Genomic DNA, 288,358 nt, shown 5'->3' on the forward strand with positions numbered 1-288,358 from the left:
ACATAGCCTTCCATTTTTCTATCATCATTGTGCCTATCTAAAAGTTTCTGAAATGCCCCTTAATATATTTGCCATCCCTGACAGGGAGTTCTACTCACCTGCCACTTTCCGTGTAAAGGACAGAATACCCCTCTGATATCCCCCCTATATATCAACTTAAAAGTCAAGCTACCACTTGATCTATGCCTCTCTCATAAACCTTTATCAAGTCATCACTTTTCCTCCAGAGGAAAGCCCCAGCTCACTCGACCTATCTGCGTAAGGTACGTCTTCCAGTCCAGGCAGCATCCTGATATATCTCCTTCTGCATCCTCTTGAAAGTTTCAAGATCCTACAATGAGTATTGGAATGCAAACTTAAGAAGAACTTTCAAAAGAAAACCTGATAAACAATTGAAAGGCAATTTCATTGTAGGGCACGGGAAGAAGACCATCATGATGGGATTAATTGGGGCACCAAAATAATACAGTGCTTAGCGTGATACTATGACAATTCATGGTGTCAGAGTTCGGAGTTCAATTCCAGCATCCTCTTTAAGAAAGTTTATACCATCCCCCTGTGAGTGTGTGGGCTTCCTCTAGGTACTCCAGTTTCGTCCCACTGTCCAAAACTATACAAGTTAGTAGGACAATTTACAATGAGCAATTAACCCGTGATTAGGCTGGGGTTACATAGGTGGGTTGCTGGGCAGCCCGACTCGTTGGACCAGAAGGATTTGTTCCGAGCTGTATCTTTAAATAAAAATAAAATTATGATTTGGCTGTCTTTCAAAGAGGTAGTATAGGCATGATGGGTTCAATGGCCACATGCTGTAAATTTCTGCTGGCATGCCCGTCAGCACCATATGCATCTGTACTCTGTCTCCCTCTAGTTAGAGCAGTTCAGCTCTCATGGCATTGACCAGATGATCCTCTTTGCCTCTCACAGCACGGAAGCTGGCACCCAATGAGTTCCCCCACAAGCTGTATGTCCAGAATTACACATCGGCCATGCCTGGCACCTGCCTCACCGTCAGAAAGTGGCTCTTTACCATTGAGGAGGAGGCCCTTCTCAACGACAGTGCTCTGGCCGTCATTTACTTCTTCCACCAGGTAACAGCTTATCTGAAGGGTTAAGTCATCAGCGCTGGTTCCTCGGACCTGGGAAGGGTAGAAAGGGGTGTTTAAAGTGATTGGAGGATGTGATCAGAATAGTGTCCAGTGTGTCTCACCTGGGAGGAGGAGGGGCATGGTTGGGTGAATAGTCTGGAGTTACAATTGAAGCGCAAGTTCATAAAAAGTTAAAGGGTTAAATGGTGAGGGTGGCTGACTTGGACTGGGTGTGCAGTTCCACATATTTAGACAATCGCAGGCCAGTGCACTTGAGAAAGGACCGATAAAGAGTGCATTAGCAATCAGGAGTTGTGCTTGAAGAACAAGTTTTCAGTAGCTCATCAGATACTTAATAGAACTTTGACCAGTGACAAATAAGAACATCGGAAGTTTGAGAGGAGGTGATAGCCAGTGTTGTTCCACTGTTTAAAAAAGGCTCTAAACAGAAACCAGGAAATTTTAAGCTGGTGAGTCTGACATTACTTGTGGGAAAGTTATTGGAAGTTTCTCTAAGGGACCAGATATATAAGTATTTGGATAGACATGGACTGATTAAGGATAGTCAACATGGCCTTGTGCGTGATAGGTCATGTCTAACCAATTTTATAGAGTTTTATGAGGAAGTTTCCAGGAAAGCAAATGAAGACAAGGCAGTGGATGTTGTCTACGTGGAGCAGTTGACATGGTTCTGCATGTGAGGTGAGTCAAGAGGGTAAGAGGGTTCAGTCGCACGGAATTCAAGATGAGCTAGTAAATTGGATTAGACATTGGCTTTGTGGGAGAAGCCAGAGAGTGGTAGTAGAGGGTTGCCTCTCTGACTAGAGGCCTGTGACTAGTAGTGTGCCACAGGTATTGGTGCTAGGTTCTTTGTTGTTTGTCAAATACTGTATATTTCCATTTTTGCACGATTTTTAATCTATTTGTTATACGTATGCTTATTTATTATTTTTAATTTTAAAAAAATTCTTAATATTATGTATTGCATTGAACTGCTGCTGCTAAGTTAACAAATTCCATGACACATGCCGGTGATAATAAACCTGATTCTGATATCAATGATTTGGATGATAATGTGTTAACTGGATCAGCAAATTTGTGGTTGACGTCAAGATTGGGGGTGTAGTGGACAGTGAGGAAGGCTATCAGTTTGCAGAGGGACCTGCATCAGCTGGAAAAATGGGGTGAAAATGGCTGATGGAATTTAATACAGACAAGTGCGAGGTTTTGCACATTGGTAGGACCAACCAGGGTTGGGCTTACACAGTGAACATTAGGGCACTGGGGAGTGTTGTCGAACAAAGGGATCTGGGAATACAGGTACATAATTGGCTGAAAGAGGCATCACAGATAGATAGGGTTGTAAGGAAAGCTTTTGGCGCATTGGCCTTCATAAATCAATGTATTGAGTACAGAAGATGGGATGTTATGTTGAAATTGTATGAGACGTTGGAGAGGCCTAATTTGGAGTATCGTGTGTAGTTTTGGTCACCTACCTACAGGAAATATGTAAACAAGTTAGAAAGAGTGCAGGTAAAAATAAAAAGGATGCTGCCAGGTCTGGAGGACCTGAATTATAAGAAAAGATTGAATAGGTTCAGACTATATTCTTTAGAATATAGAAGATTGAGAGGAGATTTGATAGAGGTATACAAAATGATGAGGGGTATAGACAGGGTAAATGCAAACAGGCTTTTTCCACTGAGGTTGGGTGTGACTGCAACTAGAGGTTATGCCATAAGGGTGAAAGGTGAGATGTTTAATGGGAATATGAGGGAAACTTCTTCACTCAGGGGGTTGCAAGCGTGTGGAATGAACTGCCAGCACAAGTGGTACATGTGAGCTCAATTTCACCATTGTAAGTTTGCATAGATATATGGGTGCAGATGCAGGGTAGGAATGGCTGTTGTCCCAGGGCAGGTCTTTGGGAGTAGGCAGTTTAAATGGTTTTGACTTGAACTAGATAGGCTGAAGGACCTGTTCCTATGCTGTACTTGTGTATGACTCTGACACTGTCAAGGCAGCAGCAGGATATTCAGGCGATCGTTAGATCATTGAACAGCCAGTGTGGATTTGGAAGTGAAACTGTATTTGATAAATTAACCCAAGTCCCTTGAGAATGTAACAGGATGGGTCAGGAGGAGCAAGTAGAGTTTTGGAATCCGTTTAGTAAGATGAACAGCCAGCTCCTTGTTCCCAGGGCAGTAAAGGACATCATTTTAAAGTTTAAGGGAAATGTCGAGGTAGTTTTTTTAACACAGTTATTAGTGCTTGGAATTCACTACCATGGTGATGGTAGAGGCTGATACATTAGGGACATTTAAAAGACTCTCAGATAGGCACATGGATGTAAGTAAAATGGAGAGTTATGAGCTATGTAGGAAGAAAAGGTTAGATTGATTGTGGAGTAGGTTAAAAGGCCAGCATATTAGACCATAAGACAGGAGCAGAATTAGGCCAATTAACCCACCATGTCTGCTCCACCATCCTGTTGAGTCTGATTTATTATCCCTCGCCTGCCTTCTCACTGACTCCCTCACTAATCAAGAACTTAGCAACCTCTGCTTGACCCAATGACTTGACCTCCAGAGCCATCTAGCAGTATTCCCTCTGGTGCTGGAGTCCCCCACTATAGGAAACATTCATTCCACATCGGCCTTTCAATTTTAACTAGGTTTTAATGCAAGTTTCCACACCCCCCCCACCCCCATTCTTCTAAACTCCAGCCAGTACAGGCCCAGAGCCATCAAATGCTCTTCGTATATTAACCCTAAATTTACAGGATCATTCTTGTGAACCTCCCCTGGACCCTCCAAATTCAACACAACCTTTCTTGGATAATGGCACCAAATCTGCTTACAATACTCCCAAGTCAAATATCGAACGTTGAAAGGACTAGCTGGGATGGATGAAGAGAGGATGTTTCCTATGGTGGGGGTATCCAGAACTAGTGGGCACAGCTTCAACACAGTGGGGCACCCTTTTAAAACAGAGGCAAGAGGATTTCTTTTAGCCAGAGAGTAGTGAATCTCTGGAATTCTCTGCCACAGACTGCAGTGGAGACAAAGTCCATGGGTGTATTGAAGGCAGAAGTTGACAGTTTCTTGATCGGACAGAGCATCAAAGGATATGATGAGAAGGAAGGAGTATGGGGCTGAGTGGGATCCTGGATCAGCCAATGATGGAATGGCAGAGCAGATCCGATGGGCTGAATGGCCTAATTCTGTTCATATGTCTTCTGGTCTAAGTGCAGTCTGACCAATGCGAAGCCTCAGCATCACATCCTTGCTTTTATATTCTTGTCCTCTTGAAATGAATGTTAACATTCTATTTGCATTTCTTACCATTGACTCAATCTGTAAGTCAACCTTTAGGGAATCCTTCATGAGGACTCCCAAGTCCCTTTTCACTTAGGAGTTCTGCACTTTCTCCCTGCTTAGAAAATAGTCTGCACCTTTATTCCTTCTGCCAACGTGCAAGACTGTAGCCTTCCCTACATTGTATTCCATCTGCCACTTCTTTGCCCATTCTGCTAATCTATCTGAGTTCTTTTTTTGTAATTTATTTCTTATTGAAGTTCATCACCAAACATTTCCATAAGATGTTTCTTAGACATTGTACATATATATCATATAATCATACATATATAACAAATCTCCACAAAGTATTTATCAGAGGTATACACTTATAGAAAAGAGTGGAAAGAAAAAACAAGCAAAAGGAAAAAAACTATGTACAAGGGTGATTTTTTTAACAACATATTCATTGATTTGAGAGAATAAAATCAGGCCTATGAGGCATTATGTAGTTAAATCATTTTTCCCAGTATGAATCAAATTGTTCCAGCTTATGATTAACAGTTGGTGTCATCTTATAACCATATAACAATCACAGCACGGAAACAGGCCATCTCGGCCCTCCTAGTCCGTGCCGAACTCATAATCTCACCTAGTCCCACCTACCCGCACTCAGCCCATAACCCTCCACTCCTTTCCTGTCCATATACCTATCCAATTTTACCTTAAATGACACAACTGAACTGGCCTCTACTACTTCTACAGGAAGCTCATTCCACACAGCTATAACTCTCTGAGTAAAGAAATACCCCCTCCATATATCTTCTCCATTTTGTAAAATCTCTTTTCAACTATCCTTGAGGTATACATCCAAAATATACGGTCTTACTCTCTAAGGGTAGTTCATATTTAAAGATGTCTTGTAGGGCATTGTGTATCCCAATAGTTTTTTGATAACAGGGCAGTCCCAAAAAAATATGATAATGATTTGTATTTTGATTTCCACAATTTCTCCAGCAAACAGGGAGGTTACTATCATAATGGGATTTCTGAGAGGGTGTCATAAAATATCTTATGAAGTCTTTCCATCCAAACTCCCTCCATTTCTGTGAACTGGTACATTTCCACTGATACCTCCATATTATTGTCCATTCTTCCTCAGATATAATTATCCCTCCTTCCTTCTCCCATTTTGTTTTAATGTATGAAGTCGAATGTGTTGTAAGATTTGACAACCCCTTATACATACTTGAGATGATTCTACTACCGTTATCTGAATTATATGCTTCTCAAAATAGCTCTATCAAGCACGTTCCATTTCATCCTTGCCTTCTTTCGGTATAGCTGAGATTATCGCTTCCTTCCAACTAGGTGGCATTTGTGCCTTTTTTAAAGCCCAGTTCAGTGTGGGGAGTAAAACAGGAATTAACTCATTTTTAAATTCTTTGTACCTATGATTCTATGAATTCTATGAATACTGCAATGGGGGCCCTCAACTCACAAGTAGGAGGGGTTATCCCCCACAGCTAGACATTTCCTCTAGCTCAATGCAGGGTCATCTACTAGAGACAGCCTTAGAATCACACAGTCGTTGTCATTTTTGTTGTTATTTGCGTTTCTTGGTTCTTATTTGTTCAGGGAGTAGATCGATTAAGTTTTATTCTGCTAATTTCAATGATACATTGACAGATAAATACAGATGGCTAAAGACAAAGTAAAATTCATTTCTTGTAATGTCAATGGACTATTAAATCCAATCAAATGTAATAGAATTTTATCTAAAATGAAAAAAGAACAAGCCCATGTAGTATATTTACAGGAAACCCATTTAAGTGATAATGAGCATAGAAAAATAAAGAGAATGAGCTTCAATACTTTGTTTTTCTCCTCATATGAATCAGGACATAGGAGAGGAGTTGCTATTCTTATCTCAAGTAAGCTAAATTTTGAAAAAGAATTCAAAATGGGAGATAAATAGGGCAGATATATTCTGGTAAGGGGGAATATAGATGGCAATTCAGTTACTCTATTGAATATATACGCACCCCCGGGAAGTGATATTGGTTTCTTTCAGAAAATTACTGATATTATGGTAACGGAAACAGAAGATTTCCTGATATGTGGGGGAGACTTAAATTTACAATTACAACCAAACTTGGACTCTTCCAATAGAAAAACTTATGAAACAAGATCTTTACATAAGATAGTTAATACACTTTTTGAGGATGTTGGTTTAATTGATATATGGAGGGGCCTTTTCTCCGCCAGAAGGGATTACACTCATTATTCTGCTCCCCATTCTATATATATACAAGAATAGACAATTTCATGACAATTGGAAAAGACAAAGACAAAATAAACACCTGTGAAATTGGGACAACAGATGTAAGTGACCATGCACCTATATATTTATCCGTTGATTTTGACCTATAACCAAAGAATACTATTTGGAAACTAAAGTCAAGTCTACTCAATGATCCGTACTTCAAGGAACAAATTTTAAAAGAAATTGGTCTCTACTTAGAATTTAATGATAATGGAGAGGTTTCACCTCCCATTTTATGGGATACTCTGAAGGCTGTCTTAAGATGGAAAATATTAGTGATATCTTCATATAAGAAAAAAATAAGGAATAATACATTAGAAGAATTACAAAATAGGCTGAAGGAACTAGAGGAAAAAAACACAAATTGAATTTGGCACAGGATACATTAAGGGAAATTAAAAATTTAGGAATGAAGTTAGTAACCTGGCTACACAAGAAATCATGAAAAATTTAATGTTTCTGAAACAGAGACATTATGAAAGTGGATCAAATACTGGCGTGGAAACTGAAAAAAAAGATAGTAGAAAATACAATTCATAGAATTAGGGACCCAAGAACAAAACTGATAAAAAAAATAAGCTAAGTGAAATTCAAAAAGCTTTTGAAGTGTTTTACAAAATTCTATATTCCAAAGTTTCAGAGGGAAGCATAACCCAAATTGACACCTTCTTCAATTCTCTCGAGTTACCCAATTTAAGTGAAGAACAAAATAGAACGATGACTGCTGACATAACTGAAGTTGAATTAAAAGCTGCAATTAGTAGGCTTAAGTTAAGCAAGTCACCAGGATCAGATGGGTATACAGCAGAGTGGTACAAAGAATTTAAAAATGAGTTAATTCCTGCTTTACTCCTGTTGGAAAAGAGAGGAGAGATACCGCTTCTACCTCTTCCAACGATTCTGAGTGAGGCACAGAGAGATCTGTATTTACTGACAATTACCTTTATTGGTCAAACTAACAAATACGTGAATTCATACACTAAATACCTTGTGCGCACACCTGCTAAGTACCCCTGACTCTCCTGGATAGTCAAAGAACAGCAAAGGAATTACCCGGGCGGAGGAATTTACGCTGGCCAGGCGCTCCTTGTTCCTCGTGGACGTGACTCACTCTCCACGTGCTTCAGGAAGGGTTCTTCTCACTTGAGTCTGCGATGGTTATTCTTCTAGTTACCGCCACCGGCGCACACAAAGCATCCACTTTTATATCCATTGCTTATCAATTCAAATGTCGCATTCCCGTGTCCTTGGACGCAGGTCATGTGTCTGGCCTTTAACACCTGGTCATTGGCTCTGGTCCAAAGCTGCATCCATCTATTGTCCTCTCCCCATCAAGGGACAGTTGCTGACTCATGGCTCTTTGTTCTCAGTCAGCAATGAGCTCGAGTCGCTTCAGGCATTCACAAGTCTGCATGTTATAGCCAACCAAAGAACACCTGACAAACAACTCCTTATTTGGAAATGAGCTCCAGTCCAGCAAATTACCTGAAGTCTTTGTATCTTCTTTAAAACACTAATCAAGTCCAGTATGTCAAGCTCACAAAATGGAGAATCGAGTGTCTTCACAAAATGGCAGCCTCCATCCCCCAAGCACACGGCAAGAACAAAGACTGCTTCCACTGTCCTTGATTCATTTGAATTCACTGATTTGAAGATTATCATTCTTTCTGGCCAACACTCCCCACACTGAACTAGGCTCTAAAAAAGGCACAAATGCCACCCAGTTGGAAGGAAGCAATAATCTCAGCTATACCGAAAGAAGGCGAGGATAAAATGGAATGTGGGTCATTTAGAGCGATATCCGGTCTTATTGTAGATTATAGGTGATTTACCTCCATGATGGCCAAACGATTAGAGGAGTTTCTACCCATACTGATACGTTACAATCAGACAGGTTTTATACGACAACACCAAACACAAGACAATATATGAAGGACACTTCACATTATGGATCATATACAAAAAATAAAATTGAAGCAATAGTGATAAGCGTGGTTGCTGAAAAGGCATTTGATTCGGTTAATTGGAATTTTCTTTACAGAATTTTACATAGATTTGGTTTCCAAGACACAATTATTAAAACTATACAGACACTATATGACGACCCTACTGCTAGGATTAAAATCAATGGATATTTATCAAATAGTCTTACCCTAGAAAGGGGCACGAGACAGGGTTGTGCATGGTCACTGCTACTCTTTGCGTTATATCTGGAACTATTAACTCAATACATCAGACAAAATGAAGATATCAGGGGAATTACTATTAAAGGGACAGAGCATAAATTGGCTTGTTATGTGGATGATATTTTGATCTATCTAATGCAACCAACATACTCTTTACCTAAATTGATGCAATCCTTTGAACAATATGGTCAATTATCAGGATACAAGATCAACATAGATAAAACCCAATTACTTTCATATTACTATAGCCCACCAAGAGAAATTGAAAGTCGATACCCCTGGGCATGGCACAGAGTCTTTCAGATATTTGGGCATCATTATGCCAAAAGATTTGGCAAAATTATCAGAATGTAATTATCAGCCTTGATATAAAAAAAATTAAGGAAGATATGGCAAGATGGAACCTGATCCCTTTTTTCAGTCTCAGTTCAAGGATTGAGTCTATTAAAATGAATATACTGCCCAGACTGTTATATCTCTTTCAGACCCTACCAATAGAGATTAATCAAAATCAATTCAATGAATGGATCAAGATGTTATCAAGGTATATTTGGCAAGGTAAAAGGCCTAGGGTTCGTCTCAAAACTTTGCAATTAGCAAAGGAAAAGAGGGGGGTGGGGCCTACCTTCTCTTAGAGATTATTATTTTGCAGCACAGTTGAGAGCTGTGATATGTTGGTGCAACCCATCATATGACGCTCAATGGAAAAACATTGAGGAGCGGGTACTTCCCATCCCCATACAAGCAATTTTGGCTGATAACAACCTGCAAAGGTACATAAATACTATTGATAACCCATGGGTGAAATTGACTCTTAAAATATGGAAAATTACTATAAGAGAATATAATCTAGAGGGAGATATTGCAATTCTTAAATGTGCATATGACTCTGATTTTACACCAAATAAATTGGATGCTAGATTTAAGGACTGGACAGGTAAAAGAACAACAGTTCTTTGCAACATAATGAAAGAAGGCACACTGTTCAGTTTTGAAATGCTTAAAGAGAAACTTATTAGAAAAACAAGATTTTTTATCGGTATTTACAGATGTGTCAATATGTTAATAAGATGCTTAAAACTGTAACCAAGGCAAGTACATGCTTGATAGAGCTACTTAGAGAAGCATATAATTCAGATAACGGTAGTAGAATCATTTCAAGCATGTATAAGGGGTTGTCAAATCTTACAACACATTCAACTTCATACGTTAAAACAAAATGGGAGAAGGAAGGAGGGATAATTATATCTGAGGAAGAATGGACAATAATATGGAGGTATCAATGGAAGTGTACCAGTTCACAGAAATGGAGAGAGTTTGGATGGAAAAACTTGATAAGATATTTTATTACACCCTCTCAGAAATCCCATTATGATAGTAACCTCCCTGTTTGCTGGAGAAATTGTGGAAATCAAATGCAAATCATTATTATAATTTTTGGGACTGCCCTGTTATCAAAAATTCTTGGAGGGGGATACACAATGCCCTACAAGACATCTTTAAATGTGAAATACCCTTAGAGAGTAAGACCATATATTTTGTATACCTCAAGAATGATTGAAAAGAGATAAATATTTAATGAAAATACTGTTGGTGGCTGGTAAAAAGACTCTTACTAGGAAATGGTTATCACAGTAGAGGCCAGCTTTAAATACACAAATGGAAATTACAATGGACATTTACAAAATGGAGAAGGTAACAGCATCTGTTAATCATAAGCTGAAACAATTTGATTCATACTGGGAAAAATGGTTTAACTACATAATGCCTCTTAGGCCTGATTTTATTTACACAAATCAATGAATATATTGTAAAAAAAGATTACTCTCTACTTGTTCATAGTTTTTTCCTTTTGCTTGTTTTTTTTCTTTCCACTCTTTTCTATAAGTGTATACCTCAGATAAATACTTTGAGATTTGTGATATATATGTACAATGTCTGAAATACATCTTATGGAAATGTTTGTTTGATGATGAACTTCAATAAAAAAAATTACAAAAGAAGGACTTGTCAAATAGGATTAAGGAGAACCCCAAAGCCCCAATTCCATTGCTGATTCTGGGCACTGGACTCAAAAGATATTCCGCCTTTAAAGGTTTGCCAGAGTTGTCTGAGGAATAAGTCATCCCAGTCCGTGGGGAGAACAGAAGAAGTGGGGCTGTTCTCCTTGTAGCAGAGAAGGTTGAGAGGAGATTTAAAGGAGACATTATCAATCACAAATGGTTTCTAAATCAGAAAGAACTTCCTTCACTGACAGTAGGTTCAGCGAACTGATGAAGTTTTTTATGCAGTACATTGGAAGTAGGTTCAACGGGAAGGCAGCAGGATAAATGGGAGAAGAGCTGACTTATGGGAGCAACAAGGGCTGAGCTGGGCATCAGTAGATTCTAACTTGTTTGGCAGAAGATACATGTAGATGCTTTACTATCTGATGATTTTATTCCAGCCTTGACATCTTTTGCTCCAAAAGGCTGTTGAAGACGTGAAGCAGGGCTCTATCAAGCTGACTTTCAAGTCTAGCCAGCATCAAAGCCAGCATGGATTTACCAAGGGCAAATCATGCTTGACTAATCTGTTGGAGTTTTTTGAGGGTGTAACAAGGATGTTAGACGAGGGTAAGCCAGTGGATGTAGTGTACCTAGATTTTCAGAAGGCATTCGATAAGGTGCCACATAGGAGATTGGTGAATAAAATCAGAGCTCATGGCATTGGGGGCAGGGTTTCCACATGGATAGAAAACTGGTTGGCAGATAGAAAGCAAAGGGTAGCAGTGAATGGGTGTTTCTCGGACTGGCTGGAGGTGACTAGTGGGGTACCACAGGGCTCTGTATTGGGACCACAGCTCTTTACGATTTATGTCAACGATTTAGATGAGGGCATTGAAAACTATATCAGCAAGTTTGCTGACGATACTAAACTGGGTGGCAGTGTGACATGCGAAGAGGATGTTAGAATACAGGGAGACTTGGATAGGCTGGGTGAGTGGGCAGATACTTGGCAGATGTCATTCAATGTGAATAAATGTGAAGTTATCCACTTTGGAAGCATGAACAAGAGGGCAGAGTATTGTCTGGACGGTGTAGAGTTAGGTAAGGGAGAAATGCAAAGAGACTTAGGAGTCCTAGTTCATCAGTCAATGAAGGTGAATGAGCAAGTGCAACAGGCAGTGAAGAGGGCAAATGGAATGTTGGCCTTTATTACAAGGGGAATTGAGTACAAGAGCAAGGATGTCCTTTTGCATTTGTACAGGGCCCTGGTGAGACCACACCTGGAATATTGTGTACAGTTTTGGTCTCCAGGTTTAAGGAAGGACATTCTGGCAATTGAGGAAGTGCAGCGTAGATTAACTAGGTTGATTCCTGGGATGGCAGGGCTGTCTTAAGCAGAGAGATTGGAGAGATTGGGCTTGTACACACTGGAATTGAGGAGATTGAGAGGGGATCTGATTGAAACATTTAAGATAATTAAAGGATTTGATAGGATTGAGGCAGGAAATATGTTCCAGATGTTGGGAGAGTCCAGTACCAGAGGGCATGGATTGAGAATAAGAGGTCAGTTATTTAAAACAGAGTTGAGGAAAAACTTCTTCTCCCAGAGAGTTGTGGAGGTGTGGAATGCACTGCCTCGGAAGATGGTGGAGGCCAATTCTCTGGATGCTTTCAAGAAGAAGCTAGATAGATATCTGATGGATAGGGGAATCAAGGGATATGGGGACAAGGCAGGGACTGGGTATTGATAGTGAATGATCAGCCATGATCTCAGAATGGCGGTGCAGACTCGAGGGGCCGAATGGTCTACTTCTGCACCTATTGTCTATTGTCTATTGTTACGAACCCCATAACTGGGTGTCTTACCAGCAAAGATAGGAGTATCCATTGGAGTCTGGTGATACTATTTTTAAACAGTATTTATTAGTAAAAATACACAAAAATAATATCAATGCAAATATACAGATAATAAACATCATCAATACTAAACCTAAAAGTGCGGGTATAATAATAATCAATAAGAAATAAGCTCTATCATTGTCTAGGGGATAATGAATTGTCCGATGGAAATATAAAGTTCAGTTCAGTTCATGCAGGCTGTGGTAGTTGTTCGTTGCTGTGTTGCAATTGTTGGTGGGGGAGGGGGAGAGAGGAGAGAGGAGAGAGGGAGAGAAGTAACAGCTATTGACTTGCCGACTTTCCTTCACGATCTTGATCCATCAATGCGTTGTTGTTGTGGCCATTCATGTATGACCCCTCCGTCCTTTAGCTAGACCGTTCCATGGTGGACTCGTCACCCAGGCAAGGGTGGACACACACACAAGCCCCACCGGTCTCGTAGCATCTCTCCTGGTGCGTCTGAAGGGTGTTGCCCCAGACCCTACCTTTATCCCCACTCACAGGGTCTCAGGAGTCAATCAGGTTGGGATGATGCAACCCATCAAACCCAGCCCACTCTGGTTGCCCCCTGAAGGGTTTCAAAGAATAGAACAGTACCTAGTACACAAACCTTCTCCAAAAGACAATAGCAGTAATCAGTGGTTCCATTCCACTTTTGGTAGGAGGAGACATTCCACTTTGTGTATCTCTGCGTTGTCTCTCTCTCATTAACTGACATGAACTGGTTATCAATAACAACTGTCTTGGCAGATTTCCTTTTGTCCCTATCATTTCCTTGGTAGCAGCCTTGAAATAGTAGCGATTTGCGATTTCTCCAAAAGTGGGGGGGGGGCGACTTTGCATCCTTCTGCCCATCAGAGTTGCTCCTCATTCGTAACACTATCTTTTCTTTCATTTCGTCCTGACGAAGGGTCTTGGCTCGAAACATCAACAATGCTTCTTCCTATAGATGTTGACTGGACTGCTGCGTTCCACCAGAATTTTGTGTGTGTTGCTTGAATTTCCAGCATCTGCAGATTTCCTCGTGTTTGCTTTTTAAATTCACTACTTCAAAGCCTCTGCCAGTGATGCCTACACTGAAGTTTAAATCTTCTCTTCAACAAAAGTTCAGTGAAACCTTCTCTCGCTGCTCCCATCTATAATTTCTTCAGCCCGATGACTTTCAAATCTCTATCTTTTCTTTCAGTTCGTCCTGACAAAGGGACACGGCCCGAAACGTCGACAGCGATCTTCCTAAATGTCTTCCTATAGATGCTGCCTAACCTGCTGCGTTCCACCTGCATTTTGTGTGTGTTGCTCTGTCAAGCTGGGTGAGAATTGCGGAGTCAAGGGATATGGGGAGAAGGCAGGAATGGGATACTGATTGTGGGTGATCAGCCATGATCACATTGAATGGTGGTGCTGGCTCGAAGGGCCGAATGGCCCACTCCTGCACCTATTGTCTATTGAGAAGACGTACCAACTGCAGAGATTGGTTGAGCAGCGTAAGATGGTCATGGTAAAAAAGTGCTTTCATTGTTGTCTGCTCACTGTTGTCACTGGGGTTTCAGGGCCTGCAGTATAACTGTGTCACCTGTTGATTTGCATGCTAACGGAAACTAGGGTTAGAGATTTGGGATTTAAAATCTGGATTGCACTGGTTTTGGATTGGAAGTCTGATTCAGACTGAGTTGGACTCAGATTGCCAGCCTGGTACAATGGATTTAATCACTGTTCATCACTGCGTCCCTGATGACTTTGGTTTGGTCAGTCTGTGATTCCTGATCCAGTGTTGATCAGTCTGCAAGCAATGTTGTAGGGATGGCTGTCCTATGCTTGTTTAGGAGGTGTGGGAGAACATGACCGTGGTTGGGGCCAGCCAGACTGCAATTACTCCAGTGGGAGGGGCATGCCAGGCTACAGTTGGCCCAGTGGGAGGGGCATGCCAGGCTACAGTTGGCCCAGTGGGAGGGCCATACCAGACTGCAGTTGGCCCAGCGGGAGGGGTGTACCAGATTGCAGTTGGCCCAGCGGGAGGGGAGTGCCAGGCTGCAGTTGGCCCAGTGGGAAGGGTGTGCCAGGCTGCAGTTGGCCCAGTGGGAGAGCATGCCAGGCTGCCATGGTTTGAGTATGGCTGGCCACACTCCATTTGGTCTAGGACGGGGAATTGCAAACCTACAATTAGTCTTGGAGGGGTCGCCAGTTGTCTGGTTGGGTTGCTGGCCAGGCTGCCATTGGGTCTCGCTTGGCTGGGACTGGTCTGGGCATGGACTTAACTGAGCTGTGATTGGTTCAGGATGGGTGTCTTCCTAGGTGTGATTGGTCTAAGGATGATCCCAGTTGGGCTGTGATTGGTGTGGGGATGGTCCTGACCGGGATGTGATTGATGTGGGGATGGTCCCGGCCAGGATATGATTGGTGGTGGAAACAGCCCCGGCCGGGATGTGATTGGTGTGGGGATGGCCCCGGCTGGGATGTGGTTAGTCTGGGAATGGTCCCGACTGGGATGTGATTGGTGTGGGGATGATCCCCACTGGGATGTGATTAGTCTGGGAATGGTCCCGACCAGGATGTGCTTGGTGTGGGGATGGTCCCTGCTGGTATGTGATTAGTCTGGGAATGGCCCCGGCTGGGATGTGATTGGTGTGGGGATGGTCCCAGCTGGGATGTGATTAGTCTGGGAATGGCCCCGGCCGGGATGTAATTGGTGTGGGGATCACTTTTGGAGGCGACGTGATAAAAATATGCAGAAGCCTTATGGGGATATCTTGCCTGACAAATGTGTTGGAATTTTTTGAAGATATGACAGGATAGACAAAACAGTGGAAGACCTTTGACAGGGGGCCACACATGAAGCTGCTTAACAAGATGAGATCCCATGGTATTACAGGAAGTGGAGTGGTCAGCTTTCATGCCATTAGGCTGTGGACAACCCAGGTGGAACACAAGATGTTAGAGTCAGAGTAGTACTGCCTGGAAATAAGCCCTTCAGCTCAACTGGTCCATGCCAACCATAGATCTTCCTTGCTTACTATCAGCATCATGTGCCCTACACTGCCAGAGCCTTGGCAACCACTTTCTTCTACTGCGATCTGTCGGCAGTCAAACCTCTTGCATCTCTGGCAGTGAGGCTGGTCCACTTCTTGATGTTGTTGATCCAGGTCGTCTTCTGTCGGCCTCAGGAGTGGCTTCCTTCTACTCCGCCTTCACGCACAGTGCGTTCCAGTGTGTCATCAGTTCTTGAAATGTGTCCAAACCAAGTTTCCTTTGGATAACGGTTTCCAGAAGTATTGGTTTCGTGCCAATCATTTCTAGAATGAAATTATTGGATCTCCTTTCAATGTATGATACCCTGAAGATCTGTCTGTATGTCCACGTCTCAAATGCTGTCAACTTCTTTTTAGCAGCTGCTTTTAGGGTCCATGTTTCACAGCCATATAAGGGCTACTGGCCAGACAAGACTCCTAAGGAGGTGCATCTCGGTGTCAGTGCTCACAGATCTGTCTTTCCAGTTGTTCCAGAGTTTGGTAGCGCTTGTGCATATCATTGCTAGCCTTCGCCTTATTTCCTTGCTGCATTCGTTTGTGTCATTTAGTTCTGCACCGAGGTATATAAAGGAGGACACTTGTTCGATCTTGTTTCCGATGTGGATGTCAGCTTGAATCGCAGTTCCTTGCTAATCCCTCCAAATACCTCTTAAATGTTGCAATTGTACCCACCTCAACCATTTCTTCTGGCAGCTCATTGCAGGTACTCACTACCCTAAGTGCAAAGACGTCGTCCCTCAGGTCTCCTTTAAACTTGTCCCCTCTTGTATCTGACCTCGCATTTTGGACTGCTCAATCCTGGGGACAAGACTTATCTTATCTTATCAATACTTATTTTATAAATTCAAATTACATCAGCTCCCATTCTCCTCCGCTTCAAGAAACAAAGATGCGGTGTGGCCAACGTCTCCCAAGAACTCACGCAGAATCCTCCTAAATATCTTATGTAAAAGGGTGACCAAATTTCTGTACACAATGTTGTTGTTGCAGTTGGGGTTTGGCCTTGCCCTGCCAGTGCAGATAGCCAATGACAGACAATCTTGATGAAGGGTCTCTTGCTGAATGCAGGACACTGGCCTGGAGAAGCTGTGAATGACAATACCCTCTTGGGACCCTGGCCAAGCTGAAGAAATCTTCTGGAATATCTCTGCTCAGTAATTCCATGCTGTCTAATATAAAGCTCCCTGACACCACAGCTGGTAGGGTGGTTGGAAAGGTGTTTCCAGAGACACTGAAACAAGCCCTTCAGCCTAACTCGTCCATGCCAACCAAAGTGCCGACATGAGCTTGTCCGATATGCCTACAATTGGCTCAGGATCCCATAAACCCTTCGTATCAGTGTATCTTTTAAGGTCACCATTCAGCCTCCTACAATTCAGGAACCAATGAGAAAACAATACTAACTTTCAGAACCGCACCGAAAAATCAGATTTATTTAAAATATGTTACAGTTTAATTACAATGAACCTCATTTTTGGTAATTTTCTTTTTACAGATGAAGGTATTAGTGTTGTTAGAAAGGGGTTTTGAACACAACTGAAGGTTTATACTGCTAGGTCAGCACAGGCGAATGGGGCCAAAGGGCCTGCATCCATGCAGTATAACTGACTATGATATCGACGATCCACGCTCAGTCACAACTCCTGATGGAATAATTAGGACAAAATGGATGAGTGACTGTGTAAACGCTGGCTGGGGTACAGTGCTGTAATGCTGGGCAGTGACAACTCCCAATCCCTAGCATGAGACCCTGGAGCGTGACTGACACCTGGATTTGATTCGATTCCAATCTCTGGTGGTCTGTGTGGAGTCTTCACATTCTTCCAGTGACCTCATGGGTTTCCCCCCTGGCTCCGATTCTATCCCGCATCCCAATGACACGCAGGGTCAGTGGTTTAATCTGCCGCTGTGAATCGTCTTCCTCGGTATTTGGGTGAGGCGTAGAATCTGGGAGGGAATTGGTGAGAATGTGGAGAGAGGGAAGTGGGAATGGCATAAGTGGATGGTGAACTTACTGGGCCTGGTTCTGCACTGGATCATTCTGTAATGAAGAGTTCACTGCTCAGGACCCAGTGACCCTGTGAATGTTTCACTGGTGAGGCTATCACCCATCACTGTACCCAGGCCAGGAAACGCACTCGCCCACACAGTGTCACTGCAGGGGCTGTGAAGAGGCAGCACATTAAGGGGCCAGTGGACAGGACAGAACTCAATGCCAGGTAGGATCTTGTGGCAGAGGCAGTCAAGTGCCAAATTAACTCCTCAAAAAGCAGCTATGGCTACCCAGTCAGTCTTTCCATTGGCTTGTACAGAGCCAGAGTGGAGGATCAGACCACTTGGGAATGCTTAGAGGGAATAGACAGCTGAGATACTCCACCCACTAACGGGATGGATGGCAGGAAATGTGGACTGCCTCTCACAAGGTTAGGGTGTCATTCAGTGGAGGTGTCGCTGAAAGAAGTAGGGAGAGGTGATGAGGAGAATGTACCTTGCCTCTTCCTCTTCCTTCGTTGGCAACGAACAACCTCACACCACCTTCCCGAACCTCTGCCATCTCTCCTACCCCACAATCGAGGGCAAGTGCAGAGGGTTGGAGAGTGAGCCAGTGGGGGAATGCTAAGTGTGAGGATATTTGTACATCCTGGGAAAGAGAAATCTGCCACGGTGGCATATTAGAGTCGGGAGGCACAGACTGGACCTGGGGAAGTGTACCCACCCCATGAACAGAGGTACCTTGGCCAGCAGCTCCCCACCACACCCACCAGAGCATACTTCCTCCTTGGTTACGTCTCCCTCTGACAGATTAAAGAGGATTTGGGGCGTGACCCTATAGGTCTCAACAGATGGGTTCACAAGCCCAGGACAGCAGCAGCTTTGGGTTACTTCATCTGCCTGTCCTCTGTCACTCCTGGCCAGCACACATGGCCATCAACAGCCAACAGACAGCTAAGAGCTGGCCGACCTACGCTGGGAACGCAGGATCTGGAAGATGTTCTGAGGGAGGAAGGAGGGGAGAGAAAGGTGTGAGTCAGTGTAGGGTCTTGAGAAGCAATTTTATACACACACACACACACACACACACACACACAGAGGATCTACTGGGAAAGTGACGGGCTGGCAACCACTACGCTACACATTCACAGGGTCAGACACAGAATCAAGCTCCCTCCACATCATCCCATCACATACTCTCAGGGTCAGACACGGTCTAAAATTCCACATCATCCCTCCGCACCGTCCTGCCTGACCTACAGATGAGATTCAGTGCTTATCCTTTTCCCTGCAACTCCTGGTTTTGATTGTGACTTAGTAGCTCTCCTCATGGTGCTGCCTGTGTCTTGTTCATGCCGGTTCAATTCCAACCCCCATCCCCATCTCCCAGGTCAGTACCAGCAAGATCAGTGACATGCTGCACTCGCCCTCTGTGCTAACACCACCCCTGAACCAGGCACTTGCTGTCCTGCCACATCAGCACACCAGCCCTCCTCGGCAGACGAGCTGGTCACTGGGATTGTTTCCCTATGGACAACAGCTTCCCTCTTAGCCCAGCCACTTGCCTTGCTGCACACGTTGTCCTCATTACAGTTCTTGTTGTCCTTATCAGAAGCCTCATTTTCAACCTGTGGGGAGAGAGCGGTGGGGATGAGAGCAGAACACTGGCAACTGAGGGCACATCTCTCTGGATACATACAGTGCCTATAAAAAATATTCACATCACCTTCCCCCCACCCCCCCATAAGTTTTCATGGTTTAATGTTTTAATGTTTTACAACATTGAATCAAGTCAGTTTAAATTGGCTTTTTTGGCACTGATCAACAGAAAAAGACTCTATGTCAAAATGAAAACAGATCTCTACAAAGTGATCTTAAAATAAATGCTTAAGTATTTACCCCTATAATATAATCATCACTGGTGCAGCCAACTGGTTTGTCAGTCACATAACTAGATACATGGGGAATTGTTTTTGGAGACTCAGGTGAAGTCAAGGTGTTTGAATTGATTGCAGTAAAAATACACCTGCATCTGAAAGGTCGAACTGCTAATGAGTCAGTACCCTGGCAAAAACTACACCATGAAGAGAAAAGAACACTCCAAGAACTCCACAAAAAGGTTACTGAAAAACACAATTCAGGAGATAGATGCAAGAAGACTTCCAAGTCACCGAATACCCCTCAGAGTACGGTTAGGTCAATCATCAAGAAAAGTAAAGAATATGGCACAGCTGTAAATCTGCCCACAGCAGGTAGTCCTCAAAAACTGAGTGACTGTGCAAGAAGAGACTAGTGAGGGAAGCCAACAACAGACCCCTCTGAAGGAGTTACAAGCTCCATTGGCTGAGACGGGAGAGCATGCACATACAACTGTTGCCTCGGTGCTTCACCAGTTGCAGCTTTCTGGGAGAGTGGCAAAGATAAAACCACTATTAAAAAATACATGAAATCTCGGCTAGAGCTTGCCAGAAGGTATGTGGGAGAGCCTGAAGTCAGCTGGAAGATTCTATAGTCAGATGAAACTAAAATTGAGCTTAGTGGCCATCAGACTAAATGCAATGTTTGGTGTAAGCCAAACAGCGCACATCATCAAAAACATACGTGAAGCACGGTGGTGGCTGCATCACGCTGTGGGGATACTTCACTGCACCAGGCCCTGGAAGGCTTGTGAAGGTAGAGGATCAAATGAACACAATAAAACAGATGGAAAGCTGGAGGAAAACCTGATGCAGTCTGCACAAGAACTGCAACTTGGGAGAAGATTTGTTTTCCAGCAAGACAATGATCCCAAGCATAAAGCCAAAGCTACAAAGTAATGGCTTAAAAACAACAAAGTTAAATTTGTGGAGTGGCCAAGTCAGAGTCCAGACCAATCCAATTGAGAATTTCTGGCTGGACTTGAAAAGGGCTGTTCACTCACAATCCCCATGCAGTCTGACAGAGCTTGATCAGTTTTGTGAAGAAGAAAGGGGAAACATTGCAGTGTCCAGATGTGCAAAGCTAATATTGATGGCTGCAACTTCTGCCAAAGGTGCATCTGGTAAATACTGACTTAAAAGGCATGAGTAATTATGCAAGCAATTATTTTGTGTTTTATATTTGTAACTAATTTAGATTACTCACTTTGTTGAGATCTGATTTCACTTTGACACAAAAGAGTCTTTTTCTGTTGATCAGTGTAAAAAAAGCCAAATTATATCCATTGTGATTCAATGTTGTCTAACAATAAAACATGAAATCCTCAGAAGGGTTGAATACTTTCTATGGGCATTGTAACAGCTTGGTACAGCAATTACTCTGCAGGTGACAAGCAACTGCAGAGAGCTGTGAACACAGTGAGTACATCACGGAAATCATCCTCCCCTCCAGGGTCTCCGTATATATTTTTCACTAACCCAGTACAGAACCCACGCACCCCGGGCATTCTTTCCCCTCCCATCAGACAAAAGATACAAAAACCTGAAAGCATGTACCTTCGGGCTCGAGGACAGCTTCTACACATTGTTCTCAAACTCTTGAATGTACCTCTTCTACAAGTATGTTAAGAGCAAGAGGATAAGATGTGAGAGAATCGGACCATTTAAGTGTGACAGTGGAAAAGTGTGTATGGAACTGGAGGAGATAGCAGAGGTATTTAATGAGTACTTTGCTTCAGTATTCACTACAGAAAAGGATCTTGGCAATTGTAGGGATGACTTACAGCAGACTGAAAAGCTTGAGCATGTAGATATTAAGAAAGAGGATGTGCAAGAACTTTTGGAAAGCATCAAGTTGGAGAAGTCACCAGGGCCAGATGAGATGTATCCCAGGCTACTGTGAAAGGCAAGGGAGGATATTGCTGAGCCTCTGGTGATGATCTTTGCATCATCAACGGGGACCAGGGAGGTTCCGGAGGATTAGAGGGTTGCAGACGTTGTTCCATTATTCAAAAAAGGGAGTAGGGATAGCCCAGGAAATTATACACCGGTGAGTCTTACTTCAGTGGTTGGTAAGTTGATGGAGAAGATCCTGAGAGGCAGGATTTATGAACATTTGGAGAGGCATAATATGATTAGGAATAGTCAGCATGGCTTTGTGAAAGGCAGGTCGTGCTTTACGAGCCTGATTGAATTTTTTGAGGATGTGACTGAACACATTGATGAAGTTAGAGCCGTAGATGTAGTGTTTATGGATTTTAGCAAGGCATTTGATAAGGTACCCCATGCAAGGCTTATTGAGGAAGTAAGGAGGCATGGGATCCAAGGGGACATTGCTTTGTGGATCCAGAACTGGCTTTCCCACAGAAGGCAAAGAGTGGTTACAGACGGGTCATATTCTGCATGGAGGCCGGTGACCAGTGGTGTACCTCAGGGATCTGTTCTGGGATGCCTACTCTTCATGATTTTTATAAATGACCTGGATGAAGAAGTGGAGGGATGGGTTAGTAAATTTCCTGATCAGACAAAGATGGGGGCTGTTGTTGATAATGTGGAAGGCTGTCAGAGATTAGAGCAGGACATCAACAGGATGCAAAACCGGGCTGAGAAGAGGCAGATGGAGTTCAACCCAGATAAGTGTGAGGTGGTTCATTTTGGTAGGTCAATTATGATGACAGAATATAGTATTAATGGTCAGACTCTTGGCAGTGTGGAGGATCAGAGGGATCTTGGGGTCTGAGTCCATAGGACACTCAAAGCTGCTGCACAGGTTGACTCTGTGGTTAAAGCATACAGTGCATTGGCCTTAATAGAGGGATTGAGGTTAGGAGCTGAGAGGTAATGCTGCAGCTATATAGGACCCTGGTCTGACCCCACTTGGAGTACTGTGCTCAGTTCTGGTTGCCTCACTACAGGAAGATGTAGAAACCATAGAAAGGGTGCAGAGGATGTTGCCTGGATTGGGGAGCATGCCTTATGAGAATAGGTTGAGTGAACTTGGCCTTTTCTCCTTGGAGCGAAGGAGGCTGAGAGGTGACCTGATAGAGGTGTATAAGATGATGAGAGGCATTGATTTTTCAGCAGCTTTTACACTTTATTCTGCATCGTTATTACTTCACCTTATTCTTGTACGATGATTTTATCTACACAAACAGCATGCAAGACAAGCTTTCACTGTATCTTGGTACACTTATCAGTATAATACCAATATTTGTAGACAGGATTGCCCAGAGGATTTGTGCACAGTCCCTCACAGGAGGTTCCTTGGGCAGCACTATGGTATGTGGGGGAGGCACAGTACGTCACCAAAGACTCCAGAAAATTTGTACGGATATATTGTGGAGACCATTTTGACTGGTTACATCAAAGCCTGGTATGGAGTCTCCAATGTACATGATCAAAAAACAGAAGTAGGTTGTACTCTCAGCCCACTCCATCACAGGCACTACCCTCCACATCATCGAGGATCGCTTTGAGAGACAATGCCTCAAGAAGGCAGCATTGATCACCAAGGACCGTCACCATCCAGAATGTGTCCTCTTCTCATTACTACCACCACAGCTACAGGACCCTGATGTAACTTATATTAATGTTTAAAGTCTTGCCACAAAACAGATTTCACAATATACAATATGTAGGTGATAATAAACCTGACTCAAATTCTGTTCTGAGTCACTGCATCCCTTCGCAAAGTAATTGAATCCTCCTCTGTAAGACACTGTGTTTTCAAGGTCTTCCCAACTTATTCTGCACTGATTTTCCTGTTTGCTCTATTGCCCATCGATCCATCTTAGGCCTCCACTGTCCCCACACGCAGACTGGTGTAGGGTGGTCTGTGTCAGCCTATCCCAGACTACTACAGCACTCTGAACTGGGACAGATGGTTATGGTCTTTAAAACCAACTGACCTCATTGGTATTAAAGAGCACGAGATACAGGCACAGGATTAGACCATTTAGCAAGTCAAGTCTGCCCCACCATTCAATTGTGTCTGATTTATTTTCCCTCTCAGCCCTATTCCCCTGCCTTCACTCCATAATCTGACCTCCATGGTAGTGTAGTGGTTACCACGACACTATTACAGCTTGGAGTGTCAAAGTTCAGAGTTCTTTTTCTGGCATCCTCTGTAGAGTCTCCGTATTCTTCCCCATGGAGTGTGGGGGTGTTCTCCAGGTACTCCAGTTTTCTCCCATGTTGAACGACGTACGGAGTAGGTTAACTGGTCACTGTAAACTTTCCTGTGATTAGATTTGGGTTAAATTGGGGGTTGCTGGGCAGCACGGCTCAGAGGGCCAGAAGGGCCTATTCCACGCTATATCTCTAAATAAATAAGGAAATAAAATTCTTTGACACCCTTGCTAACCAAGAATCTATCAACCTCCATCTGAAATATACCCAATAGACTCCACAGCTGTCTTTGGCAATGAATTCCAGATTCACAACTCTCTGGCTAAAGAAACTCCTCCTCATCTCTGTTCTAAAGGGATATCCTATTCCAGGAGTTCCCAGACTTTCTTTATGCAATGGACCGATACCATTCAGCAAAAGGTCTGTGGACCCCAGCTTGGGGCTGAGAAACTTCTCTCCTGGTTCACTCTCTCTAGGCCTTTCAATTAAAGCTAAGCTAAGCCATGCCAGGTATGGGATGGCATCAGTGTCTCAACACCCAGAAGGCCTGACCACCGCACTCACCTCTTTGTGCCACTTCAGCTCGCAGAAGACCCGCTCGAAGCACTCGTGCACATAATTAAACTGCAGAGAGAAGGGGGCAATAGAGTGTCAGTATAACGTAACAGTCCTGTAGGAGAAAAACAGCAGGGTGGCTTTTGACCAATGCTTGACCCGTCCCCAACCCCGCCATACAGCTAGGGGCTCAATGACCTGTACCCATGACAGGGTGGAGGATGCAAATAAGGGAGGGGGGAGAGTGGGGGGCAGTGAATGGAGTAAACTAGAAAGGGTATTTTGAACACACACAAAATGCCAGGGAAACTTAGCATCTATGGAGAGGAATAAACAGTTGGTTTTCTTCAGGCCATGATCCTTAGTCAGGACTGGAAAGAAAGGGGGATAAAGCCAGAATAAGGCGGCAGGTGAGGGCAAGGAGACAATTTGGGAGGTGATAGGTGAGACCAAAGTGAGAGAGCAAGTGAGAGGGGTTTAAGAGGAAGTAAGAAGCCAAGAGGGAGAAGTAAAGGGCTGAAGGAGGAACCTGAAAGGAGAGAACCGTGGACCACGTAAGAAACAAGGAGGGGCACCAGAGGAAGATGATGGGCAGTGATGAGAAAGTGTGAGGGCGGAACCGGAATGGGGAGCGTTACAAGAGAGGAGGGGAGGGATGAGAAATTGCCAGAGAAATCAATGTTCATGCCATCAGGTTGAAAGCTACCCATAAAGAATATGAAGGCACTGCTCTTCCACTAAGTTGGCCTCATTGTGGCTGTATCAGGGACTAATATAGTATGGGAATGGGAAGTCGAACTGAAATCAGCGGCCACCAGGAGATCTTGCCACGTGATGGACAGGGCAAAGAAGTTCCAAGGGGCATTTTCTTCCCATCCATCCAGTGGAAGGGGGAGGGGACTTTGCTTTCCCATCAGCTGTAGGATGACAGGTGGCTGCCCTGTCAGTGTACCCCCTCAGTACCAGATCAGCACCATGAACCTCCATCAATCTGTATTCACAGCCCACACCCCCCCCCCCCCCCCGCCAACATTCAGTCCCTTCACAACAGTGTCAAGAGAACTCTCTACCTCTCTGGAAGCCCTATGTTCTCACACCCCCTGCCCCCACCACAGCTTCTCCAGACCCTAGGGCTACTCACATAGGGTGTGAAGATCTTCACCCATCTTGGCTTCTTCTCGCCTCGGGCATACTCGAAGCAGAATGCCATGCCCTCCTCATCCGTGTCCCATCGCTGCATCTCTCCCCATTCAAAGATGATGACCTGATTCTGGAGACCAAACGTGGTGGGGATAAGATGGTTATGGGGTTCCATACTGTCTGGCCATCACAGAACCATACAGTGACACAACATAGACAGAGGCCCTTCTTCCCATCTCATCCATGCTGATCAACATGTTAATCTCAGCTGGTGCCATCTGCCTGCATTTGGGCCATTCCTCGCAAACTTTCCTATTCATGTGCTACTATTGTACCCACCTCTACCAGTTCCTCTGGCAGCTCGGAGTATATACCCACCTCCCTCTGTGTGGAAAAACTTTCCCCTCTCACCTTAAAACTGCCCTCTACTTCTATACCACTTTACCCTTTAAAAAAGATTGTTACAGTCCACCTTATTTTTGCCCCTCATTTTATGTACCTCTACAAGGTCACTTCTCAGCCTGTCACCCACTTCATTTCACTCAATCACCCTGTAAGGAAAGAGTTAGGTTTGGTTCCTCCTTGGTACATGCTAGAATGTGTAACACAAAATGGAAGTTTTAAGGCAAAATGGTGTTAGTCTGTAATGCAGCAATGTTTTGAGAATATAGTGTGAGTACCAGTCCACACTCCAGAGAGTGGATAACCCAAGAACATAAGACATAGGAACCGAAAAACATGTTTGTCTGGGAAGGGGAAGATAACTTTGCAAGTACAGGTACCGCCATGAGAAAGTGCTAGGGAAAGGAGTCTTGAAAAGCAGGTATTAAAAAAAACAGGTAATTTATTTGTGGGAATTTTCTCTTAGGCGGGGTTGCAACTACTGCTAAGAGTTAATAAAGTAATTTCTTATAAGCTCGATGATGTGTACAAGACCATCCTTTGTTTGTGGACACTCCGTATACTAAATCAGGAAAGAACAAGAGACGAATTTTTAAATATTTTCATTATAACTTCCAGTCCCAGTAACACCATCGTGAGTTGTTACTGCACCCTCTTCAGTCTAATGACATCCTTCCTTTAGCTGATCAACCAGAACTGCACGCAATACTCCAGGTGCGGTCTGACCAATGTGCACATCTGTAACATGATGTCCCATCTCCGGCACTCAGCACATAGACTGATGAAAGACAGAGTGCCAAATGTTTCTTCACCACCTTTTCTACCCATATGGCCGCTTCTTGGGAACTGTGTATAATACCATGGAATCTTATCTTGTTAAGCAGCCTCATGAGTAGTACCTTGTCAAAGGTCTTCTGAAAGCCCAGGAAAACAACATCCACTGACTCTCATTTGTCTATCCTGTCTGTTAATTATTTAAAAAATTCTAACACATTTGTCAGGCAAGATCTCCCCTTAAGGAAACCATACTGACTTCAGTCTATTTTTATCACATGCCTACAAGTACCCTTAAACTTCATCCTTATTAATGGACTCTAACATTTTGCCAAACACTGAAGACAGGCTAACTGGCCTATCTGGTCATGGGCTCAGGGTAAAGGGCAGGCTCATAAACCAGAGAAGTGTCTTCACCATTTCTTGAAATTCTTGATCTGGTGGGGTAAGTAGGAAACAAAAGTACTGATAAGACCGGTGGATATCAGGTGAGTGGAGTAACAGGGCAGTGAAGGAAAGGATAAGTCACTCCCCTCTCAGATCCCTCCCCAACACAACGCGGGAGGGCTTCACCACAGTGGCTCATCCCCTACACCCCTCCCCTCATCACACCCACCTCCAGCTCCCCGGCTTCCGTACAGGCATACAGCTTAAAGTGCTTGATGCTGATGGCAGTGATCACGTGGCCTTTCCGTCGGGAATCACAGGCGCAGTGTGGGAAGATAATCTCATTGTAGCCCTCACAGCTGCGGACCACATTCAGGTACTGAGAACAGAGAGAGATGCAATAAGTGGACAGCACTGCTAGGTTAATGGTACACCAGTCACAGCCCAGTTGGGACCATCCCCACACCAATCTCTTCCCAGTCAGGACCATCCCCACACCAATCACTTCCCAGTCAGGACCATCCCCACACAAATCACAGCCTGGCTGGGACCATCCCCACACCAATCACATCCCAACTGGGATCATCCTTAGACCAATCACACCGAGGAAGACACCCATCCTGAATCAATCACAGCTCAGTTAGGACCATGCCCAGACCAGTCCCAGCCAAGCGAGACCCACTGCCAGTCCAATGGCAGCCCAGCCAGCAACCCAACCAGACAACTGGCGACCCCTCCAAGACCAATCGCAGATTTGCAATTCCCCGTCCTAGACCAAATGCAGTGTGGCCAGCCACTTTCAAACCACAGCAGCCTGGCATGCCCTCCCACTGGGCCAACTGCAGCCTGGCACACCCTTCCCACTGGGCCAACTACAGCCTGGCATGCCCTCCCACTGGGCCAACTGCAGCCTGGCATGCCCTCCCACTGGGCCAACTGCAGCCTGGCACACCCTTCCCACTGGGCCAACTACAGCCTGGCATGCCCTCCCACTGGGCCAACTGCAGCCTGGTACACCCTTCCCACTGGGCCATCTGCAGCCTGGCATGCCCTCCCACTGGGCCAACTGCAGCCTGGCACACCCTTCCCACTGGGCCAACTACAGCCTGGCATGCCCTCTCACTGGGCCAACTGCAGCCTGGCATGCCCTCTCACTGGGCCAACTGCAGCCTGGCACACCCCTCCCACTGGGCCAACTGCAGCCTGGCACACCCCTCCCACTGGGCCAACTACAGACTGGCATACCTCTCCCACTGGAGTAATTGCAGACTGGCTGGCCCCAACCAGACCAAATGCAGCACAGTCATGTTCTCCCACACCCCGTAAACCATCCCTACAACATTGCTTGCAGACTGACCAACACTGGATCAGGAATCACAGACTGACAAAACCAAAGTCATCAGGGCCACAGTGATCAACATTCTCCAGCCAACATCCTGGACCACCCATACCAACCCAGCCAGCTCCGTGTTTTTAGTCACCCTGAGGCAAGGTCTCCACTGAACATAACCACCTCTGCCCAGATGCCACCTCACCCATTGAGCTCCACCAGCAGAAACCCACAGCTGTATCTCTCGTGTTTCAGTTCTATGTTATCAGGACACAGCTGTGGATCATTACTGCTAAATCAGCTATCACAGACCAGTCCTGGAGTGACCATCCCCACACCAATCACATCCTGGCCGTGGCAACTGACAACTTCTGTCCAACCCTGACCAACCAATTCTACATAAAATCCTCTGTACCAGGCTGACAATCTGAGTCCAACTCAGTCTGAATCAGACTTCCAATCCAAAACCAGTGCAATCTAGTTTTTAAATCCCAAATCTCTAACCCTAGTTTCCGTTAGCATGCAAATCAACAGGTGACACAGTCATACTGCAGGCCCTGAAACCCCAGTGACAACAGTGAGCAGACAGCAATGAAAGCACATTTTTACCATGACCATCTTACGCTGCTCAGCCAGTCTCTGCAATTGGTACGTCTTCTCACCCAGCTTGACAGAGCCCTGCTTCACGTCTTCAACGGCCTTTTGGAGCAAAAGATGCCAAGACAGGAATAAAATCATCAGATACTAAAGCCTCTGCATGTATCTTCTGCCAAACAAGTTACTGATACCCAGCTCAGCCCTTGTTGCTCCCATAAGTCAGCTCTTCTCCCATTTATCCTGCTGTCTTCCCGTTGAACCTACTTCCAATGTACTGCATAAAAACCTTCATCAGTTCACTGAACCTACTGTCACTAAAGGCAGTTCTTTCTGACTTAGAAACCACTTGTGATTGAGAATGTCTCCTTTAAATCTCCCCTCAATCTTCTCTGCTACAATGAGAACAGCCCCATTTCTTCCGTTCTCCCCACGGACTGGGGTGACTTTTTCCTCAGACAACTCTGGCAAACCTTTAAAGGTGAAATATCTTGAGTTCAGTGCCCAGAATCAGCAATGGCTTGGGGTTATCCTTAACCCTACCTGACAAGTCCTTTTCGTGTCCCCTTCTAGCTCTTTTAAGTCCCTCCTAACTCCTTCCTGGCTACATTATATGATCCTTGCTTCCTAAACCTTAAGTATGCTTCCTTCTTTCTTTTGACCAAATATTCCTTCATTCTACCATCCTTTCACTGACTCAATGGGACAAACCTATCCAGAATTCCAAGCAAGTGCTCCATAAACAACCTCCACATTCCTGTTGTATATCTGATCACAATTTACACTCCCAAGTACTGGCTAAAAGCATCATAATTCACTCTCTTCCAATTAAACATGTACTGTGCAAAACTCTTAGACACACGTAAAAGTATTCTGGAAAGCAAAGATGCTTTCAAAAATAATGAAAAGTTTCTAAATCTCAAAAAATTACCATAAAGAGCAGTAAACAGTGAAAAACTAAATCAAATGAACATTTGGTGTGACTCCCCCCCACCCCACCAACGCCTTTAAAACTGAATCAATACTCTCAGGTACACAGTCAAGCAGTTTTATAAGAAAATCAAACACAAAGTACACTGCAGATGCTGTGGTCAAATCAATACGTACAAAAGCTGGATGAACTCAGCAGGTCGGGCAGTCAATGTTTTAGGCTGAGACCCTTCATCAGGACTGAAGAAGGAGGGGGCAGGGGCCCTATAAAGAAGGTGGGGGAGGGTGGAAGGTGCCAGGTGAAAAACCAATCAAAGGAAAGATCAAGGGGTGGGGAAGGGGAAGCAGGGAGGGGATAGGCCAGAGAGGTGAAGAAGGAATGAAAGGGGAAAGCACGATGGGTAGTAGTAGAAGGCAGAATCATGAGAGAGGTGATAGGCAGCTAGAAGAGGAGGTAAGTGGGATGGAGGAAGGGAGAGGGAGGGAATTACCAGAAATTGGAGAATTCGATGTTCACACCAAGAGGCTGGAGACAATCCAGACGGTATATGAGGTGCTGCTCCTCCAACCTGAGGTTGGCCTCATCACGGCAGTAGAGAAGGCCATGTATGGACATATCCGAATGGGAATGTGATGCAGAGTTGAAGTGGGTGGCAACTGGGAGATACTGTCTGTTGCGGCGGACGGAGAGGAGATGCTCGATGAAGCGGTCCCCCAATTTCCGTCGGGTCTCGCCGATGTAGAGGAGGCCGCACCGGGAGCACCGGATGCAATAGATGACCCCAACAGACTCAGAAGTGAAGTGTTGCCTCACCTGGAAGGACTGTTTGGGGCCCTGAATGGTGGTAAGAGAGGAAGCGTAGGACAGGTGTAGCACTAACACTGGGATAAGTACCAGGTGGGAGATCTGTGGGGAGGGACGTGTGGACCAGGCAGTCATGGAGGGAACAATCCCTGCGAAAAGCATAGAGGGGTAGAGTGGGAAAGATGTCCTTAGTGGTGGGGTCTGAAATGTTGACTGCTCATTGCAACGGATGCTGCCTGACTTGCTGAGTTCATCCAGCTTGTTTGTACGTGTTCATTTGACCACAGCATCTGCAGTGTACTTTGCGTTTACTATTCATTACTCCGTTGAGAAGTCTCTTCGAGGTATGCCTACCCTGAAGAAGTTTAAATCTTCTCTTCGACGGGAGTTCAGTGAGACCCTTTCTCGCTGCTCACCCTCTGATCTCCAACTCTCTTCGGCTCTTTGATCATGTCCTGACCCAAACACGGCACCACAGCTACATCTCGTTTTTGGGAACGTGTCTCTGCCGCCATCTCGTACCACAGGGATTCCAGCTCCGGTTCCAGGCCTTCCAGTTCGGGCCCAGCGAGGATCCCTGGTACCTCTGTTTTATTGACCATTGCTCTCTATGCTGCTCCCGCCAGATTCTCCGAGCCACACTCACCGACATGCGGAGGTACCAACCTCTCTTTCTCTCTGCCACCACTATGGGTCTCGTTCTCAACTGTCTGCCATGGACCTCTCTTACACTTCATTCTCTGCCGGATTCACGCCTCCAACTGCCGTTTCTTCTCCTTCCTCGCGTCCAAGAAGGATCACAAGCTCACCTGCCTGCAGCCCATGACGACCCCCTCCAGCCCGGTCCCCGACCTCTCGGACTTTGACTTCTCAGGCCTTCGGCAGGCTGAAGACCCATCCACCTCTGACTCTAACCCCGACTGGAACCACAGCCTCCCGGACATGGGCATCAGCCCCCGGCAGGCCATTGACTCACTCGCTTCTGATTCGGACTTCAGTTCTGGCACCCTGCAGGCCACAGGCTCCAACACCCATAGCTCTAGATCCAGCTCGGTCCGAGATCCTGACCCTATCCACACCGGAACCACTCTTACTGCCGCTGGGTCCTACCAGTCGTCTTATTCCTCTACCACCCCCTATCCTCCCCACGACTCCCAACCTTCCTTCCACCCCTCATCTCCCCTCCATTCCTCTGATCCCTCATCCTCCCGTCAGCCCGCTCTCCCTGAACATCCCAACCCCCTTCTCCCTCCTGAGACCTCCCACTCTTTACCCTCCTTTGACCCCAGCCCCAACCCTTGCCATGTCTTCACCATCCCCTCTGACCTTCCCCTCTCTGAGGCAGAGAGTTCTGTGCTTAGCAAGGGCTGCACTTTTGCCCCCCTCCGTCCACACCTCAGTGAGTTCCATGCCCGGCTTGACGCTGAACTCTTCTTCCGTCGCCTACGTCTCCGAGCCCACTACTTCAACGAAAATTCCCCTCCCCCTATTGATGACCCCTTCTCCAGTCTTCAACCCTCCTCCTTCTCCTGGACACCCCCTCCAGGCCTTCTACCTGCACTCGATCTTTTAATCTCCAACTGTCGCTGAGACATCAACCGTCTCAACTTCACCACTCCTCTCTCCTGTTCCAACCTCACTCCCTCTGAACACACTGCCCTCCACTCTCTCTGCACTAATCCTAACCTCACCATCAAACCCGCAGACCAAGGTGGTGCTGTCGTAGTCTGGCGGACGGACTTCTACCTCAGTGAGGCCAAACGGCAGCTCTCTGACACCTCCTCTTACTTACCCCTGGAACAGGACCCAACCAAAAAACATCAAACATCGTCTCCCATATCATCACTGCCCTTAACAACTCTGGAGACCTTCCATCCTCAGCCAAAAACCCCCACACCCCGCACTGCTCGGTTTTACCTCCTCCCCAAGATCCACAAGCCTGACTGTCCTGGTAGGCCTATAGGTTTGGCCTGCTTCTGCCCCACCAAACCTGTATCTGCCTACCTAGACTCCATTTTGTCACCCATAGTTCAATCCCTCCCCCAGCTACATCCGGGATACATCCCATGCCCTCCACCTCTTCAATAACTTCCAGTTCCCTGGTCCTGACCGCTTCATTTTCACCATGGATATATAATCCTTATACACTTCAATTCCCCATCAAGGTGGCCTCAAAGCCCTCTGCTACTTTCTTGACAATAGACCTCACCAGTTCCCCAACACCACCACATTCCTCCAGTTGGCAGAACTGCTACTCACACTTAATAAATTCTCTTTCCGTTCTTCCCACTTTCTTCAGACAAGGGTGTAGCATGGGCCCCAGCTATGCCTGCCTCTTCGTGGGTTATGTGGAGCAGTCTATGCTCCAAATCTATACTGGTCTGCTCCCCAGCTTTTCCTTCACTACATTGATGACTACATTGGTGCTGCTTCCTGCACCCATGCTGAGCTCATCAAGTTCATCAACTTTGCCTCTAACTTTCACCCAGCCCTCAAATCCACTTGGTCCGCCTCAGACACTTCTCTCCCCTTTCTTGATCTCTCAGTCTCCACCTCTGGAGATAGACTATCCACTGACATCATCTATAAACCCACTGACTCCCATAACTACCTTGATTATACCTCTTCCCACCCTGCCAAATGTAAAAATGCTATTCCCTATTCCCAGTTCCTTCGTCTCTGCCGCATCTGCTCCCAGGATGAGGCTTTCCGTTCCAGGACATCTCAAATGTCCTCTTTCTTTAAGAATCGTGGTTTCCCTTCTTCTGTCATCAATGATACCCTCACCCGCATCTCCTCCATTTGCCGCACTTCAGCCCTCACCCCATCCTCCCGTCATCACAACAGGAACCGTGTCCCCCTTGTCCTCACCTACCACCCCACCAGCCTCCAGATCTAGCATATTATCCTCCACAACTTCCGCCACTTTCAACAGGACCCCACCACCAAGCACATCTTTCCCTCTCTATCCCTCTATGCTTTTCACAGGGATTGTTCCCTCCATGACTGCCTGGTCCACACATCCCTCCCCACAGATCTCCCACCTGGTACTTATCCCTGCAAGCGTAAGTGCTACACCTGTCCCTACACCTCCTCTCTTACCACCATTCAGGGCCCCAAACAGTCCTTCCAGGTGAGGCAACACTTCACTTGTGAGTCTGTTGGGATCATCTGTTGCATCCGGTGCTCCTGGTACAGCTTCATCGAGCACCTCCGCTCCATCCGCCGCAACAGACAGGATCTCCCGGTTGCCACACACTTCAACTCTGCTTCATATTCCCATTTGGATATGTCCATACATGGCCTCCTCTACTGCCGTGATGAGGCCAACCTCAGGTTGGAGGAGCAACACCTCATATACCGTCTGGGTAGTCTTCAGCCCCTTGGTATGAACATCGAATTCTTCAACTTCCGGTAATTCCTTCCCCTATCCCACTTTCACTCTGCCTCCTCTTCTAGCTGCCTATCACCTCTCTCATGATTCTGCCTTCTCATGATTCTGCTACTATCCATAGTGCTTTCCCCTTCCATTCCTTCTTCACTTCTCCGGCCTATCCCCTCCCTGCTTCCCCTCTCCCACCCCTTGATCTTTCCTCTGATTGGTTTTTCACCGGGCACCTTCCACCCTCCCCCACCTTCTGACGAAGGGTCTCGGCGCAAAACACTGACTGCTCATTTCAACGGATGCTGGCCAATCTGTTGAGTTCCTCCAGCTTGATTTGTACGTGTTTATAAGAAAATCAGCTGGTAGGTTGTTCCAAGCATCTTGGAGAACTTGCCACAGTTCTTCTGCAGACCTTGGCTGTCTCGCCTCATTCTGACTCTCCAGGTAATCCCAGACAGCCTCAGTGATGTTGAGATCAGAGCTCTGTGGAGCCATATCATCTAATGCAGAACTCCTTGTTCTTTTTTTCACGGCAGATAGTTCTTTATAGCATTGGCTGTGTGTTTGGCATCATTGTCCTGCAGCAGAATGAAGTTGAAACCAGTCAGAGGCCTCTCAGCCATCATGGTATTGCATAATGAATGAAAATCTGCTTGTACTTTTCAGCATTGAGTTCTGATCAGATCAGCGACTCCATTTGCAGAAATATAGCCCAAACTGCAGGGAACGTCCACCATATTTCACTGCCTGCTGCAAACGCTCATCCACATTGTGCTTTCCAGCTCTTCTACGGACAGAGTGCTTCCTGCTTGAGCCAAAATGTTCAAATTTTAACTCATCAGTCCAGAGCACTTCAAAGGTCTGTCCAGTTTAATGTCAGAGAAATGTATACAATATACATCCTGAAATGCTTTTTCTTCACAACCATCCACGAAAACAGAGGAGTGCCCCAGAGAATGAATGACCATTAAATGTTAGAACCTCAAAGTCCCCCCCAGCTCTCTTCCCTCACGTGTGTAAGCTTCAGCGAGCAACAATCCCTCCTCCCCCCACCAGCAAGAAAAAGCATTGGCACTGCCACCAAGCATCAAGCGTGAACAAAACAATAGCAAAGACACGGACTTCCAGTTACCCCAAAGACTTTGCGTTTCATTTGGTATTCGACATACAACAAGCTCTCCCTCTCTTTCCCTAAAAAGGGAGAAGGAGGTGTCTCCATTTTCTGCCATTGTTTACCACCTTTGTCCTCGTGTATGTGAGTACCTTGGCTCAGTTTGCACTTTAGAGGAATGGCTTTTTGGCAGCAACTCTTCCATAAAGATGACTTCTAACAAGACTTCTTCAGACTGTAGAGGGGTGACTTGGGTTCAAATGGTTTCTATTAGTTTACAGCCGATAGCAGTGCTGGACAACTTCTGATTTGAAAGGGACAACTATTTGATGTATCTCTCGTCTGCTGCAGTTTCCTCAGCTGACAACTGCATTTTTGATCCACAACCTTGCACATCTCCTTGTGCTTCTTCAGAAGAGCTTGGGCAGCTCACCTTGAAACTCCTGTCTGCCGCAAATTGTCTGCTTAGGAGAGACCCTGCAGAGCGGGATAACCACCTTGTGTCTTGTTCCTGAGTTCTCTTGCCATGGGATAAGAACTGATGATTTGAAGGTTTAACTGCTACATCTGTCACACCCTCACCTTTTAGTTTGGTTGTCCTTTGCTCAGTTTGATTCCCTCTACACCCATTTCTGTTTCGGATAATCAGTTTAGTTCACTCAACTCATTATGTCATTGATCATTGTTATTGTGCTGTCTTTACGACAGTTATTTAGTTTATAATATTTTCGCTTAGTAATTCATTCAATAGTATTTTCTAGTTAGAATTAGAAGTGTTTAAAGTATATTCATTGCATGTAAAATATATCGGCATGCGATGACGTCACATCCGGTTTCGCCGCGTCTTGTGGGAAAACACCGGTTTGAAATTAGCGCGAGGGTGGGGGCTTTCCACGAGGCACACCTGAGCACAAGCAGTTTGCAGGCATGAGAAATCACAGTGAGAGCAACGCTGTAAGTTAATAGATAATCGATATATTGAACTAAGATATTAATGCTGATCCTGTTAGAGGTAACGTCGGTAGATAATGTTTATGCTTTCGTTAGTTAAAGAGTCGCGGATAGTTTGCATGGAAGTGTATTTAAAGTAGTCAATGGAGCAGGTAAACTCTCCCTGTATACTGCACCTTAGTGTAATGTAGTTATAGTCACCTTTGCAAGTATTTACACTTGAAATGTGATATTAAGGAAGGAACAAATACTGTATCAATCTTGTATTGTTTTATCAACAGTTTTCACCATATGTTAATGTGAAGAGTGAACAGTAAATGGTTAATCTTACTGCGATCTGGTTCTTATTAACTGTGGTTTATCCGGATGTTAAATTCGGCGTTTCGTTACACCCGAAGGAGAACGTGACAGTGAAAAAGCGGCATTATCAGGTGTTTCAAGTGCTGCAATGTCAGCTCAATCCAGCATCAAGTCGACGCCGCCCAGCGACAAGGGCAGTAAACCGACATCAAGTAAGCCCACCCAGGCGTTATCAGGTGTTCCAAGTGCTGCAATGTCAGCTCGATCCGGGATCAAGTCGATGGCGCCCAGCGACAAGGGCAGTAGAACGACATCAAGTAAGTCCACACAGGCAAGAGCCAAGGCAGAAGCCGCCAAGGTGCGACTGCATTACGCCAAACAAGAGGCAGTTTTGAAAATGAAACTGGCCACCAAAGAAGCCGAAAGGGCCGCCAGACAAAGAGAAGAGGCCGCCAAAGAAGCCGAAATCCAGAAAGAAAGGGCTGCCAGAGAAGCCGAAATCCAGAAAGAAGAGGCTGCCAGACAAAGAGAACAGGCCGCCAGAGAAGCCGAAACCCAGTTGGAAATGACAAAAATATCGACAGAGTTGCATGTGCTGCAGCTAGAAGGAGAAGGAGAAGCTGCCAGGGTGGAAGCAGAGTACATAGAAGAAGCTGAAGGGTCGCGTGATCTGACCGAAACAAGCTCTGCTTTGGAAAGGACCAGACTGGAACGCACGAGCGACTATGTACAATATCAAGCAGACAGGCAGGCTCGTCTCCCCTCTCCATACCTATTCGATAACTTCCCCAGCTACGAGGAAGAGAATTTACCCTCGCGGCCCCGCGATGAAGTCAAGAATGAAAGAGCTGACAACCGATATACTTTGACACCAAAGTTACAAAGTTCGATGCGAAGAGACGCGGAGGTTGAATCCAGGATGGCAAATTCCATGAGAAACGTGCGTTCTCAGTCATATGGGCGCCAACGTACTTCTCCAGCCCGCATGCCGCTTGCAGCCGATCCCACGCTGCAGTATTTAGCACGACGGGATCTCGTCACTTCGGGACTGTACCAGTTTGACGATAAACCCGAAAATTACCGTGCTTGGCTCTCCACATTCACCAACGTGATTGACGGGGTCCAGCTCAGTGCAACCCAAAGGTTGGACCTTATGGCGAAATGGCTGGGGAAAGAATCACGCGACCAGGTGAGACGCATGCGTTCAGTGTACATCAACAAACCTGAGCTAGCCTTAAGCGAAGCGTGGGAGAGACTTTGGGAGAGATATGGGTCCCCCGACATTATTGAAGGGGCGCTATATCGACGTCTGGAAAACTTTCCTAAGGTGTCAGCCAAAGATCACTTTAAGTTAAGAGAATTCGGAGATTTACTCATGGAGATCCGAGGCGCCAAAGAAGATGGCTATTCAGCTGGTTTAGTATTCCTAGATACTCCATCCGGGATTAGACCAATTGTGGACATACTTCCATTTGGGCTGCAGGACAAGTGGCTGACTGTTGCCTCAGAGTACAAGGAAGACCACGATGGTCGATTTCCTCCCTTTGAGCTCCTCACTAGGTTTGTGTGCAAGGAGGCGAAGAGGCGAAACGACCCTAGCCTTGTAGGTCCAGGAAGCAGTTCGATTTACACCAAGCCAGGCAGATCCGTTTCGAATGTTTTCAACATTGATAAACCCGTGTCAGTGCTCAAGACCGAAGCCCTTACGACTAACAACGACCCTGGCAAGTATTGTCCATTGCATAACAAACCTCACCCCCTGAAAGCATGCAGAATGTTTAGGGAAAAAACCCTTGAAGAGAGGACGGCTCTTCTCAAGGAGAAAAGAATATGTTTTAGATGCTGTTCCTCAACCTCTCACCTCGCCAGAGAGTGTACGATCGCCGTGAAGTGTCCGGAATGTGGCAGCCCAGATCACGTCGAGGCCATGCATCCCGACCTGTCACCGCAAACCGAGAGTACTCCTTCACCCCCACAACGGGACGGCGGGGAGGGAGAGGCTCACTCTAGGTCAATAGCTGTCAGCACGAACTGTACAGAAGTTTGCGGTCAAGCTCAGTCAAGTCGTTCTTGTTCCAAGATCTGCCTCACTAAGGTGTACCCTAAAGGAGCCAAAGACAAGGCCATCAAAGCCTATGTGATTCTGGATGATCAGAGCAATCGTTCACTAGTCAGTCCAGAGTTCTTTAAATTGTTCAACATTGAGAGTGAGCGGTTCCCATACTACCTCAAAACTTGCTCAGGCAACATGAAAACCCAAGGAAGGAAGGCAGAAGGCATCCAGATCGAGTCCCTGGATGGTAAAGTCGTCATCTGTCTCCCTCCGCTCTTAGAGTGCAATGAAATCATGAATAACCGCGCTGGGATCCCGACACCAAGTGCGGTGCTACACCAGCCGCATCTCCACCACATCGCCAAACACATCCCAGAACTGGATCCGAAAGCGGAAATACTCCTGCTATTAGGAAGAGATGTTATCCAGGTACACAAGGTTAGGCAGCAGATCAATGGACCACTCAACGCCCCCTTCGCGCAACGTCTGGATCTGGGCTGGGTGGTGATAGGAGAGGTGTGTCTCGGTGACGTACACAAACCGATGGTTAACACACTCAAGACCAATGTGCTAGAGAGTGGCCGCCATTCAATCTTTCAACCCTGCCCGAGTGTCCCGTGCATCAAGGAAGCACAACAAGGCGTTAACAAGCGCGAGGCAAGCGACGAGTCGCTGGGCCAGTCAGTCTTCGCTCTAACGAAGTATGACAACAAACTTGCACAATCAGCTCAAGATACCATTTCTTTAAAAATCAAAGACACCAAGGTCTTCAGAGATGAAGCAAATAATGGGGTTGCCCCATTGCCAATCAGAGAACCACGCCAGCGCTCACCAGATAACAAAGAGCAGGCAGTCAAACGGTTCACGTCCTTACGGAAAACCCGGAAAAGGAAACCTGAGATGCAGCAACACACCCGATTGGCCCACGAGGTACTGTGCACCCTAATGGCAGAGGTCACAGCCATTATAAACGCACAATCATTCCTACCTGTGTCTTCTGACCCAGAAAACCCCTTTATACTTTCGCCATCAACGCTCCTTACGCAGAAGGCAGGAGCACCTCCTCCACCAGGAGACTTCTCAGACAAGGATTTGTACACAAAGCAATGGAGACAAGTCCAGGCTCTGGCAAATCAGTTCTGGTCCCGCTGGAGACAGAAATATCTACCCTCGTTGCAACAGAGACGAAAGTGGACAGAACCCCGTAGGAATCTTCAAGTTGGAAACTTAGTCCTGCTCAGGGACAAGCAAGTCGCTCGCAACAGCTGGCCAACGGCCAGAATCACTGCTACATTCCCTATCGGGGATGGACATGTCAGGAAGATCGAATTGAAGACTACCGACCAAGGCGATGTGAAAATTTACCAAGGGCCAGTTACAGAAGTTATTCTACTTCTACCCAATGACTGATTAAGAGACTAAGTTTTGTACTCTGCTCATTGTGACCTTACGAAGGTCAAGCGGGGAGTGTGCTGTCTTTACGACAGTTATTTAGTTTATAATATTTTCGCTTAGTAATTCATTCAATAGTATTTTCTAGTTAGAATTAGAAGTGTTTAAAGTATATTCATTGCATGTAAAATATATCGGCATGCGATGACGTCACATCCGGTTTCGCCGCGTCTTGTGGGAAAACACCGGTTTGAAATTAGCGCGAGGGTGGGGGCTTTCCACGAGGCACACCTGAGCACAAGCAGTTTGCAGGCATGAGAAATCACAGTGAGAGCAACGCTGTAAGTTAATAGATAATCGATATATTGAACTAAGATATTAATGCTGATCCTGTTAGAGGTAACGTCGGTAGATAATGTTTATGCTTTCGTTAGTTAAAGAGTCGCGGATAGTTTGCATGGAAGTGTATTTAAAGTAGTCAATGGAGCAGGTAAACTCTCCCTGTATACTGCACCTTAGTGTAATGTAGTTATAGTCACCTTTGCAAGTATTTACACTTGAAATGTGATATTAAGGAAGGAACAAATACTGTATCAATCTTGTATTGTTTTATCAACAGTTTTCACCATATGTTAATGTGAAGAGTGAACAGTAAATGGTTAATCTTACTGCGATCTGGTTCTTATTAACTGTGGTTTATCCGGACGTTAAATTCGGCGTTTCGTTACACCCGAAGGAGAACGTGACAGTTATCTTTGTTTAATCATGTACCGGGCTATGTACCTACAAAGTCATCAGGTTTTTATTGGTCTATTATTTACTATGTTACTTTAACAAAGTAGAAAAATAATTCTCTGTAGCATTTAATTTATTTGGAAAATAAAGGCTTGGAAATCTAAAATTTGCTGTTTTCTGTTGACACTTTTGCAGAAGACAAAAAAAATCTAAAACAAAATTTATATAATAAATATAGGGTGCCCAAGACCTTTGCACAGTACTGCCTGTTCCCAATTTATGCTCCCAACTATTGGCCAATAGCATCATAATTCACTATCCCCCAATTAAATATTTTTCCATAGCATCTGCTATGCTAAAGGTTAGGGAGGTGTGGTCACTGCCTCCGAAATGCTTATCTACAGAGAGATCTGTCACCTGACCAGGCCTCGTACTAGATCCAGTAAGGCCTCTCCTCTAGTCAGCCTGTCATCCATATATTGAGTCAGGACTCCTTTCTGGATACATATTAACACATTCTGCCCCATCTAAACCTTTTGCATTAAGGAGGTAGCAATCATTATTAGGGAAGTTGAAGTCACCCATGAGAACAACGCTGCTGTTTTTGCACTTCTTCAGGTCTAGTCATCAGGGATATAGGAGATCTCCATGACTCCAACATCAAGCAAGAGGAGCACACCTCCACCATTTTCACTGCTCTATCTCTACAATAATAAATAAAAATAAACTTGTCCAAAACCTCACCCTGGAGTCTGCCTCTAAACCTGCCCACTACCACAATGGCCATTCTGCTCATACATGACTTCCTCTTATTGATCCTTGCCAATTGCTTAAGTAACCAATCAATTTAAAATAGAAAGTCCCAAAAGGCTTTCCTTTTTAAATTTCCCATTCCTTACAAGAAGCTTGGTATAGTATAGTACGTAGCAGTTAGCACAATCATTTATGGCACTAGTGATCACTAACTGGGGTTTGACTCCCACCACTGTCTGTAAGAAGTTTGTACATTCTCCCTGTGACTACATGGGGATGGTGAACCTGTGGGATACCCTGCAGCATGGCGGAGGCCAGATCTTGAGAGGTAAATAAATATTCAGAAGCTTAGGGACATGAGGGCAATATGGAACTGGTACAGGAGGAACAGAGCCCTGGGACAGATCAGCCATATTCATAGGGAACGGTAGGGCAGGTTTGATGGGCAAAGGGACCTACTTTCTGCTACTACGACCTTGCATAAGTTTGTCCAATCGGTGCACTTGGTTCCTCCATTTAACACAGTCACACAAATAGTGAGTGGGTGAGGCCCCAGTAATTACTCACCATCAGTCAGAAAGTGATCCCTTTGTGCTGACTGAGTTGTGTTGGTGAGCCACTCCCTATCTGTGCCAATACAAACCCCAACAGCATGCCGGCTTCTTCCACGATAACTTTCTATTTCCCTTCCAACTTGCACTAATATGTTTATTTCATGGATAATTTTGTAGACAGCCAGCCCCATCATGCCCACTAGCCAGCCTACCATTGAGGATGTCTTCAAAAGGAGGCATTCATCATGAAGGACCCTCACCATCCAGAACATGTCTTCTTCTCCTTACTACCCTCAGGGAGGAGGTACAAGAGCCTGAAGGCCCATACTCAGGAGCAGCTTCTTCCCCTCCGCCATCAGATTTCTGAATGCTCCACGAACACTATCTGACTACTTTGCTCTCTTTTTCATTATTTACAGTGGCATGCAAGGTTTGGGCACCCCTGGTCAAAATTCCTGTTACTGTGAATAGTTAAGTGAGTAGAAGATGAACTGATCTCCAAAAGTCATAAAGTTAAAGACGAAACATTCTTTTCAACATTTTAAGCAAGATTAGTGTATTATTTTTGTTTTGTACAATTTTAGCGTGGAAAAAAAGGAAAGGAGCACCATGCAAAAGTTTGGGCACCCAATAGATCTGAGCTCTCAGAGAACTTAACAAGGTCTCAGACCTTAATTAGCTTGTTAGGGCTGTGGCTTGTTCACAGTCATCGTAAGGAAAGGCCAGATGATGCAAATTTCAAAGATTTATAAATACCCTGACTCTCGTCAAACCTTGCCCCAACAATCAGCAGCCATGGGCTCCTCTAAGCAGCTGCCTAGCACTCTGAAAATCAAAATAAATTATGCCCACAAAGCAGGAGAAGGCAATAAGAAGATAGCACAGCTTTTTCAGGTAGCCATTTCCTCAGTTCATAATGTAATTAAGAAATGGCAGTTAACAGGAATGGTGGAGGTCAAGTTGAGGTCTGGAAGACCAGGAAAACTTTCCAAGAGAACTGCAATCACTGGAGTGGTGGTGCACTGTCCAACTGTGCAGCGACACCTGCACAAATATACCTTCATGGAAGAGTCATCAGAAGAAAACCTTTCCTGCATCCTCACCACAACATTCAGCATCGGAAGTTTGCAAAGGATCATCCATACAAGCCTGATGCATTTTGGAAACAAGTCCTGTGGACTGATGAAGTTAAAATAGAACTTTTTGGCCACAATGACCACAATGTTTGGAGAAAAAAGGGTGCAGAATTTCATGAAAAGAAAAGAAACCTCTGCAACTGTTAAGCATGGGGGTAGATTGATCATGCTTTGGGCTTGTGTTGCAGCCAGTGGCGAGGGGAACATTTCACTGGTAGAGGAGAGAATGAATTCAATTAAATACCAGCAAATTCTGGAAGCAAACATCAGACCAACTGTAAAAAAGCTGACGATGAAAGGAGGATGGCTTCTACAACAGGATAATGATCCGAAACACACCTCAAAATCCACAATGGACTTCCTCAACAGGTGCAAGCTGAAAGTTTTACCATGGCCTTCACAGTCTCCCAACCTAAACATCATTGAAAATCTGTGGATACAGTGCATGCAAGACGACACAAGAATCTCACAGAACTAGAAGCTTTTTGAAAGGAAGAATGGGTGAAAATCCCCCCCAAAGAAGAACTGAAGGACTCTCAGCTGGCTACAGAAAGCATTTACAAGCTGTGATACTTGCTAATGGAGGTGTTACTAAGTACTGACCATGCATGGTGCCCAAACTTTTGCTTTGGGCCCTTTTTGTTTTTTGTTATTTTGAAACTGTAAAAGATGGAAATCAAAAAGTTATCTTGCTTAAAACATTAAAAAAATGTGTCATCTCTAACTTTATGCCTTTTGGAAATCATGTGATCTTTTACTCGCTTAGCTATTCACAGTAACAGAAATTTTGACCAAGGGTGCCCAAACTTTTGCATGCCACTGTATATATTGTGGCGACCCACTTTCTGTGCAGGCGAACCGGCTCACAAATAGCCAGCACGCGGGGAGGGACTCTGATGTAATTTCTGCCTGGAGAGGGCGGGCACTAGGGATTAAATGCCAGCGCCGCGAAGTTTGAATAAACTAGTCTCGAAACAACTTACCGACTGCGTGTCATTATTTCAGCGCTGTCTGTAGTACATCGCTACATTGGTGACCCCGACGGTCCAAACGGGATTTGGACCAAAGATGACCAACTCTTCATCTGTTCACTCAGTTTCGCTAAAACTGCCGACTTCCTGGACCATGCGTGTGGTTTAGCCAAGCAGAAGCCCAGTTCCAGATTCGGCAGATATCCTCTGATTCCACGTGTTACTACCACGTGGTAAGCGCCCTTGACAAGGAGACGGCCACCCAGGTTGCGGATTTCATACAGTCACCCCCGGAAGAAGGCAAATATGAAGCATTCAAAGCGCTGCTTATTGCAACCTTTGGCCTCTCACGGCATGAGCGAGGTGCCCGCCTGCTTCACCTGGACGGTTTGGGAGACAGACTGCGGTCAGCATTGATGAACGAGATGCTGGCCCTGGCTGACAGACACAAGCCCTGCCTCATGTTCGAGCAAGCGTTCCTGGAACAACTGCCCGAGGACATGCATCTGCTGCTGGCCAACGCAGATTTCAGCGACCCCCAGAAGGTGGCCGGACAGACGTGCTGTGGAAATCCAAGAGGGAGAGCGTGGCGTCCGTCAGTCAGGTTACCAGGCCACGCACCCAACAGCGGACCAGAACAGGCCCGGCAGGGGCGCGCACACAACACAGAGGCAGGCCAGCAAACAGTGGTGTTTCTACCACCAGTGGTGAGGCACAAAACCCCACCGTTGTCGCCCATCCTGCAAGGGCCAGGGGCAGCTGCCACTAATGACTATGGCGGCTGGCCACCAGGACAGCCTCTTGTACATCTGGGACAAACAGTCGGGACGCCGCTTCTTGGTCAACACCGGAGCGGAGATCAGCGTCTTGCCCCCGACGGGGCACGACACCCGCAACAGGAAGCCAGGACCCACCCTGAGGGCCGTAAACAGCAGCACGATACGGACCTACGGCACCCGCACAGTGCAGCTGCAGTTCGGCACCAGCCAGTTCACGTGGGACTTCACACTGGCCGCCGTGGCCCAACCACACCTGGGGGCGGACTTCTTGCGAGTTCACAGCCTGCTGGTCGACTTGCAAGGGAAAAGACTGGTACATGCCAAGACCTTCCAGACGTTCTCCCTGGGTGAAGCCAAGTTGCCAGCCCCACATCTGGACTCCATCACACTGTCTGACAACGAATTCACCAGAATCCTGGCAGACTTTCCATCGATTCTGGCACCGCAGTTCACGGCAGCCATGCTCAGACACAGAGTACAGCACCACATCCCGACCCAGGGACCACCACTCCACGCCCGCGCACGATGGCTCCCCCCGGAAACGCTCCGCCTGGTAAAGGAGGAGTTCAAAAGAATGGAGGAATTGGGGATCGTACGGAGGTCCGACAGCCCATGGGCCTCCCCCCTGCACATGGTGCCCAAAGCAGCCAGGGGTTGGAGACCATGCAGCGACTACCGCAGACTGAATGAGGCTACAACTCCAGACCGCTACCCCGTGCCACACAGACAGGACTTCACAGCAAACCTGCACGGGGCAAGAATCTTTTCCAAAGTAGACCTCGTCTGGGGATACCATCAAATCCCGGTGCACCCTAAAGACATCCCCAAAACAGCAGTCATCACCCCATTCGGCCTGTTCGAGTTCCTCCGAATGCCGCTCGGCCTGAAGAATGCCGCACAGACGTTCCAGTGGCTAATGGATGCGGTGGGACGCGACCTGGACTTTGCGTTCATCTATTTGGACGACATCCTCATAGCCAGCAGTAGTCATCAGGAGCATCTGTCCCACCTCCGCCAGCTCTACTCCCGCCTGAGTGATTTCGGCTTCACGATCAACCTGGCCAAATGCCAGTTCGGTCTCGAGACCATCAACTTCCTGGGCCACAGGATTACCAAAGACGGGGCAACACCTCTGCCCACCAAGGTAGATGCGATCCACCACTTTGCCTGGCCCAACATGGTCAAAGGCCTACAGGAGTTCGTTGGTATGGTGAACTTCTACCACCGTTTCCTCCCCTCAGCAGCCCGTATCATGCGCCCTTTGTACACCCTGATGTCGGGTAAAGGCAAGGACATTACTTGGGACGAGGAGGCCGCGGCTGCTTTAGTTAAAGCCAAGGAAGCTTTGGCAGATGCCGCGATGCTGGTGCACCCCAGAACGGACATTCCGACCGCCCTCACAGTGGATGCATCCGACACAGCATTCGGGGGGGGGGGGTGCTGAAGCAGCTCATCGAGGGGCGCTGGCAACCCTTGGTGTTCTTCAGCAAGCACCCGAACTCAAGTACAGTGCTTTCGACCAGGAGCTGTTGGCACTGTATCTGGCAATCCGGCATTTCAGGTACTTCTTGGAAGGCAGGCCATTCACCGCGTTTATGGACCACAAACTGTTGACCTTCGCGTTCATGAAAGTGTCCGATCCCAGGTCAGCTCGCCAGCAGCGACATCTGTCCTACGTCTCCGAGTACACGACGGACATCCAGCATGTCTCGGGGAAGGACAACGTCGTGGCGGACGCACTCTCCAGACCAGTTGTCCAGGCCCTGTCCCTGGGGGTGGGCTATGCAGCACTGGCGGAGGCACAGCAGGCAGACGATGAGATGCCCAGCTACAGGACCGCAGTCTCGGGTTTGCAGCTGCAAGACTTTCTTGTCGAACCAGGTGATAGGACCCTCCTGTGCAACATGGCTACCGGCCAACCCCATTGTCCCGGCAGCCTGGAGGCGGCGAGTTTTCGACTCCATACACAGTTTGGCGCACCCATCTATCAGGTCAACTGTCCGGCTGGTCTCCAGCAAGTTCGCGTGGCACTGACTTCGCAAGCAGGTCAGTGAATGGGCCAGAACGTGCGCACAGTGCCAAACAGCCAAGGTGCAGCGGCACACTAAAGCCCCGCCGCAGCAGTTCGAACCCACCCACCGGAGGTTCGACCACATTCATGTGGATATCGTGGGCCCCCTACCAGTGTCCCAAGGAGCGCAGTACCTCCTAACTATGGTAGACAGGTTCAGGAGGTGGCCAGAGGCGGTCCCGCTCACCGACACATCTGCCGATTCCTGCGCCCGAGCACTGATCGCAACCTGGGTAGCACGCTTCGGGGTATCAGCCCACATTACTTCTGACAGAGATGCCCAGTTCACCTCCAGCCTGTTGGGAATGCAGCTACACCATACTACTGCCTACCACCCACAGTCGAACGGACTAGTGGAACGCTTCCATCATCACTTGAAGTCGGCTCTCATGGCCCGCCTGAGAGGACCTAACTGGGTGGACGATCTTCCCTGGGTCCTGCTTGGAATTCGCACAGCGCCCAAAGAGGATCTGCACGCCTCGTCAGCTGAGTTGGTGTACGGCGCACCCCTGACCGTCCCAGGAGAGTTCATATTAGCCCCAAGGGAGCAAGAGGAAGAATCCACAGCAGTCCTGGACAGGCTACGCGAAAGGCTCAGCAACCTGGCCCCCGTACCAACTTCACAGCACAGACCCATGTACCCAAAGACCTGCAGAACTGTAAGTTTGTGTTTGTACGAAGGGGCAGACACTGGGCACCGCTACAGCGGCCGTATGAGGGGCCGTTCAAAATGATCAACAACAACAGGTCCACGTATGTTCTGGACATTGGGGGGAAAGAGGAGGTTTTAAGGGTGGACCAACTCAAACCAGCCCATGTGGACTTGGCACAGCCAGTCGAGGTTCAGGCACCATGGCGCAGAGGCAGACCTCCCAAACAGAGGCTGATCCAGACTGTGGACATTGGGGGGCGTATCGCCGGTTCTGCCAGGGGGTGGGGGAGGGGGATTATGTGGCGACCCACTTTCTGCACAGGCTTACAAATAGCCAACGCGCAGGGAGAGACTTTGGTAATGCACCTCTGACGTCATTTCCACCCGGAGAGGGCGGGCACTAGAGATTAAATGCCAGCGCCGCGAAGTATGAATAAACTATTCTCGAAACGACTTACCGACTGCATGTCGTTATTTCAGCGCTGTGTGTAGCACATCGCTACAATATATTCTTATTATAATTTATAGTAACTGCTATGTACTGCTTTGGACTGCTGTAAAACAATAAATATCATGACATGTCAGTGTTAATAAATCTGATTCTAATTAATTAGTTTACATTAACTTTAAGTTTGTTATGCTTGTAATGAACTACGCTGCAGCTGCAAAAAGTAAATTTTCATGGCAATTATACTATGGGATCATCTGACCATGACAACAAACTTGAACTTGATGTGGTATCTTTAGAATATTGAACATTACAGCACAGTACAGGCCCTTCGGCCCACAATGTCTGTTGGAATCGGTGCACGTCGCTTATTTGGATTTTAAGAAAGCCTCTCACAAGGTACCACATGTGGCTGCCAAGCAAGAGCCCATGGAATTACAGGAAAGGTACTAGCATGGATAGAAGATTGGCTGACTGGCAGGACGCTAACAGTGGAAATATGGGGGCCTTTTCTGGTTGGCTGCTGGTGACTAATGGTGTTCCACATGGATTGGTGTTGGGACTGCTTCTTTTCACGTTGTATGTCAATGACTTGGATACAGAATTGATGGCTTTGTGGCCAAGTATGCAGATGATACAAAGATAGGTAGAGGTATAGGTAGTTTTCAGGAAGCAGGGAGTCTGCAGAACTCGGATAGATTAGGAGAATGGGCAAAGTGGCAGATGGAATACAATGTAGAGAAGTGTACAGTCTTGCACTTTGGCAGAAGGAATAAAGGCGTAGACTATTTTCTAAGCAGGGAGAAAGTTCAGAACTCCTAAGTGAAAAGGGACTTGGGAGTCCTCATGAAGGAATCCCTAAAGGTTAACTTGCAGGTTGGTCAGTGGTAAGAAGGGCAAATAGAATGTTAACATTCATTTCAAGAGGACAAGAATATAAAAGCAAGGATCAGATGCTGAGGCTTCGGATTGGTCAGACTGCACTTAAACCATAAGACATATGAACAGAATTAGGCCATTCAGCCCATCAGATCTGCTCTGCCATTCCATCATGACTGATCCTGGATCCCACTCAGCCCCATACACCTGCATTCTCCCCATATCCTTTGATGCCCTGATCAATCAAGAAACTATCAACTTCTGCCTTAAACATACCCACATCTTGGTCTCCACTGAAGTTTGTGGCACAGCATTGCAGAGATTCACTACTCTCTGGCTGAAAAAAAAATATCTCCTTGCCTCTGTTCTAAAGGATCACCCCTCAGTTTTGAAGCTGTGCCCACTAGTTCTGGATACCTCCACCACAGGAAACATCCTCCCCTCATCCATTCTACCTAGTCCTTTTAACATTCGGTAGTTGACTTGGGAGTCCTGGACTTATTTCCACTTGGCATGATTAACATATTATTATTTAATTATTCATGGTTTTATATTGCTATATTTCTACACCATTCTTGGTTGGTGCAGCTGTAACGAAACCTAGTTTCCCTCGGGATCAATAAAGTATGTCTGTCTGTCTGTATTGTGAGCAGATTTGGTGCCATTATCCAAGAAAGGTTGTGTTGAATTTGGAGGGTCCAGAGGAGGTTCACAAGAATGATCCTGTAATTTTAGGGTTAATATACGAGGAGCATTTGATGGCTCTGGGCCTGTACTGGCTGGAGTTTAGAAGAATGGGGGTGGGGGGGGGGGGGTGTGTGTGGAAACTTGCATTAAAACCTAGTTAAAATTGAAAGGCCAATGTGGAATGAATGTTTCCTATAGTGGGGGACTCCAGCACCAGAGGGAATACTGCTAGATGGCCCTGGAGGTCAAGTCATTGGGTACATGTAAGCAGAGGTTGCTAAGTTCTTGATTAGTGAGGGAGTCAGTGAGAAGGCAGGCGAGGGATAATAAATCAGAGCCAACAGGATGGTGGAGCAGACATGGTGGGTTAATTGGCCTAATTCTGCTCCTGTCTTATGGTCTAATGTTGTGCTGGCCTTTTAACCTACTCCACAATCAATCTAACCTTTTCTTCCTACATAGCTCATAACTCTCCATTTTTCTTACATCCATGTGCCTGAGAGTCTTTTAAATGTCCCTAATGTATCAGCCTCTACCATCACCATGGTAGTGAATTCCAAGCACTAATAACTGTGTTAAAAAAACTACCTCAACATTTCCCTTAAACTTTAAAATGATGTCCTTTACTGCCCTGGGAACAAGGAGCTGGCTGTTCATCTTACTAAACGGATTCCAAAACTCTACTTGCTCCTCCTGACCCATCCTGTTACATTCTCAAGGGACTTGGGTTAATTTATCAAATACAGTTTCACTTCCAAATCCACACTGGCTGTTCAATGATCTAACGATCGCCTGAATATCCTGCTGCTGCCTTGACAGTGTCAGAGTCATACACAAGTACAGCATAGGAACAGGTCCTTCAGCCTATCTAGTTCAAGTCAAAACCATTTAAACTGCCTACTCCCAAAGACCTGCCCTGGGACAACAGCCATTCCTACCCTGCATCTGCACCCATATATCTATGCAAACTTACAATGGTGAAATTGAGCTCACATGTACCACTTGTGCTGGCAGTTCATTCCACACGCTTGCAACCCCCTGAGTGAAGAAGTTTCCCTCATATTCCCATTAAACATCTCACCTTTCACCCTTATGGCATAACCTCTAGTTGCAGTCACACCCAACCTCAGTGGAAAAAGCCTGTTTGCATTTACCCTGTCTATACCCCTCATCATTTTGTATACCTCTATCAAATCTCCTCTCAATCTTCTATATTCTAAAGAATATAGTCTGAACCTATTCAATCTTTTCTTATAATTCAGGTCCTCCAGACCTGGCAGCATCCTTTTTATTTTTACCTGCACTCTTTCTAACTTGTTTACATATTTCCTGTAGGTAGGTGACCAAAACTACACACGATACTCCAAATTAGGCCTCTCCAACGTCTCATACAATTTCAACATAACATCCCATCTTCTGTACTCAATACATTGATTTATGAAGGCCAATGCGCCAAAAGCTTTCCTTACAACCCTATCTATCTGTGATGCCTCTTTCAGCCAATTATGTACCTGTATTCCCAGATCCCTTTGTTCGACAACACTCCCCAGTGCCCTAATGTTCACTGTGTAAGCCCAACCCTGGTTGGTCCTACCAATGTGCAAAACCTCGCACTTGTCTGTATTAAATTCCATCAGCCATTTTCACCCCATTTTTCCAGCTGATGCAGGTCCCTCTGCAAACTGATAGCCTTCCTCACTGTCCACTACACCCCCAATCTTGACGTCAACCACAAATTTGCTGATCCAGTTAACACATTATCATCCAAATCATTGATATCAGAATCAGGTTTATTATCACCGGCATGTGTCATGGAATTTGTTAACTTAGCAGCAGCAGTTCAATGCAATACATAATATTAAGAATTTTTTTAAAATTAAAAATAATAAATAAGCATACGTATAACAAATAGATTAAAAATCGTGCAAAAATGGAAATATACAGTATTTGACAAACAACAAAGAACCTAGCACCAATACCTGTGGCACACTACTAGTCACAGGCCTCTAGTCAGAGAGGCAACCCTCTACTACCACTCTCTGGCTTCTCCCACAAAGCCAATGTCTAATCCAATTTACTAGCTCATCTTGAATTCCGTGCGACTGAACCCTCTTACCCTCTTGACTCACCTCACATGCAGAACCATGTCAACTGCTCCACGTAGACAACATCCACTGCCTTGTCTTCATTTGCTTTCCTGGAAACTTCCTCATAAAACTCTATAAAATTGGTTAGACATGACCTATCACGCACAAGGCCATGTTGACTATCCTTAATCAGTCCATGTCTATCCAAATACTTATATATCTGGTCCCTTAGAGAAACTTCCAATAACTTTCCCACAAGTAATGTCAGACTCACCAGCTTAAAATTTCCTGGTTTCTGTTTAGAGCCTTTTTTAAACAGTGGAACAACACTGGCTATCACCTCCTCTCAAACTTCCGATGTTCTTATTTGTCACTGGTCAAAGTTCTATTAAGTATCTGATGAGCTACTGAAAACTTGTTCTTCAAGCACAACTCCTGATTGCTAATGCACTCTTTATCGGTCCTTTCTCAAGTGCACTGGCCTGCGATTGTCTAAATATGTGGAACTGCACACCCAGTCCAAGTCAGCCACCCTCACCATTTAACCCTTTAACTTTTTATGAACTTGCGCTTCAATTGTAACTCCAGACTATTCACCCAACCATGCCCCTCCTCCTCCCAGGTGAGACACACTGGACACTATTCTGATCACATCCTCCAATCACTTTAAACACCCCTTTCTACCCTTCCCAGGTCCGAGGAACCAGCGCTGATGACTTAACCCTTCAGATAAGCTGTTACCTGGTGGAAGAAGTAAATGACGGCCAGAGCACTGTCGTTGAGAAGGGCCTCCTCCTCAATGGTAAAGAGCCACTTTCTGACGGTGAGGCAGGTGCCAGGCATGGCCGATGTGTAATTCTGGACATACAGCTTGTGGGGGAACTCATTGGGTGCCAGCTTCCGTGCTGTGAGAGGCAAAGAGGATCATCTGGTCAATGCCATGAGAGCTGAACTGCTCTAACTAGAGGGAGACAGAGTACAGATGCATATGGTGCTGACGGGCATGCCAGCAGAAATTTACAGCATGTGGCCATTGAACCCATCATGCCTATACTACCTCTTTGAAAGACAGCCAAATTATAATTTTATTTTTATTTAAAGATACAGCTCGGAACAAATCCTTCTGGTCCAATGAGTCGGGCTGCCCAGCAACCCACCTATGTAACCCCAGCCTAATCACGGGTTAATTGCTCATTGTAAATTGTCCTACTAACTTGTATAGTTTTGGACAGTGGGACGAAACTGGAGTACCTAGAGGAAGCCCACACACTCACAGGGGGATGGTATAAACTTTCTTAAAGAGGATGCTGGAATTGAACTCCGAACTCTGACACCATGAATTGTCATAGTATCACGCTAAGCACTGTATTATTTTGGTGCCCCAATTAATCCCATCATGATGGTCTTCTTCCCGTGCCCTACAATGAAATTGCCTTTCAATTGTTTATCAGGTTTTCTTTTGAAAGTTCTTCTTAAGTTTGCATTCCAATACTCATTGTAGGATCTTGAAACTTTCAAGAGGATGCAGAAGGAGATATATCAGGATGCTGCCTGGACTGGAAGACGTACCTTACGCAGATAGGTCGAGTGAGCTGGGGCTTTCCTCTGGAGGAAAAGTGATGACTTGATAAAGGTTTATGAGAGAGGCATAGATCAAGTGGTAGCTTGACTTTTAAGTTGATATATAGGGGGGATATCAGAGGGGTATTCTGTCCTTTACACGGAAAGTGGCAGGTGAGTAGAACTCCCTGTCAGGGATGGCAAATATATTAAGGGGCATTTCAGAAACTTTTAGATAGGCACAATGATGATAGAAAAATGGAAGGCTACGTAGGAAGGAAGGTTTAGATTGATCTTAAAGTTGGTTTAAAGATCGGCGCAATATCATAGACCAACACCTAATGCATTGGAGATTGTAATATTAACTTGCAGAAATACTTTCTCCTCACCCTCCCTCAAATCCCCCTGGCAGTGTCTCCTTGATAGGGCAGAGAGTATGCAGGGTTAATAAGAAATGAGATTAACAAGAAGTGAGAAACTGTAGAAAACTTAAGGCAGAGAGCTGCAACTTGGAAGTGTATTTGGTGCTACTTCTGAAAGTGGCAGAAAAGGTGAAAGTCACAGTGTATGGTTGGTGTAGATGGTCAGCATGCACTCTTTGAGCTGAAGGGCCTGTTTCAGCTCTCTGACCACTTTCAGAGACAGAGTGGGGTGATCTTCACTTGGGATGGTGAAGTTGTACATTCTTTCCTCCAGTAGCCTACGGAGACCCTGGTCACGCGCTGTGTTTAAAAGGAATATCAAAAGGTTTCTGGATAACAAAGGAAATTAAACTTGCCAAGGTTTAATTAAAATTAAACTCACGTCCAGCTGTGAAAGGAGTAGGGTTGGTCATGGGGTGAAAATTTAGCACTACAGAAAGACCAACAGAGGTTCCAAGACCTCATCCCTGGGAGAGGAAGGATCTTCGATGGGCTACATCTTGAAAGACTTAAAGTCTGGCCCAGGACAGAGGACCCTCGCAAGCTGCTGACGGAGGCCTACGCCTTCCGTTGGGGTGATAGGCTTAAGAGAAAGAAGGAAGGGTACGAGCAATACAGGGATAAGTGCAGGGAAAAGAGCAAGATCGAAGGAGCCAAATGACCTGCTCCTGCTTTTGTTCCTTGTGACGCAAGTTAATATTGTCCGGAGGAAAGAAGTGCCTTACAGTTCCAGAAACCCTCGTTCGATCCCATACTCTGGTGCTGCACTTGTCTATATGTGGAGCTTGCACATTCCCCCCGTGACTGTGGGGGTTCCCTCAGGTGCTCCAGGTAGTGTAGCAGTTAGCGTAACACTACTATAGCTCCAGCTGTAAATTTGGGGTTCCATTCCCAACTACTGTCTGTATGGAGTCTGTACATTCTCCCTGTGACTGAATGGGTTTCTTCTGGGTGCTCCAGCTTCCACCCACACTCCAAAGACATACAGTTAGCATGAGTAAGTTGTTGGTATGCTATGTTGGCAGCAGTCGTGTGGCAATATCCCCAGCACAATCCTAGCTGATTAGATTTGCTTTGACACAGATGATGCATTTCGCTGTATGTTTCAGTGTTCATGTGACAAAACAAAGCTAATTTTCTTCTTTAAAAATCCTTTCCTTCCTGCCTCTCAATGACATGCAGGATGGGTGGGTTAATCAGCCGCTGTGAGCTAGATGCTTCCCCTCCACAAGTGTACCCAAGTGTACTCCCCTACCCAATGAGGGGTAGAATCTGGTGTTGGTGGGGATTTGCTAAGAACCGGTGGGGATTTGCTGGAAATCTGGTGTTGGTGGGGATTTGCTCAGAATCGGAGGAGCTGGTGGGGATTTGCTCAGAATGACATGGCTTAATGCGGCGTACATAATGGCTAATACAGGCATTTGAGCTAGAATACCCTTTGTATCCTGCACAACATAACTGTCAGCCAAATAGTGGGGTTAGTATTGAGAGGTTAAAACGTGAAACATGGACATAATGCTGAAGTTGGCCAGAGCATCAGAAAAGAACCAACAGCCCAGAAAGAGCAACGTAGTCACCAACCTGATGGTGTGAACATCAACTTCTGGTAATCACTTCCCATCACCCCCCACCCGTTTTGTGTTAATTCCCGCATTCCAGTGGTCCTCTCACCCCCTACCCCACATTCATGAGTCGCCCATCACCTCCCTCTGGTTCCCTATCTCCTTCACTTATTCCATAGCCACAGTCCTCTCCTATCAGTTTCTTTCTTCCTTCGCCCTTACCTCTTCCATCTATCAATGCCCTGCTCCTCACATCATCACCACCTACCCCACCCCACATCCTTGCTCACCTGCTTTTGTCTGTCACCTGCCAGCTTGTATTCCTCACCCTCCACTCCTCGCATCATGTTATTCTGGCTTCTGCCCCCTTCCTGATGAAGTGTCTTGGCCAGAAACACTGACAGTTTATTCCCCTCATGGATGCTGCTTGATTTGCTGAGTTCTTCCAGCATTATGTGTGTAGCCCCAGAAAAACATAAAGCACGACAACAAAGTAAAACCCCTTCACCCCATGATGTTCTTCCGACCTTTTAACCTGCTCTAAGGTCAATCTAACCCTTCCCTCCCATACGGCCCTCCATTTTACCTTCATCCACTTGCCCAGGAGTCATTTAGATGTCTCTAATGTATCTGCCTGTAATATTAACCCCGGTAGTCTGTTCCACTCTGTGTAAAAATCTAATTCTTTTGTTCCTGGGATCATTCTTGTGAACGTCTTCTGGGCCCTCTCCAGAACCAGCACACCCCTCCTTAGAGACAGTGCCCAAGATTGCTCACAATATTCCAAATACTGTCTCATCAATGCCTTCTAAAGCCTCAGCAGTATGTCTTTGGTTTTATATTCTGGCCCTCCCAAAATAAATACCAACATTGCATTTGCCTTTACTACCAAGTTAATATTAAGGGATCCTGAAGTAGGAAACTTTCTTGGAAACATTAACTATTTCTCTTTTCACAGATATTGCCCAACCTACAGAGTGTTTTCAGTGTAGGGAAAAGATTAAAAAGGGTACCCAAGTGGCAAGTTTTTCCACAGAAAACGTGGTGGATATATGGAGTAAGTTGTCAGAGGAAGTGACAGAGGCAGGTACAAATATAATGCTTTATCTTTTTAGAAAGATACATGGAAAGGGAAGGTTGAGGGATGTAAGCCGAATACAGGCAAGTAGGACTAACTCAGATACACAACTGGGTCAGCATGGACAAGATGGGACTGCGTTGTATTGCTCAACTCTATAACCTCGGCTGATGGCATGAACATCAATTTCTCTAACTTCTGGTAATCACTCCCCTCTGCTACCCCACCCCTTTTTTATAGTTTGTCCCCCAATCAAATGCTTCTTACCCCTCTATTCTACCCCACCTTCATGAGCTGCCCCTCTAGCTCCCCGTTCCATCACCACTGTCTTCTCCTATCGGATTTCCTCTTCCTCAGCCATCATCTAAGGACTCCTTCCCCCACATATCGCTTGCCAGCCTGTATTCCTCTCCCTCCACCCCCTACTAATGCCTCATTGCGGCTTCTGCCCCTTCCTTTCCATTCCCAATGAAGGGTCTCGGCCTGAAACATCCAGTGTTTATTGCCCTCCGTAGATGCTGACTGACATGCTGAGTACCTCCAGCATTTGTGTGTAGGTCCAGAAGAACATAAAACATTATGGCAAAGTACAGGCCCACAATGTTGTGCCAACCTTTTAACCCACTCTAAGATCAATCTAACCCTTCCCTCTCATGTACCACTCTTTTTTTTAGTTCATGTGCCTATGAGTCTTTTACATGTCCCTAAAGTATCAGCCTCTACCACCTTCCCCTGGTAGCACATTCCACGCACCTACCACCCACTGTGTAAAAATCTTACTCTTTAGTTGCTGGGATCATCTTGTGCACCTTCTCTGGATACGATGGAGAGCCAGCACATTCCTTCTTGATATGGAGGCCAAGATTACTCACATTACACAGTCTGATCAATGCCCTATGAAACCTCAGCAGTATATCTTTAGTGTTATACTCTAGTCTTCTCAAAATGAAAGATAACATTACATTTTGCATTCTTTAATACTGACTTAACCTTACGGGAATCCTGAACTAGGATTTTCAAGCCCTTTTCTCTGATTTCTGAATTTTTTCCCCACCATTTACAGCAGCAGCAGCATCTCATTATGCATGCAAAAACCTCAATACTATTTTAACTTCCCTGTTATTTCACCCCAGAAAAAATCATTTACTTCACCCACTACCCTTCGAACCTTCCCAGAAACATTCATTGTTATTCTTTCCAGATTCTGCCTAACTTGCTGAGGTTTTACAGTGCAGTCACTTCAGCTTTGCTCTGTGTCTAACCCACTTTAAACTACAAAGGATACAGAAAAGATTCAGAAGGATGTTATCGGATGAATTATAGGGAGAGTCTGGACAGGTTGGGACTGTACTTCCTGGAACCAAGTGGGCTGAGGTGGGGGGGGGGGGGGGGGGGGCCACCTTATATAATTATTATAAGGTGGATGGTGACAATCTTTTTCCCTGGAAAGACAGTCTAAAAGGGAAAAAAATTTTAAAATGGCAAGTTTTATACAAATAGTGGTGGGTAAATGGAAGAAGCTGTTAACGGAAGTGGCACAGGCTGGTCGAGTTATAATGGTTAAGCCTTTTAGATATGTGAATAAGAGAAGTTGAGGGATATGGGCAGAATGTGGGCAAATAGGGCTAGCTCAGATAAGCAGATTGGTAAAAGGGCCTGTTACCATGTTGTGTAACTCAATGCATCTATAACCCGAGTTGTCCTTACCCTGGAAATATGTAGCTAGACAGTGTTGTGGGAGCATTAAGACCATAAGACAAAGGAACAGAAAACGAAGCCAGGTGGCCCATTGATCCTACTCCACCATTCAGTCATAACTAATTACACTTTCCCTCTCAACCCCATTCTCCTGCCTTTACACCGTAACCTTTGAACCAAATGTGATACTCAGCTACCTCCACCCTTCTGAGAACCCAAAAAGAAACTTGGTAGCTGGAAAGGACCAAATAATTCACAGATTTCTGAAAGGAACTCTTACCAAATGAGTGATTTACCACTTCAAACAAAGCAAAGTAGTTTGCTGTGACACCGTCCATGCCAATCTGAGATGCAACAGCCTAGAAAACATATAGCCACAGTTAGCAGTTGAAAGTGAACAAAAGCTCAGACTTAATGACCAGAACGTTACAAAACGTGACAGAGGAGACGCTTCTGATCTCCATTCACCCAGTGCTGAGGGGCACGAGCGATGTCCTAGTCGGTTTGCTGCTGGGCCTGGCCAAGCTGGCCATTCATCAGTCCAGGCAGAGGGCAGTGCCGGCTCTGCCCAAGCCAGCTGCCTTCCTCTCTACCACATTTACGTCGTGCCCAGAGGAAGAAGAACACACACACACACACAAAGTCTAGAAGAGATACAGCCACAGTTAGCAGATGAAAATGAACAAAAACAGAATAAATTATCCAGAATATTCCAAAACGTGGCAAAGACGATGGTTCTGATCTCCATTCACCCAGTGCTGATGGCATGGGTGGATGTCCTAGCTGGTTGCGGCTGGGCCTGGACAACGTGGCTACTCGTGGGTCCAGGCAGCATACACAGACACAGAATTGTGCAAAAGCCCTAGGCAGATAGGTGTGACTGGCTGTGTACCCCCTTCACCATTCCCTATTACCTCCATCCACAATTGGATTCTCTACACAGAAGACCACAGTCTGTGCCGATTGGTGATAACATCTCCTCCTCGCTGACCATCAACGCTGGCGCATCTCAGGTATGTGTGCTTAGCCCACTGCTCTACTCTCTATATACACATGACGGTGTGACTAGGCATAGCTCAAATACCATCCATAAATTTGCTGACAATACAACTATTGTTGGCAGAATCTCAAGTGGTGATGAGAGGGCATACAGATATGCTAACTAGTACAGTGGTGTTACAGCAACAACATGGCACTCAACACCAGTAAGACGAAAGAGCTGATTGTGGACTTTAGGAAGGATAAGACGAAGGAACACATACCAATCCTCAGAGGGATCAGAAGTGGAGAGGGTGAACAGTATTAAGTCCCTGGGTGTCAAGATCTCTAAGGATCTAACCTGGTCCCAACATATCGATGCAGTTATAAAGAAGGCAAGACAGCAGCTATACTTTTTCAGGAGTTTGAAGAGATTCGGTCTGTCAACAAAAATACTCAAAAATGTCTATAGATGTACCACAGAGAGCATTCTGACAGGCTACATCACTGTCTGGTATGGGGGGGTGGGGGGGGGGGGCTACCTCACAAGACTGAAAGAAGCTGCTAGGGTTGTAAACCTAGTCAGCTCCATCTTGGGCACTAGCCTACAAAGTACCCAGGACATCTTTAGAGAGAGGTGTCTCAGAAAGGCAGCATTAAGGACCTCCAGCACCCAGGGCATGCCCTTTTCTCACTATTACCATCAGGCAGAAGATGCAGAAGCCTGAAGGCACACACCCAGCGATTCAGGAACAGCTTCTTCCCCTCTGGCATCCAATTCCTAAATGGGCACTGAATCTTTGGACACTACCTCACTTTTTTTTAAATATACAGTATTTCTGTTTTTTGCACTTTTTTAAATCTATTCAATATACGCATACTGTAATTGATTTCCTTATTTATTATTATTTTTTCTTCTATATTATGTATTGCATTGAACTGCTGCTTAGTTAACAAATGTCACATCACATGCCAATGATGATAAACCTGATTCTCTAACCTCCCTCTGGTGCCCCTCCCGTTTTCTTCCGTGACCTTCTGCTCTCTCGTACCAGATTTCTCCTTCTCTAGCCTTCTATCCCTTTCACCAATCAACTTCCTAGCTGTACTTCACCCCCTTCCCTGTTTCAACTAACACCTCTGCTTCTTCCTCCCCTCCCTCCACCTTCTCACTCCTCATTTTTTTTCTCCAGTCCGGATAAAGGGTTTCAGCCTGAAATGTTGACTATATTCTTTTCTATCGATGCTGCCTGGCCTGCTGGGTGCCTCTGTGTTGCTTGGATTTCCAGCATCTGCAGATTCCCTCTGATTTGTCATTGCCCTCTTCCTGTCCCTTTCCCACTCTAAGTCCACAACAGAGACCCAGATCAGAATCAGGTCCATCACCACTGATGTTTATCATGAAATTTTTTTGTTGGAGCAGCACAGTGCAATACATAAAATTACTACAGTAATGTGACAAAGTCTTAAGCTCCCTAGCTACATATATATCTCCAAATCTTTTTGCACGGGACTATAAGACCATAAGACATAGAAGCAGAATTAGGCCATTTGGCCCATCAAGATTGATCCACCTATCAATCATGGTTGATTCTTTTTCCCGTCCTCAACCCCATTCCCCAGCCTTTTCACCGTAAACTTTGATGCAATGTCCAAACAAGAAACTATCAGTCTAAACAAACCTGGCCTCCACAGCTGCATGTGGCAACAAATTCTACAACTTCACCACCTTTCTCCACATCTGGTTTAAATAGATACCCCTCTACCCTGAGGCTATGCCCTCTTGTCCTAGACACCCCCACCATGGGAAATATCCTTTCCACATCTACTCTGTCTAGGCCTTTTAATATTAGAAAGCTTTCAATGAGATTCCCTTTCATTCTTACCTAAGTTTCCATATTTATAAGAATCTGATTTGTTGGATACCATTTTGAAATTGAATCCCTTAGTGAAAGGTTCCATTAGCAGAATTTATAATTTACTTTTGTTACAAAAAGAGAACCTATCACTAAAGCTTAAACAAGATTGGGAAAGAGAACTTAATATGACCTTTGTTAATGAAGATTGGCTTCGAGTTTTGAAAAATGTAAATTCTTCTTCTGTATGTGCCAACCATTGTTTAATTCAATTTAAAATTGTACACCGTTATTACTTAACAAAGGAGAGACTATCTAAAATATTTCCTAGTATAGATAACTATTGTGAGAGATGTAAAACTGAAGTAGCTACTTTGTCACATATGTTCTGGTCATGTTCTTCTTTAAAATTGTTTTGGAAATCTTTATTTTCTACAATTTCTAAAGCTTTGAAAATTAATTTACAACCTAATAGATTGACTGTTCTATTTGGAATAGTTCCGCATCATATTCAGGGTATCTCATCTTCAGATCAACATGTAATTGCATTTGTTACACTGCTGGCGAGAAGAGCTATTTTATTAAAATGGAAAGTTGTAAAAAATGTCTAACCTGAAAATATTGCAAAAGATGTGTATGAGTGAGAGAAAATTTATTAATCAACTCCTCAAAAGTCATCAATCGACCATCACAAAATAAATCTATTTTGACTATTTTCTAAACAGGAGAAAATCCAAAAATCTGAGATGCAAAGGGACTTTGGAGTCCTTGTGCAGAACACACAAAAGGTTAACTTGAAGGTTGAGTTTGTGATGAGGAAGGCAAATGCAAAGTTAGTATTCATTTCAAGAGGTCTAGAACACAAGAGCAGGAATGTGATGCTGAGGCTTTGTAAGACACTGGTGAGGCCTCACCTTGAGTACTGTGAACAGTTTTGGACTCCTTATCTAAGAAAAGATGTGCTGGCATTGGAGAGGGTTCAGAAGATATTTCTTCCCCTACATTAATTGAACGGTTTTCTCAAGTGATGTTATGTCTTAGTTTGGAAAAAATCAGAAGTAGAACTTTTGATCCTCAATTTGATTTTGAGAGAGATGGGGTTCTTTTGTCAAATATTATCATTTAATTTGAATTAAGTTATATGGTTTTCTTCCAATTTTATTTTTTTTATATAAATAGGAAATGACAGTTGATGACTTTTTTAATATATTTAGATGATAGTCAAATGTATTGCTCTGGGGGGTCGATTCCTAATGGGTTTTTTTTTAGATGGGGTTCTGTTTTTCCTTCTTTTTTTCTATATATAATTTTTTTTCCCATTTTTATATTTCAAGATCAGTTTTTTTCTTTTCATCAGCTTTATTAATTGAATGCATATTAATCTGTTAAAGTTTTGTATCATTTTATAGCTGTTGATGATTACGTACCAATAAAAAGATGCTAAAAATGAGAAAATAATCTGCACATTTACTTCTACTACCAAAATGAATGACCATGCATTTTCCAACACTGCTATTCATTTGCTACTTTCTCGCCTATTCTCCTAATCATTGCTAATGTCTCCACATTCTCTACCGCTACCTCTTTCAGAATCCTAGGGTGCAGTTAATTTGGTCTGTGTGATTTACATACCCTCAAGCCTTTCAGCTTTTTGAGCACCTTCTCCCTTGTGACAGTAACTACACTCACTTCTCTTCCTCCATACACTACAACATCTGGCATACTGCTAGTGTCTTACACAGTGAAGACTGATGCAAAATACTCATTTAGTTCATCTGCCATCTCCTTGTCCCCCGTTATTATTTTTCTGGCCTCATTTTCTAGTGGTCCTATATCCACTCTCATCTTTTATTTTTTTTTACACATTTGAAAAAGCTTTTACTATCCACTCTGATATTGTTTGCTAGCTTGCTTTCATATTTCATCTTTTCCCTTCTGATGATTCTTTTAGTTGCTCTTGGTAGGTTTTTGAAAGTTTCCCAATCCCCTATCTTCCAGCTAAAACTTCTCAAAAACTTCAATAGCCCAGAAACTCACACCACTATTGCCCTGCTGCCGTCCCTGCCAGCATCACATTCCAATTTACTTTGGTCAGCTTCTCTCTTGTATCACTGTAATTTTCCTCACTCCACTGAAATACTGCTACGTCATACTTTACTTTCTCCCTATCAAATTTCAAGTTGAACTCAATCATATTGTGATCACTGCCTCTTAAGGGTTCTTTTAGCTTAAGCTCCAGTCGCCTCTGGTTCATTATCATAACACCCAATCCAATATAGCTCATTCCCTAGTAGGTTCAACAACAAACTGCTCTAAAAAGCCATCTTGTAGGCATTCAACAAACTCTCTCTCTTGATATCCATTACCAACCTGATTTTCCCAAACGACCTCCATATTGAAATCTCCCAAGACTATCATAACATTACCTTTTGACATGCATTTTCTATTTCCTGTTGTAATCTGTGGTCCACATCCCATCTACTGTTGGGAGGCCTGTATATAGCTGCCAACAAGATCTTTTTACCCTCGCAGTTTCTTAACTCAACCCACAAGGATGCAACATCTTCCAATCTCATGTCACATATTTCTACTGATTTGATACCATTCTTTACCAGCTGAGCCACGCCACCCTCTCTGCCTACCTTCCCATCCCCCCGATACAATGTGTAACCTTGCATATTCAGCTGCCAACTACAACCATCCTTCAGCCATGATTCAGTGATGGCCACAACATCATCCCTGACAATCTGTAATACTGCAACAAGATCACCCACCTACTTCCTATACTTCATCCGTTGAGATTTAACACTTTGAGTGCTATATTTTTTTAATATAAATTTTTCGACAATGACTGTGGTAATACTATAGTCAACCAAAAGGAAGGCAATTAAGTTTAAGCTGTTATACAAAATACTTTCGTTCATGTTGTCTTTGATACAAACTATTAACTTCATTTATAAAATATAATATTTAACAGACAATTGACAATATTAAGTATAAAGCATATTTTTGCAGAATTATCAGAGCATTGAGAATAGGAGATGGGATGTAATGTAAAAATTGTACAAGGCATTGGTAAGGCTGAATTTGAAGTATTGTGTACAGTTCTGGTCACTGAATTATAGGAAAGATATCAACAAAATAGAGAGAGTACAGAGAAGATTTACTAGAATGTTTCCTGGGTTTCAGCACCTAAGTTACAGGGAAAGGTTGAACAAGTTAGGTCTTTATTCTTTGGAGCGTAGAAGGTTGAGGGGGGACTTGACAGAGGTATTTAAAATTATGAGGGGGATAGATAGAGTTGATGTGGATAGGCTTTTTCCATTGAGAGTAGTAGGGGAAATTCAAACAAGAGCACATGAGTTGAGAGTTAGGGGGCAAAAGTTTAAGGGTAACATGAGGGGGAATTTCTTTACTCAGAGAGTGGTAGATGTGTGGAACGAGCTTCCAGTAGAAGTGGTAGAGGCAGGTTCGGTATTGTCATTTAAGGTAAAATTGGATAGGTATATGGACAGGAAAGGAATGGAGGGTTATGGGCTGAGTGTGGGCCAGTGGGACTAGGTGAGAGTAAGCATTCGGCACGGACTAGAAGGGCCGAGATGGCCTGTTTCTGTGCTGTAATTGTTATATGGTTATATTTGCTACCCTTTTTCATTTTGCATCCCTAATGCACTGATACTCAACCTGCAGGTTGTAATTTTGTACTGCCTTTCCTGACAGTCTAACTGCACGCCATCTTTGTTTTTCTTAACCATCCATTCTATCCTGTGTCAACCTCAATCTCTGTAACATTCCTGCTTTCCCTCCCTCACCCCATCTCCTTGTTTGGTTCAACCATATGCTAGCTACTCCCTTTCACTGAGCATCTCACCTACCCTCTACTCTCAGTCTCAAAGCGGGTCTCAATCATACATGTAATTGGTGAATTGGTTTATTGCTGTTATACGTACCAAGGTACAGTGAAAAATTATTTTGCATGCCATCCAAACAGATCATTACATCAAGTCTGTACAAAGTAAAAGAATAATAGAGTGCAAAATAAAGCGTTACAGTTACAGAGAAAGTTCAGTGCAGACAATGAGGTGCAAGGACCACAATAAGGTAGACTGTTGGTCAAGAGTCCATGTTATCATACTCGACTATTCATTAGTCTTACAACAGTGGGATAGAAGCTGTCCTTGAGCCTGGTGGTACGTACTTTCAGGCTTTTGTATCTTCTGCCAAATGGAAGAGGGGAAAAAGGGAGAATATCTATTGTGGGAGATTCTTTGAGTATAGTGGATACTTTAATGGGCAGCAAGAATTGTAGACAGAGTCCATGGAGGGGAAGGGAGGCTGGTTTCCATAATGTGCTGAGCTGCATCCATAACTCTCTGCAGTTTCTTGTGGTTTTAGGCAGTTGCCATGCCAACTCATAATGCATCTGGATAGATGCTTTCCACTTGCATTGATAAAAAGTGTTGAGGGTCAATAGGAAATCTCTCAGTCTCCACAGATGCTACCTTTACTTTATGTATGAATTTAGTGATAACAGTACAAAATAGACCCTTCCAGCCCAACGAACCTTAGAGCTCAGCAACAGTCCTATTTCACCCTTGCCTAATCACAGGACAACTTTCAATAATGAATTAACCTAACTGGAATGTGGGAGGCACCACAGTAGCATAGTGGTTAGAGTGATGCTATTACAGCTCCAAGTGTCAGAGTTCAATTCCAGTGTCACCTGAAAGGAGGCTGTACTTCCTCCCCATGGAATGCGTGGATTTTCTCCATAAGACAAAGAAGCAGAAGTCGGCCATTCGACCCATCATGAGCTGATTCAATCTCACCTTTAGTCCCATTCCCCCGCCTTCTCACCATAACCTTTGATGCCCTGACTACTCCAGATACCTATCAATCTCTGCCTTAAATGCACCCAATGACTTGGTCTCCACTGCTGCCCGTGGCAACAAATTCCATAGATTCACCACCCTCTGGTTAAAAAAATTATTCGTATCTCTGTTCTGAATGGGTGCCCTGCAATCCTCAAGTCGTATCTCTCGTAATAGACTCCCCCACCATGGGAAACAACAAAACCATTCTGTCCATGCCTTTCAAAATTCAAAATGTTTCTATGAGGTCCCCCCTCATTCTTCTAAACTCCAAAGAGTACAGTCCAAGAGCAGTCAAACGTTCCTCATATGTTAACCCTCTCATTCCCGTAATCCTTCTAGTGAATCTTCTCTGAACCCTTTCCAATGTCAGCACATCCTTTCTTAAATAAGGAGCCCAAAACTGCACACAGTATTCCAAGTGAGGTCTTACCACTGCCTTATAGAGCCTCAACATCACATCCCTGCTCCTATACTCTATTCCTCTAGAAATGAATGCCAACATTGCATTCACCTTCTTCACCACCGATTCAACCTGGAGGTTAACCTAAAGGGAATCCTGCACGAGGACTCCCAAGTCCCGTTGCATCTCAGAACTTTGAACTCTCCCCATTTAAATAATAATCTGCCCATTTATTTCTTCTGCCAAAGTGCATGACCGAACACTTTCCGACATTGTAATTCATTTGCCACTTCTTTCCCCATTCCCCCAGTCTATCCAAATCTCTCTGCAGACTCTCTGTTTCCTCAGCACTACCGGCCGCTCCACCTACCTTTGTATCATCAGCAAACTTAGCCACAAAGCCATCTATTCCATAATCCAAATCGCTGATACACAACGTAAAAAGAAGTGGCCCCAACATGGACCCCAGTGGAACACCACTGGTAACCGGCAGCCAACCAGAATGGGATCCCTTTATTCCCACTCTCTGTTTCCTACCAATCAACCAACGCTCTATCCACGGATGTAACTTTCCCGTAATTCCATGGGCTCTTATCTTGTTTAGCAGCTTCATGTGTGGCACCTTGTCAAAGGCCTTCTGAAAATCCAAATACACAATATCCACTGCATCTCCCTTGTCTAGTCTACTTGTAATTTCCTCAAAAAATTGCACTAGCTTCTCCGGGTGTTCCAGGTTCCTCTCACAGTTCAAAGATGTCCCATTAGGTTAATTTGATATTGTGAATACAGACAGACAGACAGACATACTTTATTGATCCCGAGGGAAACTGGGTAATCAGAAAAGAATAACCTTGTGATTAGGCAAAAGTTAAATCAGGGGTTGTTGGCAGTGCGGTTTGAAGGGCTGGAATGGCCCTTTCTGCAATTGTATCACAATAAATAAACAAATAAAGCACACCCCTACATACAAACTTCTTATAGATGGCACTGGAGCTGAATTCCGAACCTTGACACCCCAAGCTGTAATAGCGTCGCACAAACAGCTACGATACCGTGCCACCCTTCCTGACCCACATAGTTCCCCTAACACTTTATTTTTTGCTCTAGATTCCGTTATCTGCAGTCTCCTGCGTCTCTTAGACACAAATTGCTCACTGCTGGCTCTCTGTAGCTGCCCTGCTCAAACAGTGCTCCAGGAGTGCCAGACCACTCCTGGGACCTGCTCCTACCACAGCTTGGAAACCAAGACGGCAGAAAAAGTCACACAGCCAAGGCAGGTGGACAGAGGCATGAAAGCACAAACTAGGTAAGGGCATACACTAAGCACCCACGGAGCATCCAGGGACAGAGAGGGGCCACATACCTGGTACACCTGGTCAGTGGTGCTGTTCTTCTTCACCTTCACCGTCACCGTGGTCTTATCAGGAAAAGCGATCCTCAACTCCACATCTGAGACCCCATTGTAGTTCTATGCAAGCAAGAAAAAGGAGGATGGTGGCTTGGACAGGTCAAAGCAAAATGTCAGTTGCACAGCATGGAAGTAGGCTCTTTGGTCTGAATCGTCCGTGCCAACCCAGTATTGACCTGTCCTTGCCCCATTTGCTTGTGTTTGATCCACATCCTTCTGAACATTTCCTATGCATGAACCTGCCCAAATATTTTTTAAATGTAATTGCACCCTCCTCTACCACTTCTTCTGACAGTTCATTCCGGATTTCCACCACATTCTGTGTAAAAACAAATATATCTCCAGGAATCTCCAATGAAACTCCCCCTTTCACCCTAACCCTGTGCTCTGTAGTTTTAGATTCACCTATGCCAGAGGGAGGAGGGAGGAGGGGGGAGGAAGGCTGCGAACATCCCTTGTGATTTTATCAACACAGCTGCACACAAATTCCAAGTGTGGTCTCACCAATGTCTTGTACAGCTAGAAGTGACATCCCAACTAATGCTCTCAGTGCCTGATGAAGACAACCTTCATTAACACCCCATCTACCTGCAATGCTACTTTTGGGGAACTATGTACCAATATCTCTAAGCTCTCTGTTCCACAACACTCTCAGGGCCCTGTTATTTACTGTGATTTAAACCCTGGTTCAATTTCCCAAAATTCAACACTTTACATTTGCCTGATAAATTCCAGTTGCCACTCCTTGGCCCAGTTTACCAGTTAATTGAGATCCCACTGTAATTAGTTCAGAAATATCCATATCCACAGGTGTAGAGAGTTGATAACCAGCAGGACACAGACTGATGATAACCTGCAATAGAACCAGGGGTGAGATAGAGGGCTGCTCTGGGCTGTACTGCCTTGGGGCAAGAAATTGGACAGTTACTAAAAGGACACATCCCAAAGCCTACGTCAATGCAGGCACTGAGGCGGAAAGACCTCTTTCCACACTGAGGGATTGGACAGACAACGAGTCTGTCTTCAAATAATGGAGCAGTCAGCTGGGAGAAGGCATGCTGGTGTTACGAACCCCGTAACTGGGTCACTTACCAGCAAAGATAGAGAGGTCCGTTGAAGTCTGATGGTACTATTTTTAACAGTATTTATTAGTAAAAATACACAAAAATAATATCAATGCAAACGTACAGATAATATACGTCATCAATACTAAATCTAGAAGTGCGGGTATAGTAATAATCAATAAGAAATAGCTCTATCGTTGTCTAGGGGATAAATGTATTGTCCGATGGAAATATAAAAGTCACTCAGTTTATTCAGGCTGCAGCCTTTTGGTTGTTGCTGTGTTGCACTTTGTTGGAGAGAGAGAGAAATAGGAATAGAATGGGAACAGTTACCGCTGCGGGTTTTCCAACCTTTATGATTTCAATCCTTCGGGAGTCCCGCTGGTGTGGCCGTTCACTTGTGGCCTCGCCTTTAGCTAAAGCCGTTCTTCCGTGGTGAGGCTGCCAATCCCAGGAAAAGGGAAAGGACCCCACCGGCTGTCGCTATTAAACGCTGTCACGGGATTTCTAGCATTTCTCCTGGTGCATCTAAAGGGGTTGTTCCCCAGACCCTCTTTTATCCTTACTCATGGGGTCTCAGATGTCAATCAGGTTGGGATGATGCAATCCCTCAACCAGCCACTGGTCATCCCAAGGGGTTTCAATGAATAGTACAGTACTCAATACACAATTCCATCTCCAAAAGACAATAGCCGTTATCAATGGTTCCGTCTTGCTGAGGCCAGGACACATTCCAAACACTGTGTATTCTGGATGTCTCTCTCTCATTTCCTGGGTCCCAGACCCGAATTAATAGCGATCTTGCGATTCTCAAAAAGGAGGGGGCTACTTTGTACCCTTCGGCCCCTCAGAGTTGTGGCACATTCGTAACACTGGAAAGAGTGGGATACACAGATCCCCTTTGAAAGGCCTGAGAGCGTGAGCCTAATAGAGGGAGAGACTGATTGGAAGAATAGGACTTATTCAAAAATTAAGATTCTAAAGGTGCATGACAGACTGGACTAGGGAGGCAAAGAATGAAATATAGGAGGTAGATGATAGGAAAGAGTAGAGGGGATGGTAGCCAGTGAATTGGAGAACAGAGCTACAAAGCAGAAGATTATGGCCACTAGCTCGACTGAGCTGTCATTCTTGCCTGTCCACCACCAGGAAGCATAGTGACAAATCAAAGTGGACTGCGCAGGCTTGGGCTTTGATCTATTGTGTTGAGAAATGTAATGGGTGCAGTCCTCCTACCCTCTGGTGACCAGTCCCCAGAACCAGGACTCCCAGTCACCCCATCACCAACCATCAGCCCACACTCACCTCATCGGACTCTGAGAGGAACTCCTGCACCACATCACTCTCGGCGATAACCCGTACAGAACACACTGCAGAACAGACAGGAGAAGCTCTTAGTCCGAGAATTGAGTGAGTCTAACTTCTCCTACCCCTCACCCCACAGTCAACTTCTGTTCCTGTCCCAACTCCTTCATACCTGTCCTGCTCCTAGTAGGCCACTTAACCCCTCTGACCTACCCTGCAATCAATATCACCATAGCTGATCTTAACCTTCGTGTCTGGTTTCCCTAAAACCCACAGTTCCTCAAACTTTCAAATATAACCAAACTCTAATGATACCTTTCTGAGGAAAGAGACCACCAGGCTCACCACCCTCTGACTGGCCCCCTACTTTTATAATTATTTTTCCTTGTTTGTGCCAACCGCGTTCTCAAAACATCCCAACATCTACGCTTTCAATCCCCTTCAGAATCTAATATTTGAGCGATTAGCTTTATTTGTCATATATACCACAAAACATAAGCAAAATGCGTCATTTACATGAATGACCAACACAGTCTGAGAATGATGCTGGGGCAGCCCAAAAGTGGCACCAACATAATATGGCCACAACTTACTAACCCTGATCATATGTCTTTGGAAAGTGGAAGGAAACTGGAGCACCCTGAGGAAAATCACGCAGTCACAGAGAGAATGTATAAATTTCTTACATACAGTGGTGGGAACTGAACTCTAAACAGTGATGACTGGCGCTGTAAAGTGTTATGCTAACCATTGTGCTACTGCCCTTCAAGATCCCTTACCTACTTCTTCCTATTTATATACCCACAGAGACACCTGCATGTTTCAATATTACCTGCCAGTTTTCTCTCAAAATAGAAGGGGAATGATGAGGTTCATTCTCCACTCTGTACCAGCCATCTCCCCCCTCAGTCCTGGATCACACAATTCTCCTTGTTGCTCCGGATTCCAGTAACTGCCATCTCTTGTGCTTTGCTGATTGAATGCCTGCCACTGTTGACCTCCAGGCCTGTCTTTTATTTTCCCAACCAACCACAGACAACTCCACCTCAAATGTCCTTATTTAAGGTGAAGGCAGTGGATTTGGTTGTGTTGCATTCACACTCAAAGCTGGACTCCTAACACCATCTCCTAGAACAGGAGAGGCGACCTGCGATGCACGCAACAAAACTTTGTTGACACGCAATGTACAGTGCTGCCCTCTCTGTTCTTTAAACACCATCCATAATAAAAAGATATATAATGATCACCTTTACTGTCAAATGAAGTGGTGTTTTTTTTTACAACCCGAGAGCAGTGAGATGATTTCACACAAACGTTACACGCTGGCTAGCTAGTTTCATGAGCACGTGATGTTTGATAATGTGTTTTAAAATCCTCACAGACCTGGTGTACACATCAGTGTTTGGACAGTAAATAGTTACAACAGAAATACGATTTTGAAATTCTCTTTTTAAAAGATTTACATTAATAATTTTTGACCCTCGAACATCAGGCTCTTGAACCAAAGGGGTTAACTTCATTCACACGATCACTGAACTATTCGCAAAACCTATGGACTCACTTTCAAGGACTCTTCAAAGTTTTATTATCACTGTGTACATAATGTGCACATTCCTGACATACGTCCTTACCGGCAGCCACGAAATAAGAAACCCAAAGGAACCCATAAAAGAAGCCAACAAACACCCAATGAGCCGTGAGAGAAAAAAAACAAGTTGTGCAAAAATAAAAGGTAGTAAATAGCATTTAGAATGAAAGCAGTCCTCAGACACAAAAGCGGAGCAGGCCCACAGCCTCAGTAGAACAAAGAGCAGAATGAACATCACAGAGCTGTGTGCAGAACCAGCCCGACCTTCACTTCTGGTTGCAACACCCTGCCTTTTCAATCCATCTGACCCAGCATTTAAATCACCCAAACATCGGGTCATTCCTCACTCCAGGACCCCAGGCCGTGTCACTTCACCCCGCCACCACGTTCCAACCGGCATTCCACCTTTCCAAATTGGCCTAGTGCCTAAAGTGATGAAACTTCATTCTTGGTTTGGGTGGACGGGCCCCAAATCTCCTCCGCTCTGATTTTTCTCTGCTTCGCATGACTCAAACATGCCTTGGTCTCTCACCGACTCTGCCTCACACCCACACCCTTCAACCCTCATACCTCATCACTGTTCGCAGTGATCATTTTACATAATGTTTTTTTAAAAACAGAAAAAGTGGTATTAATAAAGTATTTAGTTGCATTTCTTGCTTCAGAAACTGCCAAGCAAATTGGTTCCTGCCTTCAGCAGCACCATCTTTAACCAGAAATCTCATGTTCTCGACGTTTATTATTATTTTTTCGTATTTGCAGAGTTTGTTTTCTTTTGCATATTGTTTTTCTGTTCTGCTGGTCTTTCATTGATTCTATTGTCTTTCTTGCATTTACTCTGAATGCCCGCGAGAAAATGAATCTCAGGGTTGTATATAGTGACATACACTATATGTATATAGTTGATTATACATTTACCTTGAACCAGTTCTCTAAAATGCTTGATTTATTGCCGTCTTATCTTGTTCTACCATGACTAGCTGAGGAAAGCTATGCTCATTGTTTTATTAACAGTAAACAATGAACATATGTTAAGCAAAAGGACTCATCCTTTTTCCTTAAAAAAGGTCATTAATTATTGTTACTGATACATAAATCTATAATAATCTCTGCTCAAAATTACTATTGCACGCAAAATTTATTTTAGAAGATTACTGCCAATTTGGGCACACAATTTCAAACAGGTTGTCTAAGAGGACCTTTATCACAAGACCTTCCATTTATCCTTGCTCTTCACTCAATCTAAAATAGTATTGCAAAGGCAAGTTTTTTAAACATAAAATTCTTCTACAGTACCCGTTAACTTAGTTAACCCAATCAACATGCAGATGAAATCGCCCGTGACAATTATATTCTCCTTCGTACGTGCCCTGGATTCCTTCCCATGTATGCTCCGCCCTTTCACAAGGTCACACTTTGGGGCCTATAGATTCCACCCATCCATGTCTGCTTTCCCCAGCTATTAATAGGTTCAACCCAAATTAATTCTATATCACTGACCCCTGCCTCTGTATCACCATTCAACACCACTCTGACACACACCTACTCCACAAACAGTCTAAGAAGTAGGCCTAAAATAAAACCTCCTCCCAAATGGTCAAAACTAAGCCTAATAATTAGGCCTGTAAAATAAACCAACTCCCCAAAGCCTAAAAACACTGATAGGATCTATAAAATCAGAGCATTGAGAATAGGACAAGCAGAACAAATGCTACACCTATCCCTACATCTCTTCCCTCACTACCTTTCAGGGCCCCAAACAGTCCTTCCAGGTGAGGCGACACTTCACCTGTGAGTCTGTAGGGGTCATCTACTATATCCAGTGCTCCTGGTGTAACCTCCTGCACATCGGTGAGACCTGACACAGATTGGGAGACCACTTCACCAAGCTCCAAAAAAAGCGGGATCTTCAAGTAGCCACCCATTTTAATTCCACTTCCCATTCCAATGTGTCAGTCCATGGTCTCCTCTACTGTTGCAATGAGGCCACACTCAAATTGGAGGAACAACACCTTGTATTCCATCTGGGTAGCCTCCAATCTGATAGCACGAAGATCAATTTCTCAATTTCTGGTAATGATCCCCTCACCCCCCTTCACCATTTCCCTCTCTCACCCTATCTTGTTACCTTTCTCTGGTGCTCCTCTCACTTTTTTTTCTTCCATGGCCTTCTGTCCTCTCCTGTTAGACTCCCCCTCTCTAGCCCTGTACTTCTTTCACCAAACAGCTTCCCAGCTCTTTACTTCACCCCTCCCCCCCTTCTGGTTTCACCTATCACCTTGTGGCTCTTCCTCCTCTCCCCCCACTTTCTTCCTCTGACTCCTCATTCTTTTCTTCCCATTGCTGATGAAAGGTCTCGGCCCAAACATCACTGTACTCTTCCATTGATGCTGCCTGCCAAGCCTGCTGAGTTCCTCCAGCATTTTGGATGTGTTGCTTGGATTTCCAGCATCTGCAGATTTTCTGTTGTTTACAAGTTCCCTGTTAATTTAATTCAGTCTGGGGGACTCCCGTGCAGTCAGATACATAAGAGGTCATTGAAAACTACACAAAGCAGGGAAGGTATGTCTTCTTTGAAATTCACATACGTCTCTCATTACCAAGTCAAGGGGCACTCCAGCCCATCCTACAGATAGATGTACAGCAATACAGTGCTCCAGAACAACCATTCACCAAGCATACCAGGCACAAACCTTCTCCGCCAAGTTCCCCTTTCCCTCTCCGCCAGGTCCAACCCCCACCCCCACCCCTTGCCAGGCCCATCCATCTCTCTCTGGACACCAAGCCCATCTCCCTACCTCTTTCCCACAGCCAGGCCCATCCATCCCCCTCTACCCGCCAGGGCTCCCACCCCTCTCTTACCACAGGAAAATGCATCGATCATTTGGGCAGCTACCACCCAGGCCATGTTCTTTTCACTGTAGCCTTCAGGAAGGTGGTACAAGAACCTCAGAACGCACACCACCAGGTTCAGGAACAGTTACTACCCTTCAACCATCAGACTCTTCAACCAAAGGGATAATTTCACTCAAATTTGCTTGCACCAAGGAAATATTCCCACAATCTATGGACTCCCTTTCAGGGACTTCATTCACGTTCTTAATATTTATTGCTTATATATTTATTTACTATTATTTCATTTTTTATATTTGCAGTTCTCTTTTGCAGCAGATTTTCATTGGTTCTGTGATAGTTTCTGCTTGCCCCTGATATCAACACCCCATCCCTTGAGCTTCTAATTGCTCCACTTAGTCCCGCAATGCTGCTGGGATCATCCTGTGCACTTCACCAGGACAGTCCACTGAAGGCTCACCTTTCTCCAGGTACTCCTCAAGGCCACGCCGACGCACGTCCAGCTGCTGCTCAGACAAGGAAAAGGGCCACTTGCCCGGTGGCCGAGGGAAGCCGAAGTCAGGGAACTCCCGCTTGAGGTTGTGGTGCAGGATGGCGAACTCACGGTACCGCCTAGAGCACAGCTGTCGGCCAGCCATGCAAATGTTGTAAACCTGGGGAGATTAGGGCAGGCAACATTACAGTACACTGCAGGGTGACCAAGAGAAATGGTTATAGGGGAATGTGGAAGGTCTGGCTCAGTGGGCAGAGCAATGGCAGATGCAGTTTAATCCTGTTAAGTGTGAGGTGATGCATTTTGGGAGAACTTGGTAGGATGGACCCAGTAAGTGGTGGGGCCCAAAAGAGTATTAAGGGACAGAGGAATTTTAGTGTACAAATCCAAGCATCACTGAAGTTAGCAAGACAGGAAGAACTATAGTAAAAGTGGTGTACAGAAGAGAGTTAGACTGTCATACAGCATGAAATCAAGCTCTTTGGCCCAACTAATCAAAGCGACCTGGATGCTCATCCAAGCTAATCCCATTTGCCAATCTTTGGCCATATCCCTCTAAACCTTACCAAGTACTTGTCCTACTGTCTTTGAGAAATTGTTATTGTACCTGCCTCAGCCACTTCCTCTGACAGTTCATTCCATATATACCACTCTCTGTATAGAATAATGTTATCACTCAAGTTCCTATTAAATTTCTTCTCTCACAATAAACATATGCTCTCCATTCCCCAACCCTGGAAAAAAGACTAAGTGCATTCACTAAATGCCTTCACGGTTTTAAACACCTCTGTAGATCACCTCTCAGTCTCCTATGTGCTGAGGAATAAAGTCCTAGCTTGTCAAATTTTCTGCACTCTTTTCAGTTCAATAACATCGTTCCTATAGCACAGTGACCGAAACTGAACACAATACTCCAAGCTTATCCTCATCAACATTTTGTAATATGACCTCCCAACTATTATAATCAATGCCTTGGCTGAAAGCAGCCAGTGTGCCAAAAAAACTTTTTCACCATCCTGTTTACCTATGACTCTAGCTTCATGGAACAATGTATTTAAACTCCAAGATCCACACTGCCTAGGACAATACCATTCACTGTGAAAGTATTATCTTGATTTGACTTTCCAAAATGCAACACCTCACACTTATCTGAACTAAACTCCACTTGTCAGACCTTGGCCCATTTATCAACATCCCATGTAATTTTTGCTAATCTTTTTCACCGTCTTCCATAGTCTATCATGGGGGAAACCTTATCAACAGCCTTACTCAAGTTCATATAGGCCACAATTACAACTCTTCCTTCATTGAGCTTTTTTGGTTTCTGCTTCAAAGAAACTCAATCAAATTCATGAGAGGTGATCACACACACACACAAAACCATGCTGACTATCCTTAATCAACCCAATTTTCCAAATGCATGTACACCTTATCCCTCAGAATCCACTCTGGTAACTTCCTTACCACACAAACATTAGGCTTAATATCTATTGTTCCCAAACTTTTCTTTGCAGCTCTTCTTAAATAAAGACACAATATTAGCCACAATCCAGTGTTCTGACACTTCACCTGTTGCTAATAATGTTGCAAATATCTCAGCCAGGGCCCCTAAAATTTCTTCAGACCCTGCAGATTGATCTATCTTCATACCATTTAAGGCATCCAGCAACTCCTCCACTGTAATGTGCACCATCCGCAAGACATCCACTTTTACTATCTCAAGTTCCAAAGTCTTCAAATCTTTCTTCTCTTCAATGATAAATATTCACCAAGGACCCCAGCTATCGCCTGCAGGCAATCCTTTTGATCTCCAATGGGCCCTTACTCTTCAAACTCAAGAGAAAATGAGATGGAATGAAGTGAAGAAGGCCTCGTTTCTCTGCATGGTACAACAGAACCATCTAGGGAAGTAAACAATCGATCTTTTAGGCTGAGACCTTTCACCAGGACCTTCAACTCTACAGTCATGCCACTCAGGGACTTGGGCTATGTTATTATTTTATTTTGTTTGTGACTTGTGACTGTGTTTCTGAAATTGTAACTGTACGTGCTACCTGTACTATGTGCTGTGCACTGTTGGCAATATGTTTTGCACCTTGGCCCCAAAGGAACACTGTTTCATTTGGCTACTCATATATGACTGAATGATAATTAAACTTGAAATTGAACATGAAGAACATCTAATGGAGCCAATGACACACAGCTTCGGTGACCAACGTTTGATCCTCCAGTGCTGGTTGGGTGGAGTTTTTGTGACTGTGTATTTCTTTATTTTCTGGTAAATGCTTGCAAGAAAATTTCAAGGAAGTATATGGTAACATATACATACTATTTGATAATAATTTTACTTTGTCTTTATACATTCTTCCTATAACCAAAACTCATCCCAAAGGTGGGCATGGTTGGTAGCTTAGCTGCCTGCTCTAAGTTACCTGTGGACAAGGGGGGGGGCTTGAGGAAGCAGGGTGGAGGTAACATGAATGAGAGAAAGAGCAAACAGCAAAATGAGTGGGGCAGTGGGATTGATTCATCACTCAGGAGGTCAGCGCAGACACAAAGAGCCAAAAGGCCTCCTCCCACAAGAAACGAGCTGCACTCACGACAAATTTCTCTCCATTTTGCTCCACGTGGCTATAGCTGGGAATGGAGATGGGGATGGCCTGCTTCTCAGTGTAGTCGTAGAAGGATTGGCTCAAGGAGTCATCGCTGGGATCCAGACTTTCCACTTCATGAAGAGGCACGGAGAGGACGGTGAGCAGCAATTCCTTGTCTCCGGCACGTATCAGGTCCACCACTTGCTTATGTGTCGCCCCTTCCACGTTTACTGCGTTGCTACGGAGAGGAGAGGGGATTGGGGATTGGATGGAGGTGAGGCAGGGTGAGTAGGGTAGGGTGGGGGAAGGGTAGAAAAGCCAAACAGTAAGCAAACTTTTCCCAGATAAGTCTTCCAGCACAGGAGATGCAGTTAATGCTGTAACACCATCCAATTTCAGAGTGAGACAGTACAAAAACAGTACACCTTCTCCCTGCTGACTGAGTTCTCCATCTACACCAATCCCACATTAGGCTCCATCCCTCTACATTGCTCCTATCCAAACGCCTTTCAAATCTTGTAATTGTCTCTGTCCCCACAAGTTCTGTGAGCTGCTTTTCCAGATAACCACTGAAATCCTCAAGTGGAAAAGTTACTCAAGATCTCCTTTAAATCTTTAGATCTCCCCTCTCACCTCAAACGCCTGACGCACCCACCTGGAGAGTCGTTTCTGTCACATTCTCAGGCTACGTCCACAATGGACCAGATAATTTTGAAAATGCCGGTTTCGCATAACAACGATAGGTGTCCACACTATGCGTTTTTAAAAAATATCTCTATTCACATTGAAACGGAGATTTCAGCGAATCTCCTCCTCCTGCGCATGTGCAGGACACATCTACCAAAAAGAAGCGACATGTTTGGTGTCGAATCTCACCGTAAAAGTGCACGTTTGTGTAGTTATAGACTAGAAAAACTTAAAACGACAGACAGCTGTTGGCTTTCGAGCAGGAGAACTTAAAAGTAAAAAAAAACACAAATACTGGAGCATATGGAGGCAACCGACAGGGAATTCACAGACTGATTGACCCAGCTGACGACGAACATTGAAAAACTGACTAACTCTGTTGCATTAATTAAGCACCTTGTTAAGTGTATAAAACATGTCTGCATCAGTGTTATCTTGTATTTCCATACAATGTTACATTAGGCTGTTACACATCTATTGTCAGAGAAGTACTTGCATAAATAGGTAAACCACCTTCATACAAGCAAGGACAGAATACAGGGCAAAGTGAGTATACTTATTTATTCAGTAAGTTATGGGTCAAAGTATTTGGTAAGTACATTTCTAACTCTTCTGACGTCAGTTTCGTTGCCGTCTGTTCTGAAATTGTTAGGTTGCGTTCAAGAAAACAATGAAATAGCGCGCTGCTGTCCGACAGCGTTTTCAAAAGTCTCTGGTTACCCCGTCCACACCGATCCGGCCAATCCAGCATTTTCAAAAATACACACTTTGGAGAGCGTTTCCGAAAAGCTCAGTTTTGGGAGACGAAAACGCCGTTTTAGTATGGACGAAGGGTAAAAATGAATAGAAAAAGCTTCAGTTACGGATTTATCTGGTGTAGTGTGGACGTAGCCTCAGGATGTCCCAAACATTCACAGCCCGTTAAGTCAACTGGAGGTGGCTAATTGTCCCATGAAAACCAGATCATCTTTCAGCGTGCAAGCTATGTCTGACTGAGGACTCTTGCCAGCCTGACAGTTTCTGAAGACCAGACAGCAGAGTGGAGCTGATCTTCAGATCTGAGCAGCACAAGAGCCATGTGACCAATTCCTACTGGTTTCAGACCAAATGCCTGCTCCGCCTCATGTCAATGCCATCAAGTAGTTGCCGAACTTCTTTCTTAAAGCTACTGCTGTCAATCACCCCAACCCTCAGGTGACTGTAAACCAGGTTTTGGAACAAGATTAGTGCATACATGGCCCACAACTAAAGCTGCTAGCTTTCCTTTTAGTGTGGCTTTTCTAACTTTGAAAGATGGACAACAGTTTACCCACAGCCAGCTGTAGGTCAGCCACCCACAGACAGCTGGGGGTGAGGGGGGGGGGGAAAGAGAGGGGGATTGGCATCCATTCCATGCACCTCATATTAGACATGTTCAAAGTAAATATATGTGACCACATGCAACCCCAAGATTCATTTTCTTGCCAGCATACTCAATAAATCTATAAAATAAAAACAATAATAGAATCAATGAAAGACCACACCATCTTGAGCATTCAACCAATGTGCAAAGTACAATAAACTGCGTAAATACAAAAGGAAAGAAATAATAATAAATCAGTAAACAATAAATATCTAGACTATGAGATGAAGAGTCCTTGAAAATGAGTCTTAAATTGTAGGAAGATTTCAATGATGCGGCAAGTGAAGTTGAGTGAAGTTATCCCTTTTGGTTTGAAGGGTAATAACTGTTCCTGAACCTGGTCATCTGAGTCCTGAGGCTCCCGTACCTTCTTCCTGATAGCAGCAGTGAGAAGAGAGCATGACCTGGGTGGTGGGGTCCCTGATGATGGATGTTGCTTTCCTGCAACAACACTTCATGTAGATGTGCTCAATGGTGGGGAGGGCTTTACTCATGATGGACTGTGTCAAAGCCACTACATTTTGTAGGATTTTTTAATTGAGGGCACTGGTGTTTCCATACTAAGCTGTGATGCAGCCAATCAATATACTCTCCATTACATATCTACAGAAGTCCGTCGAAGTTTTAGATGTCACGCCAAATCTTTGCGAACTGCTAAGGAAGTAGGTGCTTTCTTCATAATTGCACTTCCATGTTGGGCCCAGGACAGGTCCTCCCAAATAATAACACTGAAGTATTTAAAGTTGCTGACCCATTCCACCTCTGAACCGCTGCTGAGGACTGGTTCATGGACCTCTAGTTTCCTTCTCCTGAAGTTAATAGTTAGTTCCTTAGTCTTGCTGACACTGAATAAGAGGTGGTTGTTTTAGCACTACTCAGCCAGATTTTCAATCTCCCTCCTGTACGGTGATTCATCATCAACTTTGATTTGGTTGACAACAGAGGCATCAGCAGCAAACTTGAATATGGCATTGGAGTTGTGCTTAGGCACACAATCATAAGTGTGAAGCGAGTAGAGGGCTAAGCACACAGCTTTCTGGTGCACCTGTACTGATGGGAGATTGTGGAGATGTTGTTGCCAATCCGAACTGACTGGGGTCTACAAGTGAGAATATCAAGGATTTAATTGCACAAGGAGGTATTGAGTCCAAGGGCTTGAAGCTTATTGATTAGTTTTGAGGGGATGGTAATATTGAATGCCAAGCTGTAGTTGATAAAGACATCCTGATGTATGCACCTTTGCTGTCCAGATGTTCCAGGGTTGAGCGAAGGGCCAATGAAATGGCATCTGCTGCCAACCAGTAACTCCAGTTGGCAAATTGGAGCAGATCCAAACTTCTCAGACAGGAGTTGAAATGCTTCATCATCAACCTCTCAGATCGCCTCATCGTCAACCTCTCAAATCACTTCATCACAGTGGATGTAAGTGCTACAGGAAGATAGTCATTGAGATAGGCTACTTCACTCTTCTTAGGCACCAGTGTAAGTGAAGTCTGCTTGAAGTAGGTGGGTACCTCAGACTGCAGAAGCTGGAGGTCAAAGATCTCAGTGAACACTCCAGCCAGTTGATCAGCACAGATCTTTAGTACTTGGCCAGGTACCCCGTCTGGGCCAGATACTTTTCATGGGCTCACCCTCCTGAAGGCTGCTTGCACATCGGCCTCAGAGACCAAAATCACGGAATCATCTTGGGTTGTGGGAGTTTGTGATGGTAGCAGAGACCTCATTCCTCTGTTTTCCTATTTTAACGGGGGGGTATGGTTAAATCAAGGACATTCGCTCTCCCCTATTTTATGTACTATCATAATGGAAGTTTGACTATGTTCATTAGATAGGGATGGGTCTGGACTTCACCTCAGTGCAGGTACATCTTGCACCACTTTTGCCAATGATACAGTCTTGTGAATGATTCTCACATGGGCATGGCTAGAAACATCAGCATTTGGCATGTCCAGAAACAGCAAGATCTGGAAGAAAATAAAACTGCAGGTGCTGAAAATCCTGAAATAAAAACAGGAAATAGTGGAAGCAGTATAGTGGAAGAGAGGCTGTGTGTGGAAAGAACTTCTGAAATGCCTGTTTCGCTGCCGCTGCTACTGTGTGATCGGAAAAATCTCCAGGAGGAAGGCCCCAAATCCTCGGCTTTGCCTGTTGCTTGGCGGCCGGTGCCGGGGTCGAAGCGCTCGGCAGGGATGGTGCTCGGTGTCGGAGGGATGGACAGAGGCTCGAAGTTTTCGGACGGACTCAGAGTTGGCTGTGGTCGGGGCTCCCAGAGTGCTGTATCGGCAAGCTGCGGCGCTGGAGGTTCATGGCAGAAAGAGTTTTCTTCCTTCTACCGTCTGTGTGAGATAATGGGCTGTCGGGACTTTGAGACTTTCTTTTAAGTCATGCCATGGACTGCTCTTTATCAGATTACAGTATTGCTTTGCACTGTTGAAACTGTGTTATAATTATGTGGTCTTTGTCAGTTAGTCTTTTATCAATTATGGTATTGTCTGCACTGTTGAAACTATATGCTAACTATAACTATATATAACTATGTGGTTTTGTGTAGGTCTTGTAGCTTTAGTTTTGTCTGATGGGTTTGTAGTTTCTTTCCAGGGAACGTGCTAAGACGGTAGCGCAATATCGATACGCAGCAGCCTCTCCAGACTCTGGATCGGGGATTACCAAACGTTATGTGATTTTTCTTGTGTAGTCTGTTTTGTGCTTTTTCGTGATATCATTCCGGAGAATGTTGTCTCATTTTTTAACTGCATTGCTTTTGTGGTTTACAAAAGACAATAAGCTGAATCTGAATCTGATCCGAATTTGAAATTTATTTTACTTATGCTATTTACATGATGCTAAGCACCAGTGAAGCTCCTTCACATACATTTTTCATTACATCTTGCATACACGTCCTTGTGTATATGACAATAAACTTGACTTTCACATTGACATGCAGCAGAGAAAGTGGTTTCACATTTCACAGTGGTCTCTCACCAAATCACTGCCCTTTATCAACCAACCATTACATCTATAACACAGGCTACAATAAGTGGTTCCCTTAATGAAAAGAACTTCAACTTAACTGAAGGAACTGTGAGCTGCTGAGGAATCCAGAAGGAATTTCTCCATTCCAACTTGCTATACCCACGCTACCACCACTCGGGAGCAACATGCAAATGTTGAAGCCCAGAATTTCAAGAGTTAGCAAAACGAAAAACCTCACACCACAACAGTATACAACAACAAACCTCTCCCCACCAGTACCGTATCCCAGTGTCATACAGTGACAGACCTGTCCCTACCGATACCGTACCCCAGTGTTAAACAGTGACAGAACCGTCCCCACTGGTACCGTACCCCGGTGTTATAAAGTGACAGACCTGTCCCCACCGTTACCGTACCCCGGTGTTAAACAGTGACAGACCCATCCCTACCGATACCGTACCCCAGTGTTAAACAGTGACAGACCCGTCCCCACTGGTACCGTACCCCGGTGTTATACTGTGACAGACCCGTCCCAACCGGTACCGTATCCCAGTGTCATACAGTGACAGACCTGTCCCCACCGGTACCATACCCCGGTGTTAAACAGTGACAGACCCATCCCCACCGGTACCGTACCCCGGTGTTAAACAGTGACAGACCCATCCCCACCGGTACGGTACCCCGGTGTTATACTGTGACAGACCCATCCCCACCGGTACCGTATCCCAGTGTCATACAGTGACAGACCTGTCCCCACCGGTACCATACCCCGGTGTTAAACAGTGACAGACCCATCCCCACCGGTACCGTACCCCGGTGTTAAACAGTGACAGACCCATCCCCACCGGTACGGTACCCCGGTGTTATACTGTGACAGACCCATCCCCACTGGTACCGTACCCCGGTGTTATACAGTGACAGACCCATCTCCACTATTTTGTACACAAGTATTTTGCACTGACAGACTTGTCCCCACATGTACCTCACCCTTTGCTCTACAGCAACAGACCTGTCTCTGCCAATACTGTAAAGCGGTTTTATACAGTGACAGAACCATCCCCCATACTGTACCCCGGTGTTATACTGTGCAGACCAACTCTACCGGGTCTGTAACCCAGTGCTGCACAATGGCAGATCTATCTCCACCAGTACTGTATTTATGTCAGTTACAGTTTCTATACTGACGTACTGCCCTAGAGACAAACCAATACCAGTAATAGATGATTTTCCAACACAATTTCCATCAGATGAATTGTTTTATAGGCATCATAACATCTGTTAATACAGAGTTGCCATGTAGAAAACTTTGAGAGTGGGTTTGGTCATGTGTAAAATGGTAAACTGAGCTTAAAATTTCAACCGATGCAGAAGGACTTTGAGTGAGTACACATCTTCCAGTTTGTTTGCAAGACGTGATCACATATCCCAAGCAACTGGAGCATTTAACTGATAAGCGACAGCATGACTTCCACTGAAGAATAACCTTGGGACTGATGTTACAAACTATGCAACCGATCCAAAGAGCTGAGCTAATCAAATCCTGTTCCTCAAGGTTTGCCTGTCACGAGTGTTAGGCATGACCAAAACTAAGCTTCCTCCATAGCTGCTTGTGGCAACAAATCGCAGAGATTCATCACTCTCTTGCTAAAGAAACTCTTTATCTCCATTCTAAAAGGATACTTCTCTATTCTGAGGTTGTCCCCTCTGGTCAGAGACTCTCCCACTACATCCTCTCCACATCCAGCTATCAAGACCTTTCACTGTTCAATAAGCTTCAATTAGAGCTTCTGAATTCTAGTGAATACAGGCTCACAGCACTCTACATGTGACAAGCCTTTCAATCCTGAAATCATTTTTGTGAACCTCTTTTAAACCGTCTTCAGTGTCAGCACATCCTTTCTAAGGGGCCCAAAACTGCTCACAATACTCCAAGTGAGGAGTCACCAATGCTTTATAAAGCTTCAACATTACATCTTTACTTTAATATTATAGTTCTTTTGAAATTAAAGCTAGTATCAGATTTGCCTTCCTCACCACAGATTCAACCTGCAAATTAATCTTTAGGGAATCCTGCACAAGTACTCCTAAGTCTCGTTGTGTCTCAGATTTTTGGATTTTCTCTCAGTTCAGAATATAGCCTCCCCTTTTATATCTTCTACCAAAGTGCATGACCATACATTTCCCAACAATGCATTCCACCTGCCACTTCTCTACCCATTCTCCTCATCCTTCTGTAGTCTCTCTTCTTCCTCAAAACTACCTGCCCTTCTACCCGTCTTTGTATCATCTGCAAACTTTGCAACAAAGGCATCAATTCCATCAAACAAGTCATGTATCGTAAAAAGTACTCCTAACACAAAGCCCTGTGAAACACGCTAGTCCAGCAGCTAACCTGAAAAGGCTCCCTTTATTCCTACTCTTTGCCTCCTGCCAATCAGCCACTGATTTATCCATACCAGAATCTTTCCTGTAATACCTTGGGCTCTTAACTTGTTAAACAGCCTCATGTGTGGCACCTTGTCAAAGGCCTTCTGAAAATCCAAGTGCACAACGTCACCAATTCTCCTTTGTCTATCCTATTAGTTATTCTTCAAAGAATTCCAACAGATTTCCCTTGAGGAAACCTTGCTGACTACACTTTATTGAATCATGTGCCTTTAAGTACCCTGAAACCACATCCTGAACAATCCACTCCAATGTCTTCCCAACCACTGAGGTCAGACTAACTGGCCTATAATTTCCTTTCTTTTGCCTCTCTGCCTTCTTGAAGAGTGGAATGACATTTGCAAATTTCCAGTCCTCCGGTACCAATCTAGTGATTCTTGAAAGGTCATTACTAACACCTCCACATTCCTTCCAGTTACCTCTTTCAGAACCCTTCCCCATAGTAGGTCATCCTCCTTAACAATATCTAAAGCTGCATCTTTATTATCGAGGGGATTATTGTGACCTCTGGACACAATCACATTTCTTGTGAGAGGCAGAGTGGGCTCAATGGCCTGGTGCTGCTTCAAATTGATATCCTTCACAGCCCTTGGGTACAAGATTTCTTTGCTGCCAAAGCAATGCAAGTACAGAAAGAACCCAAGCTGACATCTCAATATAACCAAACTGCCCATATAACTTGCAGGTCAGCCATCAAGGCTCTGTAACTCACAAGGATTCAAATCCCTCCTTTATCTTAGCACTGTGAAAATGGACCATCTTATCAGGTCCCATTCCCTTTACTTATCAGCTTGCAAAAAAATCAGGCACTGAGAGGAGAGTGGGAAGGAGACAATGGGGAGGAGAAAGGAGAGACGGTATGGTACAGTAGAGGAAGACTGAGGAGGAGAAATGAGAGGATGTAGGAGTGGGGGAGGAAGAAAGGACAGAAAGGACTGGATTATAAGGGGAGACTGGGACGGTTTTCTCTGGGGAGGGGGTAGAGAATTGTAGGCTGTCTGCCCAAAGACAACAAAATCCACTCCCTCAGTGCCACACGGGTGGAGGGCGGGAAGAAGTGAGAGGGAAGGCAGACTGTGCTTCATTCTCCAGCTCGATGGCCATCTCTGTGAAACCTACAGACCTCAGGAGGCATGGGAGAAGGAACCAGGCAGTGGGACGGACTGAGGATCGGTTAATACATCACCCCTGATCTTAGCAAATGGGTCCTGCTCCTTCTCAGTAACCTCCCCCCCCCCACCCAACCCCCCGATGTTGTCCCATGATCTGACCCCCACCCCACCACCACCACCCCCTGTACACACGACTAGAATGACCTCCCCGACCCAGTCCTTGCCGGTACCCACACGGCCAGGATGATTTCCCTGCAGCCCCCGCAGATACTCACACGGCCAGAATGCGGTCTCCCCGCTGCACGCCGGCCCGCTCCGCCGCGCCTCCCGGTAACACGGCGCTGACGTGTTGCAACGGCGCGTACAGCTCGCCGTTAATGCTACGGAGCTGGCCGCCTTCGCTCACTTGGCCCCGCACGTTGAAGCCGTAGCCGCTGTCAGACTTGAGAAGGCGGACTGTACGAGGCCCCAACGCCGGTCTGGCCCCCGGCAGCTCCCCGTCCTCCTCCTCCGCCATCTCTGCAGCAGCTGCAGCTGCGGCGGCAGCCAGGCATACGCCACGCCTGCCGGGAAGTGTAGTTCTCCTCTCGATTTTCCCTATGGGTGGCTGCAAATCCAAACTACATGGCCCATAGAGCGTCGGTCAGACAACGGCCGCCTGTGGCCCGCTGGGAAATGTAGTCAAATCATCTCTCACACCACCTTGCCGAGTAGTTAATGGTCACTCCCCAGAGAGACTGCAGGGCATTGTACATCCGTATAAAGTTCTTAATTTCGATTTATTTAAAGAGTTGAGGAAGGAGAACAGTGTATGAAATTAAGTGGTGGCCTACCAAGAGATGGTTGTGCCAATCAAAATAAGTTCAAAAATAAATTTATTATCACAGTTTGTTTATTTACTTATTGAGATACGGAGCAGAAAAGCCCCTGCCGGCCCTTCGAGCCCCGAGGTTCCTATTTAATACTAGCACAATCACAGGGCAATCTCCTAACCGGTACGTCTTTGGAATATGAAAGGAAACCGGTGCGAGGGGCGGACAAACTTGTTCAGACGGCGGTATTCCGCATTCAACTCGGTTCCGAGCCCCGCCCCGAGCTGTACCGTGGCGCCCTGCGTTTCCATGGCAGCGGACTGAACTGCGTAAAGATAAACAGTTAGCTTTGTGATTCTTGTTACTAAGACTATTGTTTTTTTTATTCTACATTAGTAAATTTAATTAATCTGCATGCATTGCAAAAGAAAATGGATTAATATTTTAAGTCAAAACAGAGAGAGATCGGGGCAAGCAGCAGGAAAGAACAGCGAAAATGCAAGTAAAGACTGGGGTTGCCTAGGTGACAGCAATGCTGAACGTCATCTACCTCGGGCAGCGACACTACGGCAGAGTCGCCAAATAAATTGGCGCTCGTTTGCCAGTAACGCTGGTAACAGGAACGTGAATGAGGGCAGAATCAAAGGACTATCTGGGACAGGAAGATACAGGACACGCCAGTTTCTGGAAATCTGGAGTGCAGCAGTAGAACTAGCAGGATGTTACCGTGTAGTGAAGAAAAATGAGGAGACATTACAAGTGGTGAGGCAATCCCAGCCAACGCTGTCCTCTCCTTGCCAATTTAGCTCTGTCCTGCTTCGGCAGCTCTGAGATGGGGCTCACTTACTGCTGGAAGGTTGTGAGACCAAGTTCCAATGTCACCGACGAACAAGGCTGACGGTGCCAGCACCAGTACTGGAGTAGAGTCAGAGGTGTTGTCTTTTAGGGGAGACGTTAAACCAAGACCAGGTGTCCTGCCCAAAAGCTGTAGATGTTCAAAGCTTTCTCACACGAGGCAATTGCTGCTCAGGGATTTGATTTTAAAAACATGACCTCATTAACAAAAGTTAATGGTTTTTTGGGAGAGATGAGGCAATAGCCGGTGAGTTGTCATTAATCACCCACGACTTACAATAAGTGATCACAAACTGCTCCAGGTGCACTGGAGCTTTGTAAATGCAAATTCTTTTGGAGCCCTGATGGATAATGCCAGCATAAAAGGTCAACTGTTTATCTTTCTACATGTATGCTGCTCCATCTGTGTGTGTGTGTGTGTGTGTTACACTCTGGATTTCTACCATCTGCAGAACCTCTGGTTTTTTTTTATTTTGGAGCAGGTTGTTCGAGGAAATGAGAGGGAAGACACCAGGCAGACAATAGTTCACATCTTGCTTTATTGCAGGAGTGTAATGAACGCCAAGGATTCATCTGGCCTCCAGAAGTCACACAACTCAAACAATGGCACTCCCTGTATAGGAGCAGGTGGTAATTTTCAAGAGCAAGGCTCCAACAGGATGTATCACACCTTTAAAACGAGCTTCAGGCCAGCGGCTTTCTGTCCAGAGGGAGAGATCCCACTGGCTTCAGTTAGTGGTCTGCCTCGTCCATCCAATGCTCTGGCCAGTTGTTGGCACATCTTCAGCAGGAAGCGGGCCTTCTGTGGTATTGGTGGGTCAAGGCAGTGCAGTACAGCCACTTATCAGTGTTGCTCAGTTGTGATGACCCTGCTCACCCCATTCTACCCCAGAGGAACTAAGTGCAAATATACCAACGGTCATTTCAGTATCCTCTCATGCCCCAACTGACATTGCACTCAAATCTTCCCTCCCTAATGGACAGCAACATTACTGTCTTTGTCCTAACCAGCCAATGGGTTCATCTGAGACCTAGCCTGTTATTCACCCCTCACTGTCCCAAGGCTCCAGCTCCCACCTGCAGAGTCTGATCCCCTCGCTGTCCCAAGGCTCCAGCTCCCACCTGCAGAGTCTGATCCCCTCGCTGTCCCAAGGCTCCAGCTCCCACCTGCAGGGTCTGATCCCCTCACTGTCCCAAGGCTCCAGCTCCCACCTGCAGGGTCTGATCCCCTCACTGTCCCAAGGCTCCAGCTCCCACCTGCAGGGTCTGATCCCCTCACTGTCCCAAGGCTCCAGCTCCCACCTGCAGGGTCTGATCCCCTCACTGTCCCAAGGCTCCAGCTCCCACCTGCAGAGTCTGATCCCCTCACTGTCCCAAGGCTCCAGCTCCCACCTGCAGAGTCTGATCCCCTCACTGTCCCAAGGCTCCAGCTCCCACCTGCAGAGTCTGATCCCCTCGCTGTCCCAAGGCTCCAGCTCCCACCTGCAGGGTCTGATCCCCTCACTGTCCCAAGGCTCCAGCTCCCACCTGCAGAGTCTGATCCCCTCACTTTCCCAAGGCTCCAGCTCCCACCTGCAGGGTCTGATCCCCTCACTGTCCCAAGGCTCCAGCTCCCACCTGCAGAGTCTGATCCCCTCACTGTCCCAAGGCTCCAGCTCCCACCTGCAGAGTCTGATCCCCTCACTGTCCCAAGGCTCCAGCTCCCACCTGCAGGGTCTGATCCCCTCACTGTCCCAAGGCTCCAGCTCCCACCTGCAGAGTCTGATCCCCTCGCTGTCCCAAGGCTCCAGCTCCCACCTGCAGGGTCTGATCCCCTCGCTGTCCCAAGGCTCCAGCTCCCACCTGCAGGGTCTGATCCCCTCACTGTCCCAAGGCTCCAGCTCCCACCTGCAGGGTCTGATCCCCTCACTGTCCCAAGGCTCCAGCTCCCACCTGCAGGGTCTGATCCCCTCACTGTCCCAAGGCTCCAGCTCCCACCTGCAGGGTCTGATCCCCTCACTGTCCCAAGGCTCCAGCTCCCACCTGCAGGGTCTGATCCCCTCACTGTCCCAAGGCTCCAGCTCCCACCTGCAGGGTCTGATCCCCTCACTGTCCCAAGGCTCCAGCTCCCACCTGCAGGGTCTGATCCCCTCACTGTCCCAAGGCTCCAGCTCCCACCTGCAGGGTCTGATCCCCTCACTGTCCCAAGGCTCCAGCTCCCACCTGCAGGGTCTGATCCCCTCACTGTCCCAAGGCTCCAGCTCCCACCTGCAGGGTCTGATCCCCTCACTGTCCCAAGGCTCCAGCTCCCACCTGCAGGGTCTGATCCCCTCACTGTCCCAAGGCTCCAGCTCCCACCTGCAGGGTCTGATCCCCTCACTGTCCCAAGGCTCCAGCTCCCACCTGCAGAGTCTGATCCCCTCACTGTCCCAAGGCTCCAGCTCCCACCTGCAGAGTCTGATCCCCTCACTGTCCCAAGGCTCCAGCTCCCACCTGCAGGGTCTGATCCCCTCACTGTCCCAAGGCTCCAGATCCCACCTGCAGGGTCTGATCCCCTCACTGTCCCAAGGCTCCAGCTCCCACCTGCAGAGTCTGATCCCCTCACTGTCCCAAGGCTCCAGCTCCCACCTGCAGAGTCTGATCCCCTCACTGTCCCAAGGCTCCAGCTCCCACCTGCAGAGTCTGATCCCCTCACTGTCCCAAGGCTCCAGCTCCCACCTGCAGAGTCTGATCCCCTCACTGTCCCAAGGCTCCAGCTCCCACCTGCAGGGTCTGATCCCCTCACTGTCCCAAGGCTCCAGCTCCCACCTGCAGAGTCTGATCCCCTCACTGTCCCAAGGCTCCAGCTCCCACCTGCAGAGTCTGATCCCCTCACTGTCCCAAGGCTCCAGCTCCCACCTGCAGGGTCTGATCCCCTCACTGTCCCAAGGCTCCAGCTCCCACCTGCAGGGTCTGATCCCCTCACTGTCCCAAGGCTCCAGCTCCCACCTGCAGGGTCTGATCCCCTCACTGTCCCAAGGCTCCAGCTCCCACCTGCAGAGTCTGATCCCCTCACTTTCCCAAGGCTCCAGCTCCCACCTGCAGAGTCTGATCCCCTCACTGTCCCAAGGCTCCAGCTCCCACCTGCAGAGTCTGATCCCCTCACTGTCCCAAGGCTCCAGCTCCCACCTGCAGAGTCTGATCCCCTCACTGTCCCAAGGCTCCAGCTCCCACCTGCAGGGTCTGATCCCCTCACTGTCCCAAGGCTCCAGGTCCCACCTGCAGGGTCTGATCCCCTCACTGTCCCAAGGCTCCAGCTCCCACCTGCAGGGTCTGATCCCCTCACTGTCCCAAGGCTCCAGCTCCCACCTGCAGAGTCTGATCCCCTCACTGTCCCAAGGCTCCAGCTCCCACCTGCAGGGTCTGATCCCCTCGCTGTCCCAAGGCTCCAGCTCCCACCTGCAGAGTCTGATCCCCTCACTGTCCCAAGGCTCCAGCTCCCACCTGCAGGGTCTGATCCCCTCACTGTCCCAAGGCTCCAGCTCCCACCTGCAGAGTCTGATCCCCTCACTTTCCCAAGGCTCCAGCTCCCACCTGCAGAGTCTGATCCCCTCACTGTCCCAAGGCTCCAGCTCCCACCTGCAGAGTCTGATCCCCTCACTGTCCCAAGGCTCCAGCTCCCACCTGCAGAGTCTGATCCCCTCACTGTCCCAAGGCTCCAGCTCCCACCTGCAGGGTCTGATCCCCTCACTGTCCCAAGGCTCCAGGTCCCACCTGCAGGGTCTGATCCCCTCACTGTCCCAAGGCTCCAGCTCCCACCTGCAGGGTCTGATCCCCTCACTGTCCCAAGGCTCCAGCTCCCACCTGCAGAGTCTGATCCCCTCACTGTCCCAAGGCTCCAGCTCCCACCTGCAGGGTCTGATCCCCTCGCTGTCCCAAGGCTCCAGCTCCCACCTGCAGAGTCTGATCCCCTCACTGTCCCAAGGCTCCAGCTCCCACCTGCAGAGTCTGATCCCCTCACTGTCCCAAGGCTCCAGCTCCCACCTGCAGAGTCTGATCCCCTCACTGTCCCAAGGCTCCAACTCCCACCTGCAGGGTCTGATCCCCTCACTGTCCCAAGGCTCCAGCTCCCACCTGCAGGGTCTGATCCCCTCACTGTCCCAAGGCTCCAGCTCCCACCTGCAGAGTCTGATCCCCTCACTGTCCCAAGGCTCCAGCTCCCACCTGCAGAGTCTGATCCCCTCACTGTCCCAAGGCTCCAGCTCCCACCTGCAGAGTCTGATCCCCTCACTGTCCCAAGGCTCCAGCTCCCACCTGCAGAGTCTGATCCCCTCACTGTCCCAAGGCTCCAGCTCCCACCTGCAGAGTCTGATCCCCTCACTGTCCCAAGGCTCCAGCTCCCACCTGCAGAGTCTGATCCCCTCACTGTCCCAAGGCTCCAGCTCCCACCTGCAGAGTCTGATCTTTCAACTCCAGTTCATTCAACGGAATGAAGCCCTCTATTGGGAACTGGAGGTTTAAAGCAAATTTGAGGGAGGATGAATAACTCACAAATAGCCATTTGGCCCATTGAGCCTATGAAGGCATTTCCAATCAGTTCTACCCCATCCTTCCCATGTAAATGAAAGCACAGAGTAAAGGGAAATCATTCACAGCTGGAGGTCTCAGTACCACCAATCCTATTCTCCTTGTGGCCTCCGTCGGTCATGGTCGACCATGGGTACTGCGCCTCTGGTAGTCACAGAGAGTGGCTTCTCCAGGGCACAAGCCAGGACAGAGTTGATATGGAGATGTTTGTTGCCCATGCAGTGGGACAGACAGGTGCAAAGGAACGATGAAAGCCGATACAGTTTGGTGCCAGCAACATCGCAGGAGTTGCCGGCCGGTGCTGGGTACAGCAGTCAGCCGCCTTCGGGACTCCGATTCCGGATTTTTCCTCGGGGTTTACTCCCAAAGCCTTTCCCGTGAGCGGGTATAGCCGAAAGGCTGCGGAGGTTTGAAATCAGAGTTTTCCTCTCCTAGATGAGCCACCATCTGTGGTTAATAAACCCCATCTGTCCGGAGCAACTGGTTCTAAGGTGCCAGTGGCCCGCCTTTGCCCCTTCTCCTGTGAGTGAGAATAGCTCCACCAGGCATAAGAACTAGGCCACACGTGAAGGCCAGGAGTTGGACTTGGTTGTCAGAGGCTGTTTGATTCCCCTTATCTTCTACCATAACTTCAGTCAATTCCCATTTGAAGATGCTGACAACTACTCTGCACATACTTGATCTGAAATCTCCACATGATCCCACCTCAAACCTCCTCTCAGCCTCTGCTCCAAGGCAAATAATCCCATCTTTCACCATCCTAACATTGGAGCAGAAATTCCCCCACCTTGGTGATCTTTTCTGAAATCTGAGACTTGGACTGCTTTCTACACTATGGTACCCAGCTGTGGTCTGATTACTACCCAAACCCCTTTGAAAATCTCAGCCCTTTCAGGACACGCATTTCAAATTCCTACAACACATCTCCACATTTTCTTCCTTTCTCATTTACACTAAATCCAGCACCTGCATTCAGCAACTCTTCTGTAGCTGAAAACATTTCCTACTTAAACTCTGAAAAATGTCCATGAGATTATGAACCTCTGATCAAAGAACAACTCCAACTTCCCAACCAAACCACTTCTGTGACATCCACCATAGTTGCCTCCTTCCTGCATGAGGAGCCCATATATAACCACACTACAGCTGATGGTGAAATATGACCGAGGCCTTCAGGTGTAAGGGAAGTGGTAATTGGGATGGAGCAGTCAGCTCTTGGGGCAAGAGTGAAGAGGGCAGGAGAGAGGAGGGTAGGAAGAGGGGGGCCTGAGAATGAAGGTGAATGGCCATTTGTGGGGAGGAGGAAGGAGGCACTGGTTGCGGGGCAGCATTTTGGGAAGGAGGGGAAAGGGAAACTCTCAGGGTGGCAGGCGATGAATCGTAGCTATTTCGGAGAAAGACAGAGAGAGGGTGAGTGGCAGAGGGAGAGAGGGCGTGGGGCAGAGAAAGAGGGTTGGGGAGGGGGATAGAGGGTGGGGAAGAGAAAGTATGGGGGAGAGATGGCAGATGAGGGGGAGAAAGCAAGTGTGAGTGCAAGAGGGGGCGTGTGCGGAGTCAGTGAGGGAGTATGAGGGGGCACAGTGTGGAGAAAAGAGAGTATTTGCAGAAAGAGAAATAGAGAACGGTGGGATGTGGGGTCTCTCATGTTGATGAGTGAGGAGGGAGGGGAGGAGAAGGCTGTTGAGGTAGGGGTGGTGGAGGAGAGGGCTCCCGGAGTAGGAGTTGAGCGAGATGGCAGGGATATGCGGAGGGAGGGGAATGGGGTTTGAGTGGATGAACGCAGGCTGGCTGTGCAGAGTTGGGGAGAGTCTCTTGGACAGGAATAGAGAGAGCAGCAGGGGCACTGGCTGGTGGTACGGGGCTAAAGGGCTCTTAGGGCAGGGGTGGAAGAATAGCATTCCCAGGTGATCAGCGAAGGTGGATACGCCGGTGACCCAGCAGGTTAGAGGCACTCTTGAAGCCCTTCCCGCACTGCGGGCAGCGGTAAGGCCGCTCGGCCGAGTGCGTACGCCGGTGTACAGCAAGCGCCGAGGACTGCCGGAAGGCCTTGCCGCAGAGCGGACAGGCATAGGGCCGCTCGCCGGTGTGCGTGCGCTGGTGCTTAACCAGGGTGGAACGCTGGCGGAAGCCAGCCGCGCACACCGGGCAGCGGTAGGGCCGCTCAGCGGTGTGCGTGCGCTCATGCACGGCCAGGTTGTGCGCCAGTCGGAAGGCACGGGCGCAGACGGAGCAGCGATAGGGCTCGGTGCCCGAGTGCAGCGCCCGGTGCTTAGACAGTGAGGAGTATTGTTTGAAGGCCTTGCCGCACTCGGCGCAGCGGTGGGGCCAGGGCCCGGCGTGCCGGCGCTGGTGCGACTCCAGGAAGCGGGCCAGCTTAAAGGCGCGGCCGCACTCACCGCACTCGTACACAGGCCCGCTGGTGCCCGGGTCTTCCCCCTCCCCCGGCACTATGCCCCTGCAGTCCCGGCGCTGGTGTTCCTCCAGTTGGCGGCAGTCAAAGAAGGCCTGGCCGCAGGCGCTGCACTTGCACAGCTTCTGTCCGGCATGCGAACGCAGGTGGCGTGTCAGCAGAATGGAGCTGGGCAGCTGCAGGCCACACAGGCCGCAGGGCGGGGGTGGCGGAGGGGGGCGTGCGTGCGTGCGCCGGTGCGCAGCCAGGTGGTGAGGGTGCAGGAAGCGGCGGGCACAGCGCTCGCACTCAAAGCGGCGCTCGGTGCCGTGGATGCGCCGGTGCTTGGCCAGATTGGAGGAGCTCTTGAAAGCCTTGGCGCAGTGCGGGCAGTGGTAGGGCCGCTCGGCGGTGTGGATACGCCCATGGGCCAGCATGGCAGAGGGACGGGAGAAGCGGCGGCCACATACCGGGCACGGGAACGGCCCCCCATCACCATGCGCCCGGCCGTGCTGCTGAAGGTCACTGTGCTGGTGGAACGAGAGGCCGCACTCGAGGCAGCAGTACGGGCCTGGCTCTGACCCGGGCGGCGCTGACTCCCGAGTTGGGTCCGGGTCACATTCCAGCGCAGCCTGGGGTTCGCCGAGGGTATGGTCCAGCTGGCAGGAGTCCAGTTTACACTCCGACAGGGCAGTACCAGACATCCGTCTGTCTGTACCTCCTGCAAAAAGTCACAGAAACAACTATTATTGGAAACTGTCTCTGGCCCCGTGTTGGAACCATCTGAACCACCATATAATTTTACTGTTAACTAGTGAAACTCAATAAATATTGGAAGGACTTTGGGTTAATGGTAGAAGCTTAAGCAATGCTCGTTTATCCTGCTGATTTTGGGATATTTAATTTCCCTTCAGCATAATGCAGTCTGCTCTTTTCTTAACTGATGCATTTCCAGGGATGAGCAACAGAGGCATTGACGATACCCGTCAACAGGAAAAATGTTGCAACATGTTCACACCCTGGCTGTCAAATAGTCCGAGCCCAGAACATCAGGGTAGTATCCTCAACCCTCACACCCAGGCTGTCAAACAGTCCGAGCCCAGAACATCAGGGCAGTATCCTTGACCCTCACAGCCAGGCTGTCAAACAGTCCGAGCCCAGAACATCAGGGCAGTATCCTTGACCCTCACAGCCAGGCTGTCAAACAGTCCGAGCCCAGAACATCAGGGCAGTATCCTCAACACAGCCATCTTCAAGCTGCTTCACCAACAAATCTTCCATCACAGAGAACAATGTTCTGCTCTAGTCAAAACTGCCAAAAGATAAAGAAGCCCATGCCTAGTGAGTAACTAAATGGTTTTAAGTTCTTCCTTTCCCTATATTCCACCTTTCCTGGGTGTTAACATCTCAGAAAATCTTCCTTGGTGCCAACATATTGATGCAATCTTGAACAAAACATGCCAGCAGCTCTACTTCATTAAGAGTTTGATGAGTCACAAACTCTTAAGCAAGTGTCTACAGATGGATGGTGAAGTCCATTCTGGTTGGTTACATCACTGCCTGGTGGGGAGGCTCCAATGCACAGGATTGAAAGTGACTGCAGAGAGTTGCAGACGCAGCCAGCTCCATCACAGACACAACCACCCCCTTCCCACCATCAACGACATCTTCAAGAGGCAAATCCTCAGGAGGGCAGCATCCATCATTAAGGACTTTCATCACCCAGCGCATTTCCTCTTCTCATAACTACCACTGGGGAGGAAGCACAGGAGCCTGAAGAGACACTCAACCAAATGAAATGTTTGCAGAACAGAGGAATTAGGGGTTACAAAGACAAGGCAGCTAGGTGGAGCCAAGTCGATGGCCATCTCGGCCACGATCTTATTGAATGGCAGAACAAGCTAGACAGGCCAAATGGCTGTCTCCTGCTCCGATTTCTCATTTATGAATAATATTTTAGGAACTGCTTCCTCCCCTCTGCTATCCGATTTCTGAATGGTCCACTACATGAACCCATGAACATGACTTTTTTTTCTAACATAGTAATATTTTTATGTCTTGCACTGTACTGCTGCCACAAAACAACACATTTCACCACATATGACAGTGATAATAAACCTGAATCTAAAATATTCATCCTTCCCATAAAGCAGTGAGTGGTCAGAGTGCTCTAAAAGTCACCTAATCAAACACTCATACAGCCAGACACCTATAAGTCCCAACCAATGAAGATCTACCTCCATGAAATCTCCATTCATTCTCCTACACTCTGGAGGAAAACATCCTATTCAACCTTTCCACATAACTCAGATCCTCATGTCCCAACATCATCCTTGTAAATTTACTCTGTACTCTTTCAATCTTTTCTATAGGCAGATGACCGGAACACCACACACTAGTCCAAATTTGGCCTCACCAGTCATATACAATGTCAACATAAAATTATAACTCCTGTACTCAATACACTTGATTTATAAAGGCCAATATACCAAGAGTTCTTTAAGACCCTATTTAGAACTTTCAAGGAATTATGGATCTGTGTTCTCAGATCCATTTGTTCTATCACATTCCTCAGTGTCCCACCATTCACTGTGTGTCTCCTACCGTGGTTTGTCCTCCCAAAGTACAATACCTCTTGCATGCACTTACCTACATTAAATTCTAGCACTGATGATTAGGAGATAAAGAGGAAGGTTTCACGTCCTGTTAATGTGTACACTGGATCTTTCTGTCTCATCGAGAATTCTTCCCATTCCTAATCTCTTAACTATTTGTTAGATCTGAAGATTATGTTGTCCAAAGGTTCTTTGGAAGTCAAGAAAGAGGCTAAAATCTCATGATTACAGCTGTTTTATTAGATGTTCATCAGACAGGGTCAGCCTGTACCAGCAAACAAGGCAGGGAGAGAAGTAAGAAAGTAACCTGAGCACGTTCTCCCTTTAACGCTGCAGACTTCATTAGATATAGAACCTGTGAAAAGGCACTGAGTCACATTTCAGCTAAGCAAAGAAATTAGAAATGAATAAAGCCAAATATGCTACAAGTTACTAAATGTTTACAAACAGGTGATTATAAAACATGTACAAGCTTAAAGAAAAACTAAAAGGAAAAACACAATCGAAACAATCTGCACCCAAACCCAATAGCACTTTATTTATGAATGCTGCCTGGCCTGCTGTGTTCTACCAGCATTTTGTGTGTGTAGCACTTTATTTATTCTCCCTACTGTACTGGTGCTTGGCTCCAGTGTTTAGCATTTACAAACTGCATTGCAGTCACTCCACCACCCCCCCCCCCCCCACAACCCCCCCAGCAATGCTCACATCACCTCGTGAACCCAGACCCAGGAAAACAATCAGCAAGGACAGGGGCAACAAATGTTCACAACAAACATTAGCTGCAACCACCCCTCCAATCATTCACCATCCTGGTTTACTTCCATTTGTTGCTGGGCCCAAAACCTAGATTGCTGTCGCTCACAACACCATGGGAGCAGCTTCGCCAAAGGGACTGCACAAGTTCAAGAAAATTATTTAGGCAGGGGGTCGTGAACCTGTAGAATTCATTGTTACGAATTACTGTGGAAGAAATTGCCAAGTATAGTCACTTCCAAGGAGCCACTGACTTGGATCCCAAGACTGTTCAGCATCCTGCCATTAACAGTGTCCTGTCATTCAGCATTTGACCTCTAAAAGTGCAATTCTTCACAGCTAGCCTGGTTACACTCCATCTGCCGTTTCTACTTCCATATCTGCAACTGAAATATCCTTTGCCCATTTTCTACACTATCGACAACACCACCAAGCTTCATGTTGTCTGCAAACTTACTAACCTACTCCTTTGTGCATTCATCCAAGTCATCTCCATATATAGAAGTTGCAAAGATCTCAGAACGGATCTCGGCAGAACACCACTAGTTACAAACCTTCAGCAAGATTAAGACCTCCCATCAACCACTACCCTCTGTCTTCCGTTGGCAAGCCAGTTCTGAATCCAAACGGCCATTGATCCCATGTATCTTCGTCTTCTGGACAAGTCTCTGTGATGGACTTTGTCAAGCACCTAGCTAAAATCCACATAGACAACATCAACAGTTTCTCCCCATTAACCTTTTTTTTGTGCAAGCTCCTGGCGAATGCCATCTTAAGTAGCCTTGGATTCCAGAGGATGGTATGGATATCTGGTGTGGTGGTTCAACATCATCAGAAGTAAACCCAGTACAACAGATATCCCTGCATATGTTCATCTGGCTTCCAAGAAAACTATGACAACAGAGGGCACTCATCCTACTTGGGAGGGCTTAAACTAGTTCAATAGGGTAATGGGAACAGAGCAGCAGGTCAGAAAGTGGAGAGGCTGAGAGGAAGGCAGCTGTCATTCCCAGGATGAACAGGCAGGAACAAGGTAATAGACCAGATGGGTTGCAGTGTATGTATTTTAGTGTTATTTATATTAAGGTTAAGGGTGACGAGCATGAATCAGTACGTGAAACTGTGTTGTTGCCTTGAGAAACTTGATTGAGAGGGGCAGGAGTGGATGCTTAATGTTCCAGAGTTTCAGTATTTTAGAGGAGGTGGTAAAGGGGAGTGGGGGGATAGTGAAAATGTCTAATATTATGCACTTCAGGTGAGAGAAAGACATGTAGGTAATTTTTTTCTATACAGTTGGACACTTAGTTACTAATTGAATTAGTTCAGCACAACATTGTGGGCCTAAGGGACTGTTCCTATACTATATCATTCTATTATCTAGCCCCGCAAGTCCATCACTCCTTAACACCTACAAAGCATGTCAATTACACATCAAAAGAGCATCAGATCTTTGGCCAGAGATTCTTGAGGTGGGTGGGGGGGAACAGGTGAAGGGGAACAGGAGTTCTGCTTCCCCATACTCTTCATGATTGAGTGTTGCCCACTCTGCTGGGCACATCTACAGTTCCAAACCCTAGATCTATCTGATCAAATCTTTCAAATACCCAGAGTCCAGCTGCCTCCAAAAGCCCCATCAGATCACCGCCCTAGTCCTTGTAAACCCTTCTCAGGATTTAACCCTTTCAAATCCTTTTTTTTTAATGAGGAAGCGTTCGTTGTCTTGGGGCAAATTGGGGTAGAGAAATCCTCAGGGCCTGACAAGGTGTTCCCTCGGACATTGTGGGAGGCTTATGCAGAAACTGCAGGGGCCCTAGCAGAGATATTTAAAACATCATTAGCCACAGGTGAGGTACCGAGGATTGGAGGATAGCTAATGGAGTTAGGTTGTTTAAGAAAGGCTCTAAGAATAAGCCAAGAAGTTATAAGCCAGTGAACCTGACCTCAGTATTGAGAAAGTTATTTGAAGGTAATCTAAGGAACCAGATATACAAGTATTTGGAGACAGGAACTGATTAGGGATGGTGAATGTGACTACGGTCTATTTTAGAGTTTTTCAAGGAAGTTATCAGGAAAGTTGATGAAGAGAAGGCAGTGGATTTTATCTACATGGACTTTAACAAGGCCTTTGATAAGGTCCACATGAGAGGTTGGTTGAGAAGATTCAGTCACTTGGCATTCAAGATAAGGTAGTAAATTGGATTAGACATTGGCTTTGCAGAAGCCAGAGAGTGGTTGTAGATGGTTGCTTCTCTGATTGGAGGCCTCTGACTAGTGAGGTGCCACAGGGACCGGTTCTGGGTCCATTGTTGTTTGTCATCTCTATCAACGATCTGGATGATTATGTGATAAACTAGATCAGCAAATTTGTATATGACACCAAGGTTGGGGGTGTAGTAGACAGTGGAGACTATCAAAGCTTACTGCAGGATCTAGAGAAACTGGAAAAATAGGCTAAAAAATGGCAGATGGAAATTAATGCAGACAAGTGTGAGGTGTTGCACTTTGGGAGGGCCAACCAGGGTAGGTCTTACACAGTGAGCAGTAGGACACTGAGGAATGGAATAGAAAAGAGATATCTGGGAAGACAGATCCATAACGTCCATATATGGACCTCAGTAAGGCCTTTGACAAGGTTCCGCACGGAAGGTTAGTTAGGAAGGTTCAATCGTTAGGTATTAATATTGAAGTAGTAAAATGGATTCAACAGTGGCTGAATGGGAGATGCCAGAGAGTAGTGGTGGATAACTGTTCGTCAGGTTGGAGGCCGGTGACTAGTGGTGTGCCTCAGGGATCTGTACAGGGTCCAATGTTGTTTGTAATATACATTAATGATTTGGATGATGGGGTGGTAAATTGAATTGCTAAGTATGCAGATGATACTAAGGTAGGTGGCGTTGTGGATAATGAAATAGGTTTTCAAAGTTTGCAGAGAGATTTAGGCCAGTTAGAAGAGTGGGCTGAGTGATGGCAGATGGAATTTAATGCTGATAAGTGTGAGGTGCTACATTTTGGTAGAAAAATTCCAAATAGGACATGCATGGTAAATGGTAGGGCATTGAAGAATGCAGTAGAACAGAGTGATCTAGGAATAATGGTGCATAGTTCCCTGAAGGTGGAATCTCATGTGGATAGGGTGGTAAAGAAAGCTTTTGGTATGTTGGCCTTTATAAATCAGAGCATTGAGTATAGGAGTTGGGATGTAATGCTAAAATTGTACAAGGCATTGGTAAGGCCAAATTTGGAGTACTGTGTACAGTTCTGGTCACTGAATTATAGGATTGATGTCAACAAAATAGAGAGAGTACGGAGAAGATTTACTAGAATGTTACCTGGGTTTCAGCACCTAAGTTACAGGGAAAGATTGAACAAGTTAGGTCTTTATTCTTTGGAGCATAGAAGGTTGAGGGGGGACTTGATGGAGATATTTAAAATTATGAGGGGGATAGAAAGAGTTGATGTGGATAGGCTTTTTCCATTGAGAGTAGGGGAGATTCAAACAAGAGGGCATGAGTTGAGACGAGGCAAAAGCTTAAGGGTAACATGAGGGCCAATTTCTTTACTCAGAGAGTGGTAGCTGTGTGGAATGAGCTTCCAGTAGAAGTGGTAGAGGCAGGTTCAGTCTTGTCATTTAAAGTAAAATTGGATAGGTATATGGACAGGAAAGGAATGGAGGGTTATGGGCTGAGTGCGGGTCAGTGAGACTAGGTGAGAGTAAGCTTTCAGCACGGACTAGAAGGGCCGAGATGGCCTGTTTCAGTGCTGTAATTGTTATATGGTTATATAATTCCTTGAAAGTAGCATAGATAGGTCATAAAGAAAACTCTTAGTGTATTGGCCTTCATAATCCAATACACTGAGTACAAGAGGTGGGATGTTACGTTGAAATTGTATAAGAACTTGGTGAGACCGAATTTGAAGTATTGTATGCAGTTTTGGACACCTGCCTACAGAAAAGATGTAAACAAGGTTGAAAGTGTTGAGAGAAAATTTACAAGGATGTTGCTGGGACTTGCGGACCTGAGTTATGACTAGGCTAGGGCTTTATACACAAGGACAAAGATTGAGGGGAGATTTCATAGAGGCACTTAAATTATGAGGGGTATAGATAGGCAAACAGGCTTTTCCCACTGAGGTTGGGTGAGATTACAAGTAGATGTGATGGGTTGAGAGTGAAGGTGAAATGCTAAAGGGGAGGATGAGGTGGAACTTCTTAGCTCAGAGGGTGATGGGAGTGTGGAATGAGCAGCCAGCGGGTTTGATCTCAACATTTAAGAGAAATTTGGACAGGTACATAGATAGGAGGGGTATGGAGGCTATGGTCTAGCTGCAGGTTGATGGGTCTGGGCAGATTAGTGGTTGGCAAGGACTAGATGGGCCAAAGGGCCTGTTTCTGTGCTGTGCTCTGGCTCTGTGACTCAATAAATTTAGTTTCTACACATTACCATTGCTCAGGAAGCAGTCCTGTGGTGGGATCTGGACAAGGCCTTGTATAGCACTGGACGATCAGCAGGAGCAAGCATTCCATGGCGATCTTCCCTGCCCACCCTCCCAATAACCATGATTACTGTGCACGTGGTGACCCTAGTGCGCACGCGCACAGCACATGCACAAGTGTGCAAGTGGCAAGACAAACCCAGATGGAAAAGGAACAGCAAGTTCACTTAACCTCTAGAATTCATTTCTCCAAAGCTTTAGTGAAACACCTTCAAGCACCTCACAGGACATCCACCTGCAGATGGAAATACAATCAGATGGCATTTGAGCTGTGGCCAGCCACACAGTCAAGGGTGTAGAGACTGTAGAGCAGAGGGCTACGTACACATCCTTGAGGTGTGCCAGAGTTGATTATCAGCAAGGTGCAGATGTAATTTCCAATCTGCAAGACTGGGGTCTTCTGGTGAGGAAGTCAAGGATCCAGGTACAGAGGCCCAGCTTTTGCAGGTGTTTGATTGGATCCGTAGGAATGAGCTGTAGTCAATAAGCAACAGCTCGACATGTATTACTAGTGTTGTCAGGGTGATCCGAGGCTGCATGAAGACCCAATGAGATCACACCCGCTGTAGATCTATTGTTGGAAAGGCAAATTGCAGTGGATCCAGGTCCTTGCTGAGACCGGAGTTAATTCTGGCCATGACCAACCTCTCAAAGCACTTAATCACAGTAGATAAGAGTGTTACAGGACGACAATCATTAAGGCAGCTTACCCTGCTCTTCTTGGGCACTGGTATGACTGTTGCCCTCCTGAAGCAGGAGCGAACAGCCGACTGCAGCAATGAGAGATTGAAATGTCTTTGAATAACCCCGCCAGTTGGTTAGCGCAGGTTTTCCAAGCCCTGCCAGGTACCCCATCAGGGCCTGTATCCTTGCGAGGGTTCACACTCTTAAAAGACAATCAGATGCCAGTTGAGGGAGGTGGACTACAGCCACGGCACCGGGGAATGACCCAATCCACCCGCCAGGCGGCTGGATCCCCGAGATCCCCCTGGCCGCGACGCATTCCGCCTGGTGCCCTCTCCCTAAATGCTCCCCGTCCAGTACGGCTGGGGATGAATCCCACCTACATGGCCGGGCAGACCCCCGGCTCCCCACCCTTGTGGCAGGGCCTGCGTTCCCCTACCACTCCCTCCGGTCATCTCCACATCAGCTCCAGCTGCCTCCGCCGCCGGGATGGTGGCGATCCAGAAACCCACACCCTCCCCATGGTACCAAACCTTCTTCCTCCCCCGGTCCCTGCTGAATCCCCGCTACCTGCCCCTACTCCAGCCCCGGACCCACCGACACCACCCTCCCCCCGCCCGGTCACGCCCACATCAGCTCCTACAGACTGTCGTCTGGGTGCCGATCCCAATCCCTGCCCTACCACACCACACACAGCCCATCCCCGTCCCTCCACTCCCGGCTCCGCGTTCCTGCCCCCGGTCACCTCCGCATCGGCTCCCGCCGCCTCTCCGTCGCCCCGAGGCTTCCACCCACACTGCACCGCAATCCCCTGCCTTCCCAACATGCTCAATGCCCCTTCTCGCCGCTGAAACGGAGCACTTTCCAGTGCGCTTGGCCCGCTGGGTAACAGGATCCATCATTACAGGCAAGCAAGAAACCCTCTTCCACGGTACTAAGACATGTCCCGTAAACTTATAGCATTAAGAATTTACCCAAGTCTTACAAATCCGAAGAAATACTGGGAGAACTCAGTGAGCATGCAGCATCCGTGAAAAAAACCAAAGGAAATGTCGACACGAGGAAATCTGCAGATGCTGGAAAATCAAACAACACACACAAAATGCTGGTGGAACACAGCAGGCCAGGCAGCATCTGTAGGAAGAAGCACTGCCGACGTTTTGAGCCGAGACCCTTCGACAGCAAAAGTCGAGTTAATTTTCATACCCACAGGTACATGCTTGCACAGATGCAATGGAAAATGATTTGCAACAGCATCAGAGACTCAGATAAACAGCATTCACAAGAAATCAAGCAACGTTTTGAGTCACTCTATTTTCCTGTTCTATTGCCCGGTTTCTCTATCCAAGAGGTTGTCTGACTGACTGAGTTAATAAAGCAGGTGCTGCACGAGAATTAGATTAACAATTGCCAAATATTTGGGCACGAGGGTAATTGTTATCGGACCTGCACTGTGAAGCAGTCGGTCTCCTCGGCTCTATATGCGCAGAATGTTTTGATTACGTTGTGTGCAACTCAGCTCAGAGATAAAGTCTAATTGGAAACTAAATTCCAATACCAACCTCAGCCCCAAAGCCCTTTTCCAAAACCTAACATCAATCTTTTCCCCAAGTGTTAATCTCAATTCCAAATCACATTTCTGAATTCCAGCCCCAGCTCCTTAACCAACCTGAACCAATCCAAATATCATACCCAAAGTTAAAACAAGGCGCTAACCCTGACTCTGTCACAGCTGCAAACCCTAACCCCCCCCCCCCCCCCCCAGCTGCTATCCAAAACTCTAAACTTGGCACAGCTATGGATCTTTCAACACCCAATTTAATTTTCTGATCAAGCCCAATTCCAACCAGTCTCCAGCAACCAAACTGCCAGTCCCAGCATCAAAATGTGCACCCTGTCACCGATTACACTGATCTCCAGACTTTCTTCCCCACGCTACTCCCAATTTCCCATCACACTGGGCAGGGGGGTAGTGAGATGTGGCGGATGAGTGCTTAGCCTACTGTTATATTCGCTCAACACAACATGACAGTGTGGCTACACACATCTCAAATACCATCAAGAAATTTGCCAATAACACAATACTGTGGACAAAATCTCAGATGGTGAAGAGGAGCTGTGTTGGAGTGAGATAGATCAGTTGGTTAAGTGGTATCACAACAATAATTTTGCAATTAACTTTAGTAAGTCCAAGGAATTGATTGTGTGCTTCAGACTTCTGAACCAGTGCAGATAACTTTACTCAATTCAACTAATACGATTTCACTGCCAATGGACCACTTTCAATGATGCGACAACTCATGTTCTCAGTATCATCTGTTGAGTTGTTTATTTATTTTAATGTCTTTTCATTACTTATCTTCAGCTGCAGATTGGCTGTCTGTTAGTCTTTGTTTGATGTACAGATTTTCATAAGTTGTATCGCATTTCTTTATTTTCTTGTAAATGAATAGCAAGGTAAGTATATGTTGGATGGTGACATGTATACATACTTTGAACTTAGCTATCTCCACTCTATTTGTCAGTCCAGATGAAGGGTCTGGACCTGAAACATCCCTACTCCCCCCCCCACAGGTGCTCCATTTCCTTTTGCATCAGGGTCCCTCTGTTCCTTGAAATTCCCTTAGGTTTCATATTCATTTAGAACCACCTCCCAAAATGCATCACCTTGTCAGGATCAAATTCTACCTGTCATTGCTCTACCCATTGTACCAGCTCTGAAATATTGACCTGCCCCCTCACCACTCTCCTCCCTATCCACAACATCATTAATGTTTGTGTACTTTACAGACTCGTTATGATGGCAGGGTGAAGATACATCTCTACCAAAGGAGGTGTAAGGCACTCCCTCCCTCTGCTAACCTGCAGGCCACCCTTTGGCAAGGTGTAGCACCAGTTTAGCTCCCCTGATCAGGGTCACATGAAGCTACGGGAGAAGGTGGTGGATGGTTATAATAACAGCTGGTGCATATCATGAGTCCTGGTTATGCGACCACTGAAGTCAGGCAGACAATCTCTGAAGAGTATTGATAATGGCTGGGGTCACCTGTCATTTGAAGACACTACCCAAAAGAAGGGAATGGCAAACTACTTCTGTAGAAATATTTGCCAAGAACAACCATGGTCATGGAAAGACGATGTTCACCTATGTCATACAACAGGACACATAATGACAGACTTGTCAACCATACCTCCTGCATTCATACCTCAGTTGTTAACGTATATAACAAACAGCACGAGCTCCGGCATCCATTGCTGTGGAACGCTGCCAGTCACTAGCTTCCAATCTCAGCTTCTCATTTGCACACTAACATGTCTGTCCCTGACACAGATCAGTTAGAAAGCTGAGCAGAGAGCTGGCAGTTGAAATTAATTAATTCCTAGAGATACAGCAGGGTAACAGGTCCTCACGGCCCAATGAGATCTTGCTGCACAATTACACTCATCTGGCAAATTAATTAATGAACCCACAAGTCTTTGGAATTTGGGAGGAAACTGAATCACCTAGGGGAAGTCGACGCAGTCACAGGGAGAATGTGCAAACACCTTATAGATGGCAGAAATTGAACGTGGCACCCTTATTTATCTAGGCAAGTGCTCAATAATGCACATTAGAAAGTCAAGCTCTGTCTGAATATTTAAGCAAATGACAGGGACCTAAAAGGCAATGGTGTACGGCCTCAGCAGTATAATGGATAAGGCAATGGCCTCCTAAGCCAGGGATTGTGGGTTCAAGTCCCATCTGGGCTGATGAAGAACTTTGCTTTTTACTCTACATTCTTTTTTTTTGTTTGCCTCATGAACTCACTCGGCATACTTGTGTATGGAACAATCGGTTTGGATGACACACAAACAAAAGTATGTGTGAGAAAAACGAGCCAATTACCAATTGCTGTGAAAGTCTGTAGCACACCTAAAGTGGCAAAACAGTTCAAAATTCAAAGTAATATTATTATCAGAGTGCATACACGTCAACACATACAACCCTAAGATTCTTTTTCCTGCTGGCATACTTAGGAAATCTACAGAACAGTAACTGTAAACAGGACCAACAAACAACAAACTGTGTAAATGCAAATATAAATAAATAGCAATGCACAGGTAGGTGGGATTGATAAGCTTGCCTTGATAGGCTGAGGCATTAAAAGTTCAAAATAAATTTATTGACAAATGTCACCATATACAATCCTTAGATTCATTTTCTTGTGGGCATTCACAGTAAATACATGCAACACAAGAAGATCAATGAAAGAATGCAGAATGGACAACAACCAATGTGGAAGAAAAGCATCAAACTGTGCAAATACAAAAAGAAAGAGAAGAAACAAATTCAATAAAAATGATAATAATAAATAAATAAGCACTAAATATCAACAACATGAGACGAAAAATCCTTAAAGATGAATCCATACGTTGTGGAAACAGTTCAGTGATGGGGGGGGGGGGCGTGAGGTTGAATGAAGTTATCTGAACATCATGAGTGAAGTTTGAATATCATGTTACAGCTGTGCAAAACATTGGTCGCTGCGTACAGTTCTGGTAATCACACTGCTGTAGCAATAGAGAGAGTACAGAAGAGATCAGACTTGTTAGGGTTTGTGAAGGGCAGATCGTGTCTAACAAGGCTGATAAGAGTTCTTTGAGGTGGTGACCAGGCATAAAGATGAGGGTAGTGCAGTGGATGTGATCTACATGGATTTTAGTAAGGCATTTGACAAGGTACTACACAGTAGGCTTATTCAGAAAGTCAGAAGGCATGGGATCCAGGGAAGTTTGGCCAGGTAGATTCAGAATTGGCTTGCCTGCAGAAAGCAGAGGGTCATGGTGGAGGGAGTACATTCAGATTGGAGGGTTGTGACTAGTGGTGTCCCACAAGGATCGGTTCTGGGACCTCTACTTTTCGTGATTTTTATTAACAACCTGGATGTGGGGGTAGAAGGGTGGGTTGGCAAGTTTGCAGACGACACAAAGGTTGGTGGTGTTGTGGATAGTGTTGAAGATTGTCAAAAATTGCAGAGAGACATTGATAGGATGCAGAAGTGGTCTGAGAAGTGGAAGATGGAGTTCAACCCAGAGAAGTGTGAGGTGGTACACTTTGGAAGGACAAACTCCAGGGCAGAGTACAAAGTAAATGGCAGGATACTTGGTAGTGTGGAGGAGCAGAGGGATCTGGGGGTACATGTCCACAGATCCCTGAAAGTTGCCTCACAGGTAGATAGGGTAGTTAAGAAAGCTTATGGAGTGTTTACTTTCATAAGCCGAGGGATAGAGTTTAAGAGCCATGGGGTAATGATGCAGTTCTATAAAACTCTAGTTAGGCCACATTTGGAGTACTGTGTTCAGTTCTGGTCGCCTCACTATAGGAAGGATGTGGAAGCATTGAAAAGGATACAGAGGAGATTTACCAGTATGCTGCCTGGTTTAGAGAGTATGGATTATGATCAGAGATTAAGAGAGCTAGGGCTTTACTCTCTGGAGAGAAGGAGGATGAGAGGAGACATGATAGAGATTTCCAAGATATTAAGAGGAATAGATAGAGTTGACAGCCAGCACCTCTTCCCCAGGGCACCATCGCTCAATACAAGAGGACATGGCTTTAAGGTAACGGGTGGAATGTTCAAGGGGAATATTAGAGGAAGGTTTTTTTACTCAGAGAGTGGTTGGTGCATGGAATGCATTGCCTGAGTCAGTGGTGGAGGCAGATACACTAGTGAAGTTTAAGAGACTACTAGACAGATATATGGAATTTAAAGTGGAGGGTTATATGGGAGGCAGGGTTTAAGGGATGGCACAACATTTTGGGCTGAAAGGCCTGTATTGTTCTTTGTTCTGTGATTCACCTGGATGTTGCCTGGAATAAAGGGCTGTGATTAGTAAAAGTCTTTAGCAAATGTATGTAGATGCATGTTGGAGAGCATCCTGACTGTTGCATCACCACCTGGTATGGAGGCTCCAACGCACAGGATCAGAAAATGGCTGCAGAGGGTTGTAAACTCAGCCATATCCTTCACTGGCACAGCCCTCCCCATTGTTGAGGACATCTTCAAAATGCAATGCTTCAAGAAGGCTGCATCATTCATTAAGGGCCTTCAGCATCCAAGACCTGCCCTCTTGCCATTACTATAAGTGAAGAGGAGATACAGGATCCTGAAGATGTTCAATGTTTTAGGATCAGCTTCTTCCCCTCTACCATCAGATTTATGAACCTCCACGAACCCATGAACACAATCTTGCTATTCTTCATTTACACTATCTATGTATGTATCTATTGATCTGTTGCAACTTAGATTACTTTTTATGTGTAGCTGCCAGAAAAAACAACAAATTTCACAACATACTGTATGTCAGTGAAATAAACCTCCAGCATATGCAGATTTCCTCGTGTTTGCTCTTATGATTCTTAAGTTGGACAGGCTGGGTTTATTCCACTGAAACACGGCAGGCTGTCGGGTGACCAAACAGGCATTTACAAAATAATGAAGAGCACAGAGAGTATTTTTCCCGGGGCAGGGGAGCCTAGAACCAGAGGGCGTGGGTTTACAGTGAGAGGGGAAAATTTTAAAAAGATCTGTGAGTTCAATTTTTCCACACAGAATGTGGTGAGTATCTGAAATGGGATTGTGGAGATAGATAAAATTACAACATTTAAAAGACATTTGGACAGGTAAAGTGTAGAGGAATATGGAGCTAATATAGGCATATGGGATTGTTATCAATGTGCATTATTGTGAATCTAGTCAGAAAGGCCTTTTTCTGTGTTGCACCACTCAATGCCTCCATTTCTACACATCCCTTATGGCTTGTCTGGTCAAGTACCTGGCTAAATGCCTCACTCACCTGAAAGAAACAAATCCTATCTCTCCACCTAACTAATGTCATCCAATCTCACTTGCACTATCTCCAGAGTCATCAGATTGTTTCAACAGCGCGGGGACACATAATATTCCAAGTGTGGATTGTAAAGTTGCAACATAAAAACGTTCTTGTCGGTGCCCTGACATTTGACTTTTTTTACTGCTTATCCACCTGTATTAGCATTCAGGGTACAATGAACTTGTCAAATGCCTTACTGAAGTCCAACATTTACATCCTGCATACAACACTCTTCCTAGTTCCCTTCCCAAGATTTTTGATCCTATAAGACCATTTGGCTCATCGAGATGCTTCACCATTCCATTGCAGCTGATTTGTTTTCTCTTTCAACCACATCCTCCTGCCTTCTCCCCACAACTGTTGGTGCCCTTACTGAATAAGAACTAATCAAGAAACATGGAAATGCAACAACATTTGGCAAATTTTTGGCCCAAGTGCTTGTTGTGCCCCATTTTACGAATACAAACTTTGAGTATTATGGCAACAATGAGACAGAATGCTTTCACAGAAAGCCTCTCTGACGTGTCTATCCCAGATCAGTCCTTGACTTTCCCCAGTGATTATAAAACCTGTCCCTTAGAACTTTCTCCTGTAATACCTACTAGACAGGTATATGGAGGAACTTAAGGTGGGGGGGGGGGGTTATATGGGAGGGAGGGTTTAAGGGTCGGCACAACATTGTGGGCCGAAGGGCCTGTACTGTGCTGTACTATTCTATGTTCTATGTAATGTCCCCACTAGCTGTACCCCTGCCGACCTTCTTAAATGAAGGAACAACATTAGCTGTCCTTCAGTCCTCTGGGACCTCGCCGATGGCTAACAAAGATGTAAAACTCTCCCCTGTCTCCTCCTTTACCCTCTCAGAGGAACTTGCTCAACGATAGTTTCTTTCAACTAGCTCCCTATTCCCCTTTCTGTGCAATTTACAGGTCCCGCGAGTGCGGTGGGAACGATTAGCTGAGAAGGTTAAAGGGTGGTGCGAATAATGCCAAGGTCGCGGGGTACGGAAATCAATTTATTAATGAGTGCATTGAGGCACAACAATGTAAACCAAAAGAATGGAGTGTAACCGCTACAGACAGAGTGCAAGATCATAATGAGGTAGGCTGGGTAGTCAAGAGGCCATTTTATCGTCCTAGGGAACTATTTAACAGCTGAACAGAGGAGCCCTGTGGTATGTGCTTTCAGACTCCTGTGTCTTCTGCCCGATAAAAAAGGAAAGAAGAGAGAATATCCGGGGTGGAAGGGATATTGGATTGTATTGGCTGCTTGAGGCAGCGAGAAGCGCAGACAGAGTCCGTGAAGAGCCCGCTGATCTTCGTGATGTGCTGAGCTGAGGCGACTTGCAGTCACGGTTAGAGCAGTTTGATAACGAGCCATGGTGCATCCAGAAAGGATGCTTTCAATGGTGCTTCGATGATAATTGATGAGGGTTGACAGGGAGAAGCCAAATTTCTAAGTAGACGCACTGGTGACGTTTGCGTGGTTGGTCCAGGATTGCTTTTGTTGAGGGCCACTGTAAAGTAACGAGGGAGTTGGAGGTGGGGCATGGAGTCCTTGGGCGGACTGGGAAGAGGGAGTTACTCGGAACTGAGAAGTTCACTCTGTTGGGTTACAGAATTTGAACGGGAAATAGGAAATGTGTGCGTGTGCACATATGAGTAAAGAAGAGCGAAAGCGCCGACGTTGAGCAGTGGAAAGAAGAGAAAATCTGCTGATGCTGGAAGTCCAAGCAACGCCCACAAAATGCCGGAGGAACTCAGCAGGCCAGGCAGCATCTGTGGAAAAGAGTGAACAGTCAACGTTTCGGGCCGAGACCCTTCATCGAGAAAGGGGAGGGAGGTGTCGGGAATGGACTCGCGTGGGTCCCAGCTGGGCCTTTTTGTTGACTACATGGAACAGTCTATGTTCCAAATCTACACCGGTATCACTCCCCAACTTTTCCTACGCTACATCGTCCACTGCATTGGTGCTGCTTCCTGCTCCGATGCTGGCCTCGTGACGTCAACTTTGCCTCCAACTTCCAACCTGCCCTCAAATTTGCCTGGTCCATTTTCGACACCCCTTTCCCCAATTTCTCTGTCTCTATCTCCGGAGACAGCTTATCTGCTGATATCTTTTACAAAGACCCTGATTCTAATAGCTACCTGGACTATACCTCTTCCCACCCTGCCATCCCCTTCTCTCAATTCCTCCATCTTCGCTGCATCTACTCTCAGGATGAGGCTTTTCATTCTACAACTAAGGAGATGTTCTCCTTCTTCAAAGAAAGGGGTGTTCCTTCCTCCGCCATCAACGCTGCCCCCACCGCTTCTCTTCCATTTCGCGCACGTCTGCCCTCACCCCATCCTCCTGCCATGTCACCAGGGACAGGGTTCCTCTTGCCCTCACCTACCACCCCACCATCCTCCCTGTCCAGCACATAATTCTCCGTAACTTCCGCCATCTCCAACGGGAGATCTCCAACCACTACCAAACACATCCCTCCGCCCTCCCCCCCGCTTTCCGCAGGGATCGTCCCCTACGCGACTCCTTTGTCTATTCGTCCCTCCCCACTGATCTCCCTCCTGGTAGTTCTTACAAGCAGAAGAAATGCCATACCTGCTCCGACGCTTCCTCCCTCATCACCATTCAGGACCCCAAACAGTCCTTCCAAATGAAGTGACACTTCACCCGTGAGTCTGCTGGTGCCATCTACTGTATCCGGTGTTCGTGGTGTGGCCTCCTGTTGTATGTTAGGGAGACCCGACGTAGATTGGGAAGCCGCTTCACCGAGTACCTACGCTCTGACGGTTACAAAAAGCGGGATCTCCCATCTAATCCTACTTCCCATTCCGATATATCTTCCGGTTTCACCTATCACCTACCACCTTGTACTTCTCCCTCTAACTTCTCGTGCTTTTTTTTTCAGGCCTGTTGAAGGGTCTCGGCCCAAAACGTCGCCTGTTTACTCTTTTCCATTAGTGCTGGCTGGCCTGCTGAGTTCCTCCAGCATTTTGTGTGCGTTGTTCGTTGAACAGTGGGGCAAGTTTAGCGGTGCCAAAGCAACCACCAGAGGTTTGAAGTCGGTGATGTGAATTGACTGAAGCAAAAATTGAATTCCTACGGTGTTCAGTGGGCCTGGATGCTGAATTCACGTAGTATTTTGTCTGTATGCTCGGATTTCCAGTATCTGTACATGTTTCCGTAGCCCTGCACAGTGTGGCCGGTTAGCTCAGTTGGTTAGAGCGTGGTGCTAATAACGCCAAGGTCGCGGGTTCGATCCCCGTACGGGCCAGTGCTTCTTTTAAATGCAGTCTGTCAAATTCACAAGCTCTGCGATTTTCCCAAGTTTGTAATTAATTTACGTACCCATGTGATTTCCACCAACTTTGCTGCCGATTTTCCACCATGGTACGTTTCTGGCACCTCTCTCTCTTTTCTTGAGACAGACTACCGATATCTTTCATAAACCTAATTCGCACGGTTAATTTGGCTATACCCCTTCCCATCATGACTCCTATGAATATGCTATCGCCTGTTCACAGTTCCTTCATCTACGCTGCATAAGGCTTTCCTTCCTAGCACATCAGAGTTGTCCTAATTCTTCAAAGAACTGGGGTTCCCTTCGTCCATCATTGATGCTGCCCTCACCCGCATCTCCTCCATTTCCCAGACATCCGCGTTCACCCTATTCTCCCGCCGCTTTAACAGGGATACACATCCTCTTGTCATCATCTACCACCCTATGAGCCTTCGGATCAAACACATTATTCGCCTCAACTTCCGCCATCTTTAACGGGACCCTACCAACAAACACGAGGAAATCTGCAGATACTGATGCAGAAAGAGATACAGAGCTGGAGAAGGGAAAGGATCATGGGACGGGAGGCCTCGGGAGGGACCAGAGGGAGATGGAGGGAGATGGAGAACAGGCAAACAACTAAATATGTCAGGGATGGGGTAAGAAGGGGAGGAGGGGCATTAATGGATGTTAGAGAAGTCATGCCATCAATAGACAACAGGTGCAGAAGTAGACCATTCGGCGCTTCGAGCCTGCACCGCCATACCGCCATTCTGAGATCATGGCTGATCTACTATTAATACCCGGTTCCTGCCTGTCCCCATATCCTTTGATTAAATCACATGGGTGTGTGAATTAATTACAAACTTGGGAAAATCGCAGAGCTTGTGAATTTGACAGACTGCATTTAAAAGAAGCACTGGCCCGTACGGGGATCGAACCCGCGACCTTGGCGTTATTAGCACCACGCTCTAACCAACTGAGCTAACCGGCCACACTATTGGGTTGGAGGCTACCCAGTTGGTAAATAAGGTGGTGTTCTTCCAACATGAGTTTGGATTCATTTTGACAGTAAACAAATACAGCTTTACCTACTACCCCCTACCACCACTCTCACTTTCCGCAAGGATTGCTCTCTCTGTGATTCCCTTGTCCATTGGTCCCTCCTGCCACTTATACCTACAAGAGGCAGAAGTGTACCCCTGCCCAATCACCTCTATTCAGGGTTCCAACCAGTGAGGCAACGTTTCACCTACAAATCTGTTGGAGAAGGGAGTAGCTTTGGAAATCTTGTTTGGCACCACACTCTTCAGTTGGACCAAAAGGCCTGTTTCTGTGTTGTTTCTGTGGCTCTTACCTCACCCCCCCACCCCCACCTCAACCCTGCACCACCATTCCCCCATTGCTCTACCCTGCTACCCAGTTCTTCTGTATCTGCTTGCATTCTGAGATGGTTCCCACTGCCAGTTTTGGTTGTTTTGCATGTGGGCTGCTTCACTGGTGACTATGTTTACCCTGGGTCTCCATCTCAGCTCTCTTACCCTGCCAGAGGGTTTTAGTGGACACAGGAGTTGTGGGATCTCCCAGTCTACTCATCGTGGCCTTTGCACCATATTGTCTATCTGCATGGCACTTCTCTATAACTGTAGCACTATATAAAAACATACAGCATTGAAGACTACAGCACAGTACAAGCCCTTTGGCCCACATTTGTGCCAACCTTTTATCCCATTCTAAGATCACCTTTCCATCCATTTGCTATCATCCATGTGTCTTTCTAAGTGTTTTTAAAATGCCCCTAATGCACATGCCTCTGATCAGGGATTCCACACACTCAACATTGTATGTAAAAACTTACCTCTGACCACCTCCCCCTCATGCTTTCCTCCATATTCTGTAACTGTATCCTTTTTCACCTCATACCACCTTAATGTACTTACGTAGTGCACAATCCATTTGGGTAGCATGCAGACAAAAGGTATCTCAGCACATAAACTGACACATACTGATTACGGCTCTGGGATAGGGAGAGGGCCAGCAGCAGTGCCTCAGCCAGTCCCGAGTTTGGGAGTTCTTCTCAAATTGTCCCACCTGCCTGTCCATTAGGTGTAGCATGCACTCTGTCCAAGGGAAGGAGATCCGGGTGGCCGTTCCTCTGTGCTTCTTCTCAGTACCAGATGTGCAAAGTAAAACTGGGAACTGGTGCAAACACATGACAGGCCAGGGTCAGGCAGTATTGGTTAACCTTTCTGGTTTGGGACATTCGTCAGTTCTGAGACAAGTGAAATACCTATCCAAGAGTCTTTTAAAAATTGTTACTGTACCTGCCTCAAGCACTTGCTCTAGCAGCTCATTCCACATACTGCATATCAGCTGTCCTCCATAGACACTTCCTGAGACCCGGGTACTTGAGGCAGTTCCTGGTTTTATCTGGAGTTTCCAGCATCTGTGGGGGTCCCAGATGTGTGCAGGAGAAGCCCTGTGGGCCTGAATACAGTGATGAGGTACTCTACTCTCACATCATCCTGGCAGCATGAGTCAGAGCTCCAGGGCTCTCAATGGCAGGGAAGTTCACCCACATGACCCTCTCACTCAGGAGCAGGGTTGGGTTGAGGGTACCCTACCCTTGTGAAGGCTCCTACAGTGATTCAGGAATTGACACCTCACCGTTACCTTCACCCATGTCCTTTCAGACAGAAGGGAGACAAAGGAAACTCCGGGTACCAGTAAGCCTAACATTTGTGATAGATAAACTACTGGGGAGGATGTCGAGAGAGATAAGACCTGGAAAGTTAGGCTTATTAAGGGTAGTCAATATGGCTTTGTGCAGAAAGAACCTGAGCAGTACAACAAAAAAAAAATCAGGCCCTTCGACCCACAATGTTGTGCTGAACCAGCTAAAAAGTAAATCAAAACCCCCCAAAAACTAAACCATCCAACGTGCACAATTTTCCTCATTTTCACATGCCTATCTAAATGTCCCTCAAAAGCCCCTAATGTATTTGGCTCTGCCACCATACCAGGTAGAGCATTCCAGCCATCCACCACTGTCTGAGTAAAAAATTTACTCCTCATATCCCATTTGAACTTACCCCCCTCACCTTCAATGCATGCCCTCCGGTATTAGACATTTCCACCCTGGGAAACAAATACTCCCTGTCTACTCTATCTCTGCCTCTCATAATCTTATAAACCCCTGTCAGGTCTCCCCTCAGCCTCCACTGCTCCAAAGTAAACAACCCAAGTTTGTCCAGCCTCATGATAGCACATGCCCTCTAAACCAGGCAGCATTCTGGTAAACCTCCTGCACCCCCTCCAAAGCCTCAACATCCTTCCTATAGTGGGGTGACCAGAACTGTATGCAATATTCCAGATGTGACCTAAGCAAAGTTTTATAAAGTTCTAATGTAACCTCTTGACTTTTGTACTCAATCCCTCGAATAATAAAAGCAAGTATTCCATAAGTCTTCTTAACCGCATTATCAATCTGTGTACCCATTTTCAAGATCCCAAGATCTTTCTGCTCAGCAACGCTGTTAAGGGTCTTGCATTTGCCCTACCGAGATGCAAAACCTCATGTTTATCTAGGTTAAACTCCAACTGCCTTTTTTCAGCCCATATCTGCAACTGACATATCACACTGTCTTCTTTGCCAGTCTTCAACATTATCCACAACTCCACCAATCTTGGTATCATCCACAAACTTATTAACCCACTCATCTGCATTTTCATCCAGGTCATTTATATACACCACAAACAGCAGAGGTCCCAGCACTGTTCCTTGTGGAACACCACTAATTACATACCTCCAGCTTGAATGTCCCTTCAGCCTCTACCCTCTATCTTCTATTGCAAGCCAGTTCTGAATCCAAACAGCTAATTTGCCACGGATTCCATACATCATAAGCCTCTGAATTAGCCTCCTTTGAGGGACTTTGTCAAATGTCTTACGAAAATCCATGTAGACAATACCAACTCTACCTCATCAATCTCATCACTTTATCAAAAAATCTCAAACAAGTTGGTAAGACATGATTTGTCTTACACAAAGCCCACGCTGGCTCTCCCTAATGCTCATATACTCATAGAAACATAGAAAATAGGTGCAGGAGTAGGCCATTCAGTATGATCATGGCTGATCATCCAACTCAGAACCCTGTACCTGCTTTCTCTCCATACCCCCTGATCCCTTTAGCCACAAGGACCATATCTAAGTTCCTCTTAAATATAGCCAATGAACTGGCCTCAACTGTTTCCTGTGGCAGAGAATTTCACAGATTCACCACTCTCTGTGTGAAGAAGTTTTTCCTCATCTTGGTCCTAAAAGGCTTCCCCTTTATCCTTAAACTGTGACCCCTTGTTCTGGACTTCCCCAACATCTCACATTCGGTTATCTCCAATTTTTTGTTGAACCTGGAAGTCTTCCGTCAGGTAATCTTTTAACTCCTCCATTCTGTGCTTATCTGATCTTCATTCTCCCTGTACCTCACAACTCTCACAAGCATTCTCAATCCCCAACTGTCTATATAGATATATTTCTTTGCCATTGGTAATGTGCACAGTTGTCTGTGGTGTTGTAAATGTGTAATAATCGGCGATGTACAGTAGTGGATAGACTGAGGCTACAGAATGATATTGATTAGTAAATTGGAGCGAATATTAGCATGTACGTGTGAGGTGATACACATCTTGAGGATCTAGTAAGGTAGGAAATACACAATGGATGGTGGGCCTTGAGGAATATTGAGGATCAGTGTGACCTCAATGTAGAAGTCCTGAAAGTAGTTGGTGTAGCAGCTCTCTTGGATACTTGCCTTCATTAGCCAAGGTAGAGAATCCAAGAGCAGAGAGGTCATGGCCCGACTTTACGAACCATTGGTCAGGCTACAGCTGGAGCACTGTGTGCAGCTCTGGTCACCACAGTGTAGGGAGAGTGTGACTGCACTGAAGAGGGAGCAGAGGAGGATCACCAGGGTGCTTGTTAGCTGGAAGGAAGTATTTTTGTTATGAGGAGAGTCTGGAGAGGCTTCCTTCAAGCAGGGACGTGTTGGTGGGTGGGGCTGGATCTGAGATCAACAAAATCGTGACGGGTCTGAATTGGGTGGAACGTTAGGAATTTTCCCTGTGGCAAAGAAGTCCAAGACCAGAAGCGATAGGTCTACGTTAAGGGGTGTAATGTGTGGAGGAGATTAGAGAGGGACTTTTTTCTACTGGGGGAAGGGGTGCGGGGTTTGTGGAATCAGGAATGCACTATCTGAGGAGGGTAATGGAGTCAGGAACAGCTGGAAAACACATGAAAAATCACTAGAAATGGTTGAATTGGACACAGTTGCAACAGTTAAGAGACATTAGGATCAATACAATTAGGGAGGGACTTGGATTGTTATGGGACTAGGAGGGAGGATGCTGTGGTCGGCATGGACCAGTTGGGCAAAAGGGACTGTTTCTGTGCTGTGTCACTGTATGGCTTACATTGGAATCAAGATAGAAGTCTGAGGGTAGTGGTGGAGGCACACGTTTCCCTGACTGGAGACCTGTGACTAGTGGTGTTCTTCAGGTTCACTCCTTGTGAATGCATTGCAGTCCTTCCAACAGCACGTCAGCCTCACAGGCAACAAACCCCAGCTTGCCCTTCCATACATAGACTGAAGCCATCACCTCAGATGTGACCCCACGAGTTTAAATGTGGCCTTTTGTGGAGGAAAAATTAACTTGAGGACTAAGTGTTAACAAAATTTTGGGGATAGAAACAGAATGGGTCTTCCTTGTACTAACAATAGATCATGTCATCAATTGTAAAGGCACTAATTTTGTGTGAATTGCAGAAACAGTGTCTGGAGACCGGCTGACCCAGTTTGACTAGATTTACTGTATAAATTGGAATTGTAACCTTGCGTTAGCAGAGACCCAGGAATTCAGGATATGAAGGCAGTAACTAGGTTCGAGGTCTTGCGTACTTCATGTTTGATCGGTACTAAATTTTCTAACAGAGTCTGGCGATGAGGATGGGATCCTAATGAACCCATCCGAGAAACTTGCTTGAAAGATAGAAATCAAGACCATGGTAGGGACCAGAGCTGCCCCATACCAGCCAGAAACCAGCACTGAGTTTGGACACAGAACAAGGCGGGTTGCAAGAAGGGGCTTTGTTATGGTCCGGTCCGGTCCATGAACTCCAGGGTCCCGCCTTCACCATGAACTCTCTGAACCTCAGGATCACCGTTGCATGCCACGGTCTCCCCATCTTGTTCTATCCTTTAGTTGTTCCTGTCCTGCCCCTAGTACTTCAGTGCCTGCGTCCTGCATTTGGGTCCAGTCTCCACGTCCCCTTGTGACAGGCTTGGGAGCTCTGATTAAAAGAAGGTATTAAAGTAAAGGCAATTAAGACCTCGAGTTTAGAACCTGCCCCATAGGCCAATGGAAAGAGTAAGAGAATAGTATTGTATGTTTTTGAGTGTACGTCCCTGTATGTCTTAAGAGTTTACGTTCTTTGTAGAGAACAATTAACAGATCGGTAAAATGGTAAACAAGAACGGTAAACCCCAGAAATTGAATCAGAAAAGCAACAATGCAAGCCAGGACTCGGCCTGCTGATGCCCTAATGACAGCATCCATGAACAAGAACACCCAGAAGACAAAAAATTATAGGAAGATGAAATAGTTCTTAGGGGACTCGTTGGTTCCTCGGGGGTTGGGGGGAACACACATTCACTGCTCCATGTCTCATGGACAGTGACACCCCTTTAAGATTAAAAAGATTTCGGAACTACAGTGAGATGAGAGTTGGAATACGGAACACCTAACCAAAGAGGGGTGACATATTATGGCCCAGCTACAGGGATAATAGTAGTAACTCCTGTGAAATCCATAGACAGCGATCAACTCCTTCACCTCAGTAGAGCGATCCACAAGATATTCGCAGGGTGGATTCTGTATAATTTGGCCGCCAGAGGAACCAGAGCCTCCCTGTCAAAGTTACAACTCTGCTGGCCTACAGGAACATATCTGGGATATGTACTGAACAAGGGAACCTGCTGTTTGGGGCCAGAGCATGTGAATGCCATTGTGCAGGCTCCCAGGCCTGCTACCAAGAAAGAGATTATGGCTTTCTTGGGAATTATGAATTACTGCCACACTGGATAGCTGAATGACGCTGCTCCACGAGTCACAATAACCCAGGCTGCACATGATACCACACAATTGGCTGAGGATATGGAGCAGGCTTACGAGATACCGAAGTGTGCCCTCCTTGGGATTGCCCGATTACAGCAAGCCGTTCTAGCTGTATGTGAATGAAAAGGAGGGTTTTGCAAGTGCAGTATTAACCCAAGAACATAGTGGCTAATGAAGACCAGTGGCGTGTTATGCCTCCAGTGGTTAGAGGAACACCAGGATGCTTAAGGGTGATGGCAGCGACAGCGGTAATGGTCGAGAAGGCTGCACTATGAATACTAGACCATGCCTGTACTGTACTGACATCTCATGTTGTAATAATGCTCCTCAACTCAGCTGCTACACAACATTTCACCACCGCCCTCCGCACCAGGGCAAGGTCATGTTATTTAGCAAGTCGAATTGAACTTTTAAAAGAGTACCCACACTCAACCCAGCTACACTGGTTCCTATGATGGAGTCCTCCAAACCCCATGACTGTGTAGAGACCGTCCCATCACCACGACCGGACCTATCCACTGTACCCCTTGACAACCCAGATTTAATAGTCTTCACGGACAGCTCCTCTTGCAAGCCCAATGACCACACCATACTGGCAGGCTACGATAGTGACTCCCTTTGTTACTTTAGAGGTGGGAACCCTTCCCCAAGGGACTTCTGCTCAGACAGCTGAGCTTTTTGCTCTAACGCGAGCTACCCAGTAAACATCTGTACAGACTCTAGGTATGCCTTTGGGGAGCTACATGATTTTGGGTCACTTTAGCACATGGGTAATCCATCTAGCATACCTATCACATTAAAAATCTGCTACCAGCAGTGCAGTTGCCCGAACAAATTGCTGTCAGTAAGTGCGAGGCTCACACTGAAGCCTCAGGCCCCATAACTAATGGAGGTGCTGCTGCGAGGAAAGTCGCTGATGGCGGGAAAAGCTATGCTGGTACGTGTGCAGGTACAATGTACTCCTGTCACTCCTACCCCAAAACTGCAAGATTTACTTTCCACCCAAGACTGGACCAGGAAAAGGAGAAGGGAGTAAGGAAGGAAAAGCAGTGTTTTAGGGGCTCTAAGGGAGTGTGCAGACATCTGGAAAATCACCCAGTGTGTCCCAGGAGCCTCCTACATGCCCTTGTTCGACTAGTACAGTACATGGGAAAGGACATGTAGGTGGGGGGGGGGGTAGTACCATCAAACACAACAACAATGGTTGGCACCGGTGTTAACAGTCATTGCGGGACAAGTTATGCGAATCTGTGAGATTTGCCAGAGAAAGTATAGGGGAAAGTCATGTGCTGAATTTGACCATTTGCCAATCTACAGTTAGACTTTGTGCACATGCCTGGCAGTGAGGGTCATGAATACCGATTAGTGGTTGTGGACATGTTTTCCAAATGGTGTTTCCCACTAGAAGACACTGAGCCGGACAATTAAACTGACTCCTTTGACAGTGTCAATGGGAAGGCCAATGCTGGCGGGGTCTCAGCCCCCTTTGACTAATGCACAAATGTCCATAGTCTGGACTGAAGATAAAACCATAGGAATTGTTAAAACCCTAGGAGAAGCAATAAGAGCAAACCAAGGACAGATAGCCACTGCTTTACCTCAGGTGGGGGAAAGAAACATGTATCCCTTTAAACCTGGAGGCTATGTCTATGTAAAGACACTTAGAAATACTCTCTTTCTCCTGGGTAGAAAGGGTCCTGTCTGGTGATGATGTTGGAAGTCCAAGGGAAGCCTGGTTGGACACATAGAACCAAGTGCACGTTATCTTCTCCTGAAGAGGGGAAGACGGAAAGCTGAATTATGAAGTGTTACGATTCAGCAACAATTAATATAGAATTGAGACAGGTTTTTTTTATAACAAATAAATAAAACGTTTATTAAACACTGCTCAAAAAAACCCAGAAGTAAACAAACAACTAACTTAACCGAAAGTCAGCTGCTATACAAGAGCTCAAACAGTTCTTAAAGCGATAATGCAAAGACAGTTCTTAAAAGTAGTAGATGCAAAAGTCCAAATGATTTACACTATTAGGAGAGACTTTCTTTGAAGTAATAAATTCTCTTACAACGTGACGTTACTGCTGATCCCAGCCGAAATATGCCTTGCCCAAGAGATTACTGACGAAGGAAATAAAACGGCTTAAAGGCACTGACCTTTTGGCATAACCTTGCTCCAGTCCTTTCTGCTCTTTAGTAGGGACTACCTTGGATTGCAGGTTACTAATTCCTTCCAAGAGAAGATTAAATAAGGTCAAACCTGTTTTACCGCCAACAACACCAACTTTTCTCGATTCTTCAGCTTCCCGAATTTCAATAATTCCTCACTCTCCAACTGGACTTTAACTGGCAGCGATTTTCAGACCTGCTGGCACAACGGTTCTTACAGCAGAAATTAAAACTCCACTTTAAAACAAAACTGCATCATAAAATCAAATGCGCAGCAGAATGGAGTCACTGACGAATTAACACGAACTGACCTACGTCACAGTGAGGCGTGCTCCTTTTATACCCTGTTGAAACAGGCCATCACATGACCTCCCACTGGCAGGAAAATTACATCACTCCACCATCACAAGACCATTACATCATGGCCAGCAGAGACTCAATTATTTCATGGTCATGTGACAGTCACAAGATACCCATGGGTATGTAACAGAAGAAACAGGAGAAAATCTGCAGATGCTAGAAATCCAGAGCAACACACACAAAATGCTGGAGAAACTCAGCAGGCCAGGCAACATCTATGGAAAAGAGTGCATTTGACGTTTCAGAGCAAGACCCTTCAGTAGGACTGGAGGGAAAAAAAGATGAAGAGTCACAGCTAGAAGGTGGGGGAGGGGAGGAAGAAACACAAAGTGATGGCTGAAACCGGGAGCTGTGAAATGGATTGGTGAAAGAGGTACAGGGCTGGAGAAGGGGAAATCTAATAGGAGAGGACAGAAGGCTATGAAAGAAAGAAAAAGAGGAGGAGCACCAGAGGGAGGCAGTGGGCAGGCAAGGAGATAATGTGAGAGAAGGCAAAGGGAATGGGACTATTATCGGAAGTTTGAGAAATCGATGTTCATGCCATCAGGTTGGAGGCTATCCAGTTGGAATACAAGTTGTTGTTCCTCCAACCTGAGCACGGCCTCATTGCGACACTAGAGGAGGCCAAGGATGGGCATGTCAGAATGGGAATGGGAAGTGGTGAATAAGTGCTACACCTGCCCCTACACCTCCTCCCTCACTACCATTCAGGGCCCCAAATAGTCCTTTCGGTGAGGTGACCCTTCACCTGTTGGGATTATCTACTATATCCGGTGCTCCCGGTGTGGTGTTCTGTCCAGTATATCTGTCAGACCTGATGTAGATTGGGAAACTGCTTCAACGAGCACCTACACTCCATCCACCAGAAAAAGTAGGATCTCCCAGTGACCAGTCATTTGAATTCCACTTTCCATTCTGATAAGTCAATCTGTGGCCTCGTCTACTGTTGCAATGAGGCCACACTCAAGTTGGAGGATCAACAACTTATATTCCATCTGGTTAACCTGATGGCATGAGCATCGATTTCTCAAGTTTCCAGAAATGGCTCACCCACTCTTTGCCCTGTCTCACCCTATCTCCCTGCCTGCCCATCACCTCCCTCTGGTGCTCCTCCCCCTTTTCTTTCTTCCATGACCCTCTGTCCTCTCCTATTAGATTCTCCATTCTCCAGCCCTGTATCTCTTTCACCAACCAACTTCCCAGCTCTTTAGTTCACCACTGTATGTTGTAGGCTCCCATTAGTCTCAATAGACCATGGATTTGCACTTCGGAAATTTTCCAGGGTGCAAGCCTGGGCAAGATTTTTTTTAATGGAAGACCAGCAGTTGCCCAAGCTGCAAGTCTCCCCTCTCTACGCCACCAATGTTGTCCAAGGGAAGGGCATTAGGACCCATAAGGCTTGGCACCGGTGTCATCGCAGAGCAATTTTTTTGGTTAAGAGCCTTGCTCAAGGACACATACAGCTCGAACTAGAGACCTTCGGATAACCAGACTAACACCTTAACCACTTGAACACGTGCCAACACAGTTCACCACTCCCCCCACCCCCGTTTCACCTATCACCTTGTGTTTCTTCCTCCCTTCCCCCACCTTCTAACTCCTCATCTTTGTTTTCCCCAGCGCTGCTAAAGGGTTTCAGCTGGAAACGTCAACTCTACTCTGTTCTATAGATGCTACAATAAATCCTCCAGCATTTTGTGTGAATCATGAAGAAATTTCCTTTGTTGTGTAGATTTTTGGGGTTTATTGTACTGGGGAGAATCTATAATACTTACTTGGGCTTAGCTCATGAATATGTCACACAGATTAATGTAGTTTACTTGTTGAGTATGCATGGAGCAGCAGTTGTACCCTTATGGCCAATCCCTTCAATAAGGAGGAGCAAGAATGCTTCAATAAAATAACCACCAGCAGTTTTTAAAGGTTTTATTGGCCAGACAAAGGGAAGGAATGGACACAGGAGGGAATAGATAAACAACAGAAGAACAAGCTCCATGGATGTCAATCAGATCAGTATTCTTTAAGGGAAATTGCTTTGAGAGATGGCATATGCCCAACTATAATTTAACAAATCATAATGTGCCTAGATTGCATGTAGCTACTCAGACAGCTGAAAAGTGCTGCCAGGTAAACAAGATGGGTCAGTGAATGGGAAGCAGTATGTGCAGAGAAAATACTGATCTACAGGCTGATTTATAATAACAGTACCTCTGAAAGGTTCTGGTGATTATTAAATGGGACATACTGGATACGTAGGGATCAAGCTTATCCCTGGTTACCTCCTTAACTGGACCGGATGTTGTTACCCTGGATTTGTAGTACTGGCGGGACTTCACTCTCATAATTCATACCACCTTGCCCATCCAGGAAGGAAAAGACGATTACTGATACAAAGGTTGTGGGTCATTACATTTCCTACGCATATGGCAGGAAAAGCAGCTCAAGAATTGACACAGATGGTTTCAGCCCTCAAAAAGTTAGCTCATGAACACTGCCTTTGCTCCGGTGGGTACTTAATTGTACATAAAAGAATTAGCTGCTGAAATAGTAGCTGCAATGACTGAGGTTTTGCAGCATCGTTTGGCTGAGACAATAACGATGTAGCGTTCAAGGACCAGAAATCTGATGGTGTTGGGGATGAAACTGTTACTTAATTATTGTGTGGGTCTTTAGCTTCTGTACCTCCTTCCCTGATCCGCCCACCACGCACGCAGATCATGTCATCCTATCACTGCATTGAGATACTAAAAGGGAAAAGTAATAACAAACTGCAGAATAAAGTGTTATGGTTACAGACAGAGTAGCAAGGTGCAAAGGCCATGACGAGAGATTGAGGTCAAGTGTTCATCTTATCTTACTTGGGGAACCATCCAATAGCCTTACATCAGTGGCATAGAAATTGTTTTTGAGCCTTGTGGCATGTGCTTTCAGGCTTTTATATGTTCTGCCTCACGGGAGCCTTCTCCCATATTCTTTAATGCCCTTACTAGTCAAGACCCTATCAACATCCACTTTAAATATACCCAATGACTGGGCCTCCACAGCCATCTGTGGCAATAAATTCCACAGATTCGCTACACTCTGACTAAAGAAATTGCTCATCTCTCTTCCAAATGGACAATCCTCTATTCTGTGTCCTCTGGTCCCAGAATGACCTGCCCTCCACTTATCGTTGTATTGTCCCCAAACCCGGCCAAAGACCATCAATTCCTTCATCCAAATCATTGCTGTAAAACATGAAAAGCAGTCCCAATACTGACCCCTGCAGAACACCACTAGTCACTAGCAGCCACCCAGGAAAGCCCCCCTTTTTTCCAGTATTTGCCTCCTGCCATGATATCTTTCTTGTAATACCAGCGGCTCTATCTTGTTAAGCAGCTTCAGATATGGCACTTTGTCAAAAGCTTGAAAATCCAAGTCATCAACATCCACTGGCTCTCCCATCCTGCCTTTTACTTCCTCAGACTTCCAACAGATTTACCAGGCAAGAAACCATGCTGACCTAGGCCAATTTTAACATGTGCCCCCAAGTACTCCGAAACATCATCCTCAATAATGGAATCCAGCATCTTCCCAACCCCTTGGAGAACAGTCCTGATTAAAGTTCTTGGCCCAAAATGTTAACTGTTTGTTTCTCTCCATTGATGCTGCCTGTCTTACTGAGTTCCTACAGCATTTTGTTGTCCTGAAAATCTGGTCTCAAGTGCAGCTAGGCACTGGGGAGGGAGTTGCTTGTATATCCTAACTACAGCACTAAACCCCAGAAGACTAGAGGAGTTTCACTGACATACATCTCCCACAGATCAGCAGCCTCCATGTTGTGCTCACACCACTACTTGGCATGAGGAAGAATGCATGCATCAAAAACTGAAAAATGGCAAAGATCAAGCACCTTGAAAGGGAGGTGCATGGTGGGGTGGGTGGGGGGTGAAGGCAGGCATTGATACAGGTCACAGATCTGGATCCTGGACTGTGGCTCATTCTTCTATTCCATGGGAGGAATGATGGGGTATCCATTGATGTCTGATGGAGCTGCTGGCTGATAACTCAATCACTGATCCACAGGGAATCATGTTTTGCTACTCTCCTGGAGCTGTTCTCTCTGGATGAGCCCACTGTGCACCTATGGGAGGAGCTTCCAAAGGTAATTTGCCCTGTGATATTGATGCAACTGACCAGTGCCCTCCACTGACTTCCAAGAGGCAAGTCCACAGGGCTAGAAGTGCTGAGCACTGTTCCTCAGGGCTTTCTGGGGGCACACTGGGTGTGAGGCTGACTACAGGTGGGTCTTAGGGGAAAGCCTGATGACCCTATAGATGCCCCATGCAGAGAATTCATCATCCTGCTGCCTAAAGAGAATGATCTCCACTCTTATTGTCCTCCTCGGTTGAAATCACCCCTCTGGACTGTCCCAACCAATCCTACACCGTCCTCAGAGCAATATCCATATATTCTGGGACCTGGTCCACCAGTCCCTGCGTCCTGGGTCACTTTTGTCTCCTTCTACCAGGAGGCATTCCAAAAGGGGAATGAAGAATACTTTGGGACTCAAAACTGTACACTTGGGTCCTGGGCCTCAGTCCAACTTGTGCCCACTGCAACAGAGACAGGTGAAAGTCAAGTTCTTGATGGCAGATTCTCACTTTGGGAGAGTACACCAGGGACGCCCCATGTCTAGCCAGCTATACATAGCCGTTTACATGTAGGACTTCCACAGCCAAGTCATTGTGGATCCCATGCGTCTCAAATCTTCTGGGTGAGCCTCTTGTGAAGGAACTTGTCAAACACCTTACTGAAATCCACATAGAGAAGCTTCAGTGCTCTACCTTCAACACCTTCTTAAATGACTCAGTCAAGTTTGAGAGTCAGGACCTTGCCTACACAAAGACACCAAAACCTGACAGATGATACCTGCAGATGGAAGAAACTATCAGCACTTACCTGTGCAGATACCTTTGTGGCTAATGTTCCAATGTTCTGAGTGACAACTGAGAGGGGGAAAGCCTTCAGATGGTTGGAAGGAGCTGCCATTTCAAATCAAGTCATCATATCCCCGAGTAGGTCCAGTCTGCACACAACCTGACCTACTGGTTTTCCTGTCTGGCATTCTCGGAGTCCCTGAGGGTTGGGTGGAAGGGAGTTGAAGAGGATCATCTCCTCTAGCCAAGCTGGGCACTGCAAAGTGTGAAACAGTGGCTGCAATATCCTGCATGGTGAACAGTCTCAGACTTTGTAAAGGGATTCTGGGAAATAACTGGACAGGAACTGGTGGTTTAAAAAAAATTAAACTACTCAGTGGCATGTCCTTTCAGACCCAATGCCTTTAACCAATCACTGTGGCATCTGGTTGCATACTTCTCTCAGGCAAATCTTCAATCGGTGAACATCCTGTACTGTTGGCCCTGAGTTCTGATCTCATCTTGAAGTGAAATCACATACAAGGGTAAACAGAAAAATTCCATCAGTTTTCCCCTTAACCTTCCCTTTCCCCGAGGAGACATATCCCAACTTGTCTTTTCCGAGAAGTACAAATTCTCATTGTTTCTGTAAATTGTCCACATTTGTAAGAGACATCTGGATTAGTACATGAATAGGAAGGGATTGGAGAGACTTAGGCCAAACATGGGCAGATGGAACTTGCTTGAAAACCTGCTTGGTATGGACTTTTGGCCATAGTGTCTGTTTCTATGCTGAATTACTGCATAACCAAGAGACTGAACTGCTTCAAATAGTCAAACTCCACTGACCTGTTTAGAAATCCCAATGGGTCAGTATCTGGTTCACCTAATTATTCCCCATACTCCCATTAAACTCACCAGGACACCTGGTTCCTGCATTCCCTTTAAACTCATTGGGATCTCATTCCCTGCTCCCTTTAAATTCACAGGTACCCTGTGAGTCCTGAAGAAAGGTTTCAGCCCAAAACGTCAAATGTTTGTTCATTTACATGAATGCTGCCTGACCTGTTGGTTCTGAGTGTATTGATTTAGATTTCCAGCATCTGCATAACTTCTTGTGTCTATGTATCCTATAATCCTTTTAACCTTACTGGGACCTGTTTTCCCATTCCTCTTAAACTCACCAAGACTCCCATTTCTTGTTCCATTGAAACATGAGGCCCTGGGTCCCACTCCTAAGATCCCATTCCTCAAGATCCCTTTGAACACACGGGGTTCACTGCATATTGAACTGTAGGACTGTAAATTTTTAAAAAGTGAAGTGGAAGTGCTGATCATCAATAGCAGCAACATCCAATCCACACAACTGGCAGTGTTGCCACATTACTGGGCTCAGTTTGGTTTGACAGAAACTCAATAAACCTCACCAGCTGGAGTTCTACCCTCTAGATTAACCACATCACCTGATGAGCTTCTGCTCTTGGCTTTAGTAAATCTTTAGTGATTCATTAGCCAGAACAGTACAAGGAAAATCAGCTGGAAGTGAAAGTAACAACATGGCCTGATGTTCAGTAAGATCTGTTGTAACCAGCAGAATAGGTAAGGATGGTCTTGTGATTTGTGATTCAGCAACGTGCCACTAAGATAAAGAAGGCAACATACTGGTGTGGATTCAGGACTGGTTAAAGCAAAGATAACAGTAGAAATACAGTGGTCATTTTCAGGATGGGAGAGCAGTACTAGTATGGGATGTGAGAAAGATACAAGCAAGGTGACTGACTGGACAAGGACTTAGCAGATGGAACACAATGTGAAATTATGTGGGCAAAAATACACCAATTAACAGATCTGCCTGCTGATGATGTACATCCCTCCATTCCCTGCCCGTTCATGTGCCTCTGAAACATTGCTATTGCGCTTGCTTCCACCTCGCTCCCTCTGGCAGCACATTCCAGGAACCCATCTTGCCCAGTTCATCTTTAAACAAATCTATGTCCTTAAATATTTGACATTTCTACCCCAGGAAAATGACTTGATGATCTACTCTTATCTAGGACTCCATAATTTTATAAACTTCTATCAGATCTCCCTTCAGTCTCTGCCTCTCCAGTGAAAACAACTCAAGCTCATCCAATCTCAGTTTGTAGCACATGCTCTCTAATCCAAGCAGCATCCTGGTGAACCTCCAGTACCCTCTCCAAAGCCTCCACATCCTTCCTGTAACAGGGCAACCAGAACTGCGCACAATACTCCAATCAAAGCCTAAATGAAGGTTTATACATCTGCAATGACTTTAATACTGAATGCCTTAACTGATGAAGGCATTCTTAATGTCATATGCCACCTTCACCACTCTGTCTACATGTTGTCATTTTCAGGGAGCTATGGACTCTAACCCCAAGATCCCTCTGTGCATCACTGCTCCTGAGGGTACTAGTTTACTGTAAAATTTCCTCCTGAAATTGATCTCCCAAAATGCATCACCTTACACTTGTTCAGATTAAATTCCATCTCTCATTTTTCTGCCCACATTTCCAGCTGGTCTATATCCTCTGACAAGCTTCCTCACTACCCACAGCTGTCGATTTTTTTGTCATCTGGAAACTTCAGCCTACCTACATTTCTGTGCAGATCATTCAGGGGAACACCCTTCCACTACTATCTTCAATTGCCAAGCCAATTTTGAATCCAATCTACCAAGCCACCATTAACCCTACAGATTTATTTGGCATGGCTAATTAAGAGTATTTTTTAAGGTGATTGACAATAGACAATAGGTGCAGAAGTAGGCCATTCAGCCCTTAAAGCCAGCACCGCCATTCAATGTGATCATCCACAATCAGTACCCCCGTTCCTGCCTGCACCCCATATCCCTTGACTCCGCTATTTTTAAGAGCTCTATCTAACTCTTTCTTGAAAGTATCCAGAGAATTGGCCTCCACTGCCTTCTGAGGCAGGGCATTCCATAGATTCACAACTCTCTGGGTAAAAAAGATTTTCCTTAACTCTGTTCTAAATGGCCTACCCCTTATTCTTAAACTGTGGCCTCTGGTTCTGGACTTACCAACATCAGGAACATGTTTCCTGCCTCTAGCATGTCCAATCCCTTAATAATCTTATATGTTTAAATCAGATCCCCTCTCATCCTTCTAAATTCCAGTTTATACAAGCCCAGTCGCTCCGATCTTTCAACATATGACAGTCCCGCCATCCCAGGAATCAACCTTGTGAACCTACGCTGCACTCCCTCAATAGCAAGAATGTCCCTCCTCAAATTTGGAGACCAAAACTGAACACAATATTCCAGGTGTGGTCTCACCAGGGCCCTGTACAACTGCAGAAGGACCTCTCTGCTCCCATGCTCAACTCCCCTTGTTATGAAGGCCAACATGTCATTAGCTTTCTTCACTGCCTGCTTACTTTCAGTGACTGATGAACAAGGACACCTACATCTCATTGTACTTCCCCTTTTCCTAACTTGACACCATTCAGATAGTAATCTGCCTTCCTGTTCTTGCCACCAAAGTGGATAACCTCACATTTATCCACATTAAACTGCATCTGCCCACTCAGCCAACCTGTCCAAGTCACCCTGCATTTTCCTAACATCCTCCTCATATTTCACACTGCCACCCAGCTTTGCGTCATCTGCAAATTTGCTGTTACTTTTAGTCTCTTCATCTAAATCATTAATGTATATTGTAAATAGCTGCGGTACCAGCACTGAGCCTTGCGGTACCCCACTAGCCACTGCCTGCCATTCTGAAAAGGACCCGTTAATCCCTACTCTTTGTCTCCTGTCTGCCAACCAATTTTCTATCCATGTTAGTACCCTACCCCCAATACCATGTGCTCTAATTTTGCCCAGTAATCTCCTATGTGGGACCTTATCAAAAGATTTCTGAAAGTCCAGGTACACTGCATCCACTGGCTCTCCCTTGTCCATTTTCATAGTTACATCCTCAAAAAATTCCAGATCAGTCAAGCAGGATTTCCCCTTCGTAAATCCATGCTGACTTGGACCGATCCTGTTACTGCTATCCAAATGTGCTGCTATTTCATCTTTTATAATTGACTCCAGCAACTTCCCCACCGATGTCAGGCTAACCGATCTATAATTCCTTGTTTTCTCTCTCCCTCCTTTCTTAAAAAGTGGGATAACATTAGCTACCCTCCAATCCTCAGGAACTGATCCTGAATCTATAGAACATTGGAAAATGATTACCAATGCGTCCACAATTTCTAGAGCCACCTCCTTTAAGTACCCTGGGATGCAGACCATCAGGCCCTGGGGATTTATTAGCCTTCAGTCCCATCAGTCTACCAGATGTTGGAGGAAACACCTTACTCGCCTCTGCACTGAACGGAGGCTGCAGCTTCTGCAGACTCATGCAGATCTTATTGATATTTTCTTACTTTTGTTTGCATGATTTTTTTCCTCTCTGCACAATGGTTATTCAATGGCCCTCGTTTGTTTTAATGGGTTCTACTGGGTTTCTTTGTTTTGTAGCTGCCTGAAAGGAGATGACTCTCAAGGTTGTATAGAAGTATACAAACTTTGATAATAAATGTACTTTGTTCGTTGTAGAGTGGTGAGTGTGTAGTAGAGGCAGATAGATTAGGAGAATTGAAGAAACTCTTAAATACGCACATAGATGGGAGAAAAATGGAGGCTGTGTAGAAGCGAAGGGTACGATTGATCTTAAGAGTAAGTTATAAAGTTGACACAACTGTAATATTCTATGTTCTTAATCTTTTGGATCAGCCTCCCATTTGGGGCTTTGTCACTTTGTCCCTCTCTTACTTCCTGTTTCCCTTCTTACCCATTTTTTCTCCATGCAACAATGATTATTTGCCACCTTATTATTGACAAATTTCCCCCTCACCTCTGTCCTGAATGACCAACCATCCTACTCACCAAGGACATATAATTCCCTTTTAATCTATTCTCCCTGCTTCCCTGTCCAATCTCAGTTTCACAACCCTTCCTTTTTGTTGATTAAATTTCCATCATCTCAGTTGCTGAATATGTTCAGGATAGATGTTGATAGATTGTCCTAAGCATGGAAGCACAGTGGTGCACATGGCTCCAGACACAGGCTCAATCCTGCCTTCTGGTACCGTTTGGAAAATGCACATAGTCTCCATTCCCTGGCACCTCTGGTTTTTTTTCCAAATCTCAAAGATATGTGGGTAGGTGGGTTAACTGGTCACTTTAAATGCCCCCAGTGTGTGGGTTAAAGTTAGAATCTGGAGATAGCTGATGAGAAAAAAAAGGAATTAATTTAAGATTAGTTTAAATGAATTGTTAATGGTTGGCATGGATCTGGTGGGCCAAAGGGCCTAATTCCAAGACTCTCCAAGTTAAGTACATCAGGATATGTGGGCTTCATGTAGTAAAATATGAGCCGTGACCTAATTGAATGACAGAGCAGGCACAAAGGACTACATAGCCCACCACTGCTTCACTTGCAACCGAGTCCCAAGCAGCATGCAGCTTCTCGTCCTCCTCAGAGTGCCGCTTGACGTTATTAATAGCAGTCCTCCTTCAGGAACTGTAGACACAATTCTGGAACTATTTCTGATTCCAGTCCCCATCACTGGTGAATGATGAACTGTGCTGCTCTGTACCCAACACTCTTAAGATTATTATCTTCTAACTTTTGTAAACCTATCTCTAGCCCCGAGCATTTTCCATTTTGCAGCCAACTGCCATCTATTTACATTCTGACAGGAGCTGGCCACAACTCCACCTCATGACACAGCGTGGAAGGATCTGGGAAACCTATCTATGCCACTTTGAGAATCTATAAAGGTGGTCAAGAGTGACCTTTTCCTTTTGACATCCAATCTGGAGGGATGTTCCGGTGCCAGCAACTCTGAGCTGGAAAATTACATGTTTAATCTATGCCTTCATGGAGAACTCAGAAGAAAAGGACATAAACTTGAACTTGGGGGTGGTGAGGGCAGTGGAACTGTAGGCTCTATCCCTACTAGAGCTGAGACTGGGACCAAACAGATTTTGGGGCTGATAAGATTAGAGGACATCAAACCATAGCAGATGGAGTTAATATATACATTGATTTACTGAATGCTGACCCTTCTCATGACACTAACAAAATGGTCAGCAGGCAGGATAAAAAATACACAATGTACAGTATATTGAACTGCTACTGATAAATAGATGTTTTGGAGGGAAGAGTGAAATATATTAAACCATATGTAAGCTATCAGATGACAGCCCACTCCAAAACAACATACGAGAGAAATGTGAGTTTAAAACATGTCTGAACCCTACAAACACCACACATGTAACACAAACCACACTGATACAAGGTTAACCGAAATGCAGGGAAGGAGGAATCTTGGGGAAACTGAGGGCTGCCTTAAAATGAGGAGAGGGACTCAAGCCATTAGCAATGTTACTCTTTTATGTTCACATTTCATTTAAACCACTGGATCCAGGCTCTGGTAGCGAATACAGAACAAAGAAGCAGAGTGGGAGGTGGGCAGTGGGTGAAACAGGCCAACGAACGCTGTACAGCAAGAGTGCTTTCCCCATTGTTACAACTCAACAGGACAATCCTTTCTTTTCAATTAAGCACTGGATGATACGTACTGGAGAGGGTGAAGATGAGTTCAAACGAGCTTTGTTTTAAATCACTGACTTAAAAGATCAGTTATTATCCTTCTGAGGAGCCTGCTCTCCCACTGCTGAACAAAGTGGTGAGATTGCCAGAGATAAGGCTGACGTCCCTCCTGCCTTTCAGGTGATTACGAGGGCTGGGAGCCCAGAAGTCTCTCGATAGCAGCATTTATGTCCCCTCCAGTGGCTATGAGTGCCTGCAGGTTGGCCTCGCGGTTGATGAAGCCCATGGCACTGAGCTGTTCCAATTGCTGCTGAAATCGCACTTCAGGGTTCTGTACCTGCGAGGGAAGAGGAGAGTTAGCATGGTGTCATTGGCCACACCAATCGCAACATCAAACAGCTGTTGCGGGGTCCAGCTTGAAGGAGAAGACCAGTGGGGTGTGAGAACGTAACTAGCACCCTCACTGGCTGAAGCACCTCGCCTGCGTTGGTTCTCCACCTGGCCTTGTACTTCAACATTTGATCACAATGCATCATAGCACATGAAACATCAACTGGCAGGGATAGGGGGCGAGTGTGACTAGGCACTGACAGTCAGGCAGGTAGGGGTGGGGAAGGAGGGAGAAGAGGGGAAAAGTCAATTCATAAGCCCAGGTTCAGAATTGCAAGTGGCGTGTTTGGTTGCTCTGCTCCTGCATTAGTCAAGTCATACATTTGTTGGTTTGTGGGATTCAGACTATGAGTGTAGTGCTCTCTAAACGCTGGAGGAACGCAGCAGGCCAGACAGTATCTATAGGAAGTAGTACAGTTGACATTTTGGGCTGAGACTCTTCGCCAGGACTAACTGGAAGAAGAGAAAGTAAGAGATTTGAAAGTGAGGGGGGGGGGGGGGGGAGAGATCCAAAATTATAGAAGACAGGAGGGGGAGGGATGAAGCTAAAAGCTGATAAAGTTGGTTGGCAAAAGGGATACAAGAACAGAGAACGGAGATGATCATGGGACGGGAGGCCTATGGAGGAAGAAAGGGGGAAGGGGAGCACCAGAGGGAGATGGAGAGCTGGCAAGGAGTGATTGTGAGACAGAGAGAGGAAAAAGTGAGAAAAAAGGGGGGATAATTAATAAACAAACAAACAAACAAACAAATAAATAAATAAATAAGGGATGGGGTAAGAAGGGGAGGGGGGCGTTAACAGAAGTAAGAGAAATCAGAGTTCATGCCATCACGTTGGAGGCTACCTAGAAGGAATACAAGTTGTTGTTCCTCCAACCTGAGTGTGGCTTCATCATGATAGTAGAGGAGGCCAGGTACAGACATATCAGAATAGAAATGGAATGTGGAATTAAAATGTGTGGCCACTGGGAGATCCTGCTTTCTCTGGCAAACAGAGCATAGGTGTTCAGCAAAATGGTCTCCGGTCTGCGTTCGGTCTCACCGATATACAGAAGGCCACACCGGATGCAGTATACCACACCAGCCGACTCACAGGTAAAGTGTTGCCTCACCTCGAAGGACTGTCTGGGACCCTGAATGGTGGTGAGGGAGGAAGTACAAGGGCAGGTGTAGCACTTGTTCCGCTTACAAGGATGAGTGCCAGGAGGGAGATTGGTGGGAAGGGATGGGGGGACGACGAATGGACAAGGGAGTCACGTAGGGAGAGCATGTGGCACATCTTTCCCTCCCCCCCTTTCTGCTTTTCGCATGGATCACTCCCTACGCGACTTCCTACAGCTGCCTGGCCTGCTGCGTTCCACCAGCATTTTGTGTATGCTGCTTGAATTTCCAGCATCTGCAGATTTCCTCATGTTAATGCTCTGTAAATCCCACCTGTGAGAGGTGCCACCTCCCGGACAAGGAGGCCCATAGGCCCAACTCTTAGATTTTAGCACAGAAGGTCCTGCAGCCATGGGTAGACTGGGCCTGTCTTTATCATTCTGCTGGGAAAACAATAATTCAGTCATTGTGTTCTGTACATTTTGTGGAATGTTAAGGGGAAGGAAGATAATATAATTGAGGATCCAGCGCTACATGGTGCCCTGACAGCAGAAAAAGTTTAGGAAGGCTAGTGAGAAGGTGAGGGGCAGTTTCATACACATTTCAGTTAACTGCACACAGTAACTTGGATTAGTTTATACCCTGGGGACCTGCAACCACTGGTGAAAATGCTTGATAGCCGACTCCACTATAGCAGTTATTGTACGGTGAAGGCTCTAGCGCTTACTTCATGCGACAGGGTACAATAAAAGCTTGCTGGCTCTTACTTGAGTATTGGCCCCAGCTAACATCTGTAACATTTGCTGCATCAGCTGCTGCTGTGGGTTGCTGTTGCCTGGGCCTGAGGGTGCTGGGCTCCCTGAGCTTGTGTTCACAGTTCCAGTGCTAGCCGCCGTTGTCGTAGGTGTCAATCCGCTGGCTAGGCCTCCAAGCCCGGAATGAGGCGCAGGGCCACCAGAGCTGAACCTGCACAAACATACCAAAGTGTACTTCATTCACAGCCACTTTCCTGTTAGTACACAGGAGTAGGGACAGGTCTGAGAACCACCTACCCACCAGATCGCTGCTCCACACAATCCCCAACAACTCCCTTTCAATGGGAACCACTACTCCCACACCATTCAGCCTAGCCCCTCCAACAAACCGCAACCCCTTTAACCTCTCCCCCTCTGCCCACCCCTTGCCAGAGTTCTTGCAGCTCTCCAGCAATCTATGCAGTCCTTGTGTTGGAGGAACAAAGTGCTCGGCAGGATGAGCAGCATTTGTTTGGGGGGAGGGGGGGAGAAACAGGAAACGTTGTCATTTTAGGTTGCAACCGTGCATCAGAAACATATAATTCAACCCCCCCCCCCACCCCACCACAGATAAGTTTCTCCAGCAAGCTTTCCTGCTCCAGGTTCCAGCATCTGTCTTTTCCAGTAGCGCTCTTCCATTGGGATAAGCATGGAATGCCACAGGGCCTGAAGCCGCAAAGCCCGTCAGTGCATGATCATTCCAACATCACAAGCTGAGACAGAAGAGCCAGCCCTCCAAGGGGCTGCTTAATACTGCAGCTGAACAGCCAGTTGCCACAAGGCAGCACCAATCCAATGCCTACAGATGACAATGGCAGGGTCCAGTGCTTCAACCTGAGAGTGCCAATGACCTTACCCTGGCAGGAGTCCTGGTGCCTCTGTCTGTAACGTCTGCAGCCCCTGCTGGATCTGCAGCAGTGCCTGCATGGCTCGGGGGTTGGTCATCACCGACAGCACGTCAGGGTTCTGCATCTGCAATGCAGCACACCAGTTTGTACAGTCAGAGCACTGAGAGCTCAGAGCTGGGCCCTGCACCTCCGTCAGATTCCCACACCCCCCCCCACCACCACCAAAACAGTCCCGCTTTCAAGCAGCACATTGCAAGCCACAGCACTCACCCAGTGAAACATCCTGTGCTATTTCTCATCAAACTGTTCACTGACACAAATGGAAACATCTGACCATCCCCCACCTTGTTAACCCTGGCATTCACACAGCTCATTCAGAGCTACTGGCACCATCCTGAGCAACGTGGTGCAGAGCACAAGCTCCTCATCTGGGGCAACAGCTCTCCTTAGACACATTCCCATTCACAGAGAGACCTCTCATCCCCACTGCAGGACACAGGGAGAGCCCACAAAACCACAGTTCTAGGGCACTTCTATCATCACATTATAGGTATAGGAAGGACATGACTGTACTGGAGAGGGTACAGAGATTTACCAGAATGTTGTTTGGGTTGGAGTATTGCATTTTGAGGAAAAGATAGTCTGTTCTTCTTGCAGCTGAAGAGGCAGATAAAATTATGAGAGCCATAATTGATGGTAGGAAACCTTTCCTACATTGGCAGAAGATTTCCAGGCCAGTGGCCATAGGTTTAAGGTGAGGTTTAAAGAGGACCTGAAAAAGTGGAGTGGAAAAGGGAACACACTGTGAAAGGGTGGTGTACAGGTAAAGACTTCTACCACCTAATCACCAAGGCACGGTCAGCCATGGACCAAGTGGGATTAGTGTAGATGGACTGAAGGGCCTGTTTCTGAGCTGTATCACCACCTTGCACTAAATGATGTTCAAACAAAATTAATTCCCTGTCTTTAAACTCAATATTTTTATTTATGAAGACCAGACACTTCTATCTGAAAGTAAATGGCATTTTCAAAGACCAATATATATCGTGTTAGGTGTCAGTCATCACCTCCTACATATTCCCCAGTGCTTGCAGTCATCCATTGGGAGGCAGAGGATATGATGAAACAAATGGCTGCAAAACACTCTGTGATGATTGTCTTTACCTGCTGCAAGAAGATGGGCATCTGGATTCGGAGCTGATCCTGCAGCTGCGTATTGCCAGCGAACAATGGATTATTCATTAAAATCTGCAGTAGAGGAAATAGGGTGAAGATAAGAAAGGTATAAGCAGAACCTCGTGTACTGACACTTCAAAGGAAACTCCCAACTTTGAAACCAGGCAGCTGCAAAGCTGTGACGGTAGTGTCACAGGTAGTGGATCAAATAAAGACTTCTAACTCCACCACTCACACATATTCTGATAAATCACTTTGGAATGAGATTATTGGGATATTGGGAAACCTCCCTGTGACTAAGTCCTCCCTCTAACTGGGTATGCACCCCATGCCTTATATGTAGTATGATTTTGAAAAAAATATTTCCACGCCTTCCTGCTTTCCAACAGAGCTCAAGTGAAGGAACTGAATACTTGGTCACTGTGCTGGACAACATCAGCAGCAGCTACCGATGATCATAGCCACTGAGCTGCTGGTAGGAGTCCAACCATCCAGCAACATTCCACCCTGCACCTTGCACTGACTGGCCTTCCAAGGAAGGCCTGAGGCTGCCTCAATATCTCCCACAACGGATGGATTAGTTAGCTTTTCTGTGACAGGACCAAATAAACAACAGCCCTGTGCCTTCAGCCCTCCTTAATCCCAATGTGAAAGAATTCCAGGGTGTCCTTCTTCTGGTGAGCAAAGTTTACAGGTTGCCTGCTGAAGTTTCAGAATTCACATGGTGCACAGATGATGCCTTCAAAATGGAGGAGTTCTGGCTGCATTCAGGCCTTATGTTAAGTGTGCACTGCTTGTCTTTGAGAAGGGAGAGAGACTATGGGACTGCTAGAGGAGAGGAGTGAGTGACTGGGGTATTCAAAACTGGGCAATGTGGCAGGAAGAACCTCACTCAGTCTCACCTGTCATCTCTCACACTCCAGTTACTCACCCCTCTTCTCTGTCAGCCCTTCCTCTGGAAGTAAATAGGGTGCTTGATTGCACAGAGATTTACTAGATTCGACCATCTAGATACCTGTGAGGCAAGGTCAGGGTTCTGGGACAGCGACTGCATCATGCTCCTCATGTACGGTGCCGACAGCATGTTCTGTATTAGCTGGGGGTTCTCAGAGATCTGCTGCATTAGGCTCTGCATTCCTGGGCTATTAAACATTCCTGCAGGGAAAAGACAATTACCATTACACTGGCTGTGGGCCTGAACCATGCACATACACCCAGTCAGTTCTGACATCGACCTGAAGAACGTTTGCGTCTACAGATGCTACCTCTCCTGCTCAAGAATTCTCCATCTTTTGTTTCTACTTCAAAATTTGTTCTGTGCCCATCAAAGCAGTCTGAGGGACTCAAACTATTAAAAGATACTCAGTGAGGCAATCATGGTCTAACCTATTCCTTAATTCAATCCCACCACACTCCCCTAGAGTTCAAAAACCTATTAATCCCACCCAGAATATACTCAGGGACTAGACATCACCAAACCTTTGGGATAGAGAATCTAAATATTCGCAGCCCTCCATTTTTTATCCATCAACTGTAAACCTCAAGAGCATGCTTCTCAATCTTTCTGGTCCAAGTGACCACAATCCTTGCTGAATGAATGCCCTTGTTAATGCAGGTTGGCACTTCCATTGTATCTTGGATAATGGACTACCTGACTGGCAGACCACAGTTTGTGTGGCTTCAGAGTTGTGTGTCAGATAAGGCTATAAGCAGCACTGGGGCCTCACAGGACATTGAATTGCTCTTTATATGCAACACTGAGTCATGTCATCTGCAGAAATTCTCTGATGACAGCAATAGTCGAGTGTATAAAGGGGGAACGGGAGAATAAGTACATGGCAGAAGACTTTTTCAAATGGTGCAAACTGAATCATCTGCAGCTGAACATCAGTACAACAATGGAGATGGTGAGGGTATGGATGTGGTGAGGACCTGCAAGTACCTGGGGGTGCACATGGATGACAGACTTGAGTGAAGCACCAACACAAAGGCTGTGTACAAGAAGGGCCAGAGTCACCTCTATTTCCTAAGACTGAGGTCCTTTGAAGTATGCAGGCCTCTCCTTCACATGTTGTACAAATCTGTTGTCACCAGTACAATCTTCTATGTGGTGGTGTGCTGGAGCAATGATATCAACATGGGTGATACCCATAGGCTCAAAAACGGATTAGAAAGGCTAACTCTGCTATAAGAGTCAAACTAGATACACTCGAGGCTCTGGTAGAACAAAGGACCCTCCAGAAAATTCTGGCAATTCTAGACAATGTTTCTCACCCTCTGTATTCCACCTTGGGTGCACGGAGGAGCTCTTTTAATAGTACACTAAGACAACTGTGCTATATGAGGTCATACTCCTGGCCATTAAGCTCTATAATGAGTCAACCAAAGAAAGTGATGGCCTCCTCCTGTTAAGACTGCTTGTGGTAACTTTTTAAATTTTTTTTTACTTCTCTTCTAGTATTTATACCTATGCACTTGTAACGCTATTGTGACACTGTAATTTCCTTTGGGATCAATGAAGTATCTATCGACAATCCCTCTACCCCACAGTGACTCTCAGATCCCAAAGCAGAGCAAACCTCACACAAGCTGAGAAACAAGCAGACCAACATCTTGCATCAGTCACACCAACTTCAAGTCATAACAATGTCTCAAAATGCCTGTGACCTGTGCAGTGCCACTGGGAATGACAATGTATATATTAACAAACCCGATGAGAACATAGGGGACATGATTAGTAAGGTTCCAGATGACGTTAAAATTAGTAATATAGTGAAGTAAGTTGTCTAAAACTACAGTAGGCTCTATATCCACTGGGAAAATGGGTCAATGAATGGTAGATGGACTTTTAACTCAGACAAGTATTTCATTTTAGGAAGTCTCAACAAGATCAAGACTTACACAGTAAATGACCTGGTATGTTGCAGAACAGAAGAACTAAAGAGTATGTACAGATTTCCCTGGAAGTGGCAACACAGGTAGACAATATTGTAGAGAAGGCATTTAGCACACTAACTTTCTTCAGATGGGGCAATGAGTACAGGAGTTGAGACATCATGTTACAGCTATACAAGCCATTGGTGAGATCATACTTGAGATATTGTGTACAGTTCTGTTTATCATAAATAAACGGTCTCCGTTAGTCTCGTGAGACCAGGGATTTGCGCCTCGAAAAGTTTCCAGGGTGCAGGCCTGGGCAGGGTTGTATGGGAGACCGACAGTTGCCCATGATGCAAGTCTCTCCTCTCCATGCCAGCGATGTTGTCCAAGGGAAGGGCAAGGGCTGATACAGCTTAGCACCAGTGTCGTCGCAGAGCAATGTGTGGTAAGTGCCTTGCTCAAGGACACAACACGCTGCCTTAACTGATGCTCAAACTAGTGACCTTCAGATCACTAGACCAACGTGCCAAGTAGTATCATCATAATACACAAGAAAGACATGATTAAATGAAAGGGTACATCAAAAATTCAAGAACAGTACTAAAACAGGAGGACTTGAGTTATAAGAACAGACTGATAGGTAAAGTTGTTTTCCCTGGAGCAAAAGGGCTAAGGGGTGACCTTGCAGAGATTTATAAAATCAGGAGAGGTATAAACAGAATAGCAAGGCAGAGACTTTTAGTAGCAGAGTCTGAAACTAGAGCACTTGGGTTTAAGGTGAAAGGGAGAGATTTAAAGAAGATTGGAGAGCCAAGTTTTTCCTACGCAGAGGGTTATAGGTATATGGAACAAGTTGCTAGGGGAAGTGATTGAGATAGATACAATTACAATATTTAAAAGACACTAGGCCAGTTTCAAAGCAGGAAAGGAAGGGTAAAAGCCAAATACAGGCAAATGACACTAGCTCAGGAGGGCACCTGGTCTACAGGATGAGTTGGGCTTAGGGACTGTTTCCATGCTATATAACTCCATGTCTCTGTCAGAGCAGCAACTGATTTCAGGCCAATTTGTTCCCTTACTTCCCCTCTCTACAGTGGTTATAACTGCTATTTCCAATCTACTGGAACTGTTCTAGAAACAGCGAAACAGTGGTTCAAAAATAAAGAGAAAATCTCCCCACAAGCTGCAGCTACCACTGCTAAAGTGTTGTAAAAAAGCTTAGGTTATTTAACCCCTCAAGCATGCCCTACCATTCAATACAATGCACAGCTTTCACCAAACTGTTCAATTTAAGAAAAACAAGATACCTACAGTACTGTGCAAAAGTCTTAGGCACATATATATAGCTAGGGTGCATAAGAATTTTGCACAGTACCGCATTTGTCAACATGGAGCGGAGTGCTAGTTTGTAAATCTGGCAGGAGAAAAGGATGTTAGGAATGGCGGAGATGGAGCACCATGATGTCCCACCATGTGGGACAGGTGGCTGTGACGGTGTGCCAGGGGCAAGGAGTGACATGGGTGCAGACAAACCCAGCCCTGAGACATCAGGCAAGGTCATTTGATTCCAAACAATTGGTTTACTGATCATTACAGAACATCTCTCTGGTGCTTCCTGTTCCCTCCCTCTCCTTTACCTCCTTCCCAACCTAGAGTATAGGAAGAAGTTGGAGAACTTAGTAGAACATGCTGTCATGACAATAACCTTTCCCAAAATGTCAGCAAAACAAAACAGCTGATCATTCACTTCAGGAAGGGAGGGTTTTGATTGAGAGGTTTAAAGCTTCAAGTAATGAGGAGTGGAGATCACCAACAGCCTATCCTGGTCCAACCACTTAGAAATCACAGCCAAGAAAGCTCACTGTCTCTACTTTCTCAAAAGGCTGAGGAAATTAGGTACATTCCCATCAACCCTTACCAATTTTCATCAATGAATGCATCCAATTAGGATGCATAGCACCTTGGTATGGCAAATGCTCCACCTGTGACAAGAGACTGCAGAGAGTTATGGATACTGCTCAGTACATCATGGAAACCAGCCTCCTCTCCCTAGACTCTCTCTATACTTGCTGCCTCAGTAAAGCAGCCAGCCAGCCTGGATATTCCCTCCTCCCTCTTCCATCGGGCAGAAGATACAAAAGCCTAGAAGTACGCACCAAAGCCCAAGGGCAGTTTCTACCCCACTATTAGAAGACTACTGAACAATTACATAGTATAAGATGCACTCTTGACCTCACAATCAACCTTGTTATGATCTTGCACCTTATCTTTTACCTGTACTTTCTCTGTGGCGGTTACACTTTATTTCACATTTCCATAATTTACCTTGATTTACCTTGTCCTACCTCAATGAACTGGCCAATGATTTGATCATTATGTATCATATGCAAGACAGGCTTTTCACTGTACCCGAGAACATGTGACAAAAATAAACCAATTCCAACCCTTTTGACCCATGTCCACTAATAAAGTGTTTATTGAGCAAAAAATCAACAAATCTTAATAAATAAAAAAATACAACTGCTATATGCATAATTCTAAACTGTTACCATAATTATTTTGTAGAAAATTAATACCGCATGGAAATAGGCCTCGGCCTAACTCATCCATGTCAACAGTGGTGCTCACCTATTCTGGTCTGATTGGCTTCTGTTTGGCCTGTATCCTTCCAATCCTTTCCTATCCATTTACTTAACAATTGCCTTTTAAATGTTATAGTAACTCCCTCAACTACTTTCTTGGGCAATCCAAAGTTCACAGTAACAGTCATATGCGTAAAATGAGTAGAACAGGGAGCTTTGCGGTGCACCTGTACTGAGGGAGATCCTGAAGATGTTGTTGCCAATCTGAACTGACTGGGGTCTGCAAGTGAGGAAACTGAGGATCCAGTTGCACAAGGAGGTATTGAGGCCAAAGTCTTGAAGCTACTGATTAGTTCTGATAGGATGATGGTATTGCATATACATACCACTGTGTGTGTGAAGGTGCTGCTCCTTCGGTCCCTGTTAAATCTTTCCTCTCTCACCTTCTGCCCTATAGTTTTTGGTTCCCTTTCCCAGGGGGAAGAAGAATGCATACATTCACACTACCTATGCCACTCATGATTTTCTGCACCTCTATAATGTTATCCCTCAGTCTCCTATGCTCAAAGGAATGAAGTTTGAGCCCACCCTACCTCTCTCTATAATTTAGAGAGTTAGACATATATCCTAACCTTATCAAAAAGTAACAACTCAAATAAGACTTAACACCTCATCACAGTCCTACTGCACAGGACCATCTGAAATACCTTCCAGACTCTTGGCTTCCCCTCTGCAATAGTGGACAGAGTCCTTGACTACATCACAGCTATTTCCTGCACCACTGCTCTCATCTGTACCCCTGGGCAAACTGACAGCAGAGCTCCTCCAGTCTTCACTTTCCACCCACTAAACCCAGCATTCAACTAATTGTCTTTCACAGCCTCCACCAGAGAGAAGAGCCATCTCCTCTCCTCTCTCAGCACTTCAAAAGAATCACTCTCTTCATACGTCTTTGTCATATTTTCTGTACCTACAAACCCCCACCTATCCCATGCAACCACAGCAGGTGCAACACCTATCCTCTCACCTGTTCCCTTCCCACAATCCAGGGGTCCAAGCAGTATTTTCATGTGATTCACTTGCACCTCTTTTGGTATTGGTATTGGTGATTTGGTATTCATATTGCAATCTCCTCAACACTGGCAAAGCAGCTTCACTTAGTAAATTCTCCTCCATCCCACTCCACCCTCTGTCTGCAACCTCCTGAATGATATAATGCAAGCTCAGGCAACCACACCACATCTTCCATCTTGGCATTTTTTAAATTCTCCAGCTTTAGAATACAACCTGTTTTGAATCTGAATCAGACTGTCACCCATCAGTGATTTTCCCTCAGTCTATACAGCCTCACCTGTTGGATATGTCCTATGGGTAAACTAACAGAAAAATATCATGAAGCAGCTAATAATCTACACCTAACTGCTACATTATCTTTTTTCTCACCTTATTACAGACATTTGCTTTGTTTCCCCTATCTTTCCCTCAACCTCCTCTGCAAATGAAAATTATTTTCTATTTGAGTTCTAAAGGATCAGATACAAACTGTTTCTCTATCTACAGATGATGCCCAAATTGCCGAGCACCTGCCACATTTTGTATTTGTGTTTTAAATTAGCATCATCTGCAGTTTTTAAAAAAATTTCCACCTGTCTTAGACTTCCTCCTATACTGGAAATAGTTCTCTAAGGTAGATTTCTACAGGTTGCATCCTGTAGGGGACATTCAAAGGGAATCTTGAGGCTATACTGTGTCTAACCTGCACCAACTTTGCCCTGGCAATGTGCAAAAGGACAGAGTACAGGGAGTTTGCTGCGTGCATAACGTAAGCCCTGGGAGTGTGTGGTTGGAACAATGGAAGATGGAGCTTCCCTTTAACCAGTACTATCCATACTTAGGAGATCAATATGGGAAATCTGGAGGGAACTTTATTTTGTGTCTAACTTGCTCTGTTCTTGCCCTGGGTATGTGTGACAGGACACTGTAGTGGAAGCTTCACTGTTGCCAACCCACCCTGTTCCTGCCTCCAAGTTCTATGTCTGAAAAGTTGTAATTACCAATTTTTAAAATCAGCACAAAACAATTTGTTAGCCTAAAGCAAGAGGTCTAACCGTTAAGAGAGATATATCAACAGACACATACGATTGTATGTAACAACAGAGATACATACCATTTCCTAAGCTCCCTGTGTTGATGCCAAAGGGATTTGATACAGGTGGTGTTGTCTGATTGGTGCTGTTTCCTCCTTCACTGTTGGAGCTGGCAGCTGGAGAAGAGGGTGATGTTGTGACCCAGGGGTTGGGCAAAGGCTCCCTGTTCTCAGTCCGAGATGGTTGAGCATTACTGTCCGAACCACCACCAAGGGCAGTAAAGGGGTTGCCCCCAAACTACAAAATAAAAGCACATTAAAGGTCATGATAGACAATTCAACAGAACCCAGTAATTGTAATACAAAGGTCTAATCAAGACTCCAATCATTTGTCAATTTGGTATCTTTATTTGTGAAGAGCAGCAGGGATAAGGCAGGTGGAACAGAGCTTGTGAGTACAACTTCAGAGAAAATTCTGAGAGACAGGATTTGCACTTGGAAACAAGGTTTCACAACAGACTGTGCATGGAGACAAGGGGACATCCTATCTGACTAATTTGATTGAATTTTTCAATGAAGCCAGAACAGTTGTTGTCTCTACGCCCTGGACTACATATTAAAGCCTTTGACATCCCACACATTAAAATGACCAAAAAAAAGTTGGCAAGTTGTCAAAATGGATCTGATGTTGGCTTGGTAATAGGAAATAAAAGGTATAACTATAGGTCCTTTTTGAGACCAGCAGTGCTAGGTTCATTCTGTTAATGACTTGAATATGAATACAGAAGGCATGTTATGATGTGCATACATAATAAAGAACTTAAGTTCCCATTGTGCAATGTGGGTATTCACCAGGAGCCGGAGTCGATGTTGGTTAGCTGGTAGCGCATGCTCAGGTCGAGCAGAAGCCATTACTGTTGATACAAATATGTTAGTTTACTCGCGTTGTTTGTCTTTATTAAGAAGCATAACATGCAGTCAGGAGTCGGTATGAAGTCTAAACAGGGAGTGCAAAGGAATACCGCGAGCGACTAAGCAAGTTCTGGTGGGAAAGAAAAGCCTGAGAATGGAAGGTGGTAACAGCAAGGAGGTCAACCAAACTTATTGCGTCCAGAAGCCCACCAAAAGATTAAGGTGAGCAACACCGAAAATCCCCACAATGGATAACCTAAGTCGTAATGCACCTGTAGTTTAACAGCAATTTAACAGATAACTGGAAATGCTTCAAACAGCGATAGAATATATATTTAGCAGCCAGTAAAGCCAGAAGGGCGGATGAAAAACTGAAGGAGTTTATCTTTCTACACATAATTGGTGAAGATGCTTTGGACATCTGTAACAGCTTTCATATTGATGAGACAGCTCTTACATTGGTCACTCTGATGAACAAAATCTGAGGAGTATTTTGTCCAAAGTAGAACACCACATTTGAAAAGATACAAGCTTTTTTCCTGTGACCAGAAGCAAAGTGTCAACTTCAACCAATACTTAGCTGAGCTTCACACACTGAGTAAGTTCTGTGAGTTTGGAGATTTGAGAGACTCACTAGTTAGAAACAAAATAGTTTGCAGAATCTCAGATAATGAACTTCGAGAAAGCCTGCTCTGTGAGAAAAACAAAATGAATGCTGGAAAGGGCTGTGGATGTGTGCAGGGCAGTGGAGACCACACAAGCACAAACCAAGGAGCTGTACAGGACAGAAACAACAATGCATGCTGTGAAAGCAGAGGGGCAGAGGACAAGGCATTTGCCAAAACAACAGCATAGCAAAGTAGTAGGATCAAATAGCAAATGTGGAGGTAGGCACATCCCAAAGACATACCCAGCTTATGGAAAGTCCTGCCATATACATAAGAAAATAAGAAATAGGAGCAGGAGTACGCCATTTGGTCCATTGACACTGCTCCACCATTCAATAAGATCATGGCTGATCTGTCCGTAAACTCAGCTCCATCTATCTGCCTTTTCCCCATTACCCTTAATTCCCCTACTATGTAAAAATCTTATCTAACCGTATCTTAAATACATTTAGTGAAGAAGGCTCGACAGCTTCCCTGGGCAGAGATTCACCATTCTCTGGGAAAAACAGCTTCTCCTCATCTCCGTCCTATATCTTCTCCCCTGAATCTTGAGGCATTGTCCCCTAGTTCTAGTCTCACCTACCAATGGAAACAACTTTCCTACTTTTATCTTATTGATCCCTTTCAAAATTTTGTATGTTTCTATAAGATTCCCTCTCATTCTTCTGAATTCCAAAGAGTATAGTCCCAGGTAACTCAATGTCTCCTCGTAGGTTAACCCCTTCATCTCTGGAATCAACCTGCTGAACCTCCTCTGCACTACCTCCAAAGCCAGTATATCCTTCCTCAAGTATGGACACCAGAACTGCACACAGTACTCCAGGCGCAGTCTCACCAGTACCCTGTATAGTTGCAGCATGACCTCGCTGTTCTTGAATTCAATCCCTCCAGCAATGAAGGCCAACAATCCATTTGCCTTCTTAAAAACCTGTTGTACCTGCAAGCCAACTTCTTTGCAATTCATGCACAAGCACTCCCAAGTTCCCCCACACAACAGCATGCTGCAATCTTTCACCATTTAAATAATAATCTGCTCTTCTACTATTCCTTCCAAAGTGGATGATCTTGCATTTACCAAAGTTGTATTCCATCTGTCAGACTTTGGCCCACTCACTTAGCCTATCTATATCCCTCTGTAGACTCTCAACAGCCTCTGTACAATTTGCTTTTCCATTCAGTTTAGTGTCATCAGCAAATTTTGCTGCGCTACACTCAGACCCTCTTCTAAATCTTCCAAATAAATGATAAACAGCTGCGGGTTCAGCACCGACCCTTGTGGCACCCCACTCAGCACTGACTACCAACCAGAGAAACACCCATTTATACCAATTCTCTCGCTTCTATTGGTTAACCAATCCACTATCCATGTCAATAAACTTCCTTCGATTCCATTCATCCGTATCTCATTGTGCGGCACCTTATTGAATGCCTTCTGGAAATCCAAGTATACAATATTCACCTGTTCCCCTCTATCCACTGCACTCATTATGTCCTCAAAGAACTCCAGTAAGTTTGTCAAACAGGACCTGCCCTTTCTGACCATAATGGATGACATCATCGCTTGGGGATCCACTTGGATGAGCATAATGACACATGGCAACCGGTGGCCTATGCATCACATAATGACACATGGCAACCGGTGGCCTATGCATCAAGGGCTTTAACAAGCATGGAAACCAATTATGCACAGATAAGAGAAAGAGCTTCTTGCCAGATCATATGCATGCAAAAGATTCCATCAGTATATCTTTGGACAAACTTTTGAAGTGGAGACAGACCATAAACCACTGGTCTCAATTATGTCTGAACCACTAAATGACTGTTGCATGAGAATACAACACACGTCAACAAGGCTGCAGAAATATGACATGAAGATAATCTACATACCAGGTAAAGAAAGCTTGCTGCCAATGCACTGTCTCAAGTAGTCAACAAGAAGAGTAACCAAGAGTTTAACGCTGATATACAGGTCTATGTTGACATGATTATCACCTCCATTCCAGTATCTTCCAATTAAACAGCGAAGATTACGACAGCAGCAGGGACAGATGAAATAACGGAAGTACTCAAAAAAACAGAAGAGATGGTCAGCAACTAAGAATGACCATCCAATATGTATTTGGGATTATTGTGTATGCAGAGCTGAACTGTCAATAGCAAAAGATATGGTCTTCAAAGGGAACAGATTGGTGATTCCAATGTCACTATGCAAGGAAATGCTTCAGAAGATGTATAAAGGGCACCTTGGTGAGGACCTAAGACAGCAAGCTCCAAACATAGCTGTGTCACGTCGCCTGTCAGTACACCAAAGGGGCCAGCAGATGTAAGAACTATACTTGCTGTTTAGAGTTTTCAGAAAAACACCAATATTAATGCAGCTAGTGAAAGCAATACATCTCTGAAGACAAATAGCAGATCAAAAAGGATCAGCAAACCATCTCAGAGACTGATTGAGAGTTGCTGAGTGAATAAAGGTCTGTATTTGCTCATTACAATTGAAGTTAATGTAAATATTATTGTTAGGAAGCAGGTATATGAAGACATAGCATTATGTTTGTTTCTTCTTTAAAGTGGAAAATGTGTTATGTGTGTGTATATAATAGAGAACACACGCTTTATTATGTTCCCAGTGAGCAATGCAGGTGGTTCACCTGGAACCAGAAGTGACGTTGGTGAGCTGGTGGTGCACTCAGGTCAATAAAAATGTGTTAGTTTTAACCACACTGTTTGTCTTTATTAAGAATATAACAAAAGGCACATAAATTCACAAATGACATGAAAATTGGTGGAGTTATTGATAGTGAGTAACATCGTTTTAGGCTACAGGGAACAATGGCAAATGGAATATAAATTCTTGAAGAGTACTTATTAAGATCAAACTTAATACAATGGCTAAAGTTGAAAAAATATGTAATAAGATTCAAAAAAATGTTGTTAAAAAAAAACAGCCAGAACTTCGCAGCAGTCTTATCAAAGCTAAGAAAAAGTAAACATGCTAAAGTAGAAAAAGTGTGAACTAAATCAAGCCAACTGAGCTAGTAATTAATTTAAACTAATCAAAAGTAAGAAATAAGTAACATGCTGAAAGAACAGTACGAGAAAAATGGTAAAATGTCTAGTGAACAAATCTGTTAACTGAGCGAGTTGCCCTTCATAAATGCACCCCTATCAAATTGCATGGCGTCCTTGATTGTCTCGAATTACAAGACCATCTGAAACAGACGTGCTGCACAGCAACAACCTTTGGTGGGTGTATCTGCCAACCCAGCAGGCAATGTTAACAGTGATGTCACTTATGTTGGAACACAGCCAACAAAGACTAGGCCCCAGAAACAGCAAACACCTTGGGAACTCAAAGGAACTGCAAAGTAAGTATAACACTGACTCAGAGACCCGTGGTGCCTTAACTGATGACAGTGATGAGCTAATTGGTCTAATTGCCCCAATAAAAACTAATGAAGTGAAAACATGCAAGATTGAAAATGAAATTTATGTAGGGTGACTGGAGGTTTAACATCAACCACCAGAACCAGGAAAGCTTGACTAATTGGTCCATTTGTGTGAAGAAATTCTACCTCCTAACAAAGGAAGCTTAAAGACTTGGGCTGAACTTCAATGAATTAAGACAGTTGACACGTCGAATGGAAAGATGGTTGGGATGCAAATAGAAATGGTTGGAATGACAATCCCCAAAATAAGATTGATAGTAAGAAAGTGATTGATTGTAAACAAAAAGTTTCAGAGGATGTTTCTGAATATGAAATATTGGACAGTTTGGATCAGCTACTCAGGAGTTCAACTGAATATGGAAGAATACACATATAACTCCCTCAAGTTGACCTTCATGGATGGTCTGAAACCAGAGTTGTCAAAATGGTGAAGCTAATGAAAGTAAATCGGAGTGAAACTACCATTTCCTTACAGTGATCTGGTGCAAAATGCCAAACAAGTGGACCAAGATTTTGAAGTCCAAATAAGATCAGTACAGATGAACCAGCTGTCCACAGCTGCTAATCAGAACAAGTGAACTGGAATTCGAAACAATATGTTAATTTACTAGTTGGAAATGAATAAGAAGTACTTTATTTGCTCAATTACCTAGCCTTCATAAAGCAAACTTGGACAAAGTACAATTGCAACAAGAGGAAGTGCTTTACTTGGGACAGAAAATTTCCCAAAATGAGAAATCATTGAAGGTTGTGCAAAAGGCCATTATATCAGCAAAATCATCTACAACAGCCCAGCAACCAAACACTTCTAGGTTTATGCAGAGCATGGATCGATTCACATGCTTAAAATGCTCAACTCCTCATTAGTCTGCTGAACGACACCAAGCAAGCACTCAGGCAACCTTGTATTCTTAATGAAGAACAGATGAAAGCTTTTCAAACTTTAAAGGTGATACTAATGCTGCTAAATTGGACTTAAACAGCTTTAAGATGGGGTTAGCTCCTACGAGCAGTTCAGGCAACCTACCTGGTAGTCATGAATGCTTCTAACATCAAGGTGGATCAGAGTTTAAACGCTCAGTGTCTGCATGAAAAAGACTATGAAAAAGGCTTCTCAAGTGTCAGTTGTTCAGGGGTCCAAGTGGTTCACTAATCTTGAGGCACCTAATATTATCATTCAATGAACAAGTCCAGTGAATCCAGCTACACTGTTGCCTTGGACATGGAAGACTATGATTGATCAAGACAGTGCAAGAACAATCACATACCAAGAAAATGCAAATTACCATAAAGAAGTGCCTTTGTTGATCCCAGATCTGATTCTTTAAACATGGCTCCTCAACCATTGAGGGAACAACCTGAATGGCTGGTTGAGCTGTTGTCACAGAAAATGAAGTGATGGCCTCAAGAAACATGACCCCTTGTACCCCTGCACAACAGTCAGAACTGAAAGCTTTGATTGAAGCCTGTAAACTAGCAGAAGGAAGATCAGCTAACATTACACTGATTCTCGATATGCTTTTAGAGTTATTCATGATTTTGGAAATTTATGGAGACAAAGAAAATCTCTTACAGCAATGGGAAGTTCAATCAAGAATGCCCAACTAGTATGAGAACCTTTGGAAGTCACACAACTACCATCAAAATTTGCGATATCGAAATGTAAAGGTCACTCCAAAATGACCACAACAGAAAGCTGTGGAAACCCATTGACAGATAAAACTGCATATACAGCAGCAAGGGAAGGAATAAAGAAAATCTAAGAAATAGAAAACATGATAACTGAAACTGTGGAAACCAAGTTGAACTCTGTATCATACATGAACATACAAGATATTCAAGAAATGCAAAAATGAACACTCAAATCAAGAGAAGTGGTACTGCATGGAAAATGACGGGTATGGAGAAATGGCACTAGTCATACATTAGTGGACCCAATTGAACTGCTTCCTTATCTGGCACAGCAGATACACTCCATAGGACACATTGGAGGGCAAAAGCTGATTGACGGGTTCTCCCATTGGTGTTGGAATCCAAAGTTCAGGATGCAAGCTCGACAAACATTTGAGATGTATGACATGCCAGAAAACAAACACTGGATGAACAGAAAAGCAACCTCAACTAAGTGCTCCTGCCCTACCTGGTTCATTTTCACATCTACTAGTGGGCTACATTACTTTACCAAAGTGACAAGGATATTCAGATGTCCAAACAATAGTGGACACATTTTCAATATGGATGGAAACCATTGAGCAAAAGATACTGCCACACAGCCACAAAGTATCACAAGGAAGGAGTACCATGGCCTAAAGCTCTTCCTTTAGTTTTCATGCAGTATCAGAGTAACCCCAAACAAGAAAAAAAACTGAGTCCATTTGAAGGGGTACCAAAGCTTCTGATGTCACTACTGGGCGGTTCAGTCTCTGATAGCCTGACACACACATTACAGCAGATAACTTAGTTGATTATTGTGTGAAATCGGACTGCTAGAAAATGATGCTGAAGAGGTAATAATGGAGGGGGGGCAATAAAATGACAGATGAACTGAATAGGTATTCTGCATCAGTTTTCATGTGGAAGACATTAGCAGTATGGTGAAAATTCCATGTGTCAGGAGAGGAAGTGTGTGAAGTTACCATAACTGGAGAGACAGTTCTAGGGAAACCAAAAGGGCTGAAGATAGGTAAGTCATCTGGATCAGATGGTGTACACCTAGAGTTTTAAAAGAGGTGGCTGAAGAAATAGTGGAGGCATTAGTAATGATCTTTCAAGAATCACTAGATTCTGGAATGGTTCCAGAAGAGTATAGAATTGCTAATGTCACTCTACTCTTCAAGAAGAGAGACAGGCAGAAGAAGGGAAACTAGAGCCAGTTAGCCTGACCTCAATGGATGGGAAGATGTCAGTCGATTATTAAGGATGAGATCTCTGGGTACTTGGAGGCACATGATAAAATAGAGTGTAGTTAGCATGGTTTATTAAAGGGAAAATCTTGCTTGATAAATCTGTTGGAATTCCCTGAAGAAATAACAAGCAGAATAGACAAAAAAGAATTGATTGATGTTGTATACTTGGATTTTCAGAAGGCCTTTGACAAGGTGCAACATGAGGCTGCTAAACAAAGTACGAAACTATGGTATTACAGTAAAGTTTTTAGCATGGATAAAGCAGTGGTTGATTGGCAGGAGGTAAAGAATGAGAATAAAGGGAGCCTTTTCTGGCTGGCTGTCGGTGACTAGTGGTGTTCCGCAGGGGTCTGTGTTGGGATAGATTCTTTTATGTTATATGTCAATGTCTGAATGATGGAATGATGGAATGACTTTGTTAAAAAATTTGCAGACAATATGAAAATAGGTGGAGGGGTAGGTAGTTTTGAGCTACAAAAGAACAAATAGTTTGGGATAATGGGCAAAGAAATGGAAGGTGGAATATAGAGTCAGGTAATGTACAGTCATGCACTTTGGTAGAAAAAATGAAAGGGGAGACTACATTCTAAATGGAGAGAAAACACAAAAAACATGAGGTGCAAAGGGACTTGAAAGTCCTTGTGCAGGATTCCCTAAAGATTAATTTGCTATTTGAGTCTGTGGTGAGGAAGGCAAATGCCTTCATTTCAAGAGGTCTAGAATATAAAAGCAAGGTTGTAATGTTGGGTCAGAAACTACAGAGGGTTCAAAGGAGATTCACAAAAATGAGTCCAGGATTGAATGGCTTGTCATATAAAGAGCGTTTGATGGCTCGGGTCTGTATTCAGTAGAATTTAGAAGAATGAGGGGTGACCTCATTGAAACCTATCAAATGGTGAAAGACCTTCATAGAGTAGATGTGGAGGTGTTTCCTAAGGTGGGAGAGTTGAAGACCAGAGGACACAGTCTCAGAATAGAGGGGTGTCCTTTTAGAATGGAGGAGAAATTTTAATCAGAGAGTGGCAAATCTGTGGAATTTTTTGCCACAGGCAGCTGTGGAGGCCAGGTCTATTTATATTTAAGGCAGAGGTTAATAGATTGATTGGTCAGGGCATGAAGGGATGTGGGGAGAAGGCAAAAGACTGGATGAGCCAAATGACCTAATTCTGCTCCTATATTGTATGGTCTTATGGAAATTAACCCAAGTTGTTCAGTCTGTTTCTCAACAAGTTACTGACTGCTTAAAGTAGTCCATCAGAAGTAGTACACACCATGGTTCCTGGGAAGAGATCCTGCTCAAGAAATCACATAAGGAACCACTGGGAACTTGGTGGATAGGGCTTTAACAACTACTGTTAATTACCAATTCTGCAGTTGTACAAGGTAAAATAAAGTAGATACACAACAACCCACCGCAAGTAAGCTGAACTGACTCCAGATTAAGACAACCGTTGTGAGAAGACTTCAAACACAAGTATAATTATTGGACATTATGGATTTTATTTGGCATTTATTTAAAGGTGATCATCACCAGAATAATCCAAACTTGAATAAGTGTTCCTGATGTAATGCTACAAATGCTTTTAACAACAGGTATATTTTTTGATATTATATAATTGAAATAGTTTTTGATTAATGTGCATACTTTGTTTTACTGCTGGTATCTTTTCATAATGTGTGGTGTTTTGTCTCCATCTACTGGCAGTAATAGACCCATCCCCACCAGTTCCATACCCTATACTATACAATGATAGACCTGTTCCCCCCCAGTAACGTACCCTGGTGTTATAGTGACAGACCTGTGCAGTACCCTAGTGTTATACAGTGACTGTCCCATCCTCACAAGTTTTGCATCCTGGTGTCATGCTGTAGACCTGTCTCCAGCAGTTTTGTACCCTGGTGTTATTCCTGGTGCAATTATGGAACAAGGAAATGAAGCTACCTGTTCTCTGGCCGCACTGAACATGGGCTCCTGGATGTCAGTGTACATACGCCGCAGAGCATTGTAGCCACCGGGGATGCTCTCCAGGTTGCTGAGTGCCCTGTCCTGGTTCCTCATCATCTCTTGCATCATAGCTGGGTTCCGAGCCAGTTCCATGGTCTATATAGGGTAATGATAGAGGATATACTTAGGATTATTAAAAATTAAACACAGATGTGCAGATGGACTCGATCAGGGTAAGATATTGCTCTTAAATCTGAAGTGTTTAAAACTCAGACAATCCATTTTGCACTACTAAAGCTACATAAATACTACAGACTCTGGAACACTTAACAGATAATGCTCAGTAGATCAGGTAGCATCTCAAAAGTGAGAAACAGTTAAACATTTATTGTTTAAAAATCTTTCATCAGAACTACCACATAACGTGGGAGATTGGCTTCTCTCCCCATAAATACTGTCCAACCTGTTGAAACACTCATTCCTGCCAAGGGTGACAGTAACCCTATCACCCCACAGCAGTCAAAGACTGCTGGCTACAAATGACACTATCAGCATCTCTTACTGTCAAATCTCTATCTCTTCTTTCAGTTAGTCCTGATGAAGGGTCTCAGCCCAAAACGTCGACTGTACTTCTTCCTATAGATGCTGCCTGGCCTGCTGTGTTCCACCAGCATTTTGTTTGTGTTGAATCAGCACAGCAAATCCTATTTATTAAGGACACAATGCAGATACTGGTGAGTGAACTTCCCTTACATTCATCCCTCTCTGGTCCAGTACTGCTCAGGTGATCAATGCAAATTACAGCACAATTTACATCTGAGAAAATGGAACAGTGACCTATCATTTTCCCTTGGGGAAATGTCAAACCTTAAGGACAGACATTTAAGGTAACACACAAAATGTTAGAAGAACTCAGCAGGTCAGGCAGCACCCATTGAAATGAATATCAAGATGAGGTTTTGGGCCTTGACCCTTCATCAGTGGTGATAGGTGAAGCCAGGTGGCTAGGGGGGAATGAAGTAAGAAGCTGGAAGGTTGACAGATGGAAAAGGTAAGTAACTGGAGAATGAAGAATCTGATAGGAGCTGATCAGAGAGGAGAGTGGGCCATAGAGGAAGGAAATGAGCTGGTATTACTAATGGGAATGGATTGTATGAGGCACTGGGAATCTTCATTTAAACCTTTGTAACTCAGAAAAGTACAACACAGGAATATGCCCTTCAACCCTCAAAGTCTGTACTGAACGCAATGCCAAACTAAACTAAATCTCTTCCAACTCTGTGATTCATATCCCTACATATTCAGGTGTTCATTTAAAAGTCACTTATATGCCATTGTCTTATCTGCTTTCACCACCATCCCTGGCATCACATTCCAGACACTCTCATTCCCATTCAGACATGTCAGTCCATGGCTTCCTTTTCTGCTGCGATGAGAACACACTCAGGGCGGAGGAGCAACATATTATATTCCATCTAGGTAGCTTCTAACGATGACATGAACATCAATTTCTTCAAATTCCGGTACTTTTCTTCCTCCCCTTCTATTTTCCCATTCTGGACCCCATTTACCCTTTCTCCTCACAAGTCTATCACCTCCCCTTGGTGTCACTCTTCCTTCCCTTTCTCCCATGATTCTCTAGTACCAGATCCCTTTTATTCCAATCATTTAACTTTTCTATTCATCACCTACCAGTTTATTTCACCCCTCCCCCCCGCCCAACTCATCACCTTTTGGCTTGTAACTCCTCCTCCTCCCCACCATCTTTTTAATTCTGGCATCTTCCCCCTGCCTGTCCAGTCCCGAAGAAGGTTCTCAGTCCAAAACGTCAACTGTTTATTCATTTCCATAGATGTTAACTGACCTGCTAATTTATAGTCACAGAAACAGGTTCTTTGGCCCATCTAGTCCATGCCTAGTCTAATCTGACTGCATCCAGCCCATAGCCCTCCATATCTCTCCTACCCATGTACCCATCCAAATTTCTCTTAAATTCGGAAATTGAACTCACATCCAACACTTGTGCTGGCAGCTTGTTCCACACTCTCACCACCCTTTGTGTGAAGAAGTTCCCCTTCAGGTTCCCCTCAAACACTTCACCTTTCACCATTAACACATGACCCTCAGTGGAAAAAGCCTCTACCTTATTGATACCCCTCATAATTTTGTATACTTATATCAAATCTCCCCTCAATTCTTCAGTATAAAGTCCTAAACGATTCAACCTTTCCTTATAATGCAGGCCCCCAACTCCCAGGCACATCCTTGCTAATTTTGCCTGCACATTTTCAATGTTATTTACATCTTTCCTGCAGGTAGGTGACAAAAGCTGCACACAGTACTCCAAATTAGGGCTCACCAATGTCTTATACAATTTTAACAACCCAACTCCTGTACTCAATACACTGATACCATGCAAGACCTACTCTGTTTGATCCTCGAAAAATGCAACACGTCTGCATTAAATTCCATCTGAAAGCTTTGATAGTCTTCCTCGCTGTCCACTATACCCCCAATCCTGGTGTCATCTGCAAATCTGCTAATCCAGTTTACCATATTATCATCCAGATTGTTGATATATGTAGATGACAAACAACAATGGACCCAGCATCGATCCCTGCAGCACACCATTAGACAAAGGCCTCTAGTCAGAGATGATGACGACTCAGGCCTGAGAAGCCAGCGTCGGGCATTTTCATGCCTTACAAGGCATGGAACGAAATACTGTGTGGCACACCATTCCTCACACAAACATTTTGCAGTATTTTCTTTATTTTATGAGGTCAAGTTGCGAGCTCAACACTCAACCCGGCAAGGATGGAAAGCGTACTCGGGAACGGCCCAACTGGATTCGAACCCCATAACCTCCGTTCCAGAGTCCAGCGCTGATGTCACTGCGCCACCAGCCGATCTAGTCAGAGAGGCAACCATCTACTACCACTCTTCGGCTTCTCCCACAAAGCCACGATCTAATCCAATTCATTACCTTGTCTTGAATGCCAAGCGAATGAACCTTCCTGACCAACTTCCCATGTGGGACATCCTGGAGGATTGGAGGATAGCTAATGTTGTTGCATTGTTTAAGTAAGGCTCTAAGAATAAGCCAGGAAATTATAGGCTGGTGAGGTGACATCAGTAGTGGGAAAGTTATTGGAAGGTTTTCCAAGGGACCTGATATGCAAGTATTTGGATAGGAAGGGACTGTTTAGGGATAGACAACATTGCTTTATATATGGTTATCAGGTTAGCTGATGAAAGCAAGGCAGTGGATGTTACCTATGTGGATTTTAGCAAAGCCAATGATATTGATTGCCAATAAACAACATCTAATGCCTCTGCCTTCATATTGCATATATTCCTCTACTCCCTGCATATCTCAATGACTCGACTGTATCAGCCTCCACTGTAACCCCCAGCAACACATTCGAAGGACCCACCACTGTGTAGAAGAACCCCATCCTGTACATTTCCTTTGTACTTACTCCCTCACCCTAAATGTATGCTCTCTAGTATTAGACATTTTGACCCTACTCCAGATGCAACCTAACCAGGGTTTTATAAAGTAAACACGAGGAGATCTGCAGATGCTGGAAATTCAAACACCACACACAAAATGCTGGTGGAACACAGCAGGCCAAGCAGCATCTATAAGGAGAAGCACTGTCGACGTTTCGGGCCGAGACCCTTCGTCAGGACTAGACCTTTTATAAAGTTGCAACCTAACTTCCTGACTTCTGATTTGTCTCTACCAGCCTATTGACTTGTGCAGTCACTTTCAGGGAGATATGGATTTGGACCCTGGAATCCCTTTGTACATCACACTGTTAAGGGACCTGTCATTAACAGTATGAACATAGAACATTGCAACACAGAAACGATGTTGTGCCGAACCAGCTAAAAGGTAAATCAAACATCCCCCTCAAAAACTAATCTTTCCTACCTATACAAAGCCCATATCCCTCCATTTTCCTCATATTCTTGTGCCTATCTGAACAATTTTCAAAGGTCTCTAATGTATTTGCCTCTACCACCAAACCAGACGGCACATTCCAGGCATCCACCACTCTGAGTAAAAAAACTTACCCCTCACATCCCCTATGAACCTATCCCCTCGCACCTTCAATGCATGCCCTCTGGTAATAAAACATTTCCACCCTGAGAAAAAGATGCTCCCTGTCTACTCTATCTATGACTATCATAATCTTATAAACCTGTCAGATCTCCTCTCAACCTCTGCCATGCCAGAAAAAAAAACCAAGTTTGTCCAGCCTCATGATAGCACATGCCCTCTAAATCAGGCAGCATTCTAGTAAACTTCTTCTGCACCCTCTCCAAAGCCTCAACATCCTTCCTATAGTGGGGTGACCAGAAATGTATGCAATATTCCAGGTGTGGCTTAACCAGAATTTTATAAAGTTATAACAGAACCTCTTGACTTTTGAACTCAATGCCTTGACTTATAAAAGCAAATTTTCTGAAAGCCTTCTTAACCACCTTATCAACCTGTGTAGCCACTTCCAAGGAGCTATGAATTTGGGCCCTGAGATTTCTCAACTCAACTCCTTGCATTTGCCCTAGCAAGGTGCCACATTTCACATTTATCCGGGATAAACTCCAACTGCCATTTCTCTGTCCATAATAACTGATTGAAATTGTGCTGTATTCTTTGCCAGTCTTCTACACTGTCAATAACTCCACCAATCTTGGTATGATCCACAAACTTACTAATGTACACACCTACATTTTCATCCAAGTCATTTATATACATCAAAATAGCAGAAGTACCAGCACAGATTCCTGTGGAACACCTCTGATTACAGACCTCCAGCTCGAATAAGTCCCTTCGACCACTACCCTGTCTTCATGAACAAGCCAGTTCTGAATCCGAACATCCAATCTGTTGTGGACCCCATGCATCCTAATCTTCTGTGTTAGCTTCCCATGAGGGACTTTGTCAAGCGCCTCACTAAAATCCATGAAGAGAACATCCACTAGACCACCTTCATCAATCTCTCTCGTCATCTTGTCACTTTCTTGAGTCAAAAAAACTCAATCAAATTGGTAAATTCTAATAAACCAATTGGTTTATTGTTCCAATGTGAAATCCCTCAACTGTGTCAATTCATGAGGAACTCCATCTTACTTTTCATTCCAGAAGTACAACACATCACACTTGCCCGAATTAAACTATCTGCATCCCTTTGCCTGTATCTGCAATTGATATAAGAGACGCGATGTAATGATGCAGCTCTATAAAACTCTAGTTAGGCCACACTTGGGAGTACTGTGTTCAGTTCTGGTCGCCTCACTATAGGAAGGATGTGGAAGCATTGGAAAGGGTACAGAGGAGATTTACCAGGATGCTGCCTGGTTTAGAGAGTATGGATTATGATCAGAGATTAAGGGAGCTAGGGCTTTACTCTTTGGAGAGGAGGAAGATGAGAGGAGACATGATAGAGGTGTACAAGATATTAAGAGGAATAGACAGAGTGGACAGCCAGCACCTCTTCCCCAGGGCACCACTGCTCAGTACAAGAGGACATCGCTTTAAGGTAAGGGGAGGGTAGTTCAAGGGGGATATTAGAGGAAGGTTTCTCACTCAGAGAGTGGTTGGTGCGTGGAATGCACTGCCTGAGTCAGTGGTGGAGGCAGATACACTAGTGAAATTTAAGACTACTAAACAGGTATATGGAGGAATTTAAGGTGGGGGGTTATATGGGAGGCAGGGTTTGAGGGTCAGCACTACATTGTGGGCCGAAGGGCCTGTAACGCGCTGTATTATTCTATGTTCTATATTATATATATTGCTGTATGATGTGGCAACCTTCTACACTACAATATTACCATCAATCTTCGTATTACCTGCAAACTTCCTAACATATTTGCATTTTAATCTAGGTAATTTTATTTTTATATAAAACCCAGAACAGCAAAGGTCTGAGTAAGGACCCCTGTTGAACACCACTACTCACTGATCTCCAGTCAGAAATTTGTGCTAGGAAGGACCAGTTATCTCTTTTAGTAGCATCATTTGAACTGCACTCTGGCAATTCAATTAAACCTCAGTTTAAAGGAACACAGCAATGAGAGATCTTCACCTGTCTCATTAACTCTGGGTTGTTCAACATGTGACTGATCTCTGGGTTCCTCTCCATCAGCTGCTGCATCTGAGGGTTTGCCATGATCATCTGCCTCATGAGGTCTGGGTTGGACATCATGTTTTGCACAAAGGGATTCTCCATGATCTGGGCCAGCATGTCCGGGTTTGACATGAGCTGTCGTTGCATCTGCTGCTGTAGTTCCATGAAGTTTGCCGAACCCATGCCCAGGCTCCCGAGTCCAGGAATGCCACCAAATCCAGCTAAGCAGAGAGAAACACAAACTCATCACAAACAGGCCATTCCAAACCTAACTGGCTCATGCCTGCTCTCTGGCATCTCACCCAGATGACTTTTGGACCCAGGAAGCATACACTACCAGACAGTGTAGCCTTGGAGCATATTGCATCTATGTCTGATGCTGCTCTCAATGAATGCCATCATGTGTGCAGCCTTCAGTACAAGTCCCATTGTATAGTACTTGGACCTTTCCCTTGCTCCCTCATCATCATCCTCCCCAGACAGTCAAACCAATAGCACTGTGCACAACTACAAATCTTACATAATACAGACTGAGAAGACGTGGGTGTTCCTGTTGCAGGTGCTGTGTTCGCCCCACTGCTAGTGCTGGTAACAGTAGCTGTGGTAGGCTCGGTCCGTGTAGCAGTCTCCTCAGAATTGGGAGTGCTGGACGACGTTGAAGGCTGTGTAGCAGAGTCCTGGAGCCTGGTAAAACAAACCACAAGAGGCCAATATCAGCGAGGTGCAAGTGAATGAGGAACTTTACTGCACAAGATCCATCAACAAGCAATAAAACAACTGCTGGTCTCTTGGATCTTAAGAACCAACATCTCATAGGAGCAGAACATGTGAATGGAAAGAAACTTATCTAAACCTTGGGTAGAAAAGGTTCCACTTGCATATGAGAAGAACACTTCCTCCCTTTCTGACACCCGTTCCAGACCTTGTGTGGCACAAGACATGTCATGTGATGTCATGTCATCAAACCTACTTGTTAGAAGTAGATCTCCCTCTAAGCTGCCTTGAGAGTTCTCTCATGTATATGATAATGGATAGGTGGAAAGAGGATGGGTTAGATACAGAGAGCATTCTTCCTGCCCTATCTAGCAATACCATGGCAGATAACTATATTTTCCCCTTGTAATCTGATGTAACCCCAGGTAACAATTTTGTTCTGCACTATGGACATTATTTTGGCTCAAATGTTAAGAGTATCTGCTAGATCAGTATCAAAGCAGAAACAATTCTAGGCAAAGTAGAAGCAGTAATGCATTTCCCAACATATTCTGCTGCATGTGAGAACCCCAGAGTATTTCTCATACCACAGGTGTCAGAAGGGGTGTCAGTTAAAGAGGGTCCAATTCCAGATTTCAGAGCTACACTTTGATGAAATTGGGAAAGGGATTAAGCATACGTCAAGGGATTGAGCATGGAAATGGAAGGGTACCAAAGAGAAATGCACCGCTAGGGACATGGCGTGGGAGAGGACCTTAGATCCTCAGGGAGGTGGGACCTATATAGCTGGACAGAGTATACCTCAACAAAACTAGGACCATTATCCTTATAGTCACACTCTATGGGGAGGTTTAAACTGTTCTGGAGTGAACATGACCACTACACGGACTGAGCCTATCACAGCTACGGTCACCAGCATGAGGAGTGGGGCAAACACAGCACCTGCAACAGGAACATGCCTATAGTCCACGATGTCTGTGCCAACCACAATGCCAATGTAAGCTGCACATCTTCCTGCTGAGTCTCTATCTTCATTTCCTGTCTGTTCGTGTGACTTATTCCTCTTTAGCACTGCTGTCATATCAGCTTCCACCACTTCCACACTCCCACCACTGCATAAAAATACCTGCTCCGCACATCCTCTTTAAATTTCCACCACTTACCTTAAATTTATGCCCTCTAGTATTTGACATTTCTACCTTGAGAAAAATTCTCACTGTTTACCAATCGATGCTATTCATAATTTTACAAACTTCCATCAGGTCTCCTCTTAGCCTGTAAAGTACCAGAGAAAACAACCTATGTTTGTCCAGCCTCTCCTTATAGCAGTATCCTGGTGAACCTCTTCTGCACCCTCTGCAAAGCCTCCACATCCTTCCTGTAATGAAGTAACCAGACTACTCGAAACATTTTCTACAATTTTCTACAATGAAGTAACCAGACTACTCGAAACATTTTCTACAATTTTCTACAATGGCAACAAGGCTATCTGACCTTTGTACTCAACACAGACCAAGATAAGTAAATTTCTACTTGTGTTGCCACTTTTAAGGAGCTACAACTTTGTACCCCGAAGTTATAAAATAAAAGTGCAAGGAGGATAAGAAGATAATTAGCAACACAGAGGAAATATGGTATACAGACGACCTAAGAGAACATTCACAGAAACCAGCATAACAGGTAGACAGGATAGTGAAATAGGTTTTAGGTGCGTTGGCCTCCAACAGTTAGGACAACCGGTATGGAGGTTGATGTTGTACAAGATGCTGGTCAAACCACATTTGTGGTACTGTGTACAGTTTTGGTTGCCTAGTTATACCATTAAACCGGAAAGAATGCTGAGAAGATTTACAAAGATATTGCCAGGATTCAATGGCCAAAGTTATAGGGAGAGGTTATGAGCAGGCTAGGAATTTACTTCTTTAAGTGTGGGAAATAGAGAGATGATCTCTGAGAAATGTATAATCATAAGGGTTAAAATTATTAATGCCTTGCTGAAGGAGCAGAGAGCAAGATACAAATTTGCCAATGGCACAGAGATAGGTGGGAGAAAATATTACAGTAAGGGCTATGATACTTTGTTACAAGAAGTTGAGTGAATGGCCAGAAACAAAGCAGTGCTAATCAAAAAGCTCCAAAACCTGGGGGTGTGTACCTCCATCTGCAACTGGATCCTTCAGTTCCTCATTGGGAAATCATAGTCAGTACGGATCAGAAATAACATCTCCTCACCGACAATCAATATTGGCACACCACAAGGATGTATGGTTAGCCCACGACTCAAATCTTTGCACCCACAACTAAGTTCAAATGCTATCTATAAATCTGCCAATAACACAACTATTGTTGGCAGAATTTCAGATGGTGATGAAGCGTACACGAGTGAGATAGATCAGCTGATTGAATGGTGTTGCAATAATAACCTTGCAATCAACGCCAGTAAAGCCAAGAAACTGATTGTAGACAGGAGAAAATCTACTAATGCTGGAACTCCAAGCAACACAGACAAAATGCTGGAGGAACTTAGCAGGCTAGGCAGCATCTATGGAAAACAGTACAGATGACTTTTTGGGCCAAGACCCCTCAGCAGCACTGGAGAAAAAAAGATGAGTAGATTTAAAAGGTGGGGGAGGGGGGGGAAGAGAGAAACACAAGGCGACAGGTTAAAACGGAAAGGATAGGGTTGAAGCAATGAGCAGGGAAGATGATTGGTGAAATAGATACAGGGCTGGAGAAGGGGGATTACAATACAGAAGGCCACAGAAGAAAGAAAAGGGGAGAAGGAGCACCAGAGGGGTGCAATGGACAGGCAAGGAGATAAGGAGAAAGAGAGAAAAGGGGATGGGGAATGGGTAAGAGGTTTTCTCCAGCCCTGCCAAAGAGTCTCGGCCCGAAACGTTGACTGTACTTTTTTCCATAGATGCTCCCTGGCCTGCTGAGTTCTTCCAACATTTTGTGTGTGTTAATTTAATGCAGACTCAAGAAGGAGAAGTCGAAGGAACACACACACTAGTCCTCATCGATGGATCAGGTGTGGAAAGGGTGAGCAGTTTCAAGCTCCTGGGTGTTACCATCTCTGAAAATCCATCCTGGGCTCAACAAACTGATGCTATTACAAAGGCATGGCAGCAGCTACATTTCATAAAGAGTCTGAGGAGGCTTGGTCACCCAAAACTTACGCAAATATCTACAGATGTTCTGTGCAGAGCATTTTAACTGGTTGCATCACCATTTGGAATGGAAGGGCCACTGCGCAGGATAGGAAAAAGCTGCAGGAAGTTGCAAGCTCAGCCAGCTCCATCATGGGCACTAGCCTCCCAAGCACCAAGGACATCTTCAAAAGGCGATGCCTCAGAAAGGTGGCATCCATCATTAAGGACCCCTAGCACCCAGGACATGTCCTCTTCTCATTGTTACCATCAAGGTGGAGGTACAGGAGCATGAAGAGACACATTCAGTATTTTAGGAACTACTTCTTCCCTCCACCATCAGATATCTGAATTGACAGTGAGCCCATGTGCACTACCTCACTATACATTTTTTTGCTCCTTTTTGCACTACTTATTTAAATTCTTTAAATATTCTTCTGTAAATTATGTATTTTTTTTATTATGTATTGCACTGTACTGTTGCCACAAAGCAACAAATTTCAAGACACATGCCTGTAATAGTAAGGGAAGTTAAAACGGGAAAGTGGGATGCTACAGTTTGGTCAGATGGATCATAGGGAAGATCTATGTGAAGAGAGACTGTAAATGAGTTAAATACAGGTTCTGTGCATGAACATCAAAAAAATTAGCAGACACATATCTTAAGTAGTTGGGAAGACAAATAACAGCCTTTATTCCAAGCAGTTTAGAAACGGAGAAGTGCTGTTACAATTGTACAGGGTTTGGTGAAGCCACATCTGAAGTACTGTCCTGGTCCAGACTGTCATTTTCACACATTTTCTTTTCAACAAACTCAGTGACCAAGTTCCCACAGCACTTTTTTTCAAACTTTATAGAGGTTCACCACCCCAAATAGAGAAATCTCTCCTGTGTCCAGAATGACCTAAACCTTATTCTGAGACTGCAGTCCCTGGTCTAGACTCCTTAGCTAAAGGAATCGAACAATGCTCACCACAGTCCAATATAATGGCAGTACACATCTGGGCTCAAATACTTTTATAAAGTCCTATGTGCTGCATCTGCATGTTAGCATGCAATTACATGCAGAAGAACACCTAGCTCCATTTGAACATCCTGGTATGTAAAATAATATTTCAATTCAACACACTACACCTGTCACCATTTAAAAAACTCTGCTTCTCTGTTTTGTGCAAGTGGATGGCCTCTCATCTTTCCACATTGTAAGATTATAGAGAGGAGGAGAACTGTTGTGTTCCCTTCTTTATAATCCCTTGAAGGCTCTTTGCATCTACACATCCTCCTCCCTACTTACAACTGCACCCAGGGACTCAACATGAACACAAGGGGCTGAATGTTTTTTTCTGTATTTTTAATAGACTGCTACATGGCTGATCATGCCAGGTAATCTGAAGATTCAAAATTCTTAACTCTGTGATTTCTGCTGAGAATAACATTAGACTTTTAATCTCCTAGGTGAAATAATCAGAAACAGCAGTTTAGCCACATCCAACAGTAGGGATTTGGATGGCGCAAAATCCAGTATCTGCTACAGATTTGACATTTTGACAATTGATCAGCACCAGCCTGCAATTATTTCAAAAGTCCTTTTGAAATATTCAGTCTCCTCTCAAATCAAACATTCATTATTATCAAAATACAAGGGATACTATAAAGAAGTGTTTTAATTAGATTTTTACAAATCACATCACCCAAAGGGGCACGTCAATCAATGATGTCCATGTTACAGAGACTCACCAGAAGGTGCAAGAAAAGTTTACAAGAACAATGCCAAGGCAGGGGTTATAAATGAACACCTCTACGTAAAATTAATTAGAATGAGGCTGAGACATCATGAAATTCGATATTTTTAAATATATTTTTTATTAAATTTTTGAGAATATTACATACAATGAATAGAATAGAGTAATGAAAATTAATATTAGCCCTCCCCCTCCCCTTAACCCTTCCCCCCTTAACATCCCTGTCTAAAAAAAAGAAAAAAAAGAAAGAAAGAAGGATTGCTTGGATATCGGAGGATCCCCACATGCTCCACGGAGTTCAAAATATTTTTCTCCAAATAACTAATAATTTTATCTTCAAAGGACCTATATATTTAATCCTATCTTTCACAAATAGGGGTGCCAAATTTTCAAAAACATATCATATTAATTTCTTAAATTATAAGTAATTTTTTCAAGTGGAATGCAGCTATATGTTTCATTATTCCAACGGTCCATAGTTAAGTATGAATCTGATTTCCAAGTAACTGCAATAGCTTTTTTGGCTACTGCCAATGCAATTTTTATAATTTTTTTCTGACATTTATTCAATTTAGGTTTCGGTATTATCCCTTCAATATCGCCTAATAAAAATAATATTGGGCTATGTGGAAGTTGTATTCCAATAATTTGTTCCAGTAAGAGTCTTAGATTTATCCAAAAAGGTTGAATTTTAAAACAAGACCAAACAGAGTGTAAAAAAGTACCGATTTCTTGATTACATCGGAAACATTAGTCAGATAAATTGAGGGTTAATCTATTTATTTTTTGTGGTGTAATATATAATTGATGTGAAAAATTGTATTGTACTAATCTAAGTCGGACATTTATTGTATTTGTCATACTATCAAGACATAGTCTTGACCAATTTTTTTCATCAATTTTAATATTCAAATCAGTTTCCCATTTTTGTCTTGACTTATGAATTCCTGGTTTAGTTGTCTGTTTTTGAATCAAATTATACATACAAGATGTAAATTTTAAAATTTTTCCTTTTTGAATTAAAGTTTCTATTTCATTAGGTTCTGGCATTAACATTGTTTGACCCAGTTTATCTCTTAAATAGGCCTTTAATTGAAAATAACAGAAAAGAGTGTTACTTGATATTTTATATTTATTATTTAATTGATCAAACGACATCAATATACCTCCTTCAAAACAGTCACCTATATATCTGATCCCTTTTTGAAACGAGTTATATAAAAGTTGATTATCCATTGTAAAAGGAATGTCTATTTTGAATTAGGGTTCTCTTTGCTAATAAAGATTTCTTTATCTCATCATCCACATTTACCTTATTCCATAAATCAATCAAATGTTTTAATGTAAGAGATTCTTTCTTATCCCGTATCCATTTGGATTCCCATTTATATATAAAATCTTCTGGTATATTTTCTCTTATCTTATCTAATTCTATTCTAATCCATGCTGGTTTTTCTTCATCAAAAAAAAATGCAATAAATCTAAGTTGATTTGCTTTATAATAATTCTTAAAATTTGGGAGTTTACATGTCAATTTTTCCAATGATATTCTTGACATCTTACCTTTCCAAAGAAACTTCCTCACACATTTATTCAACTTGAAAAAACTTCTGGGGCAGATGTATTGGTAATGTTTGGAATAAATATTGTAATCTAGGAAATATATTCATATTTACAGCAGTAACTCTACCTACTAATGTTATTGGTAACATCATCCATTTATCAAGATCTTCTTGTATTTTTTTTCAATAATGGCAAATAATTTAATTTATATAAACTCTTTATATCATTATCGACTCTTATACCTAAGTATTTTATACCATTTGTCGGCCATCTAAATTGAGTTACTAATCGACATTGACTATAATCTCCTTTAGTAAGGGGTAAAATTTCACTTTTATCCCAGTTTACTTTATACCCTGATATTTTCCCATATTCTTGCAATCTAAAAGATAATTTATGCAACAAATGCAATGGATTGGTTAAATAAATCAGAACATCATCAGCAAATAAATTAATCTTATATTCCTCCTGGTTAACTCTGAAGCCCACAATATCTGGATCCGTTCTAATTAATTCAGCTGATGGTTCTAACGCCTATACAAATAGGGCAGGTGATAATGGACAGCCTAGTCTAGTTGACCTTGTTAATTGGAATGATGTTGAAATTTGACCATTTGTCACTACTTTAGCTTTGGGACTAGTATTTAAGGTTTTAATCCATTTTATAAAAGATTTTCCTAACCCATATTTTTCCAATACCTTAAATAAAAAGTCCCATTCCAATCTATCAAATGCTTTTTCTGCATCCAAAGCAACTGCCACACTCATTTCCTTCTTCTTTTGTGCCAGATGAATTATGCTAAGTAACCGAGTTACATTAACCGCCGATTGTCTACTTTCAATAAAGCCTGTTTGATCATATGTATTAATTTTGGTAAATATTTAGATAATCTATTAGATAAAATTTTTGCTATTATTTTATAATCCGTATTCAACAAAGCGGTAGGCCTATATGATGTTGATTTTAAAGGATCTCTATCTTTTTTTGGCAATACTATTAGGATCGCTGTCGAAAAAGATTGTGGAAGTTTATGTGTTCTTTCCGCTTGATATATTAACTCCATAAAGGGAGGGATTAATAAATCTTTAAATTTTTATAAAATTAAGGCGGAAAACCATCTTCTCCTGGAGATTTGTTACTCAAGAGTGATCTTAAAGCTTCTTCAATCTCTTTTAATGTAATCTAATCCTTTCTGTTCTTCCGAATTCAAATTTGGAAGAGTTATTTGTGATAAAAAAAAATTCTATCTCAGCAACCTCATTTTGTGATTCTGATTGATATAATTCAGAGTAAATTTTTTTTAAGTTTCAGTAATTTCTAAAGGTTTATAGGTAATTTTATTTGCACTTGTTTTAATTGCAGTTATTGTTTTGGAAGCCTGCTCTGTTTTCAACTGTGTGATCTTTCACCTAATTTGTAATATCCCTGTTTAGTTCTCATAATTACTTTTTCTGTTTGATATGTCTGGAGTGTGTTATATTGTAGCTTCTTATTGACAAGTTGTCTTCGCTTTTCTTCTTTGGGATTCTTTTTCTATTTTTGTAATCTCTTTTTCTAATTGATCTATGTCTACCATATACTCCTTAATTTTAGAAGTATAACTTATTATCTGACCCCTCAAATATGCTTTCATCACTTCCCAGAATATAAATTTATCATTAACTGAATGAGTTTGCATCAAAAAAAAAATTGGATCTGTTTTTTTCATAAAATCACAAAAATCGACGTTTTAATAAAATTGAATTAAATCTCCATCTGTAAATCAATTCCTCCTTATCCATCATTATCATTGTCATTATCAAGGGGGAATGATCTGACAGTATTCTCGCTTTATATTCCACGCTTTTCACTCTATCCTGAATATTCACTGATAATACGAAAAAATCAATCCTTGAATAAGTTTTATATCTATTTGAATAAAATGAATAATCCCTTTCTCTTGGATTAATTCTTCTCCATATATCAATAAAATTTAAGTCTTTCATCAATGATAAAGTTAGCTTTATTACTTCAGATTTTGTAACAGCCTTAGTTGACCTATCTAGAACTGGGTCTAAACAAAAGTTAAAATCTCCACCTATTAATATTTTATCATGTGCATCGGCCAAATTAAAAAAAAAACGTTCTTGTATGAATTTTGCATCATTTTCATTTGGTGCATAAATGTTCATAAGAGTCCATAATTCCAAAAAGATTTGACAATGTATAATCACATATCACCCAACAGAATCAATTAGTACATTTTGTATTTTAATTGGTAAAGTTTTATTAACCAAAATTGCAACTCCCCTCACCTTTGAATTAAATGAAGCTGCAATAACACTTCCAATCCAATCTCTCTTTAATTTCTGATGTTCTGTCTCTGTTAAATGTGTTTCCTGCAAAAAAGCTCTATCTCCTTTCATTTTCTTAATATATGTTAAAACTCTTTTTCTTTTCACAGGTTCATTAAGCCCATTAACATTAAAACTTAAAAAATTGAGTAAATTAGTCATTCATAATACCTTGGGGAATCTCTTTAAAATTCTCCATGTTGCTATGTGTCTCCCCCCAATCATTCAGGCAAAAAAAAGAAAATTAGAAGAAAGATAGATAGTAAAGAAAAAAATAACAAAATACCGCCCCACTAATGTTGTGAATGAATAGAAACACATTACCCCCCTCCGTTTTACGGATCATGGTAATCGCCATGACTACACACGTGAATCCTGCAGCAATCGATCAGAAGCTCCTCCAGCTCCCCCGTAACAAAAAAAGATATAAGTGAAGAAAAAAAAATTAATATCTCTACCCTCAATTAATATTCCTCAATTATTTTTTTTATCTTGTTCCCCTTCTATCATATATTTAAAGTATATTTGTATATTCTTCTACTCATAAATGTCCATCAAATCCGATCCCTATCTCAATCTTCATCTTTAATCCATTTCATTTCCATAATTCTTCACCGCATCTCGCGAATATTAGGAAGTTCTTGTACAAACTCCTCCACTTTCTGATGATTAGTAAAAAATCTTCTCTTTCCTTGTCATCCCAAAAAAATTATCAGTGTTGCTGAGTAGCTCAATATAAATTTATAACCCTTTTCCCATAAGATTTTTTTCACTGAATTAAATTTCTTCCACCTCTTCAAAAGGTCGTAACTTATATCAGGATAAAAAAGAACTCTTTTCCCTTCTATCATCAATGGCCCATTTCTCTTTCTGGCACCTTGAGCAGCTGCCTTCAAGATCTTTTCTTTATCTTGATATCTTAAACATTTTATCAAAATTGATCGTGGATTTTGATCTTGTTGGGGCTTTGGTCTTAAAGCTCTACGAGCCCTTTCGATTTCAATTAACTGACTTCCCTCTTCCATTTCCAAGATTTCCAGAATCCATTTTTGAAAGAATTTTATTGAATCTTCTCCCTCCATACCTTATTTAAGACCAACAATCTTAATATTGTTTCGTCTGCTGAAATTTTCGAGCATATCTACTTTTTCCAACAACCATTTTCTTTCTGATGTCCAGGCAAGGATATTATCTTCCATCTTGTCCATTTTGTTGTCTTCCATTTTTTCTTCCAACTTTTTAACTTTCTTGTCCATTTTCTTTTGTTTTTCCACCACCTGATCAAGCGTAATCTTCACATTTCTAATATCTGTTTTTATTACTTTTAATTCATGCATTATTTGTATCAGGGCTTTTCTTATCTCTCCAGAAAGTTTTCCATCTTTAATTTCCTCCTGTTCTTCTTCTTCTTCATCTATTTCTTCATCTGTGTTTTCCAGAGAGTCTGATTCTACTTCCGATTCTCTTTCATTTTCATTTCCAGTCGCAGTTGGAACTTGTAGTTTTGTTTGCACCTGTTTGTGCATACTCGTTTCTTCACGCATGCACAGCTCCCGCTGTTTCTTCTTAGAGACTGTTGATATTGCTGCAGCCTCCTGCCCTGCACCATCGGAGGTGACTTGTACTTCGCCAGGAAGAGATCCAAATTGAGTACGAGACTCCACCAAAACAGCTGGGCCTCTTTCCCCGCCAACTCACGCTGTCTTCAAAGTAGTAATTCTCTTCTGTTTAGGAGACATATCTAAAGATAGTCCTGAATTGTTTATAAGTAGTTTCTAGAAGGTATTTATTAACTCTTCTTCACTTAAACTTTGTTTTATTGGTTGTTACAGGAGAGCTGGATTTCCACGTCTCAATCCTACGTCATCACATGACGTCCCCCCCCTGAAATTCGATATTGACGGATGTAGGAAAGACAAGATCTAACTGGGGATTCAGGAAAACTATCCAGAAAGCTGGAGACTAAGAAACTTGCTCCCAAAGTGAGTAGCTGAGGCAAACTGCAGAGATACATTTAAAGGAAAGCTGGATAAGAGAGAAAGCATTTGAAGACCACGCTGGTCAGATTAGTTGAAGATAGGAGGCAGCTTGTGTGAAAGACAAACAGTAGTAAGCAATAGATGGGCCCAAATGCTTGTTTCTTTACTGCTTATTCTTTGTGATTTTAAGGACTAAGGACCAGGAGCAATATCAGACCAATAGATTGAGTGATTAAAATCTCAGGTGCACAGATCAATTAGGAGAACCTAGGGTACAAAAACCTGGGCTGAGAACTGTACAACCTTTGAAATCGGTGAGTGAAAATTTCAGACATAAGCAAATCACCAAGTTACAAAACCAGTGATAAAAGCTTGCTCTTCAGAACTGGCCTGCACTTTACAACCAATAACTTCCTTCTGTCAACAGCTCACAATACAAATGCAGACCTGTTAAGAGCGAGCAGTGGTGAAACACCAACAGCACAGTCTGTTAAACACAAATGGTCTGTGGGAAAAACTCTTTTTTTTGTAATTTATTTTTTTATTGAAGTTCATCATCAAACAAACATTTCCATAAGATGTATTTCAGACATTGTACCTATACATCATATAATCATATATATCACAAATCTCCACAAAGTATTTATCTGAGGTATACACTTATAGAAAAGAGTGGAAAGAAAAAACAAGCAAAAGGAAAGAACTATGTACAAGTAGGGAGTGATTTTTTTTTACAACAGATTCATTGATTTCTGAGAATAAAATCAGGCCTATGAGGCATTATGTCGTTAAACCATTTTTCCCCAGTATGAATCAAATTGTTCCAAGCTGGATAAAATTCTTTTACGTTTGATTGGATTTAATAGCCCATTGACATTAAAATAAATGAAGTTTACCTTGTCCTTAGCAATCTGTATTTATCTGTCAATGTACCATTGAAATTAGAATAAAACTTAATCAATCTACTCCCTGAACAAATAAGAACCAAGAATTGCAAATAACAACAAAAATGGCAATGAACGTGTGATTCCAAGGCTGAGGTCTCTAGTAGATGACCCTGCGTTGAGCTAGAGGAAATGTCTAGCTGTGGGGGATAACCCCTCCTACTTGTGAGTTAAGGGCCCCCAATGCAGTGTTCATAAAAGTTATATATACACACACACACACATATATTCTCATTTTGGTGGGGGAAAAAGGAGTAAGTGAGCGAATAAAGAATAACAACTAAGTAATATAAAATCCACATTATAATAAGTATTTCTTGAGATAGGTATATCACCGTCTACTTTTGCTTCCGTTTAGCTTCTCAACATTTTTAAAGTTAGCCAAACCTTATGGCTCTTCTAAAGGGGATGAGGACTGTCTTTGGGAAACTCCTGGTCTCTTCCTGATATATTTCTCTCGGCCTCCTCCTGTCTCCTGCCTTCTCGATTCTTGCACTATTTCCCAAGCGGAGCAGGATAATTCCTCAGTCAGGCTTTCCCTCGTTTTGGTGACACTAACGGGCAACCCTCTGGCCTTCATGTCTGTAGTCGCCTCTTCTACCGTCTGGTACAACCGCATCCCGTTGTCATAAAACACTCGAAGTTTAGCAGGGTACAGAGTTTGAAATCTAATCTTGTTTTGCTTTAGTAGTCGCTTTACTTCAGAGTATTCTTTGCGTTTCTGCAGGACTGCGGGGGGGGGGGTAATCTTGGTCAAAATATATTAACTTATTGTCATAAAACACTCTCTTCTTACCCCAGGCCCTTTGTAGAATCTGTGCCTTGGTGCTATACCGAAGGAATTTAATTATTATTGAGCGTGGCTTTCTATCCTGGGTAGGTTTCGGAACGAACATGTGGTGGGCTCTCATGACCTCCAGCTCCATAGCCGAGGGAAGATCCAGCGCATCCCGCAGTAACTTTTCGACAAACTCTGTCACAGATGGGCCCTCCATTCCTTCAGGAATGTTGTAGATTCTGATATTTTTCCGTCATGATCTTCCCTCCAGGTTAAGCAGTTTACCTTCTTGGTGATGTATGATTTTTATTGTCTTGCTCAGTATCCGTTCCACGTTTTGAACGTGATCTTCCACCTTCTCAATTCGAGTCTCTGCCACCACTATTTTTTGATTAACGCTGGCGAGCTCTGATTTAAAATCACTGAGCTGCTGCTTTATTTCTTTCTGGACCTCCATTATTTCTTTCAGGATTTTGAAGATATTTGCCGCTTCATCTGAACAAGGCCCAGTAGCCGCCTCGCTAGCACGTGGTCGGGTCGGAGAGCCGCTCGCTGCACTCTTGGGACGCCAGCTCCACAGTGTCGCTTTTTTAATTTCCATTTCTTCTCCCCATTCTTGCCCCTCTTTTCTGTTCAAATATTTTTCTAAAAATATTATATTTGATGGGATAACGGAGCTTAATACGCATTTTCCGGAGGAGCCAGTGACTGAAGCTGCCACTCCCGACGATGACGTCACCGGAACCGGGAAAAACTCTTATCTTCAGCAGGCAAAGACATGGAAATACATTTTCAAAAATGGTAATAAAAAATGACCATCTCTGCCTCATAAAAAAAACACACTAAATACAAAGTTTTCCTCCCTTGGATATAATCCCTACTCAGCACTCAACTGTGCAACATTGTCCGTGGGGTATCATTCAAGCATTAGAGACATTATATTTTTACATGAATACTCGCTGAAGATACAGGAGAATAACTGCCCACCCCTCCAAATTTGGGAGAGTTTTAAAACTGTCCCAACAGCAAGGTACAACATCTAGAGCTGCAAGAGCACAACACTGGCAGAACAACTGATGTCATGAATCTCATGAACGACTGAACTTTTACATTCCAACATGCTTCATTGTAGTGTTCACAAGTATTGGCACAGCCACAAGAGTTTTTAATGCAGGTATCACACATCATACTTTACAACAACAGATGCTTAAAAAAAAAAGGAACTTGAAGCGGCATTCTGTAAATCAGCTGCATCAGTGAAGTTTTATTAGTTCCCTCTATCAAAACTGAAGAGAACCTGGGAGCTATACTTGTTAACAAGTGTTAGATGTTGTCTCTGGTATACCTTCAGTGAGCAACACAGGAAAAACCAATTTTACCTTCCAACTACAAATATGGACTTCACATCAAAACTGCTCCAAATCAACAGCCTGAATCTTGTGTTTATTTCCAATGTGAGTCTTGACATCAGATCCTTTGGACAATAAACTCAGCCTGATAATATTCTTAATTATGGAAGAATAAGCCACTACATTCTGTAGTGACCTACCAGGAGTGATTGCATATGACAGTTACCAGTATAGCCAGTGTTAGTAAAAAAAAATGGTATAGCTCTAGATACATTTTCCATTGCAGATACAAACTACAGCATGTACTGTTTAAAGCTCCGCTTGCATAAGGTATTGGCCCATTTGTTAGCAGAAATTCAAATCTGTAGGGGGAATTACAGTAAAGGTAAACATCCATTGTAACAGTCTAGAGGGAGATTAATGATGCAATAAACATAAAACTAAGGTTCTTGTTTTAAACAGCGATGTCAAGGAGAGTTTAACACTTCCATGTATCATATTCCTTTTCCAGCAAATGGCTACTTTGATTCTATACTGTATCTCATTCTCAAGTACAGCAAAGGAAATATATTTGGATTTCAGCCATCAATAACATGGAGAATAGACAAAAGGTACCCATCACTGTCACAAGTGGGTCTGTCACATAAAGCTGGAATGCACAAGCTGTGGGCAGGTGAGAATGGGTGGTGGTGGTCATACAAACATTGGACAATACTACTCTGTACCTGAAGGCACTGCGTAGATTGGTGGGGACATCTGACATCCTCTGCTCACACCTCCTGGACATGCCACTCTCTTTTTACCCACAATAAGTTCATCATGAGATATAAAGCTAAGCTGAACGACATGATGGTCTCCATCACACAAATGCTCAAAGTCAGAGCCAATGAGACAATTATTAACTTCTCAAGAACCAAAGCAAGTTAGAATGTGCAAATGATCAGTGCAAAAGCAACCTACAAATTGATGCTTGAGATCAGTCTGATCCAGCAAGAAATGGTATGCAAAGGCATCTTTATGCTAAGGGACATGCTGCCTCAATATAAATTCTTTGGTTTCTTTTGGAAAAGGAGGGAGACCAAACAGAATGACTAAATTGCCCTGAAATTCACCTGCTTCCTCAAGCCGTACTCAATTACTTTGCAGTTAGCAGTTTACCACTACCAATTGCACCCAACAAAATTTTCTGTTGTATCATCTGTTAATGTCAGTGTGATCTATTGATCAAATTCAACAAGCATCACGGAAATGCATTGTCTTCTTATAACTCAGTAAGTTTCACAGCAGGTAACAAAGGCATTTGATCAGCTGTGTAACTGAGCATGAGCAGAACGTCTGGACTGCAGTCTCTGCAAGAATGGGTTGAGGAGCCGCACACACTTTGATCGATGAATCAGCAACCTGAAAGCACATACCTCTGCGCTGTCTTTATTACCAGGTGCACTGTGAGACCATCCTTTATGCCATGCTGGCTGAGCGTATCTCCATCCTTCAGAATCTTTCCAGCAAATATGAGCACCAATTGTTCCTGCTTCGCCTTGAACCGTTTGGATATTTCATCTTTAAACTATATGGGAGCAAAACAAAAAGCAGAGATGATGGCAGTTTTTTCAAAGGGTCAGCAACATTTTATTACAATGTGAGTTTCAAGCTTTGGTTTGACGGAGGGTCCGGGTAACTAAGGGACGGGGAAGATACACAGACAGGACAATCTCTCTCTGTGCCACATAGTACAAAGCAACCAATTTATTCAGCACAATTTTTCAACCAAAGTTCATAAGGCCCTGACAAACAACAAATCATTTGCTTTAGTTACTGAAAGAATACATATACCCAGGACATCTCCTACACACTTGATAGTAACAATGTACTGTCCCTTTAGATTTGATCTCATGAAGTGCAACATCTCACACTTGTCCACATTAAACTCCATCAGTCATTACTCATTCATACCTGCAACTGACCTATATCCCACTATATCATTTGACAATCCTCGCACTATTCACAATGCCATCAATCATTGTATTGTCTGCAAACTTACCATCAACATTTTCATCCAGGTCATATAATTATCACAAACAGAAGTCCCAATATAGTCTCATGCAGAACACTAGCCAGGGATCTCCAGCAAGAATAAGCTCATCAATCACTATTCTATCTTCTACTGGCAAGCCAATTTTGAATCCAAATGACTGAGTCACTATGTATCACATGAATATTAATCTTCTTCATGGTTGACCTTGCCAACTGTCTTACTAAAATTCACGTAGACAACATCCACAACTCCACCTTCATCATCTCTTCAAAAAATGCAGTCAAGTTTGTAAGACAAGACTTGCCCAGCACAAAGTCATGCTGACTGTTCCTAATTAGATCATGGCTTTCCAAAACACAAAATACTCTGCAGATGCCGGGGTCAAAGCAACACACACAACACGCTGGAGGAACTCAGCAGGTCGGGCAGCATCTGTGGAAACAAACAGTCAAAGTCTCGGCCTGAAACGTTGACTGTTCGTTTCTACTGATGCTGCCCAACCTGCTGAGTTCCTCCACTGTGTTGTGCGTGATGGTTTTCCAAATGTTGATAAACCATATCCATATCCTTGAGAATCCTCTCCAATAGCTTCCCTAATGTTCACATGAGATTTATTGAACTTGATTGGCTATCTCATTTATTGATCAGGTTAAGGATATTCCCTATTTCTCTTCCTGAATAACAGAATATTACCTACTCACCAGTCCTCCAGAAACTCACCTAACACTACAGGGGATATAAAACAATTCCATCTCTTGGTTCACTCAATAACTCAAGTATATCCCATAAGATCCTGGGGACATCCATGTTCATTTTCTTTAGGTGAATCAGAATCAGGTTACCATTACTCACGTACATCATGAAATTTATTGTTTTGTGGCAGCAATTTTTAAAAAATCAAGCAGTGCAAAAAGAGAACAACAGAGAGTGTGTCTGTGGGTTCAATGTCCATTCAGAAACCAGATGGCAGAGCGGAAGAAGCTGTTCCTGAAATCTTGTGTCTTTGGTTCCTGTACCTCTTCCTTGATGGTAGCAACAAAAAAAGGGCACGGCCGTGATTGTGAGGGTCCTTAATGAAGGATGCCACCTTTTTGAGGCATTGCCTCATGAAGGCGTTCGATGCTAGATTTAAGAATAGGAAACAATTCTGAGGGAGGTTGGAGGCAACACTGGATGCACTTCAACACTGACAGGATTTGCAGGACAATACTTCCTACAAAGTAAAACCCAATAGCATGAATAGCAGCTTCACCAGACAAGCTCAAAGCCTTCTATGCCTGCTTTTAAAGGGAGAATATAGCTACAGTTGTGTTGATCCCTGCTGCACATGGTAACCCTGTGATCTCTGTCTCAAAGGCCAAAGTCATGCCATCTTTCAGGAGGGTGAACCTTCAAAAGGTGGCAAGACCCAATGGAGTACCTGGTAAGGCTCTGATAACTTGTGCCAACCAACTGGCAGGAGTATTCAAGGCCATTTTCAACCTCTCGCTGCTATGGTCCCAAGTTCCCACCTGACACAAAAGGGCAACAATTATACCAGTGCCAAGAACAATAGTGTGAGCTTTCATAATGTCTATCGCTCAGTAGCACTCACATCTATGATTATGAAATGCTTTGAAAGGTTGGTATGGTCAGAATCAACTGATCTGAACCCACTGCAATTTTCCCAGCAATACAACAGGTCTACAGCAGACGCAATTCCAATGGTTCTTCACACTGCCTTAGATCACCTAGACAATACAAACACCTGTCAGTATGTGGTTCGTTGAATATAGCTCAGTGTTTAACACCATCAATCCCACAATCCTGATCGAAAAGCTACAGAACTTAGGCCTCTGTATCTCTCTCTGCAATTGGATCTTCAACTTTCTAACCGGAAGACCACATCTGTGTGGATTGGTAATAATATCTCCTCCACACAAATTGTGACATGAGATTCCGCACCCTTCCCCCTTTCAGGGAAATGTTTTGGATTTATTAATGAGTCTCGGGTTAATTGTATCTAGTTTTAAGTTGCCCAAGTGAAAACAATTTCTCAGCATCTATCCTAGCCCTCTCTCTCCCATAGCTTGGAGCACCAGATAACCTTACTGACTATTTTTTACTAATTCAGTGTGCAATACAATTAACCACTGTTTATTTTCCTAATCCTATGCCGACTAATCCAACTATAACTTTGCCAAAACCAACCCCCCCCCCCAAGAACTCACTAGTCACATCCAAAAATGGAAAAAAAATCAAAACATCCAAATCGTCATTCTGATGAGGACAAATAAACTCCATAGGAAGTTACTTGGCTTGGATAATAATCTGCCAGTGAAGCTTTGAGACGATTCATGGGACCTGGGCATCATTGGTAAATCGAGCATTCAACTAATAGCCCTTCAGTAATTCCTTCTTGACTTTGCAGTTTCTTAGATGCTATGAGTAGTTCCAGGAACACCAATAAACTTCCAAGAATCAATGTTGCAAGACTTGGAGAGGAACTTGAAACAGTTGTCCTCACACATCTGTAATTCTTGTTCATCCCTACGGTAGTCTGCAGATTTAGGAAATAAAAGTAAGGCCTTGATGAATATTTTAGGCAATACACACTACAGGCGGTGATGGAGGGAATCAATATGTGGGGTAGAGAACTGGACTAATTAGGCAGGTTGTTCCATCTGGGTTGTGGTGGTTAGTGAAATGCTATTATAACGTCAGCAATCAAGGTTCTATCTCCACCACCGTCTGTAAGAAGTTTGTACATTCTCCCTGTGACAATGTAGATTTCCTCTGGCTGCTCCAGTTTCCTCCCACATGACAAAGACATATGGGTTAGGGTTAGTACATTGTGGGCATGCTACATACTTCATTGCATTTTTCCATCCATGTTGAAATACATTGGACAAGTAAAGCCAATCTTTATACAAATATACAAATGTTTGTATTATGCTTTTTGAAATGTAATGGAACTGCACAGGCAACTGGCAAGCTTGAGATCTGTCTTGTAGATTGTAGAAAGGAGAGGTGGCAAGTCATTCATTGCAGGATACAGTACTTCCAATCTGTGCCTGTAGCAAATTTTTCAAAGGATGCTTGCTTATTTCTTTTTAAAATCAATGGTGACTCAGGATTGTAAATGGAAAATACAATACCAAAGGAATTATCAAGGGGTTGTCAGACCTCAGTTGGATGTCACATAATGACATGAATATTAACCACCCATTTCATCAACACTGAAAAGCGCCCTACCTTTTCAGCACTATATCCGCTTCTACCACCTCCAATGTTCCAGATAACCACTAATTTGTGTGGAAAATTCACCCTCAATATCCTTTAAATATCTCCTCTTATCTTAAACCTGTGCCCTCTAGTAATATTCTCTCCTGCTGTGCCCCTCAATTTGACAAACTCATCCTTCAGCCAACACACACAAAATGTTGGTGGAACGCAGCAGGTGAGGCAGCATCTATAGGGAGAGGCACTGTCAACGTTTCGGGCCGAGACCCTTCGTCAGGACTAACTGAAAGGAAAGATAGTAAGAGATTTGAAAGTAGGAGGGGGAGGGAAAAATGCGAAATGATAGGAGAAGACCAGAGGGGGTGGGTTGGAGCTGAGAGCTGGAAAGGTGATTGGTAAAAAGGATACAGAGCTGGAGAAGGGAAGGGATCATGGGATGAAAGGCCTAGGGAGAAAGAAAGGGGGAGGGGAGCACCAGAGGGAGATGGAGGAGAGGCAGAGTGATGTGCAGAAAGAGAGAAAAATAAGTGGGGAGGAAACTCAACCTCAGCCTCCTACCTTCTTATGAGAATTGATTACCACAGCCTATCTGATCTCTCTCTTACAACAACAGCCTGGCAAATATCTTCTGTACTCTGTTACTCTCAAATGCTTGCAGTAGTGCAGCTTATCTAAATGTTCTGAATGTTGTGTAGGTTTTACAGACACTACGAGTTTGTCCCTTGTGATCAAGGCTATTTTGTTTCCTTTCAGAGGGTTCTAATGCACCTGATTAGTCCAGTACAGGAACTGCTCGAGAAATTGTGTACATGTTACAAAAGAACCCCAAGCTTTACCTTCCTGAAAGCTCCGCAATCATTTTGAGTGGTTACAATGAAGAAATAATGAAGATATTGAAATAATGAAATAATGAAGATATTTCATGTTCACCAAGGAGATGTTGAACACACCTTCTCAATATTTACTCCACACTGCTGGAAATAGGACCATAAGACACAGGAACAGAATTAGGCCATGCTGCTCCACAAAACCATCCTGGAAGATTTATTACCCCTCTCAACCTTTCACTCGATAACCCTTGAAAACTTTACTAACCAAGAACTTATCAAACTCCACTTTAAATACATCTAATGACCTATGTATTCCATGGCAATGAATTCCACCCTCTGGCTGAAGAAATTCCTCATCTCCGTTCCAAAGCGATATTGGCCTCTGGTCCTAGACTCTTCCACTATAGGAAACATCCTTGCTACATCAACTCCATCTAGACCTTTCGATATTCAATAGGTTTCAATTTTATTGTCCAGGCTCAGAGCCATTAAACTCTCCTCATGTTAACCCTTTCACTCTTGGAATCATTTTTGTGAACCTCCTTTGAACCCTCTCCAATGCCATCCTTTCTTAGATAAGGGGCCCCAAACTGCTCACAATGCTCCGTGCAGTCTGACCAGTCTGAGGCTTATAAAGCCTCAGCTTTACATCTTTGTTTTCTTATTCTAGTCCTTTCAAAATGAATGTTAGCATTATCTTCCCTACTGTTACCGTTGACTCAACCTGCAAGTTAACCTTGCAGAGATTCCCAACTTTTTTTATGCCATGGACCTCTATCATTGACCATGGGCCCAAGGCTGGGGACCCCTGCTTTAGTCAAGTCACTTTTATTGTAATTTTGACCATAACTGCTGGTACAGTACGTAGTAAAAATGAGACGTTTTTCAGGACCATGGTGTTACGTGAGTACAAAACTAGACTGAACTACGTAAAAAAAAACACAGAGAAAGCTACACTAGACTACAGACCTACACAGGACTGCGTAAAGTGCACAAAAACAATGCAGGCATTACAATAAATAATAAACAGGACAATAGGGCAAGGTGTCAGTCCAGGCTTTGGGTATTGAGGAGTCTGATAGCTTGGAGGAAGAAACTGTTACATAGTCTGGTTGTGAGAATGCTTCGAAGCCTTGTTCCCAGACAGCAGGAGGGAGAAGAGATTGAATGATGGGTGCATGGGGTCCTTCATAATGCCGTAGTGTAAATGTCCGTGATGGCAGGAAGAGAGACCCCGATGACCTTCTCAGCCGGCCTCACTATCCGCTGCAGGGTCTTGCGATCCAAGATGGTGCAATTTCTGAACCAGGCAGTGATGCAGCTGCTCAGGATGCTCTCAATACAACCCCTGTAGAATGTGATGAGGATGGGGGGGTGGCAGATGGACTTTCCTCAGCCTTCGCAGAAAGTAGAGATGCTGCTGGGCTTTCTTTGCTATGGAGCTGGTGTTGAGGGATCAGGTGAGATTCTCCACCAGGCGAACACCAAGAAATTTGACGCTTTTAATGATCTCTACCGAGGAGCCGTCGATGTTCAGCGGGGAGTGGTCGCTCCGTGCCCTCCTGAAGTCAACAACCATCTCTTTTGTTTTGTTCACATTAAGAGACAGGTTGTTGGGTCCGTACCAGTCCGTTAGCCGCTGCACCTCATCTCTGTAAGCTGACTCGTCATTCTTGCTGATGAGACCCACCACGGTCGTGTCATTGGCGAAGTTAATGATATGGTTCGAGCTGTGTGTTGCAGCACGGTCGTGGGTCAGCAGAGTAAACAGCAGTGGACTGAGCACACAGCCCTGGGGAGTCCCATGCTCAGTGTGATGGTGTTGGAGATGCTGCTCCCGATCCAGAATGACTGAGGTCTCCCAGTCAGGAAGTCTAGGATCCAGTTGCAGAGGGAGGTGTTCAGCCTAGTAGGCTCAGATTTCCAATCAGTTTCTGAGGGATGTAGGGCATCCTACATGAAATTCTTCAGACCTGTTTAGAAAGTATTCCAAATCTTGCACTGCATTTCAGGGGTCAGATATCAGTCACATAAATGACATTGCCTGCCCATGGCAGCAGTGTCTCCCCAGTGTTTTGAGGTGTCTACTATTGGTAGAAGCTAAATTGCCTATTCCTGTTGCATCAATTATCATTGTCTCCCAATCTGCCCTGTAGAGCAGCATATTTTCCTTTGTTTAGATTTAAAGCCTTAGTTCACATTGAACTACATTACTTTTCAACTTAATGTAAAATTCACTCATATGATGACCCAGGGCACCATTACATGACATTAATTAACCCCTTCTCCCTGCACAATGCTAGATTTAAAATATTAAAAAAATCCCCACTCTCATCCTAACAACTTTCACCAGGAACATCACTTGAATATCCTGTCTGGCTGCATCTTTGTGTGGTATGGAAGCTGCAAGACATCAGACCACAAGACAGAGGATAGTAAAAACCATCAAAAGGATCACCAGGATCTCCCACTATTTGTGGCATTCACTGGGCACATTGTATATGAAGGGCCCAAGGCATTATTGAAGACCTGGATTAGGGCTGCTAGACTGGGTAACAGCTTCTTCCCTCAAGTTGTGAGACTAATGAATGCCCACCACCAATGGGGTCTTGATACTAGCTGTTAACTTAATGTTCTGTTTGCAGTTTACCTGTGCTGTGTACTGCACATACATTTTGTATTATATATTTTAACTTACTTGTGGTAATACTTAGTTTTATGTGCTGTGCATAATATATGAATTGTGGGTGCACGGTGGTTTGGAGGAACATGGTTTCACTTGGTACAGTCAGATGATCATAAACTTGGAACTTGAGTTCCAAAGTTTCAGAAATATAGTCTTTCCACTAGCCACACACTATTTTGTACATATTAGAACATACCAGTGGCAGTAGTCCTATAATTATTGTCTTTGAGGTCTTATTGTTTTTCTTAAAGTCTCCATGTAGCACCTCATCCTACTTTCTTCCCAGCTGCCAACATAGGTCATATCTTCTTTACCCTCAGGATGCCTTCAGAATATACTGCAGTCATTCATATTGACCCTTGCCCGACACAAGGAAGGCAATATACCATTCTGGAGACATCTCTGCAGTCACTACTCTCACTCTCCTGTGGAGCCTTCCCCAGTAATACTCCGACTCTTCTGCTACACTGACAACTGCATCGATGCTGCCTCATGCACCCAAGCTAGCTCATCCATTTCATCATCTTTGCCTCTAACTTCCATCCTCCCTTAAACTCTCTCACCTCGCTCCCCTTTCTCAATCATTGTCTCTATTGCTTTAGACGAAATCTCAACATATTATATAAACCGACCAATTCCCATAACTATTTTGCCTATACTTCTATCTCTTGTAAAAATACTATTCCCTTTTTTCAGTTTCTTCTCATTTACTACATCTGACCCGAGGATGCAGATTCCCTTTCCAGGACATCTGATATGTCCTTCTTCAAAGAATGGGACTTCCCAAACACTCCATCTTCCCACCACCTTAACAGTGTCCTTATCTAGGAGGGCTAGGAGTAGGAGGGCCAAGATGGCCTGTTTCCGTGCTGTGATTGTTATATCTACCACCCCATGATTCCTCCACAACTTCCATCATCTCCAAAGGGATCCTACGCTAAACACTTCATGAGCCCCCTTCCACATTCTGCAGGGATAGTTCCCTCCAAGATTCCCATGTCCAATTGTCCCTCCAAACCACTTATCCCTGCAAGCGGCCTAAGTGCTACACCTGCCCAGTTAATTCCTCCATCACCTGTATCCAGGGTCCTAAACAGTCCTTCCAGGTGAGGCAATATTTCACCTGTGAACCTACTAGGGTAATTTATTGTGTCCAGTGCTCCCGATGTGGCTTCTTTTACACCAGTGAGAAGCATCATAAATTGGTGGACTGCTTCATCTCGGCCCAAAATGTCAACTCTTTATTCATTTCCATAGATGCTGCCTGACCTGTTGCTTCCCCAGCATTTTATGTGTGTTTCGTAAAACAAGGTTTAGAATTGAGGGAGAAAGCCTTCTGTCTCATCTGTTGTAACTTGTCTGATGTTTTGTGTGACCCCAGTTACCAACCTCACCAAGACACTTAATTCCACAGTCAATATTACCTCAGGCAGTTATGGTAACTTCATCTCTAAGTTTCAGACAGTTACTTGTGGTACGTGCAATAAAGTACCTCACAAAACATGAACCCATACTGACAAGCAGATAATGGAAGCAAGCGTTGCTCAAAGAACAGTGGCACTATCCAGCAATTTATTCATGATTTATAATGGACTGTATCAGATGTGCAGCTTTTCTGTAATCGAGGCATCTGCACAGGGAATATAGACAGATGGGAAAGATTAAGAATGGGATAGAATGTCCAGAGATAGTGGTGAGCAGGAGACCAGAAAATGAAGGTTGTAGATTTGTTCAGAACAGCGTATCTCTGCACAGGAAATCCAATTTATTAAATGTTTAAATTGAGACAAGCACCAGTGACTCACAGCACCTAATGACTATGTCAACAAAAGTGGCTCAGTTTCCCATCTCCATCCAATGGAAGCCTCTCTGGCCCATAATCTCAGTTGATACCCCCACTACCGAAGGAGATCGCCACACTACATTCTCTTTCAGCTGAATGCAAGAGATGCCACATCCAGTACAAGGAGGAGGAATTCATTACAGCCATCCTGAAAGCTCAAAACCAAGAATCAAATGGAGAAGAAATCAATCCGCTGGAGGAACTCAGTTGACATTTCTAATGTATAAAAACTTACTGTAGTTCTTTCAGGACATAATGAGCACAGTGGATAGAGGGGAACAGATGAATGCTATTTACTTGGATTTCCAAAAGGTGTATGATAAGGTGCTGCATAAAAGACTTATCCATAAGATAAGGATGTATAGAGTTGGGGCTGATGTATTAGCATGGATAGAGGATAGAAAGCAGGGCGTTGCTCTGGTTGGCTATCAGTGGTTTGCCGCAGGGGTTGGTGCTGGGCCTACAGCTGTTCACAATATACATTAACGATCTGGAAGAGGGGACTGAGTGTAGTGCATCTAAGTGTGTGCTTGATACTAAATTGAGTGGAAAAGCAAAATGTCCAGAAGATGCGGACAGTCTGCAGAGAGATAGATAGGTTAAGTGAGTGGGCAAGGGTCTGGCACGTGGAGTACCATGTTTGTAAAACATAGAATGCGAGGTCATCCACTTTGGAAAGAAAAATTAAAGCAATTATTTAAATAGTAAAAAAAACCTGCAGCATTCTGCTGTGCAGAGGGACTTGGGAATGCTTGTGCATAAATCTCAAGAGGTTAGTTTGCAGGTACTGCAGTCTATTAAGGCGGCAAATGTAATGTTGGCCTTCATTGCTAGAGAGATTGAATGTAAGAGCAGAGATGAAATGCTGAAACTGTACAGGGTGCTATTGCGGTCACACCTGGAGTACTGTGTGCAGTTCTGGTCTCCTTACTTGAAGGAGGATATACTGGCTTTGGAAGCATTGCAGAGGAGGTTGATTCCAGAGATGAGAGGGTTAGATTATGAGAGATTGAGTAGCCTGTGACTGTACTTGCTGAAATTCAGAAGAATGAGAGATCTTATAGAAAGATAAAATTATGAAAGGGATAGAGGCAGGAAAGTTGTTTCCACTGGTAGATGAGACTAGAACTAGGGAACATTTCCTCAAGATTCAGGGGAGTAGACTAGATGAGGAGGAACTGCTTTTCTCAGAGTGGTGAATCTGTGGAATCTTCTGCCCAATGAAGCAGTGGAGGCTAACTCATTAAATATATTTAAGGCTAGGTTGCATAATTTTTTTCATTGTAGGGGAATTAAGGGTTATGGGGAAAAAGGCAGGTAGGTGGAGATGAGTCCATGGCTGGATCAGCCATGATCTTATTGAATGGCAGAGCAGGCTCGACAGGCCAGATGGCCGATTCCTGCTCCTATTTCTTATGAATTTTCACTTGAAACAGCCATAGTTCCTTTCCCTCCACAGATACTAACAAGTTTGCTGAGTTCCTCCAGCAGACTGACTGCTGATCAAAAATTAAATGCTTGAACATCTCAATTCAGTTTGGCAAACTGAATGTATTGCTTATACTACAGCTGTGGCCATTACAAACTGGTAAGCCAGTAGCTGAATAACACTTGAGGTGCCCCAAAGCAGACAAAATATGGTAAAGGTCCTAAAACAGGCTCTTTCCCCTCTGCAATGTGGCACAGAGGTACTAGGGCAGGCCACCTTCCACCACACAGGACTCGCTGCACCTCTACCTGGGCAAGGCACTGAACAAGACCTCAGCTAGCGTGTACAAAACGCGTCAGAAGATCACGGGGAGGGCGGTGAAGACCAGCCGAAGCAAGGGGCAGAAAGACCAGACCAGGGGTACGTAGAAGAAAGGTCTGGTTTGAAAACCGAAAGATCGGGGGGGGGGGAATGAGAAAGAGATCAGTTTTGAGGGAGGGACCTTTGGAAACGAAGGGGAAAGGCGTCAGACGAATGCAGATGTTCCTCCAGTCCCTCAGCGTCTGGGGGCACTCCACACGTGAGGAGGGAAAGGGTAGTGAGGCTCGGGGGTGGGGGTGTAATTGAAGGGAAGACCTGGGGTAGATCGATCGGAGTGCCGGATCAATCAGGGGCCGGAAGAAGGCCTCAGTGAGGGCGATCGCCCGAGGGTAGAGTTTGAGCACCGGCCGGGCCCTGGGTGGGGGTGGGACAGAAGGATGTCGGCAGGCCTCTCCTCATCCCCACCGCCGCCACCCTCGCCGCACTCCTCCTCACCTCCCGCACGGAAGCCTCCTCTTCCACCGCGAACTCCTCGCGGTCCTTCGGCGTCTTCACCGTCACTTTAATCCGCCGCTTTCCAGAACCTTCCGCCATCCCTGCCCGCCCGCCCGACTGCTCGCGCACTGCCCGCCGGAAGCGGCCCCGGCTGCGCGCTCACTCGCAACCGCGTGCGTGCGCGCGCGCTCCCCACGCTTTCTAACCCGGGATTTGTGTGCGCGCTCCGCACAACTTCTTTCCTGGGATGTGCGCGCTCTCTCTCCGGAGCCACGCCACCTCCCATCACCCTCAACCGCCGCTGACGTCATCGCGCCTCTTCCGGCCCTGTTTCCATGGGGACGGCCCACAGTGAGGCCTCGACGGTGAACCTGGATCCTCGGGGTTGACTTGCCGAGAGTGCCCGGAGGCGGGAGGTTGGATGAGAATGTCGCTGGCGCAGCGGGTGCTGCTAACCTGGCTTTTTAGTCTGCTCTTCCTGATCATACTGGTGCTGAAGATGGAGGAGACGCTGGGGTGGAGCTGGTTCCTGGTCTTCGTGCCGCTCTGGCTGTTCGACGCGGCGTTGCTGGTGCTGCTACTGGTCAGGCTGGCGGGGCAGTGCCGGGAGGCTCAAGAGCACGGTAGCGCAGCGGCAGCGAGTAGACTCAAGCGCCAGGCTTGGGGCCTGTTGGCCCTACTGCTGAAGTTAGCCTTCCTGCTGGCGCTAGCCGCTCGACTGCAGCGCCTGGCTGAGCTGTCTCTCTGTTGGGTGCTGGTCCCGCTCTGGTTACTGCTCCTCGGGGCTATTGGCGACATGGCGCACCACACCTTCACCTCCAGATCCGAGTGAGAGGGAGAGAGAGAGAGCGAACGCACACACCGGGGTAGAAGGCAACCCAGGGACGCATTTTCGCATCTCCAGAGCACGGCTTCAGGGCGGTGTTATTCCATCACTTGGCTGGATTCAATGACTCAGAAAATGGTCTGGACACTGGCTCGGGACTGTTTCGTTAACCTTGGGTTCATTAGTTCGGGACAGGCCTCCTTACTCCGGATTCCCTGGCTCGGAATTGACTCTGGCTTCTGTACTGAGTGGCTCTTAACAGTTTTCTAGACCTTTGATTTCCTGCCTCAGACTAGGACTGGATTGACCAGTCTGGGACTTTGAGATGAGCTTGCCAACCCTTTACTCACTGGCTTGGGGGCAAGCCTCGCAACCCTGAATTCACGGGTTCTGAACAGATTCCTGGCGATTTATTAGATTATTGCAGCAAATGACAATTTCTTTCATATAATGTATTTATAGTTCAGAAATAAAATCGAGGTGAAAAATGCAGCTTGTGTCAATTGAAGCCAACATCTAGTCTGGATTTGTTTCTTGGCTTTTGGTTGACAACTTGGTAAGCAGCATGGCTTCAACTACTTTTCCTTCATTTAAGTGTAAAGGGAAAGTATTAACAGCTTTGAAATTCAAGATGTAACAGCTGCCAATGCAGGATAGGGCAACAAAGTCACTAACTATGGGAACACAGCAGGTCAGGCAGAAAGGAAAGGCAGAGTTATTCTTTCATCTCTGGCATATTAACTGTTCCTCCCAGACCATTCACCCATTGCCTGTCTTGATTCCATTTGCCCTCCCCATCTCCCTATATGGTTACTTTTCTCACTTAATCAGACTGCAGTAACGGTAACCTTTTTCCCACAGCTTATCATCCTCTGGCAGCTGTCTTCAGCCTCGATCCACCCTCCATATGCATCACACCACCTGTCTCCATCTATCACCCATCTGCCTGTCTCCCATCCGCTCAACCCCCTCCCCTACATGGCAAGATCTGCCCAACTCCCTTCACATGTCTCAGTCCACCAGTCACCTCTCCTCTCTTTATATTGGCTGACTTCCCTCTCCACAGTCAGTGTTGATACAGGGAATTGGAATTGCTTTATCGTTTCGGCCCGAAACGTTGGCTGTACTTTTTTACATAGATGTTGCCTGGCCTGCTGAGTTCCTGTTCTTTAGCCTGCTTTCAGGCTTTTAAATGTTATACCTGATGGAAGCAGGGAGAAGAGAGAATGTATGGGATGGGTGGAGACTTTGATTATGCTGGCTGCTTTACTAAGGGAACAGGAAATGTAGACAGAGTCCATAGAGGGGAGGTTGTCTTCTGTGATGTCCTAAACTTTGGCCACTACTCCCTGCAGTTTCTTGCAGTTGCCGAACCAAGCTGTGATGCATCTGGATAGAATATTTTCTGCGGTGCATTGAAAAATATCAGTGAATGTTGATGTAGACATGCTGAACTTTTAACGTCTAGAGGAAATAGAGGTTTTGATTTGGAGAGCTTCCAGAGGATTGAAGGGTTACAGATGTTGTTCTCTTATTCAAGAAAGGGAGTAGGGTTAGCCCAGGAAATTACAGACCAGTGAGTCTTACTTCACTGGTTGGTAAGTTGTTGAAGATCCTGAGAGGCATAATATGATTAGGAATAATCAGCATGGCTTTGTGCCTTACGGGCCTGATTGAAATTTTTTGAGGATGTGACTGAACACATTGATGAAGGTAGAGCAGTAGATGTAGTGTATATGGATTTCAGCAAGGCATTTGATAAGGTACCCCGTGCAAGGCTTATTGAGAAAGTAGGGAGGCTTGGGATCCAATGGGACATTGCTTTGTGGATCCAGAACTGGCTTGCCCACAGAAGGCAAAGAGTGGTGTAGATGAGTAATATTCTGCATGGCACCAGTGATGTGCCTCAGGGATCTGTTCTGGGGCCCCTTCTCTTCATGATTTTTATAAATGACCTGGATGAGGAAGTGGAGGGATGGGTTAGTAAATTTGTTGATGACACAAAGGTTGGAGGTGTTGTGGGCAGTGTGGAGAGGCTGTCAGAGGTTACAACGGGACATTTATAAGATGTAAAACTGGGCTGAGAAGTGGCCGATGGAGCTCAACCCAGATAAGTGTGAGGTGGTTCATTTTGGTAGGTCAAATATAATGGCAAAATATAGTATTAATGGTAAGACTCTTGGCTGTGTGGAGGATTGGGAGATTTTGGGTCTGAGCCTATAGGACACACAAAGCTGCTGTGCAGGTTGACTGTGTGGTTAAGAAGGCATACAGTGCATTGGTCTTCATCAACCGTGGGATTGAGTTCAAGAGCCAAGAGGTAATGTTACACCTTTATAGGACCCTGGTCAGACCCCATTTGGAGTACTGTGCTCAGTTTTGGTCACCTCACTACAGGAAGGATGTGGAAACCATAGAAAGGGTGCAGAGGAGATTTACAAGGATGTTGCCTGGATTGGGGAGCATGCCTTATGAGAATAGGTTGAGTGAACTTGGTCTTTTCTCCTTGGTGTGACAGAGGATGAGAGGTGTATCAGATGATGAGAGGCATGGATCATGTGGATAGTCAGAGGCTTTTTCCCAGGACTGAAGTAGCTAACACGAGCTGGCACAGGTTTAAGGTTCTTGGAAGTAGGTACAGAGGAGATGTCAGAGGTAATTTTTTTACGCAGAGCGTGGTGAATGCATGGAATGGGCTGCCAACAATGGTGGTGGAGGCGGATATGATAGGGTCTTTTAAGAATCTCCTGAATAGGTACATAGAGCTTAGAAAAGTAGATGCCTATGGGTAACCCTAGGTAATTTCTAATCCTGTCCCCAAAAGATCCTGCTCGATCTGAGTTCACCCAGTACGTTGTTGCTCCAGATTCCAGCGGTTGCAATCCTTTGTGTTTTCACTGTACCAATTTACCACCCCTTTCTTACGGCCTCCCCCACTCCTCATCCAACACCTGCAGTTTTGGAAAGCAGCCTCCAAAACCCATCACCAGAACCTATTCAATGGCACCTTTAATGTCGTGCCTGTTGATTTCTAAAGCCAGAACCAGTGGCGGAGTTATACTTATGCATGAGGTGAGGATCCCTCCATCCCTGAGGATCACTACAGTATAGTTCATGACAACCCCCATCCCCAACCTTCAACTGATAGTAATTTCCCTCTTTTGTTTTTATACATCATACTTTTTCCTCTCGTTTTCCAACCCCTCACTCTCTCTCGCATTTTCCTCTCTTACATTTTTCTTCCCCTCCCTCTCTCGCTCATGTTTTTCTCCCCGTTTCTCACTAGTTTTTATCACTTTCAGGATTTCCTTCCCCACCTCTCTTTCGTGTCTGCCTCTCTCTCTTTCACACTGTCGTCCCCCTCTCACGTTTTCCTCCCACCTTTCTCACTCTCGTGTTTTCCTCCCTCCCGCTATCATTTTCTCCTCTCTCTCTCTCATTTTCCTACTGCACCTCTCGCTCTCTCCTCCCGGTCTCCCCTCAGTCCTTGCCCCAGAGGGGATGGGTCTGTCATTGTATGGCACTGGGGTACAGTGCTGGTCGTGACTATCAATGAATTACATAGGGGTGCAGTAACTGGGGATGGGTCTATCTGTATAACACCAGTGTACAGTAGCATTGAGTCAGTCTATCACTGTACAACAATGGAATACAGTGCTAGTGAGTACAGACCCACCATTGTGTGACTCTGGGATGCAATACAGGTGGACATGGATATCTTACTGTATAACACCAGGTACAGTACTGGTGGAGGTGAGTCTGTTATTGTATGACAGTGGGGTACAGTACAGGATGAGACTGGTCTGTCACTGTATAATACTGGGGTATGGTACTGGTGAGGATGGTTCTGTCACTTTACAACACAGCATTACAGTACTAGTGGGGTTGGGTTTGTCACAGTATAACAATGGGGTACAATGCCAGTGGGGACAGGTCTATCACTGTATAACACTAGGCTACAGTATTGGTGGAAACAAGTCTTTCACTGAATGACAGTAGGGTACAGTACTCCTAGGGACAGGTCTGTCGCTGTATAACATTGGGGTACAGTATTGGTTTGGACAGATATTTTACTCCGTACAGTATTGGTGAGCTTGTCTGTCACTCTATAACACTGGGGTACAGTATTGTTGACTGTGACTGTATAACGCCGGGTTACTGTATTGGTGGAAATGACACTTACTGAATGACGGGGGTACAGTACTCCTGGGGATGGGTGTATCAATGTATAACACCTGTGTGCAGTACCGGGGGTTGCTCTGTCACTATAACACTGTGGTACAGTACCAATGGGAAAAGTTCTGTCATTGTATAACACTGGGGCACAGTACCAGTGTGGCTGGGACTGTCACTATAACACGGGTACAGTACCGGTGGCGACGGGTCTGTCACTGTATAACACTAGGGTACAGTACCAGTGGGGATGGGTCTGGCACTGTATAAAACTGGGGTACAGTACCAGTGGGGCCAAATGTGTCACTGTATAACACTGACGTAGAGCACTCCTGGGGATGGGTCTGATACTGCTTAACACTGGGGTACAGTGCTGGTGGTGACTAAGTATTTCAGTGAATTACACAGAGGTATAGTAACATTGGGGACAGGTCTGTCTCTGTATAAACCCAATGTATAGTAGCATTGAGTCAGTTTGTCGCTGTATAACACTGTGATACAGTGCCGGTGAGTACAGACCTGGCACTGTATGACTGGGATACAATACCAGTGGACATGGATATCTTACTATATAACAGCAGGTACAGTACTGGTAGGGACAGGTTTCTCACTGTATAAAAATGGGTTACTGTACTGGTGGAGATGAGACTGGTCTGTCACTGTATAACACTGGGGTACAGCATATATCTACGGTTCTGTCACTTTACAACACAGCGTTACAGTACTAGTGGGAATGGGTTTGTCACAGTATAACAACGGGGCACAGTGCCAGTGGGGATAGGTCTATCACTACTTAACAATGGGATATGATCCAGTGGGGGCCTATCTGTCACTGTACAACACTGGGTACAGTGCCCGTGGAGACAGGTCTGTAACTGTAAAACACTGTGGTACAGTATTTGTGAAGACGAGTCTGTTACCGAATGACAACTGGGTACAGTACTCCTGGGGACTGGTCTGTCACTGTGTGACAATGGGATGAAGTACAGGTGGGAAGGAGCTGGCTGGAGAAGACTGAGGTACAGTTCCAGTAGGGGTGGGTCTGGCAAGGTATAACACTGGGGTACAGTGTTGTTCGAGGCAGGTCTTTACTGCATAACATTGGGATAAGGTACTGATGCAGATGTGTCTGTCATTGTATAACAGTGTGGTACAGTACCCATGTGGACATGTCTGTACCAATGGGAAAGGTTCAGTTACTATATAACACTGCGATACAGTATAGGAGGATATAAATCTTACCGTATAACATTGGGGTTTGGATCTACTGAGGATATGTCTGTATAACAACAAGGTACAGTACTGCTGGGAATGGGTCTGTAACTGTATAAAACTGGGGTGCTGTACTGGTGGAGATCAGTCTGTCATTTTTCAACAATATGATATGGTCCAGTGGGGAAGTGTCTGTTGCTGTATCACACTGGGGTACAGTACCACTGGACCCAGTCTGTCACTGTAGAACACTGGTGTAGAGCACTCCTGGGGCTGGGTATCACACTGTATAACAACGGTTACAGTAGTATATCACTGAATTACACGGGGGTGAGTTCCACTGGGAACAGGTCTGTCTCTGTTTAACACCAGTCTACAGTAGCATGAGTCAGTCTGTCACCGAATAGAACTGGGGTACAGAATTCTGTGGACGGGGCTCTCATTGTGTAACACCAGGGTACGGTATCAGTGGGGACGGGTCCGTCACTGTATAACACCGGGATACGGTACCAGTGGGGACGGGTCTGACACTGGGTTACAGTACTGGTGGGGACGGGTCCGTCACTGTATAACACCGGGATACGGTACCAGTGGGGACGGGTTTGACACTGGGTTACAGTACTGGTGGGGACGGGTCCGTCACTGTATAACACCGGGGTACAGTACCGGTGGGGACTGGTCTGTCACTGTATAACACCGGGGTACAGTACCAGTGGGGACGGGTCTGACACTGGGTTACAATACTTGTGGGGACGAGTCTGTCACTGTATAACACTGGGGTATGGTACCGGTGGGGACGGGTCTGTCACTGTATAACACTGGGGTACAGTACTGGTGGGGACGGGTCTGTCACTGTATAATACTGGGGTACAGTACCAGTTGGGACGGGTCTGTCACTGTATAACACGGGTACAGTACAGGTGGGGACGGGTCTGTCACTATCTGACACTGGGGTACAGTACTGGTGGGGATGGGTCTGTCACTGTATAACACCGGGGTATGGTACCGGTGGGGACGGGTCTGTCACTGTATAATACTGGGGTATGGTACCAGTTGGGACGGGTCTGTCACTGTATAATACTGGGGTACAGTACCAGTTGGGACGGGTCTGTCACTGTATAACACTGGGGTACAATACAGGTGGGGACGGGTCTGTCACTGTCTGACACTGGGGTACAGTACTGGTGGGGATGGGTCTGTCACTGTATAATATCGGGGTATGGTACCGGTGGGGACGGGTCTGTCACTGTATAACTCTGGGGTACAGTACTGGTGGGGACGGGTCTGTCACTGTCTGACACTGGGGTACAGTACAGGTGGGGACGGGTCTGTCACTGTCTGACACTGGGGTACAGTACAGGTGGGGACGGGTCTGTCACTGTCTGACACTGGGGTACAGTACTGGTGGGGATGGGTCTGTCACTGTATAACACCGGGGTATGGTACCGGTGGGGACGGGTCTGTCACTGTATAATACTGGGGTACAGTACCAGTTGGGACGGGTCTGTCACTGTATAACACTGGGGTACAGTACAGGTGGGGACGGGTCTGTCACTGTCTGACACTGGGGTACAGTACTGGTGGGGATGGGTCTGTCACTGTATAACACTGGGGTACAATACAGGTGGGGACGGGTCTGTCACTGTCTGACACTGGGGTACAGTACTGGTGGGGATGGGTCTGTCACTGTATAATATCGGGGTATGGTACCGGTGGGGACGGGTCTGTCACTGTATAACTCTGGGGTACAGTACTGGTGGGGACGGGTCTGTCACTGTCTGACACTGGGGTACAGTACTGGTGGGGATGGGTCTGTCACTGTATAACACCGGGGTATGGTACCGGTGGGGACGGGTCTGTCACTGTATAATACTGGGGTACAGTACCAGTTGGGACGGGTCTGTCACTGTATAACACTGGGGTAACAGTACTGGTGGGGACGGGTCTGTCACTGTCTGACACTGGGTTACAGTACTGGTGGGGATGGGTCTGTCACTGTATAACATGGGTACAGTACCGGCTTTTAGATTTCTCTAGATGTTTTGATCTCTGCCCGAACTTTGACATCACTTTGTTTGCACCTCAGGATTTGTTACTCAGTTAATATCACTGTGTGCACAGTGCTGGGTCTGCGATTGGGTCCCTGCTTCAGTACAATATGGCCAGAATGGATCCACCAGACCCTAGTCATCTGAGAGCTGCCCTGGAACAACAGGGAGTGATGCTGGTGAGACTCCAGAACCAGCTGGACTCTGTATTCAGGGCAGCGGAGTTGCTTTCTGCCAATGTAGCCGGTCTCGTGGCCCAGACTCAGTCACTCCAGCTGTCCCAGAGCGCCCATCAACATTCTGCAACTGCATCTTCCACCCTGCCCTCCACATCCTCGCATGCTCCTCCTGTCCAAGAGCCCCGTCTGCCTCCTCCAGAAAAGCACTCAGGTGAGCTCAGTACCTGCCACTCTTTTCTTTCCCAGTGCAACCTCATTTTTGAATTGCAACCAACAACCTTTCTGACTGATCGAGCCCAGGTGGCCTCCGTCATCACTCAACTGTCCAGTTAGGCAAGAGAATGGGGAACAACCGTCTGGGTTGGCAGGCTCACCTTTCTGCATCAGTTTTCAGTTATTTTCTGAGGAGATGAGAAAAGTGTTTGATTGCTCCAAACATGGGAGAGAGGCTGCCTGTGAAATGCTGCACACGCCCCGGGGTGCAGATCGGTGTCGGATTACGCCATAGAGTTCTGGACCCTGGCCACCTCCAGCGGCTGGAGCTCTGAGGCACAGTACGACAACCTTCCTGAATGGCCCCTCCAAAGACATCAAAGGTGAGCTGGTCACCCAGGACCTTCCTGCCATCTTTGAAGGCCTGGTGGATTTGGTCATCCGTATTGATGTTCGCCTTCAGCAGAGCCACAGAGGGAGGGATTCCAGAGGGTTCCTGGGGGCACTGGGTGAGTTCCAAGCTCCTCGTCAGTCTACATTTCACTGCCATTTGCCCCCATCTACAATTACCGTTCCAGAGTCCGAAGCTATGAAGGTTGAATGTACCCACCTGACACCAACTGAAAGACTAAGGAGAATCAACACCCGTTCCTGTCTGTACTATGGTCAACCAGACCACTTCATCTCCTCCTGCCCAGTAAAAGCCAAGAGCTCACCAGTAGGATGAGGGGTAGTGGTGAGCATGACCCCTGTCCTACCCTCCTCGACATCACTCACTTTCATACCTGCTTCTCTGGAGTGGGGCGTCCAATGGTGAGCAGTCTCCGTCTTGGTTGATTCTGGTGTGGAGGGGTGTTTTATTGATTCCAGCTTGGTTGCCCAGTGGGGATTACCCACATCTGCTCTCCAGTCACCATTGATGGGCAACGCCTTGAACGGTCAGAGACTGGCTAACATCACCCACGTCATGGCCCCGGTGAGTCTCAGTTTATCCGGCAACCATCATGAACAGTTAACCCTTTACGTTATTGACTCTCCTCAAGCTCCCATTGTCCTCAGCCATCCCCAGTTAGTTAAACATAACCCCCACATTGACTGGCTCAGTCACAAGATTGTAGGCTGGAGCCCATTCTGTCACTCCCACTGCCTCCGCCATGCTCAGATCCCCTTGTCTCCAAGCCCTGATCTCCCTGAGGAATTTCCAGACCTTAGTGCCATCCCTTATGAATACATTGACCTCAAGGCTGTGTTTAGCAAGTCCCAGGCCACTTCCCTACCGCCTCATTGTCCATATGATTGCGCCATTGACCTGTTGCCTGGCACATCTCCCCCAGGGGCTGGCTGTATTTCTTGTCCGTACCTGAAACAGAAGCCATGAATAAGTACATTCAAGAATCTCTGGCTGCAGGTATCATCTGACCGTCTTCGTCCCCTGCTGGTGACGGTTTTCCCTTTGTTGAAAAGAGGGACGGCTCCTTGCATCCATGCATTGATTACCGGGGACTGAATGAAGTCACTGTTTGGAACCATAACCCTCTTCTGCTCATGACCTCAGCTTTTGAACTACAGCAAGGAGCCTCAGTTTTCACCAAGTTTGATCTCCGTAACGCCTACCATCTTGTCCGTATCCGTGTTTGTGTTTCTCGATGACATTTTGATTTTTTTCTAAGTCCCTTGCTGAACATACAGGTCACATCCGCGGAGTTCTCCAGCACCTTCTGGAGAACCAGCTCTTTGTGAAAGCTGAGAAATGTGAGTTTCAGCTCAATACTGTCTCCTTCCTGGGGTATGTAATTTTAGGCGGTTCTATTCGGATGGACCGTTAGACATCCCAGGTGGTCAGATGGCCCCAACCTTCGACTCGTTGGGAGCTGCAACGCTTCTTGGGCTTTGCTAACTTCTATTGCCACTTCATCAGAAACTACAGTACCCTGGCTGCACCACTCACTGCTCTCACCTCATCTGCAGTCAGATTCTCCTGGTCCCCTGCTGCTGAAAAAGCATTCTCTGATCTGAAGGAACGTTTCACCTCTGCCCCCATCCTGATTCAACCCGACACTGACCGACAGTTCATTGTGGAGGTGGATGCATCTGACATTGGTGTAGGAGCTGTTCTCTCTCTACGCTCGGTCAAGGATGAGAAGGTACACCCCTGCGCTGCTTTCTCTCACCGCCTCACTCCCACGGAGTGGAATTACGATGTTGGAAACCAGGAGCTGCTGGCTGTGAAGCTAGCTCTGGAGGAGCGGAGGCATTGGATGGAGGGAGCAAATGTGCCATTCTTAGTCTGGACTGATCAGAAAAATCTGGAATATATCTGTATAGCCAAGCGTCTCAACTCCCGTTAAACTTGTTGGTCCCTGTTTTTCTCAATTTCCTTCTGCCCAGTTCCAAGAATGGAAAACCTGATGCCCTCTCCCGAAGATTTCCCTCCTCTGAGACCCCTGAGGTCCCCAATGTCATCCTCCCTGCTCACTGTCTCATGGGTGCAGCGCAATGGGACATTGAATCCATGGTGCAAGCTGCTCAACAGAGCGAGGCAGTCCCGAGTCAATGCCCACTAACCGTGTTTACGTTCCCAGCTCTGTCCACTCCCAGTTATCCTGTCACCCTGGAACCAAGCGTACTCAGACCTTCATCAATCGGCAGTTCTGGTGGCCCTCCATGGGAGATGACATCTGCAACTTTGTCTCAGCCTGCTTGGTCTGCGCTCAAGGCAAGAACTCTAACCGGTCACCCACTAGTCTGTTACACCCCCTGTCTATCCCCAAGAGACCCTGGTCCCACATTGCCCTGGATTTTATCACCAGTCTTCCTCCATCAGATGATAACACCACCATTCTCACAGTAGCTAATCGTTTCTCCAAGTCTGTGCACTTCATTCCTTTACCTAAACTGCCAAAGAAACAGCCAGATTACTAGTGCTGCGTGGTTTTAACTTACATGGATTTCCTGTAGATGTTGTGTCAGACAGGGGCTCTCAATTCACATCCAACTTCTGGAGGGCATTCTGTAATCTTCTGGGTGCCTCTCTGAGTCTGTCTTCAGGATTCCACCCACAGACTGAGTGGGCCAACCAACAGCTGGAGACAGTGTTGTGGTGTCTGGTCTCCCTGAACCTCTCCGCATGGAGTCAGCAGCTACCCTGGGTCAAGTACGCCATAAACTCTCATCCAGCCTCATCCATCGGTCTTCCCCTTTTGAGTGCTGCCTTGGCTCCCAACCTCCACTGTTTCCTGCCCAGGTGGAGGAGGTTGGCATTCCATCTGCTGAGGCATTCATCCACTGTTGTCAGCGGATATGGAGGCGCACTCGCTCTGCCCTTCTCCGTGCCTCTGTTAGGATCAAGCGTCAAGCTGACCGCCATCGCTCCAAGGCCCCATGTTACTGCCAGGGACAGCGTTTGTGGCTTTTAACCTGAGACCTGCCCTCAAGGGGATTCCTGCAAGCTTGCCCCCCCCCCACTTCATTGGTCCCTTTTCCCATTGCTAAAGTCATCAGCCCTCCTGCCGTCTGTCTCAAGCTTCCCTTCGCTCTCTGCCACATTTATCCCACCTTCCATGTGACCCGCATCAAACCTTTCATGAGCCACCCCTTATGTCCTGTCCCCAAACCTCCCCCTCCAATGGCTCATCAATGGGGCAGAGGCCTTCACAGTGTGTCGACTGCTGGAGGTTCATCGCCGGGCCATGGCCTGCAGTACCTTGTGGACTGGGAGAGCTACAGTCCTGATGAGAGGTGCAGGGTCCCCACCTGTAACATCCTGGACCCCTCTCTCATAAGGGACTTCCATTGCCAGCACACAGCTCTGCCTGCCGTGAAGCCAGGAGGCATCTGGAAAGGTTGGGGGGAGGTTACTGGCAGTACCTCCAGTCGAACTTTGTCTTTTTGTGTGTTTCCCCCCAGCTGGTTTTGTGTTGCCATGTGCTCGTTTGTTTTCATGCCCCGTGTGCTCCTGTCCCTGCTCCTGCTCCACTCCGGCCCCTGTATTACTGAGTTCTCCACCTCACACCGGTTTCTCATTATTACCTGTTCTGCTGCCACTTCTGTCTCATTGTGCTCCACCTATCATCTGCCTCTCTGTTTATTGCTCAGTGTATTTCAATCCTGTGCTTTCACTAGATTGTGCCAGTAAATTTTCCTGAGCCTTTCCAGCATTCGTATCTGTACTCTGTCCGTCTGAATATCGACTCTGCCTGTTTCCCGACTCTGGTTTTTGGATTTCTCTGGATGTTTTGATTCTGTCTGAACTTTGACACTGACTTTGTTTGCACCTCGTGATTTGTTACTCAATTAATATCACTGTGTACACAGTACTGGGTCTGTAATTGGGTCCCTGCTCCAGCATCCTGACACAGTTACAGTACCGGTAGGGATGAGTTTGTCACTGTATAACACTGTGGTAAAGTACTGGTGGGGATGAGTGTGTTACTGTATTACATTGGGGTACAGCATTCTGTAGACGGGTCTGTCACTGTATAACACTGGGGTACAGTACCGGTGAGGACGGGTCAGTCATTGTATAACACTGGGGTACGGTACCGGTGGGAACGGGTCAGTCATTGTATAACACCGGGGTACAGTACCGGTGGGAACGGGTCTGTCACTGTATAACACCGGGGTATGGGTCAGTCATTGTAAAACACTGGGGTACAGTACCAGTGGGGATGGGTCTGTCACTGTATAACACAGGTGTACAGTACCAGTGGGGATGGTCTGTCACTGTATAACATGGGGTACAGTACCATTGGGGACGGGTCTGTCACTGTGTAACACTGGGGTACAGGTCTGTCACTGTGTAACACCAGGGTACAGGTATTGGTGGGGACAGATTATTGGAAGCTCAGCATTTTCTAGAAAAATAATTACTAGAAAAAATTCAGTGATACATTACATGCATATAGGTGATAATATTAAATTACAAGGAAGCATAGGAAAGCTAAAGTGGAAGAAAACTGAGAATTCTACAACCCAATCCTGCACAGCATAGATGCTATCTCACTTGCTGAATTCCTCCAACATTTTGTGTGCATTGTGTCGTTTCCCAGTCCGGACGCTGTCACGAGTGATGTTCCCCAGGGACCGGTGTTGGATTTGCTGTTGTTTATTTTAACATTTATATTAACGTTTTAATATATGTATATTAACCGTTTTGATGAGAATGTGGTTAGAATGATCAATAAGTCAGTTTGTAGGCTTATGTTAGAAAGGGATCTAGTTTGACAGGAAACTGAACAATAGGAGATGGAATTTAACTCAGACAAATGCAAAGTGATGCATATGAAGTGAGAGGCACAGGACTGACACAGGAAGTAGCAGGGTACTGGGGAACAGAAGGCCGAGGGCTGCTAGTACTATACATAGTCCCTAGCAGTGGCGGCACAAATGGACAGGATGGTGACAAGACATTTGGCGCTCATTCCTTCATCGTGCAGGGCACTGAGTGCAAGAGTTGGGGTATCAGGTTACGGTTGTACAAGATTTTGGTGACATCTCACTTGGAGTGATGTGTGGTCAGAAGAGAAAGTCTGGTCACTCTATTGTTATTAAGCTGGAGAGGTGCAAAAATTTTTATCCAGATTCAAAGTCATAAAGTACACTACCAGACAGAAACAGGCTCTTTGGCCCATCTAGTCTGTGATGAACTATTATTCTGCCTAATCCCATCGACCCACTCCTCGACCATAGTGTTCCACACCCTTCCATGTACCTATTCACAAGGATGCTCAGCAACTGAAGGAATTGGTTATAATGAGAGACTTGACAGGCTGGATTGGCAGCAACATCTTTTCCATGGTCTCCATCAGCACAGTGCACCACAGGGCTGTGTGCTTAGCCCCCAGCGCTGCCAACTACATACTTATAGCTGTGAGGCCAATCACAGACCCAATGCCACATTTAAGGTTGCTGATGACACCACTGCCATTGGACAATCTAACATGTTGACGAATCAGCATAGAGGAGAGATATTGAAAATCTGGCTGAGTGGTGCCACAACAACAATCTCTCATTCAAAGTCACCGTAGTTCTATGAACCAGTCCTCTTCGGGGGAATCGGAGGTGGAAAGGGTCCGTAACATTCAATTTCTTGGTGTAAACATTCCAGAGAATCTGTTCTGGGCCCAGCACACAAGTGCCATTACAAACAGCACAACTGCCCAGTCCTTCCTGGGTAAAGGAATGGAGACTACCCAGTCCATCCTGGGTAAAGGAATGGAGACTGCCCAGTCCGTCATGGGTAAGGGAATGGAGACGGCCCAGTCCATCATGGATAAAGGAATGGAGACTGCCCAGTCCGTCATGGGTAAAGGAATGGAGACTGCGCAGTCCATCCTGGGTAAAGGAATGGAGACGGCCAAGTCCGTCCTGCATAAAGGAATGGAGACTCCCCGGTTCATCCTGGGCAAGGGAATGGACACTGCCCAGTCCGTCATGGGTAAGGGAATGGAGATTGCCCAGTCCATCATGGGTAAAATAATGGAGACAGCCCAGTCCGTCATGGGTAAAGGAATGGAGACTGCCCAGACCGTCCTGGGTAAAGGAATGGAGACTGCCCAGTCCGTCATACGTAAGGGAATGGAGACTGCCCAGTCCGTCATGGGTAAGGGAATGGAGACTGCCCAGTCCATCATGGGTAAAATAATGGAGACAGCCCAGTCCGTCATGGGTAAAGGAATGGAGACTACCCAGACCGTCCTGGGTAAAGGAATGGAGACTGCTCAGTCCGTCATACGTAAGGGAATGGAGACTGCCCAGTCCGTCATGGGTAAGGGAATGGAGACTGCCCAGTCCATCATGGGTAAAATAATGGAGACAGCCAAGTCCGTCATGGGTAAAGGAATGGAGACTACCCAGACCGTCCTGGGTAAAGGAATTGAGCCTGCCCAGTCCGTCATACGTAAGGGAATGGAGACTGCCCAGTCCGTCATGGGTAAAGGAATGGAGACTGCCCAGTCCGTCATACGTAAGGGACTGGAGACTGCCCAGTCCGTCCTGGGTAAAGGAATGGAAACTGCCCCGTCCGTCGTGGGTAAAGGAATGGAGACTGCCCAGTCCGTCATGGGTAAAGGAATGGAGACTGCCCAGTCCGTCATACGTAAGGGAATGGAGACTGCCCAGTCCGTCATACGTAAGGGAATGGAGACTGCCCAGTCCGTCATGGGTAAAGGAATGGAGACTGCCCAGTCCGTCCTGGGCAAGGGAATGGAGGCTGCCCAGTCCGTCATGGGTAAAGGAATGGAGACGGCCCAGTCCGTCATGGGTGAAGGAATGGAGACTGCCCGGTCCGTCCTGGGTAAGAGAATGGAGACTGCCCAGTCCGTCACGGGTAAGGGAAAGGAGACTGCCCAGTCTGTCATGTGTGAAGGAATGGAGACTGCCCGGTCCGTCATGGGTGAAGGAATGGAGACTGCCCAGTCCGCAATGGGTGAAGGATTGGAGATGGCCCGGTCCGTCATGAGTAAAGGAATGGAGACTGCCCAGTCCGTGATGGGTAAAGGAATGGAGTCTGCCCAGTCCGTCCCTGGTAAAGGAATGGAGACTGCCCAGTCCATCCTGGGTAAAGGAATGGAGACTGCCCAGTCCGTCCTGAGGTGAAGGAATGGAGACTGCCCAGTCCATCATGGGTATGGGAATGGAGGCTGCCCAGTCCGTCATGGGTAAAGGAATGGAGACGGCCCAGTCCGTCATGGGTGAAGGAATGGAGACTGCCCGGTCCGTCCTGGGTAAGAGAATGGAGACTGCCCAGTCCGTCACGGGTAAGGGAAAGGAGACTGCCCAGTCTGTCATGTGTGAAGGAATGGAGACTGCCCGGTCCGTCATGGGTGAAGGAATGGAGACTGCCCAGTCCGCAATGGGTGAAGGATTGGAGATGGCCCGGTCCGTCATGAGTAAAGGAATGGAGACTGCCCAGTCCGTGATGGGTAAAGGAATGGAGTCTGCCCAGTCCGTCCCTGGTAAAGGAATGGAGACTGCCCAGTCCGTCCTGGGTAAAGGAATGGAGACTGCCCAGTCCGTCCTGAGGTGAAGGAATGGAGACTGCCCAGTCCATCATGGGTATGGGAATGGAGGCTGCCCAGTCCGTCATGGGTAAAGGAATGGAGACGGCCCAGTCCGTCATGGGTGAAGGAATGGAGACTGCCCGGTCCGTCCTGGGTAAGAGAATGGAGACTGCCCAGTCCGTCCTGGGTAAGGGAAAGGAGACTGCCCAGTCTGTCATGTGTGAAGGAATGGAGACTGCCCGGTCCGTCATGGGTGAAGGAATGGAGACTGCCCAGTCCGCAATGGGTGAAGGATTGGAGATGGCCCGGTCCATCATGAGTAAAGGAATGGAGACTGCCCAGTCCGTGATGGGTAAAGGAATGGAGTCTGCCCAGTCCGTCCCTGGTAAAGGAATGGAGACTGCCCAGTCCGTCCTGGGTAAAGGGATGGAGACGGCCCAGTCCGTCATGGGTGAAGGAATGGAGACTGCCCTGTCCGTCCTGGGTAAGGGAATGGAGACGGCCCAGACCGTCATGGGAAAGGGATTGGCGAAGGCCCAGTCGGTCATGGGTGAAGGAATGGAGACTGCCAGGTCCGTCATGGGTGAAGGAATGGAGTCTGCCCAGTCCGTCATGGCTGAAGGAATGGAGATTGCCCGTTCCGTCATGGGTGTAGGAATGCAGACTGCCCTGTCCGTCATGGGTGTAGGAATGGAGTCTGCCCAGTCCGTCCTGGGTAAGGGAATGGAGACTGCCCAAGCCATCATGGGTAAAGGAATGGAGACTGCCCTGTCTGTCATGGGTAAGGGAATGGAGACTGCCCAGTCTGTCATGGGTAAGTGAATGGAGACTGCCCAGTCAATCATGGGTGAAGGAATGGAGACTGCCCAGTCCGTCATGGGTAAGGGAATGGAGATTGCCCAGTCCGTCGTGGGTAAAGGAATGGAGACTGCCCAGTCCGTCATGGGTGGAATGGAGACTGCCCTGTCCGTCCTGGGTAAGGGAATGGAGACGGCCCAGACCGTCATGGGTAAGGAATTGGCGAAGGCCCAGTCGGTCATGGGTGAAGGAATGGAGTCTACCCTGTCCGTCCTGGGTAAAGGAATGGAGACTGCCAGGTCCGTCATGGGTGAAGGAATGGAGTCTGCCCAGTCCGTCATGGCTGAAGGAATGGAGACTGCCCGGTCCGTCATGGGTGAAGGAATGGAGACTGCCCAGTCTGTCATGTGTGAAGAAATGGAGACTGCCCGGTCCGTCATGGGTGAAGGAATGGAGACTGCCCAGTCCGCAATGGGTGAAGGATTGGAGACGGCCCGGTCCGTCATGAGTAAAGGAATGGAGACTGCCCAGTCCGTGATGGGTAAAGGAATGGAGTCTGCCCAGTCCGTCCCTGGTAAAGGAATGGAGACTGCCCAGTCCGTCCTGGGTAAAGGAATGGAGACTGCCCAGTCCGTCCTGAGGTGAAGGAATGGAGACTGCCCAGTCCATCATGGGTATGGGAATGGAGACTGCCCAGTCCGTCATGGGTAAAGGGATGGAGACGGCCCAGTCCGTCATGGGTGAAGGAATGGAGACTGCCCTGTCGTTCCTGGGTAAGGGAATGGAGACGGCCCAGACCGTCATGGGAAAGGGATTGGCGAAGGCCCAGTCGGTCATGGGTGAAGGAATGGAGACTGCCAGGTCCGTCATGGGTGAAGGAATGGAGTCTGCCCAGTCCGTCATGGCTGAAGGAATGGAGATTGCCCGTTCCGTCATGGGTGTAGGAATGCAGACTGCCCTGTCCGTCATGGGTGTAGGAATGGAGTCTGCCCAGTCCGTCCTGGGTAAGGGAATGGAGACTGCCCAAGCCATCATGGGTAAAGGAATGGAGACTGCCCTGTCTGTCATGGGTAAGGGAATGGAGACTGCCCAGTCTGTCATGGGTAAGTGAATGGAGACTGCCCAGTCAATCATGGGTGAAGGAATGGAGACTGCCCAGTCCGTCATGGGTAAGGGAATGGAGACTGCCCAGTCCGTCGTGGGTAAAGGAATGCAGACTGCCCAATCCATCATGGGTAAAAGAATGGAGACTGCCCAGACCGTCCTGGGTAAAGGAATGGAGTCTGCCCAGTCCGTCATATGTAAGGGAATGGAAACTGCCCAGTCCGTCATACGTAAAGGAATGGAGACTGCCCAGACCGTCCTGGGTAAAGGAATGGAGACTGTCCAGTCCGTCATACGTAAGGGAATGGAGACTGCCCAGTCCGTCATGGGTGTAGGAATGGAGACGGCCCAGTCTGTCATGGGTAAAGGAATGGAGACCTGGTCCGTCCTGGGTAAGGGAATGGAGACTGCCCAGTCCATCATGGGTAAAGGAATGGGGACTGCCCAGTCTATCATGGGTGAAGGAATGGAGACTGCCCTGTCTGTCATTGGTAAGGGAATGTAGACGGCCCAGTCCGTCATGGGTAAGGGATTGACGAAGGCCCAGTCCGTCCTGGGAAAAGGAATGGAGACTGCCCGGTCCGTCATGGGTGAAGGAATGGAGACGGCCCAGTCCGTCATGGGTGAAGGAATGGAGACTGCTCGGTCTGTTATGGGTAAAGGAATGGATACTGCCCAGTCCGTCATCGGTAAGGGAATGGAGACGGCCCGTTTCGTCATGGGGGAAGGAATGGAGACTGCGTGGTCCGTCCTGGGTAAAGGAATGGAGTCTGCCCAGTCCGTCCTGGGTAAGGGAATGGAGACTGCCCAGTCTGTCATGGGTAAGGGAATGGAGACTGCCCAGTCTGTCATGGGTAAGTTAATGGAGACTGCCCAGTCAATCATGGGTGAAGGAATGGAGACTGCCCAGTTCTTGATGGGTAAGGGAATGGAGACTGCCCAGTCTGTCGTGGGTAAAGGAATGCAGACTGCCCAATCCATCATGGGTAAAAGAATGGAGACTGCCCAGACCGTCCTGGGTAAAGGAATGGAGTCTGCCCAGTCCATCATATGTAAGGGAATGGAAACTGCCCAGTCTGTCATACGTAAAGGAATGGAGACTGCCCAGACCGTCCTGGGTAAAGGAATGGAGACTGTCCAGTCCGTCATACGTAAGGGAATGGAGACTGCCCAGTCCGTCATGGGTGTAGGAATGCAGACGGCCCAGTCTGTCATGGGTAAAGGAATGGAGACCTGGTCCGTCCTGGGTAAGGGAATGGAGACTGCCCAGTCCATCATGGGTAAAGGAATGGGGACTGCCCAGTCTATCATGGGTGAAGGAATGGAGACTGCCCTGTCTGTCATTGGTAAGGGAATGTAGACGGCCCAGTCCGTCATGGGTAAGGGATTGACGAAGGCCCAGTCCGTCCTGGGAAAAGGAATGGAGACTGCCCGGTCCGTCATGGGTGAAGGAATGGAGACGGCCCAGTCCGTCATGGGTGAAGGAATGGAGACTGCTCGGTCTGTTATGGGTAAAGGAATGGATACTGCCCAGTCCGTCATCGGTAAGGGAATGGAGACGGCCCGTTTCGTCATGGGGGAAGGAATGGAGACTGCGTGGTCCGTCCTGCGTAAAGGAATGGAGTCTGCCCAGTCCGTCCTGGGTAAGGGAATGGAGACTGCCCAGTCTGTCATGGGTAAGGGAATGGAGACTGCCCAGTCTGTCATGGGTAAGTTAATGGAGACTGCCCAGTCAATCATGGGTGAAGGAATGGAGACTGCCCAGTTCTTCATGGGTAAGGGAATGGAGACTGCCCAGTCTGTCGTGGGTAAAGGAATGCAGACTGCCCAATCCATCATGGGTAAAAGAATGGAGACTGCCCAGACCGTCCTGGGTAAAGGAATGGAGTCTGCCCAGTCCATCATATGTAAGGGAATGGAAACTGCCCAGTCTGTCATACGTAAAGGAATGGAGACTGCCCAGACCGTCCTGGGTAAAGGAATGGAGACTGTCCAGTCCGTCATACGTAAGGGAATGGAGACTGCCCAGTCCGTCATGGGTGTAGGAATGCAGACGGCCCAGTCTGTCATGGGTAAAGGAATGGAGACTGCCTGGTCCGTCCTGGGTAAGGGAATGGAGACTGCCCAGTCCATCATGGGTAAAGGAATGGGGACTGCCCAGTCTATCATGGGTGAAGGAATGGAGACTGCCCTGTCCGTCATTGGTAAGGGAATGTAGACAGCCCAGTCCGTCATGGGTAAGGGATTGAAGAAGGCCCAGTCCGTCCTGGGAAAAGGAATGGAGACTGCCCGGTCCGTCATGGGTGAAGGAATGGAGACGGCCCAGTCCGTCATGGGTGAAGGAATGGAGACTGCTCGGTCTGTTATGGGTAAAGGAATGGATACTGCCCAGTCCGTCATCGGTAAGGGAATGGAGACGGCCCGTTTCGTCATGGGGGAAGGAATGGAGACTGCGTGGTCCGTCCTGGGTAAAGGAATGGAGGCTGCCTAGTCCGTTATGGGTGAAGGAAAGGAGACAGCCCAGTCCGTCCTCAGTAAAGGAATGGAGACTGCCCAGTGGGTCATGGGTAAGGGAATGGAGACTGCCCAGTCCGTCATGGGTAAAGGAATGGAGACGGCCCGGTCCGTCATGGGTGAAGGAATGGAGTCTGCCCAGTCCGTCATGGCTGAAGGAATGGAGAGTACCTGGTCCGTCCTGGGTAAAGGAATGGAGACTGCCCAGTGGGTCAGGGGTAAGGGAATGGAGACTGCCCAAGCCATCATGGGTAAACGAATGGAGACTGCCCTGTCCGTCATGGGTAAGGGAATGTAGACGGCCCAGTCCGTCATGTGTAAGGGATTGTAGAAGGCCCAGTCCGTCCTGGGTAAAGGAATGGAGACTGCCCAGTCCGTCATGGGTGAAGGAATGGAGTCTGCCAGTCCGTCATGGCTGAAGGAATGGAGACTGCCCAGTCCGTCATGGGTAAGGGAAAGGAGACTGCCCAGTCCGTCATGGGTAAAGGAATGGAGACTGCCCAAGCCATCATGGGTAAAGGAATGGAGACTGCCCTGTCCGTCATGGATAAGGGAATGGAGACTGCCCAGTCCGTCATGGGTAAAGGAATGGAGACTGCCCAGACCGTCCTGGGTAAGGGAATGGAGACTGCCCTGTCCGTCATGGATAAGGGAATGGAGACTGCCCAGTCCGTCATGGGTAAAGGAATGGAGACTGCCCAGTCCGTCATGGGTAAAGGAATGCAGACTGCCCAGTCCGTCATGGGTGAAGGAATGGAGACTGCCCGGTCCGTCCTGGGTAAAGGAATGGAAACTGCCCAGTCCGTCATGGGTGTAGGAATGGAGACTGCCCTGTCCGTCATGGGTGTAGGAATGGAGTCTGCCCAGTCCGTCCTGGGTAAGGGAATGGAGACTGCCCAGTCTGTCATGGGTAAGGGAATGGAGACTGCCCAGTCTGTCATGGGTAAGTTAATGGAGACTGCCCAGTCAATCATGGGTGAAGGAATGCAGACTGCCCAATCCATCATGGGTAACAGAATGGAGACTGCCCAGACCGTCCTGGGTAAAGGAATGGAGTCTGCCCAGTCCATCATATGTAAGGGAATGGAAACTGCCCAGTCTGTCATACGTAAAGGAATGGAGACTGCCCAGTCCGTCATGGGTAAAGGAATGGAGACGGCCCAGTCTGTCATGGGTAAAGGAATGGAGACTGCCTGGTCCGTCCTGGGTAAGGGAATGGAGACTGCCCAGTCCATCATGGGTAAAGGAATGGGGACTGCCCAGTCTATCATGGGTGAAGGAATGGAGACTGCCCTGTCCGTCATTGGTAAGGGAATGTAGACAGCCCAGTCCGTCATGGGTAAGGGATTGAAGAAGGCCCAGTCCGTCCTGGGAAAAGGAATGGAGACTGCCCGGTCCGTCATGGGTGAAGGAATGGAGACGGCCCAGTCCGTCATGGGTGAAGGAATGGAGACTGCCCTGTCCGTCATGGATAAGGGAATGGAGACTGCCCAGTCCGTCATGGGTAAAGGAATGGAGACTGCCCAGTCCATCATATGTAAGGGAATGGAAACTGCCCAGTCCGTCATACGTAAGGGAATGGAGACTGCCCAGTCCGTCATGGGTGAAGGAATGGAGACTCCCCGGTCCGTCCTGGGTAAGGGAATGGAGACTGCCCAGTCCGTCATGGGTAAGGGAATGGAGACTGCCCAGTCCGTCATGGGTGAAAGAATGGAGACTGCCCGGTCCGTCATGGGTGAAGGAATGGAGACTGCCCGGTCTGTCATGGGTAAAGGAATGGAGACTGCCCAGTCCGTCATGGGTAAAGGAATGTTGACTGCCTAGTCCGTCCTTGGTAAAGGAATGGAGACTGCCCAGAGCGTCCTGGGTCAAGGAATCGGGACTGCCCAGTCCGTCCTGAGGTGAAGAAATGGAGACTGCCCAGTCCATCATGGGTATGGGAATGGAGACTGCCCAGTCTGTCATGGGTAGAGGAATGGAGACTGCCCGGTCTGTCATGGGTAAGGGAATGGAGACTGCCCAAGCCATCATGGGTAAAGGAATGGAGACTCCCCTGTCCGTCATGGATAAGGGAATGGAGACTGCACAGTCCGTCATGGGTAAAGGAATGGAGACTGCCCAGACCGTCCTGGGTAAGGGAATGGAGACTGCCCTGTCCGTCATGGATAAGGGAATGGAGACTGCCCAGTCCGTCATGGGTAAAGGAATGGAGACTGCCCAGACCGTCCTGGGTAAAGGAATGCAGACTGCCCAGTCCGTCATGGGTGAAGGAATGGAGACTGCCCGGTCCGTACTGGGTAAAGGAATGGAAACTGCCCAGTCCGTCATGGGTGTAGGAATGGAGACTGCCCTGTCCGTCATGGGTGTAGGAATGGAGTCTGCCCAGTCCGTCCTGGGTAAGGGAATGGAGACTGCCCAGTCTGTCATGGGTAAGGGAATGGAGACTGCCCAGTCTGTCATGGGTAAGTTAATGGAGACTGCCCAGTCAATCATGGGTGAAGGAATGGAGACTGCCCAGTTCTTGATGGGTAAGGGAATGGAGACTGCCCAGTCTGTCGTGGGTAAAGGAATGCAGACTGCCCAATCCATCATGGGTAAAAGAATGGAGACTGCCCAGACCGTCCTGGGTAAAGGAATGGAGTCTGCCCAGTCCATCATATGTAAGGGAATGGAAACTGCCCAGTCTGTCATACGTAAAGGAATGGACACTGCCCAGACCGTCCTGGGTAAAGGAATGGAGACTGTCCAGTCCGTCATACGTAAGGGAATGGAGACTGCCCAGTCTGTCATGGGTATAGGAATGCAGACGGCCCAGTCTGTCATGGGTAAAGGAATGGAGACTGCCTGGTCCGTCCTGGGTAAGGGAATGGAGACTGCCCAGTCCATCATGGGTAAAGGAATGGGGACTGCCCAGTCTATCATGGGTGAAGGAATGGAGACTGCCCTGTCCGTCATTGGTAAGGGAATGTAGACAGCCCAGTCCGTCATGGGTAAGGGATTGAAGAAGGCCCAGTCCGTCCTGGGAAAAGGAATGGAGACTGCCCGGTCCGTCATGGGTGAAGGAATGGAGACGGCCCAGTCCGTCATGGGTGAAGGAATGGAGACTGCTCGGTCTGTTATGGGTAAAGGAATGGATACTGCCCAGTCCGTCATCGGTAAGGGAATGGAGACGGCCCGTTTCATCATGGGGGAAGGAATGGAGACTGCGTGGTCCGTCCTGGGTAAAGGGATGGAGGCTGCCCAGTCCGTCATGGGTAAGAGAAAGGAGGTGGCCCGGTTCGTCATGGGTGAAGGAATGGAGACTGCCCGGTCCGTCCTGGGTAAAGGAATGAAGACTGCCCAGTCCGTCATGGATGAAGGAATGGAGACGGCCCAGTCCGTCCTCGGTAAAGAAATGGAGACTGCCCGGTGGGTCATGGGTAAGGGAATGGAGACTGCCCAGTCCGTCATGGGTAAGGGAATGGAGACTGCCCAGTCCGTCATGGGTAAAGGAATGGAGACGGCCCGGTCCGACATGGGTGAAGGAATGGAGTCTGCCCAGTCCGTCATTGCTGAAGGAATGGAGACTGCCCGTCCCGTCCTGAGTAAAGGAATGGAGACTGCCCAGACCGTCCTGGGTAAAGGAATGCAGACTGCCCAGTCAATCATGGGTGAAGGAATGGAGACTGCCCAGTTCTTCATGGGTAAGGGAATGGAGACTGCCCAGTCTGTCGTGGGTAAAGGAATGCAGACTGCCCAGACCGTCCTGGGTAAAGGAATGCAGACTGCCCAGTCCGTCATGGGTGAAGGAATGGAGACTGCCCGGTCCGTCCTGGGTAAAAGAATGGAAACTGCCCAGTCCGTCATGGGTGTAGGAATGGAGACTGCCCTGTCCGTCATGGGTGTAGGAATGGAGTCTGCCCAGTCCGTCCTGGGTAACGGAATGGAGACTGCCCAAGCCATCATGGGTAAAAGAATGGAGACTGCCCTGTCTGTCATGGGTAAGGGAATGGAGACTGCCCAGTCAATCATGGGTGAAGGAATGGAGACTGTCAAGTCCGTCATATGTAAGGGAATGGAGACGGCCCAGTCCGTCATGGGTGAAGGAACGGAGACGGCCCAGTCCGTCATGGGTGAAGGAATGGAGACTGCTCGGTCTGTTATGGGTAAAGGAATGGATACTGCCCAGTCCGTCATCGGTAAGGGAATGGAGACGGCCCGTTTCATCATGGGGGAAGGAATGGAGACTGCGTGGTCCGTCCTGGGTAAAGGAATGGAGGCTGCCCAGTCCGTCATGGGTAAGAGAATGGAGGTGGCCCGGTTTGTCATGGGTGAAGGAATGGAGACTGCCCGGTCCGTCCTGGGTAAAGGAATGAAGACTGCCCAGTCCGTCATGGATGAAGGAATGGAGACGGCCCAGTCCGTCCTCGGTAAAGAAATGGAGACTGCCCAGTGGGTCATGGGTAAGGGAATGGAGACTGCCCAGTCCGTCATGGGTAAGGGAATGGAGACTGCCCAGTCCGTCATGGGTAAAGGAATGGAGACGGCCCGGTCCGTCATGGGTGAAGGAATGGAGTCTGCCCAGTCCGTCATGGCTGAAGGAATGGAGACTGCCCGTCCCGTCCTGGGTAAAGGAATGGAGACTGCCCAGACCGTCCTGGGTAAAGGAATGCAGACTGCCCAGTCCGTCATGGGTGAAGGATTGGAGACTGCCCGGTCCGTCCTGGGTAAAGGAATGGAAACTGCCCAGTCCGTCATGGGTGTAGGAATGGAGACTGCCCTGTCCGTCATGGGTGTAGGAATGGAGTCTGCCCAGTCCGTCCTGGGTAAGGGAATGGAGACTGCCCAAGCCATCATGGGTAAAAGAATGGAGACTGCCCTGTCTGTCATGGGTAAGGGAATGGAGACTGCCCAGTCAATCATGGGTGAAGGAATGGAGACTGCCCAGTTCTTCATGGGTAAGGGAATGGAGACTGCCCAGTCTGTCGTGGGTAAAGGAATGCAGACTGCCCAATCCATCATGGGTAAAAGAATGGAGACTGCCCAGACCGTCCTGGGTAAAGGAATGGAGTCTGCCCAGTCCGTCATATGTAAGGGAATGGAAACTGCCCAGTCCATCATACGTAAAGGAATGGAGACTGCCCAGACCGTCCTGGGTAAAGGAATGAACACTGTCCAGTCCGTCATACGTAAGGGAATGGAGACTGCCCAGTCTGTCATGGGTATAGGAATGCAGACGGCCCAGTCTGTCATGGGTAAAGGAATGGAGACTGCCTGGTCCGTCCTGGGTAAGGGAATGGAGACTGCCCAGTCCATCATGGGTAAAGGAATGGGGACTGCCCAGTCTATCATGGGTGAAGGAATGGAGACTGCCCTGTCCGTCATTGGTAAGGGAATGTAGACAGCCCAGTCCGTCATGGGTAAGGGATTGAAGAAGGCCCAGTCCGTCCTGGGAAAAGGAATGGAGACTGCCCGGTCCGTCATGGGTGAAGGAATGGAGACGGCCCAGTCCGTCATGGGTGAAGGAATGGAGACTGCTCGGTCTGTTATGGGTAAAGGAATGGATACTGCCCAGTCCGTCATCGGTAAGGGAATGGAGACGGCCCGTTTCATCATGGGGGAAGGAATGGAGACTGCGTGGTCCGTCCTGGGTAAAGGGATGGAGGCTGCCCAGTCCGTCATGGGTAAGAGAAAGGAGGTGGCCCGGTTCGTCATGGGTGAAGGAATGGAGACTGCCCGGTCCGTCCTGGGTAAAGGAATGAAGACTGCCCAGTCCGTCATGGATGAAGGAATGGAGACGGCCCAGTCCGTCCTCGGTAAAGAAATGGAGACTGCCCGGTGGGTCATGGGTAAGGGAATGGAGACTGCCCAGTCCGTCATGGGTAAGGGAATGGAGACTGCCCAGTCCGTCATGGGTAAAGGAATGGAGACGGCACGGTCCGACATGGGTGAAGGAATGGAGTCTGCCCAGTCCGTCATTGCTGAAGGAATGGAGACTGCCCGTCCCGTCCTGAGTAAAGGAATGGAGACTGCCCAGACCGTCCTGGGTAAAGGAATGCAGACTGCCCAGTCAATCATGGGTGAAGGAATGGAGACTGCCCAGTTCTTCATGGGTAAGGGAATGGAGACTGCCCAGTCTGTCGTGGGTAAAGGAATGCAGACTGCCCAGACCGTCCTGGGTAAAGGAATGCAGACTGCCCAGTCCGTCATGGGTGAAGGAATGGAGACTGCCCGGTCCGTCCTGGGTAAAAGAATGGAAACTGCCCAGTCCGTCATGGGTGTAGGAATGGAGACTGCCCTGTCCGTCATGGGTGTAGGAATGGAGTCTGCCCAGTCCGTCCTGGGTAACGGAATGGAGACTGCCCAAGCCATCATGGGTAAAAGAATGGAGACTGCCCTGTCTGTCATGGGTAAGGGAATGGAGACTGCCCAGTCAATCATGGGTGAAGGAATGGAGACTGTCAAGTCCGTCATATGTAAGGGAATGGAGACGGCCCAGTCCGTCATGGGTGAAGGAACGGAGACGGCCCAGTCCGTCATGGGTGAAGGAATGGAGACTGCTCGGTCTGTTATGGGTAAAGGAATGGATACTGCCCAGTCCGTCATCGGTAAGGGAATGGAGACGGCCCGTTTCATCATGGGGGAAGGAATGGAGACTGCGTGGTCCGTCCTGGGTAAAGGAATGGAGGCTGCCCAGTCCGTCATGGGTAAGAGAATGGAGGTGGCCCGGTTTGTCATGGGTGAAGGAATGGAGACTGCCCGGTCCGTCCTGGGTAAAGGAATGAAGACTGCCCAGTCCGTCATGGATGAAGGAATGGAGACGGCCCAGTCCGTCCTCGGTAAAGAAATGGAGACTGCCCAGTGGGTCATGGGTAAGGGAATGGAGACTGCCCAGTCCGTCATGGGTAAGGGAATGGAGACTGCCCAGTCCGTCATGGGTAAAGGAATGGAGACGGCCCGGTCCGTCATGGGTGAAGGAATGGAGTCTGCCCAGTCCGTCATGGCTGAAGGAATGGAGACTGCCCGTCCCGTCCTGGGTAAAGGAATGGAGACTGCCCAGACCGTCCTGGGTAAAGGAATGCAGACTGCCCAGTCCGTCATGGGTGAAGGATTGGAGACTGCCCGGTCCGTCCTGGGTAAAGGAATGGAAACTGCCCAGTCCGTCATGGGTGTAGGAATGGAGACTGCCCTGTCCGTCATGGGTGTAGGAATGGAGTCTGCCCAGTCCGTCCTGGGTAAGGGAATGGAGACTGCCCAAGCCATCATGGGTAAAAGAATGGAGACTGCCCTGTCTGTCATGGGTAAGGGAATGGAGACTGCCCAGTCAATCATGGGTGAAGGAATGGAGACTGCCCAGTTCTTCATGGGTAAGGGAATGGAGACTGCCCAGTCTGTCGTGGGTAAAGGAATGCAGACTGCCCAATCCATCATGGGTAAAAGAATGGAGACTGCCCAGACCGTCCTGGGTAAAGGAATGGAGTCTGCCCAGTCCGTCATATGTAAGGGAATGGAAACTGCCCAGTCCATCATACGTAAAGGAATGGAGACTGCCCAGACCGTCCTGGGTAAAGGAATGGAGACTGTCCAGTCCGTCATACGTAAGGGAATGGAGACTGCCCAGTCCGTCATGGGTGTAGGAATGCAGACGGCCCAGTCTGTCATGGGTAAAGGAATGGAGACTGCCTGGTCCGTCCTGGGTAAGGGAATGGAGACTGCCCAGTCCATCATGGGTAAAGGAATGGGGACTGCCCAGTCTATCATGGGTGAAGGAATGGAGACTGCCCTGTCCGTCATTGGTAAGGGAATGTAGACGGCCCAGTCCGTCATGGGTAAGGGATTGAAGAAGGCCCAGTCCGTCCTGGGAAAAGGAATGGAGACTGCCCGGTCCGTCATGGGTGAAGGAATGGAGACGGCCCAGTCCGTCATGGGTGAAGGAATGGAGACTGCTCGGTCTGTTATGGGTAAAGGAATGGATACTGCCCAGTCCGTCATCGGTAAGGGAATGGAGACGGCCCGTTTCATCATTGGGGAAGGAATGGAGACTGCGTGGTCCGTCCTGGGTAAAGGAATGGAGGCTGCCCAGTCCGTCATGGGTAAGAGAATGGAGGTGGCCCGGTTCGTCATGGGTGAAGGAATGGAGACTGCCCGGTCCGTCCTGGGTAAAGGAATGAAGACTGCCCAGTCCGTCATGGATGAAGGAATGGAGACGGCCCAGTCCGTCCTCGGTAAAGAAATGGAGACTGCCCAGTGGGTTATGGGTAAGGGAATGGAGACTGCCCAGTCCGTCATGGGTAAGGGAATGGAGACTGCCCAGTCCGTCATGGGTAAAGGAATAGAGACGGCCCGGTCCGTCATGGGTGAAGGAATGGAGTCTGCCCAGTCCGTCATGGCTGAAGGAATGGAGACTGCCCGTCCCGTCCTGGGTAAAGGAATGGAGACTGCCCGGTCTGTCATGGTTGAAGGAATGGAGAGTACCTGGTCCGTCCTGGGGAAAGGAATGGAGACTGCCCAGTGGGTCATGGGTAAGGGAATGGAGACTGCCCAAGCCATCATGGGTAAAGGAATGGAGACTGCCCTGTCCGTCATGGGTAAGGGAATGTAGACGGCCCAGTCCGTCATGTGTAAGGGATTGTAGAAGGCCCAGTCCATCCTGGGTAAAGGAATGGAGACTGCCCAGTCCGTCAAAGGGTGATGGAATGGAGTCTGCCAGTCTGTCATGGCTGAAGGAATGGAAATTGCCCAGTCCGTCATGGGTAAGGGAAAGGAGACTGCCCAGTCCGTCATGGGTAAAGGAATGGAGACTGCCCAGTCCGTCATACGTAAGGGACTGGAGACTGCCCAGTCCGTCCTGGGTAAAGGAATGGAAACTGCCCCGTCCGTCATTGGTAAGGGAATGTAGACGGCCCAGTCCGTCATGGGTAAGGGATTGAAGAAGGCCCAGTCCGTCCTGGGAAAAGGAATGGAGACTGCCCGGTCCGTCATGGGTGAAGGAATGGAGACTGCCCTGTCCGTCATTGGTAAGGGAATGTAGACTGCCCAGTCCGTCCTGGGTAAGGGAATGGAGACGGCCCAGGCCGTCATGGGTAAGGGATTGGCGAAGGCCCAGTCCGTCCTGGGTGAAGGAATGGAGACTGCCCTGTCCGTCCTGGGTAAAGGAATGGAGACTGCCTGGTACGTCATGGGTGAAGGAATGGAGACGGCCCAGTCCGTCCAGGGTAAAGGAATGGAGACTGCCCTGTCCGTCATGGATAAGGGAATGGAGACTGCCCAGTCTGTCATTGGTAAGGGAATGGAGTCTGCCCAGTCCGTCATATGTAAAGGAATGGAGACTGCCCCGTCCGTCCTGGGTAAAGGAATGGAGACTGCCCCGTCCGTCCTGGGTAAAGGAATGGAGACTGCCCCGTCCGTCCTGGGTAAAGGAATGGAGACTGCCTAGTCCGTCAGATGTAAGGGAATGGAGACTGCCCAGTCCGTCATGGGTAAGGGAATGGAGAAGGCTCGGTCCGTCATGGGTAAAGGAATGGAGACTGCCCTGTCCGTCATGGGGAAGGGAATGGAGACTGCCCAGTCTGTGATGGGTAAAGGAATGGAGACGGCCCAGTCCGTCATGGGTGAAGGAATGGAGACTGCCCTGTCCGTCATGGGGAAGGGAATGAAGACTGCCCAGTCCGTCCTGGGTAAGGGAATGGAGACGGCCCAGGCCGTCATGGGTAAGGGATTGGCGAAGGCCCAGTCCGTCCTGGGTGAAGGAATGGAGACTGCCCTGTCCGTCCTGGGTAAAGGAATGGAGACTGCCTGGTACGTCATGGGTGAAGGAATGGAGACGGCCCAGTCCGTCCAGTGTAAAGGAATGGAGACTGCCCAGTCCGTCATACGTAAGGGAATGGAGACTGCCCAGTCCATCATGGGTGTAGGAATGGAGACTGCCCTGTCCGTCATGGGTGTAGGAATGGAGTCTGCCCAGTCCGTCCTGGGTAAGGGAATGGAGACTGCCCAGACCGTCCTGGGTAAAGGAATGGAGTCTGCCCAGACCGTCCTGGGTAAAGGAATGGAGTCTGCCCAGACCGTCCTGGGTAAAGGAATGGAGTCTGCCCAGTCCGTCATATGTAAGGGAATGGAAACTGCCCAGTCCGTCAAACGTAAGGGAATGGAGACTGCCCAGTCCGTCAAACGTAAGGGAATGGAGACTGCCCAGTCCGTCATGGGTGTAGGAATGGAGACGGCCTAGTCTGTCATGGGTAAAGGAATGGAGACTGCCTGGTCCGTCCTGGGTAAGGGAATGGAGACTGCCCAGTCCATCATGGGTAAAGGAATGGGGACTGCCCAGTCTATCATGGGTGAAGGAATGGAGACTGCACTGTCCGTCATTGGTAAGGGAATGTAGACGGCCCAGTCCGTCATGGGTAAGGGATTGAAGAAGGCCCAGTCCGACCTGGGAAAAGGAATGGAGACTGCCCTGTCCGTCATGGGTGAAGGAATGGAGACGGCCCAGTCCGTCATGGGTGAAGGAATGGAGACTGCTCGGTCTGTTATGGGTAAAGGAATGGATACTGCCCAGTCCGTCATCGGTAAGGGAATGGAGATGGCCCGTTTCGTCATGGGGGAAGGAATGGAGACTGCGTGGTCCGTCCTGGGTAAAGGAATGGAGGCTGCCCAGTCCGTCATGGGTAAGGGAATGTATACGGCCCAGTCCGTCATGGGTAATGGATTGTAGAAGTCCCAGTCCGTCATGGGTAAAGGAAAGGAGACTGCCCGGTCCGTCATGGGTGAAGGAATGGTGGCTGCCCAGTCCGTCATGGGTAAGGGAATGGAGACAGCCCGGTCCGTCATGGGTGAGGGAATGGAGACTGCCCAGTCCCTCATGGGTGAAGGAATGTAGTCTGCCAGTCCGCAATGGGTGATGGAATGGAGACTGCCCGGTCCGTAATGGGTAAAGGAATGGAGACTGCCCGTCCCGTCCTGGGTAAAGGAATGGAGACTGCCCGGTCTATCATGGTTGAAGGAATGGAGAGTAGCTGGTCCGTCCTGGGTAAAGGAATGGAGACTGCCCAGTGGGTCATGGGTAAGGGAATGGAGACTGCCCAAGCCATCATGGGTAAAGGAATGGAGACTGCCCTGTCCGTCATGGGTAAGGGAATGTAGACGGCCCAGTCCGTCATGTGTAAGGGATTGTAGAAGGCCCAGTCCGTCCTGGGTAAAGGAATGGAGACTGCCCAGTACGTCAAAGGGTGAAGGAATGGAGTCTGCCAGTCTGTCATGGCTGAAGGAATGGAGACTGCCCAGTCCGTCATGGGTAAGGGAATGGCGACTGCCCAGTCCGTCATGGGTAAAGGAATGGCGACTGCCCGGTCTGTCATGGGTGAAGGAATGGAGAGTACCTGGTCTGTCCTGGGTAAAGGAATGGAGACTGCCCAGTGGGTCATGGGTAAGGGAATGGAGACTGCCCAAGCCATCATGGGTAAAGGAATGGAGACTGCCCTGTCCGTCATGGGTAAGGGAATGGAGACTGCCCAATCTGTCATTGGTAAGGGAATGGAGTCTGCCCAGTCCGTCATACGTAAGGGAATGGAGACTGCCCCGTCCGTCCTGGGTAAAGGAATGGATACTGCCCCGTCCGTCCTGGGTAAAGGAATGGAGACTGCCCCGTCCGTCCTGGGTAAAGGAATGGAGACTGCCCAGTCCGTCATGGGTAAAGGAATGGAGACGGCCCAGTCCGTCATGGGTGAAGGATTGGAGACTGCCCTGTCCGTCCTGGGTAAGGGAATGGAGACGGCCCAGGCCATCATGGGTAAGGGATTTGCGAAGGCCCAGTCCGTCATGGGTAAAGGAATGGAGACTGCCTGGTATGTCATGGGTGAAGGAATGGAGACGGCCCAGTCCGTCCAGGGTAAAGGAATGGATACTGCCCAGTCCGTCATACGTAAGGGAATGGAGACTGCCCAGTCCATCATGGGTGAAGGAATGGAGACTGCCCGTTCCGTCATGGGTAAGGGAATGTAGACGGCCCAGTCCGTCATGGGTAACGGATTGTAGAAGTCCCAGTCCATCATGAGAAAAGGAATGGAGACTGCCCGGTCCGTCATGGGTGAAGGAATGGAGACAGCCCAGTCCGTCATGGGTGAAGGAATGGAGACTGCCCAGTCCGTCATGGGTGAAGGAATGGAGACTGCCTGGTCCGTCCTGGGTAAAGGAATGGAAACTGCCCAGTCCGTCATGGGTGTAGGAATGGAGACTGCCCTGTCCGTCATGGGTGTAGGAATGGAGACTGCCCGTTCCGTACTGGGTAAAGGAATGGAGACTGCACAGTCTGTCATGGGAGAAGGAATGGAGAGTACCTGGTCCGTCCTGGGTAAAGGAATGGAGACTGCCCAGTGGGTCATGGGTAAGGGAATGGAGACTGCCCAGTCCGTCATGGGTGAAGGAATGGAGACTGCCCAGTCCGTCATGGGTGAAGGAATGGAGACTACCCAGTCCGTCATGGGTGAAGGAATGGAGACTGCCCAGTCCGTCATGGGTGAAGGAATGGAGACTGCCCAGTCCGTCATGGGGAAAGGAATGGAGACTGCCCAGTCCGTCCTGGGTAGGGGAATGGAGACGGCCCAGTCCGTCATACGTAAGGGAATGGCGACTGCGCAGTCCGTCATGGGTGTAGGCAAGGAGACTGCCCAGTCATCATGGGTGTAGGAATGGAGACTGCCCAGTCCGTCATACGTAAGGGAATGGAGACTGCCTAGTCCGTCCTGGGTAAAGGAATGGAGACTGCCCAGTCCGACCTGGGTAAATGATTGGAGACTGCCCTGTCCGTCATGGGTGTAGGAATGGAGACGGCCCAGTCCGTCATGGGTGAAGGAATGGAGACTGCCCAGTTCGTCCTGAGCTGAAGGAATGGAGACTGCCCAGTCCATCCTGGGTAAAGGAATGGAGACTGCCCAGTCCGTCATGGGGAAGGGAATGGAGACAGCCCAGTCCATCATGGGTGAAGGAATGGAGACGGCCCAGTCCGTCATGGGTGAAGGAATGGAGACTGCCCGGTCCGTCCTGGGTAAAGGAATGGTGGCTGCCCAGTCCGTCATGGGTAAGGGAATGGAGACAGCCCGGTCCGTCATGGGTGAAGGAATGGAGACTGCCCAGTCCGTCATGGGTAAGGGAATGGAGACTGCCCAGTCCGTCATGAGTAAGGGAATGGAAACTGCCCAGTCCGTCATGGGTAAGGGAATGGAGACTGCCCAGTCCCTCATGGGTGAAGGAATGTAGTCTGCCAGTCCGCAATGGGTGATGGAATGGAGACTGCCCGGTCCGTAATGGGTAAAGGGATGGAGACTGCCCAGTCCGTCCTGGGTAAAGGAATGGAGACTGCCCAGTCCGTCCTGGCTGAAGGAATGGAGACTGCCCAGTCCGTCATACGTAAGGGAATGGAGATTGCCCAGTCCGTCATGGGTGTAGGAATGGAGACGGCCCAGTCCGTCATGGGTGAAGGAATGGAGACTGCCCAGTCCGTCATGGGTAAGGGAATGGAGACTGCCCAGTCCGTCATGAGTAAGGGAATGGAAACTGCCCAGTCCGTCATGGGTAAGGGAATGGAGACTGCCCAGTCCCTCATGGGTGAAGGAATGTAGTCTGCCAGTCCGCAATGGGTGATGGAATGGAGACTGCCCGGACCGTAATGGGTAAAGGAATGGAGACTGCCCAGTCCGTCCTGGGTAAAGGAATGGAGACTGCCCAGTCCGTCCTGGGTGAAGGAATGGAGACAGCCCAGTCCGTCATACGTAAGGGAATGGAGACTGCCTAGTCCGTCATGGGTGTAGGAATGGAGACGGCCCAGTCCGTCATGGGTGAAGGAATGGAGACTGCCCAGTCCATCATGGGTCAAGTAATGGAGACTGCCCAGTCCGTCATGGGTAAGGGAATGGAGACTGCCCAGTCCGACTTGGGTAACGGATTGGAGAAGGCCCAGTCCGTCCTAGGTAAAGGAATGTAGACGGCCCAGTCCATCATGGGAGAAAGAATGGAGACAGCCCGGTCAGTCATGGGTGAAGGAATGGAGACCTCCCAGTCCATCATTGGTGAAGGAATGGAGACTGCCCAGTCCGTCATGGGTGAAGGAATGGAGACTGCCCGGTCTGTCATGGGTAAGGGAATGGAGAGTGCATGGTCCGTCCTGGGTAAAGGAATGGAGACTGCCCAGTCCATCAGGGGTAAGGGAATGGAGACTGCCCGGTCCGTCATGGGTGAAGGAATGGAGACTGCCAGGTCAATCCTGGGTAAAGAAATGCAGGCTGCCCAGTCCGTCATGGGTAAGGGAATGGAAACTGCCCAGTACGTCATGGGTAAGGGAATGGAGACTGCCCAGTCCGTCATGAGTGAAGGAATGTAGTCTGCCAGTCCGCAATGGGTGAAGGAATGGAGACTGCCCGGTCCGTCAAGGGTAAGGAAATGGAGACTGCCCAGTCCGTCCTGGGTGAAGGAATGGAGAATGCCCAGTCCGTTGTGGGTGAAGGAATGGAGTCTGCCCAGCCCGTCCTGTGTAAAGGAATGGAGACTGCCCAGTCCGTCCTGGGTGAAGGAATGGAGACTGCACAGACCGTCATGGGTAAGGGAATGGAGACGGACCAGTCCGTCCTGGGTAAAGGAATGGAGACTGCCCAGACCGTCATGGGTAAGGGATGGAGATTTCCCAATCCGTCATGGGTGAAGGAATGGAGACTGCTCAGTCCGTCATGGGTAAGTGAATGGAGACTGCCCAGTCCATCATGGATAAGGGAATGGAGACTGCCCAGTCCGTCCTGGGTGAAGGAATGGAGACTGCCCAGTCCATCCTGGGTCAAGGAATGGAGACTGCCCAGTCCGTCATCGGTGAAGGAATGGAGACAGCCCAGTCCGTCCTGGGTAAGGGAATGGAGACTGCCCAGTCCATCATGGGTAAGGGAATGGAGACTGCCCAGTCCATCATGGGTGAAGGAATGGAGACTGCCCAGTCCGTCATGGGTAAGGGAATGGAGACTGCCCAGTCCGTCATGGGTGAAGGAATGGAGACTGCACAGTCCGTCATGGGTAAAGGAATGGAGACTGCCCAATCCGTCATGGGTAATGGATGGAGATGTCCCAATCCGTCATGGGTGAAGGAATGGAGACTGCCCAGTCCGTCATGGGTAAGGGATGGAGATGTCCCAATCCGTCATGGGTGAAGGAATGGAGACTGCCCAGTCCATCATGGGTAAGTGAATGGAGACTGCCCAGTCCATCATGGGTAAGGGAATGGAGACGGCCCAGTCCATCATGGGTGAAGGAATGGAGACTGCCCAGTCCGTCATGGGTGAAGGAATGGAGACTGCCCAGTCCGTCATGGGTAAAGGAATGGAGACTGCCCAATCCGTCATGGGTGAAGGAATGGAGACTGCCCAATCCGTCAGGGGTGAAGGAATGGAGACTACCCAGTCCGTCATGGGTGAAGGAATGGAGACTGCCCAATCCGTTATGGGTGAAGGAATGGAGACTGCCCAATCCGTTATGGGTGAAGGAATGGAGACTGCCCAATCCGTCATGGGTGAAGGAATGGAGACAGCCCAGTCCATTATGGGTGAAGGAATGGAGACTGCCCAGTCCGTCATGGGTAAGGGATGGAGATGTCCCAATCCGTCATGGGTGAAGGAATGGAGACTGCCCAGTCCATCATGGGTAAGTGAATGGAGACTGCCCAGTCCATCATGGGTAAGGGAATGGAGACGGCCCAGTCCATCATGGGTGAAGGAATGGAGACTGCCCAGTCCGTCATGGGTGAAGGAATGGAGACTGCCCAGTCCGTCATGGGTAAAGGAATGGAGACTGCCCAATCCGTCATGGGTGAAGGAATGGAGACTGCCCAATCCGTCAGGGGTGAAGGAATGGAGACTACCCAGTCCGTCATGGGTGAAGGAATGGAGACTGCCCAATCCGTTATGGGTGAAGGAATGGAGACTGCCCAATCCGTTATGGGTGAAGGAATGGAGACTGCCCAATCCGTCATGGGTGAAGGAATGGAGACTGCCCAGTCCGTCATGGGGGAAGGATTGGAGACTACCCAATCCGTCAAGGGTAAAGGAATGGAGACTGCCTAGTCCATTCTGGGTAAAGGAATGGAGACCGCCCAGTCCGTCATACGTAAGGGAATGGAAACTGCCCAGTCTGTCATAGGTAAAGGAATCGAGACGGCTCGGTCCGTCCTGGGTACAGGAATGGAGGCTGTCCAGTCCGTCCTGGGTGTAGGAATGGAGACTGCCGAGTCCGTCATTGGTAAAGGAATGGAGATGGCCCAGTGCGTCAAGGGTAAGGGAATGGAGACTGCCCAGTCCGTCATGGGTAAAGGAATGGAGACGACCCAGTCCGTTCTGGGTAAGGGAATGGAGAGTGCCTTGTCAGTCCTGCGTACAGGAATGGAGACTGCCCAGTCCGTCATGGGTAAGGGAATGGAGACTGCCCGGTTCGTCATAAGTGAAGGAATGGAGACTGCCCGTTCCGTCCAGGGGAAAGGAATGGAGGCTGCCAAGCCCGTCATGGGTAAGGGAATGGAAACTGCCCAGTCCCTCATGGGTGAAGGAATGGAAACTGCCCAGCCCGTCATGGGTGAAGGAATGGTGACTGCCCAGTCCGTCATGGGTAAAGGAATGGAGACTGCCCAGTCCGTCATGGGTGAAGGAATGGAGACTACCCAGTCCGTTATGGGTGAAGAACAGGAGACTGCCCAGTCCGTCATGGGTAAAGGAATGGAGACTGCCCAGTCCGTCATGGGTGAAGGAATGGAGACTACCCAGTCCGTCCTGGGTAAGGGAATGGAGACTGCCCAGTCCATTATGGGTGACGGAATGGAGACTGCCCAGTCCGTCATGGGTGTAGGAATACAGACTGCTCAGTCTGTCCTGGGTAAACGAATGGAGACTGCCCAGTCCGTCATACTTAACGGAATGGAGACTGCCCGGTCCGCCATGGGTAAAGGAATGGAGACTGCCCAGTCCGTCATGGGTGAAGGAATGGAGACTACCCAGTCCGTTATGGGTGAAGAACTGGAGACTGCCCAGTCCGTCATGGGTAAAGGAATGGAGACTGCCCAGTCCGTCTTGGGTAAGGGAATGGAGACTGCCCACTCCGTCATGGGTGAAGGAATGTAGTCTGCCAGTCTGCAATGGGTGAAGGAATGGAGACTGCATGGTCCGTAATGGGTAAAGGAATGGAGACTGCCCAGTCAGTCCTGGGTGAAGGAATGGAGACTGCCCAGTCAGTCCTGGGAGAAGGATTGGAGACTGCCCAGTCCGTCCTGGGTGAAGGAATGGATTCTGCCCAGCCCGTCCTGGGTGAAGGAATGGAGACTGCCCAGACCGTCATGGGTAAGGGAATGGAGACGGCCCAGTCTGTCCTGGGTAAGGGAATGGAGACTGCCCAGTCCGTCCTGGGTAAAGGAATGGAGACTGCCCAGTCCGTCATCGGTGAAGGAATGGAGACTGCCCAATCCGTCATGGGTGAAGGAATGGAGACTGCCCAATCCGTCATGGGTAAGGGAATGGAGACGGCCCAGTCTGTCCATGGTAAAGGAATGGAGTCTGCCCGGTCCGTCCTGGGTGACGGAATGGAGTCTGCCCAGTCCGTCCTGGGTGAAGGAATGGAGACTGCCCAGTCCGAAATGGGTAAAGGAATAGGGTTGCCCATTCCGTCATGAGTAAGGGAATGGAGACTGCCCCAGCTGACATGGGTGAAGGAATGGAGACTGCCCAATCAGTCCTGAGGTGAAGGAATGGAGACTCCCGGTCCATCCTGGGTAAAGTAATGGAGACTGCTCTGTCCATCATGGGTAAGGGAATGGAGACTGCCCAGTCCGTTATGGGTGAAGGAATGGAGACTACCCAGTCCGTCATGGGTGAAGGAATGGAGACTGCCCAGTCCTTCCTGGGTAGGGGAATGGAGACGGCCCAATCCGTCATGGGTGATGGAATGGAGACTGCCCAGTCCATCATACGTAAGGGAATGGAGTCTGCCCAGTCCATCATATGTAAAGGAATGGAGACTGCCCAGTCCGTAATGGGTGTAGGAATGGAGACTGCACAGTCCGTCATGGGTAAAGGAATGGAGACTGCCCAGTCCGTCATGGGTGAAGGAATGGAGACTGCACAGTCCGTCATGGGTAAAGGAATGGAGACTGCCCAATCCGTCATGGGTAATGGATGGAGATGTCCCAATCCGTCATGGGTGAAGGAATGGAGACTGCCCAGTCCGTCATGGGTAAGGGATGGAGATGTCCCAATCCGTCATGGGTGAAGGAATGGAGACTGCCCAGTCCATCATGGGTAAGTGAATGGAGACTGCCCAGTCCATCATGGGTAAGGGAATGGAGACGGCCCAGTCCATCATGGGTGAAGGAATGGAGACTGCCCAGTCCGTCATGGGTGAAGGAATGGAGACTGCCCAGTCCGTCATGGGTAAAGGAATGGAGACTGCCCAATCCGTCATGGGTGAAGGAATGGAGACTGCCCAATCCGTCAGGGGTGAAGGAATGGAGACTACCCAGTCCGTCATGGGTGAAGGAATGGAGACTGCCCAATCCGTTATGGGTGAAGGAATGGAGACTGCCCAATCCGTTATGGGTGAAGGAATGGAGACTGCCCAATCCGTCATGGGTGAAGGAATGGAGACAGCCCAGTCCATTATGGGTGAAGGAATGGAGACTGCCCAGTCCGTCATGGGTAAGGGATGGAGATGTCCCAATCCGTCATGGGTGAAGGAATGGAGACTGCCCAGTCCATCATGGGTAAGTGAATGGAGACTGCCCAGTCCATCATGGGTAAGGGAATGGAGACGGCCCAGTCCATCATGGGTGAAGGAATGGAGACTGCCCAGTCCGTCATGGGTGAAGGAATGGAGACTGCCCAGTCCGTCATGGGTAAAGGAATGGAGACTGCCCAATCCGTCATGGGTGAAGGAATGGAGACTGCCCAATCCGTCAGGGGTGAAGGAATGGAGACTACCCAGTCCGTCATGGGTGAAGGAATGGAGACTGCCCAATCCGTTATGGGTGAAGGAATGGAGACTGCCCAATCCGTTATGGGTGAAGGAATGGAGACTGCCCAATCCGTCATGGGTGAAGGAATGGAGACTGCCCAGTCCGTCATGGGGGAAGGATTGGAGACTACCCAATCCGTCAAGGGTAAAGGAATGGAGACTGCCTAGTCCATTCTGGGTAAAGGAATGGAGACCGCCCAGTCCGTCATACGTAAGGGAATGGAAACTGCCCAGTCTGTCATAGGTAAAGGAATCGAGACGGCTCGGTCCGTCCTGGGTACAGGAATGGAGGCTGTCCAGTCCGTCCTGGGTGTAGGAATGGAGACTGCCGAGTCCGTCATTGGTAAAGGAATGGAGATGGCCCAGTGCGTCAAGGGTAAGGGAATGGAGACTGCCCAGTCCGTCATGGGTAAAGGAATGGAGACGACCCAGTCCGTTCTGGGTAAGGGAATGGAGAGTGCCTTGTCAGTCCTGCGTACAGGAATGGAGACTGCCCAGTCCGTCATGGGTAAGGGAATGGAGACTGCCCGGTTCGTCATAAGTGAAGGAATGGAGACTGCCCGTTCCGTCCAGGGGAAAGGAATGGAGGCTGCCAAGCCCGTCATGGGTAAGGGAATGGAAACTGCCCAGTCCCTCATGGGTGAAGGAATGGAAACTGCCCAGCCCGTCATGGGTGAAGGAATGGTGACTGCCCAGTCCGTCATGGGTAAAGGAATGGAGACTGCCCAGTCCGTCATGGGTGAAGGAATGGAGACTACCCAGTCCGTTATGGGTGAAGAACAGGAGACTGCCCAGTCCGTCATGGGTAAAGGAATGGAGACTGCCCAGTCCGTCATGGGTGAAGGAATGGAGACTACCCAGTCCGTCCTGGGTAAGGGAATGGAGACTGCCCAGTCCATTATGGGTGACGGAATGGAGACTGCCCAGTCCGTCATGGGTGTAGGAATACAGACTGCTCAGTCTGTCCTGGGTAAACGAATGGAGACTGCCCAGTCCGTCATACTTAACGGAATGGAGACTGCCCGGTCCGCCATGGGTAAAGGAATGGAGACTGCCCAGTCCGTCATGGGTGAAGGAATGGAGACTACCCAGTCCGTTATGGGTGAAGAACTGGAGACTGCCCAGTCCGTCATGGGTAAAGGAATGGAGACTGCCCAGTCCGTCTTGGGTAAGGGAATGGAGACTGCCCACTCCGTCATGGGTGAAGGAATGTAGTCTGCCAGTCTGCAATGGGTGAAGGAATGGAGACTGCATGGTCCGTAATGGGTAAAGGAATGGAGACTGCCCAGTCAGTCCTGGGTGAAGGAATGGAGACTGCCCAGTCAGTCCTGGGAGAAGGATTGGAGACTGCCCAGTCCGTCCTGGGTGAAGGAATGGATTCTGCCCAGCCCGTCCTGGGTGAAGGAATGGAGACTGCCCAGACCGTCATGGGTAAGGGAATGGAGACGGCCCAGTCTGTCCTGGGTAAGGGAATGGAGACTGCCCAGTCCGTCCTGGGTAAAGGAATGGAGACTGCCCAGTCCGTCATCGGTGAAGGAATGGAGACTGCCCAATCCGTCATGGGTGAAGGAATGGAGACTGCCCAATCCGTCATGGGTAAGGGAATGGAGACGGCCCAGTCTGTCCATGGTAAAGGAATGGAGTCTGCCCGGTCCGTCCTGGGTGACGGAATGGAGTCTGCCCAGTCCGTCCTGGGTGAAGGAATGGAGACTGCCCAGTCCGAAATGGGTAAAGGAATAGGGTTGCCCATTCCGTCATGAGTAAGGGAATGGAGACTGCCCCAGCTGACATGGGTGAAGGAATGGAGACTGCCCAATCAGTCCTGAGGTGAAGGAATGGAGACTCCCGGTCCATCCTGGGTAAAGTAATGGAGACTGCTCTGTCCATCATGGGTAAGGGAATGGAGACTGCCCAGTCCGTTATGGGTGAAGGAATGGAGACTACCCAGTCCGTCATGGGTGAAGGAATGGAGACTGCCCAGTCCTTCCTGGGTAGGGGAATGGAGACGGCCCAATCCGTCATGGGTGATGGAATGGAGACTGCCCAGTCCATCATACGTAAGGGAATGGAGTCTGCCCAGTCCATCATATGTAAAGGAATGGAGACTGCCCAGTCCGTAATGGGTGTAGGAATGGAGACTTCCCAGTCCGTCCTGGGTAAAGGAATGGAGACTGCCCAGTCCATCATACGTAAGGGAATGGAGACTGCCCAGTCCGTCCTCGGTAAAGGAATGGAGACTGGCCAGTCCATCATGGGTGTAGGAATGGAGAGTGCCCGGTCCATCCTGGGTAAAGGAACGGAGACTGCCCAGTCCGTCATGGGTAAAGGAATGGAGACTGCCCAGTCCGTCATGGGTAAAGGAATGTAGACTGCCCAGTCCGTCCTGGGTAAAGGAATGGAGACTGCCCAGTCCGTCATGGGTAAAGGGATGGAGACTGCCCAGTCCGTCATGGGTAAAGGAATGGAGACTGCCCAGTCCGTCATGGGTAAAGGAATGGAGACTGCCCAGTCCGTCCTGGGTAAAGGAATGGAGACTGCCCAGTCCATCATACGTAAGGGAATGGAGACTGCCCAGTCCGTCCTCGGTAAAGGAATAGAGACTGGCCAGTCCATCATGGGTGTAGGAATGGAGAGTGCCCGGTCCATCCTGGGTAAAGGAACGGAGACTGCCCTGTCCGTCATGTGTAAGGGAATGGAGACTGCCCAGTCCGTCCTCGGTAAAGGAATGGAGACTGCCCAGTCCGTCCTGGGTAAAGGAATGGAGACTGCCCAGTCCGTCATGGGTAAAGGGATGGAGACTGCCCGGTCTGTCCTGGGTAAGGGAATGGAGACTGCCCAGTCCATCATGGGTGACGGAATGGAGACTGCCCAGTCCGTCATGGGTGTAGGAATACAGACTGCTCAGTCCGTCCTGGGTAAACGAATGGAGACTGCCCAGTCCGTCATACTTAACGGAATGGAGACTGCCAGGTCCGTCATGGGTGTAGGAATGCAGACTGCTCAGTCCGTCCTGGGTAAAAGAATGGAGACTGCCCAGTCCGTCATACTTAAGGGAATGGAGACTGCCCAGCCCGTCATGGGTGTAGGAATGGAGACGGCCCAGTCCGTCATGGGTGAAGGAATGGAGTCTGCCCAGTCCGTCCTGGGTAAGGGAATGGAGTCTGCCCAGACCGTCATGGGTAAGGGATGGAGATGTCCCAATCCGTCATGGGTGAAGGAATGGAGACTGCCCAGACCGTCCTGGGTAAGTGAATGGAGACTGCCCAGTCCATCATGGGTAAGGGAATGGAGACTGCCCAGTCCGTCATGGGTGAAGGAATGGAAACTGCCCAGCCCGTCATGGGTGAAGGAATGGAGACTGCCCAGTCCGTCATGGGTAAAGGAATGGAGACTGCCCAGTCCGTCATGGGTGAAGGAATGGAGACTACCCAGTCCGTCATGGGTGAAGGAGTGGAGACTACCCAGTCCATCCTGGGTAAGGGAATGGAGACTGCCCAGTCCATCATGGGTGACGGAATGGAGACTGCCCAGTCCGTCATGGGTGTAGGAATACAGACTGCTCAGTCCGTCCTGGGTAAACGAATGGAGACTGCCCAGTCCGTCATACTTAACGGAATGGAGACTGCCAGGTCCGTCATGGGTGTAGGAATGCAGACTGCTCAGTCCGTCCTGGGTAAAAGAATGGAGACTGCCCAGTCCGTCATACTTAAGGGAATGGAGACTGCCCAGCCCGTCATGGGTGTAGGAATGGAGACGGCCCAGTCCGTCATGGGTGAAGGAATGGAGACTGCCCGGTCTGTCCTGGGTAAGGGAATGGAGACTGCCCAGCCCATCATGGGTAAAGGAATGGAGACTGCCCAGTCCATCATGGGTGAAGGAATGGAGGCTGCCAAGTCGGTCCTGGGTAACGGAATGCAGACTGCCCAGTCCGTCCTGGGTAAGGGAATGGAGACTGCCCACTCCGTCATGGGTGAAGGAATGTAGTCTGCCAGTCCGCAATGGGTGAAGGAATGGAGACTGCATGGTCCGTAATGGGTAAAGGAATGGAGACTGCCCAGTCAGTCCTGGGTGAAGGAATGGAGACTGCCCAGTCCGTCCTGGGTGAAGGAATGGAGACTGCCCAGACCGTCATGGGTAAGGGAATGGAGACGGCCCAGTCTGTCCTGGGTAAGGGAATGGAGACTGCCCAGTCCGTCCTGGGTAAAGGAATGGAGACTGCCCAGTCCGTCATCGGTGAAGGAATGGAGACTGCCCAATCCGTCATCGGTGAAGGAATGGAGACTGCCCAATCCGTCATGGGTGAAGGAATGGAGACTGCCCAATCCGTCATGGGTAAGGGAATGGAGACGGCCCAGTCTGTCCTGAGTAAAGGAATGGAGACTGCCCAGTCCGTCATGGGTGTAAGAATGGAAACTGCCCAGTCCGTCATTGATTAAGGAATGGGGACTGCCCAGTCCGTCATGGGTAAGGGAATGGTGACTGCCCAGTCCGTCCTGCGTAAGGGAATGGTGACTGCCCAGTCCGTCCTGGGTAAAGGAATGGTAACTGCCGGGTCTGTCATGGGTGAATGAATGGAGACTGCCCAGTCCGTCGTGGGTGAAGGAATGGAGTCTGCCCATCCCGTCCTGGGTAAAGGAATGGAGACTGCCCAGTCCATCCTGGGAGAAGGAATGGAGACTGCCCAGTCCGTCCTGGGTGAAGGAATGGAGACTGCCCAGACCGTCATGGGTGAAGGAATGGAGACTGCCCGGTCCGTCCTGGGTAAGGGAATGGAGACGGCCCAGTCCGTCATGGGTAAAGGAATGGAGACTGCCCAGTCCCTCCTGGGTAAAGGAATGGAGACTGTCCAGTCCGTCATGGGTAAAGGGATGGAGACTGCCCAGTCCGTCATGGGTAAAGGAATGGAGACTGCCCAGTCCGTCATGGGTAATGGAATGGAGACTGCCCAGTCCGTCATGGGTAAAGGAATGGAGACTGCCCAGTCCGTCATGGGTAATGGAATGGAGACTGCCCAGTCCGTCATGGGTAAAGGAATGGAGACAGCCCAGTCCATCATTTGTAAGGGAATGGAGTCTGCCCAGTCCGTCCTCGGTAAAGGAATGGAGTCTGCACAGACCGTCATGGGTAAGGGATGGAGATGTCCCAATCCATCATGGGTGTAGGAATGGAGAGTGCCCGGTCCATCCTGGGTAAAGGAACGGAGACTGCCCAGTCCGTCATGTGTAAGGGAATGGAGACTGCCCAGTCCGTCCTCGGTAATGGAATGGAGACTGCCCAGTCCGTCCTGGGTAAAGGAATGGAGACTGCCCAGTCCGTCATGGGTAAAGGGATGGAGACTGCCCAGTCCGTCATGGGTAAAGGAATGGAGACTGCCCAGTCCGTCCTGGGAGAAGGAATGGAGACTGCCCAGTCCGTCCTGGGTGAAGGAATGGAGACTGCCCAGACCGTCATGGGTGAAGGAATGGAGACTGCCCGGTCTGTCCTGGGTAAGGGAATTGAGACGGCGCAGTCCGTCCTGGGTAAAGGAAAGGAGACTGCCTAGTCCGTCATCGGTGAAGGAATGGAGACAGCCCAGTCCGTCCTAGGTAAGGGAATGGAGTCTGCCCAGACCGTCATGGGTAAGGGATGGAGATGTCCCAATCCGTCATGGGTGAAGCAATGGAGACTGCCCAGACCGTCCTGGGTAAGTGAATGGAGACTGCCCAGTCCATCATGGGTAAGGGAATGGAGACTGCCCAGTCCGTCATGGGTGAAGGAATGGAGACTGCCTGGTCTGTCCTGGGTAAGGGAATGGAGACGGCCCAGTCCATCCTGGGTAAAGGAAAGGAGACTGCCTAGTCCGTCATCGGTGAAGGAATGGAGACAGCCCAGTCCGTCCTGGGTAAGGGAATGGAGTCTGCACAGACCGTCATGGGTAAGGGATGGAGATGTCCCAATCCATCATGGGTGTAGGAATGGAGAGTGCCCTGTCCATCCTGGGTAAAGGAACGGAGACTGCCCTGTCCGTCATGTGTAAGGGAATGGAGACTGCCCAGTCCGTCCTAGGTAATGGAATGGAGACTGCCCAGTCCGTCCTGGGTAAAGGAATGGAGACTGCCCAGTCCGTCATGGGTAAAGGGATGGAGACTGCCCAGTCCGTCATGGGTAAAGGAATGGAGACTGCCCAGTCCGTCATGGGTAAAGGAATGGAGACTGCCCAGTCCGTCATGGGTAAAGGAATGGAGACTGCCCAGTCTGTCATGGGTAAAGGAATGGAGACTGCCCAGTCCGTCATGGGTAAAGGAATGGAGACTGCCCAATCTGTCCTGGGTAAAGGAATGGAGACTGCCCAGTCCGTCATGGGTAAAGGAATGGAGACGGCCCAGTCCGTCATGGGTAAAGGAATGGAGACTGCCCAGTCCGTTATGGGTAAAGGAATGGAGACTGGCAGTCCGCAATGGGTGAAGGAATGGAGACTGCCCGGTCCGTCATGGGTGAAGGAATGGAGACTGAACAGTCCATCCTGAGTAAAGGAATGGAGACTGCCCAGTCCGTCATGGCTAAAGGAATGGGGACTGCCCAGTCCGTCATGGGTAAGGGAATGGTGACTGCCCAGCCCGTCCTGGGTAAGGGAATGGTGACTGCCCAGTCCGTCCTGGGTAAAGGAATGGAAACTGCTGGGTCCGTCATGCGTGAAGGAATGGAGTCTGCCCAGCCCGTCCTGGGTAAAGGAATTGAGACTGCCCAGTCCGTCCTGGGAGAAGGAATGGAGACTGCCCACTCCGTCCTGGGTGAAGGAATGGAGACTGCCCAGACCGTCATGGGTGAAGGAATGGAGACTGCCCGGTCTGTCCTGGGTAAGGGAATGGAGACAGCCCAGTCCGTCCTGGGTAAGGGAATGGAGTCTGCCCAGACCGTCATGGGTAAGGGATGGAGATGTCCCAATCCGTCATGGGTGAAGGAATGGAGACTGCCCAGACCGTCCTGGGTAAGTGAATGGAGACTGCCCAGTCCATCATGGGTAAGGGAATGGAGACTGCCCAGTCCGTCATGGGTGAAGGAATGGAAACTGCCCAGCCCGTCATGGGTAAACGAATGGAGACTGCCCAGTCCGTCATACTTAACGGAATGGAGACTGCCAGGTCCGTCATGGGTGTAGGAATGCAGACTGCTCAGTCCGTCCTGGGTAAAAGAATGGAGACTGCCCAGTCCGTCATACTTAAGGGAATGGAGTCTGCCCAGCCCGTCATGGGTGTAGGAATGGAGACGGCCCAGTCCGTCATGGGTGAAGGAATGGAGATTGCCCGGTCTGTCCTGGGTAAGGGAATGGAGACTGCCCAGCCCATGATGGGTAAAGGAATGGAGACTGCCCAGTCCATCATGGGTGAAGGAATGGAGGCTGCCAAGTCGGTCCTGGGTAACGGAATGCAGACTGCCCAGTCCGTCCTGGGTAAGGGAATGGAGACTGCCCACTCCGTCATGGGTGAAGGAATGTAGTCTGCCAGTCCGCAATGGGTGAAGGAATGGAGACTGCATGGTCCGTAATGGGTAAAGGAATGGAGACTGCCCAGTCAGTCCTGGGTGAAGGAATGGAGACTGCCCAGTCCGTCCTGGGTGAAGGAATGGATTCTGCCCAGCCCGTCCTGGGTAAAGGAATGGAGACAGCCCAGTCCGTCCTGGGTGAAGGAATGGAGACTGCCCAGACCGTCATGGGTAAGGGACTGGAGACGGCCCAGTCTGTCCTGGGTAAGGGAATGGAGACTGCCCAGTCCGTCCTGGGTAAAGGAATGGAGACTGCCCAGTCCGTCATCGGTGAAGGAATGGAGACTGCCCAATCCGTCATGGGTGAAGGAATGGGGACTGCCCAGTCCGTCATGGGTAAGGGAATGGTGACTGCCCAGTCCGTCATACTTAAGGGAATGGAGACTGCCCAGTCCGTCATGGGTGAAGGAATGGAGACTGCCCAGCCCATCATGGGTAAAGGAATGGAGACTGCCCAGTCCATCATGGGTGAAGGAATGGAGGCTGCCAAGTCGGTCCTGGGTAACGGAATGCAGACTGCCCAGTCCGTCCTGGGTAAGGGAATGGAGACTGCCCACTCCGTCATGGGTGAAGGAATGTAGTCTGCCAGTCCGCAATGGGTGAAGGAATGGAGACTGCATGGTCCGTAATGGGTAAAGGAATGGAGACTGCCCAGTCAGTCCTGGGTGAAGGAATGGAGACTGCCCAGTCCGTCCTGGGTGAAGGAATGGAGACTGCCCAGTCCGTCCTGGGTGAAGGAATGGATTCTGCCCAGCCCGTCCTGGGTAAAGGAATGGAGACAGCCCAGTCCGTCCTGGGTGAAGGAATGGAGACTGCCAAGACCGTCATGGGTAAGGGAATGGAGACGGCCCAGTCTGCCCTGGGTAAGGGAATGGAGACTGCCCAGTCCGTCCTGGGTAAAGGAATGGAGACTGCCCAGTCCGTCATCGGTGAAGGAATGGAGACTGCCCAATCCGTCATGGGTGAAGGAATGGAGACTGCCCAATCCGTCATGGGTAAGGGAATGGAGACGGCCCAGTCTGTCCTGAGTAAAGGAGTGGAGACTGCCCAGTCCGTCATGGGTGTAAGAATGGAAACTGCCCAGTCCGTCATGGATTAAGGAATGGGGACTGCCCAGTCCGTCATGGGTAAGGGAATGGTGACTGCCCAGTCCGTCCTGCGTAAGGGAATGGTGACTGCCCAGTCCGTCCTGGGTAAAGGAATGGAAACTGCCGGGTCTGTCATGGGTGAATGAATGGAGACTGCCCAGTCCGTCGTGGGTGAAGGAATGGAGTCTGCCCATCCCGTCCTGGGTAAAGGAATGGAGACTGCCCAGTCCGTCCTGGGAGAAGGAATGGAGACTGCCCAGTCCGTCCTGGGTGAAGGAATGGAGACTGCCCAGACCGTCATGGGTGAAGGAATGGAGACTGCCCGGTCTGTCCTGGGTAAGGGAATGGAGACGGCCCAGTCCGTCCTGGGTAAAGGAAAGGAGACTGCCTAGTCCGTCATCGGTGAAGGAATGGAGACAGCCCAGTCCGTCCTGGGTAAGGGAATGGAGTCTGCCCAGACCGTCATGGGTAAGGGATGGAGATGTCACAATCCGTCATGGGTGAAGGAATGGAGACTGCCCAGACCGTCCTGGGTAAAGGAATGGAGACTGCCCAGTCCGTCATGGGTAAAGGAATGGAGACTGCCCAGTCCGTCCTGGGTAAAGGAATGGAGACTGTCCAGTCCGTCATGGGTAAAGGGATGGAGACTGCCCAGTCCGTCATGGGTAAAGGAATGGAGACTGCCCAGTCCGTCATGGGTAAAGGAATGGAGACAGCCCAGTCCATCATTTGTAAGGGAATGGAGTCTGCCCAGTCCATCCTCGGTAAAGGAATGGAGACTGCCCAGTCCGTCATGGGTAAAGGAATGGAGACTGCCCAGTCCGTCCTGGGTAAAGGAATGGAGACTGCCCAGTCCGTCATGGGTAAAGGAATGGAGACTGCCCAGTCCGTCATGGGTAAAGGAATGGAGACTGCCCAATCTGTCCTGGGTAAAGGAATGGAGACTGCCCAGTCCGTCATGGGTAAAGGAATGGAGACTGCCCAGTCCGTTATGGGTAAAGGAATGGAGACTGGCAGTCCGCAATGGCTGAAGGAATGGAGACTGCCCGGTCCGTCATGGGTGAAGGAATGGAATCTGCCGGGTCCGTCATGGGTGAATGAATGGAGACTGCCCAGTCCGTCGTTGGTGAAGGAATGGAGTCTGCCCAGTCCGTCCTGGGTAAGGGAATGGAGTCTGCACAGACCGTCATGGGTAAGGGATGGAGATGTCCCAATCCATCATGGGTGTAGGAATGGAGAGTGCCCGGTCCATCCTGGGTAAAGGAACGGAGACTGCCCTGTCCGTCATGTGTAAGGGAATGGAGACTGCCCAGTCCGTCCTCGGTAATGGAATGGAGACTGCCCAGTCCGTCCTGGGTAAAGGAATGGAGACTGCCCAGTCCGTCATGGGTAAAGGGATGGAGACTGCCCAGTCCGTCATGGGTAAAGGAATGGAGACTGCCCAGTCCGTCCTGGGAGAAGGAATGGAGACTGCCCAGTCCGTCCTGGGTGAAGGAATGGAGACTGCCCAGTCCGTCATGGGTGAAGGAATGGAGACTGCCTGGTCTGTCCTGGGTAAGGGAATGGAGACGGCCCAGTCCATCCTGGGTAAAGGAAAGGAGACTGCCTAGTCCGTCATCGGTGAAGGAATGGAGACAGCCCAGTCCGTCCTGGGTAAGGGAATGGAGTCTGCACAGACCGTCATGGGTAAGGGATGGAGATGTCCCAATCCATCATGGGTGTAGGAATGGAGAGTGCCCGGTCCATCCTGGGTAAAGGAACGGAGACTGCCCTGTCCGTCATGTGTAAGGGAATGGAGACTGCCCAGTCCGTCCTCGGTAATGGAATGGAGACTGCCCAGTCCGTCCTGGGTAAAGGAATGGAGACTGCCCAGTCCGTCATGGGTAAAGGGATGGAGACTGCCCAGTCCGTCATGGGTAAAGGAATGGAGACTGCCCAGTCCGTCATGGGTAAAGGAATGGAGACTGCCCAGTCCGTCATGGGTAAAGGAATGGAGACTGCCCAGTCCGTCATGGGTAAAGGAATGGAGACTGCCCAGTCCGTCATGGGTAAAGGAATGGAGACTGCCCAATCTGTCCTGGGTAAAGGAATGGAGACTGCCCAGTCCGTCATGGGTAAAGGAATGGAGACTGCCCAGTCCGTCATGGGTAAAGGAATGGAGACTGCCCAGTCCGTTATGGGTAAAGGAATGGAGACTGGCAGTCCGCAATGGGTGAAGGAATGGAGACTGCCCGGTCCGTCATGGGTGAAGGAATGGAGACTGAACAGTCCATCCTGAGTAAAGGAATGGAGACTGCCCAGTCCGTCATGGCTAAAGGAATGGGGACTGCCCAGTCCGTCATGGGTAAGGGAATGGTGACTGCCCAGCCCGTCCTGGGTAAGGGAATGGTGACTGCCCAGTCCGTCCTGGGTAAAGGAATGGAAACTGCTGGGTCCGTCATGCGTGAAGGAATGGAGTCTGCCCAGCCCGTCCTGGGTAAAGGAATTGAGACTGCCCAGTCCGTCCTGGGAGAAGGAATGGAGACTGCCCACTCCGTCCTGGGTGAAGGAATGGAGACTGCCCAGACCGTCATGGGTGAAGGAATGGAGACTGCCCGGTCTGTCCTGGGTAAGGGAATGGAGACGGCCCAGTCCGTCCTGGGTAAAGGAAAGGAGACTGCGTATTCCGTCATCGGTGAAGGAATGGAGACAGCCCAGTCCGTCCTGGGTAAGGGAATGGAGTCTGCCCAGACCGTCATGGGTAAGGGATGGAGATGTCCCAATCCGTCATGGGTGAAGGAATGGAGACTGCCCAGACCGTCCTGGGTAAGTGAATGGAGACTGCCCAGTCCATCATGGGTAAGGGAATGGAGACTGCCCAGTCCGTCATGGGTGAAGGAATGGAAACTGCCCAGCCCGTCATGGGTAAACGAATGGAGACTGCCCAGTCCGTCATACTTAACGGAATGGAGACTGCCAGGTCCGTCATGGGTGTAGGAATGCAGACTGCTCAGTCCGTCCTGGGTAAAAGAATGGAGACTGCCCAGTCCGTCATACTTAAGGGAATGGAGTCTGCCCAGCCCGTCATGGGTGTAGGAATGGAGACGGCCCAGTCCGTCATGGGTGAAGGAATGGAGACTGCCCGGTCTGTCCTGGGTAAGGGAATGGAGACTGCCCAGCCCATGATGGGTAAAGGAATGGAGACTGCCCAGTCCATCATGGGTGAAGGAATGGAGGCTGCCAAGTCGGTCCTGGGTAACGGAATGCAGACTGCCCAGTCCGTCCTGGGTAAGGGAATGGAGACTGCCCACTCCGTCATGGGTGAAGGAATGTAGTCTGCCAGTCCGCAATGGGTGAAGGAATGGAGACTGCATGGTCCGTAATGGGTAAAGGAATGGAGACTGCCCAGTCAGTCCTGGGTGAAGGAATGGAGACTGCCCAGTCCGTCCTGGGTGAAGGAATGGATTCTGCCCAGCCCGTCCTGGGTAAAGGAATGGAGACAGCCCAGTCCGTCCTGGGTGAAGGAATGGAGACTGCCCAGACCGTCATGGGTAAGGGACTGGAGACGGCCCAGTCTGTCCTGGGTAAGGGAATGGAGACTGCCCAGTCCGTCCTGGGTAAAGGAATGGAGACTGCCCAGTCCGTCCTGGGTGAAGGAATGGAGACTGCCCAGTCCGTCATGGGTGAAGGAATGGAGACTGCCTGGTCTGTCCTGGGTAAGGGAATGGAGACGGCCCAGTCCATCCTGGGTAAAGGAAAGGAGACTGCCTAGTCCGTCATCGGTGAAGGAATGGAGACAGCCCAGTCCGTCCTGGGTAAGGGAATGGAGTCTGCACAGACCGTCATGGGTAAGGGATGGAGATGTCCCAATCCATCATGGGTGTAGGAATGGAGAGTGCCCGGTCCATCCTGGGTAAAGGAACGGAGACTGCCCTGTCCGTCATGTGTAAGGGAATGGAGACTGCCCAGTCCGTCCTCGGTAATGGAATGGAGACTGCCCAGTCCGTCCTGGGTAAAGGAATGGAGACTGCCCAGTCCGTCATGGGTAAAGGGATGGAGACTGCCCAGTCCGTCATGGGTAAAGGAATGGAGACTGCCCAGTCCGTCATGGGTAAAGGAATGGAGACTGCCCAGTCCGTCATGGGTAAAGGAATGGAGACTGCCCAGTCCGTCATGGGTAAAGGAATGGAGACTGCCCAGTCCGTCATGGGTAAAGGAATGGAGACTGCCCAATCTGTCCTGGGTAAAGGAATGGAGACTGCCCAGTCCGTCATGGGTAAAGGAATGGAGACTGCCCAGTCCGTCATGGGTAAAGGAATGGAGACTGCCCAGTCCGTTATGGGTAAAGGAATGGAGACTGGCAGTCCGCAATGGGTGAAGGAATGGAGACTGCCCAGTCCGTCCTGGGTGAAGGAATGGAGACTGCCCAGTCCGTCATGGGTGAAGGAATGGAGACTGCCCAGTCCTTCCTGGGTAGGGGAATGGAGACGGCCCAATCCGTCATGGGTGATGGAATGGAGACTGCCCAGTCCATCATACGTAAGGGAATGGAGTCTGCCCAGTCCATCATATGTAAAGGAATGGAGACTGCCCAGTCCGTAATGGGTGTAGGAATGGAGACTTCCCAGTCCGTCCTGGGTAAAGGAATGGAGACTGCCCAGTCCATCATACGTAAGGGAATGGAGACTGCCCAGTCCGTCCTCGGTAAAGGAATGGAGACTGGCCAGTCCATCATGGGTGTAGGAATGGAGAGTGCCCGGTCCATCCTGGGTAAAGGAACGGAGACTGCCCAGTCCGTCATGGGTAAAGGAATGGAGACTGCCCAGTCCGTCATGGGTAAAGGAATGTAGACTGCCCAGTCCGTCCTGGGTAAAGGAATGGAGACTGCCCAGTCCGTCATGGGTAAAGGGATGGAGACTGCCCAGTCCGTCATGGGTAAAGGAATGGAGACTGCCCAGTCCGTCATGGGTAAAGGAATGGAGACTGCCCAGTCCGTCCTGGGTAAAGGAATGGAGACTGCCCAGTCCATCATACGTAAGGGAATGGAGACTGCCCAGTCCGTCCTCGGTAAAGGAATAGAGACTGGCCAGTCCATCATGGGTGTAGGAATGGAGAGTGCCCGGTCCATCCTGGGTAAAGGAACGGAGACTGCCCTGTCCGTCATGTGTAAGGGAATGGAGACTGCCCAGTCCGTCCTCGGTAAAGGAATGGAGACTGCCCAGTCCGTCCTGGGTAAAGGAATGGAGACTGCCCAGTCCGTCATGGGTAAAGGGATGGAGACTGCCCGGTCTGTCCTGGGTAAGGGAATGGAGACTGCCCAGTCCATCATGGGTGACGGAATGGAGACTGCCCAGTCCGTCATGGGTGTAGGAATACAGACTGCTCAGTCCGTCCTGGGTAAACGAATGGAGACTGCCCAGTCCGTCATACTTAACGGAATGGAGACTGCCAGGTCCGTCATGGGTGTAGGAATGCAGACTGCTCAGTCCGTCCTGGGTAAAAGAATGGAGACTGCCCAGTCCGTCATACTTAAGGGAATGGAGACTGCCCAGCCCGTCATGGGTGTAGGAATGGAGACGGCCCAGTCCGTCATGGGTGAAGGAATGGAGACTGCCCAGTCCGTCCTGGGTAAGGGAATGGAGTCTGCCCAGACCGTCATGGGTAAGGGATGGAGATGTCCCAATCCGTCATGGGTGAAGGAATGGAGACTGCCCAGACCGTCCTGGGTAAGTGAATGGAGACTGCCCAGTCCATCATGGGTAAGGGAATGGAGACTGCCCAGTCCGTCATGGGTGAAGGAATGGAAACTGCCCAGCCCGTCATGGGTGAAGGAATGGAGACTGCCCAGTCCGTCATGGGTAAAGGAATGGAGACTGCCCAGTCCGTCATGGGTGAAGGAATGGAGACTACCCAGTCCGTCATGGGTGAAGGAGTGGAGACTACCCAGTCCATCCTGGGTAAGGGAATGGAGACTGCCCAGTCCATCATGGGTGACGGAATGGAGACTGCCCAGTCCGTCATGGGTGTAGGAATACAGACTGCTCAGTCCGTCCTGGGTAAACGAATGGAGACTGCCCAGTCCGTCATACTTAACGGAATGGAGACTGCCAGGTCCGTCATGGGTGTAGGAATGCAGACTGCTCAGTCCGTCCTGGGTAAAAGAATGGAGACTGCCCAGTCCGTCATACTTAAGGGAATGGAGACTGCCCAGCCCGTCATGGGTGTAGGAATGGAGACGGCCCAGTCCGTCATGGGTGAAGGAATGGAGACTGCCCGGTCTGTCCTGGGTAAGGGAATGGAGACTGCCCAGCCCATCATGGGTAAAGGAATGGAGACTGCCCAGTCCATCATGGGTGAAGGAATGGAGGCTGCCAAGTCGGTCCTGGGTAACGGAATGCAGACTGCCCAGTCCGTCCTGGGTAAGGGAATGGAGACTGCCCACTCCGTCATGGGTGAAGGAATGTAGTCTGCCAGTCCGCAATGGGTGAAGGAATGGAGACTGCATGGTCCGTAATGGGTAAAGGAATGGAGACTGCCCAGTCAGTCCTGGGTGAAGGAATGGAGACTGCCCAGTCCGTCCTGGGTGAAGGAATGGAGACTGCCCAGACCGTCATGGGTAAGGGAATGGAGACGGCCCAGTCTGTCCTGGGTAAGGGAATGGAGACTGCCCAGTCCGTCCTGGGTAAAGGAATGGAGACTGCCCAGTCCGTCATCGGTGAAGGAATGGAGACTGCCCAATCCGTCATCGGTGAAGGAATGGAGACTGCCCAATCCGTCATGGGTGAAGGAATGGAGACTGCCCAATCCGTCATGGGTAAGGGAATGGAGACGGCCCAGTCTGTCCTGAGTAAAGGAATGGAGACTGCCCAGTCCGTCATGGGTGTAAGAATGGAAACTGCCCAGTCCGTCATTGATTAAGGAATGGGGACTGCCCAGTCCGTCATGGGTAAGGGAATGGTGACTGCCCAGTCCGTCCTGCGTAAGGGAATGGTGACTGCCCAGTCCGTCCTGGGTAAAGGAATGGTAACTGCCGGGTCTGTCATGGGTGAATGAATGGAGACTGCCCAGTCCGTCGTGGGTGAAGGAATGGAGTCTGCCCATCCCGTCCTGGGTAAAGGAATGGAGACTGCCCAGTCCATCCTGGGAGAAGGAATGGAGACTGCCCAGTCCGTCCTGGGTGAAGGAATGGAGACTGCCCAGACCGTCATGGGTGAAGGAATGGAGACTGCCCGGTCCGTCCTGGGTAAGGGAATGGAGACGGCCCAGTCCGTCATGGGTAAAGGAATGGAGACTGCCCAGTCCCTCCTGGGTAAAGGAATGGAGACTGTCCAGTCCGTCATGGGTAAAGGGATGGAGACTGCCCAGTCCGTCATGGGTAAAGGAATGGAGACTGCCCAGTCCGTCATGGGTAATGGAATGGAGACTGCCCAGTCCGTCATGGGTAAAGGAATGGAGACTGCCCAGTCCGTCATGGGTAATGGAATGGAGACTGCCCAGTCCGTCATGGGTAAAGGAATGGAGACAGCCCAGTCCATCATTTGTAAGGGAATGGAGTCTGCCCAGTCCGTCCTCGGTAAAGGAATGGAGTCTGCACAGACCGTCATGGGTAAGGGATGGAGATGTCCCAATCCATCATGGGTGTAGGAATGGAGAGTGCCCGGTCCATCCTGGGTAAAGGAACGGAGACTGCCCAGTCCGTCATGTGTAAGGGAATGGAGACTGCCCAGTCCGTCCTCGGTAATGGAATGGAGACTGCCCAGTCCGTCCTGGGTAAAGGAATGGAGACTGCCCAGTCCGTCATGGGTAAAGGGATGGAGACTGCCCAGTCCGTCATGGGTAAAGGAATGGAGACTGCCCAGTCCGTCCTGGGAGAAGGAATGGAGACTGCCCAGTCCGTCCTGGGTGAAGGAATGGAGACTGCCCAGACCGTCATGGGTGAAGGAATGGAGACTGCCCGGTCTGTCCTGGGTAAGGGAATTGAGACGGCGCAGTCCGTCCTGGGTAAAGGAAAGGAGACTGCCTAGTCCGTCATCGGTGAAGGAATGGAGACAGCCCAGTCCGTCCTAGGTAAGGGAATGGAGTCTGCCCAGACCGTCATGGGTAAGGGATGGAGATGTCCCAATCCGTCATGGGTGAAGCAATGGAGACTGCCCAGACCGTCCTGGGTAAGTGAATGGAGACTGCCCAGTCCATCATGGGTAAGGGAATGGAGACTGCCCAGTCCGTCATGGGTGAAGGAATGGAGACTGCCTGGTCTGTCCTGGGTAAGGGAATGGAGACGGCCCAGTCCATCCTGGGTAAAGGAAAGGAGACTGCCTAGTCCGTCATCGGTGAAGGAATGGAGACAGCCCAGTCCGTCCTGGGTAAGGGAATGGAGTCTGCACAGACCGTCATGGGTAAGGGATGGAGATGTCCCAATCCATCATGGGTGTAGGAATGGAGAGTGCCCTGTCCATCCTGGGTAAAGGAACGGAGACTGCCCTGTCCGTCATGTGTAAGGGAATGGAGACTGCCCAGTCCGTCCTAGGTAATGGAATGGAGACTGCCCAGTCCGTCCTGGGTAAAGGAATGGAGACTGCCCAGTCCGTCATGGGTAAAGGGATGGAGACTGCCCAGTCCGTCATGGGTAAAGGAATGGAGACTGCCCAGTCCGTCATGGGTAAAGGAATGGAGACTGCCCAGTCCGTCATGGGTAAAGTAATGGAGACTGCCCAGTCTGTCATGGGTAAAGGAATGGAGACTGCCCAGTCCGTCATGGGTAAAGGAATGGAGACTGCCCAATCTGTCCTGGGTAAAGGAATGGAGACTGCCCAGTCCGTCATGGGTAAAGGAATGGAGACGGCCCAGTCCGTCATGGGTAAAGGAATGGAGACTGCCCAGTCCGTTATGGGTAAAGGAATGGAGACTGGCAGTCCGCAATGGGTGAAGGAATGGAGACTGCCCGGTCCGTCATGGGTGAAGGAATGGAGACTGAACAGTCCATCCTGAGTAAAGGAATGGAGACTGCCCAGTCCGTCATGGCTAAAGGAATGGGGACTGCCCAGTCCGTCATGGGTAAGGGAATGGTGACTGCCCAGCCCGTCCTGGGTAAGGGAATGGTGACTGCCCAGTCCGTCCTGGGTAAAGGAATGGAAACTGCTGGGTCCGTCATGCGTGAAGGAATGGAGTCTGCCCAGCCCGTCCTGGGTAAAGGAATTGAGACTGCCCAGTCCGTCCTGGGAGAAGGAATGGAGACTGCCCACTCCGTCCTGGGTGAAGGAATGGAGACTGCCCAGACCGTCATGGGTGAAGGAATGGAGACTGCCCGGTCTGTCCTGGGTAAGGGAATGGAGACAGCCCAGTCCGTCCTGGGTAAGGGAATGGAGTCTGCCCAGACCGTCATGGGTAAGGGATGGAGATGTCCCAATCCGTCATGGGTGAAGGAATGGAGACTGCCCAGACCGTCCTGGGTAAGTGAATGGAGACTGCCCAGTCCATCATGGGTAAGGGAATGGAGACTGCCCAGTCCGTCATGGGTGAAGGAATGGAAACTGCCCAGCCCGTCATGGGTAAACGAATGGAGACTGCCCAGTCCGTCATACTTAACGGAATGGAGACTGCCAGGTCCGTCATGGGTGTAGGAATGCAGACTGCTCAGTCCGTCCTGGGTAAAAGAATGGAGACTGCCCAGTCCGTCATACTTAAGGGAATGGAGTCTGCCCAGCCCGTCATGGGTGTAGGAATGGAGACGGCCCAGTCCGTCATGGGTGAAGGAATGGAGACTGCCCGGTCTGTCCTGGGTAAGGGAATGGAGACTGCCCAGCCCATGATGGGTAAAGGAATGGAGACTGCCCAGTCCATCATGGGTGAAGGAATGGAGGCTGCCAAGTCGGTCCTGGGTAACGGAATGCAGACTGCCCAGTCCGTCCTGGGTAAGGGAATGGAGACTGCCCACTCCGTCATGGGTGAAGGAATGTAGTCTGCCAGTCCGCAATGGGTGAAGGAATGGAGACTGCATGGTCCGTAATGGGTAAAGGAATGGAGACTGCCCAGTCAGTCCTGGGTGAAGGAATGGAGACTGCCCAGTCCGTCCTGGGTGAAGGAATGGATTCTGCCCAGCCCGTCCTGGGTAAAGGAATGGAGACAGCCCAGTCCGTCCTGGGTGAAGGAATGGAGACTGCCCAGACCGTCATGGGTAAGGGACTGGAGACGGCCCAGTCTGTCCTGGGTAAGGGAATGGAGACTGCCCAGTCCGTCCTGGGTAAAGGAATGGAGACTGCCCAGTCCGTCATCGGTGAAGGAATGGAGACTGCCCAATCCGTCATGGGTGAAGGAATGGGGACTGCCCAGTCCGTCATGGGTAAGGGAATGGTGACTGCCCAGTCCGTCATACTTAAGGGAATGGAGACTGCCCAGTCCGTCATGGGTGAAGGAATGGAGACTGCCCGGTCTGTCCTGGGTAAGGGAATGGAGACTGCCCAGCCCATCATGGGTAAAGGAATGGAGACTGCCCAGTCCATCATGGGTGAAGGAATGGAGGCTGCCAAGTCGGTCCTGGGTAACGGAATGCAGACTGCCCAGTCCGTCCTGGGTAAGGGAATGGAGACTGCCCACTCCGTCATGGGTGAAGGAATGTAGTCTGCCAGTCCGCAATGGGTGAAGGAATGGAGACTGCATGGTCCGTAATGGGTAAAGGAATGGAGACTGCCCAGTCAGTCCTGGGTGAAGGAATGGAGACTGCCCAGTCCGTCCTGGGTGAAGGAATGGAGACTGCCCAGTCCGTCCTGGGTGAAGGAATGGATTCTGCCCAGCCCGTCCTGGGTAAAGGAATGGAGACAGCCCAGTCCGTCCTGGGTGAAGGAATGGAGACTGCCAAGACCGTCATGGGTAAGGGAATGGAGACGGCCCAGTCTGCCCTGGGTAAGGGAATGGAGACTGCCCAGTCCGTCCTGGGTAAAGGAATGGAGACTGCCCAGTCCGTCATCGGTGAAGGAATGGAGACTGCCCAATCCGTCATGGGTGAAGGAATGGAGACTGCCCAATCCGTCATGGGTAAGGGAATGGAGACGGCCCAGTCTGTCCTGAGTAAAGGAATGGAGACTGCCCAGTCCGTCATGGGTGTAAGAATGGAAACTGCCCAGTCCGTCATGGATTAAGGAATGGGGACTGCCCAGTCCGTCATGGGTAAGGGAATGGTGACTGCCCAGTCCGTCCTGCGTAAGGGAATGGTGACTGCCCAGTCCGTCCTGGGTAAAGGAATGGAAACTGCCGGGTCTGTCATGGGTGAATGAATGGAGACTGCCCAGTCCGTCGTGGGTGAAGGAATGGAGTCTGCCCATCCCGTCCGGGGTAAAGGAATGGAGACTGCCCAGTCCGTCCTGGGAGAAGGAATGGAGACTGCCCAGTCCGTCCTGGGTGAAGGAATGGAGACTGCCCAGACCGTCATGGGTGAAGGAATGGAGACTGCCCGGTCTGTCCTGGGTAAGGGAATGGAGACGGCCCAGTCCGTCCTGGGTAAAGGAAAGGAGACTGCCTAGTCCGTCATCGGTGAAGGAATGGAGACAGCCCAGTCCGTCCTGGGTAAGGGAATGGAGTCTGCCCAGACCGTCATGGGTAAGGGATGGAGATGTCACAATCCGTCATGGGTGAAGGAATGGAGACTGCCCAGACCGTCCTGGGTAAAGGAATGGAGACTGCCCAGTCCGTCATGGGTAAAGGAATGGAGACTGCCCAGTCCGTCCTGGGTAAAGGAATGGAGACTGTCCAGTCCGTCATGGGTAAAGGGATGGAGACTGCCCAGTCCGTCATGGGTAAAGGAATGGAGACTGCCCAGTCCGTCATGGGTAAAGGAATGGAGACAGCCCAGTCCATCATTTGTAAGGGAATGGAGTCTGCCCAGTCCATCCTCGGTAAAGGAATGGAGACTGCCCAGTCCGTCATGGGTAAAGGAATGGAGACTGCCCAGTCCGTCCTGGGTAAAGGAATGGAGACTGCCCAGTCCGTCATGGGTAAAGGAATGGAGACTGCCCAGTCCGTCATGGGTAAAGGAATGGAGACTGCCCAATCTGTCCTGGGTAAAGGAATGGAGACTGCCCAGTCCGTCATGGGTAAAGGAATGGAGACTGCCCAGTCCGTTATGGGTAAAGGAATGGAGACTGGCAGTCCGCAATGGCTGAAGGAATGGAGACTGCCCGGTCCGTCATGGGTGAAGGAATGGAATCTGCCGGGTCCGTCATGGGTGAATGAATGGAGACTGCCCAGTCCGTCGTTGGTGAAGGAATGGAGTCTGCCCAGTCCGTCCTGGGTAAGGGAATGGAGTCTGCACAGACCGTCATGGGTAAGGGATGGAGATGTCCCAATCCATCATGGGTGTAGGAATGGAGAGTGCCCGGTCCATCCTGGGTAAAGGAACGGAGACTGCCCTGTCCGTCATGTGTAAGGGAATGGAGACTGCCCAGTCCGTCCTCGGTAATGGAATGGAGACTGCCCAGTCCGTCCTGGGTAAAGGAATGGAGACTGCCCAGTCCGTCATGGGTAAAGGGATGGAGACTGCCCAGTCCGTCATGGGTAAAGGAATGGAGACTGCCCAGTCCGTCCTGGGAGAAGGAATGGAGACTGCCCAGTCCGTCCTGGGTGAAGGAATGGAGACTGCCCAGTCCGTCATGGGTGAAGGAATGGAGACTGCCTGGTCTGTCCTGGGTAAGGGAATGGAGACGGCCCAGTCCATCCTGGGTAAAGGAAAGGAGACTGCCTAGTCCGTCATCGGTGAAGGAATGGAGACAGCCCAGTCCGTCCTGGGTAAGGGAATGGAGTCTGCACAGACCGTCATGGGTAAGGGATGGAGATGTCCCAATCCATCATGGGTGTAGGAATGGAGAGTGCCCGGTCCATCCTGGGTAAAGGAACGGAGACTGCCCTGTCCGTCATGTGTAAGGGAATGGAGACTGCCCAGTCCGTCCTCGGTAATGGAATGGAGACTGCCCAGTCCGTCCTGGGTAAAGGAATGGAGACTGCCCAGTCCGTCATGGGTAAAGGGATGGAGACTGCCCAGTCCGTCATGGGTAAAGGAATGGAGACTGCCCAGTCCGTCATGGGTAAAGGAATGGAGACTGCCCAGTCCGTCATGGGTAAAGGAATGGAGACTGCCCAGTCCGTCATGGGTAAAGGAATGGAGACTGCCCAGTCCGTCATGGGTAAAGGAATGGATACTGCCCAATCTGTCCTGGGTAAAGGAATGGAGACTGCCCAGTCCGTCATGGGTAAAGGAATGGAGACTGCCCAGTCCGTCATGGGTAAAGGAATGGAGACTGCCCAGTCCGTTATGGGTAAAGGAATGGAGACTGGCAGTCCGCAATGGGTGAAGGAATGGAGACTGCCCGGTCCGTCATGGGTGAAGGAATGGAGACTGAACAGTCCATCCTGAGTAAAGGAATGGAGACTGCCCAGTCCGTCATGGCTAAAGGAATGGGGACTGCCCAGTCCGTCATGGGTAAGGGAATGGTGACTGCCCAGCCCGTCCTGGGTAAGGGAATGGTGACTGCCCAGTCCGTCCTGGGTAAAGGAATGGAAACTGCTGGGTCCGTCATGCGTGAAGGAATGGAGTCTGCCCAGCCCGTCCTGGGTAAAGGAATTGAGACTGCCCAGTCCGTCCTGGGAGAAGGAATGGAGACTGCCCACTCCGTCCTGGGTGAAGGAATGGAGACTGCCCAGACCGTCATGGGTGAAGGAATGGAGACTGCCCGGTCTGTCCTGGGTAAGGGAATGGAGACGGCCCAGTCCGTCCTGGGTAAAGGAAAGGAGACTGCGTATTCCGTCATCGGTGAAGGAATGGAGACAGCCCAGTCCGTCCTGGGTAAGGGAATGGAGTCTGCCCAGACCGTCATGGGTAAGGGATGGAGATGTCCCAATCCGTCATGGGTGAAGGAATGGAGACTGCCCAGACCGTCCTGGGTAAGTGAATGGAGACTGCCCAGTCCATCATGGGTAAGGGAATGGAGACTGCCCAGTCCGTCATGGGTGAAGGAATGGAAACTGCCCAGCCCGTCATGGGTAAACGAATGGAGACTGCCCAGTCCGTCATACTTAACGGAATGGAGACTGCCAGGTCCGTCATGGGTGTAGGAATGCAGACTGCTCAGTCCGTCCTGGGTAAAAGAATGGAGACTGCCCAGTCCGTCATACTTAAGGGAATGGAGTCTGCCCAGCCCGTCATGGGTGTAGGAATGGAGACGGCCCAGTCCGTCATGGGTGAAGGAATGGAGACTGCCCGGTCTGTCCTGGGTAAGGGAATGGAGACTGCCCAGCCCATGATGGGTAAAGGAATGGAGACTGCCCAGTCCATCATGGGTGAAGGAATGGAGGCTGCCAAGTCGGTCCTGGGTAACGGAATGCAGACTGCCCAGTCCGTCCTGGGTAAGGGAATGGAGACTGCCCACTCCGTCATGGGTGAAGGAATGTAGTCTGCCAGTCCGCAATGGGTGAAGGAATGGAGACTGCATGGTCCGTAATGGGTAAAGGAATGGAGACTGCCCAGTCAGTCCTGGGTGAAGGAATGGAGACTGCCCAGTCCGTCCTGGGTGAAGGAATGGATTCTGCCCAGCCCGTCCTGGGTAAAGGAATGGAGACAGCCCAGTCCGTCCTGGGTGAAGGAATGGAGACTGCCCAGACCGTCATGGGTAAGGGACTGGAGACGGCCCAGTCTGTCCTGGGTAAGGGAATGGAGACTGCCCAGTCCGTCCTGGGTAAAGGAATGGAGACTGCCCAGTCCGTCCTGGGTGAAGGAATGGAGACTGCCCAGTCCGTCATGGGTGAAGGAATGGAGACTGCCTGGTCTGTCCTGGGTAAGGGAATGGAGACGGCCCAGTCCATCCTGGGTAAAGGAAAGGAGACTGCCTAGTCCGTCATCGGTGAAGGAATGGAGACAGCCCAGTCCGTCCTGGGTAAGGGAATGGAGTCTGCACAGACCGTCATGGGTAAGGGATGGAGATGTCCCAATCCATCATGGGTGTAGGAATGGAGAGTGCCCGGTCCATCCTGGGTAAAGGAACGGAGACTGCCCTGTCCGTCATGTGTAAGGGAATGGAGACTGCCCAGTCCGTCCTCGGTAATGGAATGGAGACTGCCCAGTCCGTCCTGGGTAAAGGAATGGAGACTGCCCAGTCCGTCATGGGTAAAGGGATGGAGACTGCCCAGTCCGTCATGGGTAAAGGAATGGAGACTGCCCAGTCCGTCATGGGTAAAGGAATGGAGACTGCCCAGTCCGTCATGGGTAAAGGAATGGAGACTGCCCAGTCCGTCATGGGTAAAGGAATGGAGACTGCCCAGTCCGTCATGGGTAAAGGAATGGAGACTGCCCAATCTGTCCTGGGTAAAGGAATGGAGACTGCCCAGTCCGTCATGGGTAAAGGAATGGAGACTGCCCGGTCCGTCATGGGTAAAGGAATGGAGACTGCCCAGTCCGTTATGGGTAAAGGAATGGAGACTGGCAGTCCGCAATGGGTGAAGGAATGGAGACTGCCCGGTCCGTCATGGGTGAAGGAATGGAGACTGAACAGTCCATCCTGAGTAAAGGAATGGAGACTGCCCAGTCCGTCATGGCTAAAGGAATGGGGACTGCCCAGTCCGTCATGGGTAAGGGAATGGTGACTGCCCAGCCCGTCCTGGGTAAGGGAATGGTGACTGCCCAGTCCGTCCTGGGTAAAGGAATGGAAACTGCTGGGTCCGTCATGCGTGAAGGAATGGAGTCTGCCCAGCCCGTCCTGGGTAAAGGAATTGAGACTGCCCAGTCCGTCCTGGGAGAAGGAATGGAGACTGCCCACTCCGTCCTGGGTGAAGGAATGGAGACTGCCCAGACCGTCATGGGTGAAGGAATGGAGACTGCCCGGTCTGTCCTGGGTAAGGGAATGGAGACGGCCCAGTCCGTCCTGGGTAAAGGAAAGGAGACTGCGTATTCCGTCATCGGTGAAGGAATGGAGACAGCCCAGTCCGTCCTGGGTAAGGGAATGGAGTCTGCCCAGACCGTCATGGGTAAGGGATGGAGATGTCCCAATCCGTCATGGGTGAAGGAATGGAGACTGCCCAGACCGTCCTGGGTAAGTGAATGGAGACTGCCCAGTCCATCATGGGTAAGGGAATGGAGACTGCCCAGTCCGTCATGGGTGAAGGAATGGAAACTGCCCAGCCCGTCATGGGTAAACGAATGGAGACTGCCCAGTCCGTCATACTTAACGGAATGGAGACTGCCAGGTCCGTCATGGGTGTAGGAATGCAGACTGCTCAGTCCGTCCTGGGTAAAAGAATGGAGACTGCCCAGTCCGTCATACTTAAGGGAATGGAGTCTGCCCAGCCCGTCATGGGTGTAGGAATGGAGACGGCCCAGTCCGTCATGGGTGAAGGAATGGAGACTGCCCGGTCTGTCCTGGGTAAGGGAATGGAGACTGCCCAGCCCATGATGGGTAAAGGAATGGAGACTGCCCAGTCCATCATGGGTGAAGGAATGGAGGCTGCCAAGTCGGTCCTGGGTAACGGAATGCAGACTGCCCAGTCCGTCCTGGGTAAGGGAATGGAGACTGCCCACTCCGTCATGGGTGAAGGAATGTAGTCTGCCAGTCCGCAATGGGTGAAGGAATGGAGACTGCATGGTCCGTAATGGGTAAAGGAATGGAGACTGCCCAGTCAGTCCTGGGTGAAGGAATGGAGACTGCCCAGTCCGTCCTGGGTGAAGGAATGGATTCTGCCCAGCCCGTCCTGGGTAAAGGAATGGAGACAGCCCAGTCCGTCCTGGGTGAAGGAATGGAGACTGCCCAGACCGTCATGGGTAAGGGACTGGAGACGGCCCAGTCTGTCCTGGGTAAGGGAATGGAGACTGCCCAGTCCGTCCTGGGTAAAGGAATGGAGACTGCCCAGTCCGTCATCGGTGAAGGAATGGAGACTGCCCAATCCGTCATGGGTGAAGGAATGGGGACTGCCCAGTCCGTCATGGGTAAGGGAATGGTGACTGCCCAGTCCGTTCTGCGTAAGGGAATGGTGACTGCCCAGTCCGTCCTGGGTAAAGGAATGGAAACTGCCGGGTCTGTCATGGGTGAATGAATGGAGACTGCCCAGTCCATCATGGGTGACGGAATGGAGACTGCCCAGTCCGTCATGGGTGTAGGAATACAGACTGCTCAGTCCGTCCTGGGTAAACGAATGGAGACTGCCCAGTCCGTCATACTTAACGGAATGGAGACTGCCAGGTCCGTCATGGGTGTAGGAATGCAGACTGCTCAGTCCGTCCTGGGTAAAAGAATGGAGACTGCCCAGTCCGTCATACTTAAGGGAATGGAGACTGCCCAGTCCGTCATGGGTGAAGGAATGGAGACTGCCCGGTCTGTCCTGGGTAAGGGAATGGAGACTGCCCAGCCCATCATGGGTAAAGGAATGGAGACTGCCCAGTCCATCATGGGTGAAGGAATGGAGGCTGCCAAGTCGGTCCTGGGTAACGGAATGCAGACTGCCCAGTCCGTCCTGGGTAAGGGAATGGAGACTGCCCACTCCGTCATGGGTGAAGGAATGTAGTCTGCCAGTCCGCAATGGGTGAAGGAATGGAGACTGCATGGTCCGTAATGGGTAAAGGAATGGAGACTGCCCAGTCAGTCCTGGGTGAAGGAATGGAGACTGCCCAGTCCGTCCTGGGTGAAGGAATGGAGACTGCCCAGTCCGTCCTGGGTGAAGGAATGGATTCTGCCCAGCCCGTCCTGGGTAAAGGAATGGAGACAGCCCAGTCCGTCCTGGGTGAAGGAATGGAGACTGCCAAGACCGTCATGGGTAAGGGAATGGAGACGGCCCAGTCTGTCCTGGGTAAGGGAATGGAGACTGCCCAGTCCGTCCTGGGTAAAGGAATGGAGACTGCCCAGTCCGTCATCGGTGAAGGAATGGAGACTGCCCAATCCGTCATGGGTGAAGGAATGGAGACTGCCCAATCCGTCATGGGTAAGGGAATGGAGACGGCCCAGTCTGTCCTGAGTAAAGGAATGGAGACTGCCCAGTCCGTCATGGGTGTAAGAATGGAAACTGCCCAGTCCGTCATGGATTAAGGAATGGGGACTGCCCAGTCCGTCATGGGTAAGGGAATGGTGACTGCCCAGTCCGTCCTGCGTAAGGGAATGGTGACTGCCCAGTCCGTCCTGGGTAAAGGAATGGAAACTGCCGGGTCTGTCATGGGTGAATGAATGGAGACTGCCCAGTCCGTCGTGGGTGAAGGAATGGAGTCTGCCCATCCCGTCCTGGGTAAAGGAATGGAGACTGCCCAGTCCGTCCTGGGAGAAGGAATGGAGACTGCCCAGTCCGTCCTGGGTGAAGGAATGGAGACTGCCCAGACCGTCATGGGTGAAGGAATGGAGACTGCCCCGTCTGTCCTGGGTAAGGGAATGGAGACGGCACAGTCCGTCCTGGGTAAAGGAAAGGAGACTGCCTAGTCCGTCATCGGTGAAGGAATGGAGACAGCCCAGTCCGTCCTGGGTAAGGGAATGGAGTCTGCCCAGACCGTCATGGGTAAGGGATGGAGATGTCACATTCCGTCATGGGTGAAGGAATGGAGACTGCCCAGACCGTCCTGGGTAAAGGAATGGAGACTGCCCAGTCCGTCATGGGTAAAGGAATGGAGACTGCCCAGTCCGTCCTGGGTAAAGGAATGGAGACTGTCCAGTCCGTCATGGGTAAAGGGATGGAGACTGCCCAGTCCGTCATGGGTAAAGGAATGGAGACTGCCCAGTCCGTCATGGGTAAAGGAATGGAGACAGCCCAGTCCATCATTTGTAAGGGAATGGAGTCTGCCCAGTCCGTCCTCGGTAAAGGAATGGAGACTGCCCAGTCCGTCATGGGTAAAGGAATGGAGACTGCCCAGTCCGTCCTGGGTAAAGGAATGGAGACTGCCCAGTCCGTCATGGGTAAAGGAATGGAGACTGCCCAGTCCGTCATGGGTAAAGGAATGGAGACTGCCCAATCTGTCCTGGGTAAAGGAATGGAGACTGCCCAGTCCGTCATGGGTAAAGGAATGGAGACTTCCCAGTCCGTCATGGGTAAAGGAATGGAGACTGCCCAGTCCGTTATGGGTAAAGGAATGGAGACTGGCAGTCCGCAATGGCTGAAGGAATGGAGACTGCCCGGTCCGTCATGGGTGAAGGAATGGAATCTGCCGGGTCCGTCATGGGTGAATGAATGGAGACTGCCCAGTCCGTCGTTGGTGAAGGAATGGAGTCTGCCCAGTCCGTCCTGGGTAAGGGAATGGAGTCTGCACAGACCGTCATGGGTAAGGGATGGAGATGTCCCAATCCATCATGGGTGTAGGAATGGAGAGTGCCCGGTCCATCCTGGGTAAAGGAACGGAGACTGCCCTGTCCGTCATGTGTAAGGGAATGGAGACTGCCCAGTCCGTCCTCGGTAATGGAATGGAGACTGCCCAGTCCGTCCTGGGTAAAGGAATGGAGACTGCCCAGTCCGTCATGGGTAAAGGGATGGAGACTGCCCAGTCCGTCATGGGTAAAGGAATGGAGACTGCCCAGTCCGTCCTGGGAGAAGGAATGGAGACTGCCCAGTCCGTCCTGGGTGAAGGAATGGAGACTGCCCAGACCGTCATGGGTGAAGGAATGGAGACTGCCCGGTCTGTCCTGGGTAAGGGAATTGAGACGGCGCAGTCCGTCCTGGGTAAAGGAAAGGAGACTGCCTAGTCCGTCATCGGTGAAGGAATGGAGACAGCCCAGTCCGTCCTAGGTAAGGGAATGGAGTCTGCCCAGACCGTCATGGGTAAGGGATGGAGATGTCCCAATCCGTCATGGGTGAAGCAATGGAGACTGCCCAGACCGTCCTGGGTAAGTGAATGGAGACTGCCCAGTCCATCATGGGTAAGGGAATGGAGACTGCCCAGTCCGTCATGGGTGAAGGAATGGAGACTGCCTGGTCTGTCCTGGGTAAGGGAATGGAGACGGCCCAGTCCATCCTGGGTAAAGGAAAGGAGACTGCCTAGTCCGTCATCGGTGAAGGAATGGAGACAGCCCAGTCCGTCCTGGGTAAGGGAATGGAGTCTGCACAGACCGTCATGGGTAAGGGATGGAGATGTCCCAATCCATCATGGGTGTAGGAATGGAGAGTGCCCGGTCCATCCTGGGTAAAGGAACGGAGACTGCCCTGTCCGTCATGTGTAAGGGAATGGAGACTGCCCAGTCCGTCCTCGGTAATGGAATGGAGACTGCCCAGTCCGTCCTGGGTAAAGGAATGGAGACTGCCCAGTCCGTCATGGGTAAAGGGATGGAGACTGCCCAGTCCGTCATGGGTAAAGGAATGGGGACTGCCCAGTCCGTCATGGGTAAAGGAATGGAGACTGCCCAGTCCGTCATGGGTAAAGGAATGGAGACTGCCCAGTCCGTCATGGGTAAAGGAATGGAGACTGCCCAGTCCGTCATGGGTAAAGGAATGGAGACTGCCCAATCTGTCCTGGGTAAAGGAATGGAGACTGCCCAGTCCGTCATGGGTAAAGGAATGGAGACTGCCCAGTCCGTCATGGGTAAAGGAATGGAGACTGCCCAGTCCGTTATGGGTAAAGGAATGGAGACTGGCAGTCCGCAATGGGTGAAGGAATGGAGACTGCCCGGTCCGTCATGGGTGAAGGAATGGAGACTGAACAGTCCATCCTGAGTAAAGGAATGGAGACTGCCCAGTCCGTCATGGCTAAAGGAATGGGGACTGCCCAGTCCGTCATGGGTAAGGGAATGGTGACTGCCCAGCCCGTCCTGGGTAAGGGAATGGTGACTGCCCAGTCCATCCTGGGTAAAGGAATGGAAACTGCTGGGTCCGTCATGCGTGAAGGAATGGAGTCTGCCCAGCCCGTCCTGGGTAAAGGAATTGAGACTGCCCAGTCCGTCCTGGGAGAAGGAATGGAGACTGCCCACTCCGTCCTGGGTGAAGGAATGGAGACTGCCCAGACCGTCATGGGTGAAGGAATGGAGACTGCCCGGTCTGTCCTGGGTAAGGGAATGGAGACGGCCCAGTCCGTCCTGGGTAAAGGAAAGGAGACTGCGTATTCCGTCATCGGTGAAGGAATGGAGACAGCCCAGTCCGTCCTGGGTAAGGGAATGGAGTCCGCCCAGACCGTCATGGGTAAGGGATGGAGATGTCCCAATCCGTCATGGGTGAAGGAATGGAGACTGCCCAGACCGTCCTGGGTAAGTGAATGGAGACTGCCCAGTCCATCATGGGTAAGGGAATGGAGACTGCCCAGTCCGTCATGGGTGAAGGAATGGAAACTGCCCAGCCCGTCATGGGTAAACGAATGGAGACTGCCCAGTCCGTCATACTTAACGGAATGGAGACTGCCAGGTCCGTCATGGGTGTAGGAATGCAGACTGCTCAGTCCGTCCTGGGTAAAAGAATGGAGACTGCCCAGTCCGTCATACTTAAGGGAATGGAGACTGCCCAGCCCGTCATGGGTGTAGGAATGGAGACGGCCCAGTCCGTCATGGGTGAAGGAATGGAGACTGCCCGGTCTGTCCTGGGTAAGGGAATGGAGACTGCCCAGCCCATGATGGGTAAAGGAATGGAGACTGCCCAGTCCATCATGGGTGAAGGAATGGAGGCTGCCAAGTCGGTCCTGGGTAACGGAATGCAGACTGCCCAGTCCGTCCTGGGTAAGGGAATGGAGACTGCCCACTCCGTCATGGGTGAAGGAATGTAGTCTGCCAGTCCGCAATGGGTGAAGGAATGGAGACTGCATGGTCCGTAATGGGTAAAGGAATGGACACTGCCCAGTCAGTCCTGGGTGAAGGAATGGAGACTGCACAGTCCGTCCTGGGTGAAGGAATGGATTCTGCCCAGCCCGTCCTGGGTAAAGGAATGGAGACAGCCCAGACCGTCATGGGTAAGGGAATGGATACGGCCCAGTCCGTCATCGGTGAAGGAATGGAGACTGCCCAATCCGTCATGGGTGAAGGAATGGGGACTGCCCAGTCCGTCATGGGTAAGGGAATGGTGACTGCCCAGTCCGTTCTGTGTAAGGGAATGGTGACTGCCCAGTCCGTCCTCGGTAAAGGAATGGAAACTGCCGGGTCTCTCATGGGTGAATGAATGGAGACTGCCCAGTCCGTCGTGGGTGAAGGAATGGAGTCTGCCCATCCCGTCCTGGGTAAAGGAATGGAGACTGCCCAGTCCGTCCTGGGAGAAGGAATGGAGACTGCCCAGTCCGTCCTGGGTGAAGGAATGGAGACTGCCCAGACCGTCATGGGTGAAGGAATGGAGACTGCCCGGTCTGTCCTGGGTAAGGGAATGGAGACGGCCCAGTCCGTCCTGGGTAAAGGAAAGGAGACTGCCTAGTCCGTCATCGGTGAAGGAATGGAGACAGCCCAGTCCGTCCTGGGTAAGGGAATGGAGTCTGCCCAGACCGTCATGGGTAAGGGATGGAGATGTCACAATCCGTCATGGGTGAAGGAATGGAGACTGCCCAGACCGTCCTGGGTAAAGGAATGGAGACTGCCCAGTCCGTCATGGGTAAAGGAATGGAGACTGCCCAGTCCGTCCTGGGTAAAGGAATGGAGACTGTCCAGTCCGTCATGGGTAAAGGGATGGAGACTGCCCAGTCCGTCATGGGTAAAGGAATGGAGACTGCCCAGTCCGTCATGGGTAATGGAATGGAGACTGCCCAGTCCGTCATGGGTAAAGGAATGGAGACAGCACAGTCCATCATATGTAAGGGAATGGAGTCTGCCCAGTCCGTCCTCGGTAAAGGAATGGAGACTGCCCAGTCCGTCATGGGTAAAGGAATGGAGACTGCCCAGTCCGTCCTGGGTAAAGGAATGGAGACTGCCCAGTCCGTCATGGGTAAAGGAATGGAGACTGCCCAGTCCGTCATGGGTAAAGGAATGGAGACTGCCCAATCTGTCCTGGGTAAAGGAATGGAGACTGCCCAGTCCGTCATGGGTAAAGGAATGGAGACTGCCCAGTCCGTCATGGGTAAAGGAATGGAGACTGCCCAGTCCGTTATGGGTAAAGGAATGGAGACTGGCAGTCCGCAATGGGTGAAGGAATGGAGACTGCCCGGTCCGTCATGGGTGAAGGAATGGAAACTGCCGGGTCCGTCATGGGTGAATGAATGGAGACTGCCCAGTCCGTCGTTGGTGAAGGAATGGAGTCTGCCCAGCCCGTCCTGGGTAAAGGAATTGAGCCTGCCCAGTCCGTCCTGGGAGAAGGAATGGAGACTGCCCAGTCCGTCCTGGGTGAAGGAATGGAGACTGCCCAGACCGTCATGGGTGAAGGAATGGAGACTGCCCGGTCTGTCCTGGGTGAAGGAATGGAGACTGCCCAGACCGTCATGGGTGAAGGAATGGAGACTGCCCGGTCTGTCCTGGGTAAGGGAATGGAGACGGCCCAGTCCGTCCTGGGTAAAGGAAAGGAGACTGCGTATTCCGTCATCGGTGAAGGAATGGAGACAGCCCAGTCCGTCCTGGGTAAGGGAATGGAGTCTGCCCAGACCGTCATGGGTAAGGGATGGAGATGTCCCAATCCGTCATGGGTGAAGGAATGGAGACTGCCCAGACCGTCCTGGGTAAGTGAATGGAGACTGCCCAGTCCATCATGGGTAAGGGAATGGAGACTGCCCAGTCCGTCATGGGTGAAGGAATGGAAACTGCCCAGCCCGTCATGGGTAAACGAATGGAGACTGCCCAGTCCGTCATACTTAACGGAATGGAGACTGCCAGGTCCGTCATGGGTGTAGGAATGCAGACTGCTCAGTCCGTCCTGGGTAAAAGAATGGAGACTGCCCAGTCCGTCATACTTAAGGGAATGGAGATTGCCCAGCCCGTCATGGGTGTAGGAATGGAGACGGCCCAGTCCGTCATGGGTGAAAGAATGGAGACTGCCCGGTCTGTCCTGGGTAAGGGAATGGAGACTGCCCAGCCCATGATGGGTAAAGGAATGGAGACTGCCCAGTCCATCATGGGTGAAGGAATGGAGGCTGCCAAGTCGGTCCTGGGTAACGGAATGCAGACTGCCCAGTCCGTCCTGGGTAAGGGAATGGAGACAGCCCACTCCGTCATGGGTGAAGGAATGTAGTCTGCCAGTCCGCAATGGGTGAAGGAATGGAGACTGCATGGTCCGTAATGGGTAAAGGAATGGAGACTGCCCAGTCAGTCCTGGGTGAAGGAATGGAGACTGCCCAGTCCGTCCTGGGTGAAGGAATGGATTCTGCCCAGCCCGTCCTGGGTAAAGGAATGGAGACAGCCCAGTCCGTCCTGGGTGAAGGAATGGAGACTGCCCAGACCGTCATGGGTAAGGGAATGGAGACGGCCCAGTCTGTCCTGGGTAAGGGAATGGAGACTGCCCAGTCCGTCCTGGGTAAAGGAATGGAGACTGCCCAGTCCGTCATCGGTGAAGGAATGGAGACTGCCCAATCCGTCATGGGTGAAGGAATGGGGACTGCCCAGTCCGTCATGGGTAAGGGAATGGTGACTGCCCAGTCCGTTCTGCGTAAGGGAATGGTGACTGCCCAGTCCGTCCTGGGTAAAGGAATGGAAACTGCCGGGTCTGTCATGGGTGAATGAATGGAGACTGCCCAGTCCGTCGTGGGTGAAGGAATGGAGTCTGCCCATCCCGTCCTGGGTAAAGGAATGGAGACTGCCCAGTCCGTCCTGGGAGAAGGAATGGAGACTGCCCAGTCCATCCTGGGTGAAGGAATGGAGACTGCCCAGACCGTCATGGGTGAAGGAATGGAGACTGCCCGGTCTGTCCTGGGTAAGGGAATGGAGACGGCCCAGTCCGTCCTGGGTAAAGGAAAGGAGACTGCCTAGTCCGTCATCGGTGAAGGAATGGAGACAGCCCAGTCCGTCCTGGGTAAGGGAATGGAGACTGTCCAGTCCGTCATGGTTAAGGGATGGAGATGTCACAATCCGTCATGGGTGAAGGAATGGAGACTGCCCAGACCGTCCTGGGTAAAGGAATGGAGACTGCCCAGTCCGTCATGGGTAAAGGAATGGAGACTGCCCAGTCCGTCCTGGGTAAAGGAATGGAGACTGTCCAGTCCGTCATGGGTAAAGGGATGGAGACTGCCCAGTCCGTCATGGGTAAAGGAATGGAGACTGCCCAGTCCGTCATGGGTAATGGAATGGAGACTGCCCAGTCCGTCATGGGTAAAGGAATGGAGACAGCACAGTCCATCATATGTAAGGGAATGGAGTCTGCCCAGTCCGTCCTCGGTAAAGGAATGGAGACTGCCCAGTCCGTCATGGGTAAAGGAATGGAGACTGCCCAGGCCGTCCTGGGTAAAGGAATGGAGACTGCCCAGTCCGTCATGGGTAAAGGAATGGAGACTGCCCAGTCCGTCATGGGTAAAGGAATGGAGACTGCCCAATCTGTCCTGGGTAAAGGAATGGAGACTGCCCAGTCCGTCATGGGTAAAGGAATGGAGACTGCCCAGTCCGTCATGGGTAAAGGAATGGAGACTGCCCAGTCCGTTATGGGTAAAGGAATGGAGACTGGCAGTCCGCAATGGGTGAAGGAATGGAGACTGCCCGGTCCGTCATGGGTGAAGGAATGGAAACTGCCGGGTCCGTCATGGGTGAATGAATGGAGACTGCCCAGTCCGTCGTTGGTGAAGGAATGGAGTCTGCCCAGCCCGTCCTGGGTAAAGGAATTGAGCCTGCCCAGTCCGTCCTGGGAGAAGGAATGGAGACTGCCCAGTCCGTCCTGGGTGAAGGAATGGAGACTGACCAGACCGTCATGGGTGAAGGAATGGAGACTGCCCGGTCTGTCCTGGGTAAGGGAATTGAGACGGCGCAGTCCGTCCTGGGTAAAGGAAAGGAGACTGCCTAGTCCGTCATCGGTGAAGGAATGGAGACAGCCCAGTCCGTCCTAGGTAAGGGAATGGAGTCTGCCCAGACCGTCATGGGTAAGGGATGGAGATGTCCCAATCCGTCATGGGTGAAGCAATGGAGACTGCCCAGACCGTCCTGGGTAAGTGAATGGAGACTGCCCAGTCCATCATGGGTAAGGGAACGGAGACTGCCCAGTCCGTCATGGGTGAAGGAATGGAGACTGCCCGGTCTGTCCTGGGTAAGGGAATGGAGACGGCCCAGTCCGTCCTGGGTAAAGGAAAGGAGACTGCCTAGTCCGTCATCGGTGAAGGAATGGAGACAGCACAGTCCGTCCTGGGTAAGGGAATGGAGTCTGCCCAGACCGTCATGGGTAAGGGATGGAGATGTCCCAATCCGTCATGGGTGAAGGAATGGAGACTGCCCAGACCGTCCTGGGTAAGTGACTGGAGTCTGCCCAGCCCGTCCTGGGTAAAGGAATTGAGACTGCCCAGTCCGTCCTGGGAGAAGGAATGGCGACTGCCCAGTCCGTCCTGGGTGAAGGAATGGAGACTGCCCAGACCGTCATGGGTGAAGGAATGGAGACTGCCCGGTCTGTCCTGGGTAAGGGAATGGAGACGGCCCAGTCCGTCCTGGGTAAAGGAAAGGGGACTGCCTAGTCCGTCATCGGTGAAGGAATGGAGACAGCCCAGTCCATCCTGGGTAAGGGAATGGAGTCTGCCCAGACCGTCATGGGTAAGGGATGGAGATGTCCCAATCCGTCATGGGTGAAGGAATGGAGACTGCCCAGACCGTCCTGGGTAAGTGAATGGAGACTGCCCAGTCCATCATGGGTAAGGGAATGGAGACTGCCCAGTCCGTCATGGGTGAAGGAATGGAAACTGCCCAGCCCGTCATGGGTGAAGGAATGGTGACTGCCCAGTCCGTCATGGGTAAAGGAATGGAGACTGCCCAGTCCGTCATGGGTGAAGGAATGGAGACTACCCAGTCCGTTATGGGTGAAGAACAGGAGACTGCCCAGTCCGTCATGGGTAAAGGAATGGAGACTGCCCAGTCCGTCATGGGTGAAGGAATGGAGACTACCCAGTCCATCCTGGGTAAGGGAATGGAGACTGCCCAGTCCATTATGGGTGTAGGAATACAGACTGCTCAGTCTGTCCTGGGTAAACGAATGGAGACTGCCCAGTCCGCAATGGGTGAAGGAATGGAGACTGCATGGTCCGTAATGGGTAAAGGAATGGAGACTGCCCAGTCAGTCCTGGGTGAAGGAATGGAGACTGCCCAGTCCGTCCTGGGTGAAGGAATGGATTTTGCCCAGCCCGTCCTGGGTGAAGGAATGGAGACTGCCCAGTCAGTCCTGGGTGAAGGAATGGAGACTGCCCAGTCAGTCCTGGGAGAAGGATTGGAGACTGCCCAGTCCGTCCTGGGTGAAGGAATTGATTCTGCCCAGCCCGTCCTGGGTGAAGGAATGGAGACTGCCCAGACCGTCATGGGTAAGGGAATGGATACGGCCCAGTCTGTCCTGGGTAAGGGAATGGAGACTGCCCAGTCCGTCCTGGGTAAAGGAATGGAGACAGCCCAGTCCGTCATCGGTGAAGGAATGGAGACTGCCCAATCCGTCATGGGTGAAGGAATGGAGACTGCCCAATCCGTCATGGGTAAGGGAATGGAGACGGCCCAGTCTGTCCAGGGTAAAGGAATGGAGTCTGCCCGGTCCGTCCTGGGTGACGGAATGGAGTCTGCCCAGTCCATCCTGGGTGAAGGAATGGAGACTGCCCAGTCCGAAATGGGTAAAGGAATAGGACTGCCCATTCCGTCATGGGTAAGGGAATGGAGACTGCCCAAGCTGTCATGGGTGAAGGAATGGAGACTGCCCAATCAGTCCTGAGGTGAAGGAATGGAGACTCCCGGTCCATCCTGGGTAAAGGAATGGAGACTGCTCTGTCCGTCATGGGTAAGGGAATGGAGACTGCCCAGTCCGTTATGGGTGAAGGAATGGAGAATACCCAGTCCGTCATGGGTGAAGGAATGGAGACTGCCCAGTCTGTCCTGGGTAGGGGAATGGAGACGGCCCAATCCGTCATGGGTGATGGAATGGAGACTGCCCAGTCCATCATACGTAAGGAAATGGAGTCTGCCCAGTCCATCATAGGTAAAGGAATGGAGACTGCCCAGTCCGTCATGGGTGTAGGAATGGAGACTGCCCTGTCCGTCCTGGGTAAAGGAATGGAGACTGCCCAGTCCATCATACGTAAGGGAATGGAGACTGCCCAGTCCGTCCTCGGTAAAGGAATGGAGACTGGCCAGTCCATCATGGGTAAGGGAATGGAGACTGCCAAGTCCGTCATCGGTGAAGGAATGGAGACAGCCCAGTCCGTCCTGGGTAAGTGAATGGAGACTGCCCAGTCCATCATGGGTAAGGGAATGGAGACTGCCCAGTCCGTCATGGGTGAAGGAATGGAGACTGCCCGGTCTGTCCTGGGTAAGGGAATGGAGACTGCCCAGTCCATCCTGGGTAAAGGAAAGGAGACTGCCTAGTCCGTCATCGGTGAAGGAATGGAGACAGCCCAATCCGTCCTGGGTAAGGGAATGGAGTCTGCCCAGACCGTCATGGGTAAGGGATGGAGATGTCCCAATCCGTCATGGGTGAAGGAATGGAGACTGCCCAGACCGTCCTGGGTAAGTGACTGGAGTCTGCCCAGCCCGTACTGGGTAAAGGAATTGAGACTGCCCAGTCCGTCCTGGGAGAAGGAATGGCGACTGCCCAGTCCGTCCTGGGTGAAGGAATGGAGACTGCCCAGACCGTCATGGGTGAAGGAATGGAGACTGCCCGGTCTGTCCTGGGTAAGGGAATGGAGACGGCCCAGTCCGTCCTGGGTAAAGGAAAGGGGACTGCCTAGTCCGTCATCGGTGAAGGAATGGAGACAGCCCAGTCCGTCCTGGGTAAGGGAATGGAGTCTGCCCAGACCGTCATGGGTAAGGGATGGAGATGTCCCAATCCGTCATGGGTGAAGGAATGGAGACTGCCCAGACCGTCCTGGGTAAGTGAATGGAGACTGCCCAGTCCATCATGGGTAAGGGAATGGAGACTGCCCAGTCCGTCATGGGTGAAGGAATGGAAACTGCCCAGCCCGTCATGGGTGAAGGAATGGGGACTGCCCAGTCCGTCATGGGTAAAGGAATGGAGACTGCCCAGTCCGTCATGGGTGAAGGAATGGAGACTACCCAGTCCGTTATGGGTGAAGAACAGGAGACTGCCCAGTCCGTCATGGGTAAAGGAATGGAGACTGCCCAGTCCGTCATGGGTGAAGGAATGGAGACTACCCAGTCCGTCCTGGGTAAGGGAATGGAGACTGCCCAGTCCATTATGGGTGTAGGAATACAGACTGCTCAGTCTGTCCTGGGTAAACGAATGGAGACTGCCCAGTCCGCAATGGGTGAAGGAATGGAGACTGCATGGTCCGTAATGGGTAAAGGAATGGAGACTGCCCAGTCAGTCCTGGGTGAAGGAATGGAGACTGCCCAGTCCGTCCTGGGTGAAGGAATGGATTTTGCCCAGCCCGTCCTGGGTGAAGGAATGGAGACTGCCAAGTCAGTCCTGGGTGAAGGAATGGAGACTGCCCAGTCAGTCCTGGGAGAAGGATTGGAGACTGCCCAGTCCGTCCTGGGTGAAGGAATTGATTCTGCCCAGCCCGTCCTGGGTGAAGGAATGGAGACTGCCCAGACCGTCATGGGTAAGGGAATGGATACGGCCCAGTCTGTCCTGGGTAAGGGAATGGAGACTGCCCAGTCCGTCCTGGGTAAAGGAATGGAGACAGCCCAGTCCGTCATCGGTGAAGGAATGGAGACTGCCCAATCCGTCATGGGTGAAGGAATGGAGACTGCCCAATCCGTCATGGGTAAGGGAATGGAGACGGCCCAGTCTGTCCAGGGTAAAGGAATGGAGTCTGCCCGGTCCGTCCTGGGTGACGGAATGGAGTCTGCCCAGTCCATCCTGGGTGAAGGAATGGAGACTGCCCAGTCCGAAATGGGAAAAGGAATAGGGCTGCCCATTCCGTCATGGGTAAGGGAATGGAGACTGCCCAAGCTGTCATGGGTGAAGGAATGGAGACTGCCCAATCAGTCCTGAGGTGAAGGAATGGAGACTCCCGGTCCATCCTGTGTAAAGGAATGGAGACTGCTCTGTCCGTCATGGGTAAGGGAATGGAGACTGCCCAGTCCGTTATGGGTGAAGGAATGGAGACTACCCAGTCCGTCATGGGTGAAGGAATGGAGATTGCCCAGTCTGTCCTGGGTAGGGGAATGGAGACGGCCCAATCCGTCATGGGTGATGGATTGGAGACTGCCCAGTCCATCATACGTAAGGAAATGGAGTCTGCCCAGTCCATCATAGGTAAAGGAATGGAGACTGCCCAGTCCGTCATGGGTGTAGGAATGGAGACTGCCCTGTCCGTCCTGGGTAAAGGAATGGAGACTGCCCAGTCCATCATACGTCAGGGAATGGAGACTGCCCAGTCCGTCCTCGGTAAAGGAATGGAGACTGGCCAGTCCATCATGGGTGTAGGAATGGAGAGTGCCCGGTCCATCCTGGGTAAAGGAACGGAGACTGCCCAGTCCGTCATGGGTAAAGGAATTGAGACTGCCCAGTCCGTCATGGGTAAAGGAATGGAGACTGCCCAGTCCGTCCTGGGTAAAGGTATGGAGACTGCCCAGTCCGTCATGGGTAAAGGGATGGAGACTGCCCAGTCCGTCATGGGTAAAGGAATGGAGACTGCCCAGTCCGTCATGGGTAAAGGAATGGAGACTGCCCAGTCCGTCCTGGGTAAAGGAATGGAGACTGCCCAGTCCGTCCTCGGTAAAGGAATGGAGACTAGCTAGTCCATCATGGGTGTAGGAATGGAGAGTGCCCGGTCCATCCTGGGTAAAGGAATGGAGACTGCCCAGTCCATCATACGTAAGGGAATGGAGACTGCCCAGTCCGTCCTCGGTAAAGGAATGGAGACTGGCCAGTCCATCATGGGTGTAGGAATGGAGAGTGCCCGGTCCATCCTGGGTAAAGGAATGGAGACAGCCCAGTCCGTCATGGGTAATGGTATGGAGACTGCCCAGTCCGTCATGGGTAAAGGAATGGAGACTGCCCAGTCCATCATACGTAAGGGAATGGAGACTGCCCAGTCCGTCATGGGTAAAGGAATGGAGACTGCCCAGTCCGTCCTCGGTAAAGTAATGGAGACTGCCCAGTCCGTCATGGGTAAAGGGATGGAGACTGCCCAGTCCGTCATGGGTAAAGGGATGGAGACTGCCCAGTCCGTCATGGGTAATGGAATGGAGACTGCCCAGTCCATCCTGGGTAAAGGAATGGAGACTGCCCAGTCCGTCATGGGTAAAGGAATGGAGACTGCCCAGTCCGTCATGGGTAAAGGAATGGAGACTGCCCAGTCCGTTATGGGTAAAGGAATGGAGACTGGCAGTACGCAATGGGTGAAGAAATGGAGACTGCCCGGTCCGTCATGGGTGAAGGAATGGAGACTGCCCAGTCCGTCATGGATAAAGGAATGGGGACTGCCCAGTCCGTCATGGGTAAGGGAATGGTGACTGCCCAGCCCGTCCTGGGTAAGGGAATGGTTACTGCCCAGTCCGTCCTGGGTAAAGGAATGGAAACTGCCGGGTCCGTCATGGGTGAAGGAATGGATTCTGCCCAGTCCGTCCTGGGAGAAGGAATGGAGACTGCCCACTCCGTCCTGGGTGAAGGAATGGAGACTGCCCAGACCGTCATGGGTGAAGGAATGGAGACTGCCCGGTCTGTCCTGGGTAAGGGAATGGAGACGGCCCAGTCCGTCCTGGGTAAAGGAAAGGAGACTGCCTAGTCCGTCATCGGTGAAGGAATGGAGACAGCCCAGTCCGTCCTGGGTAAGGGAATGGAGTCTGCCCAGACCGTCATGGGTAAGGGATGGAGATGTCCCAATCCGTCATGGGTGAAGGAATGGAGACTGCCCAGACCGTCCTGGGTAAGTGAATGGAGACTGCCCAGTCCATCATGGGTAAGGGAATGGAGACTGCCCAGTCCGTCATGGGTGAAGGAATGGAAACTGCCCAGCCCGTCATGGGTGAAGGAATGGAGACTGCCCAGTCCGTCATGGGTAAAGGAATGGAGACTGCCCAGTCCGTCATGGGTGAAGGAATGGAGACTGCCCAGTCCGTCATGGGTGAAGGAATGGAGACTACCCAGTCCATCCTGGGTGAGGGAATGGAGACTGCCCAGTCCATCATGGGTGAAGGAATGGAGGCTGCCAAGTCGGTCCTGGGTAAAGGAATGCAGACTGCCCAGTCCATCCTGGGTAAGGGAATGGAGACTGCCCACTCCGTCATGGGTGAAGGAATGTAGTCTGCCAGTCCGCAATGGGTGAAGGAATGGAGACTGCATGGTCCGTAATGGGTAAAGGAATGGAGACTGCCCAGTCAGTCCTGGGTGAAGGAATGGAGACTGCCCAGACCGTCATGGGTAAAGGAATGGAGACTGCCCAGTCCGTCATCGGTGAAGGAATGGAGACTGCCCAATCCGTCATGGGTGAAGGAATGGTGACTGCCCAATCCGTCATGGGTAAGGGAATGTAGACGGCCCAGTCTGTCCTGAGTAAAGGAATGGAGACAGCCCAGTCCGTCATGGGTGTAAGAATGGAGACTGCCCAGTCCGTCATGGATTAAGGAATGGGGACTGCCCAGTCCGTCATGGGTAAGGGAATGGTGACTACCCAGTCCGTCCTGCGTAAGGGAATGGTGACTGCCCAGTCCGTCCTGGGTAAAGGAATGGAAACTGCCGGGTCTGTCATGGGTGAATGAATGGAGACTGCCCAGTCCGTCGTGGGTGAAGGAATGGAGTCTGCCCATCCCGTCCTGGGTAAAGGAATGGAGACTGCCCAGTCAGTCCTGGGAGAAGGAATGGAGACTGCCCAGTCCGTCCTGGGTGAAGGAATGGAGACTGCCCAGACCGTCATGGGTGAAGGAATGGAGACTGCCCGGTCTGTCCTGGGTAAGGGAATGGAGACGGCCCAGTCCGTCCTGGGTAAAGGAAAGGAGACTGCCCAGTCCGTCATGGGTAAGGGAATGGAGTCTGCCCAGACCGTCATGGGTAAGGGATGGAGATGTCCCAATCCGTCATGGGTGAAGGAATGGAGACTGCCCAGACCGTCCTGGGTAAAGGAATGGAGACTGCCCAGTCCGTCATGGGTAAGGGAATGGAGTCTGCCCAGTCCGTCCTCGGTAAAGGAATGGAGACTGGCCAGTCCATCCTGGGTAAAGGAACGGAGACTGCCCAGTCCGTCATGGGTAAAGGAATGGAGACTGCCCAGTCCGTCATGGATAAAGGAATGGAGACTGCCCAGTCCGTCCTGGGTAAAGGAATGGAGAATGCCCAGTCCGTCATGGGTAAAGGGATGGAGACTGCCCAGTCCGTCATGGGTAAAGGAATGGAGACTGCCCAGTCCGTCATGGGTAAAGGAATGGAGACTGCCCAGTCCGTCCTGGGTAAAGGAATGGAGACTGCCCAGTCCGTCATGGGTAAAGGAATGGAGACTGCCCAGTCCGTCATGGGTAAAGGAATGGAGACTGCCCAATCTGTCCTGGGTAAAGGAATGGAGACTGCCCAGTCCGTCATGGGTAAAGGAATGGAGACTGCCCAGTCCGTCATGGGTAAAGGAATGGAGACTGCCCAGTCCGTTATGGGTAAAGGAATGGAGACTGGCAGTCCGCAATGGGTGAAGGAATGGAGACTGCCCGGTCCGTCATGGGTGAAGGAATGGAGACTGAGCAGTCCGTCCTGAATAAAGGAATGGAGACTGCCCAGTCCGTCATGTGTGTAAGAATGGAGTCTGCCCAGTCCGTCATGGATAAAGGAATGGGGACTGCCCAGTCCGTCATGGGTAAGGGAATGGAGACTGCCCAGTCCGTCCTCGGTAAAGGAATGGAGACTGGCCAGTCCATCATGGGTGTAGGAATGGAGAGTGCCCGGTCCATCCTGGGTAAAGGAATGGAGACAGCCCAGTCCGTCATGGGTAATGGTATGGAGACTGCCCAGTCCGTCATGGGTAAAGGAATGGAGACTGCCCAGTCCATCATACGTAAGGGAATGGAGACTTCCCAGTCCGTCATGGGTAAAGGAATGGAGACTGCCCAGTCCGTCCTCGGTAAAGTAATGGAGACTGCCCAGTCCGTCATGGGTAAAGGGATGGAGACTGCCCAGTCCGTCATGGGTAAAGGGATGGAGACTGCCCAGTCCGTCATGGGTAATGGAATGGAGACTGCCCAGTCCATCCTGGGTAAAGGAATGGAGACTGCCCAGTCCGTCATGGGTAAAGGAATGGAGACTGCCCAGTCCGTCATGGGTAAAGGAATGGAGACTGCCCAGTCCGTTATGGGTAAAGGAATGGAGACTGGCAGTACGCAATGGGTGAAGAAATGGAGACTGCCCGGTCCGTCATGGGTGAAGGAATGGAGACTGCCCAGTCCGTCATGGATAAAGGAATGGGGACTGCCCAGTCCGTCATGGGTAAGGGAATGGTGACTGCCCAGCCCGTCCTGGGTAAGGGAATGGTTACTGCCCAGTCCGTCCTGGGTAAAGGAATGGAAACTGCCGGGTCCGTCATGGGTGAAGGAATGGATTCTGCCCAGTCCGTCCTGGGAGAAGGAATGGAGACTGCCCACTCCGTCCTGGGTGAAGGAATGGAGACTGCCCAGACCGTCATGGGTGAAGGAATGGAGACTGCCCGGTCTGTCCTGGGTAAGGGAATGGAGACGGCCCAGTCCGTCCTGGGTAAAGGAAAGGAGACTGCCTAGTCCGTCATCGGTGAAGGAATGGAGACAGCCCAGTCCGTCCTGGGTAAGGGAATGGAGTCTGCCCAGACCGTCATGGGTGAAGGAATGGAGACTGCCCAGACCGTCCTGGGTAAGTGAATGGAGACTGCCCAGTCCATCATGGGTAAGGGAATGGAGACTGCCCAGTCCGTCATGGGTGAAGGAATGGAAACTGCCCAGCCCGTCATGGGTGAAGGAATGGAGACTGCCCAGTCCGTCATGGGTAAAGGAATGGAGACTGCCCAGTCCGTCATGGGTGAAGGAATGGAGACTGCCCAGTCCGTCATGGGTGAAGGAATGGAGACTACCCAGTCCATCCTGGGTGAGGGAATGGAGACTGCCCAGTCCATCATGGGTGAAGGAATGGAGGCTGCCAAGTCGGTCCTGGGTAAAGGAATGCAGACTGCCCAGTACATCCTGGGTAAGGGAATGGAGACTGCCCACTCCGTCATGGGTGAAGGAATGTAGTCTGCCAGTCCGCAATGGGTGAAGGAATGGAGACTGCATGGTCCGTAATGGGTAAAGGAATGGAGACTGCCCAGTCAGTCCTGGGTGAAGGAATGGAGACTGCCCAGACCGTCATGGGTAAAGGAATGGAGACTGCCCAGTCCGTCATCGGTGAAGGAATGGAGAGTGCCCAATCCGTCATGGGTGAAGGAATGGTGACTGCCCAATCCGTCATGGGTAAGGGAATGGAGACGGCCCAGTCTGTCCTGAGTAAAGGAATGGAGACAGCCCAGTCCGTCATGGGTGTAAGAATGGAGACTGCCCAGTCCGTCATGGATTAAGGAATGGGGACTGCCCAGTCCGTCATGGGTAAGGGAATGGTGACTACCCAGTCCGTCCTGCGTAAGGGAATGGTGACTGCCCAGTCCGTCCTGGGTAAAGGAATGGAAACTGCCGGGTCTGTCATGGGTGAATGAATGGAGACTGCCCAGTCCGTCGTGGGTGAAGGAATGGAGTCTGCCCATCCCGTCCTGGGTAAAGGAATGGAGACTGCCCAGTCAGTCCTGGGAGAAGGAATGGAGACTGCCCAGTCCGTCCTGGGTGAAGGAATGGAGACTGCCCAGACCGTCATGGGTGAAGGAATGGAGACTGCCCGGTCTGTCCTGGGTAAGGGAATGGAGACGGCCCAGTCCGTCCTGGGTAAAGGAAAGGAGACTGCCCAGTCCGTCATGGGTAAGGGAATGGAGTCTGCCCAGACCGTCATGGGTAAGGGATGGAGATGTCCCAATCCGTCATGGGTGAAGGAATGGAGACTGCCCAGACCGTCCTGGGTAAAGGAATGGAGACTGCCCAGTCCGTCATGGGTAAGGGAATGGAGTCTGCCCAGTCCGTCCTCGGTAAAGGAATGGAGACTGGCCAGTCCATCCTGGGTAAAGGAACGGAGACTGCCCAGTCCGTCATGGGTAAAGGAATGGAGACTGCCCAGTCCGTCATGGAGAAAGGAATGGAGACTGCCCAGTCCGTCCTGGGTAAAGGAATGGAGAATGCCCAGTCCGTCATGGGTAAAGGGATGGAGACTGCCCAGTCCGTCATGGGTAAAGGAATGGAGACTGCCCAGTCCGTCATGGGTAAAGGAATGGAGACTGCCCAGTCCGTCCTGGGTAAAGGAATGGAGACTGCCCAGTCCGTCATGGGTAAAGGAATGGAGACTGCCCAGTCCGTCATGGGTAAAGGAATGGAGACGGCCCAATCTGTCCTGGGTAAAGGAATGGAGACTGCCCAGTCTGTCCTGGGAGAAGGAATGGAGACTGACCACTCCGTCCTGGGTGAAGGAATGGAGACTGCCCAGACCGTCATGGGTGAAGGAATGGAGACTGCCCGGTCTGTCCTGGGTAAGGGAATGGAGACGGCCCAGTCTGTCCTGGGTAAAGGAAAGGAGACTGCCCAGTCCGTTATGGGTAAAGGAATGGAGACTGGCAGTACGCAATGGGTGAAGAAATGGAGACTGCCCGGTCCGTCATGGGTGAAGGAATGGAGACTGCCCAGTCCGTCATGGATAAAGGAATGGGGACTGCCCAGTCCGTCATGGGTAAGGGAATGGTGACTGCCCAGCCCGTCCTGGGTAAGGGAATGGTTACTGCCCAGTCCGTCCTGGGTAAAGGAATGGAAACTGCCGGGTCCGTCATGGGTGAAGGAATGGATTCTGCCCAGTCCGTCCTGGGAGAAGGAATGGAGACTGCCCACTCCGTCCTGGGTGAAGGAATGGAGACTGCCCAGACCGTCATGGGTGAAGGAATGGAGACTGCCCGGTCTGTCCTGGGTAAGGGAATGGAGACGGCCCAGTCCGTCCTGGGTAAAGGAAAGGAGACTGCCTAGTCCGTCATCGGTGAAGGAATGGAGACAGCCCAGTCCGTCCTGGGTAAGGGAATGGAGTCTGCCCAGACCGTCATGGGTAAGGGATGGAGATGTCCCAATCCGTCATGGGTGAAGGAATGGAGACTGCCCAGACCGTCCTGGGTAAGTGAATGGAGACTGCCCAGTCCATCATGGGTAAGGGAATGGAGACTGCCCAGTCCGTCATGGGTGAAGGAATGGAAACTGCCCAGCCCGTCATGGGTGAAGGAATGGAGACTGCCCAGTCCGTCATGGGTAAAGGAATGGAGACTGCCCAGTCCGTCATGGGTGAAGGAATGGAGACTGCCCAGTCCGTCATGGGTGAAGGAATGGAGACTACCCAGTCCATCCTGGGTGAGGGAATGGAGACTGCCCAGTCCATCATGGGTGAAGGAATGGAGGCTGCCAAGTCGGTCCTGGGTAAAGGAATGCAGACTGCCCAGTCCATCCTGGGTAAGGGAATGGAGACTGCCCACTCCGTCATGGGTGAAGGAATGTAGTCTGCCAGTCCGCAATGGGTGAAGGAATGGAGACTGCATGGTCCGTAATGGGTAAAGGAATGGAGACTGCCCAGTCAGTCCTGGGTGAAGGAATGGAGACTGCCCAGACCGTCATGGGTAAAGGAATGGAGACTGCCCAGTCCGTCATCGGTGAAGGAATGGAGACTGCCCAATCCGTCATGGGTGAAGGAATGGTGACTGCCCAATCCGTCATGGGTAAGGGAATGTAGACGGCCCAGTCTGTCCTGAGTAAAGGAATGGAGACAGCCCAGTCCGTCATGGGTGTAAGAATGGAGACTGCCCAGTCCGTCATGGATTAAGGAATGGGGACTGCCCAGTCCGTCATGGGTAAGGGAATGGTGACTACCCAGTCCGTCCTGCGTAAGGGAATGGTGACTGCCCAGTCCGTCCTGGGTAAAGGAATGGAAACTGCCGGGTCTGTCATGGGTGAATGAATGGAGACTGCCCAGTCCGTCGTGGGTGAAGGAATGGAGTCTGCCCATCCCGTCCTGGGTAAAGGAATGGAGACTGCCCAGTCAGTCCTGGGAGAAGGAATGGAGACTGCCCAGTCCGTCCTGGGTGAAGGAATGGAGACTGCCCAGACCGTCATGGGTGAAGGAATGGAGACTGCCCGGTCTGTCCTGGGTAAGGGAATGGAGACGGCCCAGTCCGTCCTGGGTAAAGGAAAGGAGACTGCCCAGTCCGTCATGGGTAAGGGAATGGAGTCTGCCCAGACCGTCATGGGTAAGGGATGGAGATGTCCCAATCCGTCATGGGTGAAGGAATGGAGACTGCCCAGACCGTCCTGGGTAAAGGAATGGAGACTGCCCAGTCCGTCATGGGTAAGGGAATGGAGTCTGCCCAGTCCGTCCTCGGTAAAGGAATGGAGACTGGCCAGTCCATCCTGGGTAAAGGAACGGAGACTGCCCAGTCCGTCATGGGTAAAGGAATGGAGACTGCCCAGTCCGTCATGGATAAAGGAATGGAGACTGCCCAGTCCGTCCTGGGTAAAGGAATGGAGAATGCCCAGTCCGTCATGGGTAAAGGGATGGAGACTGCCCAGTCCGTCATGGGTAAAGGAATGGAGACTGCCCAGTCCGTCCTGGGTAAAGGAATGGAGACTGCCCAGTCCGTCATGGGTAAAGGAATGGAGACTGCCCAGTCCGTCATGGGTAAAGGAATGGAGACTGCCCAATCTGTCCTGGGTAAAGGAATGGAGACTGCCCAGTCCGTCATGGGTAAAGGAATGGAGACTGCCCAGTCCGTCATGGGTAAAGGAATGGAGACTGCCCAGTCCGTTATGGGTAAAGGAATGGAGACTGGCAGTCCGCAATGGGTGAAGGAATGGAGACTGCCCGGTCCGTCATGGGTGAAGGAATGGAGACTGAGCAGTCCGTCCTGAATAAAGGAATGGAGACTGCCCAGTCCGTCATGTGTGTAAGAATGGAGTCTGCCCAGTCCGTCATGGATAAAGGAATGGGGACTGCCCAGTCCGTCATGGGTAAGGGAATGGAGACTGCCCAGTCCGTCCTCGGTAAAGGAATGGAGACTGGCCAGTCCATCATGGGTGTAGGAATGGAGAGTGCCCGGTCCATCCTGGGTAAAGGAATGGAGACAGCCCAGTCCGTCATGGGTAATGGTATGGAGACTGCCCAGTCCGTCATGGGTAAAGGAATGGAGACTGCCCAGTCCATCATACGTAAGGGAATGGAGACTTCCCAGTCCGTCATGGGTAAAGGAATGGAGACTGCCCAGTCCGTCCTCGGTAAAGTAATGGAGACTGCCCAGTCCGTCATGGGTAAAGGGATGGAGACTGCCCAGTCCGTCATGGGTAAAGGGATGGAGACTGCCCAGTCCGTCATGGGTAATGGAATGGAGACTGCCCAGTCCATCCTGGGTAAAGGAATGGAGACTGCCCAGTCCGTCATGGGTAAAGGAATGGAGACTGCCCAGTCCGTCATGGGTAAAGGAATGGAGACTGCCCAGTCCGTTATGGGTAAAGGAATGGAGACTGGCAGTACGCAATGGGTGAAGAAATGGAGACTGCCCGGTCCGTCATGGGTGAAGGAATGGAGACTGCCCAGTCCGTCATGGATAAAGGAATGGGGACTGCCCAGTCCGTCATGGGTAAGGGAATGGTGACTGCCCAGCCCGTCCTGGGTAAGGGAATGGTTACTGCCCAGTCCGTCCTGGGTAAAGGAATGGAAACTGCCGGGTCCGTCATGGGTGAAGGAATGGATTCTGCCCAGTCCGTCCTGGGAGAAGGAATGGAGACTGCCCACTCCGTCCTGGGTGAAGGAATGGAGACTGCCCAGACCGTCATGGGTGAAGGAATGGAGACTGCCCGGTCTGTCCTGGGTAAGGGAATGGAGACGGCCCAGTCCGTCCTGGGTAAAGGAAAGGAGACTGCCTAGTCCGTCATCGGTGAAGGAATGGAGACAGCCCAGTCCGTCCTGGGTAAGGGAATGGAGTCTGCCCAGACCGTCATGGGTGAAGGAATGGAGACTGCCCAGACCGTCCTGGGTAAGTGAATGGAGACTGCCCAGTCCATCATGGGTAAGGGAATGGAGACTGCCCAGTCCGTCATGGGTGAAGGAATGGAAACTGCCCAGCCCGTCATGGGTGAAGGAATGGAGACTGCCCAGTCCGTCATGGGTAAAGGAATGGAGACTGCCCAGTCCGTCATGGGTGAAGGAATGGAGACTGCCCAGTCCGTCATGGGTGAAGGAATGGAGACTACCCAGTCCATCCTGGGTGAGGGAATGGAGACTGCCCAGTCCATCATGGGTGAAGGAATGGAGGCTGCCAAGTCGGTCCTGGGTAAAGGAATGCAGACTGCCCAGTACATCCTGGGTAAGGGAATGGAGACTGCCCACTCCGTCATGGGTGAAGGAATGTAGTCTGCCAGTCCGCAATGGGTGAAGGAATGGAGACTGCATGGTCCGTAATGGGTAAAGGAATGGAGACTGCCCAGTCAGTCCTGGGTGAAGGAATGGAGACTGCCCAGACCGTCATGGGTAAAGGAATGGAGACTGCCCAGTCCGTCATCGGTGAAGGAATGGAGAGTGCCCAATCCGTCATGGGTGAAGGAATGGTGACTGCCCAATCCGTCATGGGTAAGGGAATGGAGACGGCCCAGTCTGTCCTGAGTAAAGGAATGGAGACAGCCCAGTCCGTCATGGGTGTAAGAATGGAGACTGCCCAGTCCGTCATGGATTAAGGAATGGGGACTGCCCAGTCCGTCATGGGTAAGGGAATGGTGACTACCCAGTCCGTCCTGCGTAAGGGAATGGTGACTGCCCAGTCCGTCCTGGGTAAAGGAATGGAAACTGCCGGGTCTGTCATGGGTGAATGAATGGAGACTGCCCAGTCCGTCGTGGGTGAAGGAATGGAGTCTGCCCATCCCGTCCTGGGTAAAGGAATGGAGACTGCCCAGTCAGTCCTGGGAGAAGGAATGGAGACTGCCCAGTCCGTCCTGGGTGAAGGAATGGAGACTGCCCAGACCGTCATGGGTGAAGGAATGGAGACTGCCCGGTCTGTCCTGGGTAAGGGAATGGAGACGGCCCAGTCCGTCCTGGGTAAAGGAAAGGAGACTGCCCAGTCCGTCATGGGTAAGGGAATGGAGTCTGCCCAGACCGTCATGGGTAAGGGATGGAGATGTCCCAATCCGTCATGGGTGAAGGAATGGAGACTGCCCAGACCGTCCTGGGTAAAGGAATGGAGACTGCCCAGTCCGTCATGGGTAAGGGAATGGAGTCTGCCCAGTCCGTCCTCGGTAAAGGAATGGAGACTGGCCAGTCCATCCTGGGTAAAGGAACGGAGACTGCCCAGTCCGTCATGGGTAAAGGAATGGAGACTGCCCAGTCCGTCATGGATAAAGGAATGGAGACTGCCCAGTCCGTCCTGGGTAAAGGAATGGAGAATGCCCAGTCCGTCATGGGTAAAGGGATGGAGACTGCCCAGTCCGTCATGGGTAAAGGAATGGAGACTGCCCAGTCCGTCATGGGTAAAGGAATGGAGACTGCCCAGTCCGTCCTGGGTAAAGGAATGGAGACTGCCCAGTCCGTCATGGGTAAAGGAATGGAGACTGCCCAGTCCGTCATGGGTAAAGGAATGGAGACGGCCCAATCTGTCCTGGGTAAAGGAATGGAGACTGCCCAGTCCGTCATGGGTAAAGGAATGGAGACTGCCCAGTCCGTCATGGGTAAAGGAATGGAGACTGCCCAGTCCGCAATGGGTGAAGGAATGGAGACTGCCCGGTCCGTCATGGGTGAAGGAATGGAGACTGAGCAGTCCGTCCTGAATAAAGGAATGGAGACTGCCCAGTCCGTCATGTGTGTAAGAATGGAGTCTGCCCAGTCCGTCATGGATAAAGGAATGGGGACTGCCCAGACCGTCATGGGTAAGGGAATGGTGACTGCCCAGCCCGTCCTGGGTAAGGGAATGGTGACTGCCCAATCCGTCCTGGGTAAAGGAATGGAAACTGCCGGGTCCGTCATGCGTGAAGGAATGGAGTCTGCCCAGCCCGTCCTGGGTAAAGGAATTGAGACTGCCCAGTCTGTCCTGGGAGAAGGAATGGAGACTGACCACTCCGTCCTGGGTGAAGGAATGGAGACTGCCCAGACCGTCATGGGTGAAGGAATGGAGACTGCCCGGTCTGTCCTGGGTAAGGGAATGGAGACGGCCCAGTCTGTCCTGGGTAAAGGAAAGGAGACTGCCTAGTCCGTCATCGGTGAAGGAATGGAGACAGCCCAGTCCGTCCTGGGTAAGGGAATGGAGTCTGCCCAGACCGTCATGGGTAAGGGATGGAGATGTCCCAATCCGTCATGGGTGAAGGAATGGAGACTGCCCAGACCGTCCTGGGTAAGTGAATGGAGACTGCCCAGTCCATCATGGGTAAGGGAATGGAGACTGCCCAGTCCGTCATGGGTGAAGGAATGGAAACTGCCGAGCCCGTCATGGGTGAAGGAATGGAGACTGCCCAGTCCGTCATGGGTGAAGGAATGGAGACTACCCAGTCCGTTATGGGTGAAGAACTGGAGACTGCCCAGTCCGTCCTCGGGAAAGGAATGGAGACTGGCCAGTCCATCATGGGTGTAGGAATGGAGAGTGCCCAGTCCATCCTGGGTAAAGGAACGGAGACTGCCCAGTCCGTCATGGGTAAAGGAATGGAGACTGCCCAGTCCGTCATGGATAAAGGAATGGAGACTGCCCTGTCCGTCCTGGGTAAAGGAATGGAGAATGCCCAGTCCGTCATGGGTAAAGGGATGGAGACTGCCCAGTCCGTCATGGGTAAAGGAATGGAGACTGCCCAGTCCGTCATGGGTAAAGGAATGGAGACTGCCCAGTCCGTCCTGGGTAAAGGAATGGAGACTGCCCAGTCCGTCATGGGTAAAGGAATGGAGACTGCCCAGTCCGTCATGGGTAAAGGAATGGAGACTGCCCAATCTGTCCTGGGTAAAGGAATGGAGACTGCCCAGTCCGTCATGGGTAAAGGAATGGAGACTGCCCAGTCCGTCATGGGTAAAGGAATGGAGACTGGCAGTCCGCAATGGGTGAAGGAATGGAGACTGCCCGGTCCGTCATGGGTGAAGGAATGGAGACTGACCAGTCCGTCCTGAATAAAGGAATGGAGATTGCCCAGTCCGTCATGGGTGTAAGAATGGAGACTGCCCAGTCCGTCATGGATAAAGGAATGGGGACTGCTCAGTCCGTCATGGGTAAGGGAATGGTGACTGCCCAGCCCGTCCTGGGTAAGGGAATGGTGACTGCCCAGTCTGTCCTGTGTAAAGGAATGGAAACTGCCGGGTCCGTCATGCGTGAAGGAATGGAGTCTGCCCAGCCCGTCCTGGGTAAAGGAGTTGAGACTGCCCAGTCCGTCCTGGGAGAAGGAATGGAGACTGCCCAGTCCGTCCTGGGTGAAGGAATGGAGACTGCCCAGACCGTCATGGGTGAAGGAATGGAGACTGCCCAGACCGTCATGGGTGAAGGAATGGAGACTGCCCGGTCTGTCCTGGGTAAGGGAATGGAGACGGCCCAGTCTGTCCTGGGTAAAGGAAAGGAGACTGCCTAGTCTGTCATCGGTGAAGGAATGGAGACAGCCCAGTCAGTCCTGGGTGAAGGAATGGAGACTGCCCAGTCCGTCCTGGGTGAAGGAATTGATACTGCCCAGCCCGTCCTGGGTGAAGGAATGGAGACTGCCCAGACCGTCATGGGTAAGGGAATGGATACGGCCCAGTCTGTCCTGGGTAAGGGAATGGAGACTGCCCAGTCCGTCCTGGGTAAAGGAATGGAGACTGCCCAGTCCGTCATCGGTGAAGGAATGGAGACTGCCCAATCCGTCATGGGTGAAGGAATGGAGACTGCCCAATCCGTCATGGGTAAGGGAATGGAGACGGCCCAGTCTGTCCAGGGTAAAGGAATGGAGTCTGCCCGGTCCGTCCTGGGTGACGGAATGGAGTCTGCCCAGTCCATCCTGGGTGAAGGAATGGAGACTGCCCAGTCCGAAATGGGTAAAGGAATAGGGCTGCCCATTCCGTCATGGGTAAGGGAATGGAGACTGCCCAAGCTGTCATGGGTGAAGGAATGGAGACTGCCCAATCAGTCCTGAGGTGAAGGAATGGAGACTCCCGGTCCATCCTGGGTAAAGGAATGGAGACTGCTCTGTCCGTCATGGGTAAGGGAATGCAGATTGCCCAGTCCGTTATGGGTGAAGGAATGGAGACTACCCAGTCCGTCATGGGTGAAGGAATGGAGACTGCCCAGTCTGTCCTGGGTAGGGGAATGGAGACTGCCCTGTCCGTCCTGGGTAAAGGAATGGAGACTGCCCAGTCCATCATACGTAAGGGAACGGAGACTGCCCAGTCCGTCATGGGTAAAGGAATTGAGACTGCCCAGTCCGTCATGGGTAAAGGAATGGAGACTGCCCAGTCCGTCCTGGGTAAAGGTATGGAGACTGCCCAATCCGTCATGGGTAAAGGGATGGAGACTGCCCAGTCCGTCATGGGTAAAGGAATGGAGACTGCCCAGTCCGTCATGGGTAAAGGAATGGAGACTGCCCAGTCCGTCCTGGTTAAAGGAATGGAGACTGCCCAGTCCATCATACGTAAGGGAATGGAGACTGCCCAGTCCGTCCTCGGTAAAGGAATGGAGACTGGCCAGTCCATCATGGGTGTAGGAATGGAGAGTGCCCGGTCCATCCTGGGTAAAGGAATGGAGACTGCCCAGTCCATCATACGTAAGGGAATGGAGACTGCCCAGTCCGTCCTCGGTAAAGGAATGGAGACTGGCCAGTCCATCATGGGTGTAGGAATGGAGAGTGCCCGGTCCATCCTGGGTAAAGGAATGGAGACTGCCCGGTCCATTATGGGTAAAGGAATGGAGACGGCCCAGTCCGTCATGGGTAATGGAATGGAGACTGCCCAGTCCGTCATGGGTAAAGGAATGGAGACTGCCCAGACCATCATACGTAAGGGAATGGAGACTGCCCAGTCCGTCATGGGTAAAGGAATGGAGACTGCCCAGTCCGTCCTCGGTAAAGGAATGGAGACTGCCCAGTCCGTCATGGGTAAAGGGATGGAGACTGCCCAGTCCGTCATGGGTAAAGGGATGGAGACTGCCCAGTCCGTCATGGGTAAAGGAATGGAGACTGCCCAGTCCATCCTGGGTAAAGGAATGGAGACTGCCCAGTCCGTCATGGGTAAAGGAATGGAGACTGCCCAGTCCGTCATGGGTAAAGGAATGGAGACTGCCCAGTCCGTTATGGGTAAAGGAATGGAGACTGGCAGTACGCAATGGGTGAAGGAATGGAGACTGCCCGGTCCGTCATGGGTGAAGGAATGGAGACTGCCCAGTCCGTCATGGATAAAGGAATGGGGACTGCCCAGTCCGTCATGGGTAAGGGAATGGTGACTGCCCAGCCCGTCCTGGGTAAGGGAATGGTGACTGCCCAGTCCGTCCTGGGTAAAGGAATGGAAACTGCCGGGTCCGTCATGGGTGAAGGAATGGATTCTGCCCAGTCCGTCCTGGGAGTAGGAATGGAGACTGCCCACTCCGTCCTGGGTGAAGGAATGGAGACTGCCCAGACCGTCATGGGTGAAGGAACGGAGACTGCCCGGTCTGTCCTGGGTAAGGGAATGGAGACGGCCCAGTCCGTCCTGGGTAAAGGAAAGGAGACTGCCTAGTCCGTCATCGGTGAAGGAATGGAGACAGCCCAGTCCGTCCTGGGTAAGGGAATGGAGTCTGCCCAGACCGTCATGGGTAAGGGATGGAGATGTCCCAATCCGTCATGGGTGAAGGAATGGAGACTACCCAGTCCATCCTGGGTAAGGGAATGGAGACTGCCCAGTCCATCATGGGTGACGGAATGGAGACTGCCCAGTCCGTCATGGGTGTAGGAATACAGACTGCTCAGTCCGTCCTGGGTAAACGAATGGAGACTGCCCAGTCCGTCATACTTAACGGAATGGAGACTGCCCGGTCCGTCATGGTTGTAGGAATGCAGACTGCTCAGTCCGTCCTGGGTAAACGAATGGAGACTGCCCAGTCCGTCATACTTAAGGGAATGGAGACTGCCCAGCCCGTCATGGGTGTAGGAATGGAGACGGCCCAGTCCGTCATGGGTGAAGGAATGTAGACTGCCCGGTCTGTCCTGGGTAAGGGAATGGAGACTGCCCAGCCCATCATGGGTAAAGGAATGGAGACTGCCCAGTCCATCATGGGTGAAGGAATGGAGGCTGCCAAGTCGGTCCTGGGTAAAGGAATGCAGACTGCCCAGTCCATCCTGGGTAAGGGAATGGAGACTGCCCACTCCGTCATGGGTGAAGGAATGTAGTCTGCCAGTCCGCAATGGGTGAAGGAATGGAGACTGCATGGTCCGTAATGGGTAAAGGAATGGAGACTGCCCAGTCAGTCCTGGGTGAAGGAATGGAGACTGCCCAGTCCGTCCTGGGTGAAGGAATGGATTCTGCCCAGCCGGTCCTGGGTAAAGGAATGGAGACAGCCCAGTCCGTCCTGGGTGAAGGAATGGAGACTGCCCAGTCCGTCATGGGTGTAAGAATGGAGACTGCCCAGTCCGTCATGGATAAAGGAATGGGGACTGCCCAGTCCGTCATGGGTAAGGGAATGGTGACTGCCCAGCCCGTCCTGGGTAAGGGAATGGTGACTGCCCAGTCCGTCCTGGGTAAAGGAATGGAAACTGCCGGGTCCGTCATGCGTGAAGGAATGGAGTCTGCCCAGCCCGTCCTGGGTAAAGGAATTGAGACTGCCCAGTCCGTCCTGGGAGAAGGAATGGAGACTGACCACTCCGACCTGGGTGAAGGAATGGAGACTGCCCAGACCGTCATGGGTGAAGGAATGGAGACTGCCCGGTCTGTCCTGGGTAAGGGAATGGAGACGGCCCAGTCTGTCCTGGGTAAAGGAAAGGAGACTGCCTAGTCCGTCATCGGTGAAGGAATGGAGACAGCCCAGTCCGTCCTGGGTAAGGGAATGGAGTCTGCCCAGACCGTCATGGGTAAGGGATGGAGATGTCCCAATCCGTCATGGGTGAAGGAATGGAGACTGCCCAGACCGTCCTGGGTAAGTGAATCGAGACTGCCCAGTCCATCATGGGTAAGGGAATGGAGACTGCCCAGTCCGTCATGGGTGAAGGAATGGAAACTGCCCAGCCCGTCATGGGTGAAGGAATGGAGACGGCCCAGTCCGTCATGGGTAAAGGAATGGAGACTGCCCAGTCCATCATACGTAAGGGAATGGAGACTGCCCAGTCCGTCCTCGGTAAAGGAATGGAGACTGCCCAGTCCGTCATGGGTAAAGGAATGGAGACTGCCCAGTCCGTCATCGGTGAAGGAATGGAGACTGCCCAATCCGTCATGGGTGAAGGAATGGAGACTGCCCAATCCGTCATGGGTAAGGGAATGGAGACGGCACAGTCTGTCCAGGGTAAAGGAATGGAGTCTGCCCGGTCCGTCCTGGGTGACGGAATGGAGTCTGCCCAGTCCATCCTGGGTGAAGGAATGGAGACTGCCCAGTCCGAAATGGGTAAAGGAATAGGGCTGCCCATTCCGTCATGGGTAAGGGAATGGAGACTGCCCAAGCTGTCATGGGTGAAGGAATGGAGACTGCCCAATCAGTCCTGAGGTGAAGGAATGGAGACTCCCGGTCCATCCTGGGTAAAGGAATGGAGACTGCTCTGTCCGTCATGGTAAGGGAATGGAGACTGCCCAGTCCGTTATGGGTGAAGGAATGGAGACTACCCAGTCCGTCATGGGTGAAGGAATGGAGACTGCCCAGTCTGTCCTGGGTAGGGGAATGGAGACGGCCCAATCCGTCATGGGTGATGGAATGGAGACTGCCCAGTCCATCATACGTAAGGAAATGGAGTCTGCCCAGTCCATCATAGGTAAAGGAATGGAGACTGCCCAGTCCGTCATGGGTGTAGGAATGGAGACTGCCGTCCGTCCTGGGTAAAGGAATGGAGACTGCCCAGTCCATCATACGTAAGGGAATGGAGACTGCCCAGTCCGTCCTCGGTAAAGGAATGGAGACTGGCAAGTCCATCATGGGTGTAGGAATGGAGAGTGCCCGGTCCATCCTGGGTAAAGGAACGGAGACTGCCCAGTCCGTCATGGGTAAAGGAATTGAGACTGCCCAGTCCGTCATGGGTAAAGGAATGGAGACTGCCCAGTCCGTCCTGGGTAAAGGTATGGAGACTGCCCAGTCCGTCATGGGTAAAGGGATGGAGACTGCCCAGTCCGTCATGGGTAAAGGAATGGAGACTGCCCAGTCCGTCATGGGTAAAGGAATGGAGACTGCCCAGTCCGTCCTCGGTAAAGGAATGGAGACTGGCCAGTCCATCATGGGTGTAGGAATGGAGAGTGCCCGGTCCATCCTGGGTAAAGGAATGGAGACTGCCCAGTCCATCATACGTAAGGGAATGGAGACTGCCCAGTCCGTCCTCGGTAAAGGAATGGAGACTGGCCAGTCCATCATGGGTGTAGGAATGGAGAGTGCCCGGTCCATCCTGGGTAAAGGAATGGAGACTGCCCAGTCCATTATGGGTAAAGGAATGGAGACTGCCCAGTCCGTCATGGGTAATGGAATGGAGACTGCCCAGTCCGTCATGGGTAAAGGAATGGAGACTGCCCAGTCCATCATACGTAAGGGAATGGAGACTGCCCAGTCCGTCATGGGTAAAGGAATGGAGACTGCCCAGTCCGTCCTCGGTAAAGGAATGGAGACTGCCTATTCCGTCATGGGTAAAGGGATGGAGACTGCCCAGTCCGTCATGGGTAAAGGGATGGAGACTGCCCAGTCCGTCATGGGTAAAGGAATGGAGACTACCCAGTCCATCCTGGGTAAAGGAATGGAGACTGCCCAGTCCGTCATGGGTAAAGGAATGGAGACTGCCCAGTCCGTCATGGGTAAAGGAATGGAGACTGCCCAGTCCGTTATGGGTAAAGGAATGGAGACTGGCAGTACGCAATGGGTGAAGGAATGGAGACTGCCCGGTCCGTCATGGGTGAAGGAATGGAGACTGCCCAGTCCGTCATGGATAAAGGAATGGGGACTGCCCAGTCCGTCATGGGTAAGGGAATGGTGACTGCCCAGCCCGTCCTGGGTAAGGGAATGGTGACTGCCCAGTCCGTCCTGGGTAAAGGAATGGAAACTGCCGGGTCCGTCATGGGTGAAGGAATGGATTCTGCTCAGTCCGTCCTGGGAGAAGGAATGGAGACTGCCCACTCCGTCCTGGGTGAAGGAATGGAGACTGCCCAGACCGTCATGGGTGAAGGAACGGAGACTGCCCGGTCTGTCCTGGGTAAGGGAATGGAGACGGCCCAGTCCGTCCTGGGTAAAGGAAAGTAGACTGCCTAGTCCGTCATCGGTGAAGGAATGGAGACAGCCCAGTCCGTCCTGGGTAAGGGAATGGAGTCTGCCCAGACCGTCATGGGTAAGGGATGGAGATGTCCCAATCCGTCATGGGTGAAGGAATGGAGACTGCCCAGACCGTCCTGGGTAAGTGAATGGAGACTGCCCAGTCCATCATGGGTAAGGGAATGGATACTGCCCAGTCCGTCATGGGTGAAGGAATGGAAACTGCCCAGTCCATCATGGGTAAAGGAATGGAGACTGCCCAGTCCGTCATGGGTGAAGGAATGGAGACTACCCAGTCCATCCTGGGTAAGGGAATGGAGACTGTCCAGTCCATCATGGGTGATGGAATGGAGACTAGCCAGTCCGTCATGGGTGTAGGAATACAGACTGCTCAGTCCGTCCTGGGTAAACGAATGGAGACTGCCCAGTCCGTCATACTTAACGGAATGGAGACTGCCCGGTCCGTCATGGTTGTAGGAATGCAG

General features: G+C 48.3%; 5 protein-coding genes and 2 non-coding genes across 8 annotated transcripts; 3 read left to right on the plus strand and 4 right to left on the minus strand.

Moving 5' to 3' along the window:
* Positions 1 to 12,989: 12,989 nt before the first annotated feature.
* Positions 12,990 to 86,601, minus strand: LOC132399489 (sorting nexin-27-like). Its single transcript, XM_059979915.1, has 13 exons — positions 86,337 to 86,601; positions 77,446 to 77,677; positions 74,813 to 75,005; positions 69,912 to 69,976; positions 67,498 to 67,602; positions 58,307 to 58,385; positions 52,448 to 52,611; positions 29,043 to 29,132; positions 27,333 to 27,482; positions 25,542 to 25,670; positions 24,410 to 24,469; positions 19,367 to 19,429; positions 12,990 to 18,803 (listed from the first exon to the last, which is right to left on the minus strand). Exons 1-13 carry the CDS (start codon positions 86,576 to 86,578, stop codon positions 18,756 to 18,758), a joined length of 1,620 nt encoding a protein of 539 aa, XP_059835898.1. The 5' UTR covers positions 86,579 to 86,601; the 3' UTR covers positions 12,990 to 18,755.
* On the plus strand, positions 34,732 to 40,685 carry LOC132399488 (uncharacterized). Of its 2 annotated transcripts, none has more exons than XR_009514006.1 (2): positions 34,732 to 40,295; positions 40,574 to 40,685. XR_009514006.1 is itself a non-coding variant. In XM_059979913.1 (2 exons), the coding sequence occupies exon 2, from the start codon at positions 36,658 to 36,660 to the stop codon at positions 39,970 to 39,972; it is 3,315 nt and encodes a 1,104-aa protein (XP_059835896.1). In that variant the 5' UTR covers positions 34,732 to 36,212; positions 36,491 to 36,657; the 3' UTR covers positions 39,973 to 40,668. The 2 variants fall into 2 exon arrangements, 1 of the variants encoding a protein (XP_059835896.1); XM_059979913.1 differs by having other exon boundaries at positions 34,732 to 36,212; positions 36,491 to 40,668.
* A 5,419-nt stretch (positions 86,602 to 92,020) lies between the features above and the next one.
* On the minus strand, positions 92,021 to 103,635 carry LOC132399490 (zinc finger protein 135-like). The gene is made up of 2 exons (XM_059979916.1): positions 103,238 to 103,635; positions 92,021 to 95,383 (listed from the first exon to the last, which is right to left on the minus strand). Exons 1-2 carry the CDS (start codon positions 103,380 to 103,382, stop codon positions 94,182 to 94,184), a joined length of 1,347 nt encoding a protein of 448 aa, XP_059835899.1. The 5' UTR covers positions 103,383 to 103,635; the 3' UTR covers positions 92,021 to 94,181.
* A 9,652-nt stretch (positions 103,636 to 113,287) lies between these two features.
* trnai-aau (transfer RNA isoleucine (anticodon AAU)) lies at positions 113,288 to 113,361 on the plus strand. The gene has a single exon. It is a non-coding gene; the product is annotated as a tRNA-Ile (tRNA).
* Positions 113,362 to 114,287: 926 nt separating this feature from the next.
* trnai-aau (transfer RNA isoleucine (anticodon AAU)) lies at positions 114,288 to 114,361 on the minus strand. The gene has a single exon. It is a non-coding gene; the product is annotated as a tRNA-Ile (tRNA).
* Positions 114,362 to 134,381: 20,020 nt separating this feature from the next.
* ubqln4 (ubiquilin 4) lies at positions 134,382 to 190,000 on the minus strand. Its single transcript, XM_059979917.1, has 11 exons — positions 189,845 to 190,000; positions 178,399 to 178,550; positions 162,952 to 163,115; positions 162,390 to 162,652; positions 156,289 to 156,447; positions 146,493 to 146,709; positions 139,879 to 140,018; positions 138,852 to 138,935; positions 137,696 to 137,811; positions 136,813 to 137,011; positions 134,382 to 134,891 (listed from the first exon to the last, which is right to left on the minus strand). Exons 1-11 carry the CDS (start codon positions 189,941 to 189,943, stop codon positions 134,739 to 134,741), a joined length of 1,746 nt encoding a protein of 581 aa, XP_059835900.1. The 5' UTR covers positions 189,944 to 190,000; the 3' UTR covers positions 134,382 to 134,738.
* A 119-nt stretch (positions 190,001 to 190,119) lies between these two features.
* On the plus strand, positions 190,120 to 191,173 carry LOC132399492 (transmembrane protein 60-like). The gene has a single exon (XM_059979918.1). The coding sequence runs from the start codon at positions 190,266 to 190,268 to the stop codon at positions 190,674 to 190,676; it is 411 nt and encodes a 136-aa protein (XP_059835901.1). The 5' UTR covers positions 190,120 to 190,265; the 3' UTR covers positions 190,677 to 191,173.
* The last annotated feature ends 97,185 nt before the right edge of the window (positions 191,174 to 288,358 follow it).

The sequence above is a fragment of the Hypanus sabinus genome, chromosome 9, assembly GCF_030144855.1.
Source record: "Hypanus sabinus isolate sHypSab1 chromosome 9, sHypSab1.hap1, whole genome shotgun sequence".
Taxonomy (NCBI): domain Eukaryota; kingdom Metazoa; phylum Chordata; class Chondrichthyes; order Myliobatiformes; family Dasyatidae; genus Hypanus; species Hypanus sabinus.

What these genes read in the sequence shown, in the direction of transcription:
- ubqln4 (XM_059979917.1), bottom strand. Translation starts at nt 189,943, where the DNA reads ATGGCGGAAGGTTCTGGAAAGCGGCGGATTAAAGTGACGGTGAAGACG. An exon ending in ACCCAGAGTTAATGAGACAG is followed by an intron (nt 156,448 to 162,389) that starts GTGAAGATCTCT and finishes TACCCTATATAG; the next exon opens with ACCATGGAACTGGCTCGGAA. An exon ending in GCACCAGGACTCCTGCCAGG is followed by an intron (nt 137,012 to 137,695) that starts GTAAGGTCATTG and finishes ATGTTTGTGCAG; the next exon opens with GTTCAGCTCTGGTGGCCCTG.
- LOC132399489 (XM_059979915.1), bottom strand. Translation starts at nt 86,578, where the DNA reads ATGGCGGAGGAGGAGGACGGGGAGCTGCCGGGGGCCAGACCGGCGTTG. An exon ending in TCCTCTCAGAGTCCGATGAG is followed by an intron (nt 67,603 to 69,911) that starts GTGAGTGTGGGC and finishes TTGCTTGCATAG; the next exon opens with AACTACAATGGGGTCTCAGA. An exon ending in TGAAGATCTTCACACCCTAT is followed by an intron (nt 24,470 to 25,541) that starts GTGAGTAGCCCT and finishes TTCTCTCTGCAG; the next exon opens with TTTAATTATGTGCACGAGTG.
- LOC132399490 (XM_059979916.1), bottom strand. Translation starts at nt 103,382, where the DNA reads ATGGGGTACCTGGCAGGGCTTGGAAAACCTGCGCTAACCAACTGGCGG. An exon ending in CAGTGCCCAAGAAGAGCAGG is followed by an intron (nt 95,384 to 103,237) that starts GTAAGCTGCCTT and finishes GACTTTTTGCAG; the next exon opens with GAGGTACAGACAGACGGATG.
- LOC132399492 (XM_059979918.1), top strand. Translation starts at nt 190,266, where the DNA reads ATGAGAATGTCGCTGGCGCAGCGGGTGCTGCTAACCTGGCTTTTTAGT.
- LOC132399488 (XM_059979913.1), top strand. Translation starts at nt 36,658, where the DNA reads ATGTCAGCTCAATCCAGCATCAAGTCGACGCCGCCCAGCGACAAGGGC.